A 268235-nucleotide genomic window follows, 5' to 3' on the forward strand; every position below is an offset into this window, starting at 1 on the left:
TCAGATAACATTGATAAATCTGATATTCTGAGTAGGCATGAATATCTAGAAATACAAGACAATATATGGCGAATGGACTTTAGTCAGATTATTGTTAAACCATCAAATAAGATGGTTTATAAATGAAAAGCATATTATTTCAATAAAATATTGTTAATTTCATCTAAATTTTTGTGTAAACATAATCTTTTAAAAAAGTTTTTATATCACAAAGAGGTTATCTACCATTGTTTTATTGTATAAACGAATTATCAAAAAAAAATCTTATCTTCACTGAGCGGATATAACACATCATTGAAAGACCCATGAGGTTTGAAATGTCCGTTACCTGTTGGTAACGGAAATTTTGTCAGATTTAAAAATTGCTGGTTCAAAAACATGTCTACTAAATGATGTTTAAAATAATGCTGTAACCTCTCGATGCTGTCAACCAATATTTGGCAACAAAATTTTACATTCCCCAAAATCATTTCAGATAAAAAGGCAAATGTAAAACGGTACTTACTTTTTCCTCAAAACAGACAAACTGTACTTGTATTTTCGCCATGAACTTCAATTGTTTTATGAAAAACACGTGATAAAGAAATGATCGATGTATTATCAATCATTTATGATTGATTAAATCATAGATTTGAACCATTTATCTACCGCATATTGAAAACAAAGAAAAACGATCACGGAAATTTGGGTATCGGAAATTTTATTATATTGCAAAACGGATAATTAAGAACGCAAAATTCATAGAAAAAAATAAATCATCAATTAAAATCAACACTGTATAATATGTGTGCAGTTATGAGTACCATGATTTAACACTATAAACACTAGTTAATTTTGATATTAGGATAACGGAAATTTTAGTTATTTACTTTTCAGCAACCCGTTTCCTAATTTAATTGTGAAAACTCGGCTGGGTCTTAAAGACAGTTTGATTTTTGCATAGGCAACATAAAAATATATTGTTTCCAATATTGGAGAGGTGTTTATAATCTTAAAAAATGATATTTAATCATTCATACTCTCAATGTTTTTGACATTGTAACGGCAATTTTATTCATAAGCCGAAATGCGGCGACACCTACATATCTGTTAAATAAAAAGTCTTATTTAATAAAGGACATCTTTTAACGATAGTTTGTGTTTCAATGTGCATTGAACCACTTATTGGACATGAACAATTGTTTAGCAATGGTGCATTTTTAAAGTAACAGTGGTTAAAATAGTAGATGATTTTGATGTTGCGAAATTACTACAAGTCGCTTTGGGCTGATATTTGGCACAAACGACGGTGGTATCACGTCACACATTTTGGTTTTCAATAATGAACGTTGTTGGAGAGAAATCATGAATTACACGGGTTGGACCTCCTTATTGAGAAACAGTGTCAAGCCTGTGCTGTCGGCTGTGTGACGTTTTTATGGAGGGCGCCCTAACGAAAAAACGCACCTGAATCAAGACCGCGTATTTTCTTTCTGACCCCTAGTTTTCTCTCCAGAATATACTCAATTTAACCAGAGATTATTCTTACTGACCTCTAGTTCTTCTTGCCTAACTATATCTAATATTACCTGGCGTATTTTTTTCTTTCCGGAGAGTAAAGAAAATCACAACAATACAAGTTGATGTTTATGTTCACACACGATGCAATGTCTCTTACTTTAAATTCATAAATAATTATTGATAGTCATCATGAGTAATGAACGGTGGGGTAGTCAAATGTATTTATATGCCAAAAAGGTTTGTGAATAAAATGTAAGACAATTTTATTCGATCGCTACTCAAAATATGATATACTGTATAGCTCAAGATTTTCATCGAACAGGTTTTACAGTGCTGAATTGGACCTGGGGGTTTTTGGTCGCTTCATGTCATAAAATATAACAATAATAATTTTAAGTTATTTAAGCTAGAACTTGATAAATTATTGATATAAATCAATTTAGTTCCTCTTGACTGTAACCAAATATAGCGGCACTTACACCGGCTCGCTTCAGATCGAGCTATATTTTAAAAATGACGCGGTAATATAGTGTCCGCCTGCATAGCGACAAGTGCACATAGCAAGTTGCAGTCTGTTACATAATTATTTTAAGCAAAACGGGAATATGAACATTTTTCAAGTCAGCACATTCTCAGAAGGACGGCCAACGGATAAGTCTCTGCTACACCGGATGCAGTTTGAAACTGACGCTATACGTCCATGCGAAAGCTGACCTGTTTACGGCAAAGTTATGATGAACCACCCTAGACATATATTGGCAGAAATCACTAAAGGGACTAAACTATTGACTTTTATGAGTTCTTAAGTAGTGATTATGAGTATTAGAGTATTGATGAACTCTTTGGGATGTATCTTCCACATTTTTCTTATTTTGTTTTAAATCTGAGTTTTTGCTCGATTTTTAGCCTTTACTAGTATATTATAAGCTTTTGTGTAATGACTCTCGAGTCCGCTTCCTGGGTCAACCCCACCAGTACGTGTATACAAACCAAATTCAACTGCAAGACGAGATGGATAACCAAGTCGAATACATTTGACAGAAACAACCCACACCATTAAAATGCCTGTTTTATTGTATTTTAAGCGTATACTACTTATGAAAATTAATGAGTGAAGTTTTAATTATACATGACTTTTACTCAACGACCTGCACTTCTTTTTCTGTTAGACACCATGTTAGATGATATTTAATACTTAACTAAAGTTCATTGGTCAATTCACTAACATAGTATATATAGTTTATCCATATATGTTAAAAACTATAACTATATAGACTTGTGCTGCGGTGTAGTTTTCGATCAGTATCATTTTCAGAGGTCAGCAAAACTCTAAACTGCAACAATTTGATAAAATGGCGCGCTTTGAAGCCGTGCACGGCGTCGACGTCATTGAAGTGACGTCCCGTTCATTCGAGAAGTAACTTTCAAACGAATGTGCGCATGATAAGGTAATGAAATGCTGTTTGATAAGTATCGATGAATGATTAAATATCTATAGAAAGGTTAAATGAACAAATGCCTTTTAAACGATGTATTGAGGTTTTTTTTAAAGGTCTACACAGTTTTCTCAAGACTCTGACACGCCGTTTGTAGAGCTCGACCTTAATCATTCATATTTGCGCAAGGAAACAAGTAAACAATATAGCACGTGGTGCAAAAAACGGTCATTTTCTTATTCCTAGTCTTTATGGTGTATAAATTAAGATAAGTTGCCTCTGCCTCCAGTAAGATAGGCGTCAAAGCATGATAACGTCAAGCTTAATTTCAACATCGCCCTATATATACTGTGATATTTTAAAGAAAGTGTTCAGAATCAGAGTTTATCAATATATAGGTGAATCCTTCAGTTTCACAAATTTACATTTGTCATACCTTAGATGTGGTTGATGGCATTTTAAGGAAGTTAATAGATGGCGGTGCGGTGCAAGCGAACAGTGGGGTTGTAATAAAATATTAATTTTTAGTGTATAATGTTACAAGGAAAATGTGTACCCAGTTCATTGTCTTGTATATATTGACCCTTTAAATATAGCCTAATAAAGATTAAATATATTTATCTAGGGTCGGTCGGGTTAGTGTAAACAATCATTTGCATGAGTTACGCCCATTTAGGACATTCTTGGAAGTGGCGATTAGCACACTTGTACGATACCTCTAAAAAGGATGCAAGTGTTCAATGGAAAATCTCTCAAAGAAAAAAATGACTTTTTCTTCCACAAATAAGTGAGAATACTAACTACCAAAACATGAGGAATTCATGCAAGTTTTCACTGATGTGAGAACTAACCCATTTGTGGACTTTGGTCCTATAATGGTAGGTTGTAACCGAAGAATCGATAACGGCGTTTGATTCGACATTTACCAAGCGTTTGTTAATTATGATGTTGACAGTTGGCGGGAAAAAGGAAAATGACAACGGAAGAGGATTTCGAGAAACTGACATACACACAAGTTCGTATATTGTTCATACTTTTATTTACACACACTATTTTGAGTAAAATTTGTCAATAACAAAATATGTGTCCCTAGACACAGGTTAAACTTACTGCATATATAATATAGTTTGTCCACGACCAAACGCACAAGAGGGTCCATGTAGTCAACTTCACGTTGAACACGGATAGTTTTTAACTTTAAAACACCTGTCTCCGCGAATGGGATTTGCAGCCAGATTCTGATTTGATCATTTCGAAAGTTTATACTCAAAACAACCACCATTTTCCCATTGAGTCATTATTATAATTATGCACCAGTCAATTGTAACCACAGTCCCCCCAGGTCCGGGGGGATAGCCGGGGAAATGGGCCGTGTTTTTACCTTTCAGGTGGCCCAGCAGTGCCAGGTGAATGTGGTGGTTTTGTCTTTGCGCCGAAAATGGCTGGGAATGGGCCTTACTAGCTTAGAGTCCATGGAGTGCACAGGGCTCAACATTAACCACTGCCCGATTGCCCGGGGCAAGTAATTTTTGCAGGCGGGCAGTAGTTTTTAGAATCTACCTGCCCGATCGGGCAGTAACAAAAAAAAACTTGTCATAGTGGCGACTTTTCTGGTAAAAAATAGTAGTCCGTAATCTCCTTCTTGGAGAGTATTTATCAAACCAAAACTAATGCACTCATTGGTTGTTGACTCGAAAAATCGGGTCAAATGGAGCTCCTCTGACATTTTCATTCGAAACTACGATGGCGAAGACTGCCGAATATTTTCCGATAGAGCTCAAGTTATTCCGTCTAGATCCGTTGGCCAATCGCGTGAGCTGCACCAAATCCATATAGCTAGCATTCCAGTTAATGCCCTCACAATGTACACAAATCGTCAAATGATGTTTTGACAGTCGACGCTGTCAAGTTTTTTTAATGTTTCAAACGAAAAAAGGCTAAGTCATCCGAGAAAAAGACCAGCTATAAAAAGAAACGAAAACGACGCTGGGTCGAGTCTTGGGGAAACAATTTTCCTGGACTCAGACACAGCGAGAATGGTCATTTTGGCTATTTTTCGGACTGCTCCAATTTTCGGTGCTCGGTTTTTGGAACTTTACGATTTCACTTTACATTGCGATAAATTGTAATTTACTTCAAAATAAATGTAAGATTACAAGGCTAAGATAATAAGAGGTTGACTGTTGGTTCTTATAATTCAATTTTATTTCATCCTTAATAATTTGAATGTATGTGCTATTAGTTACAAATTTCATGACAACTGATTTATTTCAAATACAGCAAGCCCTGATGTGCAGGTTGAATCTGGAAATGGGTTTTGATGTGAAGTATAACAACAAAATGAGCCCCCAAAAATTGGGCAAGTAAAAAATCCATTCGGGCAAGTGAAAATGGCTAGGTGGTTGCCCGAAGGGCAACCAAGTATTAGAATAAGCGTCAAGCCCTGGTGCAGGGGCATTTGGCGGGGATTTTAACAGCAGTTTGTCCCCGCTGGACGGGGATCTTACCCGGGCTTGGCTGTACCAAAAGTCAAAGTCCCCGCTATTCCCCGGACCTGGGGGAGCCGTGGTTACAATTGACTGGTGCATTAAGTTGGTTTTATTAAGTGGGTTATTCAGCAGTTATGCATGAGTCAGTTGTAACCACAGCCTGGGGAATAGTGGGGACATTGACTTTCGGTCCAGCCAAGCCCGGGTAAAATCCCCACCCTGCAGCCATGAACTGCTGGTAAAATCCCCGCCAAAATGGCAAATGCCCCAGGGACCCTAGGTAAGGCTCATTCCTCGCTATATTTGGCGCAAAGACAAAATCACCACATTCACCTGGCACTGCGGGGCCACCTGAAAGGTAAAACACAGCCCATTTCCCCGGCTATCCCCGTTAAACCCCCGGACTTGGGAGGTCCTTGGTTACAATTGACTGGTGCATTAGCGTAGATGTATTGCCAGACTAGCAAGAGACACTCCTGCCAACACTAACATAGTAATTAGTTATTTTTGCTAAACTATAGTCAAAACTATTAAATCTTCAACTAGGCTGTCCCAGACTTCTGCAAATTCAATGGTTTGGAATGGTTTTATTTGACGCGTAACCAAAACTGGAATATTAGGATCTACATCCAAGTTTTCCATCTTCTCTTTATTTTTTAGAGGCTAAAGGCTGCTGTTCACCATACAACTCTACAGATATGTAAAGAACACGCAGATGAGAAAAATGTACAGCTGAACAAGATGGTTGTGGCCGCCATCTCCGAGACGACTTGGAAGAAGTGTGAACAATTTGCTACAGATCTGGAGCTATTTGCAAAGTACTTATTGTTATAAAAAAAAATTAAAGTGTCTCACTTAACTTCAAAAAGATCCATGTATCTACTTAGTTTCCTATTAAAGTAGGAGTTACATTACCAAGGGCATCATAGAAAATGTTAATAATTACTTGTCCAGATGTTTGCAAACACATATGGCAAGCGCGAAGCTGACTGTACGTAAATACACAGTAGCGTAATGAATTTTTGAAAGGTCAAAGTTTTCGTCATACCAAAATTCCATAATTTGAAATAAAAACGGAATGGGGGTAGGGATAAGACATCGTTCTGTCTAATCCCATATTGGCCCTAGCTGTGTGCTTGTATGGTATGATTAAGCTATAGTTTTAGAAAATGTATAATCTATGTTGTATCAATTTCAGGCATGCAAAAAGAAGCACAATAAATGCAGATGATGTGAAAATGTTGATAAGGAAAACACCTAAATTGGTATGACTTCATTTTGGGTTTTGTTGTCATTGACATTTAAGCTTTCATTGAACAAGCCCGAAGACTATTATGTTCATATAATAATATGATTATAACCCACAAGTCTAAATATATACACATATGACATCATCCAGATTTTTTACAAGCCTGCTTTTGGTGTGCCGATATGTGGCTATTTTAATCACTGGTTTCTGTAGCATGTTCACAGGGACTTTACTTTGCAGTCTGTTTAATGCCTGTGCTATTTTGAATGGGAAATTGGAAAACTTGGATCATGTTATAATTTGAAAAATAAAAAAGTTTGAAAAACAACAACAACATTTCGCCCAATATTTTGGATTCATTTCAACCCCAATGCCTTCCAAATTTGGATTTTTTTCTAACTTTAGGAAAATACAAAATCATGCCAAAGTAGCTGATACATTGTATAAATATTATTAATACATGTTTTTACCATTTGTGTACACTATGCTGTTATAACTTTTGTAAAGATTTTGTCTGTTTTTCAAGATATACATTGCTTTTTTATTCATTCATAGAAATTGTGTCAAACAAATTGGGAAAATATTCTGAATGTTGGTGGAGAATCACATTTTTTTAAGTGAGAACAGCCTTTAAAAGTCAGTAAAGTGCACCAAGTAAAAAACCCCATGTCTTTACCATTTAAAGTCTAAACAATATGGATTATAATAAATAAAGTAAGCAGTATTAAGTGTTGGTAAATGGATGCCTTATGCCATGGGAAACATTTATAAGGTGACAACATACATTTGAACATACAAAACAAATTTTACACTCGTCTTCCTTATTGCAGTTTGTCCCTGTTACCAATGCTAAAACATTCTTTTCTCCCCATTTTTTGATACAAATAAGTGAAAAAGGAATTTTAAATATATACACATTTAGTTTGTTTCTTATTTTGAAGGAAAAACACATATTGTTGTTGGCGTCATTTGTGTTAACCTTGGTTATTACTCAATTACAAATCACTTGCAAAAGTAAATACACACTTTTTCAGCAAGGTCTATAACTCCGGCTGTAACATTGTTGAGTTATGGCTTATTCTTTAATTGAAAAAGCACTGAGTGTTGGCATCAGCTCCTCTGCACTCTTGCGTTCTTATTAGCCATGGGCATTTAACTAGTTAGTGAGAATGCATTGCATGGGCTAACAGCTAAGTGCAAAATGGTAATAACTCAATATAGAAATAGAAGGCGATACAACAGTCTTGTATTAAGCTCTCAATATGTACTTCTTTCCTATTTTTAGCTGGACTATATCAATGGAGTTCAAGAAGAACTGAATGCTTCTAAACCAGAGCCTAAAAAGAGAAGCAAGAAAGGTAAAGGGAAGCAGACGTCCGTTGGAGCCTCCACCAGTCCCAGTGATCAGACAGAACCCGTCATTGTAGAGGAGGAGAGCTGATAAATCAACAAATGAAGGAGTAAAAATGTTTAAAATGGATGTAGATTAAGAAGCTGCAAGTACTGTTATGCTTTCGCACCTTAAAATGACTGCATGACTGTGAATGAGTTTAACAGTTAAAGGGGAATTTAGGCATTGGTTGCATCATTTGGTAAATATGTGTCTCAAGTGTTCTGCAGGGATTTCATGACTGATATGGCATTTTGTCAATAACTCAGAGTTCTATAGGTCTAATTAATTCTAAAATAAAGACTGGGAGCTTATGAATTTAGACTTTTCTACAGTGTATTGCTGGTACAGATGCATCAAATTAGAAGGAAGTATATGAACATTGTATGGGTATAAATGACTTTGAAAAGGGGTCTAAGCCCCTTTACCCTGCTTTGAGCATGAATACTCATACCCAAACAGCCCCCAAATATTTTGTACCCTTAATTTAGTTTTCTGACAACTCCATTAACAATGATTTAAATTATTGATGCCTGGTGCCCCCATATAAGTTGGTACTGTTTAAAAGGATATTACTTGGAGATGCTGATTACTTGTATGGAAAATGAATGACCTAAAGTACATTATATTATACATAATCTAATAAATATTACAACTTTTATATATCCGTTCTTCATTCTAACGATAATTTTATATGAAATGACCTATGTTGATTTTTTTTAAGACCCCAAGAGTTATCGCCCTTTAATTATAGAAGTACTCTTAAATCGTTCTTGTCCAATCAACACTTAGAACCCTTTGTCCAATCATTACCAAAGTAGATCTGAATGTGTATGGGCATAATATCTCGGATAAGTTCGATAACCAGTCATTTGCTGTAGTTACTCGAGAGCTGTCGCCCTTCTATTATCGAAATTACCTTAAATCAGTCTTGTCCAATCAATACCTTAAGTCTAATCATTACGATATTTGGTCAGAATGTGTATGGGCATAATTACCTCGAATAAATTCGTTACCAGCCATATCGCTTTTGTCATTCGAGGGTTACCCCCCTTTAGTAGAACCTTAAATCTGTTTTGTCGGATCAATTCCTTTAGAAGCCAATAAACACCTATTGAACTGTTTAAATCTTGACTTTTTTCGTTTTTATGTATCTGTGCTACATGTAGCTATATTAAAGAAAGAATATTTTGTCATCCATATTTGTCCTGAGTACAATGTAACTTACTATCTCTCAAACGGGAAATTCACAATGTGTAAAATGAGCGAAAAATGGTCTAGTTTGTTTACATTTTGAAAAGGGACGATATGCATGGTCAAGTGTAAAGACCCGTCTCCTGCTGTCAGCAAGCCGTGCATCCTTATCAGTATAAGCGAAATAAGTACATTTCAGGGGCGGTTCCAGGATACGATGTTGGATGGGGTGTAAGCTTTTGACTTCCGCCCCTCCCTTAGAACTAAATGGGTTTTTTAAAGTGTCGGGAGAGGGGTTGGAGGGTACTCCCCCAAGAAAATATTAACAACTGCTAGTCCGTATTCAGGAATTTTGGGCGTATTTTATTACCTTTTTCTCTTATATTGAAATAAAAAAAGTACGGTTTAAAGGGGAGGATTCGCGCCGAGTGAACTCCTCCCCCCCTCCCTGGACCCGCTGCTAGTGCATGTAGCCTTTATAATACGTGTCATTCACCGCAAGTCGTTTTGTCACGTAATTAAGAAGTTTAACGTTAGCAGTCTTGATCTTGAACTGTGTTAGTAGTCTCAAAAAGAGCAGCCATTGCCGGGTTCTACCATGTATAATGCTAGAATAATTTAATAGTACGTCTATATGAACACCGGCTGAACCCGGGTAGCTATATAAAAGTATCAAGTTTTAAAAACGATTCTTTTTACTGAATATATGAAAGAAGTAACCCGGACCACGACGAACGAGATTTGATATGCTGATTGTCCTGATGGGACAAATATTTCTTTAATTCATTGTCGCTTGGTCTAATACTTTGAGGTTTTTAATGTTTATGGCTCTACGGTATTGCCATAGTGCTCGGCAATGAGTGCTTTGGCATGCTATACAGAAGGTTTAAATATCAATATATGCATGTCTATCAAACGGCGGTTTAGTTTTTAAGATCGATTTGTTTATGGGTGTATTTGTCTATTAGACTTGTTTTATTGAATAGTTCGCATTGAATGTATGAATACACTAGGTTATCTGAACTGTGGTGAATTTCAACAATTATTTGTTGTAACCTGACCATACCAATAAAATCATGCGGGGTAAACGAAACCCATTTTCGATCAATAGTTCTGACATTGAATTGTCTATACTGAACTATTTGAGATCGTATCAAATACATATTTATTCAGAGATTTTATACACACATGAGAATGTTTGCGTCCCATTGTATCTTATTTTAATACCGCGCAATCTTATCATATACTTGTAATAAATTAAAGATCTTAACTTTAATAAAAACTTCGAAGTGAAAGTTATCTTAGTACAAACTTGAACCGCTTGTAAAAATCGGGATATAAAGTATTATATATGAACATGGATATGGTAAAATGAAGAAAGTAAGTAAACTTTTGTAGGCGGGTTGTTTTTGCAATTATGGGCTCATAGACACACAGTACGGGAAAAAAATATATATACTGCCATTCTTGGATTTTATTCTTCAAATCGTGTGAGGCATGTCCAGGTCTCAACGATACTTAAAATATGGGAACAAGAACTAAAGGACAATCCAAGATCAGTTTTATAACATACATTAGAGTTGGCAAGACTTGTACCAGACGGCAATCATAAAACCGATTTGTAGATATCTGAAAATAGTTATGAATTATAAAGTATATAACCAAAAAGGTGTTGTTATTTTAATATAATCATTTCTTTGACTTAAATGAGTGAATGGCGATCTGGGATCTAAATAATTAGTTAATCAAGGGGAAGCACACTAGATAGAAGTTATTATATCGACATTATACAAACAAGTTTGACGGCCTACAATTCAAATACCTTGATAAAGTACACCGCTCATGAGATCATTAAAGGATATGTCAACTAAGATGAAACTGATAAGCCTTTGGTCACATACTTCTTCTTAGATATTGTTTGGTTTAGCGGATAATTGCTAGACTTTTATATACTGAACAAATGGCAATGTTTAAACAGCGCGGTAAACGGATACTTCTTAAATGTTTAAACTATTTGCATGACCCCAAAATCTAAATTTATGGGCAATGGTAGGCAAAAATGGATATCACAAAATATAAAAATGCATTATATAATTGTTAAACCCGAGTCATTTTCTTCAGGGGTTTTAATTAGATGTAGTTTTGGCATGGATGCTCTAACGTTTTGAAATCACTAGCTAAAAGCAATATCTATACACGGCTAAATTGTTCATTTGTTTTACTGTTGATAAGACAAAAGAGCAGGACAAATACAGAGTGGCTTTGTTTCAGAACAATAGGCATTCGGAGCTCCTCGGCCATTTTTTCAAAAACAACCTCGGATGTATATGGACGGTTTACATACTTAAAAAGTGGTACGTTTAAGTCCGCTGCAAATAGATCGCGTAGTAATCTTATTTAGTAGTTAAAATTTATGACTTAACTCTTGGGAATCGTAATTATGTTTGAAATAATACACTTCACTGGCAATCAATTTAAACTGAGAGCAATGAATACAACTCTTAAACACTACATTTAATTAATGCTTTTATTCAAAAAAAATACGGACTACTTCAACAGATATACCGGCATACATCCGAGGTTGTTTTTGAAAAAATGGCCGAGGAGTTCCGAATGAACAATAGGAAGTCGCGTAATCCCACAATAAACAGGACACCAGAAGGAAACGCTTTCAATTATAGGTCGTACAAACAATAATGCGGTTCCAGTGACTTGACTTTATGGACTGTTTACGCGAGGAATATCTTGATTTGGCACTGGCAGACATTTTGGCAGAGTATTCTGATGTAAATTAATCATTAAGGCATTCTTGTATTACATCGTTTACAATATACACCCCTGAGTTTGATATTAATACATGCTATGCACATTTCATCATAATATGGTCTAGTCCCCCGTTGACAACCACAACATAAACTTGTAAAGACCTAACGAGTGATTAGTTTTGTAATATAAAATCAATGATACTTGGTCGAGATCAGAGAAAAACTGTGTTTAGTCAACACCTTTGTTATGTTCGCAATGACAATATATACATGGGTAACAAAGCATTCATTGATTAAGTCAGTTTTACGTTGAATTTGGTTTGTTTTAATTTTAGTGGAGAAATAACGTGACATGTTTGATTGAAAGTAGATAGCATTAAGTGTATGAGAATTGAAATAACAATGAAGGTAAGCCTTTTCTTGTGAATTCTCACCTATCAGTAAAGTCAACTAAGTAACAAAGTATCAAATGATCCATATAAAGCGATATATGTGTATTATGGTTGTTGTTTTTAATCAATGTATAAATGACGATAATAATATTACAAAAAAGTGTCTGTTTGCCTTTCGTAGTTTACAAGTAATGGTTACTTCATCCTATATCTTGCGATACTGCCCTCGCCCCAAACAAACGTCGTCCTTACACAAATACACACACAAATACACACACAACACACACTGATGGTGTATACTGATATACAACATGTATTATTATAACTCGTTGATATTCAAATTGTGCACAATGTAGACACATGTTATTAAAATGGTCTAAGTTCAATGAAAACTAATATAGAATTAAAAAAAAACATGTTAAGTGTCATTCAACACACAAATGTTATTTTATTAGGCATGTTGTTTTTGTCCATTGTGACTTCTCAGTATAACATAATGCACACACATTGGGCAGTCACTCTTATAGTTTTGAATACAGAGTTAAGGCGCTTCATAGATTTAATGGCATCAACAACTCTTTTTCTTAATTCTATTTAATAAAATTAATTCACTTTTTATAAAGTGTATTTACGAATAGTTTTTGCATATTCGAAATATGATCGTTACATCATTTAAAAATAGGTTTAGGTGAAATTTCAGATATAAATTATGATTCGTATTAATGATGAATTTATTAAATAATATAAAGTTTCTTTTTTCATTGCGCTTGCATGATCAAGGATCGGATAACTTTAGATTGTAGTCCAACTTGATATTGTGTGAACTGAATGGCATCATATTGAAACCCACTTCAAGAGAAACTACTGGTTTTATTTTGATAGCACTCCACATATACTGATGGAGTAACAGTGCATAACCGAGAGAGAATTTGTTCAAAGGGTAACCACTGAATCAATTGCTTTTATTGTTCAGACACAACATGTCGAATTATATTTGTATCGATAGCATCGGATATCATACCAGTATACCGTATGGTGGCTACCCATCGTATCAATTAGCTTCAACGCCAGAATAATTGCTGCTTCGAGTACATGAAAGACAACAAGAATTGCTGTATCAAAGGCTAAAAAGCCAACAAGAATTGCTGCATCAAGGGGATGGAAAACAACATGAATTGCTGTATCAAGGGGATGGAAGACAACATGAATTGTTGCATCAAGGGGATGGAAGACAACAAGAATTGCTGTATCAAGGGGTTGGAATACAATGTGAATCGCTGTATCAGGGGGATGGAGGACAACGTGAATCGCTGTATCAAGGGGATGGAGGACAACGTGAATCGCTGTATCAAAGGGGATGGAGGACAACATGCATTGCTGTATCAAGGGGATGGAATACAACGCGAATCGCTGTATCAAAGGGGTTGGAATACAACGTGAATCGCTGTATCAAAGGGGATGGAGGACAACATGCATTGCTGTATCAAGGGGATGGAATACAACAAGAATTGCTGTATCAAAGGGGATGGAGGACACCATGAATTACTGTATCAAAGGGGATGGAGGACACCATGAATTACTGTATCAAAGGGGATGGAGGACACCATGAATTACTGTATCAAGGGTATGGAAGATAACAAGAATTTCTGTATCAAAGGTGATGGGGGACAACATTAATTACTGTATCAAGGGGTTGGAGGACGACATGAATTACTGTATCAAGGGTATGGAAGATAACAAGAGTTGCTGTATCAAAGGGGATTGAGGACAACACGAATTGCTGTATCAAAAAGGATGGGGGACAACTAGATTTGCTGATAAAAAGGATAAAAGACAACAGCAATTGCTGTATCAAAGGGATGGAAGACAACATGAATTACTGTATCAAGGGGCAGGAGGACAGCATGAATTGCTGTATCAAAGGGGATGGAAAATAACAAGAATTGCTGTATCAAATGCGATGGAAGACAACATGAATTACTGTATCAAGGGGAAGGAGGACAACATGAATTGCTGTATAAAAGCGGATGGAAGATAACAATAATTGCTGTATCAAAGAGGATGGAGGACAGCATGAATTGCTGTATCAAGAGGATGGAAGACAATATAAATTACTGTATCAAGGGGATGTAAGACAATATAAATTGCTGTATCAAATAGTCAAAATACAACATAACTCACTGTAACAAGGGGATGGATGACAACATGAATTGCTGTATGAAGGGGATGGAAGACAGCATGAATTGCTGCATCAAGGGAATGGAGGACAACATGAATTGCTGCATCAGGTGAATGGAGAACAACATGCATTACTGCCACAAGGGGATGGTTGCTGCATCAAGGGGATGGAGGACAACATGCATTACTGCCACAAGGGGATGGTTGCTGCATCAAGGGGATGGTGGACAACATAAATTGAGTTCTGCATCAAGGGTATTGAGGACAACATAAATTGTTGCATCAAGGGGATGGAGGACACCTTTTATAACTGCGTCAAGGGAGTAAAGGAAAACAACAATTGCTGCATCAATGTGATGGAGGACGACAATTATAGCTGCATCAAGGGGATGGAGGACAGCAATAATTGCTGCATCAAGAGGATGGAAGACAACATGCATTACTGCCGCAAGGGATGAATGCTGCATCAAAGGGATTGAGGACAGCATGTCTTGTTGCATTAAGAGGATGGTTGCTGCATCAAGGTTACAAATGACAACAATAATTGCTGTCTCAGGGGGTGGAGGACAACATTAATTGTTGCATCAAGGGGATAGTAGACTTCATGTACAAGAAAAGAATTGCTGCATCAAGGGTAAAAACATCATGAATGGCTGCATCACAGAGATGAGGAACGATATGAAATGCGGCATCGTTGCAAAAGGGTTACAGACAACAGGAAATATTGCACCAAAGGGATAAAGTGCAATATGAATTGATGCATCAACTGGGTTGAAGACAACATCAAGTCACGTTGCATCAAGAGGGTGCATGCCAACATAAATTGCTTCGTCAAGGGAATAAAGGGCAACATAAATTGCTGCGTCAAGTGGTTTGGGACAACATAAATTGTTGCAGCAAGGAAAACAAGCATTGCTGTAACAAGGTGATAAAAACATCACGAATTCTTGCATTTAAGGGGTACCAGGCAACAGGAATTGTTGCATCAAGAGGCTGGTTGCTGCATAAAGGGGGTTCATTACAACATCAGTTGCTGCATCAAGGTAGTGAAGGACGACCGACATAAGTTTCTTTACCAAGGAAATGAATGACCACATAAATTGTTTGAAGGAGGAATCTTACTTCACTTCAATTTTAATCTTCTTCACAGATAACCAACTTGTCAAGTTTACCTCAAAAGTGTTTTTCTGTTACGAATACGATGATTCAAGTAATAAACTTTAAATTAATACAGTTAAGAATAAAAAAATACATTTCTCCTTGCCAATCAATCAATCAATCAATCAATCAATCAATCAATCAATCAATCAATCAATCAATCAATCAATCAATCAATTAATCAAAAAATAAATCTCCCACTCACTCATTTCTTCATTGATTTGTTTGTATATTATTTAATTAATGGAAATTTATTGTATTTTATTTTACTTTTACACTTGTATTTAATAAACACTCCAGAGTTTCGATGTTACCTTATAAATTGTAATTTTATTTGATTAATGCGCAAGATACCTAAAACGTCGATAGATAAGGAGCAAAGTTAACAACACGTCAATAAGTGTCACATATTTTCTTCTTATTGTAATCCAAATCAGAACATTATTCAAATGAGTGTTTTTATAAACGCATAAAACGAGAACTACCCTTTTATCATTTTTCACACGCATGTCAAGCAAACATAAGTACGTCTTGAGAATAAATTACGTGACATGCAAGCTTCAAGTGCATTATAGACAATTAATATTAACAGAAATCGATGGAGAAAAACAGACCGAGGTAATGCCTATTAACTCCTGTGTATTTTAACATACGGGCAACGGGTAATATCAATTGATCCTAATATTTTCAATACTTCTTCAACGGCAATTTCGATCCGGATAAAGGCCATTGTGCGGATCTGTGTGTGTTTAAAGTTATTTGCGCTTAAGAAATACCACCAAACTTGTTTAAGACATAAAGAGGATTTGTTATTTAAAAACGAACTTTGGAAGATTATATTTAAAGAATTTTACGGGAAAATGTATAGTGTTAGCATTTGTGTTATATTTACATTCGCATATTGCACTACGTGGTAAATTACTGAGCAACTCTTAATAGCGATAACGGACATACACAAACGGTTTTTATTACAGTAAGTTCTATTTAATATTTAACACGATTAAGTTTAGTATTAAATAACAAAAGTAAGATGACTTAAGTAAAAACGAAACAAGCCAACGAATTTTATTATAGGTGTTTTAATGTGTATATTTATTGTATTTGGTAATAGTTACCACACCCGCTACCCGAGCTATTGAAACTAAACACGAGCACAAAGCGCGACTTGTATAATATTTATAAATTTAGGCACTACTGACTTTATATTCAGTCAATTTAAGAAATGTAACACTCGCGTGCAAAGAACATGCATACCTTACAAAAAGATGGTACAAAAGGTATATTGATAACGTCGTTTATATTTCAAGAACATTTATCTTTGCAGGAATAAGTCATATTTAATACTAAGTATCATACACGATTATACTTTTGTTGGCCGAACATCTGACTTATTATGTCGATATTGATAAGCCAAATTTGATTTGGAAATAGCATCGTAGCTACGTACATAGTAATTCCGTTAAGTTATTTATACTTGTAATACAAACTATTAAATTACTTTTGTCTATTCAAACACTTCTCTATTATCAATCCTAGATCAATACTAACTTTTGAGACGACGAAGAACGTTTAACGAGGATTATATATTTTAGATAGAATGATAGATATTTATTAACCAATTAATATTTGTATGACCGAGGTTAATCATTTAACAACATGTACTTTTAGAAATTATTTTTAAGTTGTCAAAATATTCTACAATACTTTTCAGTTACATTATAGATTATATACTTGACGTGTTCACTTAATTCATGGCCATTTCTATGCAATTACAACATTTTTATTGTATATTTTCAGACCAAGCTTATTCAGCCTTCTGCGCCAGGATCCTTGTTTCCCCTTGCCCCTGTTCTAATATGGCGGCAAACACATTAACGTTTGTGACTCACGTCACGTCAGCTGGGTACCAGCATGGAGGTTGCCAGGCACAAACCCGTCGATAGACAGGCCACATTCGATACTGAAGCCCAGACAGGCAATCTCCAACTGCCTGTCATCGATACGAATGCCGATATAGTTTTAAAGACTAAAGGCAAAGACAAAGTCGTAAAAGACTACAACGCAAATACACACTACAATAAAAAACAGCCCGTGTCAGTGAAAGACAACGAGAACGTTAAAATTAAACAACACAGCTCTGAAAAACAGAAAGAAAGGAATAAAAAGCCAGTAACTGGAACTCAACTTGCGAATTCTAAACAAGAAAGCAAAGATTCAAAACGTCCAAATGTCTCAAACCCTACTGTTAAAACAGTAGCATCAACTAAAAAGGAAAACGATACAAAGGCGAACACCCGAGACAAAGACAATAAACTTCAGGCACAAAATCACAACAGTGATTCTAAACAAACTCAAGCAATTGCAATTTCAAAATCTTCATCACTCAGCAAAGCTATCGAAGCAAAGCTTGCGGCAAAGGAACAAGAAAAGAAAGGTGCTGAAAACGGGGTCAAATCAAGTACTGCAAATAGTACAACAGCCAAAACAGTTCCAACAAAAAGCAATGTTGCTGTAACGCAAAGAGTAGCGAAGAATGAACCTCTAACGAGCGTGCAAAAAATAGGAAAGGCTGATCAGACTGCTTCACAAAAGCCGATCAAGAGTGAAACTGATTCAAGCAAAGAGAAATACAAGGAAGGAAATTCCAGACCAGCAGAAAATCAGCAAGCTGCAGCAAAAGCTTCAGTCCTAAAAGGCATTAATAGGAAAAGAAGTACAAGCCCTGTCAAAAGGGACCCGATTTCAAAAAAGGAACTGAAAGTTGATAAGGACATTATTGTGAATGCTAACACAAAAGGTAAGGAACTTAAATCCCCCCGTGAAGTAAAAGAAAGGGAAAGTAATAAACATCCATCTGGGAGCAAGAGCCCACCAAAGGTTGAATCATCAGTTAAAAACCAAAACAGCCCGAAGAAAATCGAAAAGCAGGCAGATCAAATAGATATTGAAGATTCTAATAAGCCAACATCATTACCGACTACTTTGAATAGTGATAAAAAGACGGTTGGCAACGCAAAAAAAGAATCTCCAAGGAGATCTTTAGACAACGAAACATTTCATGTAAAAGTTGACGATAGCATAAATGAAAAGAAAAGCGATAATGTAAAGTCAGAGGTTAGATTATCTACTGATAGTGTAGGGTCGCTGAGTGAATCTCAGAAGCAAACGTACGTTTTATCCCCTTCACCAACAAAAGTTGGGTCTCATTACACAAGAACGAATCGTGTGTCCAATCCTGGTAGGCTCAGTCCTTCAAACGAATCAGTCGAACCAATAAAACTCGATATAAAGCCTGAAGCAGACCGCACGAAAATGAACGGCCGAGAAACGTACGAACACGTTTACGCAGAGAGAAACACATTACTTAAAGCTGAATATACGTATAAAAAGCGTATAAAACAGCTAGAAGACGAAGCAAATGGATTTTTAAGAGCCATTGAGGATCTGACGGCGGAGAATCGACAGCTTCGGGATCAACTTGAACAATTAGAAGGTGGTCTACATGTTCAAGGCAAAGGAGAGAATTTGGACAATGAAAAAATAGCTCGACTTGAACAGAAAAACGCAGAATTAGAGTTAAAAGTGACAAGTCTAGAAAATGCAAACAGACAAGACAATTCAGCAGCCGAAATAAGACAATTGAAGGAACAAATTGTTGAACTTCAATCGGATAACCAAAAGTCAAATGATGAAAACAAGCGTCTTAGGAGGGAAAGCGATGAAAATAATAAAATAATTTTAGCACTTGAAGCAGAAAAAACAACACTTACAAAAAATTCGAACGCATCTGTATCCGAAAAGCAAAATAATATGCACGATCTAAATAATGAACAAAAACAGACGAATAAAGCATTAAAGGAATACAAAGCCAAAGCTTTGTCAATGGAAAAGAAAGTTGACGCCCTTGAATATGAAAATAAAACATTGTCGGATTCGCTAGCACAGAAAAAGAACGAACTAGATGAAATGCTTGGGGTAATGAGAGATGAAAACAAATTTGACAATGAAATTAAAGATTTAAAAGCACAAGTTTTGAAACTAAACAAAGAAAAGCGGGAATTAGAAATGGTCAAAAACAAAGAAAACCGATTGCTCAATGAAAAAATACAAGACACCAAAACAGAACTAGATAATAAGACAACTGAATACGATGAAATGAAAATAAAATTTGATCAAATGGAAAAGGAAAATAAAAAGATAAAAAGTGAACTTGGTCCTACAAAGAGGGAAGTGGAAAGACTTCGACAGGAGATCGATAGGTTGAAGGCCGAAAATGAACAATTGAGAAAGGAACTAGATGAAACTAGAGTCAAGCATGGTAATCTTTTAAGCGAGACGAAAAGTGCAAATAAAGATATAATAGAGGCCAAAAACAATTTGGAAACGTTCAACAAAGACCTGCAATCGATTGTTTCTGACAAGGAAAGTCAAATAAGTAAGCTTATCCATCAACTTGACTCAATGAAAGAAGATCGAGATAATGAACGGAAGGCGCTAAAAGTTGAAAAGGAAAAATTAATTTCTGAAAGTCAGAAGGTCGAGCAGTATCAGATTGAAAATAAAAAGTTGGATTCTGATTTAAAACATGTCATGGAAAAGTTAGATGAATCCAAACTTAAAGAAAAACATTTGAATCTACAACTGGAAGACAGAGACTTCAAAGTTTCAAGTGTTGAGCAACAGGTTTTCGAGTTAAATGTTAAACTGGATAATCATTCAAAACGAATGAATGATTTAGACAGAGAAAAGAGGGAAATGGAAAAAGAAAAACGGGAATGGGATGTAAAGAAGGATAAAATCGACGATATTGAAGCAAGTAATAGAAGACTCATTGAGGAAAATAAGCGACTTAGAGGACAGTTAGAAATGTCAAGCTCCTTGACAGCTGACTTGGTGAAGCGTCCGACAGAGCAACCAAAAGATGAAAAGGGCATAGTTGAGGCGTGGGTTAATGAGAAAATACCATCTAACCAGCATGCTTTATATGTGCAAAAAGACAATCACAACAGAAAGCGTGTTCATCTTGTTAATCCGGACTTGCATAAAAAACGTCAGCCCTTCAGTAAGTCGAGTCCTAGTAAACCGTCTAGAAGGGTTGATCAAAGAAAGGTAGAATCTAAGTCGTCAAAATCCCCAAGTCGAAGTCTTGAAGACTTGAGAAAAGCATCTGACACCAGAACACCAGAGTCTGAGCACAGTCTTCCGGAATTGAACAAAGACATGCGTCTCACGGGCGGGTACGGGACTTATTCAGGGTACCGGGAAATACATGCTAATAGAATCAGGGCAGCGCATAAAAATGTGTACTGAATATGTGTAGTTGTGTTCACAAATGTGTTGCAAATGCGGTGCCACTTGTAGTTAAAGTGTTATGTATATGAGAAACAAGACACGGGAGGTCATGTTAGAGATATTTTTAAATATTGCGAAAGTGCTCTGTATATATCATATATGTGATTATTTCGATTAGATTGTCATTTGTTTGTTTCTACTTTATCTATACATTGTAATTATATTTGTATGACTGTTAGATAAACGTTTGAAAAAACACACACATTATTTCACAGTGTTGCTCAATATGTTCGCTATACAATAAAATTATACATAGAACATAGAACATGTTACTATAAACAAGAATTGCAAAATTAATCGTTATCTTAATTGCAATTTCCAGGCAAACTTGCTAAATTGATTGTATATGAAAGTAATCTGATGATGCAATGATATCTTTACTCAGACATGCCACGCCGAGTACGTTTGGCGAGAACCATGCTACAATTATAGTACCCGCCACCAACCATTATAACAATAAATCTCATGTTTGGTTCTTGTAGGTCTTTTATTAAGCCCGCCTTTTTCGACGGCTGCTTGTTGAAAGGAATGAAAGTGTTGTTTCTTCTCAATGTGCGTAATAACGTTCCCGAGGGTGAACCTGCTGTTGTTTTGTCCTTTCACGCTTCATTTGCGGTTATTTCAAGAAAAGGACAACGAGTATTAACCATTTCATGTCGGGTTGATTCTGCCACTTTACATGTATATCCGGGTACTCTGGTAACTGCTGATAAATGTCGATCGGGAATACGTGTCCAAAATATCTGCCCGTCCATGCCCTATGCCATGTTGTGTCTCGCTGCCGAATTATCACTGCCTTAGTGTGTACAGGAGCCATTGCGTCATTGTCTTCAGGCGCCGAATTCTCACTGACAAAATTTGCCGATCAGCCGAATTCTCACTGCCAAATTTTGCCCAGCAGCCGAATAATGACTGACATATTATGTCCAGCAGCGGATTTATCTCTGTCATATTGTATCAATCAACAGAATTTACAATCTTCTGTTAAGCAGTGGAATCCCACTGTCATATTGTGAAAAAGCACAAGGAGCAAAGATCAAAGCAAGCATCATGTCTGTTACGTACATATATACTTGCAGCTTACTATGAAACATAGAGTAAACTACCAAAATAACGCGTTCTGTGGAGAACTCGAGAACTTTGATGTTGACCACATTTATAAACATTTACTCTTTCATAAAGTTTATATTAGCTGTTTCTTTAATTCCTTTTCAAAGGCCAATTATTGCAGGATGTACTTCTATTCGTAAATAAGCAAAGTATGTGCATCGGATCTGATGGACATTAGTTCTTGGGCAATTATTTTGGACAAGGCGAATCATTTCTTAGGTAATACATTGGGACAAGGCAAACATGTTCTCAGGCAATGGTGTGGGACACGGCAACCCTGTTTTTGGACAATGAGGAGGGGGGCGGCAAACCTGTAATATCCTGAGGCAATGCGGTGGGACACGGCAAACCTGTAATATTCTGAGGCAATGCGGTGGGACACGGCAAACCTGTAATATTCTTAGGCAATGAGGTGGGGCACGGCAAACCTGTTCTGGAACAATGAGGTCGGGCACGGCAACCCTGATCTGGGACAATGAGGTGGGGCACGACAAATCTGTTCTGGGGCAATGAGGTGGGACACGGCAACCCTGTTCTTGGGCAATGAGGTAGGACACGACAAACCTGTTAAATCCTGTGGCAATGATGTGGTACAAGGCAAACCTGTATTATCCGGAGGCAATGAGGTGAGACACGGCAAACCTGTAATATACTGAGGCAATGCGGTGGGACAAGGCAACCCTGTTCTGGAACAATGAGGTGGGACACGGCAAACCTGTTCTAAGGCAATGATGTGGGACGCGGCAACCCTGTTCTGGGACAATGAGGTGGGGCGCGGCAAACCTGTTACTAGGCAATGATGTGGGACACGACAACCCTGTTCTGTGACAATGAGGTGGGACGCGGCAAACCTGTTAAATCCTGTGGTAATGATGTGGTACATGGCAAACCTGTACTATCCCGAGGCAATGAGGTGGGACGTGGCAAACCTGTTCTAGGGCAATGAGGTAGGCTGGGCTAACCTGTTCTGTTGCAATGAGGTGGGACAAGGCAAACCTGTATATCCGAGGCAATGAGGTGGGACAAGGCAAACCTGTATATCCGAGGCAATGAGGTGGGACAAGGCAAACCTGTATATCCGAGGCAATGAGGTGGGACAAGGCAAACCTGTATATCCGAGGCAATGAGGTGGGACAAGGCAAACCTGTATATCCGAGGCAATGAGGTGGGACAAGGCAAACCTGTATATCCGAGGCAATGAGGTGGGACAAGGCAAACCTGTATATCCGAGGCAATGAGGTGGGACAAGGCAAACCTGTTCTGAGGTAATAAGGTTGGACAATGCAAAGACGTGAGACAGTGGAAACTAGTTCTAAGGCAATGAGGTGGGATAAGGCAAACCTGTTATATCCTAAGGCAGTGAGGTTAAACAAGACAAAGATGTGAGACAGTGGAAACTAGTTCTAAGGCAATGAGGTGTGACGAGTCAAACCTGTTCTGAGGCAAACATTCTGGACAAGGCATACCTGTTCTAGGACAGTGAGGTGGGAGAAGGCAAACCTGTTCTATAGCATAGAGGTTGGACAATGCAAAGACGTGAGACAGTGGAAACTAGGTGCCACAATGTAAACTAGTTGGCAATGCTATGGGTCAATACGGACAAGTTGATATGCAATAACATAAGCTGTAGGAATGCAAAAAAAATCTGAGATAGAATGAAAGATGTTGGTTTATGAAGTGGCAGGTGTTATAATGCAAATGGGTAAATGAAAAGCAGTTGTGAAGCAATGAGGTAGAACTATGCAAACATAATGCAAAACAATTATTTGGTATTAATGTAGGAAAAGGAAACATTGTAATGGGCAAGTAAAGCCCTGATATACTAGTAGTATGCATTTAATATAATACTGATAAATATGCTTAGATATACAGGCACCAGCGATTCCATGCAGTGGATTATTCAATTTATGATCAAGTCCAGTAATAAAAGACTGTCCCAGTTGTAGACTGAAATTGTTTTCTCAACACTTTAGGGGTAATTATTATGTTACTAAACCGATTTCACATTAATAAAGTATTAGTCATAGAATTAAAAATGTTCCCATGAAACACATGGCAAGGAAAATAACTGAATTATATTCTGTAGCGCTGTTTCTTTTCAAATATCAAGGGGGAAAACTTTGATGACAATTTTATCACAGCAAATCGCTTTATTTCCCTTACGCAAAGGTCATGATATTCTACAATTTTTGGTCCATTTTCAGTGTAACTTATGTATAATACACTTCACCAAACAAAAATAGTGCGTGCGTATTTACAAACGTCAACGTCATGACGCGCATTTATTTGAAGTCAATGTACTACGTCTCTCGAGAAACGCCACTGCATTAAGGTTTTCATATGATAATGTTGTCATATCTTATCTTATTATTTTGTTGTCAACTGTAAAATAAAACAATATTGGTCTTTTACTACAAAAGGTTCATCATAAGTATAAAACTATTGATCCCTTGACGTTCGATTACATCCTCGGCACCCAATCATATTGTTTAAGTTATGAATACGCTGGGTGCCGAGGATGATTCAGCACCACAGACTTTAAGGTTCAATTTCATTCCCGTGACAAGAAGTTTATCAAATGTACCGGCATGTTAACGTTTATCTAACCATATTAATTTTGAGACACTTGTGTTTATATGGTTTTGAAAGATATCTCCATTTTTTTTTCGACAATTAGCTACAAAGTTGCTTTATTTGGGGGTATCGTCTAGACAGCGTCCATACCCAAGAACAGTTTACCTTCTGAATGGGTTTCCTGATGGTACGTGTACATGTACTGTTCCTGTGCTCATGAAATTATCAAAAATGCACTTGTCATTGGTCAACACATTTTGAAGAAAATACACTAGTTTCTACATATATTATGGTATTATTTGAGTCCATATTTTTTAAGGAGACGATACATATCTGTGCATTAAAAGATAGATAATGAATGTGGTGATATATCCTTAGCTATGTTTTGGGTCGGTAAATTAGTCAGCTGTCCGAAAAACAGTGACTTTTGAACATCAATTAATAATGAACTATGTTGGAACCATTTTATGCGATGCCGAAATAGCATTTACTGGTTAAAAACTGATGATATGCATTTTGAGGCAGAATGAATGCGAGATTTTTAGCTTATTTATCATGGCTTGTGAATCGTGAATTCATATTTAACAACCATACAGTGCTTTCGGCTGAACATCGGATCAATAGATAGTCTAAACTGGTTGTCTCAAATGTTGTCAGGAATACTGCGGATCCGATACGCTTATACATGTGAAACGTTCAGAGCAATACAGATTTAACAAAACTACATAATGAACGATGACGATAACAACGTTTTTAACTTTAACAAAGTTCTGAGAAATTGGCCTAATTGTCTTTTGCGATCGGGTTTTCGTCACACATAATTATTGTATTTTCGTAAGTTTCGTGGCAAAGCCTCGTTTGGTTACGGTTCTTTTCTTTGAAGTCGGTAGTGATATCGCCATTTACAGGAGTACCAAAAACAAATAGTCAACATTTTGTCAGTTCCGGCCACAGAAAGTAACGCAAGATTTATATCCTCCGCCGAATTGTGGGCGAACGCCGACTCAGAAGGACAAGAACATTGAAAAAATATAAGTTATTTTAGCATATCCTTATTTAGTTATTAAGAACAAACACCATCAAAGGTAAAATGCAGGTGTAATAGATATCATCGTACTAATTTAATAAGATAAAGACTGGCATTCGAAAAATACATGATCGACTTTACCATGTAAAACTGACTATACTGTAGTAGCCTCAGTCATACACTAGCTGATGATGTAGGTAAAACAACAAATGCATTTATGCAAATCTGGCGAAAATATCAAAACAACAAGCATGGTTTGGAATAAGATTTGTTTTATAAAATACAATTCAATGCTACAAATTAATTAAGCACCGGATACCCATCAATGAATGATATTTCACCTTTCTCTTCTGCTGCTGGAGTTACTTCAATTGCATTTACTGGTTGAAGGGACTTTGCATCCGTAATTCATTAAAATATAATATGTACTCCAATGCCTTATCAATAAGTCATCAAGCATGGCGAAAACAAAGTTTATGCGCACAATAATTACTTCATCAAGCTTTCGTATTTACAACAACGCTGAATCAAGTTATTATTTTGGTATTTTATATAGTGTAGGTTAACCATTTATGCAAATGAAGTGAATCGCTCGTATCATTGTTTTAATTTATAATAAATTATGGTAAAACGAAATAATAGCCAAATAATAGTTCTTAGGGTAGTATATTTGGTTTCCTGTTCGAATTATTTGTTTTTATACCAATAGTTTTCTTTAATAATAGGATTTAGATCATCCGATGCAAGCGTATTTCTCTCTTCTGCGACGATGAATGGATGTAAGCGATAAACGTCATTCATTGGAATCGCAAAGGAAATGTCAACTGCTTAAGTCCCGATCAATTTTAATCGATAGCCAGGTGATATATAAGAGGTCTGAAGCTACATTTCATAACAGACGGCTGCGGGAATTACTTTCAATTTAACTGAAAATTAGATTTGTGAAATCTTGAAGTTACAGGCGACCGAAAAAGTTGCAGAACCTTGGTCCAGTTTGAGTCTTGAGAGATAGTAAACAATGTCAGGCAGTGCGAAGTCGGCACGGCCTTCAAGTGCGTCTTCAAGACACGCTTGGGGTTCAGATTATGGCCATGCAAGGCCAGATAATCAGTTTGATTTTGGTCAGGAAGGTATAAGAGACGACGCTGATCTGAGTCCGACGGCCATGGAAGATGATCACATCTATTCCAACGGTGACAAGGGCAAGTCAGCTGGAAGAAGCTCAGCAGTTGCAAAGAATGGGTCCAAGAAGAAGTCATCCCAGTCTTGTCTTGGAAAGATTGGCAGTGGCATAAGATGTATGTGTTTTTCTAAGTTTTCTTTTTTTCACTTATTTTAAATAGTTTGAATTTTATAACTGGCTATTTTTGGCATCATTTCTATCATTTTTGTTTTGCTAACTTAAATATCAATGGTAACATTTTACATAAGAAGGTCTGTGAGTATGAGGATCAAACCTTGTCAAAGATCTCTTTCTTTTATTAGCATAAAAAACATTTCTACCTGAAATCAATAATTTCAAAGCATAAATCTAACAGAAAATAGTTTTCTGGGATACATAATTTTCAAATTATTTCCATATTTCCCTATGTGGCTTCCTTTTTAAGAAAAAACTTAAAATACTATTGTTTGCTCTTGTTTTTTTTTTTTTTAATGCTGTTGTATGTCAACATGCTTTTTTATGCCTAAGTTTATCAAATTATTGTGCCATTAAATATCAGTTTTGTCTGTTTATTCCAAATAATTGATAAAAAGGGATTTTAGGAATAAATTTTGAATTAAATACACACATATATTGCAGTCTTTACAGTTTACACTATAAATGAATGATGTTAGACAGAGGCAATCTTGTATGGGAACTATTGGCAGTGGCATAAGATGTATGTGTTTTTATAAATTGTCTTCTTTCACTAGTTTGAAAATTTATTGTACTAGGGGTATTTTGAATTTGAATTTTATAACTGCCTCTTTTCGATGTTTTCACTTGGTATTATTTCTTCATTTTGGGTATTATTTCTTCATTTTAGATCTGCCCACATAACTATTAGTTGTAAAATTGTCAAAAAGACTGTCTGGTATTGTGAGGATCAAACCATGTTAAAATATCTTAGCTTAATTGAAAAAAATGTTATCATTACATATTTTATTTATCAGTTTATTCCAAATAATTGATAGAAAATGGGATTTTAGAAATTAACTTTGTAGGAAATATATATTGTTCTTATAGGCTTTTAATGGTATTCGTTTTGGTACTTTTTCTGATCCATTGCGTTCAAAGAGTATATGTAAGTATTAGCCTATAAGGTATTATTACAATACATTGAATACATTAAACAATTATCTGCTTTTTAGATACTATTTCTAGTCTACATGTTTTTATGATTTATATCTAATTGAACAATTAAATTTAATTAAGTCAGTACATGTATCTTCACTTGAACATTGAAGATTAGGCCATCCCTATAGGAGAGAGCAAAGAAAGGCCATAGTGATTGGAGGGAGCAAAGGTTCTAGAAAGAGAGTGAATAAATAATAAATATGTAAAATTATCAAAGGGGCACTTAGTGTTAAAATTCCAGGAAAGAGTGCATAGAAATTGTGATCAGTATTTGCGTCACTAAATTGATCAGCCTCTGAATAAAAACTGTTCATCAATAATGCAGGGAAATATTATGGCTGAGTTCTGTGGTCCTATTTGACTTCCAAGACCTGCCAATGATTCCAGAATGGCTTGATTGTTTATTCAGTCCCATAGGTGGAATTTTAATAAGAAAACTATTGATTTGTCACCAGCTTTCTGGTCTGTGACAAGAGTTCTAACAAAGCCCTGGTTCCAATACATTGATTTATTTCTATTTTTATTAAACCTTTATTGTATTGAAAACAGGCTTTATATCTCTATTGATTGACTGATTCTTGGCAAGAAATTATTAAAACAAAAGAATTAGGTTCCGTAAGCTGGTTAGGTATTTGGCCAAGAAATAAGTTGACAGTCTGAAGAATCTTAAGGCCTATTGAGTGACCGTTATTATCATTATTTCAGATCAATGAACATTCCTGATCTGTTGAACATGTATTTTATCACAATATTACTGGAACTGTGATATGCTGTGTGGATAGCAATTACAGTGAAATAATCTTACAACTTTTATTTATTTGTTTTTTTTGAAAATCTTAAAATATTTGTCCAATGCTTTTTCATTGTCATGATTGAAATGTGAGTTTTATTGTTCAGCTCGATTACCACCAGGCAACTGTGCATGTGGTATTTAATAAAAAAAACAATTTTGGAGGATATGAATATTATGTTATGAAATGTATGTGCAAAGTATGCATTTAAATTCTTTCAGAAATTGTTTCAAAGTTGAAACTTGTGGCCCACTTTAAATGTAAATACTGATTTAGAAATGTATTGTATTGGGTAGTTGGTAATGTGCCATATTGATTTTACCTTGATCAAATAGGGATAAAGAACCAAGCCAAGGTACACTGTCGGTCAGGCTTTGTATAGGACTTATGTTTGGCCTATTATGTCAACAGCTCCTGATAGCACCCTGACAGTCAGGACACTAGACATATCTTGTTAGATCACAAAATTACTGTAATAATTACATCTAATACTTAGTACCAATACTTGAACCACACATTTTTAACATCCTATTATTCTTCATATTCATTGATACAAGACACTTAAATTGACTTCTATTTTTAAACAATAGATAAATGTACATGCATGAATCATTTGGATTCATGATGATTAAGACTGGAAACCAGTGTGAAAAGCTTCCAAGGTGTGAAGTTGTCACAATAAAATTTAATATCTTAACACCAACAAAATGTCTTTTTTAAAAAGTAAGCTTTACACAGTCATGCATTTTATTTAAAATTAAGCTACAGTTTTACATATATATATATATATATATATATACATGCATAGAAGATAAATCCTTCTTTGCACGTTTCACATTCGAATTGTTCAAATCTTTTATTTTCATTTATTATTTAGACTACCAGTATCAGTTATTTATAGATTTTAAATTTGAAGCAGCCCAGTGGAATTATGTTTAATTATTAATGATAGATCTCATTGAGAACAGGGAATGGTACTTTAATGTTATTGTACTATATATTCGGTGTTCATTTAAAACATCTTTGTATATAATGTAATGTGTGCTACATGTTAACAAAGTGTATATACATGTAAACTTGGGCTTCTTTGTTATTTCATCCCTATAATGTGTTACATGTTGACATTGAGTATGCATGTATTCATGGATGTGTTTGTGTTTCAGCGCTATGGGCGACACGGCAGACCGAGGATGTGAAGGGCGACCGAGAGCTGCATGTGAAGACGACACTCCGCGAACTCATCATCTACATCGTGTTCCTCGTCATCCTATGTATTGGTGAGTGAAGTGGCAGAAATTGTGTCACATTGCAAAGGTTTGAAAATAAGGTTTAACTGTTCTTGCTTGCATCTACAAACATAACCTACATTCTTTAGGTTTGGTTCAACAACAACAACAATGATGTTTATTTGGTATAACTGCAAGTTCAACAACAACAACAACAATGATGTTTATTTGGTATAACTGCAATTTTTATATAAAAAAACAACCAAGAAAAAAGTATCAGATTACATTGCAAGGGATCCGTATATAATTTAGATTAACATTATCATTTAAACATTATCAATCTAGTGATTTCGTCTTTTAATCAGCTTGTACATAACTATTTTGTAAATCTGATTAATTGTTCTTGCATCAAACCATATCTGACTAAGACAAATGCATGTCTCCCTTCAGTGACATTCGGTATGACAAGTACAACAATGTACTACTACACTAAGGTGATGAGCGACCTGTTCCTGGAAACGACCCACTCTGGCGGCGGTACCTTCAAAACCATCACTAGCGTGGAGGACTACTGGAAGGTTTACACTATTCTTTTAGCATAGGGAAACTTTATACTATGAGGAAAACTTTGTGAAATGTTTACTTTTCCCTTGAAAGCACTTTCTTGCACAAATGTAAATCAATGACATCTTCTTTCTCGTGATTAGTTATAATATTGCTCAGGGTTAATGCAAGATGGTACAAAACCACTATACATTGTTATGTTCCTTAGTATCTTTGGTATTTTTTTTAAATTATTTTGCTTGTATATCGGAATATTAATAAGAGTTAATGTCATATGTTGATGGCAATGTTCCAGTTTGCAAAGGGACCCCTCATCAAGGGACTGTACTGGGAGACATGGTACAACAACGTAACCGTTCCTGAAGACCAGCTTGGCTACATCTACTACGAGAACAAGCTCCTTGGTGTTCCTCGCCTCCGAACGCTCCAGGTCCACAGCAACTCCTGTGTCGTGCATGATGACTTCAAAGACGTGATCCGAGAGTGCTTTGAGTCTTACTCAGAGAGCCTGGAGAACAAGGACTCCTTTGGAGAAAAGGACAACCACACTGCGTAAATATCACTACTACACATCATGTACTGAACATAAACTAGGACTTTTACATAAATAACTGCGAATGGTACTAAATGTATAATAAAAAATATCCATTGAGCTAATTTTAATAGAAGTGGATATTTGTTTCATTATCATATTTCCATAGATGAGAATGACGTTATCTTAAATGTACATAGAGGATATCATTAAGGAGACTTGTTCCCTTCCAGTTGGCACTACCAGTCACAAGACGAGCTGGATGGGTCAAGCCACTGGGGTCAGATAACGACATACAGTGGTGCAGGGTATGTGCAAGACCTCACCAACAACAAAACTGAGTCGGAGGACATCATCGAGTACTTGTTTGAGAAGCGCTGGATCCGCCGGGGAACTCGTGTTCTCTTTATTGACTTTACCGTGTACAATGCCAACATCAATCTCTTCTGTGTTGTCAGGTATGCTGTGGGTATTCATTATATACAACACAACATATTTAAGTCAGGAATGATATAATAATTTAGATTTTGTACTAGATAATTTTAATTTCAGACTATTTTTTCTTTTATTTTAAAGTTTTCTTATTAATTTGATTTATGAATGATCAGACTTAAAACTAAAAATCTTGACTACAAATAGTATTCTGTCATTGGTATGATTATTCTTCTGTGCAATTCAAGATTTTACAAAAGAATGGTCATTCTTCTTTTCATTAAATGCTTCCACAGAAAATATTTTAGTCTGGTTTAATAGAGTCACAATACAGCCAGTTGGTCAGTTTGTTGAGCTACTACTTCCACAACTTTTAAGATTTTCTTTTCTTGACATGATTTTTATTTCAATAATTGCCAGAGTCAATAACATCCTATGTCAATGGCGGCATGTTAGGGTAGTCATTACTATTTTCAATTTACCCAGACTGACAGTTGAGTTCCCGCCAACTGGAGGAGCGATCCCACATGCGACGATGCGGACAGTGAAGCTGATCCGCTATGTGACAGTGTATGACTACTTCATCATGGCCTGCGAGTTCATCCTCTGTCTTTTCATCTTCTACTACATGGTGGAAGAGGCTATTGAGGTAAAAGGTTTATTTATGTAGTAGAATCATGAAGTTTGCTTGATTGACAAGTTTGATTGTGTTTGTTTTTAAACTAAAAAAAAATGGTAAAAAATACCAATGGAAATAATATGCACCCTGACTTACATAAATGCTTGTTTGATTTGACATGTTCTTCTATATTTCAGATCAAGAAGCACAAGTGTTCGTACTTCAAGAGTGTGTGGAACATCCTTGACATCCTGGTGATCATCATCATGATCATGTGTGTGAGCTTCAACGTCTACCGCACCCTCAAGGTGGATGAGCTACTGCAGGACCTCCTCAACAAGCCAGACCAGTATGCTAACTTTGAATTCCTCAGCTATGGACAGGAACAGTTTGACAATGCCATCGCCATTGCCGTCTTCTTGGCTTGGATCAAGGTATGTATGCCTTCTGTGCCAGTTGTATTTAGGTTATGGGAGAGTATGTGCTGGTGAAAGATGAGATTCAAGAAGAATATAATGCCTTTACATGCCATTGTGTAAAATGGCTTCCCTAAAAATATCGTTCATTGCAGAGCTTGTTTATTCCATTCTTGTTATGAGATTCAAGTACAATAATGTGGTTTCCAGATCTTCAAGTACATCAGCTTCAACAAGACGATGACCCAGCTCTCGTCCACCCTGGGCAAGTGCGCCAAGGACCTGGCAGGGTTTGCTGTGATGTTCTTCATCATCTTCCTGGCCTTCACCCAGCTGGGATACCTGTTGTTCGGGACACAGGTCAAGGACTTCAGCAACTTTCAGAACTCCTTGTAAGTCCATGCCTACAGTTGACATGTCTCTGTGTCGTTAAGTATCTTATTTCATTTAGCTTAGTTTATTACTTTAACTTGATTTGAGGAAATTTTGAGGAGATTTACAACTCTACAAATTTTACCAAAACATCAATGGTCAGCTTAGCCTGGTCCTGTTTTAAAGGACTTAATAACTTTCAAGAAATTAGATCCTGTTTCTCAAATATTAGATACATATCAGTCTTTTCTTTGATTTTTAAGACCAAGATGAGTTAAAATCACTTGAAATGGCATTTTCAGAGAAAAGCCTTAGGTTGACAGGATTAACCACTTCACAAAACCATCTCAAGTCTGTATGATAAATGGAGTTATTGAAATCACACTATTAAATATAAAGAACACCAACCACTATAACATGAATGTACCCTGCGTTTCAGTTTCACACTGTTCCGGATCATCCTTGGAGACTTTGACTTTGACCAGCTGGAGGCCGCCCACAGGATTCTCGGGCCCATCTTCTTCATGCTCTTTGTCTTCTTTGTGTTCTTCGTCCTGATCAACATGTTCCTGGCCATCATCAATGACACCTACTCCGAGGTGAAGGGAGACATGGCCAACCAGAAGAATGAGTTTGAGATGACGGACTACTTTAAGAGAGTAAGTATCCTACTAGTAGTCAGAAATGTATCAGTATAAGCATGAACAGTTATACCCTAGTAACTTATTCTGTCCAAAGAATTTGATATCAATGAAATCATAAATGAAGGGGAAAAATATGATTCACTATTTGAATGAACCCATCATTTCTTCAAACATATAGGTTTTGTCTGTACATTTGAAGCTAAGAAGTGGGAATTTCAAGAATTCTTGCACATGAATTTACATGTGACTGCATCTGATGTTTCTGCTGCAGGGCTATGAGAAGATGCTGACCAAGATGAACTTCAAGCATGACAAGATTGTTGACATCCAGAAGGCTCTTCAGACTGCCGATATCAACAACGACAAGCAGGTTGACTTTGATGAGTGGAGACAGGACCTGAAAACGTTAGTACCATACCTGATATAGCTGGAGAGTGTCATTTGGCAGAAAAATAATGGGATCTAAAAATAGATCAAAATCATGATAAAGATACAATCAAAAATATGATTTTGTTTTTCATAGTGGTAAATATTTCAGCCTCAGGATAATAATTTACTCTATCAAACAGAAAATAAGCTCTGGTTACATTGCAGACGTGGCTACGCTGATGCTGAGATCGAGGCTCTGTTTGCCAGGTATGACATCGATGGGGACCGCATCCTCAGTCAAGATGAACAAAACAGAATGCTTACTGACCTCGATGCCCAAAAGGTAAGATAGACGTGTGCATCAAAACATGACTTAAAACACTAGGTCCATTATCAATTTCTTACGATGTTAACTAACTGTAATTGCAAGGGATTGTATTCTGTGGTGTTTGGCCTGATCTTTATACGAGGTTTTTGTAACATGGCAGGCTGCCCTCAACAAGGAGTATGACGATATGATGCAGCGACCTGAGAGTGCCAACAGACGTTCCACCAGCCGAGTATCCTCCAACGACGACAGTGGCGACGATAGCGATGATGATGAAAGCAGAACCAAATCTTCTAGATCAGGTGAGTGAAGCAAGGAAAGAGCATTTAAACCTTAATTTGAAATAAACAATACATTGGCTTCTTAGTGCTCAATGTCTATTATGACTGATTTTTACATTTTTTGTTCTTGCAAATTTTTTTTTTTTTAAAAACATTGACATTTATTAATCTTTAATGATAATTTCTTATCACCTTTACAATTTATTGCAGGCCCAGCACAAGGAGTACAGTACGAAGAATTCACAGTGCTATCTCGGCGTGTTGACAGAATGGAACACTCTATTGGCAGTATTGTATCAAAGATAGACGCAGTACTTGTAAAATTAGAAGCCATGGAAAAAGCAAAATTAAAACGCAGAGAAACAATGGGCAAAATTTTAGACAGTATAACAGAGGTAATTTATAACTAATTCTTACTTTTATAAGCTTATATAACTCAAAGAAGAGTATTGTACTCAAACTTTGACAAGTAATATAGATATTTGTTTTTCAATTTTAAATTCTTTGAGCGTATTAACTGTCAAACATTTTTACTAATGATATAATATTTTCTGAGTATGTATGTACATGTATGTGGGTATATTGTAGAGTAAGCATCCACATTTTGCGAGGGAGGTAAGGATGGAAAAACCCACTTGACTTCGCCCTAATGTCACTGTGTGATTCCCTTGATTTCTCTTGTGATATTTGAAATAATTTTGTAACTAATTATTAAGCTGTTGGGATAAATTTAGAAGTATTAAGTAGGAAAAATATGAATATTTGAAGGATATGGTTTAGGAAGTTGTGCTAATGAACACTATTGTTTATGATTATTCTTAGAAACCAAGTCCTGCCACAACCAAAAAGAAATGAGTGTAAGTTAGCTAAAGTAGAATAAAGCGATGGTTAAACTATATATAACTATTTGGTTAACAGGCCTAATGCATGGCTAAAGAGGAAACAGGTGTGTGTTTGTCTAACACTCAACATGGTAACATTTCCAGCCTAACATCATTTCACAACGGGAGGGTTGTAACATGTGGGATGGGATGGGGGAGGGTTCAGGGGATTGAAGGGATACTGCTATTGTTTAATCAACCAAGGTATCCTGCAGTTTTACCCAGCCTAATCCCTGTGTGGTTGTCTAACATTAACGTGGCACTTTCAGTCGGATGGGACAAGTGACGAAGTGAAACGAGAACAGATGGAGCGGCTTGTTCGGGAGGAGTTGGAGAGATGGGATAGTGAGTCTTCTATCACACCCCAGCCCAGTGGGCGTGGGGCCTCACCCAGTAGTTCCGGGCGGGGCGGAGCACGCTCCCGCAATGGGGGAAACGCAGTATGTATTGCCAAATATTACACTAACCCACAATAGCTAGTATCTAGTCAGAGTTCAACCATGGCTTTTATACCTGATGATTGTTATTCTGTTAGATGTTACACCATTCATTGTATTCTTTTCACAGTCAATCTTGCATCATGTTATTCAGATTTATACAATTGAAAACACCATTATATATTATCATCACTTACACAAAAGATCGTTTGTGTATTGTTTCTATCACATTTGTGTTGATGATTAACAGCTTCAGAAAAGACAACAGCCCACAGAAAATTTACTAGGAAAGCTGTTTGAAGCTCCAGAGGGGGTGATCATGGTTCAGCAAGACCAAGCCGGGGGTCAGGTTGGCTCTGACTGTCCTGAAGCCCTTCAGAAGGCCAGACCCAAAACTGCCAATAAGCAGGATAGGTTACACAAAAAGCTCTCGGCCAAAGATGTCAAGGTAGAGAGCCATAACACTGACTGTGACACACACTCAGAGGTGGAGTCTGACATGCACTCAGAGGTGGAGTCTGACATGCACTCAGAGGCGGACTCTGACTTACACTCAGAAGCTGAGTCTGACATAGCAAGCACATGTGGCAGTGGTGGATCTGGAACTTCTGTATCTAGCCCCGAAACCTTACTCCTGGCCTCAGACAGCCCAACATCCCCCATTCCTCTTGACATCCTTTCTGCACCCACCAGACCCCCCAGGTCAGGATCCCTCATTGTAGACGCCAGGCGCCAGTGTAACGGTCAACCCCTTTCGAACCTCCCCCCATCCACTAGGCCTAGAACAGCCCCGGCTGGGGATCTTGTGGGCTGTGGAAAACACAAAGATCCAAGACCTATAACCCCCATCTTGCCTGGTATTCCCTCCAATAGCTACTCTCAATGTAAAAGTCCAGTAGGTGGCCTTACATTGACCCTGTCACCCATGGGAGATCACTGTTCCCTTCATGATATTGGTAGGTCTCCATCTCAAAGTGATGAGAAAAGTAAGAAACTTGATATTAGTCAGCAAGATCTCAACACCAGGCCAAATAATGAAGTTAATTTAATCCCTGAAATAAAATCTACTGCTACTGGATCAACAATTGATTTTTCTACTATTCCTATCAGTCTAGAGTCACATACTAACAGTGTGTGTCAAGTTGTTACTTCAACAGTGACAGAAAAACCCATTAGCATGAATGAAGGTAATTTGAAGTCAACTTCACCAAAGGCTGAAGTAAACACCATTTCTGTTACAAAACAAGACTTAAAACTGCAAACAAAGCATAATCAAAAGCTTTTACAGAAGGAGACCTGTGAGTTGTCTGATTCTAATCCTGTTGACACGCTTGCAGTTACTACAGGGCCAATGGTGGCAGGTCTAAGGTCTGGTATTAGGCCAGTTTTCCCATGTAAGGAAGAGATAGAAGCTAAGCCAGTTGGTCTGCTTACTGCCTCTGTGTTGTCTGAAATGCCTGTAATCACAGATACAAAACCTCCCCTTGAGGTAAATCAAACAAAACCTGCTGTCATCTATGGGCAGAACACCCTTTCCTTGGAAGACAACCCGGTCTCATCTCAGTCCACAGAAAGCTTGTCCGCTGGTGATAAAACTCCTGCCCATATAAAAGACAATCAGGGTAAAAGGTCAGTTAAAGGGGTAACAAATGATAATCTTTCATTGTCAACTAACAGAGCAACTGTTTACTCTCCTCAGTCAAAAGAAATGCTTGGCCCCATTAAGTCTTCAACGATAAACAATCCTCTGCGTTCTGCTTCTAAAGATGGGTTACAGACCACTTTGTCTGTCATTAAAGAGACCCCTATGCATTCATCCTCCAGGGAAAGGTCACATCCCTCACAGGTAACAACCACTAAATATGAGGCCATAGACACCAATGATGATAGGAAACCCAGACCCCTGCCAGTGATCACACCAATGGGGCAGAAGATTTCTGTGGGTACACTGAGTAAGCAGGCAAAGGAAGGAAAATTGAAGAAGGCCCCTCCTGAAAATGAAACTTCTATGAGTTTACCAAACATCACAGCCCATCAGGGAGACTCATACAGCATAGCATCTCGTAGGAGACCTATGGTGAAAGGTGAACTCTATACAGACTCAAGCCCTTATTGCATGAACCACTCTGAGGTTACCACTGCCTCGAACATAACAACCCCAAAGCTTATACCGAAAGCTGTGGTAACAAAGAGTGAGGTCAAACGGTTTCAAAAGAGTCAGAGTCACAGAAATCCACCTCCAAGTGTCCTTATATCCCCCAATCACCTTGTTGCTACCCATACTGACAAACTGACCAGTAATGATCACAGTAGCCCTGGATTCATCACTGACCACTCTCTTGGGCTGGGGAGAAAGGCACACGGCAGGCAGGGCTCAACTGATGCTGCACAACTTGAGTGAAGCGTATGCACTGAGCATCTATGGTATTCTATTTGGGCGGTAGAATTTGGTCGGGTTCTTATTTTTAGGTTAGCTGGAGGTGTTTGGCAATTACTGATTGGGTGTCTCTGACTGCAAACTTTCTGACTTGGTCAGTTTCTATGTAGAATGGTACTTGTTTATTTACCATTCAATTTTTTTACTTCAGTTGTAAGTTGGTAGGTTTAGGTGTTAAGATACGAGACATTTATGGGAGCGGGTCTACTTTTCAGGTTCACCCCGGATCTGATGCATGATAACCAGCATCTCCTGGTAATTAACCACTTCATTCTCTCATCATATCACACCATTATGTGTATACACTATGTACTCACTATGTTGTTAAGAGAACATTGTGCTTCCACTTTATACATTATATCTAGAGTTATGTCTAAAAGTCTATTAAGGTTTCTAACAAGTCTAAATGCTACCAACACTTAACTAGCTTATTGCTGTCAGAAGGTTTCAATTGTAAGAGTATAGTGAGACTGGTTAAGTCAATAAGTGGCATCTGTCTCTCACCCAAGTGGTCCAGCAGGGTTGAAGCCGAACCAGGGAAGCATTACCTTGGCCCCTCAAACAGACACCAGTACTGGTTTCTACCAAGGAGACTGAGAGTGATTCATAACAGCTTATGACTTTTTCGAAATTAAGCTAAAATTCATTAGTATTAAATAGCTGGTGAAGAGAATAGTTATAATGTATGAGTTGGATCCACACTTGTTCTTGATGGTTTGATATGAGGCATCCCAGGTAGCCATGTTTCAAACCTCTTTGATTATACGCAGCATGTTATTTTGCAGGCCCCATTTTGTAATACCCTGCAACTACACCAACAATCATTATTTATACTTTTTTTCCCTTCATGGCTTTGCTTATTTTCAGATTATTATTTCTGTACTAACGTTTGCTTTTTATTGATATACAGCATCTATCATTGTAAACTGTAGTAGATGTACATTGTATGTTAGCTGACTGTAAAATTACAGTAGATTTGTTTTCAATGTTATGTACAGCCGAGAGTTGACCTTCAGATGCCGTTTCTTTATGATCACGGTGACCAGAATGTAAGCTGAGCTGTTTGCTGTTGACAATAGACTGGTTCACTAACTGAGGCTCAAGCAGACAAACATTGGCATGTTCTTGTAAAACAAATCTATAAAAACTTTGAGCCTCAGTTTTGAGAACATACATCTACTCAAGTCTTGCTTGAATGTAACATCATAAACCTCCAAGAAACAAGCTGGCTATCAAATATACTGTGTAATACTAAGGCTTTTTTTGTAAATCGAGGTATTAATGCAAGAATGTTCTATGTGAAATTGAATGAAGAAGCAAAATTCTCGCTCTCTCTCGCTCAATGTCCTCCATTCATTAACTAAAAGGGCCTGAAAGCTTATGGAATAAAAATACTGACAACTTAGTGCTACACCTTAGAGGGTCTGAAAGAAGTTTGAGTAACATATTTAGAAAATATACAAGTAAGTTTTGCAAAGGCATTCATCAACAAGACTTTAAGTTTGATATGTCTAATAGGAATATGTTTTGCTAACCACATATATTTTGTTTAAGAGATTATAGAGATTATTTCTAAAGCAAAAGTACTTGAATTGGGTGTTGTATACAAAGCAAACATTTCCATATACCCTGTACTCAGGTAGTGAATAGCATGAGAAAAAAAAAGATTTATGTCACATGACTGTCCTGTTTTTGCGCCATTCTTAGACTTCATGACAACTCCTTAAATATCTTCAACTGTGTTAGTAGTATCTTTTCATATTCCTGACAAATTCCTGACAGTTTTAGAACAATTTAGGAGATGTTTGTGGAGATCTTGTAAGCTCACTGTTATGTATAAATTTGACCTGCAGTTTTCTTATTCATTTGTGCTACTGTCAGCTTATCTAGAATGATGCCCTGACGTGTACCAGTATATGATAGCCACTTGCCTTTTAAGTATTCAAATTTAGTTTAAACTTTTTTTTGTATTGGGAAAATATTTAGCATGATTTGTATTTTCCAGAATATTTATCGTGTAACTAGATTTTAATAGCATTTATTTTGTCTTTTATCAACTAACAAGTTTGTTATTTAGATGGTTATACATTAAAGGATCAAGTGTTAATCAAAATTCACCATCTTTATAGATGTAGAATGTCTAACGAGAATGATTTGTAAATGTTTGAATTTTCATTTGTTGACATGACAAATTGTTTCACTTTAAAGGAGCGAAAGTTTGTTGCCCAAAGACATAAGTAAAGGTAGATCAATGTACAACATACATAACCATAGTAAACACCTGTTACTGCATGTGGGTGAAAGATGGCGCCAATGTGTGTGATTTGTATGTAACATTACTGAAGTTTTACAAGAACTAAACTCACTGTACTAGGTGTAACACTGCTAAGAGCATTTTAACATTGTTATTTGTGAATATTGGCATGTTGTTAAATATGTGACCCTAATATGTATTTCTGTCAGTGAAAATATTAGTACACTTAACTCTGTTTCCCATTTTGCAGCCATATTTTCCAATTCCAATAATGAGGAGAAAAATGTGGAATAGGGTAAACATGGTTTCGCTTTAGTCACCATAGGTTAGGGAATAGGCTACGGAGCAGTAGATGAACAGTTGAAGGTTGATGATGACAGTGTTGTAGCTTGTAACAACTAACTTATATAGGGGGCAGTCTATACCTTGGTAGGGGGAGGGTTATGGGATGTAGATTTGAAGTGGGACTGGACTGGGTGGGTGATGATAGGGAAATATGTCGTTATTCCCATGCACCAGTGGTTTGGATGTGTTGAACACCATACATAGACATTTATCACCCAGCATCTTTTTACATGTACCCCTCTGCACAGTTTTAACTCCTCTACACCTCTCCCAAAGTGGAAGTTTTAAGGTCAGTTGTCGGAAATTATTCCTTCTCAATCCTGGTATACCATAGGTGTTTTACAATAATCGGTTTAATCACTACTGTTCATTTAAGGCTATATCTATAATACATTTTCAGTTCATACACTTCTAGGGTAAGAGGCTGTTTGTGTGTAGATTGTGTGATGAGGTGAGTGGGGTGTTATGGTTCAGCTTAGCGATGAAACTAGATTCATATTCATGCCAGAACCTAGTACACTCGATCAACGCTATAATATTTGTATGCTATAATGTTTGTTACACAACAATATATAAACTTAGTCAATGGACAGGGTTACTGGCAGTGGGGGAGTGATCTTGTGATATCAGTTCCACCTTTCATCAGAGAGCCTCATCCAGAGCATTTTCTCATGTACTTGTATATACCTGAGAGCGATTCCATTAGCTATTAACTTTGTCACTATAAGCCTAAATGAAATAAGAATAAACTAACTAAGTCAATGTTTGTACAGTTTTATGTAAATGAGTTATCTATAGTTAATATTGTGTGTTATTCTCTCCCATACAGACTTCAGACGTGTAACGGTAATCCTCCCTTGTTTGCATGGTTGTTCATTTATCTCCCTTTGTTGTTGTCATTACATAACATTTGCGCACACTGTGAATTCCAGTATTCACCTACTTATGCTTTCGAGATTTTCTTTGAAATATAATTCATGGAGTTTATTATTTTATTCATTTCTGTGACTGTATTTCTCCTGTTGTTCTTGTTATCACAGACTGTTCATATTAAGTTTCTCAGAGAGTTTGTTCCTTGCCCCTTATGTTCGGTTTATTTCTTGCCCAGCTTTGCAGATGAAATAAATACCATTCTCTAGTGAATCCAAGTAAAAAATGTGTGTTTACTGCATGTTTTGAAAAGCATCCAAATTGAGATTCCATATGTTTCATTTATTTACAAGACATATAGGTTTAAATATTTGATACAATTTTGTATCTTAAAATTATTTTTAAATGCAGACATTTATATTTTCAACTACAGTGTTCAAAATAAGCGCAAGCCACAAAGCCCTGCACTGGTAAAATGCTTTACGGGCTTGCTCAAATTCTTTGTTTTTAATAGCGAGGCATGTTGAAAAATGTTGATGCCAACCACTAACATCCAAAAGTCTAAATTTGACGACTGAATAAAGAGTTATTTTGTGATCACAGTATTCAATATGTGAATGGGAATATTATTTTGTATTATTTTTTATTTACTTTATTTTCATTTTTAAATATGTTGTATATTTTGGTTGATACCTACTAATAGAAATAATTTAAAAAACGATAGTTTATATGACAGCTTGGATTTCAACTAAATTTGAAAGAGAAGAATAATATGAATTATTATATGATATTGTTTTTTCTTGAAAAAAAAAGCATCTGTACATGCAGTAACTTGATTTAAACAGTGATTATAATTATGTAGGGTAATTATTAATTGAATATACCATTATTTCAATAAAATGATTCAGAAATGGACGTTGCTAACTGTTGTTCTTGTTTTTTCAGGATATCTTTGACAGCGGAGTTTTCACCAGCCACTGCTAAAAATCGATGTGAACAATGCTCCTTATAAACATAAACTTTTAACAGTATTCAATTATCATACAATCCATCTTCAAACAAATAAACGTTAAACACTGCGATAATACATGTAAATCGTAGAAAAACTTGCAATGAAAAAGAGGTTGTGAAAACTACGACGTCGGAGTGCCAACGACCAAGGGACTTTTGAGATACTGCGATCATTCCTGGTTTTAGATCTATATCTGTTGTTACCTTTCCAGCAGTAATTGCTAACAAGCAATTATGGCAATGATTTGAAAAGAAATGTTTTTAGTAAAATAAAAAATTCTAAGATTCTTATTCATTGAACTTTACGCTTGAAGTAATGTAACATGGAAGTCATCTTATCTGTATGTACGTATCTTATGAATAAAACAGCTTTTTCGATTTCGTAATAATAAGTAGATTTACTATCTTTTTTGCAACTTGAATTTTTGATGGTCAGTTTAGGCAATGCTTATTTGATTTTGGAAGTTATTTGTCACACTCATTTTATGTTTTAATGAAATTCTTAATATTAAGATATTTTGCCATACTCTAACTGATGTGGTGGCCACCAAAACAACTTCCTAAAACTTACGAACTAAGTACTATTTTTTTGTGGAGCAACAAGATCATTCTGCAAGTTACTGCTGAAAAGGTGACATATATGTGTTTTGTGTCTGTATTTGCTAGTCAATAGTGATATGTAACCCTGTCCCCAAAACAAAGTTGGGTGACTACAATAGTGCATCAGGAAATCTAATCCGTCCCAATCTTTTAAACAATAATTTTATTTTTGTGATATTTTGAAATTTTTCTTTTACATGTTTCTGTTTATTTGTTATATTATATTTTTATTTTATGTTAAGATCTGGAATTGTATTTCTTGAAATTTGGTTTACTTTGTTCTTGTATCATTTCAGAAAAATATTAACAGCAGTCTTTTTTACTTGTACTATGGCCATGTGTTGTTTATGTCTCATTTTATGTTTTGTTGTACGGTACTTATATTATTATAGCTTAAGGAACAAAAATCATGTTTAAGATGTTTATTTGGCTTTTATAATGTATATTTTGGTCCTTATTTAATCAAAGTCATGGCATTTATGGACAGGATTACCTATGACCCTCGTAGATTTCCCGGTAGATTTTCCGTTTTCTCTTTATTACTTTATTTATAACAATCCAGCTGTGATTAAATTTAACTAAAACATCTATCCCTGAATGATGTGTGGTTTTCCAGGTACCAACTTTTAACAGTGCCATCTTGCAATGAAAGATATCTGTGATGTGAAATTTCAACTGCTGAAATCAAAACACCGCTATTGTACAATACACTTTTCACAACAGCACAATTTTACAAAGACCAAACTATTGATGTGTTACTGATTGTAAGGAATTGTAAGTATAAGATTTTAAATTATGATGTGAAAAGTAATATGAAATCAAATTGAAATATTTTCATACTCTATTTTCTGAATTTCTCTGTCTTTCTTAGGAAAACTTCAACCTTTGTTGAGCAAAGGTTAGTATCATCTACAAAAGTAAAATCAAGGATGACATCAAACTATAAGATCGCTAGTCCGCAGTTTCTCAAAAATTCACCAGTATTTACTCGACTGGGTACACTATCATAAATCCAGTCTATAAGTCAAAAAGAAAAAACAAATTCTTGGCATTTTATTTGTTTTATTGATTTTTTAACCAAAACGTTTGTAATTATCTCAATAAAGTCATTATATATGCAAAATAATGTTTTATACAAGTGCAAGTTGGTATATAGCTCTAAAACAATTTTTAACAGATCAATTTTCCCAAAAAGTATATATCAACATAAGTATTGAGAAAATGAAATTCCAACAATAAGAATTTATACCATGCTTGTGTGTAATGTTTAGTAAGTATTAGAGTAATATCTTTTTTGTATTTTTGTGAAACTGCCGCCATCTTTTATGAACCAACTTTTACACAATCTAGTGCTAAAGACGTGCCTTTCTTCACCAAACTTTTCACCACCACAATTGCACGTACACCGATTTATATCCGTCCAAGATCCCGTCCACCTTTGAACATTTATAGTAACTGTCCTGCCATTTTATGATAGAAATTGCATGCATTTTGTTACTTAAATAATTTATTATGTATGTTAAAGATGTATATTTTCTTACACAAAAGCTTTGGCAAAGATGTACTCATTTTATCAATTGGATTTTAGAAATACAGTTATTGTTATTTAGATATTATTGTTCAAGTTAAAAACTGTTGAAACGTCTGAAGTTGTAAAAAACAAACAAAAACATGTACAATGTACTGTCCATTTCTGCCTTAAAATGACAGATGGAAGGACTGTAATATTTCTGTGAAATATTGAAGATCAAAAACAATTTTGGGTCATATTTTGCAATATTTTAATTACTACTAAATAATCAAAAACTTATTTTGGAACATAAGTAATTTTAGTAAAATCAAGTAATGTCTAAAACAGAACATTGAAATCATAAAACCATGCTTTATGCTAGTATTTTACTGGTAAATTTCTAGTTACAACATCAGATGTTATTGTTTTAGTTGTTTGGTGGACGTAATACAACTTGATCTAAGTTAATAAATCAGTTTAGAACTCTCAAGATGTGTTTTTTGTTTCTTTTTTAATTTGTTGAATAGTGCCCTCTGCCTTAAGATATCATGCCCATAACATAGAGAATAACTGGTGATTGTCCTAGATAGGAAGTTTATCTGGCAAGTTGTGGGAATTTTGATGATTCAAGGGACATAACTCCAGATTGGTTTGTGTGATCTTGCTGGTATTCAAACTTGGTGAAGATGTTATGCCCATAAACATTGTTAGAAGGTTTGGTATAGAATGGATAAGAAATGCTTAAAAGTTATTGAGTGGACTGCAACATTATTTTGATTATTTTCCAAGTCAAGACCCATCATAACTGCACAGAGATGTGATTCAGCTGGTTATTGATCTTGATAAGATAATCAATCCAGACTAGGCTGGTACACAAGTTAATAGCAACAATATGCTCATGAAGGGTAAGAACTCTAATAGTTGAGTCGTGCCACTTGTTTAACTGTAAACAGACAAGCCTGGGATCCACTATTGGTGGTCTTGTTAACAAGCGTAACAAAGATTGGACAACAAATGCTCCAAAAGCAGAGGCAAAACTAATTGGGTTACATCTTGACGATTCAACAGCTATAACTCCAGTTTCAAGTTTGGACGGCAATCAAGTTTGGTCCAGATATTGTGCCAAATAACATTGTTAAGGATATTTGATAGATTGGATAAAGTAAACTCAAGGCAGTCTGGGTCAAGGCAGTCAAAAGTGTGACGATGATGTTATCACTGGATAACATAAATTATGTAGTCACCTTAGAGGCATTGCAGATAGGGATTATGTTACATACTACATATTCCCCCTCTGACATGCTATTCAGGTGACACAACAACAGATATGGTAGAGAATATCAACAATTATTTTACTTTATTTTTTATTTCTATGTTCAATATCATTGTAACAGCTATTCTGATTTACAGAACTACATGTATAAAAATAAATACTAAAAAAAGGAGTGAAGAATAAATTAAAAGCACAATGTCATAGTATATTCGTATACAGAAGAGATAATATCAAAAGTCAAAACATTTATTTTTTATTTTTTCAATAATGCACATTTGTTTATGCATGATACAAATCATTTATACACCTGCAAAGGCTGATTAAAGTCCATCGAAATCATTTTGTAATTCAACATTGCTGTTTATATTTTGACTTGGCACCAGGGCATATGTAAAGGCATCCAGCAAACCCTGTACAGCCTTTAAAATTAATCATCAACTACAGTCTGGCTGAGAGTCCTCAAACACAGTCTTATTTCTATCAGTCTAACAGAAGTCTGATTAGACAAAGTTATTGTAAAATGATATGTAAATAAAAATAAGAACATTTGTACATCAACAAAAATCCTTGTCAATTTTTTGAAGTTGTATCACATTTTGCTGCAGAAAGACTTCATTGAGGAAAAAGAATGCTCTAAAAACAAGCTAATCTTAAGTACAAGAAGCCACAGAATGTATAAACATGAATTAATACAACACAACATGATCCAGTTTTAGCTGTATGGATTAAAATAAACAAAAGGACATAATGTAAACATACAAGACAGCTGAATCAAGCCACTTTGCCATCACAGTGTGCATGTTACAACACATCTAGACAGATAAAACATTAGGTAGCAGAACCAAACCCAGACTAGAGCTAACACTTCTTCGGGATTGTTGCAACATACAGCATGATCACTTGAAAAAATGTGATCAATCCTTATACTTTAATAATCCACTACACATTTAGATTCGAAAAGAAGTGTTTTTAGTAAAATAAAAAATTCTAAGATTCTTAGTCACCGAACTATACGCTTCAAGTAATATAACATGGAACTCATCTGTATGTATGTATCTTGTGAATAAAACAGCTTTTTCAATTTCATAATAATAAGTAGATTTACTATCTATTTTGAAACTTATTTATCATGGTTAACAATAAGCAATATTTTCTACAGCTGAGTATCTATTTTAAAAGAAGTCGTAAAACCTTTGTTAAATGATGTTGCAGTTATGCAATTTGAGCGCAGTAAATACATAAAGGATGATGTCATAATGTCTTACAGTCTATATGATCTTAACTAGGCAAATGTAGATATATTGAAAGAAGCCCCCACAACACATGTGTATAACATCTATATACCCTTTTAAGTTGATTTCTTGTAAAGAAACAATTATAAAGAGGTAGCTAAATATGGAGGCAATTACATAGGTGAGGGGTAAGATCTAAGACGTGAGGGAAAACTGCTATGTGGCATATCAAGATCAAGCAATTACTTTCAAGGTCTATTTCCCAACCAATATGGAGAAAAACGAAAAGTTGTGATTGAAGTCCGCCTTCATTTAGTTCAGCTCTAAAATCAAAGTACGTGCATCCTGCATGTACCTACTACATGTATCTGAGAAATTATACATATTTAATACTAACTTTAATAACACAACTATTACACTATGTATCTGTTAAAGGGAAACAATTCAAATTTGAAATCAAGAAATTGCTAAAAATGCATGAAATACCCGTGAATATCCTTTTTGCACTGTAATCTGAATAATTAAACACAGCAGAAAAGGACACAAGGGTGAATGTATATCACAGCATACATTTGATATGTAATATGGGAAATGTGTAAAAACATACAAAACTTCATTACAAATGTGACAGCCCAATAGAGCTAGAGTGACTGCAAATAGTTAATATTTACATGTAAACAAGAACAAGATTGCGTAAGAAATAAAAACAAAAACTATGAAGTGAAATGATCACAGGTATGAGAAGTTTACAAATGTACAATCCCTTCCTCACATGATAAAATAAAACTGTATTTCATTGTTTGAAAATATAACGCTGTTATCTTTATCCATAAGTAAAACATAAATGCAAAAAAACAAATTCAGTACACACTAACAACTATCAAAGATTGCTTGAGTTGACCTCGCTGATGTCAAGGTGAGGCGTCTTTTTCTGCTGTTTGATGACCGTCTCCAACATGAGCATAATCTGACTCATCTGGGAGCTTGTTTCACCCATCCGCTGACTCAGATTATCTATTTGACCTTGCAGCTGGCCAACAGAGGAAGATACGGCAATTGACTGGCGTCTGCAAAGAATACAGCAATCACATTCAAAAGCAATTGTAAACACAGTGTATATAACATCCTAGAAGATGTACCAATAGCCCTCAATTGGAAACACTCAATGCATATCTAAGATTAATTTAAGATGGTATTGTTGTATGATCAAGACAATAAATTTCTTTGAGTATTATGTTATAGTGCAAGAGAGATGCGAAGCAAAAGCCAAAGCTACATTTTTGTAGTTTTTTCTTTCAGCCAATTATGGGCATAACTCGACTTTTATTAAAGCGAGGGTTATGGGCCTTGCTGGACATGTGATCATTCTCACTGGTTATATGTATACAAAATTTAATGTGAATATCATGAATTGTTATTGACTTACAGCCAAGTTAAAATTTTGGCATGACTTTTTCAAACTATAGAGGGCATACTTGACAATGATAAGCCAGAATTATTGGGGATGCTACAAATACATGTGCATATTGTGACTAGTTCATGGCTCACAGAGAACTAACCGGGAAAACAAATCAAGGACTTTTTCCCCACTTTCAATGACTTCAGAGAAAGAATGGCTGTTGATTAAAACTTACAAAGATTGTCTCTAAAATCACATTTAATGAATAATTAAACAAAAAATGTCATGTCAAATTGGGTTTTATAAGTAACTGGTTTACAATAAATGTAAAAAAAAAACATATAAGTCTCGACAACTGCCGAGTAAGATGCCCCTCTCTCTCCACATTTCAATTGTTTGCCTATAGCACTGCCTGGAAACATTTTCAGGAGATTTATCAGGTTATTTCAGATGAATTATAAGACTGGTGTGTAGCAATATTCCACAGACTTTCCACTTTTTGTTCTGTCTTTTGTAAAATAATTGTCCACTGCTGGCCACAGTTTGTTATGTTCATCTCTTAACCATTGAGCTGTGAAAACACACTTGTTCTTTTTACTCATATTGATTATTTGTTTCCAGATCTATTTACAATTCATTTATTTCAATATAAATACGCAAACTTCAGACTGGAACAAATGCCATTTCTAGCAGTTCAACTATATGACAAGTTGTCATTGACAACCAGACATTTCCTTAAGATTCAGTTCAAATCCCATTGATTATAGAATAAAAACAGTATGTCATCTTTCTCCTAAGAAATTTCACTTAATTTTACATACTAATGTATAATTCATTTTTATTAGGCCAAACATTATAGCCCAGCTGTAAATGCTTTAATCTCTGGGATATTCATGTATTTTTCATTGAAGGTACAGGACTGAATTCAAAGTTAAACAACTACTTATAATTTGCATTACTCAGACTTGAACAAAATTTTATGTAGCATTTTTAATCATAATATAATAGAGACTAGAGTGCATCATAGACCAAATCCAGGCAATTGGCATTTAGTTAAAACTAAATAAGATGTTCACCATAACACCGATGAAATAACACATTGTGAGAATTTCTTACGCAAAAAAAAACAGGCTAATTAAAGGGCAAAAAAAACACAAAAAATATATATGTTTTTAACAAAATTCAAGTATTTTTTAAGAAGTTTTTGGCCACCATTAATTCAAGTAGTTTTCAATGAGTGGGCATTTAATTCAAGGACATTTCAAGACCTGTGCAAACATGTAGTAAAATGTATATAAAGTTTCATGACAATATCTCAAATTGTTTTTAAGTTATGGACAAGGTTTAAAGTCTTTGCACAAAAAACGCCTATAACAAAGGCTATGAAAATAACTCAACTTTTTAATTAAAAAAACAGATTAACTAAAATTAAGGGATTGAACCTTAAGATGCATGTTGAGCATCAATGTATACCTTGGAGTTGTTGTGATGCTTCTATCCAGGGTGTCACCTGGTGACCGGTTCTCATCCAGGATGGGTGAAGGGCGCAACTTCACTGACTCCTTGATGTTGTCAAGCTCCTCTATGACCTTCTCGAGGCGGTTGGCTGTGTTTGACACCTTGTTTCCTAACTCCTCGCGCTCCGCCTGCATAGTCGTTGTAAGGTAACACTCTGTCGCTGAACGCACAAACAACCTGAGCCGAGTGTTGTCCTTCTCATCCAGCTTCAGCTCTGCAAATGGGTAACCATGGGTGATACAGACAGAGACACAAGTTCTGTAGTGCATAGTTTACAAATGGTAATAAGCAACAGGACAAAACACATCAAGAAAGCCATGAACCAGCATAATATTACTCCCATGATGAGCAAGTCCAACATTATTCTATCAGAAGACTTTGGACTCATTCTTGTATTTCCCATGATGTATCCCTTCCAACAATGCTAACAGACACTTACTTGACTCATTCTTGTATTTCCCCATGATGTATCCCTTCCAACAATGCTAACAGACACTTACTAAACTCATTCTTGTATTTCCCATGATGTATCCCTTCCAACAATGCTAACAGACACTTACTAAACTCATTCTTGTATTTCCCATGATGTATCCCTTTCAACAATGCTAACAGACACTTACTAAACTCATTCTTGTATTTCCCATGATGTATCCCTTCCAACAATGCTAACAGACACTTACTAAACTCATTCTTGTATTTCCCATGATGTATCCCTTTCAACAATGCTAACAGACACTTACTAAACTCATTCTTGTATTTCCCCATGATGTATCCCTTTCAACAATGCTAACAGACACTTACTAAACTCATTCTTGTATTTCCCATGATGTATCCCTTCCAACAATGCTAACAGACACTTACTAAACTCATTCTTGTATTTCCCATGATGTATCCCTTCCAACAATGCTAACAGACACTTACTAAACTCATTCTTGTATTTCCCATGATGTATCCCTTCCAACAATGCTAACAGACACTTACTAAACTCATTCTTGTATTTCCCATGATGTATCCCTTCCAACAATGTTAACAGACACTTACTGAACTCATTCTTATATTTTCCCATTCCACATCCCTTTCTACAGCAGTAAATGATGAGTCTGTAACAGTGTGACAGGATGATGAAGGGGGGACAGAACACGGGTCGATTGTAGAACTCGTGCACAAGGCTGTACCGATAATACCGCCAGACCTGCTCTGACTTGTCCTGAACAACCTGGAATGTATAGCTGAAACAAACCTGGTATGATTAATTGATTTATATTGTTAATAGGTATAGCAGAAAGTGATATGGCTTTTAAACTTTAATATCCATATAAAATCACTATAACCAGAATACATGATGCAGATTTTTATCAAAGTAAATAGAAAAGGTAGCTCAGTCAACTCTCAATGTTTTGCAACAAAGTCTTGCATCGTTATTTTTAACATGATGTCACATTTTGGACAAACTTTACTTTCAAGTTTCTTATACTTAAATATGTATCGATATTTCTCTATGTTACATAAAAATGGCAATGAGGAGGTTGACAAGAAAAAGGATTACATGAAAATGGCAATGAGGATTATGATGAGAAAGAAGAATACCCCAAGATGGCAATCAGGATGATGAGGAGGAAGAGGATACCATGAACATGGTAATTAGGATGATGATGAGGATGAAGATTACCTTAACATGGCAATAAGGATTATGATGAGAAAGAGGATTACATAAAAATGGCAATCAGGATGATGAGGAGGAAGAGGATTACATGAACATAGTAATGAGGATTATGATGTATATGAGGATTACCCGAAAATGTCAATCAGGATGATGATGAGGATGAGGATTACCCAAACATGTCAATCAGGATGATGATGAGGAAGACATTAACATGAACATCGTAATGAGGATGATGATTACCTAAACATGGCAATGAGGAGGTTGACAAGGAGGATGTTTGTGAGGATGAGGTAGACAGCCGCTAGCAGGGGAACCAGGGCAATCTGTTCTGGGCATCGGTTGGCCCCACCTGCTGCACGCCACACATTCTCGTCATTTGTACACTGGGCTGGGGGTTCTCCTGCAGTGAGTAGAGAAATCAAATGCCCTGATAATGATATAGAAGCCACTTAATAAGAGAATTATGAAGAATATAATCTGATCTAAGAAAACAGTAAATAAAAAGTAATATGAAATATTTTATTTAATTCACATGTCACAAAGGATAAAACACTTAGCATCTAGCGTGAGAAAGTTGTTATATGTTAAGCAGGAGAATTTTGTTCCAAATATTCATTTGTCTAGTCACTACATAAAAAGTGTTTCTGACCTTCCATGTCCTCAAGGAAGAGTTCGCCGTACATCTGCCAGTACGGGATGTAGAGCACGTTCTTGAGGAGTCGCCAGTTGGCCGGGGAGTTAGGGAACAGGTTAGCCTGGTACATGATCCCGAAACTGAGCAGGAACACCAGGAATATACCCAGGAAAAACATCAGGTCGATTAGCTGGAATGGGAGAGTAAGAGTGCTAACTGTTGTTGCTTTTTTTCAAACAAGGGGCATAACTAAACAATTATTAAAGGCAGAGTTCTTAGCCTTGCTATACATATGCCTATTTTCGCTTACAACATGTGTGCAAAGTCTCATTTTAATATCTAAAAATAAATGTCTAATAATTATTATCTTTAAATAATGGTCTATGCTAATTTTTTGCATGACTTGGATGACAAAGACAGAGGCTTAAACAGAACAAACTGTTGATCAAAAAGCAGATCAGCTTTATCCACAAAGGTTTTTCCCTATACATAAATAAGCATGCCTAAAGCACACACCCTATAACCTACCATGTTTTTTATCATGATGACTTTTGGTCCAATGTTTTTCTCCACAAAGAACACTTGCATAAACCTCAGGAAATACATGGCCACAGTAATACTGAAACAGAAATATTGAGAACCCCTTGAATAATGAAGAGTTAAGATAATAAATACATACTTATATAAATACAATGTTTAATTTTTTCATATCTTTTCCAATTTCTATTAATTCAAGACCTAGATGTTAAACACAGATGACTTTTGACAAACTGTTTTTAAACTGTAAATTTATTACCAAGTTGCCGTACCTGTAGAAGATGCGAACATAGACGAAATCTTTTCCACTGAGGGTGAAGCGGAGGATGACAGAAAGGATGAAGATGAGATACATGCTCAGGTCAAACCGATTCCACAATGAGCCAGACCAGCTACGCATCTTGTACAACAATGACCGACGGTCACTTGCCACCAACTGCAGGGGGGAATTTCATCGAGTTTATATTCAGTTGGAACAATTCCAAGAAAGTTATAAATGTTAAGTCAAATACTTGCCAACAGCTTATTGTTATTCACTGCAAATAAAGTTGTTGATAGCATGTTTGTTGGCCTTTTTCACATTCTTTTACACTCAATATTTAACTTTTGTACATCAGAAATAGTAAAATGTTTAGAATACAATAAACAGTATGAACAAAGGTGAAAGTATAAATTCCTGAAAAACCATAGAATTAAACTGCGGGTCTAAATTTATCACATTTTTACTCTGAAGTTAATCAAGGCCTATCTCTGTGAACAGTATTCACCTGTCTGATCTCCTCCAGGAACATGGTTACAGTCCACCCCCAGATGATGTACTCGAAGGGTGATGTGAACTCCTGCAGGTCGACCAGCACAAAGTACGAGAACAGTGCCAGAAATACCAGGTATGAGACCTGCAATACATACACACACATCTCCAGGGATAATGTTTTTAATCATTTACACCTACTGGCAAAAATAAGAAAAAATATGAGTTCAATTAATTTATTCCAATAACAAAATGTTCACATCTGATTTCTGATGTACACAATTCAAAAACAAATCACAATGAAATAAAGTAAAATCACAATGAAATAAAGTAGTAAGAAAATAATAAGTCTTGTGAATGTTTAAACTTTACTTTTCAAATAATTGTGGTATAAGTACCTGGCACGCATTCTCAGAATCTTTGGAAACATATAAGGACCTGGCCCCAATTTCTCGAAACTTCTTAAGCTTAACAGGCTTAAGTCGCTTATTTCAATTAGCCAAAATGCATACTAATAATGGATTTTGATAAATGAAAAATGGTTTCTTCTAATTAGCATACAGATTTTTCTTATATAATTTATAAAAACTCTTAAAGAAGTAAATATAACACATATCATAGAACAACAAAAATAGTGAGTTTAGCTTAATCCTGTTATAAGGGACTTAAGAAGTTTCGAGAAATTGGGGCCAGGGTTTCAATTTTTGAAAAAAAAGTTCAACTCGTCAGTAACAATGTCAAACACTGTTGACAACCATGACTACCAATAACATCCACTCACAGTGTTGATAGTGAAGACAGACACAGGGGCAGTGTAGAAGTAGTAGAAGGCATCCAGCATCCCTATGGCCCCCTTGCGCGTTTCACCAAACATCTGAACCTTGTACAGCTTCTTATGGGGCTTGTGTTTGCGCCGGGACTTGGCTCGCACAAATATCTCATCCTCTGTTTGTCCTTTATTGTTAGGCATCACCTTCAGGGAAGACAAACACATGTTACCAATGACTTACAAAACATCAAGGGAAGAAAACCTTACATTAAACTGAATGATATGGATAGATAAACTCCTAAAAATAAGGTTGGTATAACACATTATATAACAGAACAGGAACAAATATAACTACTATTACAATAGGGTTTAAGGGGGTTCAGTGTTTTTACGTATGATGTCATTCACCACCATCTAGTACAACCTACTGGTGAATTTAACTTACTCCTAGGTCCTCGATGTACCGATTCCAACAAAAATACTGGCCATTTTATGATCTTATACAGCCAACAACTATCCCATCATGGTCATAGGTAAAACCGTTCTCAAGTAATTGAGTGGACAAATTCTTCCTTACACTGCTGATCCTTACCTGTGATGTACTGACCCAAAAAACAATACAGGTCATCTAATGGTCAAGTACATCCTACTATGGTCATTTCCTGTTCCTTTTTCAATCAGTTTTAATGTTATTGCACATACAAAGTTTTTTTTATTATTATTACAACAAAAAACGCATTTTCATTGAATAGATTAGAAATAATAACATCTGAAATTGAACAGCAAAGAAGGTGACAAATAGGATATAAACAAACTCAATCATCAGTGACAAATTGTCCACAGTTGGAGAGGGAGGGGCTGGGATGGGGGATCACTCTTTAGAAATGTTTTACCAAACAGTTATCCCTCTTATTTTTTTTTTTATATCATATACATCAATCAAATAATAAGCTGAATCACACATAAGTACTGTGAAATCATTTATATTCGTTGGCATGAAATTTCGTGGTTTGCCTAAAAATTACAATTTCGTGGTACTTGAATTCGTGGTTTTTCATTTTTGAAAAAAAAACAATCGAAACTGCGATCGTACTAGATCGTCTGCATTATTTCCAATGCTGGCCTGTGATTTCCGTCTTCTACGTCACTCGGTTTATGACACTCCCTAAACTGGTACAGCACGCCAATTAGTGCATATACTCATGTCCATTATCGATTTAAATGGAAATTAATGTCATAAAAGAAGATGTACCCTGATCATAAATACAGATAATCGAGGTCATTGAATGCCAATTAAGAATTTTGCAAACTGTGCAAACACCGAGAAGTTCCGTATATTTCAGTAACCAATCCCAAACAATAGCTGATGTATACAAATTCAATCACTTTTGAATATCATCTCATTTCAATATTTATTCACACGTTGTTGTTAAATGAGTATATTGAACGCGTTGTTTTGTACATTGTCACGTTGGGTGCACAGTAACCTCCAATGTAATCGAGAACTGACACTCATCATTCACATCTTGTTAACCTGGAGATTTTCATGAACAGCACACGTTAGTGCTTCTGTCATTTGGTTCATAAAAACACATTTAATTGGTTTACTTTTTTTTAAAGGCAGATTTAATATATTGACAAAACAATGATAGTAAGATATACAATGAGACGGATATTTACGCTGTATACTGCGGCCTCTGTAACAAATAAACTAGAGTATGTACATAATATGGCAATTGAAATAGTGAATAAAGGGTCTATATTTCGTGGGATCTTGAATTCGTGGATTAGCCAACCCACGAAAACAACGAACATTAATGCCCCACGAACATTAATGATTTCACAGTATTATTTTTTTATTTTAATATGTTACGGTAGTGGGATTAGACCTTCCTCCCACATGTTTGCAATTCAAAGTGCACTATTTTACCATTGAACTCGTATCTAGTTAGTGGTCTTCTTCTGCAATAGCATCACTACATACATGTATACATAATCATCTGTTAATGTAATGAGTTTATAATTGTGTTGGTGGAAATGATGACTGTGGTATTATCTAAATCTGTGACAATGAGAATACTTCAGATCAGGGTTTAAAATGGAACAGCAACTCAAGATCACCTTGTTCCAGATCTTAATAAATGCCATCTGTAGAAGCAAAGGTAACAAGTACAATTTATAAATAATGGAAATCTTACTGATATTGCTCGAGTTGCTTTATCTAACCTTTAAAGCAGTCAATCATGTCTTTTTAATGACAATTAAATAAGACCACTTCATTTAATCTTACCAGTTCAGGAAATAAAGAGGCTTTCCACTTTACCTTGTTAGAGATGACGTGTATATCTTCCTTCTTCTGGACTACTTCCTCCTCGCCCTCGTCAATGTCGTCGTAATCCTCCACAGAACCATCCTCTGTGTCAAGCACACTATCACTTGTTGTGAACTTGATTGACGGTACGAAGAACGGGAACAGCAGAGACAGACAGATCTGGGAAAATAAGATCAATCAACATTTGAGAATTTAATTTCTCCAGCAAATACAGAAAAGCAGAAAACTATAAACAGAAAAGCAGAAAACTATAATCTGTTATAATGATAAGACAAACAATTGCAAGGACACTACCAACAGATGACAACACTCGTTTCTCTTTTCTCATTATAATCATGCTGGGGCATAAAGCAACAATCATTAAAGCCAAATGTGGGCCTTGTTACATATATGCATATTGTAACACCTGTATCAATTCTTATATGAATATTTGAACTGTATTTAGATATGGCCATTAGTAATGTTTTAAGTCTTCATCAAGGTAACGACATAAGACCAGAAAAAAAAGATTATAGGAGTATGTCAACCATTTTAACTCAATGCCTTTTGACTTATGGATATGGATCATAATGATGATGCCGAGTCTGTATTTATACCTTCCAGGTCTGCGTGTACAGGGCCATCCTGCCCTTCCAGATCAGGTTCAGTTTTGTCTGGCATGATGTGTGACCCATAAACTTCATGAGTGTGTGGGTGTCAGCCAGGGAGAAGACAGTGGTGGCCCCGTAGTTCTCCAGTCTCCGCACCAGCAACTGGTGGGCCATCAACTTGTCCCTCTTGTAACACTCAGACAATACACCGTATGCCATGTCCTCATACATGCTGTAAATATAGGACATAATCTTCTCAGCATACTGTGAAATCATTAATGTTTGTGGGTTTCGTGGGCTGAGTGATCCACGAATTCAAGATCCCATGAAATGTAGACCCTTTTTTCACTTTATATACATACTCTAGTATATTCTTTACAGAGGTTGCAGTATACAGCGGTATACAGCATAAATACCGAACTCACTGTATATCTTGCTATAATTGTTTTGTTAATATATTATATCTGCCTTTAACAAATAATAAACCAAATCAATTCATTGTGTTTTTTATGAACTAAATGACAGAAACACGTGCTGTTCATGGTATTCTCCAGGTTTACCAGATGTGAGTGTTGAATGTTGGTACTCGATTTTTTTCTTTAATGAAATATTTAATTGATTTCACTGATTGTTTACTCAAATATACGCACCTTCTCGGTGTTTTACAGTTTGCGAAATTCTTAATTGGTATTCAATGTCTTCACCAATCTATACCTTTGATCAGAGTGCTTCTTCTTTTATGACCTTAATTTCCAATTAAATTGATAATTGACATGGTTATATGCACTAATTGGCATGTCCTACCACTAAAGTGAGTGTCTTAAACAGTGTGACGTAAAAGACGGAAATGGTGTGCCCAGCACGTGGGGATTATGTAGACAATTAAGGACGATCGCAGTTTCGGATGATTTTTTTTCAAAATTGAAAACCACAAATTCAGGAACCCACGAAAATGAAAATTTTCAGAAAACCATGAAATTTCATGCCAACGAATATAAACAATTTCACAGTTTGTTAAATTATAACGATAGAATACTAAATTTAACTTACAAAAAGAACACATTTAAGTTAACAATAACATGCCAGAGGAGAACATTCCTGATCATAGTGATGGTACTAAATATAGTGTGTTTCTTAGCTAAGTATCAACAAGATAACAAAAAAGTGGGTTGGATCATTATGGACATTTCCTTAAAAGATTGTTTCTGTACATGTTCATACTTGGCATGGTCCAAGAGGTCAATGCTTAGTTCCAACTCCTCCTCATCATCAGCTACCTTTGACAGCCCCTTCAGTATAGCACATGCCACCAGCGCAGCACCTACAAGAAGCATGAGAGAAAATTGAAGTTTCCTGTTATATGAATACACAGATGTATAGCATAATATGTCTGATTAATCAATCATGAAAATCTATCTGATTGATTGCCCATCACTAGTAATAATTTGTAATGAATAATTTGCCTTTACATTTTACCCCTAACCCCACCCACCAAGCTGATCCTGGCCCACTTTCCACATCATCTTCCCCAGTTCCCGTCTGTTCAGCAGAATCGCAAAAATGAACAGTTCATGGGTACTGTCTGTGAAGTCACACCAGTTGTCGTTACGACGGGGCTTGAAGAACTGCTTCCCGTTCACTGTAGAAAATAACATTGTATAAGCTGAATAACAAATAATTTTTTATTAAAAAATTCAACTGCTAGGTTGCACTCAAACTGTAATATACTTATCTCTTTCCACAGCAGTTTTCAGAAAATGTTTTCAATAAATTACAATTAACTGTCTTATCACCCTTTCACTTTTTCTATTTATTTCTTTATTCTCAATCAGGCAATTAACAATATCAACAATTACTATTTTGGCAAGATGTCCATGACTAGCCTTACATGTGTTGGACCTCCTGGCAGTAAGCGTGCCAGATTTGTTCATCCGGTTCTCGTGATTCCCCGCCAACCACTTCAGCTCAGGCTGGTGTATATTCACAATGAAGCTCTCTCCTGAATCTAATAAAAGTATTCACATTTATATCATTTGTTTGCTGAAACTAATGGGTAATAGCAGTATTCACATTAATATCATCATTCTTAATGACCTTTTCTAGAAATATCTAAGAAAAAAGCACATGATTTATAAGAGATTAGGATCATATTCGAATTGAGAATTTTTATTGAACTTTCAACTGCTGTAAAAGTGACTAAGAATTCACCTGTATGATGGTAGGGGTTGATGTTTTCATCGCCCATGAGATGGACAATTAGACGACCAATGGACGGCAGCAGTTCAGAGTCCACAACGCTTGCTCGTGTGTCTTGACACGCCAGGTATGCTCCCCAGCTTTGCTGAATAAAACAGAGCGTGCATGATGTTCACCATGGTCACTAATAGGATTTACACAGAAAAAGTCCTCTGCACCATGTCCACCAGCAGCTTTGCTTTCCAACACCATTTTCCCTACTGGTAGAGTCTAATTAAATGAGATGTCTACAGACAAACAACACATCCTATCCATTGTAATGTTATCTATACAGTTTAATGATGTGAATGATAAAAAGAATTTACTAATGAAAACTGAAATAATAATATCATAATTATAATGGTAAAATCAACAGAAATAATATATAATAACTATCTATGTTGCATTACAATGTGAATTCTCATCAATATAGAATAAAATAGAAATAAATGAAAAGCAGCATTCACAGAAAAGTAGATGTGTTAGTTAATGTGTACATAGTAAGAACTTGGTTTAATAAACATATGTATTAAAGCTTTATTGACATTTTCTTTTTAAAATGCACACTTTAAATGTATTATAAGCATGTTTTAAAGTAAAAAGATAGAAACACATCTCTATAAGTTGCTGTGTTACATAGTGAATGACAACAGAACATGCTACTGAACTCCCATCAGTGGTTTACCTTGAATTTGCTAGAACCCTACAACATTACAACAATAAATGATGAACACAGATGGCAAACTGACTTGCTACAATGGACCTAAATTTTACAAAGAGATAGAATAACAAGAGCGCTGCAGAACAAATGCCAACACTTTTCTTAGGCCTAAAAAAAAATATGTCTGTTTCGGGTAACCCGACCCTACCTATAAAAATGTGCCGACCCTAACTATTTTTTTCCGTTTCTGAGTAAAAAAAATATTTGTTAGCGAAAAGAGAGTTACGAAGGGCGGATAAATGCAGATTTTAATCAGAATTATTGTTTGTATGAAAAAACAAAGTCAGGCAATGACAGTAATGTAGGAAAGACTGCCATGTGCAAGAAAACACTCTGAACTTACGACAGATTTTGAAAAAAAAAATAAAAAAAAATCCCTACCTACCCTACCTAGAAATTTTGGGAAGGTTACCCTAAACAAACAAATTATTTTTTTTGGCCTTATCTGTCAAACAAGACGCATACCTGGACAATTATAAAGCCCAAGTTATGAGTGTTGCTGTATATATTACCGATGCGAATGAACAGCAAAATTGGTAATCGAATATTCGGTGATTCTTTCAAACAACATTTTTTATATCTTTTAAAAGTTGTAGTAAACTATTATAAGATTCGCTAAAGTAAAAGCCAGGGCATTTTAACGCTTCTTTGTCCTAACCACAACGTGTGGTGGACCCTAAATTTCACCAAATGAGCCTCTGAAATTCCTCATTTTAGAAAGACAAAAATTAAAACATTATATTATATGAACAATTTTTTTTATTTTCATTTATATTTATGTGCCTCCATATTTGTAAACAACATGAACTAAGATGAATTTCTGGTCAAATGGCGTTATATGCAATAATGGAAAAAACAAACCAACTCTGGAACTAGTTTATTCCTTAATTGGCAGAGGCATTTACAAAAAAAGAGATTTTTTTCATTTTTTGTGTCACTTGTCTTACAGCCAGTTATTGTTAAATTATCGGGACTTTATAATCACCTAGGATATGTCCCTAAATGACATGTGACACGTGTTTAGTGTATTGTCATCACCTTCACACCTCTGACAGTATACTAAGGCCAATCATTGTAAAAAAACGACAAACAAACTTTAAACACAACAACCAGTTTGCAGGCAAAGGGTTTATTGTTATATTTATTAAACAACAAAACATCAAATAATCGAATACCGATTATGACATTTGAATACCAAACATTTGATCAAATATTCCAATATTCGTTTGCATCCCTAGTATATATGCATATTGTCTCTGGCAAGACATGTAATTTGGGGATATCCTTAATGTTTTGATGAGTAATGTCGATGGTTTATTAAGTTTTTGCATGACAGTTTTTCACGGATTTGTTTGCCTGTGTCTAATAATCTCTATCGTTCTTATAACCAGTCATTTACGGTATTCACAAACCAATTTGAAATGGGAATAGGTTGAAAGAATGTTGTTCGTGCATGAAGCATGTGTATTAAAGAATGCCCTGTCTTATTTGCACAACTTGGTTCAGCCAGAGAAGTTATTTTTACACTCTCATTCCTATCCTCAACAAAGATAAGCAAACCTCCTCAGGCTCCTGTCTAAAACATACTACAATGCTATATTTTCTTTAGTTCATATTTATTTATTGTAACTCATTTGTGATGAAAGCTGATAGCTTATAGAATTACTCTCTAGTTCCTGGGTAGAAACCAGTACTGATGTCCAATTTGATGGGCTATGATCAAGATAATACCCCTTTTGGGGATTGAACCCACAACCTGTTGGCTGAGAGGGGACACCTTCAACACTACACCACTCTCAACCTTACATTTTGGTTTGATAAACATTTAAACATTTCGCCTCTATGAGAAACAGTACAAAAAATCTATGAAACATCAAAATGGTTAATGCATCCACTAAAAAAATAATATTGATGTGTACCTTGAGATAGACAATGAGGTTGGCAACAAGCTGGGCCATTGTGTCAGACGTGTCCTTCAAGCTCTGAAACAGAACAATGTAGGCGTGTAATTGGAATGCTTGTAGCAAATATAACAGGTGAGGAATCTAATAAATCTTCAAAAGCTTTCTTTAGCAAAAAGATTATTATTCATTGTTGTTATTAGTTCTGGCAGTATTTTTTTCCTTAACTCTTGATTTTTTATTTTGTCAATGGAAATGGACATATCCTTTGGCAATTAATCAAATCAAAAGAACATTATTTAAAACACTAATCTTAAACTTAATGGGAAGATCACATGGGTCAAACATTAACACAGAATATGTGTGTGAATGTGGTACTACAGTACATGCTCTTAAATTTACACATTGCCAGTTCTAACAAGAGAGCATTGTTAATACATAAGATGACATGAATTTTCTGTATGATGCAAACTAGAAAAGCCAGCCTAATGCACTTACATTTCCATAAAGGTTCCAGAGGGTGTCAACACTGAGGAACTTGCGCAGACTGACGCCATTCTCCAGGAACAGCTGTACAAAGTCTGTCCGGTCCTGGACCAGCGCCGTGAACATGGCATCGTACAGTGGAATGTTCTGCAACACAATCAAGTTGTGAATAATTAGATAATCATAGCATTTTCAATAAAATGTGTTATTCAAGCCACAGGTGACAAGAAACTGTTGAGTCAAAAAGATATCTTTTTTAAATTCATACCTCATCTTCTAATGAATTAAAGTTTAATATTTTTCTATTCTTTTTACGTTTTATAATACTACATGTAAACAGTTTCGCATTTTGGCCATAAAGCTGACTAAGACAATTTAATATACAATTACACAGAAACTTTAAAAATATTGTCTCATCAAGAAAATTTATAACACTATATAATTATACTGAACACAACTTAAATGTATCAAACACAACTTAAATGTATCAAATGCACACAAACTAATGTTAGCCATTAATCTCTGTGAAAAATAATGCTAGTGTTGGTGTCTTTTTACAGTGCTCATGATTCTCAATAACATCAAATATGTCTGCTTCCTCTGTATTTGTTCATACTTTCATTGTGCAACTAAGAGCAAAATCAAACAGTATTATAGACACATACTTTATTGATGATTGCATATTAACTGCCGTGGAAAGTGTTTTTTGAGAAACTTAAAGATCATTCAGATCAGGTGTATACAGGTTTGCAGATGTTCTCTCTAGCAATGGCAACAATTATACAGAAAAAGAATGCTAAAGAGCAAACGCCAATTCTAATCTGGCCTTGTTTTTCTGCCAAAAAAGAGGTATGACTCAAAATCAGTTCTGTAATTTACCTTAGTATTGTCTCTGGAATCATGTGTTCTAAGTTTCATTTAAATATCTTGAACATTTGTTTGGCTATGGCCAAGGTTACAGTTTTTGCACTGCAAGGCCAACAACACAGTCAGGCTATCACGATAACCTCACTATTTTCTCTTTAAGAAACAGAAGAGCTAAAAATGATTAAAGAATTAATATAAAAAAATCGAATCTGCAAATTTGATATGTCACCTATCAGTAGTGCCCACATATTCTCTTCTGACCATGACCCATGTGCATATCAAGTTTGAAGACTTTAAACCAAATCATTCAGAAGTTATTTATCAAAAATGTCGAAAAATTTAAAATAGCAGTCATCTACCGTAAACAAATTTCATTATGATACCAAGCTTGTTCGGAAACTCCCCCTGATTTTTCTTGTACACAAACTTGACCTTTGACTCTAAAAATATATGGGTCAGCTACTATGTGCATATCAAGTTTGAAACCTCTTCACAAGTCATTCATAACTTATTGATGGGAAACAAAAGCATGACACCAACAATGGGCAGCCTAACAAAGTTATCCCTATGTGGTAGCCATGCTTTGCAGGCGAGTTCATTCATACACAATAAACTTAGCACAGTAATTTAATTTTCAGTATTATTTTCAACATCAATGTTCTTATAATATATAAGAACTCATGCTTTGCTTATTCATTTAAGTAACTGACACTTCATCTTGCAGACTAGCACTAAAATTATGACCTGCTGTGATACATGAACATGTATATACCAGAGATTTCCCCAAGAATCTGAAGGGACGCTCCATTGCCTAAGATGATGAAAACACTTCAAACAATTACCAAACATGAGATACTAGTAACTATTAGCTTTATAACAAAAAGGTTAGACATGGATAAATGAATAAACATTTTGAAATTCCCTATTCACAATATTTTTGTGAATTAAAAAAATACACATTTATATAAAAACAGTTTGCATAATCTCTATCGAATTAAATATATGTAAAAACATCTAAAGACAACATTGTGTCTCCATCTTGCAACCATTAAGCAGATTCTGAATAAATGCTGAGAGAAAGAATATAGGAAGGATCAGAGAGTGAAAGAATGAAATACCGTTTTTCCAAACCCATGGTAGATCTTATTCATCTTCTACAATACAATTCATCAAGTTTATAAAAGACTTCTCATGGATTTGGAGAATAAATATAACTTTTATTAAATTAAAATGATAACAAAGTTATAATAATAATAAAGTTATTTTCAAGGCAAAAATGTCAAAAAAAGTCAATGCCTAGAATGCGTATCTCAAAATAAAGGTTTTCTGAACCACATTATAACAACAATCAAACTTTTTATCTCCCATCAAGTTCTTTAAAAATTGTGAAAAATGTAATAAAATATTGATATTGAACTATGCAATCCAACTGTGTCAACAAGATGATGGTAAATGTGAACTAAAATGTGCAGCCCATACCTTCCAGTACTGCCTGTTTTCCTGTGTAAAGATCTCGTGCCGTGCGATGTCACACCTGTTCCAGGCCAGGGCCAGTGACAACTGGGCATTGGCATTCGTCTTGTTGGCTGGAAAATACACAGGAACAACTTTCTGGTTTGATGTACGTTCAGAGTTCTTGACCTTGCATCTAATAACATGTACTTCCTGATATCTTTTGTACAACAAAAGTCATATTATGCATGATCTTTACCAAATGAACAAAATGAGAAAATACTTGGCAAATTGTACAAAGATATCTGCCCATACCTTTCAGGAGAGCGTACAGTATGGCACGATCAATGTCCTTGGTATCAGCCTGGTTGATCGAAAATATGTTCACCTGAAAAAATGTAAAAGATACATTTTCAAGTAAAAAAGGCTTAATTGAAATATCTGAATGCAACCATTTAATAACTCTTTGTTGAGCACAGTAAACAGGAAGTCTTTTCTGAACCTTTAATATCATCTACACTGAGAACCATTAGTTGACCGACCAGTTTTCGTTTCTCCAAGGTCCCCTTCAGCTGCCTCATGAGTTCTGCAATCTTTTTCTGCCGATCATCGCTTGGTTTCAAGGCGAAGTTGTCTTCCGCAAATATTTTCATCTCCTCATCAAAATCATTACCAAACCTGGACATCTCATCACTGAAACAGATCAAGTACACATATCAATTACAATGATATGTCAAAAATACATCTAACTTCAACTACAAAATTAGTACTACAAAGGCTTACTCTAAACGGTTGTAATATTTAAGCTATATACCTAACTTGGTAATATCACATGATAACATCGACTAGCCAATCACGCATAACAAATGAATTCTACTAGGTAGACATACCTAGTAATCTTCTTTAATGGGGAAATACGAAAAAACTGTGAAAAAAAATATTTGTAAACTATGTGGTACTTCAGTTAGTAAGTTTCAATGCATTGTATACATCAAAAACCAAGTTTATGTTAGTTTTCAACAATTTTCTTTCTTTTTTTTCGCTATTTCATCATACGGTGTACAGCCCCTTTGATTATAAACAATATAACTAAATATTAATATTCAAGACAGCTTAAAAGTAACAAGTTCCTTTAAACAATTTGTATATCAAACATAATAATAATGTGTCAGAAGTTATTTAGTAAAATATGTTTACAGTTTACAGTTAAGACATAGTCATAACTCATCCAAGTGTTCATACTTCCTGGGATCCTTCGAGAGGTTGTATCCAAAAGAGATGAAGTCTGCAGCACGGCCTGAGCCCTCCAAGATGAGCACAGGGATGTTCTGTTGTACGGCCTGCATCACAGTCTTCATAGTCCCCACCCCACCCTCCAACACCAGCTGGACAACAGGCACATTCACACCTGTGAGATACATGTACAAATATAACAAAACTTTAATCACAACATATTTTTTTAAATATAAGCCAGAAATTCTTAGCTATCTTGAAATATATAGGATGAGTCTCTATGACATGAAATACTTAAATATAAAGATATAAGCCAAATAACGAGAGCTACAACTGAAAGTTGTTCATACCCCCACCACACACACTGTTTGAGATTATGATCTTGTTTGTAGCAAATTGAATCAACACATTTTTATTATGATATTGATGAAGAATAATGATATATTATAAAATTATGATATACAGAATGGTAAGGGGTTACTAATAAGGCTTCATAGGCATCAATGTCACTGTTCCTTACTTTGTGTCTCGGCCACTCCAGTCTCAACCTTCTCGGACACGTATCTCTCAAGCATGGAGCGGAACTCAATCTCCCCGCCAAACTTCCCTTCAGTGCCGTCATCTACAAGGAGGAAGTGTGTGTGGTTGTGGTCAAGGGGCACATCACGACCCTGGATCTCCGACACATCTTCCTCCATGTAGTGAGCAGGAAACAGACGCGGGTTCACTTGACCCTCCTCCAGCTGGAATGAAAAGGTGCATTGTAAAATATTTGAAGTAACATTACCATTTCTTGTTGTTGTCAATTTATATGGAACAACCATTCAGCAAATAACAGTTAATTTTGTTTTATCATCTTTATAATCACAGACAGAAGGCTTAGAACAAGACTTTGCATCAACAACTATGTAAAATTAAAAAGACTTTATATGAATATATTTGTTTCAAGATGGTATCTTAATTCTAAAGCATGCATATTACATCTTCGCCATCGAGTGCCTCCCTGTTTGCGATACAGCCCCAGGTTGCTATGCCGATAGCGACAACATTGTTCTCTCCCTTGATTCCGGAGGATATCTGGTCCTGCACGGCCTCCCCAACAAACTGCATCACCCCTGTCGCTGTGCCTCCAGTAATGATCCATGCTCCTGAACACAGATAAAGTTAGATTCGTTACTATATGGGCAGATTTTTAATTATATAGGTGGTATACAATTGCTTAATCAACTATGTTAGTTGTAATTATAGACAACTATTTTTTTTTAGCTTAAGTGGGAATCATTTTGTGTATAAAAGTAAAACCATCAGTCAAAAATACCCAATTTATTTCTTACAAACAGTAAATACTTATAGTTAAGTAAAAATCTCACAATGTGCACTTGTTAAGTTTGTATGTTACTATGAAGAAAGCTTGTACAACATCAACTTACAAGATACGCTTTAAATATTGTCATATTTACATCTGTAAAGAAAACTGACTTTGATTTAGTTTCAACTGCAAGAATTATGACATCATTTCTGCAATCTGATTGGACAAGCGCGATGTTGTTCACCCATTTGATGACAACATTTCAAATTTCAGCACTTAAAAAATGGTTAACTGACTTCTTGATTACTTCAATTTAAATTAATTTAAAAAAAAAAAAGTACAAGTGCTGTCACAGAATCGTGACAAAGGAGCCTTGTCAGACCGACGGCCTTTGGATTATAACATATACAGTATGCTGAATAAAATGTTTGAACTTTTAGTGAACTTTTTTAGCAAATTATGCAATACTTATTAAATGTAAAACTTTATTAAAACTTCAATTCTTAATTTAGTTAGTATATACCCTATCCCTCTCAGACCAAGACTGACCTGTGGTAGTGGCAGCATTGATGAGCCCCCTCTTGAAAACCTGTTTGAGTCTGTGATTGAGGTCGAATCTCTGTGCCCCACCAGTCACCGAAATGAGTAGTTTAGGGATGGGCAGGTGCCAGTGCTTTGTCATCAGGTCCCAGACCATCTCCAGGTCAGAGTCCGGGCCCAGGCGGACGTACTGTAAGATATGAAGACAAATATGAGGGTAGGATAGATCATTACATGGCCATTATTTCACTAAATTTAATTGATATATATAAAAAGAGATTGAAATAAGAAAATCATGCAAACTCAGCCTATGTACAGTAAGGGCTATTCCATTTAAACATATAACCCCGGGGGAAGGCACTTTCAAGATATACCGCCCCCCTACCGAAGCAAATTTACCCTTTTGAGGTCCATATACTATTTAAATAATTGCCTTCCCTCCCTGGGTTTTATGTTTTATTGGAATAGCCCTAAGTTATTTGCAGTTAAATGACAGCTTAGCTCATTGCACAACTATAACCTCAATGAGTTTTACAATTGAAAATACCAATTAATAATTCAGAATTACTTACTGGGTATTCTGGTGGAATTCAGTTTTTGGGACAAACATAACATACTGGTCAAAGATTACAATAATTTCTTAAGTCTATCTCTTCTTAACAAAAAAATTACTCTTAAAAAAGCATATAAAACAGACACCAAGATCAATAAGAACTATCACAGAGATAGCGTACTTGACTATTCAACAGCTTTTAGTTAAATGATTAGGAGACATCATTTGAATGACATGTTAGATTGGTATCTACCAGTAACTTTATTAGCTAAGTAGGTTTAATTGAATAAAGGTTCAATGCAATACATGAAGTAGTTGCTGAGATATTGACTTAAACACACTTAAATGCAACACCTTAACCAAAAAAGTCAAACAATAAATGGCCATAATTAGAATTAAATGCAAGTTAGAATGATCTTACTTGATTCATTAAGTAGAATTGATAGTTGGAAACACATGCCTAAAGTTTCAATGCAATACATGATGTATTTGCTTACATATTAACTTAAATGTGGTAACATGCAAAACCTTAACCAAAATTTCTAAGAATAATGAAATATAATTTGCATTATATACAAATTAGAGTTATCAAACTCAATTAATGGTTGAGGTTGTATAAAGTCTCAATGCAATACATCACATTGTTACTGAGATATTAACCTATGTGTTCTTACATGCACAACCTAAACCAGCATTTCTAAAACGAATAAAAAAGGGCCTATTTTGCATTAAATACCAAAATAGAGTTATAAACTAACTTCAATATTGAGTAGGAAGGAAAATTGGAAGCACATGTCTGATGTGTTAAAGTAGCTTACATGAAATTTAGACACCTGATGCCAACATTCAGGTGAGTAGAATAGTTCTCAGTATTCTTAAAATAGTCAAGCTAAAAATGCAGCACCTACTGGAGCCCTGAGTGAGTCCCCGCAGAAGCCATCAAACTGTACCACGCCAAACGAGTCTGTGGGCTTGTCCATGGAGTGAGTGTGGTAATGCCAGACGTTATTGTCCTCTGGAAAGCCTCGCTCTTCATGCCATGACTTCTCACGCCCGCAGTAACACACACTGGAGGGGAGAGACAGCACCGCCATGTGATGGGTGGACATTACAGGGGAGCCGATAATATATCACTTATCAAATAATCCCTTAGTTTATCAGTATAATATTAGATTATTGTGCAAACATTTGTTTTTAACTAACTCTACAAATAAAGCCCAGAAATTGAAATTTCCTCTATATTCTATCAACCTGAGCCATCTCATCTGGGATACTTCTATAAAACAACTGCTAGACAATTCCAATAAATGTTGTTCTTATAAAGAGTCTCCTAGCAACCATTTTCCTGAAGAATAAATTCATTTCCACCTGCAAATCAATAACAAGTCCCATATGTGGTCCTATCACGAACAACCATCTTAAGCTTTCAGACATGATACCTTGCTATTTTCTATTCCTATAAAATGTATCAATAAATGCGTTATAATTGAGTTTACCTAAATCAGTAGCCTTACACTGATTGTAGTAGAGCAAGCATAGCTAATGAAATTACACAAGTATATATTTCAAATCAAATACGCAACCCATTTCATAATCAAACACAAAAAAATGTTTGTTGTAAACACATGTTGTCACTCACGGTTTCTTTGCTCGCCGATTGTGCACGTACACTTTACACTGTCTCAGCATCAATCCACTCTTATTCACAAACTCTGTCAACGCTTGCTGCAATAGAGTTTTACACTTTAAATAATGATTGTTACCAATTCTAGTTTGAATGAAGAACAATAAGACTTACAAAAAGATATACCTCATATCACATAAATTAAAACAAATGTAACCAACACAATATATGTAATTTGACTAATCAACACATATGAAATAACCGTTTACATTGATAATTATGAGTGTATGTAATGTTTACCAAAAACTCTTTAGCATCATGTTGATATACATGTTCTTACCTGAATTCATTTAATTTATATGAATAAAGATCAACTCTAAATGCAAGCAAATGAGAAACATTTAAATATCTGGACCGCCATATGCAGACTTGCTAAAACTAGAAGAATTTACTTAAAATAAGTAACCAAAAGTCAGAATAAACTTCTTACATTATCCATCTGTTCTTGTTTGCTGTACATGTTATCTCTGCCCTTGTTGCTTTCCGACACACTCTTGATCTTGGATGGCATCTTTTTCAAGATTGGCCCAGCAAGGTTGGTGACACTGGAGCGAATCTCCTTCGCCCAGGAATCCGCCCGTGACCGCCGCTCACCCTGCACAGTAAATGTGTCATTACTTTTTAACGAATCACCATCCCCGGTGTAAGCCTTGTTGGTCCGGCTTTCATACCCACCATTGACCAGCCTCTCTCCAGAATCATCTTCCTTCTTCCTCCTTCTCTTCTTCCCATTCTTCTTCTTAAACCTGTCTATGTCATCATTCTCTTTGTTTAGGTTTTCCTTCCTACTTACAGTTTCCCGCTGCCTGGGCTGTGGAGCTCTTGATCGCTCCATAACTGGTGACTTGCCAGAGGGCTGATAATTCCCCTTGAATGGATCTTCAGTACTCATTTGCTGCAGTATGTCATCGTAGGTGTTGTGTCGACCTAACTCGTACCTTGGGGTTCGGGAAATGCTTTCAATATAGGCATCTGATAACTCTCGCTCGACTCGTGCAGGTGGGTGCTCTGCATCCTTTCTTTTTAATCTGAAATGTTGGTATTTTCACTCAAATGAAGTGTAAGTACTGTTGTCATTTTGATATGCTTTAAGTTGTTGTTTTTTTACTTGGCAGATTTAAAACAACAATATTTGTGAGTACATATGATTTCCTACTACAGTTTATTTTTAAATAATGCCAATAATACATAAACTACATGTATGCATGTTATATAAGAATTAAGGACACAGCTCTACAAATACAACACAATATATTTAAGCAGAAAAATGCTTACCTCCTGATGGGGCTTGAGTCTGTTCCCATGGCAACAGGTGTTATGTGTCCATGGATACTACGGGAAGGGGACATGCAGGGCTGGGACGGACTTTGAACGTATTCCAGAGCAAACTCACTTGTCTCATGGTCAGTGTTTTCTGGGCTCATGCGGACCTTTAAAAAAAAAAGAAGTTCTTTGTGTATGTATCTAATTATCCATTTTTTGACTTAATCCATATTTCAAAGGTTTAAATACATCAGTATTTTCATTTCATTTCACTTTTTTTCATACAGATTTCTGACATATATCATTGTTGACACCAGCCTACCTCTGTGACCCCTGGAGTGTGCCAAGAGACTCTGTGTTGAACTTGAGTCACTGGGTGTTCCTCTTGTGGGTTAGGGCTGCCTCGCCCATGATGAGGGGGACGGGAGGTCCCAGCATGGTAGTTTGGGCCAACATTACCCTCCATTTTGGCTGTTGTATAAATAGAAAAAGAACACTAATACAGTAAAACTGCTATCGCTGGAGGGCGCCAGGGTCAGAGCAGAAACCTCCGGGGATCCGATGTTTCGAACGCCCTGAGTTTCAATTTTCCAGTCTGTTATGAAATATCTTTCATTGTATTTTAAGTCATCAGACCGACTGTTAACTACTACACCGATTATGTGTTGTGTTGAGGAAATCGCTCATATGTTCAAAGGCTGTTGTATACAAAATGTAAAAGAAAAAAACAATTATAAATGAATGAATAGTAATGTTTATTTTTACAAAAAGCACATTTTCTAAACAAGCAACATTTAAATATGATTTCTGTAGTACATATTATGGCATAAGTCAGATTTAAGTTTCGCAAAATCAAGGATTGATGATTGGTGCATCTTGTCTGTCCCGCGAAACTGTTCGAACTCATAAATGACTTCTCAAATGCCCTTATCAACTATCATCGGTCATGCGTAAACAGTGATTAATGGTTTTTCACACCCTGTTTCCTTTTAACTGTCATTCCAATTTTTTACAACTTGCGAAAACACCTAGCAATTGTTTGTTTATTTTGGAACATGTGATTGAGTTAAAGTGTGAAATTACGACCTCGAGGGAACCATAAGGTTTTGTGCATGATTTGTGATTTTGGGAGTGGCTATAGACCTCGACTCCTCGACTTACTTAGGTTTCGAATGCAGCGTCAGTATATTTTATATGAAAATAGAAGAAAAGTGTTCGGGACCAAGCTCTGACCTCCAGGGACCGCCCATTCTCGAATGACTGCCTGTTCGAATGAACACAGTTTTACTGTAATTCGACATGTTAGCAAAATTTACGAAAGCAAAATAAGTACAGGATACTGTTACCTGAGGTGGGTGGTGAATGTACAGGGGTGTGATCAGTACTGGGGATCACTTCTAGATCGTCCAATGTTCTCTCTGAGGAAACACTTGCTCCACGAGGATACTGTCCATACTTACTCATAGCACATCAACATAGCTGCCTGTAAAAATCAGAATATGACTGTCCATAAAAAAACAATGTAAATTTGTCCATAAAAAAACAATGTAAATTGTTTAGTAAAGATTTTTTATTTTTAATTATAATTTTTGAAAGCTCAGACTTGATTGGTTTGTGAGCTAAATTTGGAGATAAAATACTGCTTGTGTGGAATCAGCCCACAATTGAAGTTGCGTCAGGTATGTTCAGGGTTACATTTTAAAGTAAAAGAATGTGTCAGAAGTTATTCAGTAGCGCCTGAATGTAATTTGGGGATAGTGGGCGGAACAGAACCTGAACTGGTCAGTACATCCAGGTTTCCCCAAGGAGGAATTTCAGTACCACCTCCAGCTTTCTGGGGCCATAGGTGCTGATCTTGGCCATCTCATGAATGGGCTCTCACTCTCTTACACATGAGATGCCATCAGTGATGTCATGTTGTTTGATATAAGCTAGTTCTGTTTGTGTTATCTTATTTGATTTATTTATGCAGTATTTAAATTCTGATATATTGATTGTGTTCATGATAGGTTTGCATGTAATAAAATGTTTGAAACTTGAATTGTTTTAAAAAAAATTAAAGGTAAATATAACAAATTGATACCAACTAAAAACAACCAGTATGACCATTTTAAAACAAGACCAACACCTATTTGATTGCATAGAAAAGTTGTCCAGGACACACTCAAGAACCCACTATTTGACATTTAAAATCTTAAAAATTTCTGCCTTGAAAGAGGGGGAAACCCCCTCCGACACCATCCTCCACTCTAACTTCTCCCTAAAATTTCTGTCTAGGATGGGCCCCATTAAAGGGTTCCAGTCCGGTCCCAAGAAGGTGAAAGAGGGAGGAGTGTAGTTATCTGAAGAAATACAAAAGCAGAGATCCAAAGAAAGTACTGCCTTTAGATATGGTGAGAATAAAATATATAAATAGTTCATATTTCAAGAAGAAATCAAAGATTTATCCCATTGTACACGATCACACTCTAGATTGATAAGTAAAAAACTTAAAAAAGACTCGTTGACGGCCTAGTCCAAATAATTGTACGTTGACGGATATTTTTTAGATTTTTGATACGGCATATCCTTCACGTACAAATTGTTCAGTATCAAAAGTGGGTAGTTGTTCCGATCAGGATACTGGGTTAAAGCATATAGCGTCTATAAAATATCATTAAAACAAGAAATATTACCATATAATGTTATTTTATATGAGTTCCGTATACAAAAAATAAATATCCAACTTATAATTATGAGTTTGATGGTTTTTCTTCATTTCATTCTGTCAAAACATAACGATATATACATGAAGGGCACCTGCAAGGCTTTAGGGCACAGTTTTAAATCGCTCAGAACATTTCGGCCATGGCCGAGTTGTTACGATTGTATAACGAGGTCTATCTCGAAGCTTTGTAGGAGGAGGCCGAGTTATAACGATTGTATCGAGTTGTTCCCATTCTCATAATTGTTGTCTGTGTTAGTCAACTTTTGTTTTATTGGAAAGGTAAACAACTTGTTTTAATGCATTAAATGCTTGTTTAGTGCAAAATAACATTTCACTTACATGGTAAAATATGAACATAACTCTTTATGATCAATTTCAACCATAAAATACTTAAAACAATTTCAATATTTTTTAAACACCCCCGTTTTTTGCACATTCCCGTTTAGACGTTAGGGATTGGAAGAATCCCGTATAACACGTCTATTATTTTAGACTAGTTGACGGCCCTTTCCTCCTCACAAACAACAAGATCAAATAAACTCTGGGAGTTCGTCACTTCTAAAAACTTCTATTTTTTCACTACGAACCAAAATTATGACATTATGCTTATTTAGTGAAAACAAAATCGGAAAATGCTGATTTGTTTACCTGTGTTTCCGTTTCTGCCCGTATCCAATTATGCTTACCGCTTGTGTCATGAAAAATCAAATATTTGTATGTCGCTTATGTTAACTGCCACGCACAATTGCTTCCCTTTTATTAAAGTTTCTCATTAGCAAGCGTGCTAAAATAACAGCCAGAAAAGGACAACCCAGACTGCGATTTTATGGTCTGCGATTAGTCATTCTAAAATGCCGTCCAGGCTTTTTTTTTAATGATGGTTAGCCTGGGTTCAGGCTAACCATCATTAAAAAAAGCCTGGACGGCATTTTAGAATGACTAGGTCTGCGATAACAGGGGCGTAGCTTGACGAAAATATATGTGTAGGCCACGTTTGAGGGGGCCCGGGGACATGCTCCCCACCCCCGAAAATTTTGCTTAGCTAGGTGATTTTAGGTGCGTTTTGGCGTATATTTCGTTGTTGTAAAAACATTAAAGAGAGCAACAAAATCATTATGCTTTACCTTAAATTATTTTTGTACGTATTTTAGCTAAAGAAGACAGGCCATAGAAGTAAAACATTGTACATTTTATTAATTAAATTTCACTCGATATTAATTCATTTTGTTGCCAAAATCAAAGTTAATCATATGTGTATTTGCACAAACAATGCCATACTGTATATATATATATATATTATGTCGCTTTATGTTATTACAGCACAGTTGACTTTTCGGGATCATTAACAAAACTCTAGCTTCCGGCATTTTCGCGATGCAAACACATTGATGACATCTATAATCATGCTCTTGTGGCTGTGGATTAGGGCCAAGGATGACAACCTGTCGCTTTTCATTGTCGTTCGCAGGAAGTTTTTTATTCGTTTCATTCCACTAAACGACCTTTCACAAGAGGCTGATGTAGGTGGCATAGTAAGAAGAACCTGGAGTATTGTAAATATGCTAGGATACAAGTCCTTGTTGGTCTGCTTCGTAGTCTCTTGTAGTCTAGATAAACTTGCGGCTGCGATGCTCCATCTCACATTCCATTCTGTTTTAAATGTGTCAAATGTTTTGTGGCGATCAGGGGCCTTAGCAGCATAAAGTGATGGCAGCTGTCGTCCTGCAGAATTTCCAGTTTTGGAGGCAATAAATGTTGTGCACTGTATCTGTCTTTGAAGACATTGTACAAAGGTTAATCTGAAGTAGTCAGATGGTGTTTGCACCTCAGGATTTGCCCTGTTTTGCTGTCGACCAACTTTTCTTGGCATTGATGGTTGAATGTCGAAGCTTGAGCTTATATCTGTTGCTTTCATGTACAGTCCACTCTACACATCAGGATCAGCCCTCCAGTCATTGCACAATTTGAAAATGACGTTTGTTTCTTCAACAGCGTGTAGTAGATCATTGCCTTCCCTCTGAAGAAGTTTTGTCAGGTTCACGGTAGTAACCAATGTGTTGCGCCACTACAAGTGAGATAATGAATTCAAAGCGCAGTACAGCGGACAAATACTGGCCGGCCTTCTCGTCTCCGTCTTCATTAATAGTTTCAAGTGCGTGGACCACTACGAGGAACGCATTTTGGAACGTTTCGAGTGCGTCCGCACGACTGATTCATCGTGTCTCACATAACGAGCGAAGCTTAGTGCTCCGGTTCATTTCCTCTTTCATTGCGACTTCTCTAGAAAGCTCGTCCTGAAACGCTGCTAGACGATTTGCTGAAAAATTGAACAAGAATCCAATGTCCTGAACTGTGTCCATCATAGTTCCGACACTCGGGTGGAAACTGGTACTGGAGGCATGATTGCCAAGTTCCTTCAAGCAGTTGTTGTTTGGTATCTTTATCTATTGAAGTCAAAAAGAGACTATCGAAATCAGGATACGTAGGACTATGTTCGGCAATATTGGCACCAGACCGTTTACAATTTCAAATAATAAAGCGCCCGCAAACTTATACCAAGCCGATTGGAATTGTTTAATGTAAGGCGTCAACGCGCAGTCTACTGGTATGCAACTTTCGATAAATTATATACGGAACATTAATGTCGTGTGAAAATGTACTTTAGAGCAAAGGAAAACGATATATTTGAAATACCAGGTTTCCGATATATTAAAGCGCATTTGTCGGAATTTCATATTTTAGCCCCTCACCCTCCTATGCCTTCAATTTTTATTGCAGATTTGGCATTTTTATTTTTTCGTTTTTTCTGAAAAATGTGTAGGCCGCGGCCTACACGGCCTATAGGAAGCTACGCCCCTGGATAAGTAGCTACTTGACCCATTTCAATTTCAAGAATAGTAATCAATTAGTTTCAAATACATATAAAAATGAAAATGCACAGACCTAAAAAAAAATTGTTTGGTTAGGGTTACATCCTTTTCTAAAATAGGTAGGGTAGGTAGGCTTTTTTTTATAAGGCTTTATATAAGAATGTCATTTTCATCATTGGAGAATGGTGTTAAAATTATCTCCTGTAAAAGCATTTTTTTTTTAAGTTTTTCATTTTTTTTTTCAAACTGACTATAAAAACAGTAGGGTCGGCGCCTATTCCGTAGGTACATTGTAGGGTCGGGTAACCCGAACCAAATGTATTTTTTTTTTTAAGTTTTTCATTTTTTTTTCAGACTGACTATAAAAACAGTAGGGTCGGCGCCTATTCCGTAGGTACATTGTAGGGTCGGGTAACTGAACCAAATGTATTTTTTTTAGGCCACATATACAGCAAGGACCAAAACTCTGCCTTCAATACTTTAATAAGTTAAGCCCCTTGATTGTTTGAAAATGTACAAAACCTTAACCTGGCCATAACTCCAGAACGAATCAAGATATTCACATGAACCTTTGTACTAACTTAACTAGTAACAAAATGGTCATGTGTAGCAAGGCCCATCACTCTGTGGAGTCAAATCCCCTGATAGTTTAAACAAGTGTTGCAAAATTATTAACTTGACCATGACTTTATAATTGTTCAAGATAACTGCATGGAACTGAAAAAGCTGTGGTAGAGCAAGGCGGCACAACTATGACGTGAAGTGACATTGTTTTCAATAGCCCATGAAGATCATCATTCAGCTTCTTTATTTATATGCATGTATTTTCTTTATTATTAAATAAGATTTTTAATACAAAGTAATAGCCTAATGTCTTAACAAAATAAGTTATCAAAATTACATCCATCATGCAGTTTCTTATTTCAAAAAGTAGTATGTTTGCATTATTACCCACAGCATGCTGAGCTAATGTTGTTATTCATTGTTTTTCATCAACTTATTAACAAAAAACTTGACAGAATGAAGAATTTTACTACATACCAGTAGTAATAATTGTTGCATTGTACACATTTTTACATCATCATTTTTTTTTTATCACTCACTTCTGTAAAAAAGCTTGATTTTCATAAAAATTGGCTCAGAATAGTTTAATATTCTATATAATTATTTAGCTAATAAAACACTATTAGGGCATTCATTTACAAAGTCTGAAAGCATGTGTGTATTTCTTTTAGACCTTTTGGTCAAGGATAACCTGTGAAAATGCAAGTACTTATTTCCAACTGAAGGGACAGCACGCAGAAGAGACAGTGGTGGAATACAAGGAAGTCGGGGTGCGATACCCTAGCTCTTTTTTGAAGAGACCTCTTGGTTCTTTTAGGTGTTAGGTGTAAAGCACCGATACACGGGGTACAACTTTCCTGGGTTAAACCAGTACTGATATGCATGTTTGTATTTTTAATCACTTAATCATAAATATTTATATAATCCAGTTTTTATGCCATGTGCTCCTTGAAGGATCAAAATACCAAAAAGTCCATGCATTTAGTCTATTTTCCTTTAAGAATCAATTGCATTTAGTTTAATATTCTTGAAGAATCTTTTAAATTATATTTTAATTATATAATCGCCAATTATTATGAGACATGTCAAAACTTAATAACTTATGAAGGATGTTAACTTATTATTTGAATGGCCCTCGTATGTTTATGCAATAGGCTTGACACCAACCTGATGCCATCACAACATCAAGTGTTTTCAAATGACATATATGACATGAGATAGAAGTGACTGCATTTCACAGTCACATCTAGATATAATCAGAGTTGGAGAAACAGAGGGAGATACAAGGAGATCTGGGAGTGAAACCCTAGCTGTTTACATTGAAGCCGCTTGCTTTTTTAACCTTCCTCAGGTGTAAACCAACATACAAGATACAACTCTCTAGGTTTTAAAGCAGTATGGTGTACTCCAATTTCCCAGTTCTACCCTTTTAATGCCAAGCGATAGGCAAGGGAGCTACTTGTACCAAATTTTAACATCATTCTGTATAACGCGGCTAGGGATTGAACCTGCAACCTTCTGCACCCAAACCCAAAGCTCAATCACTAAGCAATTTTGACAGTTCTCTAGGAATAAGCCTCATATCATACATATAACTCAAATATATTGATACCAGCACATTAAAGAAAGGTAACTATCCCAGCTATCAGCAGGAAGCCTTTTCTGTTAGAGTTATGTACCTTTTGATCAAGCTGAATGAAGACTCTAAACTATTCAATTCACCTTTTTAACCGGATTTTTCATCGAAAAATTATGGTTAATTAGAATTGCGAAAACCAAGCGGGTGCGTGGGCGGGCGGGCTTTACAATTCTGCGTTAAAGTTTTCATTTTATGTAATAAAATCAAGAGTTTTTATCCAATGGTTATCAAACTTGGTCAGACTATTTGTCGACATGGTATCTTGAATATATATGAATATGGGTAATCTTGGGTCAAAAACTAGGTCACTAGGTGAAATCTTTAGAAGAAATAATTCACAGTAATAAATTCAACAATTTTTATAAAATCTTGACGCTTGTCTGCATTATATCTTGCATATTTTATAATATGGGTCAACCTGGGTCAAAATCTAGGTCACTAGGTCAAATCTTTGAAAAATATTTCCTCGTCATAAATTCAACATATTTTTTCATATTTTGATGAAACTTGGTCAGAAGATTTGTCTGCATAATATCTTTCTCATTTTTTTATATCGGTCATCCCGGGTCAAATTCTAGGTTACCAGGTCAAATCTTAGGAAAATCTTTCCATGTCATAAATTCAACAATTTTTGTCAAATCTTTATGAAACTTGGTCAGAATATTTGTCTGTATAATATCTTGAAAGTTCTTTAATATGGGTCATCCCCGGTCAATATCTAGGTCACAAGGTCATTAAAAAATGAAATCTTAGATGATAAAGTGTGTCATCTAGGGTCAAAAACTATGTCTCTGGGACAGGTTATATGTATGAACGATATCTCCGATAAATATAAATAGGGGTCTTTTTGGTTAAAAATACTAGGTCACTACCTCAAATCCTAGGATTGCAACTATATATACCTATTTTATATCTATATTTTAAATAATGACCATATTATTAATTACCGTTAATTAATATCGTTTTATGATCGTGTAAAAAAAAAATCAAAATCAAGGATCTTCACATGAAAAATGTATGCGACGAGCAGAAACTGTGTTTTTGTTTCTATTTTTGAATTATCACTTATTTTGAATTATCACTATATAAATGCATAGCATTCGGTATTTATCCTAAGAACCATGCTTCAAGTAAATCTAAATTCATTGTTTTGGGGGTTTTAAGGACTTTCGTTTTAACAGGGTAACATAATCTAGCCATTGTGGTCACCGGATTCTTCTGGTATTGACAAGCTACATGTTATTGTTTTGGAGTCAATAACTAAATTAATGTTAGAGGATTTTGTGTGTATTTAGTCACTACAGGGTAATTACTCTGTTAGGCTCGACTGTATAAAGGGTTGAGCCTAAAGTAGGCCAAAAAAAGAAAAAAACTGTGTTTATGGCTACGGTCTCAAAAATAAAAATAAAGGGTCATGACAGATTTTGTCTTTATTAATTTTTCCCACAGAAATTCTCTAACAAATATAAAGTTTGGAAAACATTTATTTTTCATAACTTTAAAGACACTCCTTGTTCTGGGCTGGGGATGCTAGGTATATTGGGTTGCCTTAATCACAATAAAATTCTTTGGTCTTAGTCTGTAACTTGGTAGTGTATTTCGGTTATTAGTTCGACCCTCTGCTCAATTTGTCACAAATATGGTATGATTTCTATATTTATAAACATGGTAGTTGTATTTATATAATTATATACCAGTAAATCTGCTTTTTCCAGTTGTAGGAAACAGTCATAAAAAGGAAAGATGAATTAAATTTATGCAAAATGAAAGTAATCAGTAAAAGTGCTTAATTGTCTAAGGGATGAAATATTTTCGATTACAGCCCAGGGAGCATTGCAATATAGAAATTGCCATGCCTCATAAATGCCTTCATATTTGCCAGTGCAGTTGCCCATGTCTGAGCTTCTAAATAATTTAAATAAAAAAAACAATTCATAACTAAATGGAAAGTAATCAAAACTAATCAACAATTTGTTACTTTTCAGGACTTCAAACTGTCTGTGCTGTTTTAAAGAAGTCTTCAGGTCATAAAATGGTAGGAAATGTTATTTTACATTTTATTTCTCATATTGAAATAGACATGAAAAAATAAATTGAAGTATGTGGAAGTTATTTAGCTTGTATGCTCCAAAAACTAATGGCCTTGATGCAACAATCCACTGTCAAAGTCAAACAAAAAATATTCATTTGTTTAGGAAGTAATTAATAGTCATGGAATATATTGCAACAGCAAAAAACATTAGGTTATTATAGTTCACTTGAAATTGTATATTCAAATAATTTACATGACTTTATAACTTTAATATGTGAATTAGGGAATTAGGTTTTTGCTTCATATATATTCATACAAGACAATCTTATCCCTCATCTCGAGAGTAACAAGTAAAAAGTATATTTTGTTGTTCATGTAATTAAAAATTCTGGGAGTGCTTAAGCCATTATGATTCCTGCGTTTGCTTGTACCATGGGTCATGATTTCCACCAGTGTATTAACATATAAGAAATTATTTTCTCCCACCTCACATAAGTAGATCCAGTAATTTAACCATTCTAGAAATTCTTAACTTGCCCACAGGTGAAGATAAAATGCCTGTATGTAACTCCTTTTTAATGGTCACCACATTGTTATTACCTCCCTTGTTGAATACTGTCTGTAGCATCATGGAAACCTTGTCTTGTGGCAATATTTAGAAAGCTAATTAATTATTCCTGGCCTCAAATGTCACCATAAAAAAGTTTTTTTTATCATAATCTGAATCACTGCGCGAATATCCATGACAACCACGAATTATCGCATATCCATACGCAATTATTTCCACTCAGCACAAAAGAGTTCCAGCAAAAAATACATTTTTACTTAGTTTCACTGAGGTGGGAGAAAAAGCATCTACCTAGCCGCTGGTGTAAGATAGGTTCATCCCGACACGCGCACAGGGTGTTTTGCGGAAATTCAGTAAACCTCATTTCCACAAAACACCCTATGGGTCGGATCTTACACCCTTGGCCATGGAAGATACTTATAATTTTGCACAAGGCATGATAAAAAAATGTTGGTTTTTGGTTTGCAGACCTTCCCTCAAAAAATTTCCCCGTACCTTAAATAGTTACACCATCACACATTTGGTCAGTTTAGCAGGTAAAAGGAATTATAAAATTCATATTAAGAAACATAGTATTACAATAATTTATTTCATGATGTTAATGTTTTTGTTCTTCTGTTTGGAATAAATTAATTTGAATTTGAATCTTGAAATAGTTGATACATCATCTCCCAGAATTTTACACATTCTTCTGCGTTTCATCTGCGAAGTGTTATATAAAGAAAAAAAACATCTAGAAACAGCAAAAGGAAAAAAATTTCAGTGGAAACCGAGACACATATAAATTTGTACGATTTTCAGCATTTTTTTTTCTATTTTTTTCAAAAACATTGCTTTGGAAAATTGCCCTCTGTGATTTTCTCAACCATTGTTTCACTTTTTGGGGGTTAGTGAATTTTTTATCTCGGTGATTTGCGTCATTAAAAATGCAAGTAGGTGCTGTAGGTATGTGTTGATTGAATATTCCTGTTTTAAATTCTTCATTCTATTAAAAAAAAAAATATTTTCTTTTCCGACGGAAAACAGACAAACAAAAAACAGCAAATCAAATCTTAGATAGAATCTGGTGCCAGTGACAAAATATATTCAGTGCCCAATCTTTTATACAACTGCTCATAAAAGATAGAATCCGAGGCTTCGATGAACCAACAAGGGAGGACTTTATTTCCATTCTTTATCACATAGATTATATACAAAAGCAGGAAATTAAATGATACCTACTTTGATACCTTCTTTGAAAAGATGAATGTAATTATCAGGATGTAAATAGCTGATAGTATATAAATATTAAGGTTTCTTTTGTATGGTTTTATTTGTCAGAATCATGATCGCTGTTTTATTTCCATTTGAATAAAAAGATATGGGGCTTTCATTTGTGTGACTTTTTTTGTCAAAAGTTAATGATTATTCTTTAGGTATCAAAACACAAACATACTTACAGCACTTGCTGTTTGTTTAAGCAATTTATACTTGGGCATATTCCATTTTTAAATGTGACCACGATAAAAAGGCTCTGTATCGGTGCCAGATAGAACCTTCTAATGAAGAATGTGGACGGAAGGAATTCGCAATGCATCATCACCGCATTTTTGTTAATCATACAGGAGATACATCAGCTAAGATCAAAGTTGTTTTGAGGTGAACTCTATCATAAGGGACTTCTATTGTGTGCTAACTTTCTAAAATGTGCTAGTCAATTTAATCATCACCAATATTATTGAGTTTATGAAAACCCTCAACCATTATTGAATAATTAATGTTAATATCTTTTGTCTTACTCTATAATATTAAAAGTGACAGTAAATAGAATATTGGTCAAAGTCAATTTCCCTTTTAGTATTGCAATGAAAATGATATGATGAATATTTAATAAATTCAACCTAAATTTGGCAAGCTGAAAGACTGAACTGAATAATAGCAAATATGCCGTTATAACAAACCTTATGGACATGATGGCATTTATGCAGTCATCGAAAGTAAATTTTTCGGTCATTCGCCCTGTATTTATTTGCTACTGATTGGTTTAAGAAACACTGCTTTATGAAATATAGATTTTGGGCCAGCTTTGCAAGCCCAACTTGCCCCTTATTTTTAAAACTGGTGATACGTTGAAATGATTGTATTTCTTACTTTACTTCACATTCTTATGTTATTCAGGCATACATTTATTGCTAATTGAACAAAAATTGATATTATTTTTGTTCATTTTAAGTGGATAATATTTTACATTAACACATTATACTGCTATGTAAGTGTTTTGACTGCTTTTCAAACTGATCATTCTTGCTTTAAAATTATTAATGAAAATACAAATAAGCCCCTGTTGAAATACTGCTTTCTGATAATAATACTGCAGCTTTTAAAATGCTTATACCATATATAAACATTAGAATCACTGTTTAGAAAGTGAATTAATGTAACTTCATTATTAACTTGATTATACACAAACACATGCAGTTTTCTGTGGTGTCAACTGGTTTGTTGTGCTCGGAAAATAAAATAAAATCAGGTCAATTGTTACATTTTGTAGACAACATATTTATTCATTTTCGACAGCAAATTATCAGGAAAATGGATAGAATTTAAATTATTTTGATTTAGCTTATTGATTTCAATGTCTGATTCTCACAATATTATACAATATAATTTTCTTTTCTATAATGGTTGAAATTATTTTGGGATCAATCAGATCACAGTATTTTTTTAACGTTTAATTTTCATATTCATCTACATTTCATCGTCAAACTTAATGTGCTGAAACAATTTATTTTCATTAACACCTCCAAATAAACAATTACGTACACAAAAAAGGTAGATCAGCTCTGTCATATTAATTTTTATTAAGATTATCTTACTACAAGAACATGTTTCAGAAAAGTATGTTGACGCCTTACAGTGTCATTTTCATAAATTTACCAGCAATAATTAATGACAGGTACCATTAGTATACAGGCCTGCAGGAGAGTTTGCAGACATGTCCAAGGCTGTCCATATGTAGAGATATTCGTCTACAAAAAGGTAGATGAAATTCAAAGAAATATGGAATATTTCTTGACTGTTTTTTTTGTATTAAGTTTGTGATATTATTCAATGCCATCCATGTAAATGTTTTATAGCAAAAGTTCATAATCTGAGTTGTCCATGAGGACACTTGAAATGGATTTGCATTTACGTAAGTTGGAAACATTGGTTTGACTTTTATGTGTATATTTTATGTCAGAGTAAACAAAATAACTAGTGTTGTAAAAGGCAGTCACAATCTATAAATTTTATTCAAGTGCTGAGAGTTATTCGGTCCGTTTAGTTCTCTTTTGGTAATTTTATTGCACTAGTGAATCTGCACTTTAATTGAAACAGAAAAACAAGAATACCGGTAGCTATAATAAGGTTTTTCTTGTTCAGCATAATAATTATGTGCACATTTAGAACTTAATTCTTCGTTAACAATACGCTTATACTAGTGCACCTTTTAGATTGAAAGATTATTTCTTACCGGGTATATGGGGTGGATGGGAGTCATGAGGATTAAGCAATGGCTGTTTGTCCTTAGAAGGCTTCGACCCCCTCACATCTCACAAAGAGGTCGAATCACAGGGGCGGTCCAGGCTTTGATGTTAGTGGGGGCATAGCTTGGGGCATTACCTTCTGATTTGCGCCCCTTCCAGAGAACCTGAATTTATTTGATTTAAAGTATTAGGAGGGGGGTTTAGGGGTTCTGAGGTACGGATAATATCCCCCCCCCCGGATGATTGCCCCCCCAGACATTAGCCCCTAGGACCATAGCCCTCCCGGAAGATAGTATTATGATTATAACCAGTTTATTTAAGCAAATGTGCAAAACAATGATTTTTATTATAAAATGAAACAACCCAAAGGCATAAATCAATGAAAAAAAATCATGAATAGTGAAAAATAAACGGAAAAAGCATGTGATTTTACAATGAAACATTTATTATTTTAAAAGTTAATTGTTTTCTCTGTTATTTGTTGACTAAGCACTTATTTAAAAATCTTTGATCAGTAAGTTCTCACCTTTAATTATCATTTGCATTGACCTTTAATTATTTAATAGGGTGGTAATCCTTAATGCGATAATGACATTATATGTTTTATTTCTTTTGAAGATGTTTTAGTGCAATCCATTTGATAATTACTGATTGACCTAACACATTAATTGCATAATAGTATACTATTCACATGGTGGAAACATCAAAGTTGTTTGCCTAATTGAACGTCAAATAATACTTAAATAAATCATTTATGAATATGCAAATTTAAAAGAGTGTATATATGTAAAATCATTTATATATATGCAGAGGGGCTATTGTCTGCGGGGGGGGGGGGGGGGGGGCTATTGTCTGGGAGGGCTATCTTCCGGGGGGGATATAGTCCTAGGGGCTAATGTCTGGGGGGGCAATCATCCGGGGGGGATATCATCCTACACTCAGGGGTTCTCACCCTAGAAAATGTTATCAATTTCTGATCTGAAATGGTGCATTTTGGGCGTATTTAATTACTTTTTTTCTACTCTATATTAAAAACCCAAGTGGTATTCCTAGCTACAGGGATTTCGTCGTCTGTAATAACCCAAGTGGTATTTCTGGCTTATTACAGGGATTTCACGACAGGGATTTTGTTGTCTCACAGTAATAACCCAAGTGATATTCCTGGCTTCTCTACAGGGATTTTTTTATACAGATTTTGTCATCTGTAATAACCCAAGTGGTATTTCTGGCTTATTACAGGGATTTCATGACAGGGATTTTGTTGTCTCACAGTAATAACCCAAGTGGTATTCCTGGCTTCAGTACAGGGATTTCACTACACGGATTTTGTCATCTGTAATAACCCAAGTGGTATTCGTGGCTTCACTACAGGGATTTTTATGCCCCCCTTCGAAGAAGAGGGGTATATTGCTTTGCATAGGCATGTCGGTATGTCAGTCGGTCGGTCGGTCCGTCCTTCGGTAAACCAAAGCTTGTCCGAGTGATAACTCAACAATTCCTGGACGTATGGTCATCAAACTTCACATGAAGGTTGGGCCTGACCAGTAGATGACCCCTATTGATTTTGGGGGTCATCCGGTCAAAGGTCAAGGTCACAGTGACCTTTAATGGTAAAATAATTTTAAAGCTTGTCTGAGTGAGAACTCAACAATGCCTGCAACCATGGCCCTCAAACTTGACATGGAGGTTGGGCCTGACCAGTAGATGACCTCTATTGTTTTTGGGGGTCATCAGGTTGAAGGTCAAGGTCACAGTGACCTTGAATGGTAAAAGGTTGTCCGAGTGATAACGCGACAATGCCTGCACCCATGGCCCTCAAACTTGACTTGGAGGTTGGGCCTGACCAGTAGCTGACCCCTATTGTTTTTTGGGCTCAATGGGTCAAAAGTCAAGGTCACAGTGACCTTGAATGGTAAAAGGTTGTTCGAGTGATAACTCAACAATGCCTGCACCCATGGCCCTCAAACTTGACTTGGAGGTTGGGCCTGACCAGTATATGACCCCTTTTGTTTTTGGGGGTCATTGGGCCAAAGGTCAAGGTCACAGTGACCTTGAATGGTAAAAGGTTGTCCGATTGATAACTCAACAATGCCTGAACCCATGGCCTTCAAACTTGACTTGGAGTTGCATCTGACTTGTAGATGACCCCTTATGATTTAAGGGGTCATCGGGTCAAAGGTCAAGGTCACAGTGACTTTAAATGAAAAAAACTTGTCTTTTGATAACTTGACAATGCCTGCACCCATGGCCCTCAAACTTGACTTTAGGTTTCTGGTGACCAGCTAATGACTCTGGATTTTGAGTTCATAGAGTCAAAGGTCATGACGGTCATAACACACTTTATCCTCACACTTTAATGGTCATAATCTTAAAACAGCAACAAATCGGCTGTCATTTCGGTCCATGCATATTTCATTCAATTGTCCATATAATCTGACAACATGGCACTCAGGGGGGCATAATGTTTGACAAACATCTCTTGTTTTACACGGATTTTGTCATCTGTAATAACCCAAGTGGTATTCGTGGCTTTACTACAGGGATTTTTTTACACGGATTTTGTCATCTGTAATAACCCAAGTGGTATTCGTGGCTTCACTACAGGGATTTCACTACACGGATTTTGTCATCTGTAATAACCCAAGTGGTATTCGTGGCTTCACTACAGGGATTTTGTCATCTGTTATAACCCAAGTGGTATTCCTGGCTTCAGTACAGGGATTTCACTACAGGGATTTTGTCATCTGTAATAACCCAAGTGGTATTCCTGGCTTCAGTACAGGGATTTCACTACAGGGATTTTGTCATCTGTAATAACCCAAGTGGTATTCCTGGCTTCAGTACAGGGATTTCACTACAGGGATTTTGTCATCTGTAATAACCCAAGTGGTATTCGTGGCTTCTCTACAGGGATTTCACTACAGGGATTTTGTCATCTGTAATAACCCAAGTGGTATTCGTGGCTTCAGTACAGGGATTACATTACAGGGATTTTGCCATCCTTATAACCTATGTGGTATTTTTGGCATCACTTCAGGGATTTCACTATAGGGATTTTGTCATTTGTGATAACCCAAGTGGTAGTCCTGACTTCAGTACAGGTGTTCTGTTTTGTTTTATAGTCATCATGATGGTTTATTTTCAATTTCAAAAGCAGTTGAAAAATGTTGATATTAAAAAAAAAACAGTTGCATGTCTACAGTGTTTTGTAGAGAAATGGTGCTGGGTTCTATGGTATAACATTACAGATGTTTGTTAGTCATAAATTAATCTGGTATTATGCAGAGGTAAAATGTTGGCAATGCAGGAGAATTTATTGTCATTCTTCAAATTTATCACCTTTATCACCTGTAAATTAAAATGCATTGATTTATTTAGCTTTCATCCTTATAGCCTGGGGTATGTCAGCTGCCTGATTCTTATTTTCACTCAAAATGGACATATTGAACATCACTTATAGCAGATATAGGACTTCAAATCTTTTGATTGTTTGTACAGCTACAGATTGCTCATGTTTCATGCATTTTCTATTATTGGGCATTGGGTGTATGGAATCAATATGGTTATAATAAGATGGGAAGTGGACATTATGGCCTGGGTAATAAATTATGCTTTATGGACTCCTGATCTTATAACTTACCTGTCATTTTATTGGCAGAATAAGCTCTTAGCAAGGTCTGAACACTTAATTTAGAAAAAAAACTTTTTGCTGGTGTATTGATGATCTATTAGGTTTTTGAATAACTCTTCTTCTTACTTTATTCTCTACAAATGACATTACTGCATGATCCCCAGTTTGTGAGTAAGGTACTCTGCCAGTTACATTACTGCAGAACCCACAGCTTGCAAGTAAGGTACTCTTCGAATAACATAAAACCTGCTGCAGAACCCCCAGTTTGACAATAAGGTACTCTACCAAATATTACTGCAGGACCCCCAGCTTGCAAGAAAGGTACTCTACCAATAACAAAAATACTACAGAACCCCCAGTTTGTGTTTAAAGAACTCTACCGATAGCATTACTGCGAGACCCCCAGATTGTGATTAAGGTACACTACTAATAACATTACTGTAGGAACCCCCAGTTTGTGATTAAGGTACTCTGCCAATAACATTACTGCAAGACCCCCAGATTGTGATTAAGGTACACTACTAATAACATTACTGCAGGAACCCCCAGTTTGTGATTAAGGTACATTACTAATAACATTACTGTAATAACCCCCAGTTTGTGATTAAGGTACACTACTAATAACATTACTGTAGGAACCCCCAGTTTGTGATTAAGGTACACTACTAATAACATTACTGCAGGAACCCCCAATTTGTGATTAAGGTACACTACTAATAACATTACTGTAGGAACCCCCAGTTTGTGATTAAGGTACACTACTAATAACATTACTGTAGGAACCCCCAATTTGTGATTAAGGTACACTACTAATAACATTACTGTAGGAACTCCCAGATTGTGATTAAGGTACATTACTAATAACATTACTGTAGGAACCCCCAGTTTGTGATTAAGGTACTCTGCCAATAACATTACTGTAGGAACCCCCAGTTTGTGATTAAGGTACACTACTAATAACATTACTGTAGGAACTCCCAGATTGTGATTTAGGTACACTACTAATAACATTACTGTAGGAACCCCCAGTTTGTGATTAAGGTACTCTGCCAATAACATTACTGTAGGAACCCCCAGTTTGTGATAAAGGTACACTACTAATAACATTACTGTAGGAACTCCCAGATTGTGATTAAGGTACATTACTAATAACATTACTGTAGGAACTCCCAGATTGTGATTAAGGTACTCTGCCAATAACATTACTGTAGGAACCCCCAGTTTGTGATTAAGGTACACTACTAATAACATTACTGTAGGAACCCCCAGTTTGTGATTAAGGTACACTACTAATAACATTACTGTAGGAACCCCCAGTTTGTGATTAAGGTACACTACTAATAACATTACTGTAGGAACCCCCAGTTTGTGATTAAGGTACACTACTAATAACATTACTGTAGGAACTCCCAGATTGTGATTAAGGTACACTACTAATAACATTACTGCAGGAACCCCCAGTTTGTGATTAAGGTACACTACTAATAACATTACTGCAGGAACCCCCAGTTTGTGATTAAGGTACACTACTAATAACATTACTGTAGGAACCCCCAATTTGTGATTAAGGTACACTACTAATAACATTACTGTAATAACCCCCAGTTTGTGATTAAGGTACACTACTAATAACATTACTGTAGGAACCCCCAGTTTGTGATTAAGGTACACTACTAATAACATTACTGTAGGAACCCCCAGTTTGTGATTAAGGTACACTACTAATAACATTACTGCAGGAACCCCCAGTTTGTGATTAAGGTACACTACTAATAACATTACTGTAGGAACCCCCAGTTTGTGATTAAGGTACACTACTAATAACATTACTGCAGGAACCCCCAGTTTGTGATTAAGGTACACTACTAATAACATTACTGTAGGAACCCCCAGTTTGTGATTAAGGTACACTACTAATAACATTACTGTAGGTACCCCCAGTTTGTGATTAAGGTACATTACTAATAACATTACTGTAATAGCCCCCAGTTTGTGATTAAGGTACACTACTAATAACATTACTGTAGGAACTCCCAGATTGTGATTAAGGTACACTACTAATAACATTACTGTAGGAACCCCCAGTTTGTGATTAAGGTACACTACTAATAACATTACTGCAGGAACCCCCAGTTTGTGATTAAGGTACTCTGCCAATAACATTACTGCAGGAACCCCCAATTTGTGATTAAGGTACACTACTAATAACATTACTGTAATAACCCCCAGTTTATGATTAAGGTACACTACTAATAACATTACTGTAGGAACTCCCAGTTTGTGATTAAGGTACACTACTAATAACATTACTGCAGGAACCCCCAGTTTGTGATTAAGGTACTCTGCCAATAACATTACTGCAGGAACCCCCAATTTGTGATTAAGGTACACTACTAATAACATTACTGTAATAACCCCCAGTTTGTGATTAAGGTACACTACTAATAACATTACTGTAATAACCCCCAGTTTGTGATTAAGGTACACTACTAATAACATTACTACAAGACCCCCAGATTGTGATTAAGGTACACTACTAATAACACTACTGCAGGAACCCCCAGTTTATGATTAAGGTACACTACTAATAACATTACTGCAGGAACCCCCAGTTTGTGATTAAGGTACACTACTAATAACATTACTGTAATAACCCCCAGTTTGTGATTAAGGTACACTACTAATAACATTACTGTAGGAACTCCCAGTTTGTGATTAAGGTACACTACTAATAACATTACTGCAGGAACCCCCAATTTGTGATTAAGGTACATTACTAATAACATTACTGTAATAACCCCCAGTTTGTGATTAAGGTACACTACTAATAACATTACTGCAGGAACCCCCAGTTTGTGATTAAGGTACACTACGAATAACATTACTGTAGGAACCCCCAGATTGTGATTAAGGTACACTACTAATAACACTACTGTAGGAACCCCCAGTTTGTGATTAAGGTACACTACTAATAACATTACTACAAGACCCCCAGATTGTGATTAAGGTACACTACTAATAACACTACTGCAGGAACCCCCAGTTTGTGATTAAGGTACACTACTAATAACATTACTGCAGGAACCCCCAGTTTGTGATTAAGGTACACTACTAATAACATTACTACAAGACCCCCAGATTGTGATTAAGGTACACTACTAATAACACTACTGCAGGAACCCCCAGTTTATGATTAAGGTACACTACTAATAACATTACTGCAGGAACCCCCAGTTTGTGATTAAGGTACACTACTAATAACATTACTGTAATAACCCCCAGTTTGTGATTAAGGTACACTACTAATAACACTACTGTAGGAACCCCCAGTTTGTGAATAAGGTACACTACTAATAACATTACTACAAGACCCCCAGATTGTGATTAAGGTACACTACTAATAACACTACTGCAGGAACCCCCAGTTTATGATTAAGGTACACTACTAATAACATTACTGCAGGAACCCCCAGTTTGTGATTAAGGTACACTACTAATAACATTACTGTAGGAACCCCCAGTTTGTGATTAAGGTACACTACTAATAACATTACTGTAGGAACCCCCAGTTTGTGATTAAGGTACACTACTAATAACATTACTGCAGGAACTCCCAGTTTGTGATTAAGGTACTGCAGGGCCCCCAGCTTGTTGGTGCGGTAATCTGACAATAACATTACTGCAGGATCCCCAGTTTGTGAGTGCTATAATCTGACAATAACCCTTCTGCAGGACCCCCAGTTTGTGAGGTACTCTACCAATAACATTACTGCAGGACCTCCAGGTTAAGGTACTCTGATGTAATAGCATTACTGCAAACCCCCAGCTTGTGGATAAGGAACTCTACCAATAACATTACTGCAGGATCCCCAGTTTGTGAGTGCTATAATCTGACAATAACCCTTCTGCAGGACCCCCAGTTTGTGAGGTACTCTACCAATAACATTACTGCAGGACCTCCAGGTTAAGGTACTCTGATGTAATAGCATTACTGCAAACCCCCAGCTTGTGGATAAGGTACTCTGCCAATAACATTACTGCAGGGCCCCCAGTTTGTTGGTGCGGTAATCTGACAATATCATTACTGCAGGACCCGCCAGTTTGTAAGGTAATCTGCCAATAATGTTAATTACTGCAGGACCCCAGCTTGTGGATAAGGTACTCTACCAATAACATTACTGCAGCCCCCCCCCCCCCCCACCCCACCCACCCAGTTTGTGAGTAAGGTAATCTACGAAAAACCTTACTGCAAAACCCCCAGCTTGTGGGAGAGGTAATATTACAATAACATTAGTGCAGGACCCTCAGTTTGAGAGTAAGGTACTGTACCAATTACATTGCTGCAGGACCCCTTCTTGCTATTAGGTACTCTTCTTAAGGAACACGTACTACTGTCATGATCATTTTGTTTTCTTTTACAAATCGTTTTGAAGATTTAATCAGCAATAGACACCCTATTTCTAGATGAAAAAGTTACATTTAATCCCATAAAAATATTCTGTTGAATTTGCATAATAATCTTGATAATGGACTTGTAATCGAATCATCATGGGAATTAAGAGAGTTTTTTTTTCCAGAAACCATTATAAATAATGATGGGTTGTGTTTCTATATTGCTAGGTCTGAGGGCATTCAATATAGGGATAAAATACTTTATGGAGGGCGTGATCATCTGCTAATGCCCACAAAATGTGGTTATGCCCGAGTGTGTCTAAGAAAAGGTTTATTTTTGTATTATTGCATAAAATAAAGACTGAAACATTTTCTTGTTACATACGCTGTAACAATTAATATGCATATTGTGAAACACCTAACCTGTCTTAAACTACATGAGGGTTTCCTTATTTATTTCTCGCTGTTTCAGACCTGTTTTTGCAATATTTTTGCACTGCTTTTTAATAGGTGTCAAATAGATTTCTGTATTAATCTTTGTCAGGATATATGAATAAGGTATTGATGAATGGGAAGATTTTAAAACTAACATCATAACAGTGCCAGATTAAAAAAAAAAATTGTTTAAGACATTTTTAAAATAATTTCTGAAACTTTGTCTTGTTTTCAGGTAAACCAACTGCTTAACAAAGGCTGATGCTGTGGACCTTCAATCTGGGCAATCAAGATGCAGACTGTAGTGATTGTAGGTAAGAACCAGCCACCTGGTTAGCTCGGTTGGTTAGTGATAGTGTTCAAGGTGGTCGTGGGTTGGAACCCCACAACGGGCACACTTTTCCTCCCAAGTTTACTTGAATGTCGGTCTTAAAAGGTTCATTGGGGGAGTGTAGTGTGTGTGTAAGAACCAGCTGCTGGGTTAGCTCAGTTGGTTGGAGCCCTATGCTAGTGTTTGGGCAGTCAGGGGTTTGAGCCCCACAACGGGCACACTTTTCTTCCCAGGTTTACTTCACAGTTCTACGAACTGTTCCAACAAGCCTTCGTAGAAACTGTCCAAGTTTGAAGAGATCATACTTGCGGAGATGGAGAGCAATTCATTGCCATGGATATAAATAAATTATAATGAATATTATAGTTATTGGTTTGAACAATTCAGCTTTCACATTTTAATTTATTAGTAACAAACCTTGATGCTGACAGTATACATACTATTTTGCTTTGAAAAAATCAAAGATTCCATTTTGGGCTTAGGCTTATAACATGTTCTATCCTTGTCTGCTGATACTAATTTCAGCTCATAACAATTATCTAATTTTTAATGAATTTCGACTTTCATCAAGAAATTAAGTGCATATAAATTACCTCATGTATACATGTAAGGTTGCTGGAAATCAATAGGGAGTGTGGATTTACTTCAGTGAAAACTATCCTTTTACAAAGTAAACAGTAACAATTTAATATAAATGGTATAACTATTTCTGTTTTAAGGGTTTTATGACAGTATTGATTAGGCATTGTAGGAATTTCATAGCTAATCAATGACCTTATCAAAATTGAAGAAAAGTAAATATAGTTCTGCTATCAAATTGTTAATGAGACGGCTCCAACAAAAATCATTTTTGTAAACAAAAAAGAATTCACAATATCTCTCCTGATTATAACTTAAGTGTAAATATTTGTCCATTGGTAGATTTTTTATTAATCCTGTTATAACCTCTGGCATTTATGAAGCTTCTAATTAAGACATTAATTTCTGAGAAAGTAATTATTTTCTCTTTTTTTCATATCTTATATTCTGCACTTTGCATCAGATATGTGATCAGATAAAAGCAGATCTGAAAGTTATCTATCTTTTTAATTGTAGAAATTTAATTTTTGTATGTTGCTTTTGTTCCTTTAGAGAAATCTTACTGATATTTTTTAGATGTCCTTTTAAAATGAAATCAGAAACAAACATTCACAGATCTTTATCGTCATTTATTACCTCTGACAGCGGCAGTACTTTCACCCGTGTGAGCTCTGTACAAAACTAGACCTACAAGCATGGTGTAGCCTTTCCCCAGAGATTAAACAGACAAGCGCTCAAGTGGACAAAAAAATCACAACTTGTCAATAAAACATACATTTCAAGGTCTATAAATCTGCCATTTATTGATTCTTATCTATGACCTATTGATCAGCAAGGATTGAAATTTTATATCATTATTTTTTCATTATGTAAAAAATAATGTACTGAAAAAGAACATATCCCACCTGTACTTCATATGCAAAACTGATGTACAAATACATTATTTTAAAAAGCACATAATTCTTCACATGTATCCACACTTACATGCGATATGTGATGTATTAGAATTACCTTGTAATTGGAATATCTTATTTCAATTTCTGCTGTGTAAGGGTCTGTTTTTTTCTTTTCCAGTTCTATCCAATTAACACCTAATTGACTCGGAGAAACAGTCAGTTATTAAAGCTGTCGGGTAATGACTTCATATCTAGTGAATTGGAAGGAAGGATTTATGTGTAAAACATGATATTGCAAGGAACTGTATGATTTCTTTCCTAATTAGAAAATCTTAGGCGAGACCAGACATCCTTCTTTCATGCAGCAGTTTGTAGAGGGTGCACTTAAAAGGTTTGCTGTTGAATATCCTGAAAGAGAAGAACTTCATTTTTTTAATACAGTCCTCTTGAAATATGTTTCATAATTATTTAACATGAACATACTATACTTTATAATGATATTAGAAATCTTATTTTTGGAAATCTCAGTTGTTGTGATCCTGTTTCTCTCTTGTTATATCTCTACAGGTTGAGATGGATGATTGGCAGGAGATGCTGGATCATGTGACAGGAGAACTTTAGTAACATGAGATAACAGGAATATAGAGAGAAAGCTAGCTCTGGTGTAAGGAAAAAAAACATCAAAATCCGGTTTTCCTTACATGGTAATTACAGAGGTACCTAACAGCCTTGTATCATAGAAATTGAAATGCTTTGAAGTTTTGCTGTTAACAACTAAATCAATAGAAATTACTCTCTACACAAGGAATAATTATTTAATTGAGTTATAATTGTCTTCGTGTAAAATGTTTTTTGTTCTTCAGGTGAATATTTGAGGGACATGTGTTCTCTGAAGCTGTCAATTTAAGTAAACAGGAGCCCATACTTGCTGTAATTGTTGGCGTTGGAATTGGCCGGGTCTTTGTATTTGAAACACTCTCCATTATATTCCAATAATTGACTCAAGCGCTTACCTTTATGGCTGAATACCTCTCATTGTAGGTGGATTGTCTAAACATGAAAGAGAGAGAAAAAACAAAAACAACAGACATGAAGGACCTTTTGGGTGTTTCAAACATTTGCTTTTTATGCATCAAAAAATAAGTCAATAAGTTTTGATAGATTTGAATTTGAACAATTCTAACGGAAAGATTGTTTATTGGTTTTAAGTGTTTTTTAAAGGCTTAATGGAGTCATCATAGACTTTATTGAAAATATTTTAAACAGTTTATGTGTGAAAAAACTACAAATTGGACATAATTATCAGCTATAAACCTACAGTTTGTGGAGAGTTAAAAGTTTAATTTTAATTTTACTGCTAGAGTTTATCTTTATTGCCTGCGTTGTTGGAATAATGATATTTTCAACAAAAGTTGGGTGTGCGAGTGTATCCATTTGAATTGCGATTATCAGTGGCTGATACCAGTCTGTGGACTAATACTGCTGTGTGAAATAATTCATCCTTAGTCAGGATTGGAGGGAAATGAAAGTTATTGAAAGTCCTCAAGGAATCCCTGGATTGCATGAAAATGGAATGTTAAGTATTGTGTTTGTGTTATTGCTTCAGTTGATTCAGAAATGATTGAATGAGCGATTTATGTTAATGATTGATTGAATATTACTAATTCCACAACAAACAATTGGCAGAACCAGCATTGTGTTCATGGTTTGCCAGTGGTTCAGGTCATCTATTGATTCTGTTTGGATTTTGGATATAATCTTGTAATCTCAAAGCTAATATTGTTCTAGCACAGATGAAAGAATGAATACATTTATGAGCTTAAGTGACAGCTAAGTATGGATTGTCTTATAACATTTGAAAGTGTTATACAGTAGCCACAAAATTGTTATAACACTTGAGCTTGGATTTACATCATTTGTTACCTACAACGAAAAGGAGTAATCATTATAAGAACTTTGTGATAAAAGCAACACGGATAAAATATAACTATTTCTCAGGTAAATGTTTAATATAATTATTTGTTCTAATGCCTTTACAAGTTCTTGTTATATGCCTTAATGCCTCTGTTTCACAACAATTACATCTATTCTCATATATATCACCCTTGACTTTTATGCAACAGCTGGTTTCAGGTTAAGAACAGCGGTTGGAAAGGGAAAGGGGTTCCATGTAAGTCTTTGGCTTTCTGTGGAGTCCTTTACTTGTATAATTATGTTCTGTCGTATAAATAAATATATATATATATCACAAAATAAATACTGTTTAAACCAACAGGGGTTGGCTGGCAGGAGTTAAATGTAAAGGTTGAACCTGAAGTCAATTAGGATTTTGACAATCTAATATTATACTTCATGGTCATTGCTGACCTTCATGTTTCTCCCATGGCAGTAGCTCTTAGTGTGTTGTGGAATCTGTTCTTCACATACCCTGTCGCTCTGCCAGGGTCAGTTTACTTGTTTATATATCTGTCCAATCTACTTTCAATTATTTTGTATATAATTTCTTCAAACTAAGCAGCTTGCAAAATGGGTCTTAAACACACACACATGGGTGAAAGTTAAAACCCATCCCTCACCTTTTGATAACCTAGACTGGCGATGCAAACTGTGATTTTTATTTAACTTTGATTTTACAGTGTTTTTATGGTGTGAATTATTATTTCCATGAAGATACAGCATTCATTTCTGGAAACTCAATTCTATTGAGGCAGGTTTCAACAACTGTGCTTCTATTCTCCCATTCAAATTACGATATGGAACTGCACCTGAAAGATATTTATTATTGTCTGCATTTAGCAATCTGCACTTTACTTGGCAATTAATTAAAGTTTACATTATCAATATTACCATAAAGAATTAAATTTCACTCCAGGTTAAAAATGGAAGAATGATCTTTTTTATAATGTCAATAAGATCATCTTAATGAAACAGTATTTTATAAATGATATAACTTGTTCTTAAAGTCGCTTGTTCTCACCAGAACAACATATATATAAATATAAATTACAAATAGCTTTTGATCTAAACCACATAAAACAGGAGGTTTAAAATGGTTGTAAGAAACATCTGTTATTTGTAATATTAATGTGTTTACTGAAAATATAAGAATATTTTTTTGAACGCAACAAGATTAATTGTTATATTATGGTAAATATAGAAAATGTCTGTTTGTACTAGTTTTATATTCATAATATCAAATTTCATAAGAATTAATAATAAGGCGAACATATTGCTGAATGAAAGACCTGTGGCTGAACAAAAACTGCAACATTCATATTATAATTTATCGTATTATAAACATAATAAACTTTAATCATCTTAAATACCAAATATTGTGTAAAAATAATTAATATGAACTTTGTTGATGCTGTATCTGGATTCATTTCAATTACAAATAAAAACAACATCAAGAAACTAATGAAACTAAACTAATAAGGAATAGCTCAAAATGTTTATCAGGAGCATCTGATGAATTTTCAATGATTCATTTTTTGGAATGGTTGCTATTTAGAATGAAAGATCAGGGTATATAAAATTATTTAAGTGTCATATGTTTATCAAAGGCTGTATGGATGTAAACATGTTGGTCTTAAGATTGTTTTCAAGTCCTTCAAATTGATTGAGGTTTGTCCTGTCAGCGATCATTAGCAGTTGAATCATTACTTTATGTCCTCATAAAACTTATACAAACTGATATGTATCTATAGTACAGTCATTATCATTACAATTAACCGTTTTATTGTACAGTCATTATCATAAAAATTAATCGTTTTCACAGAATCTGTTGATTGCTTTTATCTTCAAAGAAAATTGTCCCATTCATGGTGGAATGCTGTCCCATCCATAGTGGCATGCAGTCCCAGCCATGGTGGCATGTAGTCCCGTCTATGGTGGCATGCAGTCCAGTCCATGGTTACATGCAGTCAGCTCCATGGTGACATGCAGTCCCATACATGGTGGCATGCAGTCCCGTCTATGGTGACATACAGTCCCATCCATTGTGGCATGCAGTCCCCTCCATGGTGGCATGCAGTCCCATCAATGGTGGCATGCAGTCCCTTCCATGGTGGCATGCAGTCCCGTCTATGGTGGCATGCAGTCCCCTCCATAGTGCCATGCAGTCCCCTCCATGGTGGCATGCAGTCCCGTCTATGGTAGCATGCAGTCCAGTCCATGGTTACATGCAGTCCCATCCATGGTGACATGCAGTCCCCTCCATGGTGGCATGCAGTCCCGTCTATGGTGACATGCAGTCCAGTCCATTGTGACATGCAGTCCTGTCTATTGTGGCATGCAGTTCCATCCATAGTGGCATGCAGTCCCATCTATGGTGGCATGCAGTCCTGTTCATGGTGACATGCAGTCCAGTCTATGGTGGTATGCAGTCCCAATCATGGTGGAATGCTGTCCCATCCATAGTGGCATGCAGTCCCGTCCATTGTGACATGCAGTCCCGTCTATGGTGGCATGCAGTCCCATTCATGGTGAAATGCAGTCCCATCCATAGTGGCATGCAGTTCCATCCATAGTGGCATGCAGTTCCATCCATGGTGGCATGCAGTCCCGTCCATGGTGGCATGCAGTCCCCTCGATGGTGGCATGCAGTCCCCTCGATGGTGGCATGCAGTCCCGTCCATGGTGGCATGCAGTCTCATTCATGGTTGAATGCAGTCCCATCCATAGTGGCATGCAGTCCCTTCCATGGTGACATGCAGTCCCGTCTATGGTGGCATGCAGTCCCATTCATGGTGGAATGCAGTCCCATCCATAGTGGCATGCAGTCCCATCCATATCGGCATGCAGTCCCATACATGGTGGCATGCAGTCCCGTCTATGGTGACATGCAGTCCCATCCATAGTGGCATGCAGTCCCATCCATGGTGGCATGCAGTCCCGACCATGGTGGCATGCAGTCCTGTCCAGGGTGGCATGCAGTCCCTTCCATGGTGGCATGCAGTCCCGTCCATGGTGACATGCAGTCCCGTCCATGATGACATGCAGTCCCCTCCATGGTGGCATGCAGTCCTGTCCATGGTGGCATGCAATCACGTTCATTGTGGCATGCAGTCCCGTCCATGGTGGCATGCAGTCCTTTCCATAAGGGCATGCAAAAGATCATTGGAATCTTTCTGATGTTTTTATTTGTTTTATTAGTGTTTCTGAAAGACTTATATGTATACAAGTAGCAGACTGCTTAATGTCTGTGTATAGTTTGTGTATATTTTGTGTTGGCTTTCTTCTCCCTCTTATTGCTTTGTTAGCTTTGTCAAACCCATGATGTGCATGAGATTGAATTAATATTCTTTGTGTGTTAAGGTTATCATTTTCTGATGGAAAGGTTATATGAAAGACCAGGTCAAACCATGTATTGAGAATGTACACAGTCCTTGAAAGTTGATTAATTGTCAGATTTGGTCAACACATGAGTTGACTGACTTATTAATGCTTTGTTAAAACAGCAAGGTGCTACAAATCATTGTTTAGATAAGAGCTCTTCCATGTTCAACTTGTGAATCAATGGGCTGCCAGGCGAATAAGTCCTCTGCTCCAGTGTTTGGGCTGACCACTTCATTCTCATTCAAACACGGACATTTTCAACACTGTTTTTATTAAATCTAGCACTTTGTAAGAAAGTAAATACATTCTTTTAGCGTGAAGTGCTAATTTTAAACTTATTTCTATTTTGGAGAATGTAGCCAAATTGTTTCTTAAATTGAAATAGTTGATCTCAATTTCTGCCAAGATTTTTCCTTAATGTATACAGAAAATAACATTTATATTCTGCAAATTATTCCAATATTCAAGACAAGGCCATGTATCAAAAAAAATTAAATACATATAAATGAAAGAACACTGGTATTTCAGATCACATTAGTGATTTTTAGTTTCATTTAGTAATTGCCCTTATTACTGGAACAGGAAATCTTCTGTTGCTCAGTTAGCTTTTTAAGGGGTCAACTATATAGAGGACATTGTTTAGACATAAAATTAGCTAAATACACCTTTTATTATTAATATTCTGTTTATTATTACTGATAATTGATCAAACTATTTCAGACGGAATTGAATTGTATGTGGCACTGTTTTAATTTTCATTGCAACACTACTTAAGAACTTAATTGTCCCTATTTACTATGATAAAATCAAATAATTCATTTAATGCAGTTCTGAATTAGACATTAATAATTATAAAAAAAAATTGAATTTTGCAGAATCACATAACTTTCAAGCCTATTTGCTTGAATTCCTGTGTCCAGTTTATGTCTGGGGACTTGATCAGATATGTGCTAGCTCTTGTAATCATTGGTAGATAAACATTTTATATGCTTTTTAAAACCATCATATATCAAGTGATCAGTATGTCATTGAATTTAGCATCTATTGTTTATTTCTATAAAAGTTGACATTTTTTATAAAAAAATAGCCATAGTACAGTAAACACTCAGATCTTCGATTTTATAACTAATGTTGTCTGATAAATCTGGTTTATAGCACCATTGAGAAACATTGAGGGCCTGTTGACACACCCATTACAATGATAAATTGTACATTAATCTGCTAGTAAAGAATGGAGTTATGTCCCGATAAGTATATTAAAGAGTTTGTTTAAGATAACATGCTCTTTATGTGTTTTTATGGATGATTTTGTTAGAAATTGTTTGAATAGTGAGCATTGATACCACTGCTATTGAATAATAAAACAGAATGGCTGCATAGAGATCTGCAATGGTAAAGGTTCATCACCAACACCACCTGAAAGTGCATGGCCAAAACCAACTTAGCATGCTCCAACATTACCAACATCAACATTGGAGGCACAAACATCCACATGGCAAACATCAACATGGTCAAAGCCAGCATGCAAAACATCAACATGGTCAAAGCCACCATGGAAAATATCACTATGGTCAAAGCCAGCCTGGCATACAACAACATGGTCAAAGCCAGCATGGAAAACATTTTCATGGTCAATGCCAACTTGGCCTACATCAACATGGTCAAAGCCACCATGGAAAATATCACTATGGTCAAAGCCAGCCTGGCATACAACAACATGGTCAAAGCCAGCATGGAAAACATCTTCATGGTCAATGCCAACTTGGCCTACATCAACATGGTCAAAGCCACCATGGAAAATATCACCATGGTCAAAGTCAGCATGGCCTACATCAACAAGGTCAAAGCCACCATGCAAAACATCAGCGTGGTCAAAGCCAGTATGCAAAACTTCAACATGGTCAAAGCAACCACGGAAAATATCACTATGGTCAAAGCCAGCATGGCCTACGCTAATGTGGTCAAAGCAACCATGGAAAATCTCACCATGGTCAAAGCTAGTATGGAAAACATCAGCATGGTCAAAGCCAGTATTGAAAATGTCAACATGTTCAAAGCCAGCATGGAAAACCTCAACATGGTCAAAGCCAGTATGGAAAACATCAACATGGTCAAAGCCAGTATGGAAAACATCAACATGGTCAAAGCCAGTATGGAAAATATAAACATTGTCAGAGCAAGCATGGAAAACATCAATTTGGTCAAAGACAGCATGGCCTACATCGCTATGGTCATAGCAAGCATGGCCTACACCAACATGGTCAAAGCCAGCATAGGAAAGAACATGATGGTCAAAGCTAGTGTGGCAAACATCAACATGGTCAAAGCAAGCATGGAAAACATTAACATGGTCAAAGCAAGCATGGAAAACATTAACATGGTCAAAGCCAGTATGGCAAACATCAACATGGTCAAAGCCAACATGGCAAACATCAACATGGTCAAAGCAAGCATGGAAAACATCAACATGGTCAAAGCCAGTGTGGCAAACATCAGCATGGTCAAAGTTGGCATGGCAAACATCAACATGGTCAAAATCAGCATGGCAAACATCAACATGGTCAAAGTCAGTATTTCAAACATCAACATGGTCAAAGCCAGTATGGCAAACACCAACATCAATGTTGCCAGCATCAACATATTCAACACCAATGTTTCCAACATCAATATGGGCAGTATCAACATTGGTAACATCAACTAAACTGACATCAAAGTTGAAAACATCAACATGGTCAATATCAACTTTGCCAAGATCATAATGATCAACACCAACACTGCCAACACCAACATAATTAAATCTGACATAATTTTTGCCAACTTCATTAAGGTCAACACCAACAGCAATATGATTGACATTGATAGGGTAAATATCATTATTGCCAATATGAGTGTGGTCAACACCAATATTGCCAACATCAACAACACTGATATCAATGTTGCCAAATTAACATCAATATATATGGTCAACTTCAACTTTGCAAACATCAGTATTTTCAATAGTGACGTCTATGTTATCAACATTGTCAATACCAACATTCCCATTGCCAAAAAGGTTCAACAATGAGTTATATTGCTAAGTTTAAAACAACGAAAATAAACTTAACCGTTTTCAAAACCACATAGCCAACAACATCATGATATACATGAAAATGGATGATATCAATGTGCCCAACATCAATTATATGTGAACCAAAATCAATGTTGCCAACATCAACATGGTGTTCAACAATCCAAAAACAATTTGGTCAAAATCAACATTGCCAATATCATAATATCAAATACCATCATTGCCAACATCAGTATGGACAATATCATAATTGCCAAAGCCTACATGGTTACCACTGACATCAATATTGCCAACATAAACATTTAACATTCCAACATCAGTATGGTCAACAGAAACAATGCCAACAATATAATGGTCAACAATGACATCAATGTTGTCAACCTAAATGTTGCCAACATCAATATGGTCAGCAATGACTTGAATGTTGTCAAAACCAACATTTTCAACAATGACATTAACGTTGCCAACATCAATATGGTCAACAGTGACATTGGTGTTGCCAACATCAATGTGGTTAACAATTTCATCAATGTTGCCAACATCAATATGGTCAACAATGACATCAATCTTGCCTGCATCAATATGGTTAACACCAGCATTGCCATTATCAACAATGACATCAATTTGCTAACATCAATGTGGTTAACACCAGCATTGCCAACATCAGGAATGACATCATTGTTGCCAACATCAATATGGTCAACACCACCATTGCCAACATCAGTATGGTCAGCACTACTGACATCAACAATGTCGAGACCAACACTTCCAACATAAATGTGACTAAATATTCAAGACTAAAATTGCCTGTATCAATAGCATCATTACCAGCAGCAAATTAGATCTTATTAATGTAATGTCCGGCATTAAGTAAATATGCATGTAATACCAATAGCCAAGATTAAAAAAAAAACATGTACTTTTTTCTTTGTAGCTTTATGCTACACAAAATGGTGTATAATACATACTGGTTATAGTTTTGCATCCTGGTTCAGAGCATGTCTTCTGTCTTTGGTTTGCGTCACATAACTTACAATTCATTTATGATCATAGCGGAAAAACCTTTTCAGTATAAGAAAGCCACTGTGCACATTGGTAATAAAAGTCTGTAGATTTCATTTTACATAATTGACATAAACTTTTTTGTTTCCTGAAAAAAAAGGGTAGTGTCAGTTACAAAGTAAGCTGCAGGCTGTAAGCTTGATAGGTGCTAAAATGTTGTTTTCAGTACAATTAGTGTATATAAATATTTGTTTAGGGTTACATACAACCACTTAATGCTGCACAGATCATACAATCAATTTGATGATGTCAATAAAGAGGAACAATTATGTGTTTGATTTATGGCTATCCGTGCATTCAGAATCGGTTATTTATTTTATCACTTATGTTGCGTTTATATGCCAAACTTTAAATACCCCTATGGGAAAATTTACCTGTGGGTTTTTTTTTACGCGTTTATATCGCAATTGAATATTTTAAATAAAAAAAAAAATTGTTTGGTTTGAAGTATGTTAGACATAATGATGAAGCTTATATAACTTACATGATATCAAGATCTATATTTATTACCACTCTTATTCACTTAGAGATATTATGTTGTAGTAAATTGAAGAAAATAATAAAGAAATATGTCTCTAAATATTTTTATTTAAATTGTCATACTCTCAGAAAACATTTGAACTGTACATATTCACATTTTTTTAGTTCTAAAAAAACTTTTGTTTAGAGTTGATCACTCTCAAATTAATAGTTGAAATAGAAGTGTGGTAACTTTAAATTGAATATACTCCAAAATTTGGCACTCCCTTCTAATAGCATTGAGTCCCAAAGAAAGACCAAATGGTCAAAAACATTTGACAGAATAAACAAAGTTGTAATTATAATAATGTTCTTCCTTTATTGAGAGTTTTCCTGGTTATAAGAATGATGTACGTTGTTGTTTGGGTGAGAGTGTGCAGGCAGGTGGATTCGTGAAACTGAGCATCTTTAGTTTAGGGCTGACTTAATTATGGTTAACAAACTTGGTATGTAGAAGGAGTTTATGGAGATCTTTCTTGGGATTGCATTTAGGGCCCTTAGGATCAAGGCCACTGTTACTCAAATTAGACAAATGTTACGGTTGAAAATGAAAATCGTAACTTAGGTTTGACATACTGTGCCAATAATTGGTTTTTAGAAAGAGTTTATGGAGATCCTTAATGGGACTGTGTTTGGGGGCCCTTGGGTCAATGTCACTATTTACTAAAAACAGAAAATCTGTTGAAGTTGAATATAATTAGTTTGGGTTGATATGTCATGACCAAATTTGGTATAAAGGAAGAGATAATGTAAACCTTTCATTGGATTACGTATGGGGGCCCCTCGGATCAAGGTCAAGGTCACTGTCATTAAAAATAGAAAAAACCCAGATGAAACTGAATATCTTTAGTATGGGTTGACATCTTGTAAATTTGGTATATATAGGAAGAGTTCATGTAGACCTTTCATGTGATTGCGTTTGGGGCTCCTAGGGTCAAAATCAATGTCTTTGTAACTAAAAAGAGAAAAATGGTTGGAACCGAAAATCTATTGTTTCAGTTCATTTATTATTGTTAAACCTTTTTCTTTTACTTACAAACCAGCTTAGTTGTAATTCTCACAACACAGACTGAAAGTCTTCTGTCAATCTTTGAAAAATCTGGTTTTGGCGCATTGCAGCGTTTTTTGTACTTTTTTGTCAGCTGTTTGCAGTAAAACTCTTCTGAAATCAAAATACATCAGAGATAAATCAATTGTTGTGTTTACCACATAAATCACAGGCGTAAATCTACCCCATCTCCAGACTTCGGCAAAATTGCCTTAGAGACTAAATTAACTCCAGTGGGTATATGCATTTATATGCCAAAGTTCCCCTGGGGTAAATTTGCCCACAAGAGTACATCTCACCATATTAATGCAATGTTTATATTTTTTGATCATCAAATTCAGAGATAATTTAAAAAATGTTCTAAAGAATGGAAGCAATAATAACAATATTGTCACTGATGAACCCAGGCCTTAATTGACAGAAATGTTCAATCAATGCATATTGAATGTCAGGATTATCTCCTCTACTTGCTATTCAAGCTTTATAAGGTCCTGCCTAATGATATTGTAATCATCTGTTATATGAAAAGTATTGCTCAAAACATATTTCAATGATTTGACACTTTTCAATAAGAATTATTGATAGAAAAATGTGATTATTCTTTTTATGTCTCTTGCCATTTTTGGTTGTCATAAACGACTTAAAATCATTTGAATAAAGATGCTTCTTCAAAATGACATTAAGAAATGCATTATCTGCTTAAAAGTGAACCACTTCAATGCTTTATTATGTTGAATGTTCTGTCTCTTGAAAACTTCATAAAGCGTTAATGCAGTTTTTGAAAACAACCATGGATAATTTGCTATTAATTTCAAACCACAGTGAATGATGTGTCACAATTCACATTCATCAAGTTGTTTTAGGATAGCCACCATTATAGGGCATCTTATAATACATTGATCAATGTCTGCTATTCCCGATTAATCTGATGTGCAAAAAGAACAAACTCAGTTGCATTTTGAACCTTTCCAGATCCCTGATGTTGCTGTACGTGCAGAATGAGCATGCGTCCTGGTTGTCATGGTAACGAGATGACGTTGAAAGAGCACCTGCCCTCCCAGGAACAGATCAACCAATCTCTGCTACAAGTGTTTGAAATCAACATTGATGACTTCCCTATCACTGATAACAAGTATGCATAATAATAAATTATATATTGCTAGGTCATATGTGTAAAAGATGTGAGCATTGTCATAGCCAGGGACCTCTTATACTTTTGGATGGGATGCTATTACTAAATATTGGTGATTACTCATGGATTTACATGTTATTAGTTGGCGCCCAATGAGGGCGCTGACTTTATTTGATTTTGTCAAAGATATAGCTTAACTTAGTGACCAGTTCATAAATTGAAGAATATTATAAATTATCTTGCTGTTGATATTTTCCATGTTGTGTGATAAAATGGGATGGATGTTTTAAAATATTTATAATTTAATTAATAACGAAATCTATAATAATTACTGCCCTGTATATTGTTTTTTATGCCCTTAGGGTGGGCATATTAAAATCTCACCATCCGTCTGTCCATGCATTCAGCTCAATTTCTTGTGTTGGGATGTAGCTTTCTCTTGTCTGGACAGATTTGAAAATAACTTGCCACATGTGTTTGACATACCAAGACAACATGTTGCGTGCAAGATCTGTGTCCCCACCTCTAAGGTCAAGGTCACACTTTGCGTTTGTTTACCATGGAATTCTGCATATTAGGACATAAAATATAGGTCATTGTGCATGGGCTGTAACTTTCTCTTGTATGGACAGATTTGAAAATAAATTGCCAGATGTGTTTGACATATGAAGATGATTTGTCGCATACATGACCTGTGTCCCTACCTGGATGGTCAAGGTCACACTTAGTGTTTGTTTACTATGGAATGCTGCATATAGGACATAGAGTATAGGTGGTCATGTCCGGGCTGTAACTAAATTCTCTTGCTAAATGTTGATTTTATATACCAACTTTTCCCAGAAAGCTGAAGGTTTCAAGTCCTAAATGTTAATCAATCTCCTTTGCAGTAATCTCTCTTTGAGAGCAGTGTCAAAGGAAATATTTGAAAAATGAAAATTATGCAGAAGTATTTATTGTGCTTGCTTATTTGTTCCCTTTGGCAATGTCCTTCAAAAGTAATAATTCCACGTTGTTTCCTCACAATGTATAATCATTTTTTCCAAGTCATTTACTCATTACAGTAAAGTGTGTTCACAAAAGCATATAAAATTGTAACAAATAGTGTATTATCAGAAACAAAGTCATTTGAATACAATGTATACTTAATATTTTATCATCGTAGTACACAAAAGCTTTTCATTATTGATCTCGATACATATTTTTTTCTGTTTTTATTACACCAACTTAAAGCTATATATCAATATGCCATACCTATTTAAATATACCTGCAGTTTTGCCCCTTGATAAGCCAAGAAGAATGCATCCTTCAGTCAGTTTAATAAAGAGAAGTAACAAGTAAGGATACTAAGATGAATAGTATTTGAGTTTGTTCCCTTGCCTGGTTCAGTTGTATGTAATTCATATTAGCAGTGTGGACTGCCCAGAGCCGGAGCTTGTACAGTTTTGAAGACTTTGTTTCCACTGGTCAGCCCCGCTGCCCGGTCGAGTCAAGGTCATCCTTCATGAGCCCTGCCAGGCCCCTCACAGGCCATGCTGCATACAGTAACCAAGGCAATGAGAGTGGAAACATCATGTATCTCCTTGATGATGACAAGTAAGTACAGTGACACTGACAGAATGTGAACCGGTAAAAGTGCACTAAAATATTTCCTTGTAAGTTGAGACAGGCTATTTCTAGGCTGGGAAAATTAGAGTGTAAATTAATTCAGCCTATTCTAATCACATTTTGGCCATTAAAAGTATATTACCAGGACAGTCCCTTGTTGGTAATTCTGTTTGTACTCCGCTATATTTGGAAAAGGAATTCACTTTTTCTCAGAGAAATAATAGTGCTTGTATGTTAAATTTGGATTTTGAAACCCATATTGTTGAACATTCATAAATGTTACCAAAATATCTACCAAATGCTTGCGAAATTATTATTAAGTTATTCATCTCATATAACATCACAATGATCAACTTTATAATGATGTGAAAAAATAATCATAACCAAAACTATTTGCAAAAAAGTATTGATTTTATTTAAAACTAATTTGGACATGATTCTTTGTTGTTGTGCTATTTGATTCACACATATTAATTGATTGTCTGTATTATTCTTAATGCTCTTAATTTCTCCATTGTCAGATACCCCTGAAGCACACTACGCTTTGCTTTGTTGTGTACCGTGGGCAATTTGGCTAGGAAAATCTCGTAATCATGAATAATTACTGAGGCAGTTTCATTGGTTCCGCAAAGTACCAGATGCTTTATGGTTGAAAAATATTCTGGCCGATTGCAAGAGTTGAATGAGGTCTGCCTTTTCAGTACAATACTATTTGGCAGCAGTCAAGACCACACGGCCACCCAGGCTACTGACACCGTAAAGTAATTGAACAATATTTGAGTGTAATATTCATATTTGTTGGAAGAAGAGTTGTCTCTCCTACCACATGCATATTCATTAAAACGAGATTTTGTCAGTCAATTGTCCCACAGTATGTATGAAGTGTAACGGAAGAAAGTACCCTGGTTGCCAATGATGAATTTGTCAAGTCTGTGACATTTGTATACACAATTCTGACTCAAATACATGTAAACATGCTATTCCATTATCAGGCAAATAGGATTCCTATATAATTATCAAAAGTTATTACCATACATCGTTGTGTAAAATATTTTGCCCCTTGCTCTGCCAGCCTTGTACCATAATATTGACTAGACATGTTTTGACTTCTATTTTTGGCCTTTCAGAAAATCCCATTTGTTTTATCTTATTGCTATTGACATTTATAATGTATCCCTGCATCCAGCGGAAAATGATAAATGAGTTGTTCTTCTTTTGCTGATATCAGATATATGTCTTAAGGTTATCTGTCTGGTCAGGGAGGTAGCATTCTGTTGCAAATCAGATTCCACAAGTTGATTAACAGACAAATGACATCAACAACTGCTGGCATTCAGCAGTGAAAGAAAATGTACTGGTTGTGGTAATGTAATGACTTGGTGTATAGTGGTAAAGATATGTCTCTCACCCAAGTGGTTGTGGGTTTGATCCCACCTAGGGGTAACAACTTGGTGTACAGGGGTAAAGGTGTCTGCTTCTCACCCAAGTGGTTGTGGGTTCGGTTTCACCCAGGGGTAACAACTTTTTGTATTGGGATAAAGGTGTCTGCCTCTCACCCAAGAGGTTGTGGGTTTGATCCCATCCATGGTTAACGACTTTTTGTATTAAGGTAAAGGTGTTTGCCTCTCACCCAAGAGGTTGTGGGTTTGATCCCATCCATGGTTAACAACTTTTTGTATTAAGGTAAAGGTGTTTGCCTCTTACCCAAGAGGTTGTGGGTTTGGTTCCACCCATGATTAACAACTTTTTGTATTAAGGTAAAGGTGTTTGCCTCTTACCCAAGAGGTTGTGGGTTTGGTTCCACCCAGGGGTAGCCACTTGTTGTATTGGGGTAAAGGTGTTTGCTTCTCATCCATTACCCACATCCTTATGGAAGAGGTTGAGGGTTTGTTGTGGAACTATTAAACTACTGGAGAGGAGCATACCTTGCAAAGCAGCCATACACAATTATACAGTTTCCATTGGTTTCACTTAGACCCTAGAGAACTGACCAATTTAATCATTGCTTCAAATTACTTTTTGCAAGAACAGGGCTGTTACAAATGAAAAACTTTGAAGAGTTAAAATTGACTGTTTGAAGTCACAATTGAGCCAGTGCATATTGTCTGTCCCTTCAATGAAAGAAAAATTTTAATGCTTTATTCCAACTGATGGCTGAGCACTTTTAGCTAATTTTGCAAACAGTAGTATTGGCTACCACCCACATACCGATAATAAAAACTTACCATAATTATTTGATGGTTTAGCAAATTATTTCTGAAAATGGCAATTCATATTGCATATAATTACATGAAAGGTACAAAAAAGTACAGAAATAACCCAAGGCCTCTGAGCGCGATAATGGAGTCACAACCAGACTTTCTTTGACCATTAAGAAAACCTTCAAGATAACGTCCATCACTTCTCCACAGTGCAATTTGCATTCACAAAGCTGGGAAGACCTTCCTTCAGATTCCATTATGAGGCTGCAAAGTCTCCCTCAGGACGAGATAAGTGTGCACAGAATATAAAGGTGGTCTGAAGAGCCAGATATAGGTAGAATTATTGTCACTTTTCTTGCTAAGAATCTGATTGCCGGAAAACCATTACACACAACTGCTGTTTTTCTCCCCTTCCATGGTTCCCTTAGCACGAGAGGAAAGGAAGCTTGCAATTGTGAATGGAGCGCAGATGTATTTGTTGAAATTAATCAAGCCTCTCACGCTGTCTGACAGATTACTGCACCGCTGCATTGACACTGATTGCATCTTGATTGCCCTTGCTATCCAAAAAGGGAAAACTTATTCCGCTGTAAAGTTCCTTGAATACCAAGAACCTATATCACTTTACATGTACTTTTCTTTTGTGTCCTTGAAATATTTTGTCTCTGAATTTGATTTGTAAATTTGTATATTTTAATGAGAGAGCTTTGGCCATTTTTTCCTGAAACATATCTTAAATAATGTTATATAAGTATCTTACAAGAACTTGTACTGCAAAAACCAGTAATGAGGCTTGTTTGATTTCTATCTGCCGGAAACACATGTTTGATACTTTTCCTTTCATGCTTCTAACTTTCACAAACTTTATTAAATTTGAAGTTTAAAACAAATATTTTGTTCTTTTTACCAAATTGTGCAATTTTGTTTACTGACAGCATGACACATAAGATTGGAAATCAATGTGAAAGAGTTCTGAAGGTCATCACACTTTTACAGTTTAAATAATCTGGGTATTTTTTTTTATTTTTACAACATTATTTGTTTTGTTTAGCCCTTTTGAATTGTGAAGCTAAATTGCATGAATTTATACATGATGATATTTTAAATTGGTGTGTTGTTGCTAGAGACTTGTCCTCCATGAGGGATTGAAGATCAAATTTTTTGAGCACTAGTCACATGATAGGAAATGTCCATGTTAACATCAATAATGCTCATTATTAACAAGGGTCAGCTGGTCAGAGCTCGGGGGGGGGGGGGGGGGGGGGGGGGGGGTTCTGCCAATGTCCATGTAAATTTATATGACAAGCTAATGTTCTGCAGAAACCACCGCTCCTTGGATCACTTCTAGATATCCTGTTGTAGGTGGAAGAGAAGAAAAAACAAGAACATTCATTTATTTCTATTAGCATACATTGTGTTAAGATTGATAGTTTCATTAAGGCAACTCTGTGTAAATTTAACGTTAATAAATGGTAACTGAGAATAAGGGATGTCACGGATAACTTCTGGATAAAGTTGCATCCCTGAACATATATAGTATTGAAGGATTGATTCATATTTTTCGTGCGCTCAAAGACTACTAACAGTTTAGTCCATTAAGCAAATTAGCACTTCTTGGGAAATGGCACCTAAATGTTCATACTACATGAACACACGAAAGATACCAATTAATCCTTCTATTATCATTTTTTAGCTATTTGTTTAGTTGTTTTGAATTAAGAATAAAAGGTATTTCTGGTATAATTAAGTAGAGAAATCTGTTATTGACATATAACATCTGTGAAAATGACTGGCGATATCAAACATTGTTTACCAATGGTCAAATGAAAAGGTGCTTGTCCAATCAGAGTGCAGCAATAAACAATGACCTCATCATTCCAAGCCTACATTTTGGTAGACTATTATTAGTTCACCTGAGCATTAAGGGCTCAAGAGTGATGGGTCACTCTATGTCAACATGTTTCTTTAAACGACATCTCCTCCTGAACAACTGTGCTAATTGCAACCAAACTTCACAGGAATGTTAAATGTTTGGTCCACTTTTAGATTCCTTTAAAATTATTCCCCTGTACGTTTAGGTCCTACAGCACCAGATATAGACATGTACATTCAGGTCCTTAGGCACCAGATATGAACATGTACATTCAGTTCCTACAGCACCAGATAAAGACATGTCCATTCAGGTCCTCAGGCACCAGAAATGGACATGTACGTTCTGGTCCTTAAGTCACCAGATATGGATATATATATTGAGATCTTAGAGCACCAGTCATGGACAAGTACCAACTGGTCCTACAGCACCAGTTATGGACATGTACATTTAGGTCCTACTTTACCAGATAAGGACATGTACATTCAGGTCCTACAGAACCAGATAAGGACATGTACATTCAGGTCCTACAGCACAAGATAAGGACATGTACATTCAGGTCCTACAGCACCAGATAAGGACATGTACATTCAGGTCCTACAGCACAAGATAAGGAGATGTACATTCAGGTCTTACAGCACAAGATAAGGACATGTGCATTCAGGTCCTACAGTACAAGATAAGGTAATGTACATTCAGGTCCTACAGCACCAGATAAGGACATGTACATTCAGGTCCTACAGAACCAGATAAGGACATGTACATTTAGAACCAGATAAGACATGTACATTTAGGTCCTACTTTACCAGATATGGACATATATATTCAGATTTTACAGAACCAGATAAGGACATGTACATTCAGGTCCTACAGCACCAGATAAGGACATGTACATTCAGGTCCTACAGCACAAGATAAGGAGATGTACATTCAGGTCTTGCAGCACAAGATAGAGACATGTACATTCAGGTCCTACAGCACAAGATAAGGACATGTACATTCAGGTCCTACAGCACCAGATAAGGACATGTACATTCAGGTCCTACAGAACCAGATAAGGACATGTACATTCAGGTCCTACAGAACCAGATATGGGCATGTACATTCAGGGCCTACATTACCGGATATGAGCATGTTCTTTCGGGGCCTACAGCACCATATTTGGACATGTACATTTTAGTCCTACTCACTAGATATGGACATGTACATTCAGTTCCTACTGCACCAGATATGGGCATGTACATTCAGGGCCTACAGCACCAGATATGGGCATGTACATTCAGGACCTATGGCACAAGATATGGGCATGTACATTCAGGTCCTACAGCACCAGATATGGGCATGTACATTCAGGGCCTATGGCACCAGATATGGGCATGTACATTCAGGGCCTATGGCACCAGATAAGGACATGTACATTCAGGTCCTTTAGAACCAGATAAGGACATGTACATTCAGGTCCTACAGAACCAAATATGGGCATGTACATTCAGGGCATACGACACAAGATATGGGCATGTACATTCCGGTCCTACAGCACCAGATATGGACATATACATTCAGTTCCTACATTACCAGATAAGGACATGTACATTCAGGTCCTACAGAACCAGATATGGGCATGTACATTCAGGGCCTACATTACCGGATATGAGCATGTTCTTTCAGGGCCTACAGCACCATATTTGGACATGTACATTTTAGTCCTACTCACTAGATATAGACATGTACATTCAGTTCCTACAGCACCATATATGGGCATGTACATTCAGGGCCTACAGCACCAGATATGAGCATGTACATTCAGGGCCTACGGCACAAGATATGGACATGCACATTCAGTTTCTACAGCACCAGATATAAACATGTACATTCAGGTCCTATGTTACCAGATACTATGTTTTCGCCAATCAGCTATAGAATGCTTGGAACCAGGAACTTTATACTTGGTATTCAGGTTGGTAATGACTTGTAGATGACCCCTATAGATTTTAAATCAGTAGGTCCTAGGTCAAGGTCGTGGTTACCTTGAGGTGAGAAAATGGTTTCCCCCAATAACTTAAGAATTCTTGTACCCAGGAACTTCATACTTGGCTTGTGAGTTGGTCATGCCTAAATGATGACCCTGAGATTGGTAGGTCAAAGGTCAAGATTTTGAAGACCTTCAGGTGAAAAATAATATGTTGGCAGTGACCTTAAGCTGAAAATGGCTTCTGTTCTATTTCTTAAGAACGCTTGCATCCAGGAACTTCATACTTCGTATGCAAGTTGGTCATAACTAGAAGATAAACCGTATAGACTTTGAGAGCAGTAGGTCAACGGTAAATGACAAGGTGACATTGAGGTCAAAAAAAAGTTTCGTCAATAACGGAAGGCTTAAGCCCAGGAACTATTTTTTAAATAAAATTTTGACTAAATAGAAGAAGATGTCTTAAGGATATTACAATCGCAAAGTTAAATCCATTATGCAGTGACTTTTTCAAAAAGTAGCATGTTTGCATCCACAGCATTCTGAGAAATTACACTTGGGGGTTATCATATGGTTAATGTCAAACTAAAAGGACAATTCTAAGATAACTTTGAACTGTTACAATTAAACAAATATTAAGTTGATATCACTGCACATTTTTGTAATTTTAGAGCATTTTAAACAAAAAATGTTAGCGTAACAAAAAATTCATGAAATGTTGTAAAAAACTGTTGGGCCATACACATTTCGAGGTGATCAGTAACTACTTGATGTATTGCATTGAGACTTAATACAACAATGCTCAACCATCCAACCTACTTGAATATCAAGTTAGATAACTGTATTTTATCATAAATGCAAATTATGGCCCTTTATTATTCGACTTAGAAATTCTGGGTAAGGTTTTGCATGTAACCACATTTAAGTCAATATCATGGCAAATACATTATGTATTGAATTGAAACTTAGACATGTGTCCCCAACCATCCAACATACTTAATGAGGTAAGATAATTCCACCTTGTATATACAATGTAGTGCAAAGTGTTGCCCTTTATTATTTGACCTAGAAATTCTGGTAAAGTTTTGCAGTTGTAAGCACACATAGTTAATATTTCAGAAACTACTTGATGTATTGCATTGAGACTTTATACAATGGTACTGACACAATCAAAGGTACTTAAAGAAGCAAGTTGGATAACTTTTTTGCATATAGTGCAAATAATGACCCTTTATTATTCAACTTAGAAATGCTGGTTAAGGTTTTGCATGTAACCACATCAAAGTCAAAATCTCAGCAAAAACAGCATGTACTGCATTGAACCCTCATACTTGTGACTTTACCTCTGACATTGGCAGACAACTGAAATTAATAGAAAACAGAAGTCATTTTTCTTTGATAATTTAAAAAGAATATTGTTGACCTTGAACTCTCTGCCTTTTATAATTTACCTTTTTAGTTCAAAACATGGCAAACATTTATTCAAGAGAAAGTTTCGTCATCATTATGCATTATGAATAAGTACAAAGAGTGAAAAAGCTGTTGAATGAGAAAATGTTCAAGAAATACTAAAGCCTGGAAGGAAAGCCAATAGGGTTATAGATATAAATGATTATTTTGTATTTTATTCCCTGGGAAACCCTGGCTGTAAATAGCTCTGTCAGATTCATTCATGGTGTATTGATACTTATTGACATCCATGTGACCTCAGTCTGAACTCCAGTGCAGGGAAAAAATAGTTCCAATTAAAAAAAACTCTAACACCAATTTCTCAGATCTCACCTTCAGTTGAACCGTTCTGACAAGAATTATTCTTTGATGTAAATTTAATATTCTTACACTGCCTTATAATGATGAAGAAATCTAAAATGATTGCATTTTGGTTATCAGATGAGGATGGAGGTATAATGTCAATTGTTTCTTTTTATGGGAGACCTACAAAGTAAGATACAGTGTTTGTTCAGATTTATGAAACAGTTTCAATTAAGCTCCTTTGATTTATATGCAGATTGAGTTAATGGAATAAAACAGCTTGCTAAAGGAGACTTCTGCTTGGCCACATTTGTACAGAATGGTGCTGTGCCATACCAGTTAGGATTCACCCTGCAGCCTCCGTTTGTTTGGATCATCTTGGTTTCCATCATATGTTCTCGCTTACTAATTGGAAATATTTCTATGAAGGAAACTCTTGATTTGATGATATGAAGTAAAAAAGCTTTGTGAATTACTCAAATATGTTACGAGCTTCCATCCAGGATGTGCACTGTTAGAGCTAATTATAAACCTCCATTCACGAATTTCCTTTCTAAGGTTGACCATTCATAACCATTGAACAAATTCCAAGCAGTTGATTGGTAAGGCTGGGTCTGGCCCTGGCAGCGCAGCCAGCGAGATGATCAGCTGCTGAATTGGAAGATTCACATGTATTGATTTGTTTTATACAGTCAAAATCATTTGACTGCTTGTCAATCAGGTTGTAGATTTATTAATGGGCTTACTAAAATAAGACCTACAGAGCTATTTTGGGTGCTTAATGTAAAATCCTATGACGTATTTTCTGTGTTATTTGGCTCTATTTTATCTCTGATATATGATTAAGACTCAGAGAAATCAGTTCATGTGTTAAGATTACAAATTAGGAATCAAATAAACCAAGATTACATAGTATGCAAGAATTGCATGTGTGGCAGTCATGGCTAATGAGATCAGTGGTGTTTTGTTCACAAACTTGCACAGAATCTTTCTCATAACTGACAACATCTTTGAATAACGCCTTCAATGCTCACCCTGTCCTGTACGTACATGGTAGCAACAAATGTACAGCATCAGGAAATTTATAGAAATATTCAAAAAAAAAATCATACAAACGTTAATGAAGTTAAACTTCAATATAATATGGAAATTATAGTAATAATAGGTAACTCCGTCAAGCAGATACATTTGATACATAAATTATTTGCTATTAACTTTAGTGAAGCCAAGTTTGTGTCTTAGAATGTCACTTAAATTTTAAATTACAGTGTATTAAAAGTGCATAGTTTGTTAAAGTATTAGTAAACTGCCTTTAGACAATTAGATTGAGCACCTGTGGTACACAGAGCATAATGCAATTTGCCAGATATGGTGTTCTGGGGAGGGTTACTAGGTTTCTGGGTTATTCTTTTATTGTACTCTGAATAATACATGCCATTATTTCCCTGATCAGAAATGAAAAAGAAAAAGGCAGAAAATGATAATGACATTTAAGGATAGCTGACTGTAATGTCTTACCCGTGGTGTTATTTAACAAGCATTTTTAGCTCAGCTCTCGAACATATTTGTACTCAATGAACATTTCATAAGGTCAATCCAAAGTGATGTTTCGTTCCTTCAATTTTTCACATTTTTTATTTTTTTCAACTGCTTCTATTACTTAGAGGATAATACACGGCGTAGCCAGGCCATAGAGTGATAACTGGCCCAAGTGACTAAAAATGGCCCGAGACACAGTCAAGGGACATTATGAGTCACTCGGGCTAATTATCACACATTTTACGGCCCGCCTACACCCTGTATTGGTGCATTCTTATTTCCTTCTGGCTTGACTAAGATGAGTAAACTCGCTCCCAAATTAAATTCAGTTTTTGAGAGTATAAAGCCAAAAAGGCAAACAACATTGTGTTGTCACTTCATGTTCCCATCAATTTCAATTGATCACCTTGAAAATTCCACAACAGGTCTCTTGTACAAATCATTGACATCTATCTTGAATGTCACAATTCAATTTAATAAACATGAACACGTTATTGATGTCAACATGTATGTACAATTGTTGTTATTCAAGTAAATTAAATTTGCTGTTTCCTTTGTTTTGTTTTTAGAATGTCAAAGCTGAATAAAAATCGCCACCCTTATAGTCCACTTTGGTTATTAATCACTAACATAGTTTCCTAAACCGCGTTCGCGTTTGCCACCCTTTAGGACTTTAATAATTAATCTGTTCAAGCAGATCAATAAATTGTGATTATTATTTAGTTAAGACACTATTTTTTCAGTCATAAAATTTGATTTCTAGACAAAAAATTTAATTCATGTGCAATTGATAACCTGCCTGGGCCACAAAACTGATAATAGCTGAGTCATGCAAAAAATTGCGGTATCCCTTTACAAATGTGTTAATATGTGTAATAACATATGTATTAATTACAAAAAGTCTTCTATAAAAATGGTCTGACAGGGCAAAATAAACATATAAATTAAAATCTCCATATTGAGAAGTGTCTCAACCAAAAAAATAAAATAATAAAATGTCATTTTATATTTCATGTTTTTAACATTGAAATGTCATTTTATATTTCATGTTTTTAACATTGAAATGTCATTTTATATTTCATGTTTTTAACATTGAAATGTCATTTTATATTTCATGTTTTTAACATTGAAATGTCATTTTATATTTTTTTGTTTTAAACTCATCTTATAGGTACATGTTATTTATGGAGACTAGGTATGTGTGTACTGTATATGAGAAAAATTTCTATGTAAAAATGTCAGTTTGTAATTGAGAGAAGTCTTAAATGTTGACATGAACTTTCAAAATATGAGTACTGTAAATTGAATAAATAATGATTTCAGAGCTGTGCAAGTTAGGTAAAATATTGAGATCATTCGTTGGAACTTGATAAATGAGTTTATAAAGATTTTTTGGTCAGTCAGTCTGTGGTAAGACTAGTTATATATAAAATGCCATTAATGTTTCCTGTCTTATTTTAAAATATTGAAACAATAATGCTTTCTATTTAAAGAAAAGCATATTTTATGTGTTGTTTGTTTTAGTGGAATTTTTCTTATTGAAAGAAAAAACACAAGTTTTAGCAATTTCTCCCTTTAATTTTGTGCCTACTCATGGTGGAAATTCAATCTGAAAACCAGTCAATAGTTCCATGAATTGACTTCAGATAGTACTGAAACCTGCGCCTTACGGTATACCCATTAGGTTATTTTTAGCTCACTAGAGCACGAAGTGCTCAAGGTGAGCTATTGTGATCGGTCTTTGTCCGTCATCCGTCCGTCAGTCAGTCCGTCCGTCCGTCCTTCAACAATTGCTTAAAAAACATCTCCTCTGAACCTACTTGGCTAAATTCAATGAAACTTTACAGGAAGCTTCCTTGGGCGACCCTCTACAAAAATACAACAAGGGGTCACGATTGATAAACAACAATAAAATGGCCGACTTCCTGTTTTGCTGTAATAAAACATCTCCTCTGAAACTACCTCTCCAAATTCAATGAAACTTTACAGGAAGCTTCCTTGGGTAACCTTCTACAAAAATACAACAAGGGGTCACGATTGATCAACAACAACAACAGTCTGGCCAACTTCTTGTTTTGCTTTAAAAATCACAAGGCCAAATTCATTGAAACTTTACAGGAAGCTTCATTACATGACCCTCTACAAAAATACAACAAGGCAATGAGATCAACAACAACTAAATGGCTGACTTACTGTTTTGCTTTAAAAAAAATCTCTGAAACTACCAGGCCAAAGTCAATGAAACTTTACAGGTAGCTTCATTGCATGACCCTTTAAAAATATAAAACAAGGCATCATCATCAGTAAAGCTATGTTTAAATTGCAACATTTTTATTAATGCTTTATCACAAAGTTGTGGCCTTCTGCTTAGGTGAGCGTGAGGTTGCTGACATTTCATATTATCCCTGGCCTTCTTTCTGGTCAACTAAAGGATATATTTGGTGGATATATGAACATTGGCTTAGAATGTGGACAGGAAGTATTTGGGATATGCATCAGACGGATTTACGTCATAGAGATTAATCTCAGCCCCATCTGGAAGTTACATATTTGGCACCTCTAGCTACCTTCTACCATGTATACGTCTGTAAAGACAGTGTGATTATAATCAGACCATAATATAATATGTTGTAATGCCAAAAGTCTAGTCTAATCTGGTCTCCAATTTCCAATTCTTGCGGTATTGAAACAGACAACATATGAACAATTATTATAAGACAGAAGTAACAATAAAGGTAACTAAGAGATTGAATAAGTTATAGGTTGTAATCACTTAGCACAAAGATGTGCCTTTTGTGACATCTGTCATTGACAGATTTTGCTTGTCTAACACCACTACGTCGTGCATGGCAACTATGAGGAACGCAGCCAGGACGTGGTCAAATTCTTAAAAAAAATGCTTAACTCAAGTTCAATTTACCTCCTTACAGCATCCCTGCCAGGCATTCACTGTGTCTCACACGTTCCAAATATGTTCTTACTGCGTGCATTTTCAGGCGCGCACCACGTCCAATACGTTCTTAATATGCCTGCACCACTCCAATGTGTTCTTTGTACGTTCTTACTACAACCAGGAAGTTGCACCACACACAATTACCAAGTGCTAAGAAACTGGTAAGAACCTGATACAAACATGACTAAGAATTTTTTAGCACTTAAAGAACATATTAACAACTGAACAAGGTCTTCTACAACGTGGCACGAACATACCATAGTCGTAGTAAAAGCTCGGAGAGGTTGGGGTGAAAACTCCATTGACATGGCAATAACGCATGAGAATGCCATTCAATATACCCCATCCAGTACCACGCTTACACTATGTCAATAAAGTTCTTACTAGGTTTTAGTTACGCTGTCACTACATCGATGCTGTCATAAATATGTTCTTTTATTAAGTTCTTACTACGTCCTGATTCGACCACGTCCTCACTATGTTTTTTTTTAACATGTTCAAAGTAAACTCACATCCTTCATGTCAATAAGGATCATACCACATTATGGTGTCTACTGCATTCCATCTAAGTTGAAGAAGTTCTGACTGTGTTCTGCCAGATTTTTGAGGACATAGTGGGATATTTGCCTAGTGTGATGAGGGCATAATGAAATAGAATGACAAGAACAGCCAGTACTAGTGTAGCTCTTAATGCTTCATTTCTTATGTTGGCTTTTTTATCAGATAAATATTAAGTCCAATTACCTTACGAATGAAAGACTGTCAATTACATAAATATACACTCAACAATCAAAGAATTAATACCTAATCTGATTTGTAAGAAACAAGTCTGATCTACTTTCTTTGATACTTATTGTTAATTTGAGTTCAAGAAAGTAGTTCACTGGGACATCAGGACATCAATTATTAATTACAAAATACACCAAAGTGCATGGCAGTCTTTTAATTAACAAACATGATGTTCGTTCTGATAATTGAAACTATGAAAATACTAATTTTATGTCACCCTATGGCAATAACTAACTAGAGCTATCACTGGATGTGATAAATACCCCCACCAGACCACCTTCTCGTAATAAGAAATATCACTTGGAGTGAAGTTTACTTCTTGACTGTTCTATGTCTGTGAGTAAGCACAAAATATTGTTTCTTGTGTAAAGCTGAAGTCAAGACCTGAAAAACGTATAAAGTTATGGAGGGAAGTAAAAAAGTAAAATAATAATAATAAAATTATCAAAGGGAAGATAACTTACAAAAATACCATACATAAAATAATAGTTCTTTTGCACAGCACTAACAACACAGTCAATATGTGTATGAAGTTTAAACCAATACCTCAAAAACATATGGAGTTATGGAGAAAGGAAGACTTGTTACCAGAAAAAAGAAGTATAAAATAATGAAAGCGCAATCACTCTAAAAATAACACACACAAAATAATGTTCTTTTGCACAGGACTTTTCAACACCACAGTCAATTTGTCATCATAGGCTAAAATTTAGCTCTGTTTGTAAATATCAAATATCTATCTATATATTTTTATTTTTTTTATTTATTTTTTTATATTTGTACCCCCCCCCCCCCTCCCTGCAATGATATGGCATTTAACAAATTATTTTTATAATTAATTAAATATTTTTATAAAAAAAACACATGTGGTTAATAATTAGCAATTTTTACAGTGCTGCACAGGAGGTTGATAATTAGCTTGTTTCAATGTTCCGGCAAAAAAACTGGATGCAAGTACTAATAATTGACTTTTATTTATTATCATTGAGGTAAAAGAATATATAAATTAAAACATATAAATAGTATTTAGGTACTTACAAATTGTATACCACAACCATGTATATTAATTCATGTATACACTTTTACTTAAGACAGTATGATTTCAGGATTTAAGGTCAAGAATTTGTTTGGATCTGGAATTCGTGGATAAGCCAACCCACAAAATCCACAAAAATTAATGTCCCACGATTATTTATGTTTTGGCCATGATACAAAATAATCCACTGAGAATGTACAATTTATCATACTAACAACATTTTGGCAAACATCAATGCATCTATACTTACTAGAAGAGGGTCAACAACCTATGACTGATTGTTCATTCTGTCCTGCATTATAAAGACCTGCTCACAATACTTGTGCACCAGGGCTGTGACAATGACAGGAACTGGCATTGTGTTCACTAGAGCGCCACAGCCATTTAATGAACTCTTCAGCACTTTCAATAGTCATTCCCTAAAACACTGGCACTAACACTAATGGGCACTTAGCCCACACAGATTATACTCAGTTTTTTTTCCTGTCCTTCCAACTTTTTCCTCTAATTTCATGACATATTTTCTTGTTTTATGGTACATCATGTCAACTTCATTTTAATTAAAGTTTCCTTTCTAAGCATATATCTTGACACACGATTGTGGTCTTAGAGTCTGGTAAAGGTTGCACACACACAAGAAAAACCCACATCTTAAATGGAAAATCAGACTAAAGTAGCTTACTGGCAAAGAATACTTTTTCTTTCCTTGATAAACTGACATTTGGGTCAAAATGTCTTCACTAGCATTGCTGTCAATCTGTCTTCACCGCCATTGCTGTCAACCTGTCTTCACTGGCATTGCTGTCAACCTGTGTTCACTGGCATTGCTGTCAGCCTGTCTTCACCGCCATTGCTGTCAACCTGTCTTCACTGGCATTTCTGTCAACCTGTCTTCACTGGCATTGCTGTCAGCCTGCCTTCACCAGGATTGCTGTAAACCTGTCTTCACTGGCATTGGTGTCAGCCTGTCTTTGCTGGCTTTGGTGCCAGCCTGTCTTTGCCAGCATTGCTGTAAACCTGTCTTAACTGGCAATGGTGTCAACCTGTCTTCACTGGCATTTCTGTCAACCTGTCTTCGCTGGCTTTGGTGCCAGCCTGTCTTTGCTAGCATTGCTGTAAACCTGTCTTCATTGGCATTGGTGTCAACCTGTCTTCATTGGCATTGGTGTCAACCTGTCTTCATTGGCATTGCTGTTAACCTGTCTTCATTGGCATTGGTGTCAACTTGTCTTCACATGCATTGTTGTGAACATGTCTTCATTGGCATTGGTGTCAACCTGTCTTCATTGGCATTGGTGCCAGCCTGTCTTCACTGGCATTGGTGTCAACCTGTCTTCATTGGCATTGGTGTCAACCTGTCTTCACTGGCATTGGTGTCAACCTGTCTTCACTGGCATTGGTGTCAACCTGTCTTCATTGGCATTGTTGTGAACATGTCTTCATTGGCATTGGTGTCAACCTGTCTTCACTGGCATAAGTGTCAACCTGTCTTCACTGGCATTGGTGTCAACCTGTCTTCACAGGCATTGTTGTGGACCTGTCTTCACTGGCATTGGTGTCAACCTGTCTTCACTGCTATTGTTGTGAACATGTCTTCACTGCTATTGTTGTGGACATGTCTTCACTGGCATTGGTGCCAGCCTGTCTTCACGGGCATTGTTGTGAACCTGACTTCACTGGCATTGGTGTCAACATGTCTTCACTGGCATTGTTGTCAACCTGTCTTCACGGGCATTGTTGTGAACCTGACTTCACTGGCATTGGTGTCAACCTGTCTTCACTGGCATTGTTGTCAACCTGTCTTCACTGGCATTGTTGTCAACCTGTCTTCACGGGCATTGTTGTGAACCTGACTTCACTGGCATTGGTGTCAACCTGTCTTCACTGGCATTGGTGTCAACCTGTCTTCACTGGCATTGTTGTGAACATGTCTTCACTGGCATTGTTGTGAACCTGTCTTCACTGGCATTGGTGTCAACCTGTCTTCACTGGCATTGGTGTCAACATGTCTTCACTGGCATTGGTGTCAACCTGTCTTCACTGGCATTGTTGTGAACCTGTCTTCACTGGCATTGTTGTGAACCTGACTTCACTGGCATTGTTGTGAACCTGTCTTCACTGGCATTGGTGTCAACCTGTCTTCACTGGCATTGGTGTCAACCTGTCTTCACTGGCATTGGTGTCAACCTGTCTTCACTGGCATTGGTGTCAACCTGTCTTCACTGGCATTGGTGTCAACCTATCTTCATTGGCATTGGTGCAACCTGTCTTCACTGGCATTTCTGTTAACCTGTCTTCACTGGCATTGCTGTCAACCTGTCTTCACTGGCATTTCTGTCAACCTGTCTTCACTGGCATTGTTGTGAACATGTCTTCACTGGCATTGGTGTCAACCTGTCTTCACTGGCATTGGTGTCAACCTGTCTTCACTGGCATTGGTGTCAACCTGTCTTCACTGGCATTGGTGTCAACCTATCTTCATTGGCATTGGTGCAACCTGTCTTCACTGGCATTTCTGTTAACCTGTCTTCACTGGCATTGCTGTCAACCTGTCTTCACTGGCATTTCTGTCAACTTGTTTTCACTGGCATTGCTGTCAGGCTGGTATTGAAATCAACCTGTTTCCATGGCATCATGTCTTCAATGTGATTGCCATCAACCTGTCCTCACTGGCATCATAGCTTCGCTGCAACTCCCATTAACCTGTCTTTACTGGCACCATGGATTCACTGCAACTGCCATCAACCTATCTTCACTGGCATCATGTCTTCACTGCAATTTCCATCAACCTCACAGTCTTCACTGGTATCATGGCTTGACTGCAGTTGCCATCAACCTGTCTTCACTGGCAACATGTCTTCATTGGCATTTCATTATTTGAATGACACTTTTTTGAGTATTATATTTAAGAGATTTTTTTGTGATATTGGATAAAATAATATTAAAAAATGGATTGTTAACACTATATATTTCCAATTATTTGTTGACGTGAAATAGGTATAGACAATTGAATTAAATGGAATTGATATAATAGGTTTGCAAACTGCAAATCTTTCAGTTTTGACAGAAATGATTACTGAGCAATGCTAAAAGATCATAAACCAATACCCCAAATGATTCCTGAAATTATAGATTTCCTGTCAATTTCAATGAATAAATGAATAAATACATACCAGTCAATTAAACCTGAGATAATCTTTGTCCCTAAATGGGCAGAAGTTGTTTGGCAAGATAGATTGCAATGTCCTTGTAAATATGTTATTATTTTCTGGCATTGGTAATTGAATTGGGGATTTGTTGTATTATATGAGAAGTATTGCCATCTACTAGGGCTACCTAGCAATGTATAATCTGCTTCCATTCTAGTGCTTTTTCAGGAGATGGGACCAGAGACCGTACATTAGATTTAAACTCAGCATGTCAAATGGTTCTACTTCTCACATTCATGTTGTTGTAGTCAAAAAACAATTTTTGTAATCCCAATGAAACAATTCATGATGAAAGTCATTTTTCCCTGAAGTGACTAAAAGAGGGAAGAAATCGTTTTGTCACATGTGTGTTTAATTTCCCCATTGGGCCACATTTATCATTTTTATGCATTGTTTAAAGGTTATTGTGATGGATGCATTTCAATATGTTGTGTTCAACATTTACTTATCTTGCCCACACAATTGTATATATAGTCGTTATTACTGCCCTGCAGGGTGTATGTCTATGTCATTCAACATAAAAAAGTCTTTAATGGCACTTTGTCACAGTTTAACAACATCACTTCCAATATTCAGAACAAACTGAACTATTCTTATGTTGTTTTATATCATAGAAAAAATTGCCTTATTTCCTAAGGTAAAGTTTTTAGCGACATTTTCTTTGAATTGTCATTTTGTCTATGGCTTTTTTACACTGAAGATGAAGACCCTTTACCAATCTGCCCTGAATGATTATAATTGTGCCTCTGTGGGCAAAAAAGGAGGTCTACAGGGAAATTATGCCCTTTTCCAATTGGTCCTGAAGGATTATCATTGTGCCCCTGTGTGCAGATCCAATAAAGGACTGGTCTAATTAGAAATAATGCCCTTTTCCAATTGGTCCTGAAGGATTATCATTGTGCCCCTGTGTGCAGATCTAATAAAGGACTGGTCTAATTAGAAATTATGCCCTTTTCCAATTGGTCCTGAAGGATTATCATTTTGCCCCTGTGTGCAGATCTAATAAAGGACTGGTCTAATTAGAAATAATGCCCTCTTCCAATTGGTCCTGAAGGATTATCATTGTGCCCCTGTGTGCAGATCCAATAAAGGACTGGTCTAATTAGAAATAATGCCCTCTTCCAATTGGTCCTGAAGGAATATCATTGTGCCCCTGTGTGCAGATCCAATAAAGGACTGGTCTAATTAGAAATAATGCCCTCTTCCAATTGGTCCTGAAGGATTATCATTGTGCCCCTGTGTGCAGATCCAATAAAGGACTGGTCTAATTAGAAATAATGCCCTCTTCCAATTGGTCCTGAAGGATTATCATTGTGCCCCTGTGTGCAGATCCAATAAAGGACTGGTCTAATTAGAAATAATGCCCTCTTCCAATTGGTCCTGAAGGATTATCATTGTGCCCCTGTGTGCAGATCCAATAAAGGACTGGTCTAATTAGAAATAATGCCCTCTTCCAATTGGTCCTGAAGGATGATCATTGTGCCCCTGTGTTCAGATCCAATAAAGGACTGGTCTAATTAGAAATAATGCCCTCTTCCAATTGGTCCTGAAGGGTTATCATTGTGCCCCTGTGTGCAGATCGTGCCCCTGTGTGCAGATCCAATAAAGGACTGGTCTAATTAGAAATAATGCCCTCTTCCAATTGGTCCTGAAGGATTACCATTGTGCCCCTGTGTGTAGATCCAATAAAGGACTGGTCTAAAGGTAAATAATGCCCTCTTCCAATTGGTCCTGAAGGATTATCATTGTGCCCCTGTGTGTAGATCCAATAAAGGACTGGTCTAAAGGTAAATAATGCCCTCTTCCAATTGGTCCTGAAGGATAATCATTGTGCCCCTGTGTGCAGATCCAATAAAGGACTGGTCTAAAGGGAAATAATGCCCTCTTCCAATTGGTCCTGAAGGATTATCATTGTGCCCCTGTGTGCAGATCCAATAAAGGACTGGTCTAAAGGGAAATAATGCCCTCTTCCAATTGGTCCTGAAGGATTATCATTGTGCCCCTGTGTGTAGATCCAATAAAGGACTGGTCTAAAGGTAAATAATGCCCTCTTCCAATTGGTCCTGAAGGATTACCATTGTGCCCTTGCGTGCAGATCCAATAAAGGACTGGTTTAAAGGGAAATAATGCCCTCTTCCAATTGGTCCTGAAGGATTATCATTGTGCCCCTGTTTGCAGATCCAATAAAGGACTGGTCTAATTAGAAATAATGCCCTCTTCCAATTGGTCCTGAAGGATTATCATTGTGCCCCTGTGTGCAGATCCAATAAAGGACTGAACTAAAGGGAAATAATGCCCTCTTCCAATTGGTCCTGAAGGAATATCATTGTGCCCCTGTGTGCAGATCCAATAAAGGACTGGTCTAATTAGAAATAATGCCCTTTTCCAATTGGTCCTGAAGGATTATCATTGTGCCCCGGCCTGTGTGCAGATCCAATAAAGGACTGAACTATAGGGAAATAATGCCCTCTTCCAATTGGTCCTGAAGGATTATCATTTTGCCCCTGTGTGCAGATCTAATAAAGGACTGGTCTAATTAGAAATAATGCCCTCTTCCAATTGGTCCTGAAGGATTATCATTGTGCCCCTGTGTGCAGATCCAATGAAGGACTGGTCTTAAGGGAAATAATGCCCTCTTCCTATTGGTCCTGAAGGATTATCATTGTGCCCCTGTGTGCAGATCCAATGAAGGACTGGTCTAAAGGGAAATAATGCCCTCTTCCTATTGGTCCTGAAGGATTATCATTGAGCCAGAATGAAGGAAGGCTACAAGGGGCCGACAAGCCTCCCTGGCCTTGAAACTCTCTTAATATGTCTGATGGGATTTGCCTTTTGGTATCCAAGCACTTTTTCAATATCGTTGACCAGTATAACAAGTAGATGTCATATTTATGATGAAGGCTCAGTAATTTGGTTGTTTTATCGGAACAAATGATGTAATTTGAGGAAAGTAATCAAAGCAGTTTATTTCCATAACCTATATCCGAGTAGCTAGCCGATGATTCTATTGTATCAGGCTTTTAATTTTGTATGGATTTGTCTTGTTTCACTGGACTTGCATACTTGTCCAGATTGTAATCAGGTCTATTGTATAAAGATAATGATGTTCAAAATATTGGTTTGACCTGTTATCTACTTGTTACCAATGATGCTCACTAGTTTAACTGGTGTACTTAATGGTACATTCCAGGAAAGAAGAAAGCTTCCAATATTTGTTCAAGCAAATCTTGGATAGTTGAGATCTATTTTTCTGTGGTTATATTCTGATAGACAGTTTTGACAAGATAATTTGATGGGCTGCTAAACGAGAGGATGATCAGTCTTAATTTTATTGAATTGAAGTAGCTTTGATAAAAAATAGTCTGATCACTTCCAACTTCAGATTAATTTCAGTAGCAACTGCATTTGGAAACATTTTATTTCATTAAGCTCTTAAAGGAAAAAACAGTGATTAAGTTGATGCAATTACTTGACTAAAATATAGTAAAAAAACTAGTTGATTACACCTTTATTCATGGTGAAATAATTGTAATGTGTCGCTGAGCAAATATTGGTGTTCTTGGAATTAAAAGATGGTGGAAATTTGAGGGGAAAAACACAACATTTTCATGAAAAAACAATTTAAAAGCGCTTGTGTTAACAAATCGGGTACAATGAGTTTAGTATGGCAACGTATGTGTGCAAAAATCAAGGATATGCCAAAGCAGCAGGAGTCGAAAAAGAGAATGGACTTTGCAGCAGCGGCCATGATTCTGGTTCAGACACGGAAAAAAACACAAAATCAAACAAGGTAGGAGCAATATCAAGACTAATAGCGCTCAGAACAATCAAATATGTAGGTCAATAAAAAAGAGTATGTGATGTATTGTTTGCATTATATATGCTCTTAGAGTTGCTGATCTTTTTTTTATATACACTATATGTACTTTTGTTTTTACCAAGGTGAATATTATACTTCCAGCATTCAGACATTGGTGATTTTTCAATGCAAATATGTTGTAGATATAGTTTATTTTTACTTAACTATTAAATATCCACCAGTTTTTGGACAAAATGTACTGATACTAGCCAGCCTGCATGATCGGTTGAATGTTACCCACTAAATGCAACAAATAACTTACTAAATGGAACTTTGGCTATTGTTCTTTGAAACTTTCTAAATGATTCATTGGAATCTGACCGTGATCCCTGTGTACAAACATGAGAGTAAACACTAATATAAAGAGGTCACTGTTGCCATGGATGACAGATCTAAATAACAGATCATTTCTATAAAATAACACTAAAAACATTAATATCATAAATTGTAATATTTATGACTTGTGTTGATGACTTATTCACATGGATACCATAGATTTGCTGAGAAAGACAATAACAATAATAACCACACACAAAATAGCATCTATTGCAACAACTTATCATTCCAGTCTTTGTTTTATCCTGCCCATGTTATAATTGTTCCCGGTTTTAAAGCTCGCGTTTTAATTATTTATACATTTTCTCCCAAAAGGGTTCCTTTTAATTTTCTTCTTTGAAATAAACCAAGACAGTTTCTTTTAATTTTCTTCTTTGAAACAAAACACTTTCAAAAAGAAATCAAAATAAATTACTTGTTTTCAGAGAAGGTCTTATGTTCTTGTGTCTTTTATTAATAATGTGTAGTGCAAAACATTAAAAATGATATTCCTGGATGTTGTATTCCTGCATTGAAACTATTGTAATTGATTTTAATAGGAATTTATGAGATTTAGGATCAAGTTTTTGTCCAGATTATCCATCCCAATGGAAATTTTCTTTTGAAAAACAGGGGCATATTTTGCACTCTGTCAGTGAGAGCTATTCAAGATACCCTCTAACCTAAGCACAACAACCAGATTTTCAAAGACATCTGGGTTAAAAAATAAAATCAATTGACAAATTGAAAAAGATTTGGAAAAGTTTAGCCCTGCTTCCTGAAATTTCGTGTTCTTTTGTACATTTAAATTTAGATGCAGATTTTAGCTGCAAAAACCTGAACAAAAAGACATCAAAATTCTAGCTTTAGGAGAGTATGAAGGGCTCACTTCAACATACCATTGCAGTTTTTGCTACTTTCTCATAAGTTTAAATTTCTTTTTCAAAATATTTTGTTTTGTGCATAAGATTTGTTCTTAGAGCGCTCGAGAGCTAACAGCTGAAGCATTGCAACCCAGGTTTGCACGAAAGATGAATCCATCTCCTTTCAGAAAATAAGCAACATGCTGCCAGAGCTGTTGTCTGCGTTGCAATATAAGCATAAAAGTCTACAGTTGTACTGTTATGTCCCCAAAATGTTTGGATATATATATGTTTTCAATGAGCTATCTGCCTGTCTGAATCTGATAAGAAGTATGTCTTTCTCGTTAAGTTACAACAAATTGATATTTTGTTTGCCAGATATACCGAAACCCGAAAATATAAAGAACTTATATGTATAAAGCTTCTGCTCCTATTGCAGTAACAATTCACACACAAAAAAACATTTTTAAATGGCAATCCCAAGGGTAGTCATGTTTTGACACACTTTAACTGCTGCTTTGATTACTGCCACTTCAAATGCAATCAGATCCTTATAACAAAATATCAGACTCCAAAATTATATTCAATGTTGGTTGGAGTACATCATGCGTGTATTTCCTTAAACATTATTATATACATTAAAAAAGAGTATATTTACATTCGTACTTGATTTTCTAAATGATAAAACTAATGTGTTCATTTTGCATGAACCGGTCGACCTTTGTAGTTGGAGTTGAGCAAGAAATGCTCTGATTGGGCGCTGGTGAATCACCGTGCGAAGAGATCTTATTACGATCTACGTTTTGCTAAATATAGCACGGCACATGTACACAAACAACTGATAAAATGACACTTTAAATGTGTCAAGTTTTAAAAAAATTGACCTGTAAAATGGCATCCCTCATATTAAAGAAGAGTATTTTAAAATATCATAACTTATTATAAAACAACATTTAGATACATGTCAAATTGTCATGTATTTTTCGAGTAAAACAATCGTCTTAAAGTGTCATTTCCAGAAGACTTGCACATCATTAAACTACAATTTGATGGAAAACATTAAAAGACAACAAACGAATAGTATTTTGACGCTATTTTTACCTGTCAAACTGAACGTAATCCATAAAATCATTGTGACAACATTTATTATGCCCACTCACATTGGTCATGCATATGTAAAACAGGAGTTACATGTAAATATATATTGATATTTTTGTGATAAAAACAAGAATATTACAAAGGAAATCATTATTACCACCATATGTATTACAGTAACTACCAAATGCTTAAAAAGAATCTTGGATTATTTATTTTCTTCTGCAAATTAATTTTGGACTATTTATTATGCAGATGATAAAAAGAACACCAAGCTTTAAAACTAAAGGCAACAAGTGCTCTGTAACCATTTAAATTTGCTCTTGCGTTTTGTTCTCTTTGTTGGAATTAAAGACTTGTTCTCTAGGTCGAAAAAAAAATCAAATAAAAAAGGAAACTGTAATTATACTAGTATTGATTCTTATTTTTTGTGTGTTCATGTAGTATGAACACTCAGCCGTGATTGTGCATATTTTCTAAGAACTGCTACAGCGTTCATTCTGCATGAACCAACAAAAAATAAGAATCAATCCTTAAATAAAATTGCTCTACTTCTATATAATCACCCACTTTTAAAAAAAAAAAAAATAGAAAAATTGAATTTGGCTTTTTATTTTGCTCGCTTTTGATAAATAAATCAAATTACAATTAAAGAAAAGTTCCTAGATTTGTTTTATATATTCTTATACTAGTATAGTATTGTATTATTTAGATAAATCAGATCTTTTCACCTCTTTCCATCTATTTTCCCCTACACTGAAGTAAAAGAAATGATTAAAAAACATTTTAACAAAATGTACATTACAAAAGAGTTCATGACACAAATATTTGTATAGCTCAATTAAAATATTCTTTTAAGACAATGAAACATTACAAAATTTATATGAAAAACTACAGAAACAAGCACCTAGTAGTCGAAATTTTAAACATATAAACCCTGTTTAATGGCACTGTTCAAAATGGTAAAAAAAAGCTTGCCTTTTATTTATAAAGTTATGAAAAATATATATTTAAACATATGTGACAAGAATATATATTTTATCACATGCTATACTTTGTTTACTTATAATAGCAATCACATATCTTTTCTGTTTTACACATGGGTAAGATAACATTGCTGAATTTGTATTGGTCAGAAAATATATCATGTCACATGTTTGTTAACAAAATAGTAGGCAAAATTAATTGTTTAATTGACAATATTCTAGCAAATCCTATGTTTTCTCAGGAAATTGTGACTTGTAGGACATATATGACTTGAAGGTATCACTTTCTTTGCTGCTTTCATAAAAAGTGAATTCCCATTTACGCAATTTGCATGTTACACCAAAACAACAAGTGTTTCTAGACATATTACTTCCTTTAATGCTTTTGATCTGTGATGAGTTCTGATTGGAGACTTACTTTAAATGTTGGGAGAGGCCCTCTACATAATTGCATATTCTGCATTCAATGTCAGAGCCCCATTTATCACAATTGCTGACAACCTGTTGTCAGCACTAAGTTGTTTTCTTCAGAATTCTTTCCCTGGTTTTATTAGTTTCCTGATTGACAATTTTCCTCAATGAATCCCAGAGATTTTCCCTACATAACTCATTCAGAAAAAAATCAGCGGATGAATGACATCCCTCAGCCAATCAGCCGCCCTAAATGCCCCTTATTTGCCACAAAAACCTGTCCCTTTCCAACAATTGCTACCAGCAGTTGCTTCCAATTCCAACAAACAAATACATCTAAATGAGTTTTTCTTTCCACTGATGGAGCAAATATCGTCACTTCGTGTTGACATTTACAGCAGCGTTAACTAATGAAAGTGGGTTCTGCAGTAAAACACAAATAGGCCTGTTGGATTTCAATGTTTTCTGATAGCGGCAATGTGGAAGTAAATGGTTTGAAAAGAATCCTCGAGAGCATTGCAAATAGTTCCAAGCTTTGATTACTGCTGGAATTGCAGGTGTCTCTGATGACGACAATTACAGATATTTTGTTTGTTTCTGAACTGTTAAACATTACGTCATATAGGTGGAAATCAACATCATTTTTAATTTGGAACAGAGGCGAAAAACATTTTGTTTACAAGAAATTATTGTAAAATGTCAAATATTTTCAACATGTATGAAATATTACAATACAGGTTACAAATCTATTGCACTGTTGCCACCATGCAATATACTTTCATCTTTTATTGATAACATATTACTGTTTCAAATCTGGATGATTATATAGACAGACTATTGTGTTTTATTGTTTTATAATGGCAATTGTAAGAAGTAAATTTCTCACAAAATCCACAAGATTTCCATAGAGACACATTGGTGTATAAATACAATCTGGTTATGGAAGAATTTTCTATTTTCGGCCAAACCTTAAGATATATTTGGAAAGATCATAATTTGTCTATCCGTTGAGGGTGTTAAACTGTTATAAAGTCTAAAAACGAATACAGAAGCAACATTTAATCCCAACATCATAAGACACGAGCCAAATAATACTAGTCAGAAACAGTCGACTCCCTGAATCCTGTTATAAAGTTACTTGTCAGGATTTTCTGAACTCCTGGATGACATCCAAATGTCTGACACTGGGAAATGAAAGCAGATTTGTGTTCCGCTGACTTGTTTGATTAAGTGCGACAGATACTCAAAAAGGTCTGAAACCTATCGTTATAAGTGGCCTAGCAATCAAACTTTGTCAATACAGAAATCACATTAGAATTCATGGAGTAATATGGCAAACCCACCCAGGATGTGACACAAGAACTGCTTGATCACACGTAATCTCAGTTTGTTTGCTTATGTCCAGAAACAGTTGAAATTCCAGCAATAATTAATGCTATTAGAGGATTGGTTTGGGTCTTTACCGTCATCAGTGTGATTTGGTAATTTGTCTCTTGTCTGCTCTGGAGACATAATTTTGTTGCTGAAAGCATTTTCATCAAATGCATTATTGTCATAGTTGGAAGACACATGCATTAACGGCGCTGTATCCCTCGGGGAACTGTATCATTGGCTATTGCCATACTTCCAGTGCACAGGATGTTATTTATTTACTCACAAGAAGAGCGTTCGCATTGTTCAATAATAATTTCACAACTGACGTGGATGATTACTGATTCTTGTGACGTTTCAGCTAGTTATTTTTGATTGATACTCGATGACTGTCACATACGTGAAGAAAGTTCACTCAGTTGGTTTCATAGAGACTTCATTTGTAGGCAACATTCAACGATTATTTTACTTTCTCCTGGAGCCAAATGGATTGTTTTTAGAGGGTTTCCCATATTGGTTATTTACAGGCGGCAAATATCGCACCATGTCTGATGGAAGATGGAAATCAGTGTCCATTCGAATATAACTATTGGTTTAAGTTTACTTTGAAGCATTGTTATTCAGCAATTGAATAAGTGCTGTCAATTATATTGGCAAGTAATTCATTTTGGAAATAGAAAACAAAGTTTGACAAAGTGAAATAAATTTTCTTATACTGCTAGAAAGAGTACATTTCCTGCCAGTTTCTTGGACTTGATAAAGTTGTTGTGCGTGTTTGCCGATGGTCGCTGAGATGCGTTTCCGAACTGCTTGCCGTGTTGTCAGCCTCTTTCTGGGGCTGTTCAAAAGAAACCGTGGCCATGCTCTCTTCTCCCGTTTTTCAAAACAGTAAGTTAAAATATTGTGAAATTATCTTGAAACAATAAGTATTTAAACAAATATGTTTATAAAAAAGTCATGACTTATTATATATAAATGATGATTTTAAAACAAAAATGATATGTATGGATATGTAAATGAAATAAGCTTACTTTAGTTTTAGTGAGATTTTATTTTATTTTTTTATATATATTAAAATGAATAATGTTTTTGATAAAATTCTTACTATACAGCAAAAATACTATGTGTATTTTATTAAAGTTTGATAACAAAATCGTACTTCTGAAACAATGATGATATAAGTCTTTATTTCTGTAAATAGGTAATCGCATTGTTGTACAGGATGCTGCAAGTTTTGCCGTAGTCCGCGCGGATGGCTTAGCTTCTGGCCACTCAAAACAATAAAATTATGATTCTAACTATCCAAAAATGGAGTTTTTTTAGTGATTTTGGTGCAAAATCACAATCAAGCTAAAGACTGCAATGATGAAAAGGTCATTTACTGCATTTAAAGTATTTATGATGATAAGCAGTTTTCAACACATTCTCAAGAAGGGGTTTTGAGCCATCCTTGGAAAGACTTGTTACAATATACATGCTAAATCAAAGTTATGTGCATACCCACATCTTTGTGGCAATTATACATTGTCATTGCATTACAACTTCAGCTTTATAATGCACCGCATGGTCTTTCAATTCTCTTTAAAAGGATTGGTTGTGGCTTGATCAAGGTGGCCGGCACATACAACATCTAAGACAAGTGCTGGCCACCTTGTGGTTAGACAGTGATCCAACAAATGAGTGCTGGAAGCCCTAAAAAACTCTTTAAAAAAGCATATTCATTTATTGGACATGCTAAAAATTAAAAATGCTAAAACTATGTCCCATGAATAATTCTCGTGTTTAATTCAAAAGTTTTTGTGATCATCAATTCAACCTTCAACTTCTTTAGACTTATAGATAAACAAGGGAGACAACTCTACTATAGCAGAATGTCTGGTTTAAGAAGTTATCTGTCACTGCATTTAATTAAGTAAGTTTTGCAAAAAGATAACAACAAAATCACTGAAACTTTCATGATTTTAGGTAGAAATTCCTGTATTTCTTGTGATCCTGATTGGCAGGTGGAGGGTTGTTTCAGATGTTTCAATTATATTGATTGTGCTATTCTTGTTCTTGCACTGGTCAACCCTTATAGAGATGTACCAAATAGCCAGTACTTCTCCATCGACCATTTCATTATCAAGATACCCTGGTAGTCCTTCAACATAAATCCTGCAGGGAATGTCATTTAGTATGAAATATGTATTCACTTGTGCCAGGGCTTTTTGTGTAGATAACAATCCCTTTGGGACACTGTTCTAGACATTTGACGTCATTCGTTATGAGAAAATTGGGTGCATATACAATCATATTAGGAATTATTTAAATATTGACTCCAATAGAACTCTGCTAAACTTTCTTGTATTCTGTTTAATACTAGATGCAATCTCTGTAAAGCTTCCAGCACGTATCACTTATGTTTAAGGAAATGGTAAAGTAATAGACACATCACTGCGTCGATTATATATTTTTACTATTTTTAGAAATATTTTGAAATTGGTTTGAAACAGTTTTGCTGATTTGAGGGTCTTATACTATAAATATTATACATTAATTGTTTATCTTATAATGTAAGTATAGAAGAGTCTGACATACTCTAGGTTATGTTTTCTTTACTAAGTTGTCAGCCAGACTCCGTCCTAAGACTATGAGTTAGTGTTTTTCAGGCTCCAAGGGGATCGCTGACGAGATTCTCATTTAATCATCAGAGCTTTGACAACCAAAAATCAATTAAGAAGATTACTGCCAAATTCTCATTTAGTTATAATGAAAACAAATGCCCAATTCCCATTTAGTTATATACTTTTTGATTAAGCGAGGTGTTTTTGTTTTTTATTATTATTAAATATTCCACATTACACAATACAATTGATCATATACATACGTAATGTATAACATATGGTGTTTATTATGTAATGCTTATTTAAGAAGTGGGGGTGGTGTCGATACAGAAAAGAATAGACATTTTTATATTGTTAAACAAACTGATAAAAAAAGAAAATAGAAGACAAAAAAGCAGAGATCAATTTTAAACTAGAAAAAAAAATATTAAAAAGTAATAAAAAGTTTATAAACTACGAAAAGGTAGAAAAAAAGACTGTACTAGAGGGTGTTGCTTAAATGTAATTTTTCTTTTAATACATGCCATTTTTGCTCGTGGACTGTTAGTTTGTCATTCATGAATGCAATTTCATGTTCGATTTTGTATCGCAAACCTATGTAGTAATAATAAAATTTTTGAAAGCTGTAAAAGTTGGAGTTATATCTCTAAGCTTTATAAAGTATATAAAATATTTCAACAACACAATCAAGAAATTAATGAGACAACTAAAATTTGATTTTTGAAAAAATCCAAGACTTGATATAGGTATCTGTTTGTTGGTATAAGCCTATAAATGTATTTGTACTGGAAGGTTCTTATTGTTGTATCAATGGTGCATGTTAAAGGCAATGTAAATATTTTATTCCACATAATTGTCTCGAAATCTGTTCCTAGAATTTGATTCCATTTATCTTCTTTACCATGGTTTGCATTAAGGGTTTTTATTTGTAATGTATACAGAATTTTAAGCGAGGTGTTATTGAAGCATGCGCATGCGTACTGGCTAGTAGGTAGAGAGGCATTCGCAAATCATTTCTTGCTGAACACTGAGAAAGTGAGCATTAATCTTTGGTCCTCTAAACAATTCGTGCTGAAGCGCCCAGCCTAAGAATTAAACAAAATAAACACTTCCTATAAACTTATATCTCTTGTAAAGCAAAATATAACACAAACTATTACTTCGTAGTAGTGAACTTAACATTAATTAAATCCGAACCAGCAACTTATTTAGATATTGAGAGGATTCACCGATGATCTTGACATCACTGATGAATGTAAATTCAGTATTTTATAGTTTTAGTGTCAAATTTTGTGGAAGAAAATAAGTTGCCGATGTGCCATTGTAACCAGTAGACAATGATAAACTATATAACTATATATATTACAGTCACAGAGATTCAATGTATTGTTTGTACATATTGTAAATTACCTGTTGTATTTGTCCATATAATTAACTGTTTGTTTTTCTATACTTTGTATTGTACATATTTGAAAAGCAATACTTTTTTTCAGCTATGGAGGATAAACAGAATAAACAAAACTGTATATAATCTGTGTTATTAAAAGATATAAATATACCTTTGATATATATATATATATATATATATATATATATATGTTAGTTTCAACGGCTTTGTTAAGAGAGCCTTTAAGACTACCGGGTATTGTCAGCCCTCTTGAATGGAGCTAGGAAGAACAATGAGGAGAGGGCAGTAGCACAGTCCATACAACACAAATGTTAATTATTATACAATGGCAGTGATCAGGTCTCTGAGATTTATTTGATGATGGATGGATAAAGCCTATTCATTCTGAATTTATTTGGAATGTTTGGCATGCAATTAAAAGAGTTAGTGCTGTAAAGATTGAAACTATTTTAATTTTACTGAAATTCAATACAGCAACTGATTTAATTTAAATCCTGTAAAAGAAAATTAAAACCAGAGTGACAAATGATTAAATGCTCAACAAGGGTTTGGAAACATTCAGATGGAATTATAAATTGTCACAGCAATGTTCAAGTTGAAACTAGGACTGTTCACAAACGTTTTACCATCTAAATATGCACCAATAAAATGCAGGTACCTTTGCTCTTTATATTATTAAATACTTGAACAATTTTATGTCATTAAAAATTAGCATTCCAGCAGTTTTTGTTGTTTTTTTAAGTTGAACCATATTTGGTTGCAGAAAACAGCATGTTGACATTTTGATCAAACTCTGTATGTCAATGACATTAAATATTACTCAGTGTAAAAAGTAAAATAATTGCACATGTTTGCACAAAATAGTTCCGCAGTAAAACTAGCCAGAGCCTTAAGCAATTGTTTCCATTCTCCGTGATTTGTTTCGGACTTAAATCTTGAGCGCAACTCGGTCATATTGCTGACTCGGGAATCGTGGGAGGATTAGGCTGGTTTGGATGATTGGTTTCATTTGTTTACAGAAGAGGGAAGAGGAGCCATATTTCACTGGGTGCTGGAGGCAGTTTCAATTACTCTATAAAAGTCTTGTCTTTATTTGATTCCTCAAATCGTGCTTTAAATGTGGATTTTAAGTGTTATTAAACAAGTTTTATGCCTTTACAAAGAATTTCCAATAGCACTCATATTGACTCAAGAATGGTTACAGAATCAGGGATCTCTAATTTGACCACCATTAACTTTGGTTTCATTCTTACCTGTTTATTATCAAGATCATGTAACCAGTGTAGTTGTTGGAACAAGAGGTGCCTCTGATTTAGCGGACCCTTTTTGGTTGAACTTGAGTGACCAATTCTGTGTATTTACTGCTGTCAACGACAAGTTTTGATTACCCATCTTGAATCAATTGAAGTATTCAACGATCTACTGAAATGGGTAGTTTTGCATCAGATATGGCTTGAACAGTTTGATGACATCTGTGTCGTGGATATAACAATCAAGGTGCCTTTATGACCAGGCAATATAGCCCGTAAAGCCAACCACAGAGGACAAATGCCACTAATATATTGCCGTTGGACTGCTTCAATGCCTGCTGTGCTTGGTTTATGAAGGATGTAATTCTTGAACACTGTTAATTGTTTAATTGCTCTAAGTGCTTATTGAAAATCTTCTCAAAATGTTCCTTTAACACTAATACTTTAACAAGTTGACAGACAATATCTGATATATGAAAGGAGAACATCTTGTGATGTTGAAGTAAGAATGTGACATTTGGCATTCAATTCTACTGACATTATGTTATTAGCAAATCATTTCAGCACTTAAGGTGTTATTTAGGGCTCAGTTTGGTGTGTCTGGTATCATGTGTAGGATTTATGACAAGTTTAAAAATGTCATGGATGATAGGTCTTAAGAATTCTGGGAAATATGAAATAAACAGGTAATAATTATTCTGGAAAAATTGCTCAAATCATGTTTCTCATACAATTATTTTTTATGATTTTGGTGAAATTCCATGTTACTTTGCTGTTGTTATTTTTGTTTTTAGTTAATGCTAATGACATTTTATTTTTTGCTTAAATGTCATCACAAAGCAAAATGTAAAATTTAACAAATATCATCTATATAGTACTTAAAGTATAACTTTATTATTATGTTGTGTATTCATTTCGAAAAAAAACCCTGCATGCTATAAAAAAACAAGTGAACTATTCATGCTCAGCCTAGTTTTGCAGTTTTCTCTGCTGGTTTGCAGATGGTTAATTAGGTTCACTTGAATTTAATTTTCAAACCTTGCAACTACTTACAGTATTATACTATTACAAAAAAGCTTGAAAATCAATTTTTATTTTTTTTTGATAATTCATAGATGATATAAGTTTGTGTTATGTATTCTATATTATAGTATGGAGCATTGTTAGAAGGTCTATAAGGTCCAGTGTGGAAATATTTATTTTTAAATTCTGCTATTCCTGCAGCTGGGACCTCAGAGCTGGTCATGTTTTAGCCCTCATGTATGTCAATACATACGGCTGTGTGAAGTACCATGACAGAACATAAGTGGATAATAAATGTGACAGAATAAATATGAACAATGATAACTGCCTCTCACAAGTGCTTATATCAGAGGCTACAGATTTTGGAAATGTTTTAAATTCCTATTTACATAGTTTTATTGATATATTTTACTTACATACATACATGTATATATATATATATATATATAACTTATGATAGTTTTGTTTCAGCTTTGTCCAGTTGGTTGATTTCTGAAGCATCAAGGGGAAACCCCAGTTAAATAGATTTTATGCCATTTTTAATTGTCCAATATAAACAACCTATAGCTTGCATTTATATTTCAGTGGCAAAAAGGAACTACATCGATCAAAGACCCTACCAATCATCCGCACTCCTAAGGTATCGATCAGCGAAACGTCCCCGCCAGGGAAGGAAAAACAGCTGTCGAGAAAACAGTCGGTTCCCGTCCTGAGCTTTCTTAAGAGGGGGAAAACCAGTCAAGGTATGTGTTTGGGTCAAGGTGTGGTTGTACTGTAGTACAATACAGTGATGGGTAATATTTAGGGTAAGAGTTGATGGTATGCTGGAATCAAAATAATGGATTTTTTCCAGAAGCTTCATTTTTGCAAGTTTGCAGTTGTCTTGAAAACTGGGAAATACATTGGGAATTGGCATAAAACTGATCTACTTTTGCTATTTGGAATAAAGTTTGTCTGCACCAGTATTTGAGCTTTTTTGAATGAAGTTTGTCTGCGCCAGTATTTCAGCTTCATGGACTGTATGTTGACATTGTATAAAGTGATCACATTCTATTAAGTACAAAACTGTTGTTTAATGTCTGCTAACCTAGCATTAACACTTAACTTGTAAAACATCACATTTTTGTGCTTGCCAAATATAAAAAGCAATACCCATTAACCCATAAAACGACTATGACATTCAGCATCAAGATAAATATCAGGCGGACATTGATTTGCAGCTATAGCCAGCCTTCGGCCTTGACAAAATGAAAGAAGAAATAATACCAAGTAATTTATAATGCCACAAAATAATATTGTGTTTAAGCTTTATGATGTATTTGATTTTGTAATGGTCTACAGCATGTTTATTTGATAATGGCACAGGGAAATTCATCCATCTGCATTGGTGACAGAATTAGTCTAAGTCTTGTTGGGTTGGGTTTAATAGAGACAGGATGTTACCCTGATTAGAGCTCCTCCAGTTCTTTGAAATGCATCAGCATAATATCACATGTCACCTCTAGCCTGGTCAGTAGCTGATGCCTTAAAATTAGATGTTAAGATATTAAACATAAATATTTACATGCCAACACCATCAAGTTTGACTGGAATATCAAAGTAGCCTTACATGTAGTTGTACAGTTGTCTTTTGGTTTGTAACATGATTTTTAAGGTTATGTATGATCATGGTGACCAGTACAACTCGTGTAAGAGCCTTGCTGGGTCAAGGCCAATATAACATGCAAGTGCGATGTCATATCTGCTCCCTATAACCCTATACCTACTGAAGACTTCTCTTTGTCGTCTGCAATGACATTTTATTTGGAATTGATAGCAGGCTGAAATTTCAAAACAGTGATAAATATCAAAATGTTATTTCACTGTTTGCAACAATGAAATATAATTTTTATTACACTGATAAGTCTCTATAAACTACTGAAAAGAATGTAAGAAAACATTATTTTAATCACTCTTATTGGCACAATGTTACACAAGGGTTTGGTTTTGTGTTGTTGGGGAAACCAGAGTACCCGGGGGGGAAACCGGAGTACCCGGGGGGAAACCCACTCGCTGGGCTTGGTGACCACAAATCTAATTTTGTCATGATGTGATATCTCACAGGAGTTTACAAGGCCATTATGTAGTTGCGGAATTACCTGTGAGAATTTTAATAACAACAAACTCCACAGGGATGTATAATGCACACCTTCGAGAATCAGACCTAGCCTTATTTAAGAATAAATTATTATATTTGTTATTGTAATATTTGTTTTTGTAAGGTGTGGCCTTGGATTTGGCTATTTAACCAAATGATGCACAGCGGGTCACTAAGGTTTTAATTGCTGTCTCAGCAGTTGTGAATACTAATCAAATGGGGATGGTTATAATGTATATATAAAGAAAATAATAGTTGCTAGAAATAGACAAACGGATTGATAGCTATGGTATGTTTATGACCAATATATGGTAATTGATAGGCATATACTTCATGTACGGTATTAATGTATATTAATATCAGTGGACTTTATAACTATTTAATACATAAACAAGCTATTGCAGTGAAAATCAATGAAATAATGCTGAAATTAGCATGAATGAAAAAGCATATTAAACTAGTTGTTAATAAAATGGTGTATGAGATATAGTTCTGCGAAACAAACTGTTTCTTACAGTTTTAGGCATTATATCAAATTGTGACTTGCTGATTTGATGAACAATTTTAGCCATCTGGTAACGGAAAATAAATACCTAAAATTATTCAATGCTATGATTGGATTATTTGTGAAACAATATTTAAGTGATTGATGCTCAGTTTGATCTTTTACTATTAAGATATATAACTCTTCATATGATTAATAATCACTGTGTGCTCTAAATTCAAAGTGACAATGTCAACAATGTACAGTTTAGATCATCTGCCATATCTCCTGAGTTACACGCTCCTCAATTCAGATGTCACGAACAACGCAAGGCACTTCCTGCGCAGTAAGAGCTGTGAGCGACGGAAGAGCACGGGTGTCATACAGAAACTGTCACCTTCTAACATGCGAGGTGAGTGTATTACACATAGCGGTTATCACAGAATTGCAAAAAAAGGAATTGTTCTTGAACAAACAGCACAGACAACTTATGGAAAAGAGAACATCTTAATAATAAAACATCTAACTTTGAGGTGCAAACTAGTCTAAATCTTGCTAAAATAAATCCGGTATAAGCCTATTTGGAAAAGATATTGGTGGAAAGTTCAAACAAAATTTATGTATAATATTTTATTTAATTGATTGGAGTCATAATTTTATTTGTGATATATACTCTACAACTTGTCATGTGGCATGCTAGTATTAGGGTTGGCTTTCTGCCATCACCTCTATTTATGATACATTATCTGTACTGCCTCTAGAGGAGATCAGTGATGGACCTTCTACCAGCGGTGTCATCCTTGTCTGCTTCATCAGGCTTGGTTGATAGAGGTCAGTTGTCCAATGCAGAGGTGAACTTTTTAAGATCTGGGGCAAACAATTGCGCTAGGACTTGGATGCAATGTACTATTTTGTTAAAAAGAGTAATTATGGATGGCAGTCCTAATCCAATTTAGTGTAATGTCAAATATCCCTAAAGACAGTATAATTTGGTAGATAATTTCACCTTGTTTTGTTGTTTAAAAATTCTTTAACCCACACTTCCAGTCTCAAGTTTGAAGATATTAATTTTCCTACAACAAATCTAAAAGTGCAAGATTAAATGAGTTCGAAAGCCATGTTGAAATCAAAAAGGCTTCCTTCATCATGGACAGTTGACCTAGTGACTGATTTTGATATTCCTGTTCATTGTTTTTAAGGGAAACAACTATATCATTTCAATTGAATATGAGGGCTGAATTCCTTCCCCTTTAAGGATCAGTCAAAAATATTAGAAAGTAAATAGGTTAAAAAAAGAATTGGATAAATAAAGGATATTAATATAAGTTTCAAAAATGTACTTTTACTTATTTTGTTTAGCTGTATATTGAATAACCCCGTTTCCTGATAAGGAAAAGTGGAGAAATTGTCTGAGCATTACTGTAAATTGGTTTCTGGTTATATAGATAATGGATATGTTTTCAAGCTCTGTGCTATATCTTTCCTGGAGCCTAGGGCCATAGGATGATCAATGTGTCATCTGAAATTGAATGAAACCTAGTTCTTAGCAAATTAGGAACATAAATATGAATGTGATCGCATAATAGAGCCTATATAATGGAAGAAAATTATCTTGGACTATATGTTTCATAAATAGGATGGTGGTCAGCAAAAAGAACATTACTTTTCCTGGCTGTAATAAAATGAAATTATTTTCTCTTTTTTTATCAAAAATATGCAATAAATGCTAAAAAAGGGACTCTGTTGGCGGTAAATTAAAGTTTGCTGAAAGGAGTGGTAATACTTCTATAGAAATAAAAGAACATGATTTTCCTGCTTTTGAAAAGCGAAAAGGCAAGTCCAATATTTAATATCATGAACTGGGATTTTCTGTAATCCCTTTTTCTTCTGTTCATTTCAGTATTCATTATTCCGGTAAGTGTGGTTAACTAATTTACAAATAATGTGGAGTTTATTTCAGCCCATACTAAATCATCTTCCACAACAAAAAGGCTGACTCCATTTGGATTGAGTTATTTCTGTTTTCTGCTGGATTATTGCTCAATCCCTTTACTATAGAGACCTTTGAGGGTAGAGTATGTGCACGCCTACTAATCTATACCATTTCTTAATTGATTTTCAAAGAAATTATCATTAAATTCAGAAATGAAAACTTATTATACCCCCGACAAATGAAGTTTGAAGGGGGTATATTGGAGTCACCCTGTGGTCGGTCGGTCGGTCGGTTTGTCGGTCGGTCCGTTGCAATTTACCTTGTCCGGAGCATAACTTAAAAACCACTGGATGGAATTGGATTAAACTTCATACAATGATAGAGCATAATGAGAGGGAGTGCAGTGTACAATAACCATAACTCTATTCTTGCTTATTACTGAATTATTGCCCTTTGTTACTTTTTTTTTTCCGGAGTATAACTTGAAAAGTACTGGATGGTATTCATTGGAACTTCATACAATGGTAAAGCACAATGAGAGGAAGTGCAGTGTTCAAGAACCATAACTCTGCTTTAGCTAATTACTGAGTAATTGCCCTTTGTTTTTGTTTTTTGCTGTCAAACTTTTTTCCAGACATTAACTTGCAAACTACTTGATGGAATTCATTAAAACTTCATACAATGGTAAAGCACAATGAGAGGAAGTGCAGTGCACAAGAACCATAACTCTATTTCAGCTAATTACAAAGTTACTACCTCTGTCCTGGAATAACAAGGCCTTCTCCTTTATGTACCAATGTTGAAGTGTGGGGGCATTTTGTAAATTGGATGGCAATGAAACAGTCTTTCAGCCCTACAAAAATGCCACCTAAATCATTAAAATGCCCTGCTGTGAGCTGACTTACAGACATGCCATATAAATCATTAAAATGCTGACTGTGACCTGACATGTCTGTAAATGCCAGGAGTTTATAATAAAAATGTTTGTAACAGTCTTGGAGAACATCACTGACCTAAATTCGGTAAGTAGTTTTGGCCATTGCTCCAGAAAACGGAATAATACTCTTTGAAAGAGGCACAATTTATCTTTTATTTGGCTATTTGGACATTTGAGGAAAATTGTTCCCTGAAAGCCTATGTTCTGACATAAATAATCGGACATATTGGCATGTTTGTTATGTGGATGTCAATAGATGGAAATTGCTTTTTGTAACAAAGGGAAGCTTATGGGTTTTTTATGCTTACAAACTCTTTCAAAAAAATAATGTGAGTACAATATTGACTTCTTTGAGCCCTTGTTTCTTCCGGTTAGTCTACCAGCATATTCAACTGAAACAAGTATTTCTATGTCAGAAAAATATGATGTGAAATGAGTCTTGCAAATCAAGGACCAAAAGACGTTTTTTATTGCCCACATATGTCCACCTACAGTCCTGGGAAGTACAGCCTAAAATCATACAAACCAAAAGAGGGGATGTTGGGAAGCAAATTGTGTAAGAAAATTGGGAAGCGGTGTTATATTCTCCTATAATGTATAAACATATTTTGCAGTCAAACATTTAAGTTGAAATAATTCTGGCAGTGTTAATGATCAGAATTATTGATAATCATTAGTTTGTTTAAATGAAATACATTGTTTTGCTTTAAATCTGAGGCGAACATTTCAATCATTATTTTCCATTAAATGTGAAGTTTGTCGTCTTCCAAGTTTGTATACACTTAAATTAGCAGTTTACGATATCAATATGTATAAAATGGCTTTGCTCTTCAATATGTCAGGTTGATTGCCATTAAAGAGATATACCAAACTCGTGCTGCAATCCTGGGGTCTCCCGATTGTCAATAACACACTAATTGATTGCTTCTTTCCCGTTTAATGTCTGAGTTTTGTAAATCAATGTATGTTCCTACCATCCTTGTTAATCATGTGCTCAGTGCACTAATGATTTTATTATGTTTGTTAAAGTTAAACCCTCTGTCATGTTTCTGTAAAATAAACATGGGTTAGAACATTTGAATTGTCTTTTGCAAGGTGAGGCCCCCAGCATGGCATTCCTTTCGTGTACTGGTGCTCAGGACTAGAAAAACAGCATTTCTTACTGAGCTCAGTTATAAAAAAGGTGTAAAAGATTATACATTATATATAAGTATAGTACTGTATTTAAAGGCTTCAAGATACAATGTTGACAATTGGAGATGGAAATATAGTTATCACATGAACAGACCTCTCACAGATTAAGGTTTTTGTAAAATTTGAGGCTTGACCAGACTAATACTTGCATATGTGTTTGCAGAGATGTATGGGATATACTAGTAGAAGGTCTAGCCTTTCCATCCTTTCATACCCAAGTTCAATGTCTGCAACCTCTCATGCCTGGGGCCAGTGTCTGCGACCTCTTATGTCTGTGTCAATGTCTGCAACCTCTAATGTCTGTGTCAATGTCTGCTACTTCTCATGTCTGTGTCAATGTCTGCATCCTCTCATGCCTGGGGCCAGTGTCTGCATCCTCTCATGCCTGGGGCCAGTGTCTGCGACCTCTTATGTCTGTGTCAATGTCTGCAACCTCTAATGTCTGTGTCAATGTCTGCTACTTCTCATGTCTGTGTCAATGTCTGCATCCTCTCATGCCTGGGGCCAGTGTCTGCATCCTCTCATGCCTGGGGCCAGTGTCTGCGACCTCTTATGTCTGTGTCAATGTCTGCAACCTCTAATGTCTGTGTCAATGTCTGCAACTTCTCATGTCTGTGTCAATGTCTGCATCCTCTCATGCCTGGGGCCAGTGTCTGCATCCTCTCATGCCTGGGACCAGTGTCTGCATCCTCTCATGCCTGGGGCCAGTGTCTGCATCCTCTCATGCCTGGGGCCAGTGTCTGCATCCTCTCATGCCTGGGGCCAGTGTCTGCATCCTCTCATGCCTGGGGCCAGTGTCTGCGACCTCTTATGTCTGTGTCAATGTCTGCAACCTCTAATGTCTGTGTCAATGTCTGCAACTTCTCATGTCTGTGTCAATGTCTGCATCCTCTCATGCCTGGGGCCAGTGTCTGCATCCTCTCATGCCTGGGGCCAGTGTCTGCGACCTCTTATGTCTGTGTCAATGTCTGCAACCTCTAATGTCTGTGTCAATGTCTGCAACCTCTCATGCCTGGGACCAGTGTCTGCATCCTCTCATGCCTGGGGCCAGTGTCTGCATCCTCTCATGCCTGGGGCGAGTGTGTGCATCCTCTCATGCCTGGGGCCAGTGTCTGCATCCTCTCATGCCTGGGGCCAGTGTCTGCATCCTCTCATGCCTGGGGCCAGTGTCTGCATCCTCTCATACCTGGGGCCCAGTGTCTGCATCCTCTCATGCCTGGGTTCGAGTGTCTGCATCCTCTCATGCCTGGGGCCAGTGTCTGCATCCTCTCATGCCTGGGGCCAGTGTCTGCATCCTCTCATGCCTGGGCCCAGTGTCTGCATCCTCTCATGCCTGGGGCCAGTGTCTGCATCCTCTCATGCCTGGGGCCAGTGTCTGCATCCTCTAATGCCTGGGGCAGAGTGTCTGCATCCTCTCATACATGGGGCCAGTGTCTGCATCCTCTCATGCCTGGGGCCAGTGCTTGCATCCTCTCATGCCTGGGGCCAGTGTCTGCATCCTCTCATGCCTGGGGCCAGTGCTTGCATCCTCTCATGCCTGGGGCCAGTGTCTGCATCCTCTCATGCCTGGGGCCAGTGTCTGCATCCTCTCATACCTGGGGCCAGTGTCTGCATCCTGTCATGCCTGGGACCGAGTGTCTGCATCCTCTCATGCCTGGGGCCAATGTCTGCATCCTCTCATGCCTGGGGCCAGTGTCTGCATCCTCTCATGCCTGGGGCCAATCTCTGCATCCTCTCATGCCTGGGGCCAGTGTCTGCATCCTCTCATGCCTGGGGCCAGTGTCTGCATCCTCTCATACCTGGGGCCAGTGTCTGCATCCTCTCATACCTGGGGCCAGTGTCTGCATCCTCTCATGCCTGGGGCCAATGTCTGCATCCTCTTATGCCTGGGGCCAATGTCTGCATCCTGTCATGCCTGGGACCGAGTGTCTGCAACCTCTTATGCCTGGGACCGAGTGTCTGCAACCTCTGATGCCTGGGGCCAGTACTTGCATCCTCTCATGCCTGGGGCCAGTGTCTGCATCCTCTCATGCCTGGGGCCAGTGCTTGCATCCTCTCATGCCTGGGGCCAGTGTCTGCATCCTCTCATGCCTGGGGCCAGTGTCTGCATCCTCTCATGCCTGGGGCCAGTGCTTGCATCTTCTCATGCCTTGGGCCAGTGCTAAATGCATCCACTCATGCCTGGGTTTAGTGTATGCATCTGAAATTGCCAAATCAGCTTCACTGATTTATGAATCACTGTGTCTATTAAGACCATTAAGTAAATTATTCCTCACAGTATGTGAAAGAACCAGGTATCATTTTTATTGCAAGGAAAGTTTTGTGAAGTAATTTTTAAAGACCTTAATTGCAACATTAAATTATCATAATTGTGAACCTATTATTTAGGTGCATTGATATCTGTAATGGTATTGAAAATAGACATTCACTGCCTGAAAAACCACATAAATACTTTTAAATGGGTAGACAAATCATAGTTCAAGACTTAAGTGTATTTATGCTCATTTTCACCTAGATATCCAAGTTGAATATTCTGCTGTTAGCTGTATTTAAGGTATCAGAGGTACTATTACGTGATTTTTGGATGCCTGGTGACCACAATATTGTGTCATTTCAAAATATTTTGTTTGAGTAGGTAAAGAATATGTTATAATTAAACGTGATTAATATAGTACAATCTAGCGTTGTTTTTTTAACTTGAAATTTGCAAAAAAGGTAATTATATGTCTGATTTCAGTTGAAATAAAGAACAAGATTACAAACGGCAATAAGTCCATCTACAAACAGATTCCGGTCTTTTTTTTTACATATTAATAATGAGCGAGCAATACCCTTTCTCATGATACCAACATTATGTGGGGTTACCAGGCAACTAAGTTTAACATTGCAGCCAATGGTATATCATAAACTGAAAAGCTTACTTGAACATAAGATACCTATAGAGACTGAGTTATTGTTCATTATTTACTAAGTCCTTTTTAATTGTTTCCAATTAAAATAACATCAAATTGCAACGTCCATTACATCAATAAATGTTTTTTTATATAAATATATAATCAAATTTCTAAATGTAAGAGAAACATTTGGTTCTTAAAAATAGAACAGAACAGGTATAAACCAACTCAGAAATGTCAGAAATTATCTTTCATGCAGTTTGTTTCTGACATTAAATGAGTTTATAATTGTTAAACATTGTAGGCGAGTTTTACTATTATTGCTCTTTTTATAAAAGATTGTACAATAAAATGAAAATGTGCAGTCTTGAGGGCTGCATTTCAAACTCACTCTGAAGACGTGCGTGAATATAGACCAAGGATTATTTGAACAAACTGCTTGAAGGAAGGTTGAAGGTAATCTTCATTGTTCTTTGCATATGGAAAAACTTTCATTAATGTACATTCACTATGGAATGACTATAAAAATATAAAAAATGAGCATTTTCCATTATATGTTGGTTAATTACTGGAACCATCTGAGTCAGCATCGACATCATCGCTACTATTATACAGTTTGTCTTAGCCGCTCAAGTTAGCTAAGTAACAAATTTTATTTCATTTTATAGGTTATAATGGTTTAAATCATTTTGTTTATTGACAAGGCTCAACCCATTTCCACTGAACATGTTATCGTCCCTACCACAAATATGAATGCGTAAGAAACTTAAGCAAGATGAACATGCAAGATCTATGTTTTGTTTATTTCAGCATGACTATAGTTATTGATGTATTGTTTTCTTCTTTGTTTTTAAGCTGAAATAATTGTTGTCATTGAATGAAGTTTTGGACTTTTGCTTTACTGTTGTTTTTTGATACGTGAGGAAATCTGCCAAAGGCTCGTCTTTCACTCATGTGGACAGCCATGGAGTTGGCGTTTAAAAGTGTGTTCATGAAAAAATGTTAATCTCTGATTAAAACTGTCAAAGACTACTCCCATAACTGAATACAAACCTTAAAGCTGTGCACCAGATGATCAATTTGCAAGAAAAAAAGAAATTGTCGAAAACTGTCATAAACTTGGTATTAATGTGTACAATGCATTGAAACTTACTAACTGAAGTACCACATAGTTTACAATTTATTTAAGTTAAGCAGTTATTCCGTATTTTTCCATTTAAAAAGATTACTGGGTATATCTACGTAGTAGAATTCATTCCTAAAATATGCGTTATTGGCTAGTCAGTGTTATCAGGTGATATTACCAAGTTAGGTGTATAGCTTAATTATGTCACCCAACTAGAGTAAGACGTCGTAGCTCAGTGGATACGACGCTGGATTGCAATTTTGGCATCACAGGTTCGAACCCGGTCTCCAACACAATTATTTTTTTGTACTTTTTTTTTACAATTATGATATCAAAGCTTAACACATTCTATTAAATAATTGTCCTGAGATTCGTTACAGAAAAACACTTTTTTTGGTTCCAATCTGGTGTACAGTCCCTTTAAAGATTAACAATACCATCCTCATTGATCAATGATAAGAATATCTTGCAAAAATAGATGTTGATTTGTACTCCTTGACTAATAAACAAGCGCGTTGTCATCTGCAAGCAAAATTCTTAGGGGGTTTTGGTGAATCATGCATAGTTTTGAAACTCAATTTGACAACAAAATAAATTTTGCATTTTTTAATTTTTCGTAATCTAAGTAGAGCAGCAAATCCCCGCGTAATTCTTTCAGCACTGTTACAGAAGTACAACGCTTACATCGCAGAATAATCAGACAAACTAATTTGTTTCAACTTAAGTGTGATTGGCCAATATATATTGGCGTTTCAACCGATAAGAATGGCACATAAAATTATTGATATATTTGAAAATCAATTAGAATCATGTCTTTTTTTTTACATTTGAGCTTAGGCACATGGATTCTGATATTTGGATTAAAGTGATATCTTTAAAAGGCAGGCCCCAATATCACAAAAAAACTTCAGTCAAATCTCAACCTTAATCTCAACTCCTTTACCGCATAACATCAAAAGTAATTTAAGATTGTATAAGTTGTTACACTTTTTAAAAGCGTATTTTGCCAGTGAATATGTGGATTAAAATCTTTTGTCAAGATTTCAAAGAAAACAAATATTCTAAAGCAAAGATGTAATGGAGTTCATCTCAATGTTTTTTTAACAATTACTCAAGTACATTTTTTGTAGAATTAGTTTCCTCCGAAATATGGATGAAAGATTTTGATAAACATTTTCTATTAGATTTTTTTTTTGTAAAAACAAACAATTTTTATGACTTTCGATGTTTTGTGGTAAATTTTTATGACTTTCGATGTTTTGTGGTAAAATAGTTGAGATTGAGAGTTTAGTTAAGTTTTTTTGTGATATTGGGGCCTGTTTGCTTATTTCAAGTTTTTGCCTTAAATTTTTGTAAATTAGAATTTTAAAGAAAGGTTACCTTGGGAATGGTTCCAGAGAATGGATCTCTAATAATGTTTAAAATAAGGTATACATACTTGAGTGACAATTTATTCCCTATCCTCTTGTCACTTGGTGTGTAGAAATGAGATGTTTATTCTGCAAATATCACCCAATAATTACGCCTCGAAAAAGGTTGGTATTATAAATGGTTCACCAGCCTAAAAAGAAATTGACATTTGCCGGAATTACTATGAAAGCACTCCAGGAAATATGAGCAATGGAAACTGACAAAACCTAAAACTTAAGCTTTTTTTACTGAAGTGCTTTATCAATAATGTATCTCCTAATAACAATGTATTAGTTGAAGGGATGGTAATGTTGCCAGGGAAAATATTGCCTCGCTGACTGTGGGCTTGATGAGCATTCTCAATGATTACCCACTGGGTCTAACCACAGTTGGACGCATTTTAACAGTCGCAATTTCATTCATTTAAATTGTGAACAATATGAGGAGATGCAGAATTAATGTGCATCTGTCTTGCATCTATCTTTTGGAATGTAGCAGAAGAGTTTTGAACTTTCAGTACTATGGTCATGTTGAGCTAAACGAATAATTGGATTAGGCTACTTAAAAATAACTTGTGAAAAAACATTGCTGTAAAAAATAACTGGCAATATTATGAAGGATTAATGGCTATAATTATTTCTGAAGTGTTAGTGAATGGAATTGATCTCTCTCTGGTTGGTTTTCTCTGTGGAACGGATTAGTGCTGAATTATATATGGACATACTTGAGGGACTGTTAGGAACTTGTGTTTACTTACGTACGGTCCTGAAATTGTGCCATAGGATTTCATTGAACTATGATAAGAGTCTGATATAGGAGTTTTTTGCTTTCAAGTGGATTTTAATTTAAATATTGGTTTATTAAAACAGACCTGGATCAGATGTGTTTCTCTGATGGTGTGCTTGATTGTATGTTTGTGGTTTTAATAAGAGTTATTATGAACCGTAACAGATTATTAGAACCAGAAGAATTCTATGTCACCAAAAACATTTAATTTGAGCACTGTGTATGCTTTAATGACTCTTGGTATTTTCATTTATAAAAACGGTACTTATTTCAAAATTGGATTTTTTTCTGTGTTTATTCAAGTCCTTGGCCTAAACTGATTGGCATTCATTCGATGGCATATCTCGCTCAGGGTTAGGGTAAACATGAACACTTTTCTAAAACCGTTCAATATCAGATATGAAATGTAGTTTATTGAAGTTATCTATTATATGATGGATTGTTAAAGAGTAGCTATGAAGGATTTATCTTGAACATTTTATGATCACTTGTGAAATTAAAGACATAAAGTACACCATTATACCCTGAATATGTTTGTTCGGACATTGAGCATAAATGGACTTTGGCCTCACATGGTGGAAGGTGGCGGAAAATACTCTGGCCCTGATGGTCCCCACCACGGGAAATAATGGTAGGCCAAACGTGCAGAAAAAAACACAAAGCTGTCATTTTCTGTGTTTTACTTTTAATCTCTTCTGAATAAAATCAAAATCGTACAAGAAATATCACCAGGAAAAAATCACAAATGATTGGTGGAATATTGTCGAGAAAGTCTCAAACAAAGATGCAGGATTTGCGACGTGTATCGTCGTGGAAACCAAAGAAGGAGAAGAAGTCTATTCTAGCTCGCAGTAAAAGTGAAGGGACAAGCGATGGGAGTCTGCCGCCCGAACTCCGCCTGCCCGGGCCTCCAATGATTCCCAGTAAGTGGCGGGGCTTATCATACAGTATGGTTATAGATTCGCTAGAATTGCATAAAAAATAGTTACATTTAAATCACATAATTGCTTGTCATATCAAGTTAGCTGCATAAGATATTTGATATTTCCTTTCCATTTAATCATATAAAATCATAATTAAAAGTTCTACTCCCAAGATTAAAATAGTTTTTTTTATATCACAATCTTTCTAAACAGGGTGTCTAACAGAAATTAGGATCTATTAATGTCATTTTGTTTGACACAGAATTTACTGTTTTTGATCTGTTTTCAATTGAAAATTTTAGGCTAGGCACTTTTGTTATTTTAATACATTACAGATTTCTTTGGTAAAGATTAGATTATGCAAATATTGAAATTACACTTTGGTTGCCAAAATTGAAGTCACTATATTGATCAAAATGTTGGAAAGGAAATAGTTTTTGATATCTTCAACATTTTCAAGGATTAAATATGAAACATCTACAGTGTAAATATAGTGATACTCGGCCAATCAGTCATTCTCAGTTTCTAGTTTTATTATTTAATCCAATAGTGTTACATAACTGAATGAGAATACTCTTATGTTGCATACAAAATTTAATCTAGGTCTTTCTTTTGTGTCAGTCATTCAATAATCTCCTTGAAGTGTTTTTGTTTGTTTTACAGTTATTTCATTGTTTTGGAGATTTATAGGTAAAACTGACTTAAATGATTTGACTGACTTATAATTACATGGTTATGAAAGGAATTAAATTGTTTTCATGAAAAAATCCAAATTAAAAGGGAATTTAAGCTAAAACTACTTGATTGATCAAAATACAACACAAAGAGTCCCTTTTAACCTTAAATTGATTGTATTTCAATAAACCTAAATCTCTTCACCTTTGAGATAATTTCTACTATATTTATTATATTATATATAGTCAATTTAATTGCATTCCAACAGTAAATTATACAACAATTTATGACAATTAGATCAATAAAAGTCTCATATTCCTCAATAGGATGATAAATAGCACTAGTAACTTGATACAACAACGCCTTTCATTGCTGCTTCTCAATTTCAGGCACTTATTAAAGAGTTTTTATCTGTGTATGATATTTCACCAGCATTGATATGCTCAAATGTATCTTTTAAGTGAAGTATTGCCGTTTGATAGGAGACTTTCTGTCTTTGCTGTATGACTGAATGCAGGTTTAAAACATTTGATTTCGTTATCCTACCTTGTACTCTGAAAAACATCTGGATTCTGACTTACAATAGGAAAGGAGTTAGTCCTTAATTGAACCTTTTACCCACATTTATAAAGCTTAATGGGCTGTGTTGTTTGAACAACAAAGTAGATGTCTACAGAGGCAGAGTTCCACCTTCTGATCAATGTCTGTCAGTCGGGAGTGGAAGTGGAGACCTGTAACACCGGTAACATATGACAGTGGGAATTAGTACCTAATGTAACAAGCAATACCCGGGCGTCCATAACAATTGAAATAATGGCATATGTCACCAGACTGCCAGTCCCTTTGTCAAACTTTAATTATGTTGCCATGTTCTGGCATCCATACAGAGCCTGGGGAGTGGACGTGTTGCCATGTTCTGGTGCCATGTTGTGGCAACTTTCAGAGCATGGGGAATGGACGTGTTGCCATGTTCTGGCAACTTTCAGGGCATGGGGAGTGGACATGTTGCCATGTTCTGGCAACTTTCTGTGCATGGGGAGTGGACGTGTTGCCATATGTTTTGGCATTGTTGCAGAGCCTGGGGAGTGGATGTGTTGCCATATGTTCTGGTGTCCATGCAGAGCCCGGGGAGTGGGTATGTTGCTGATTTCTGGGCTCCATTAGAGTGTTCAGAGTGGACACAACGAATGCATTCATCTTGCCAAATAAATGTCATGAAAAAAAAGTTTTCTTAGCAAGTCTTTGGAAGACATGAGAAGAATGGTGACAAGGCCTGGTGGAAACATCTGGTCTCTGAGTGTTTTTTGACCCCATTCTGTCAGAATAATATATGGCCTCTGCAACCCTGGGAAGTCCCAGGGTAGTTCCATAATCATTCAGCTTTATAGTATGCATGAGGACATTAGTATTCACTGATCTCATTAAGCTATAAATGGTACTTTCTGAATAATGCAATCAGAGGGAGAACTGGAGACTAAGTCTGTACATTAGCATCATCTTCTTGTATGGGCTTTAGAGGAATTTTGTGATATCTAATGGCTTCACTCTGCTCTCGTGGAACTGCAGAAAACCCGCACATAGTTTTCACCTAATAATTATGTATATTTCTTTCATATCACCACTTGATTCTCACCTTTTTCAGGCAAATACGCTATGCATAATTATTATAAGAACAATTGTGTCATAAAAAAAAAATAGCTAGTACATTTTTCTAAACACCTTGTGCCAATTAAAATTGATATAAAGTGCTATAATTGCAGTTGGATTTGCTGAAGGCAAAATAATTATGAACAATTATCGCAATAATAGTAATAGTTCTTTATGAAGCAATTTTCACAGTTATTGACTAATTTGAATTCATATATATATATATACCTTGTAGGCATTCCTTGTTTTTGAGAATCATTTTTTGATGGATTAGTAGATACATGTTGATAAGGACATGCACACAAAAGGTTGGTTTAATAAATTTGACTTTGTTATTATGATTATAGTTTAGATGTTATTTTTATAAGGTAATGGGTTTTCCCTATGAAATATTGAGGTTTCTTTAGGCTATTTATATTTGAATTTTAATGATTCTGATTGAAGTTAATAGGTAACAATTGACATCATTCATACCCAGGATGAGCCTTGATGATGTTCCTGTAAAACTGCAGCTCCATCTGGCTGCTGCTTCAGGCTCCTAATGAGAGCACTTTATTGTTGAAACCAAAAGTAAATGTTTGTGTGGGGTTTAATCAACATCTTTCAACAGCCTGCCTTTTGCTCTATCTGAAGTTTTCAGGAGGGCTAAAAGTGCCTTAATGATCTTAGAGTACCTGCAGGTGATGCCATCTGGTACAAAGATCTGTTGGAGAGACAGCTCAAACTGCATAGTTACTGTGGTGTACTGGAGAAAGAACCAGCCGGGTTAGCTCAGTTGTTACAGCAGCTTGCTAGCGTTTCAGCGGTTATGGGTTCTGTGCCCACCTGGAACACACTCTATGGACATTTTGTTTGTTTTTGTCTGACAATCTTGTTAAAATCAATTTCATAAAATATTCATTCATGTTTAAACAAGGAAGAATATGACTTAAAAAGTATATGACATTGCAAGACTTGCTATGTTTAATGTATCTGTTTTTCTTCTAAAAGTGATAAGCGGAGTGCTTTTATGACTGCTTGTATTTATGTATTAGATAATGAGATTGTAGACAGTTTCATATTTCCAACAAAGGGGGGGGGGGAATTTCCCTGTATGTGTTTGTGCTTGGTTTGCCTATGCCCAAACTATGGCCAATGGGAACAGTGGATTTAACTAAGTGTATTTCCTTACATAATTGATGTTGTAAAAGGGGGGCCTCATCAGGGCACCTTCTATATTCCTCTGAGGTTGGTACATTCTGCTGGTGAATTACCAATAGATGCTTTTGACACCATTTTCTGGAGCAGTTTGAAAGTGAAGGTGTTAAGCTCGGTGTTATAGAAGAAGCTTACATTGTAGAAGTAATAATATATATATTTCTCATTTCCAGGGTCTGCATGGAACTTTGATGATGACACAGATTCTACTGCCTCATCAGAAAACATGACCACCGGCTCCGATGATGTGTCTGTGCACAAAAGCCCCACCCCTCTCTACTACACAACGCCGCCTAAAGCTGTAAGTACCAATATCAATAGTGCTGCGTGTCAATGTTTTATGAAAATGTGTGTGTCATATTTCCTGGTGTATTATATGAAAATTATTTACTTGAGGACCTTCATTTATATATCAGCTCTGGCCTTTACGCAATCTTTGTCACTGTTATGTGTTTAGTTTTCTGCCAACTTTGTTTTACTCTTGTATAGAAATTCTTACAGAATTCAAAACCCTACAGTGAATATTTGGGGTGGATATAAGTAATGTTCTATTGCAAGTGTAGATCAGTTAGCACTGGCAGACAACTGGCTGTTAAATTGAACTGAGACATAACAAATCTTTCTTTTCCAATGCTTTAGACACATTATTCAATTCTAGAAGTGATTCTTTGGCAGATCAAAGTAAAACAAAAATGCCAAAACTTCTCTAGTATTCCCTGTTAAAAAGTGAAACATGTTATAATAGGCCCTCGGTGCTTGTCTGGGGAAATGTCACAGTCACTGGAAATGTCACTTCGGTAAAGAGCAGTCATACATTAGTATTAAATGGTCGTGGTAGGTAATCACTGTTTAAGGGATAATTATTAGGGCTTTCTTGAAACCTTGTCAGTTGTAGGTAGTTGGTATTTACAACTAACTGGTTAACTGTGAGTAAACAAGAATCTTCAGGAAGAAAGCAGTCATCCATCAGAAGCCATACAGGCATCAATTGTTTGCCATCTTGTATTCTTGCTGTCCATGGAATACAGTAATTCCTTTCAATTTTGTGAGTTTTCCAGTGTAGTCACAACTTGAAGACCGAGTTTTGGCTGGAATTAGAGATTTAAAAAAAAAAAAAATTGCCATCAGAAGTATTGCATGTTTGATGCACAATGGTAAAATCTGTGACTTAAATGTACCCACCTGGATGTGCCCTACTCCCCTGTCCATGTTGCTCGTTCCAGTTAGCAGAGTATTGTTGCACTACAGTAACTTATCAATTTATTTGCAAATTACAGACATTTCAAGTGAGGAATTTAAGATAATGTTGAGCACCAGAGCTTTTACAATGTTAAGATGCTTGCAATCTCAGAAGCAATCATTAGTTGTCTTGTGTTTTGATTATATAGTGTGCTTTTCTCTCAGGTCTTTTTTTACAATATTTGTCATAATTATACGGACATTTATTTTGCATGACTTTGCGAATTCATTTTTCAAATAGGTATTGTTTGTCCAAAAGATACATTAGGTTTCTAAACGTCAAGCAAATACTCTTGAAAGCTATGTGCTAATATTAAGAAAGGTTAGAGTTATAGGGACTCGCTCATATTTTGGCACAAAAAATAATTTACATGGTAATGCATCTTCAAAAACTTGTATTATAATTATTTTTCTTTTTGATACAGAAATTGCAGAAAAAAAATATGATTTAAGAATGGCTGTTGTGGGGAACAAACCAGGCATGCCGGTACAGTCAATATAGAATTATAAAACTGATACTTAATCCACTTGCCAAGCGGCACTCATACTTAACTGATGGATATTTAAACCTTTATTAAAATCATTGGTAGCACCATGTGATACATTTGGAACTCCTCTGCTATTTTTCATTAAAAACAACCTTGGATGTATATGGACAGTTTACAACTGCAAAATCTTTACATTTAACTATGCTACAAGTACCGTAGATTGCGTAGTTATTTCAATTTAGCAGTTAAACTTAATTACTTTACTCTTTGGAATCTTAATGATTTATGCAATAAAATACTTCACTGGCAATCAATTTAAACTTAGATATACAAAATACATGTTAAAACACTACAATTCATTTATACCATTATTTAAAATTTTACAAACTACTTCAACTTATATACTGGCCTACATCCAAGGATGTTTTCGATGGAAAATAGCAGAGGTGTTCATAATACACAAGATTATGTCAATCAACCAATCACAATATAGACTTTTGTTGAATGTATCTTAGTTTTAACACTGCTTTTGATTTGCCACACTTTATTTTGTAATAAAAAGGGTGCATTTTACACACCATACATGAACGAGTCCCTTTAAAAGTAAAAACATTTAAGTAGATACTTACAACGTATATTAAAAAGTGATTTCTTGAAGTAACAGAGAGACAATGTCACTGGTAATATTTCCAGGACAAAAATGTAGGGCAAATTTCTCATATGCAATAACTTATAAAGTTTAACCCTGGGAATTTAATGGATGGCGTGTCATCTGCCATTAACATCAGGAAATCAGAGACTCTGGCCACCTGAGGCCCACAGCGGGACACAGATATGACATAATTTCCAAGAATTAATTGTACTTTCAAGAAAGGCTAGATAGGAGCACTGCGTGCAAATCACAAAATCACACGACTGCTGCTCTCCATGTATTGTGGATGGTCGCTTCCCTTTGTATTGTGGATAATCCCTTCTCTGTGTATTGTGGATGGTCTCTTCACCAAGTATTATGGATGCTCGCTTCTCTGTGTAATGTGGATGGTTGCTTCACTATGTATTGTGGATGGTCTCCTCTCTATGTATTGTGGATGGTCGTTTCTCTGTGTATTGTGTATGGTTGCTTCTCTATGTATTGTGGATGGTTGCTTCTCTTTGTATTGTGGATGATGGCTTCTCCGTGTATTGTGGATGGTCGCTTCTCTAGGTATTGCAGATGGTCCCTTCTCTGTGTATTGTGAATGGTTGCTTCTCTATGTATTGTGGATTGTTGCTTCTCTATGTATTAAGGATAGTCGCTTCACTATGTATTGTGGATGGTTGCTTCACTATGTATTGTGGATGGTCGTTTCTCTGTGTATTGTGGATGGTCGCTTCTCTGTGTATTGTGGATGGTTGCTTCTCTGTGTATTGTGGATGGTCTCTTCTCTGTGTATTGTGGATGGTTGCTTTACGATGGTTGCTTGTCTATGTATTGTGGATGGTCGCTTCTCTGTGTATTGCTGATGGGTGCTTCTCCGTGTATTGTGGATGGTCGCTTCTCCGTGTATTGTGGATGGTAGCTTCTCCGTGTATTGTGGATGGTCGCTTCTCCATGTATTGTGGATGGTCGCTTCTCTGTGTAATGTGGATGGTCGCTTCTCTGTGTATTGTGGATGGTTGCTTCACAATGTATTGTGGATGGTCGCTTCTCGATGTATCATGGATGCTCGCTTCTCTGTGTAATGTGGATGGTAGCTTCTCTGTGTATTGTAGATGGGTGCTTCTCTATGTATTGTGGATGATGGCTTCTCTGGTCGCTTCTCTATGCATTATGGATGGTCGCTTCTCTGTGTATTGTGGATGGGTGCTTCTCTGTGTATTGTGGATGGTCACTTCTCTATGTATTGTGGATGGGTGCTTCTCTATGTATTGTGGATGGTCGCTTCTCTGTGTATTGTGGATGGGTGCTTCTCTATGTATTGTGGATGATGGCTTCCCCATGTATTGTGGATGGTCGATTCTCTGTGTATTGTGGATGGGTGCTTCTCTGTGTATTGTGGATGGTTGCTTATCTGTGTATTGTGGATGGTTGCATCTCTGTGTATTGTGGATGGTTGCTTCACTATGTATTGTGGATGGTTGCTTCTCTATGTATTGTGGATGGTTGCTTCTCTATGTATTGTGGATGGTCGCTTCTCTGTGTATTGTGGATGGGTGCTTCTCTATGTAATGTGGATGATGGCTTCTCCATGTATTGTGGATGGTTGCTTCTCTGTGTGTTGTGGATGGTCGCTTCTCTATGTAATGTGGATGATGGCTTCTCCATGTATTGTGGATGGTCGCTTCTCTGTGTATTGTGGATGGTCGCTTCTCTGTGTTTTGTAGATGGTTGCTTCTCTATGGATTGTTGATGGTTGTTTATACAATCTTCTGCTGTCAAGCTAAATCACATCTATAGGCTTTCTAGATTACCTGTTCTTCTCTTGAAATAGCTAACTTTTTCTGTCATTCATTTCTCCCAGAGATCAAAGAAATATTAGTTTTTGCTGTAGATTCATTTCAGTAGAAAATTGAATGCAGAATGCTTTACTTGACAGCATTTATATTGTTTCTTTTGTTACAAGCAATAACACAAAGTCCTCAATTTTCATCGCTGTTTTCATCTATATATTTTCTATTTTTATTTCACATTAAATCTATCTCTTTCAGTGCTACTTGAGATGAAATGTTTCTCTACAAAAGCTATAATTGAATGCCAAGTGCCCCAATACTCTCCCATTGACTTTTTACTTCTCAATGTATTGAATTTGATATTAGACTGTTTAAGAAAGAGCAGATTTATTTATTTTTTATAGAGTTTGTTATTGCATTTGGTTATTGGGGCAAATTAATGCTAGCAATTTACTTAAATACCATGTTAAGGTAACTGTGTTGGACAGAGATAAGACTGCAGTAATAGTCTCCCTTGATTGGTGACAAATGGCACTTAACTGTGACTGTTTTTTGTGATATTTCAATGAATGTTAATGGTATGGTAAATGTCAGTGTAAACTGTGAGCAGTGTTTGTCATGAATAGTTTTACCGTGATATCGTGAGCACTATTAAGGCTGCAATAAAACAATCAAGCGAACATCTCCCATAATAATAGTAGGTTGACAATAATCATCTGCTCTGCTAGCTCTTGTGACTGTGTTGACTGGACCTTATTTGAAATTCAGTAGTTATTACTTTACCCTTACTCCTCATTATGAGCGTTGTAAATCATGCCGTAACAAAGGAATGTTCAACTACAATGATGCACTTGCATAGGTTTTGGGCGTTACGGTCCGTAAAATGATACAGATGAAGTATTCGGTATGTAAATTTGTGTAGTTTAGGTTATTATTGTTAATCCATTTTCTTAGTTTTATAAGTATAGCAATGTTGGACATAAAATAACAATGGTGTTTGTTTTATTTCAGAACATCACAAGGAGTTCAGAGGAGAGGAAGTAAGTGATAGCCCTTTATTTATTTCGCATTAAATGTTTATCAGATCACCCTACTCTCTTACATATTACCATTTTCAATCATGAAAAACTGTCATCTTCTTTTCATCTTTGAATGTGAAGGACTCGGCTGAAGTGTTCACATGGAAACCTATGCTTAAAACATAAACAGTTATCTTCCTAGCAATATTCCTGATCAATTTTTAAGAATATTGCATTATCTGAGAGATAATTTGTATTTCATGAAATGTTTTTGGTATTATTTCCATTATCCTTCCTTTATTTTTGACTCCTGAGACATAACAGACAAGGCGGACATTAAGTAATGTAGTAACCAGACATTTTATTTGTATAACACAGTGCAAGTCCAATGGGAAATTATCTGTAAATATTATTGATGTGACCTGTACAAGTGCTGGTGCTCCTATATGGAGTGATATGTCCATGATTGTCATCTCTGATAAACGGGCAGTTCCATGATGACTGGCAGAACTAGAACACAAGAATGCTGGAACACTAGAACATAGTACCTAGATGACCATATTACAGGCTCTCTTATAAACAAGAAGATATGTCATTGATTATCAAGAAAATGTTACAATTCAACATTTAATGCCACAATCAAATGAACTTTTTTCTAAATTGACCACTCAAACTATTTTTTTCAAGATAGTTATTATCAATAACTTGAGAAATTGATCTAGGATAAAAAATGTTCATCGATGGAATGGTGCCACCATAATTTTAAATTTGTGTACATTAAATAATTGAACCTCACACTAAATGCCACTGAAGATTACCGTATGACAAATTAGTATGAGAAAATGTTATAAAATTATTTGACTTTTAACGCTTTGCCAGTTTAGAGGATAATTGAATCTAAGTGTCCACATTGTTCGTTGAGTGCTGTACAAATGGCGCTTTGATTCATCTTTAAGATTTTAATTGATCTTACAGGTATTAAACCCCGATAAATTGATACTGCATACAGATCAATTTGTTAACCCATTGAATATTTTTAAAAAAATGCCAAGCCCTGTCGCAAAACGTTGTCATCAAATAATGGACAATAGTTGAGTCGTATATCTGCTTAAATAAATCAGAACGTTGCTGTGATGATATTATTGCCACAAATGTGTATGAAAGATAGTTATGATTTCTAATCAGTTTATTGAGAATGTAAATTATAAGATTTGAGATTTAAGACATGTTTTCACGCAGATCACGGTACGTACAAGATGTAAATCACCATTAATGGCAAATAGTTTGTAAGAGTGCTTGATAAACATGAATTTGTTATATTGATTCATTCAATAGTTCATAGAAAAAAATCACTGACACTTTACTTTCTTCCCTTTGAACATTTATTACTGTGAGCTGAAAATATTTAATATAATCTAATGGTATTTTGACTAGTGCCTATAGTTTATGTGTTTGTTGATTTTCACCTGAACTTGAAACCGACAAAAGATAAGTAAGGGAGATCCACCATTCTTTATCCCATCTCTCAGATATCTTTTGAGTCAATACACAAAAGGATTTTGATTTCAATTAAATTCCAAACCATTCTTTCATGTGAAAGCGTAGTGAGTTGAAAACTGGACTTGGTGTCGAAAAGGGCATAGATTTTTGCGATACATTCGGTTGATTAAATCTTTGTTACGCCGTTTTGGTGTATGTTTACATTTAATTATTTTCCCATAGGCTTGAACATAATAGTATTACATGCATAGATTAACATATTGAACATTGCCATCTTACTTATTAATTGGATTAAAATATTCGTCAGATTACAAAGACATATTTCTATGGCTCGGGCAAGTTAACCGTCTTAACATTCCCCGTTGGACAATTTAGCTTGAACAATTTTGTTCTGAATATTGAGAATAACGGATTAAAAAACGACCACTGGTAAATTATTTTCTTATTATTTTGTTTTCATTTAGTTCTTTTATGAATTTGATATTTATTTGACTATGTACTTACATTTTGAGAGGAGGGAGCAATTTTGTCAGTTTGTGCATTTATTTATCTTAATAACTCCTACCAAGTGTATGGTGGGCATGATTTAGAAGAATAGACTTGGCTGGTTTATCTCAAGAACATTTCAGTGGCTTTCAGGCAATGTTTGCTGATAGGCCGAGTCTCCTGGGTGCGCATGCAAAAAAAAAATTGTCAAGTCTAATGGTTCCCCATTTTGACAAAATATGTACATTTTTATGTTTTCTTTAGTTTGTCGCTTATAAAAATAGACTTGGCTTGATTATGTCAAGAACTCGCAGAACTTTCAGACATTGTTTGCTGATGGTCCAAGTCCCTTGGGTGCATGCATATCACGTCTAATTGTTCCCCATTTGGACAAAATATGTACATTATTTATGTTTTCTTTTAAGTTTGTTGCTAACAAAAATAGACTTGGCTGGATTATGTCAAGAAATCTCAGTGGCTTTCAGACAATGTTTGCTGATAGGCAGAGTCTCCTGGGTGCATGCATGTCACGTCTAATTGTTCCCCATTTGGACAAAATATGTACATTTTTTATGTTTTCTTTTGTTTGTTGCTTATAAAAATAGACTTGGCTGGATTATCTCATAAACTCTCAGTGGCTTTAAGATAATGTTAGCTGATGGTCCAAGTTCCTTGGGTGCATGGGTGTTCCCTCTAATGTTTCCCCATTTGGACAAAATACGTACATTTCTAATGTTTTCCTTTAGTTCATTGCTTATATTATGTTTATGTCTGTTTTGTTTTTTTGTAAGGTATTCCGCTTGCATTGAATTAGATCATTATAGTTTATCAGTTCAGGCTTTGTCGAACCATCTGATGAATAAAGAAGTCTCAATCACCTAATCAACATGCCTGATCATGTTGAATGTGTCTTTGTGGAGGCTTTAACATTAATTTTGACAGACACCTGAGATGGATTCCATTCCAGTATACCTGATATATTCACAGCCTGATAAAGGTGATCAGGGCTTGATTCATAGTTGTGTCCTCCTTTATCTTGTTAGGCTGTAAAATTGGGATTTCCACTTTGAACTAGAATAAATTATCAAGTTAAAAGCCCTGAGAAAGGACAATGTTTTGGCCGTTCTAATGGAGTTTTCTAGGCCTGGTACACTCTAAACATGGATGGTTTTGAAAGGAACTTGTGATACATTCAGGAATTTTATAATCATAATATAATCAAGTTGTGAATTTTGGATTCGCCTGTGATAAATATAGCAATATAAATGAATGAAAGCTTCATGTAAGAGTACATAACCATCAATTAAAGACTATTATACTGTAATACATCAAGAAGTGTTTGACTTAGTTTCATTAATAATTAAAATATTTCTGATGTAGAAATTTCGTTTAATAACTGACTCAATGGATGTAATCAGAGTTTTGAATAATTAATGTCCCAGAAACATTCAGGGAATTCTATTTTCATTGATAAAGTTTTAATTAATTATTCTAAAGAATTAATCAACAGTTAATTGGTGCATTTTAATTAAGTGTTAAAATCCTTCGGAAATTGAAAATGAACAAGCATGTACAAATTCTTTTAAAAGTGAACAGAAAACCCTTTTTAACAGGAAATACATGTGTGATGAAGGCACCTTTGCAAATAAAATACTTAAAAATGAGTGGGATGAAATACTGAATTGTAGTAAGGCAGACTGCAAGTGGTAAAACTAGTGTGTTCAGAGCACCTATTTCTCTAATTGGAACTACTTTAAAAACGAAAAGACCTTCTCATGTGAAATACTATATATAATACAAGGAATGCTTACAATGGGAGTTCTTGAATATAAAGCATTTGGGCACCTTTGCAAGTAAACTAATACTTGAACAAGCTGGCAGTCCTGCGAGTAACCAAGGCACTTTTGACTGTGACCATACCTTATTGAGCAGGGCCTTGCATTTCAAAGTGGTGAAATGAGCCAGACGCAATAACTTGCACGCAGTAATTGTTAAACGAGCACGACACTTGTGTCAGTGAAAATACCTAAATGAACAGGAAACATTTCCCTTAAATGAGCAGGCGTGGTAAGCTCTGGTTCTCCAGCCTTCCGAGGATGGGATCGGCTGGTAGTGTTGGGCTGGCTTTGCCCTCTTCTGCTACACTTGATAGGTACTTCTGCCCTCGATCATTATTTCTGCATATCAATATGTAGAAAAGCTTTCTCGTATAATTGTTTCTGTACTTTTCTAGTAACATGAAACACCAATGGCAGTCTAGGTGCGGCAATCATTCTATGTGAAACCTCAATTGCTTTTAAATAAATGCATAACTTTTTTCATACAATGATATTGTGTGAAGATGGGAAAAGGTCATTTTTATTTAATATTGGACTTCTACTGCACCCTATCTGCACTCTGAACATGGTGACCTGACTGTTCACTGCTTGAGTGCAACTAGAGATTTTCCATTTAGAAGTTTTTTATACTCCCATACCATTTGAAATAGATATCTAAAAAATACCACTAAATTACCAGAGACAAAATGGGTTTTCACATTAAAGGGTATTTTAGTGCTTTATACATTTGCCATGCTCAGAAATGATGCCACAAAAACAGGAGCAATGTACTTTAAGGTGGGTGTACTGTTAAGTTTGTCAAAAAAAATTAAATCTTAATTTCATACTCAAACTGTAACAACTTCAATCAGACTCGTTTTTGATAAATCTCCTTTTGAGGTCTAAAGTTTGGATAGCATCGTCTTGTGATGACAGTGCAATCTTTGATGATTTAATTGTTTTTGAGAAAATAATTGTATTTGCAGCCTTCCTCTTCTTCTGTGTAGGTGTTCCACCAGACACAATGTTACTGTGAGGCAAGTGTCACGGAAAAAATCACAGTTTGCTCCAACTCTGTATACCAGTTGGTAGTTTCCACTGTCTTAAATAGGATTTCATCAAATTTAGTATTAAAAAAAGTATTCATTTACCATACAGCTTTTATGAAATTTGACGTATTCATAAGAAGAGATTGTTTGTTTTCAGGAGTTCCAAGCGGCCTAGCAGTCACCACTCGGACCCTTCGAATCTCAATCTCCGGGGACGCTCTGTTAGTCTTGATTGGTATGACACCTTTTTGGTTACATTATACTATTAAAATATCATTGTAGGAATACTATTTAAAATCATTATGTGAAACTTTCCCTCATTTGTTTAAATAGTAATGAAATTTAAAATAGAAAGCTTAGTTATATAACATGTTTGTTTTTAATTACTTTTTATGAAAATAAGAGGAAATTGTCAAGCTGAAAGGAAATGAGCTCTTAAATTGATAAGTATTTGACCATATGAGAAAATGCCTAGGTGGTAATTGCAATCTGCCAGAATCTGATTAAAGTAATGAATTTTCTAATGTTGGTCTAAATGTTGGCTATACTAGGCATGTTGGCACATGGAAACTCTGTGTCTTAGATTGAGTTATTGTCATCTATCAGCCTTTGTGATCAGAAATTGACAAAACTTGACAAATATTTGATTTGTTTGAAAATGAAGTTTTTCTTCAAATACAAACAAATTTCGAAAGGCACTCATCTACGTTTGTATATCTACTTCATACCCTGTCGCCATTCCTCGTGTTAAAAGAGTTTGTTTGAAAATGTCTAAAAGATTTTTTCCTTTCCAACAAAGAAAGTTTTATAGGTAATTTAAGCTAATTTGCACTTTCTTTAATTCATGATTTACATATATTTTATGGAAGCTTTTGAAAGTTTTATTGCTATTTTGTGTGAACGTCAACCCGGATTTGAATGTCTAAATACTGGTAAGCTAATTTACAAGTTCTTGTGGATCAGTTTATAGTATCTGGTCATTGGTGTTTCAAAAAGAAATCCAGTTTATTTTGATGTTTTTGGGCAGTCTTACTTGAATTAATTTGAGTTGGTAATAAATTTCAGCAATAAACTAAATTGAAAATGTCTATAACCTTAGCCATGTTCATTTTGTTGATAGCTGTGGCTTAATTATTCCAAGTGGTTTTTGGTGTAATTGGAACTTTGAAACACTTACTAATTCAGAATTACTTGGAATAATGTATCTCTCATGCAGTGATTACAGTTGAAGTGAAAGGCTTACTATATGTTTGCATTCAGTATAATCATGACTGGTCAAATAAGACTGGTGTATGTTCCAATGTTTGACTGGTGTATATTCTGTTCCTCTGCAGTGGTGATGGGAGGATGATGAAGCTGTATGGGTCGGACACTGAAAGCCAGCAGGGGAGCCCGAGAGCCCAACAGACCCTCCGGGCGTCGCCCAGCGACCCGGGGTTCCTCCTCCGCAATGGCTATCCCTCTCTCGCCAGGCCACCCAGAACACCGTTGTGTAAGTCAACAGAGTTTATTTCCTGATTGGACTTGCTGATAATCTGTTATGGGATTATTTCTGTTTTGAAGATTTAAGTCTTAACCGCATTCAGGTCAGTGTGGTCACTTGTTAATTCTTCAGCCTGAAAACTTTTAAAATTCACATATTATCTAGTACCAATGTTTTTTATATTCATAGATTTTACAATTTTTCTGCAACTAAGTACACTTTAAGTAATAAAAACTTCTAAATTTAACAGTTCACTTAGCACAGGTTATGTGTAGGTGCATGTCGATTTTAAAAATGTAATCTACTTACAAATATTGAAAACTTCAAAAACAAAGAGCCATTTGTTGTCAACCACAGTGGTTTGTGTATTGGTCTTCACTAAACTGTTCAATGTCTGCAGGGCAAAACTTTAACTAAGGTGTGTTGATTGATAATAGTGTCAAATCTGTCAAATTAATTGACTAGAAACTTAGAGCTGTTTGAGGAAATTATAGTTACTCATTCCATATTTAGCAAAATAAGCATTATTCAGCTGGAGGTAGTCTGTTATAATATCTTTGATCAAAGATTATTGATTAAAATTTTTGACATTTTTTCTCATAAAAAAATGGGTAATTATTACAAAAATGTTTGCTAATTTCAGCAACCCCGAAGAAGCGTTCCTCTCTTGTGAGCACAGACACGGGAAGTTCTTCCCCAGGCAAGCAGGAACGGAAACGTTTAAGCAAGGAATGCAGAACATACGACATTATAGGTATGATTGTATTATTAATGTATTTTGCTTCAACTAGGGCCTCAGATAGCGGTTAAGTCATTTTTTATAATTATCATGTACCTGGTACATAAAATGTTAAAAGATCCTTCATTGATGTTTTTTGTTTCATTTTTAGATGAAGTAATTTTAATATAAACGCTAAACAAAAACACTAAACAACAAATATCCTGACAGATGATTTCCTTGAACTCAAATTTCAATCTAAAACAGAATGCAAATAAAACTAGAATTTAGTTATTCGTACACTCTTGAACCCCCTAAGCAATAAGCGTAGAAAAATATGGATGAAGATCAAAAACTTTAATGAAATATTAAGTTAGAGTGACGAACTGAAGGCTTTAATTTGCAATTCAAATAAGCTTTTGTCTTGCTTGTCTAGACAATTTTTTTGTTTAAAATGAATATTAAAATTTCACTGGATTATTGATTTCAGAAAAAGGCATCAAAGATTAATTCCTTGAACAGATGTCAAAACCCTTCTAATTTAAGTTCATGACTCAAAACAAACTCAGAGGCCCATGTATCTGTTAAAAGGTCTGGGTTTATGTTCTTATAAGGTTATCTGGTGTATCTTGATTAGTGCTTGATGCACAACTTTTACATTACTATTCTCTCTGGAGGCTTGTACAAATGTTTTTTATCATAATCTTATCCTGTAAATGTTTTAAAATGCTAAAAAACTTGTTAAACAACCATTCGGGATTGATATGGACGTTTGATGATCTAGATTAATTGTTTTATTCACTGACAGACGTATTTAATCATCATGACAAAGTGAAAAGAAAATGATAAGATCTTACAAAAATTTGTATGGTTTTGTCTAGATTTTGAAAATGCAGAAATGGCCCCTGGCTGTTATGTTTTACTTTGTTGATTTTGTGACAGTTGTCGGTTATAGATATGTTATTTAACCTAACAATTTCAACCTTGAGTCTGTGTTTTATTGACAACCAATAAGATTTAAGCGAGGCATATTTGAAAGCCTTTGTTTGCTGTGAAGGTGTGCGAGTCCCCTATTATTTCGCGTTGTTAAGACTTCCCTTATCAGATTTTGCGTTAAATTGAGTACAATTTGTCAAAGCTTTGAAAAGATATTTTGGCTGTAGTATAATGCAGTGGTTGTGCTGGACTGTCGTTATTTTAAGATTAATTTATATTCTTAAATGATAAGAGACAAAGATAAGTTCATGCTTTAATCTGGATAAACAATTATGCAGTTGCTGATTATTCGAGATAGGATTGTGGGGTTTTCTTTGGATAGAGTGATGGTTTGCATGTAAGCATGGCTGCATAGATCATGGATTTCTTTAACTGAACTGATAAGGATGTAAAGGACAAGTGTGTCTGATACACAATAGGAAACATATGCTATGAGTGACCTTGACCAGCTTGGACGATGTTTCTGCTTCGACACTGGAGATGTTCATGTTAGTTATTTTTTTAACACAATATAGGCCTTAATATACAAATAATGGAGCCAAAGTTTATCAAATTTAAGAATATCAGCAGCAGTTATACTTCCTGTCAAGGGCTTGATCCATTTTATTGTTATGTTTTCCCACAGTTAAGAACTCAAGTAAATCTTTTAGCTGATGTAGTATAAAAGTGTTGTCTGTCACTTCAGCGCTGTTTGATGCAGTCGAGAATCAGGACCTCGACGCCGTGAAGGACATTCTGGAAACCAACGGCATCGATATCAACAGGTATGCTACTGTTAACACACCTTTACGCCTATAGAGATGCAAATCAGTCTGTTCTTTCATTACAATGATTTTACTTATTTGCATGTGTTCATTGATGGAGAGCTGGAGAGCCCTCATTGCAGAGACTAGATATTATCTTATAACTGAAGCTAAACAATGATTGTTTTTTTTACATTGAAAAGAATTTGAAAGAATATCTAGCTCAGAACAAATTCTTAAATTATTGTTGTTTTACATTGGAAAGAATTTGAAAGAATATCTAGCTCAGAACAAATTCTTAAATTTGGAAAGTATGTTTTTTTAGTAGTCAATGAAATGTTAACAGGACGTTACCCTTTCATTATAAGCCCATATATTAGATGTTCTTGTGTTGTGTATTTTAGTGTGAACAGTGAATTTCTGACGCCCCTTGATGTTGCTGTGATGACCAACAACATTCCGATGGCCAAGATGCTGCTGTCCCATGGAGCGCGCGAGTCCCCCATGTGTAAGTCTACCCTGGGAAACATTTGTTAAAAAATGGCAGAACTCTTGTTAATAGCTTTGCATCAAAATGCGACTAGCTGAGAAATTTATGTAGAAAGAATTTCCAATTTTACTAAATTATCAAAATGACAGAAAAAAAAAATCAAAAAAATAAATTATTCCAAAGCAAGAAATTTGCTCCTGATATTGTTTTCCAATTGGTTTTGTATATGTACTTGCTTCAGGTAGAAATATTTGTCTTGTTTCAGTTCAAAAGGGTGAGGGTCGGTCACAAAGACTGGACACACTTGTGTCAGAAGCTGAAAAGAGGGTCGTTGATTTGACACAGGCAGTGATCAATGGAGCGTCTGGAAATAGTGCAATATCATCCAACACACATAGAGTGAGTGCAGTTATGGGATTGTATATGACAAAATGTGCTCAACAAAATTATCTTCAAACTATGTGTTCAAAACTGCTTGCTTTGTCTTCAAAAATGAAATGGCTTTACATTGGATTGGAAACTCCTTAATATCTAATTGTATTTGTAGTCTTTTCTGAAAACTGGAGAATTTACTACTGTGAAAGTGTATCTTACTATTTTCCTGATAAAATGCACCATCATATCTATGATTGGCAGATCAATTTGTCACTCTCTTTTTTGGTCTGGCTTCTATCAGCCAGAATGTAGCCTGTTTTTGCCTCCTGCAAGATATTTTGTTGCACTTTTCTGAAGTTGACTACAAATATAAATCTGCTCATTAATCATGGTGTTTTTGTATGAAAGTGTGAACATTTATCAGACTTTGTAATGTAGCAGTATCTTCACCATGTTATAACCTTGCAGTATCTTCATCAGATTATAACAGTATCTTAACCTTGTTTAAACCTAGTGGTATCTTCACCATGTTGTAACTTAGAAGTATCTTCATCAGTTATTAAATTAGTGCTATCTGCACCGTGTTATAATGTAGCATTATCTGCATCAGGTTATAAATTAGTTATATTTTCATATATCTTGTGGTATCTTACCATGTTATAATGTAACAGAATCTTCATTTTATTATCTAGTGATATTTTCATTTTATAATATAGGAGTAGGTAGCTGTATCTTCCCCATGTAATAAGGTAGCCAGGTTTTCAACATGTTATAAAGTATCTGTATCTTTAACATGTTGGTGGTATCTTCACAATATTATAATCTAGTGGTGTCTTCATTTTATAAAGTATGTAATAACATAGCCGTGTCTTTACCATGTAATAACGTAGCCATATCTTCACCATGTCATAATATAGTCGTATCTTCACCGTGTTATAGTGTAGGAGCATTGTTTCAGGAGTATGAGAAACAGTTGAACCATTGGGAGTTTCGCCATCGACTCCTCAAGCGCATGAAAGCAGGCTATGACCATGCACGTGAGCACACATTTTTTTTCAGCTCATCTTATTTTTTTAACTTTTGTTATCTTATGAATAAGATAATGTAGAATTGTTAATTTCGTATTCTTAAAAAGTTTTAAAATTCTTACAACTTAAAAAATCTAAGAATATACAAACCTGTATCGTACTGTTGTTAGCTCTTGTTAATGAAGGCACCTTCAATGTTTCATTGCCAAGAGGAATATGCTAGTTATAACAAGGGATGTAATCCCCTAACCTGTAAACTATGTTTATCCCCACTTAACATTGTACAGGTTGCCCAGACCCACCCACTAACGTGTCTCTGAGCATCTCGGGCAGTACCTCCCTCGCCATCAAGTTTAGTGAACCACTCAACAGGAATGGCGCTGTTGTCACCAAATACAAAGGTAGGGATCAGAGTTATACAAGATTTACCAGATGGTGATGTTAAAAAGTTGTTTATTACCTCCATTTCCTAACTGGATAGATGAAATCAAACAAGACTGTTTCTCTCATTTTTTCTTGAGTAATAAAACCATGTCTCTTTTAAAGACATTTCTTGTGATAAGATTTATGCTCCCAAGCTAAGTATAGTTATTTTTAGTTTATTGCAAAAACTTTCAATCAAATGAAAGCGAAAAAATGGAAAGGGGAAGGCTCTATTCATAGTTTCCTGAACTTTTTGCCAATTATCCCTAATGGATTTTGAAACAGATTTAAGACAGTAAAATCTGATAATTGAATTTAATTCATATTTTTCTATTAAGTTGTCCGTATTGATTGGTGCAAATTGAATTTAATTCATATTTTTCTGTTAAGTTGTCCGTATTTATTGGTGCAAATTGAATTTAATTCATATTTTTCTGTAAGTTGTCCGTATTTATTGGTGCAAATTGAATTTAATTCATATTTTTATGTTAAGTTGTCCGTTTTTATTGGTGCAGTTTAGTATTTTATCATTTTATTTTTCTTCAATTTTAAAGTATTTCAGAGAATAGTTAAGGGGGATTTCGTTTAGAAAAATGATAATAATTTTCACTGAGCATAAAAAGTTGAACTGTATAAAACCTATAAATGCACATTTATAAATTTTGAACTTCTGTTTTTCAAGTATTAAAGTATAGGCAAAGTCTTAGTGTTGTTGTCAGGGACAGAGTTGTAGGCATGCTAATATCTTAACCTTTAATACTTGGTCATAACTCCAAAACCGTTCAATATTTTCAAATGAAACTTGGTACACATGTTCCCTGAGACAATATTTAAATGGGAAAGGACTTTTATAAGTTGTTTACCGTCTTGCAGCCCTATCAAATATTTTGTTATTGTAAAGTCAACCTTGCATACTTTGTTTCTTAAAATTATTAAATATGAATAAACCAAGAACAAAAGGGACCTTGAAATGAACATGTATGTATACAATAAGACAGGTAGGGATTTCCAATTTAATATTTACATTATTGAAATGGTATTAACAGAAATTGTATTCATAAATTGCCTTTGACGAGATATCCCACTTTACTTACCTATACTATTTTGTATACTGTTTTGTATATTACAGTTGAGTGGAGTTTGGTCGACAGTTTCACACCTGTGGAAGGGGAGATAATGCTGGATGATGTACGAAACCTGGAGGTCGAGATCAAGCATTTAAAGAAGGGCACACCATACTACGTCCGTGTGTATGCCATGAACATGAAGGGATTCAGTGCCCCGGCCACATCAAACCCCCTGTATGGAATACCTTCAAGTAAGTCTTCAGGATGGGTTATTTTGAAATTCTACTCATATCTCACAGTTTGCCTGTTTTGAGATTCTGTTGAATTTGCTAAATTTTCAGCTTGTTTTGGCTGATATTGCATACCTGGTATCTCTATGTATACATATACATTTGCTCACTACTTTATTACTGGTAGTTTGATATATGATACACTCTTTGACTCCATCATTATAACAATTTCACTGTGTCTCAGGTTGGCGTGATGTGGACAACACACCGCCACGCTCGTACGGAAAACTGAAGATTCTGGAAGAGCTATTTACGCAGGTGAAAAGCTTGCGCCCTGCAGACGCCCCCTTGATCAAGGACACTCCGGGATCATCATCACCAGTACGCAAGAAGAAGGGATTCAAGAACCTCTTCTCATCAGCACCAAAGTTCCAAAAATCTGTTAAAAGGTTTGGTTTGTTGAAAAACTTTTGCATAACAACATTGTTTATGATATCGCTTAATTTATTAAGTAGAAGGCAATTGTATTTGGTGGTGTTAGATGGAAATTATGGAACTCTCTATTATCCATTGTATTAAGTCTTGTTTCAGAAATTAAATCTGAAACATGTTTTTTTCAGCAATGAAGCAACAGCTAATTGTATAGCTGTTGTTTTCTTGGTATTAATTCATATCATATAAATGACCAAATTTAACCAAAGATAACAATTTATAATACTTATCTTGATGCAAGAAGATTTTGAAAAGTATTTCACATGCTTACTTTTTATATTTTTAGGGGCGTGTACCTGGCGTGTTATTTTTGTTATGATGACAAAGTGTTGGTGACGTCAGAGGAGCAGGTGCCCATCATAGAGGTGGACGAGACCTACCCTGGACCCACCATACACCTGGACCTATACTGGCTAATGAAGGTACACCTACATTGTTCATACAGACAAGACAGGTGGTGTGTTTTTATATCAATGGCCAGTAGTAGAAGTAGTGGTAGTAATAAAGAAACATCTGTCTCAAATATAGCCTTCTAAGTAAGGATTTAGAGATGAGTACAGGTGTATGATTAAAGAAAATGTTAAAAGCTACAATTCTTTTTAAAAATCACCTTTTTTGTTGTATTTTTATTATTGTGTATCAATTTACACATTGTTAAGGAATGCTACAATGATTCAAGTGTCAGTCATAAAGATGATAATATTATATAAATAAAAATGATGCTATTATTATGCAAGAGTTTCTTATCTCCACATCAGGTTGCATGTACATGGGAGGATGTGAAGTCACTGCGTGCTGACATGGAGCGGAGTACAGCCGAGGGCAAGGTCCATTTCCGCGGCAAGCTCCTCCAGGCTGTTGCTACACTACAGGTATTACATGGTAGATTTTTGTTCAAAAATGATCACAGTTTTTTTATTATGTCTCCCCCTCTCTGGGGGAGACATATTGTTTTTGCCCTGTCCGTCAGTCCGGTAGTCCGTCAGTCCGTCCGTACGTCACACTTCGTTTCCGATCGATAACTGGAAAACCGCATGACCTAGGATCACCAAACTTGGTAGGGAGGTTGGTCGTGAGGTGTAGAGGATCCCTATTGTTTTTGGGGTCACTAGGTCAAAGGTCAAGGTCGCGGCGACCCCCAATATAAAAAACATTTCTGCTCAAAATCTTGAGAACGGTTTGACCTAGGTTCACCAAACTTGGTAGGGAGGTTGGTCATGAGGTGTAGAAGATCCCTATTGTTTTTGGGGTCACTAGGTCAAAGGTCAAGGTCGCGGCGACCCCCAATGTAAAAAACATTTCCGCTCAATATCTTGAGAATGGTTTGACCTAGGTTCACCAAACTTGGTAGGGAGGTTGATCATGAGGTTTAGAAAACTCCTATATTTTGAGGGGTCACAAGGTCAAAGGTCAACGTCGCTGTGACCTCTAATGTAAAAAAATATTTCCGTGCAATATCAGGAGAATGCTTTGATCTAGGTTCACCAAACTTTGAAGTGAGGTTGGTCATGATGTCTAGATGATCCCAATTGTTTTGGGGGTAACAAGGTCAATAGTCAAGGTCGTGGTGACCTTCCATGTAAAAATCATTTGCGTGTAATATCTTTATGTCTCCCCCATTCATGGGGAGACATATTGTTTTTGCCCTGTCCGTCAGTCAGTCCATCAGTCTGTCAGTCAGTCAGTCAGTACGTCACACTTCGTTTCCGCCCAATAACTATAGAACTCTTAGACCCAGGAACTTCATACTTGGTATGCTAGTTGGTCATGTGAAAAATGGTTTCCGATCAATAATTGAATAACGCTTGCGCCCAGGAACTTCATACAATGCAAACTTCGTTTACATTTTCCATGATTAATCAACAACACTTTCTTCTCTTCACTATTTAATATAATCGAATAAACCAAACTTCACTGTTGGTTTGTCTCCAGTCCAAAGTTACAAATTTCATGTCCATCATTTATTTTTCCTCAGCTACGACCACACAATAGGGGAGACAAGCGCTTTTTCAAAAAAGCAATCTCTAGTTATCCTGTAATTTTTAAATGTTTGAAAACATGAGTAATGTAATCGTTTCCCCCTTCTCTTGGGAAGTTAAGACATATTTCATTATGTACATTCATTTTCTTTCAGAATGCACTAGGCACACACGATCTAGGCCAATTCTACTTCAAGCCTTTACGGGATTCCAGTGGAAGTATTGTGCTGGCCACTGTCAATTTTATTAATGACCCAAAATTGGTGTCGCTAACATCGAGCAAGTGGATCCCGTTGTCACGGCTACAGCGACGTCAGAGTCAGTCCATGGGTGAACTCATGGAGGAGCAGGACACAGTTACATCTTCCATAAATGTAAGCACCCCCTGTACAACTTGTACTATTAGCTTGATCTAATTATCTTTCTCTCCCTTGTAAGAGGCAAAGTGCAAAAATCAAAAATCTGTGGAGTAGCATACTGTAACATGGAACCCCCAAAAGTTAAAAGATTTTTTTCTTAATTTGAGCTAGCTAATTGAAGCAATGATCAGGCTTTGTCTGATGTTGCAAGAAAGAATCAGCTAATGGTTTCACCTCATTCCATTCCCTTCCAGTTTTGGGGAAGAATCAGTCTCTTTATACACAACAGTTCATGAGATCTTGTGGGTCCTCCTTGTCCTATTTCTTTTTCTATAAAAAAAAATTAAACAATAAAATGTTAGCATCATTATTGAAATGATTCTCTCAATATTCAATGAACATTAATCTATACATTTAGACTGTCTGAAAAACTGACTTTCAGTATTAAAATGAAAAAAACATTCACATAATTATAATATTCTCTGTGTTATACAGGACATGCGTGTGTACCACCGCACCAGTTCTATGCCACTGCGACCTGGTCTGTATCTTGGTTACCTGAAACTTCACGTTGCTGTTGACGTGATACGAGTGATGGTCTGTCAGGCTGCTCCAAATGTTCTTCCCAACATTAAAGTGCGAGACTGTGCAAACATCTCTGTGTAAGTAGTTTACATCAATACAAAATTAATGTGTTCTCCTTTTAAAACCAAAATGAGTTTTGGTATAAATCACAACTGTCTTCAACAGCAGATATAAATCATTATTTCATCAATATAAAAACAAGACGTTAAATTTTCTGTTTTTATATCGGTTATGTTCACTGTTCCCACAGCGATGAATGGCACTGGTTGAAGACCCTCCACAAGGACAAACAGCGGGGCTCATCCCTGCACCCTAGTCAACAAACATTCTATGACGCCCTTGCTAAGGCTTCAGACAAACTCTTCAAAATGCTAGGTAAGATAATTATAATATAACATTTATGAATTGTTATATATTTGAAATATTTCATTTTGAATTTCACACTGAAAATATAGTCTTTTCTATTTTTAGGCATTATAGTAGCTTTGGTGTTGTTGCCATGTTGGTGTTGGTGTTACTGTCATGCAAAATTATATAAGCCTCAGCTTGAATGAAAAAAATGTTTAAGGTATAAGCATAATGGTACACATTTTAACTATGACAATATGCACATGTGTTAAAAGTCCCATAAATCATGTTTTGTTGCAACTGTAACCATTTAACCCAATCTCTCTGTATAACTCCCTCCATAACTCTGAATCTGTTATGGCAGGTATTGAAGAGAGTCAGTCGCTAGCCCATCGTCTGTACAACTACGAGGTGATCGAGCTGAACCAGCACGTGTCCTTCTTACTGATGTTGCCACCCGCAGAGGACTTGTGTATCGTGGCAGGACAGCCGGACGAGATCATGGAGCGGGACGACTTTACTCTCCTCCCCGTTCAAGTGTTCGAAATGAGTATGTTTTAATTATGAACTGTGAACATGTTTTTACTTTAGTAACTTTTTTCATCCCTTTGATCTGTTCCACTGTGTAGTTTTTGAAGAAAAAAGTAGAGATATTGTGAAAGCCTTCGTTTTGTCTGCTGCAGCGGCATGCAACATTCTTGATCATATCTTATAAACATGTAAGGTCTTTAAATGAAACATGATGCACATGTTGCCAAAGAAGATGCCCAGAAAACGTGGCCATAAAACAGATAAACGTGAGCATTCACCCTTCAGCACTTTTGTTTAGATTAAACATGATCAATACTTGGACCAAATTTAATAAGAAAAAGATGGCAATGAATTATTAATTTTCTGTTGTTAATTTCAGTTGTAAATTCACAAAATTATGTTTGTGGTGTGTTTTTAATTCTATTATCAAAAATGAATGTGATCATATTTAAAAAGTTAGATTTAGTAAATGGCTCTCTGGAAAGATGATTTCCCTCAGGCATTGTGGTAGTTTCTGCTTAACTAATGGTAATCATATACAACAGGCTGAATAAACAAACCTCTCACTATGTTGTTTATAAATGAAATCTGTATGTATTAATAAGATTTTGTAAGCATTTGTTGTAAAAAATATTTTTATATGTTTTTCAGTCAACATGTGTACATATCGGCCATCGTTCATCAGTCGCTACTGTCGGCTCTCTTCCATCCTAGAGTTGGACGCAATACTCGCACAGCAAGTGCAAAGAGAGGTAACTATTCAGTTACTCAATCTTATGTGATTATTCCAGTTATGTTTCTTAGTGCAACTTGACAAACATTCTGTAAAAGATTTTGATTATTGTTTGATTTTGCTAGAAGTGTGATCACTTAATATAGTATTTTTGTTTTCTTTTAATTCATTTTAAGTCTCATTTGCATATACATTTAAATCCTCAGGCATTTTCGAAAGAAGAGCTTCATTCCGCGAAGGAACGTGTTCACGAGCTATTAAAGCTGCAGAGCGACCTAGACAAGACGTGGAAAGGCATGCGCTGGACCATGGACATCATCACCCATGCGCGGTCACGTTCATTTTTGGGTGGCATCACCGTCAAATCCCTTCTCTCACCAGGAACAGAGCGCGATCTGTCTTTCGACATGGAGCATAAAGGAAGAATACTCGACAACAACAATCACCAACAGTGTAACTCCAATGCATGTGACTCAAATGAGATAAGTGTTGGTAAAGACAATAGAAAGATTGCAAAGTTTTATGATCCCAATGATGATGTTTCAAATGACAATGGGCATCTAGAAACACATTCAGAAATCTCTAGTCACTCGGAACATTCTGGGATTTTACGGGTGTATGCAGCTTATGATACCGGTCTTGCAAAAGGAACGAGTGTAAAATTGCATGTGACTCCAAAAACTAGTGCACGAGAAGTGATTAACTTAGTTGTGCTGAATTTGAATCAAGCTGTGATAAATAAAGGCAAACCGTGCCCTATATATAGTGAGGACCAGTTTAATGATTTCTGCCTTGTGGCAGTGATTGGGGCGCGAGAGAGGATATTACGTGACGACTATCAACCACTACAGCTTCAGAACCCGTGGACAAGGGGCAAGCTGTATGTGCGGATGAGGAATAATCTGTTGGCTGCAATACAGCATGGGCAGGCTACAACCGTGTAACACATTGCGACTGACGCAAGTAGTGAAGGCCAAAATCTGACATTTGCCACACAGATATTGAATGGAAGAGAGCATTTTAAGACATGTGAAAGTTCTATAACAGTTGGATTAAAAAGTGTATATGAAGTAACTGAAAACTTTTCCAGTAGAAGCATTACTGTAATCTGTCTCAAACTTGCCAGTCATATAATTCCAGGTTTTATTTTACGCAAATTGCTGTCATTCATTAAGTAGTCATCTGTCATAAAATACTAATTTCCAATAACATGCTCATTATGACATTATATTACTTGAAATATTTATAATTGTAGAAGGCTAGACTCTTCCATTAAAAGTCATAGTGATTTACATTAACCAATTATTATCATTCTATTAACACTGAAGCAAGGAGTGTTCTATAACCAGGGTTACTTTCTTGATTATGGCCTCTCAGAATGGACACCAGCAGGCCCCAATTTCTCAAACTTCTTAAGCTAAACAGGCTTAAGAAGTTTATTTCAATTAGCCAAAATACATACTTAAATTGAATTTTGATAATTGAAAAATGGTTTATTGTGATTATTGTAAAGATAATTCCTATCTTAAGTATAAAAACTCTTAAAGAAGTAAACATTACGCAAATTATTGAAAAACAAAAATAGTGATTAAGCTTAATCCTGTTATGAGGGACTTAAGAAGTTTCGAGAAATTGGGGCCAGTACTGGTTTCTACCCAGGAAACGGATTCAAGCATGATCTATAAGCTATCAGCTTTCATCACAGGCAACCAAAGGAAGTAAATATAAACTTCACTCTTAGCGATATTGCAAAACTGTACTTTCTTTTCATACTTAAAACATCCATATAAATAGTTTTGTACATAACCATTTGACTAATTTATTATTGTGTTCAGTAAACCCCAGTGCAATTTCTTCTATGTAAATCACAAACATCACCCCATTCTCACTAGTGTTTGTTCTGTGAATGCATTTACTAGCAACGACTTATCAACACATTAAATCAAATTTTATCCATCAAATATCATTAGTGATCGTATTCACTAGTTCTGCTGCCAGTGTAATTGATGAAGTGGTTTTGCATTTTCATAAATTGAATGGTAATTGACCAAAGTTATTGAAAAATCAATGTTTGCCTTCAACGGAATAGTTGGATAATTACCAATCAAAACATTCAAAACATTGATCATTTGATAAGAATATTTTAAATGTTTTGTCAAAGCGGGCAGTTTTTGGCAGAGATTCACCATTTGTTTTCTTGATCTCTAACGCATGTGTAACAATGAGACATTCCTTCCCCAGCTTGTTTTGTATATTTGTTATTTGTTATACATGATCCATGTGATATTGTTATTGCGCAGCATTGTAGTTAGTGATTTTCATTCCCAGTTTGGAAGATTTTAATTATGATTTGAACATCACAATTTGTTTACTATAATAGAGACATTATTTATAAGACAAAATTAGTAAACAACTTAATTTATAGCTTGTCCGTTTTTTTATAGAAGATATTCCGATAGCTTTGGTGTTATTGTCGACGGCAGCACGTAAACTTTGCCATAACTCAAAATTGTTCACGAAATTCAAATGAAATTTGGTATAATATTAAAAAAAAGACAATATAAATTATAAAATGGTATAATTTTGAGGAAGACAATATGCACATGTTAAACAAGGCCCATAACTCTGGCTTAAAGAATTGTTGAAATATACCCATTGTTTGACTGGAATGAAATAGATGAGCTTTTGTGTTGGCTCTACAGCACTCTTTTTGGTTTATGGGTATTTGAAATATTTTCTATACTTAAATAATACAACAAGAACTCGGACATTGTTTAGTATGAATAATTGTTTTAACAGATAAACAGAATTCGACTTTTTATCTTTATTTTAATGAATTAGCAACATATTATATGAAAACCAAATCACAAAAAAGAAATTGGCTTCATTTATGTATTTATTTCTGTATTTGTTAGTTTCCTGCATTGGAATCATTCTGTAAGTAGATGGAATATTTTTTGAGATTTGTCAAATTGTTATCTGATGTTAAATAGTAGCTAGATTTTACTATGTTTTTTATTTCTGAGAGCTGATATTTTAACAACAATACCATGGCTTATAAGGTGTAGAATTACTGTGAGTTAGATTTAAGTATATTTTTTGTTTGTATCCAGAATAATTGATAACATTCTTACATGAGGACTAGATCATTTACATCCTAGTTTTAATGTCTAAATATCTCACTAGTATGAACATCATGTAGTTAAGGCTGGCCTAGTATGGTAGTTTTACATCATGAAATAAAAGAATGAAATATTATATGTTGTTGCGTTCACTAATAAAGTTGGTCACAGAACCTTGCTCTCATCTCTGTTCAGTAAATGGAAGAAAGCTTGCATGATGTTGTCGGATGATGGCATCTATTTTTTCATGCAAAAACTTTATTCTATGTATGGCTACAAATTGGTGATCAATAGTGCACATGTTTACAAGGGCACTCAAACATAACCATAGAAAGTCTTCTTGCTCTAGTTAAAACATTTCGTAAACTTCGACATCTGTTTTACCTCGGACAAATTCACTCCATATACTTGTCCCAGGTTTTCCACAGTTGATGAAGGGTACCAGCATGTCTGGGGAAAAACAGAGGTCGCAGAATGCAGCTAGAAGCCAGGTTACTTATACATTGAGAACATTGGAACAGGGATACTATATACGCTAGTAATATCTAAGATCCCTGACAGTAAGTTAGGGCATGGACAAGAAACTGGGTGCCCACGGGCTGGTTACATTTTGGCGGGTACCTGGGTACAATTTTAGAAATATATTTCGTTTGGTGATTTTTGGGTGTTTAACATCAGCCTTTTCGCTTGCTGCTTGTTAAGTGACTGTATAATGTGTTTTTTTATCCGCCGCATTGAAAAGGCGAGGGGATATAGTAATGGTAGGCGCAATGATATGCGTGCGTGCGTCCGTCCCACATTCATTTCTTTGCATGTCCTCTTACATTTCTCATGCGATTTCTACCAAACTTTCACAGATTGATGATCATAAAGTGAAGCAACACATATTGTCGGGCTTTCCCGATGCGACCATTTTTGAAAGAGTTATTGCCCTTTGCTTATTTTACATTTAAAATTGGTTTCTTCGCAACTCCTCTTACTATTCATACGATTTCTACCAAACTTTCACAGACTGATGATCATAAAGTGAAGCAGCGCATATTGTCGGGCTTCCTGATTTGACCATTTTTGAAAGAGTTATTGCCCTTTGCTTATTTTACATTTAAAATTGGTTTCTTTACCACTCCTCTTACGTCTTTCATGCGTTTTCTACCAAATTTTTACAGATTGATGATCATAAAGTGAAGCAGCGCATATAATCGGGCTTTCCTGATTTGACAATTTTTGAAAGAGTTACTGCCCTTTGCTTATTTTACATTTAAAATTGGTTTCTTCACAACTCCTCTTACGTTTTTAATGTGATTTCTACCAAACTTTCACAGATTGATGATCATAAAGTGAAGCAGGGCATATTGTCGGGCTTTCCCGATGCGACTATTTTTGAAAGAGTAATTGCCCTTTGCTCATTTTACATTTAAAATTGGTTTCTTCACAACTCCTCTTACGTTTTCATACGATTTCTACCAAACTTTCACAGATTGATGATCATAAAGTGAAGCAGCGCATATTGTCGGGCTTCCCTGATCTGACCATTTTTGAAAGAGTTATTGCCCTTTGCATATTTTACATTTAAAATTGGTTTCTTCACAACTCCTCTTACGTTTTCATACGATTTCTACCAAACTTTCACAGATTGATGATCATAAAGTGAAGCAGCGCATATTGTCGGGCTTCCCTGATCTGACCATTTTTGAAAGAGTTATTGCCCTTTGCTTATTTTACATTTAAAATTGGTTTCTTCGCATCTACTCTTACGTCTTTCATGTATTTTCTACCAAACTTTACAGATTGATGATCATAAAGCGAAGCAGCGCATATTGTCGGGCTTTTGCAATTTGACCATTTTTGAAAGAGTTATTGCCCTTTGCTTATTTTACATTTAAAATTGGTTTCTTCGCAAATCCTCTTACGTTTTTCATGCGATTTCTTGCGCACATTGTCGGGCTTTTGTGATTCGGCCATTTTTGAAAGAGTTATTGGCCTTTTTTTTACTTTTAAAATTGGTTTCTTCCCAACTCCCCTTACGTTTTTCATGCGATTTCTACCAAACTTTTACAGATTGATGACTATATAGTGACGCAGCGCTTATTGTCGGGCTTTCGCCATTCGGCCATTTTTGAAAGAGAAATTGCCCTTTTTTGACATTTAAAATTGGTTTCTTCGCAACTCCTCTAATACATTTATGACTATATAGTGACACAGTGCATATTGTCAGGCTTTTGCAATTTGACCTTTTTTGAAAGAGTTATTGCCCTTTCCTAATTTTAAGCATTTCTTATGTTCCTGAGAAACTACCCTTACCATTGATTGGCTTTCGTTACAAAAAATGTCCCCATGAGGCTGTGGATAATAATAGCTGTCTGTGACTGCTCTTGTTCTGTGTGTTTTTTCAATGATGACACCCCCCCCCCCGCCTTTGTGATGAACACACATGTAGGGAGAGTCTTTTTATATGACAACCAATAAGAATTATTTCCAAACTGTGCTTATTTTTAGCTCACCTGAGCACGAAGTGAGCTATTGTGATCGCCCTGTGTCTGTCGTCCGTCGTCACATTAATGACTGTATCTTCAGGAAACTTGGTCAGAATGTATATATTGATAAACTCTAGGCCAAGTTCGAAACTGGGTCATGTGCGCTCAAAAACTAGGTCACCAGGTCAAATTGAAGGAAAAGCTTGTAAACACTCTAGAGGTCTTATTTATGACTGTATCCTCATGAAAGTTGGTCAGGATGTTTATATTAATAATCTTTAAGTCAAGTTTAAATCTGGGTCATGTGCGGTCTAAAACTAGTTCACCAGGTCAAATCATAGGAAAAGCATGTTAGCACTCTAGAGGTCACATTTATGACTGTATCTTCAGGAAACTTAGTCAGAATGTATATATTGATTAGCTCTAGACCAAGTTCGAATCTTGGTCATGTGCGGTCAAAAACTAGGTCACTAGGTCAAATTTAAGGAAAAGCTTGTTAACACTCTAGAGGTCACATTTATAACTGTATCTTCATGAAAGTTGGTCTGAATGTTAATATTAATAATCTCTAAGTTAAGTTTGAATCCGGGTCATGTGTGGTCAAAAACTAGGTCATTAGGTCAAATCATAGGAAAAGCTTGTTAGCACTCTAGAGGTCACATTTATGAATGTATGTTCATTAAACTTAGTCAGAACGTTTATATTGATTAGCTCTAGGCCAAGTTCGAATCTGGGTCATGTGTGGTCAAAAATTAGGTCACCAGGTCAAATAATTGGAAAAGCATGTTAACACTCTAGAGGCCACAATTATGACCATATGTTCATGGAACTTGATCAGAATGTTGTTCTTGATGATCTTTATTGGATCAGGTGAGCGATACAGGGCCTTCAGGACCCTCTTGTTGTTTCAAATGAGCAGGTTGCTTTTGTATGTTGTGTTTATTCAGTTGTGTGATCTTTAAGGTTAATACATTGTAACTGTAAGAAGACATAAAGTTACAGGTAGCCATAACTCTTAGAATATGCATCACCATATTGTGAAACTGTCTGACATGAAAGTAGCATTTCATAATGGGATTATAAAACCATCTTATGGGGGTAGGAGAGCAAGTTGGATCTGCCAATGTGTGTCCACCTTCTAAAATCACAAGAGCTGCCTTACAAATGAATGTAATAACGATGTAATAAGTCCCAGTCAACAGCAATAAAAAGACAATTAAAAAGTAAACAAGAAACACTTGATATTGGTGTGTAGTCTCATGAACTGATCAAATAACATCCCTGTGGTTGAAGCTGACCTTGCATTGGGGTTGAAGATGGCCTTGCCTGGGGGTCCCAGGTTTTATGTAAACTTATATAGTCAAAACTTTGTAAATCTTCTTCAATGAAACCAAAAGGCCAATACTTTTGATAATTGTATGTAGCATTCATGGAGTGGCTATAAAACAATATTGTTATGTGTCTGAGGTCAAAGCTGGCCATGCCCCAATGATATTAGGATAATAGCCTTATGTAGTGGTTCTTCACAAAGATAATTCCCCTGGGGTCAAAGCTGGCCCCACCCCTTGTGTCTCAGGTTCTCTATATTCTTACATAGTTAAATCTTTGACAATATTCTTCTCTTAAACAGCAATGCGCAAATAGTTGGTATGCAGCCTCATGTAATGCTTAGTAACTACCTTGATACATAGCCACAAATTACTTTTTCGCAACCAATGACTTCCTTAGTAAACACTAACATCCAAAGCAACGAACGATAATCTTTGCAACCAATAACCTTCATAATAACCACTAACTTCCATAGTGACGACTCACTACCTCAGAAACGAATGACTTCCTTTGGAACTCATGACTTCCTTAACTACGACCTACATACATGGCAACCAACATTTTTTTTAGCAACCAATGACTTCTTTTAGTAACAACTTACTTCCTTAAGAACAAATTGCCTTCTTAGCAACTTGTGATTTTCTGAGCAAACACATTCTTCCTTAGCAACTACATTCACCCATAACAACCATTTCCCTTAGCAACCAATTACTACCTTAGAAAATGACTTCCTTAGCAATCGACCACTTCCTCAGCAACCATTTACTTCCTTAGCAACCAATGATCATTTTAGCCACCAATTACTTCCTGAGCAGCCAATGACCACTTGACCAATGACTTCCAGTTCCTTCGAAACTACTTATACCCCCTTCCAACAAATGACATCCTTAGCAACCAATACATTCCTTAGCAACCAATGATTCAATCTGTTCCTTAGAAACATATGACTTCCTAAGCAAACAATAACAATCTTAGCAATCAAATAATTCTTATTTACTATTTACTTTCTTGAAACCAAGCTCTTTAAGCGGCAAAGACTGCCCCTTGTTTCATTTAAAATGGTAAAGAAATAGTAAAGTTATCTTTGTTTAAAGAATTCATTTATAAATGCAAAATATTGCCTTCCGACGTTTTATTTATGACGCAATTTATCACGAGGTATACACACCCTGAATATGGTTTCTCGGTTCAGACTTAGCAAAACAGGATCCAATAACGTAATGCTCTACCAATAGATTGCATTTAACCAGATCAAGTCAAAGTCAACTGCAGGCAGTACAAGTTTATTTAACAAAATAGTAGTCATACGACATTAATTATCGATTTTTGAATCCCCTCCATAATTTAAATAATGCAAAAACATTACCCATTTAACCACTAATGATAATACCTTTTAGTGTTGTATCTTTATATGTACAATTATTTTTCAAATTAGTATATTTATGGCTTTATCTGATTTTGAATCCCCTCAATACTCAAAATCATTTTTCATATAGCATCCACATAATGCACCAGTCAATTGTAACCAAGGTCCCCCCCCCCCCCCCCCCCCCCCCAGGTCTGGGGAATATCGGGGACTTTGACTTTCGGTCCAGCCAAACCCGGGTAAAAACTCCGCCCTGCGAGGACGAACTGCTGGTAAAATCCCCGCCAAAGGCCCCGCGCCGCAGGGGCCCTAGGTAAGGCCAATTCACCGGTATTTTTGACGCGAAGACAAAGCCACCGCATTCACCCGGCACTGCGGCCATCTGATAGGTAAAAACACGGCCCGTTTACCCGGCTTCCCCCAGTATACCCCGAACCTGGGGGCCGTGGTAACAATTGAATGGTACATAAAGTAACCCTGGGATGACAAACTTAAACAAGATCTTGTCCTTATTTTTTGCCAAGTGACCTATTTTTTACCAGGTGTGACCCATATTTATACTGGTCTTCAATATCATGCTGACAAATAGTCTGACCTCTATATCGGATAAAAGTTAAAACCCTTATGACTACAATACGAAAATAGGTTGGCGGTTTTGATATTTAAAATCCTGCTCATACTCATAATTAGCATAATTTTCTTAATTGTTGCATACTGCTCGTAATTATAAACATGTATTGGTGACTGTCAAGTGATATAGTCAAGTGCTATTAAAGGCAGACAATACATGTTGAATATTTATATTGGCAATACTTTAAAGAGTACTTGTCTTCTGGTTTTTGAGGATGAATTCCTTACAAAAAAAGTTTAATCTAGCGTCTCAGTTACAGATGTTAGCGTTCAGTCCTTTGATTGTATAGACATTTGCAGAATTGAGTTTTAATTAAAACCGTTATACTCAGCAGTTTGGTTCAATCGAAATGTTTCAGTGTATCATGTCAAATTATTCCAATATTTTACTTAGGTTCGTCATTTGGGAGAAATTGGTTTTTTTTTCTTGCTTATTCCCCATGTAAGCAATGAAGCATGCACACTCAAGTTTTAAACATTTGGTTTACTAACGCAAACTGTGTGGGATCTTTTAATATCGTGTCAAACAATAACTTTATCATATCTATGAAAGAATTTATGATTAAAACGATCTAAAAAAATGCATTTTGGTGTAGTTCATTAATGTCAGCAGAGATAAACCGCACGCGGCAGTTGTGTTGACGCATGACCCACCGGGCTAAAGCTTCACGCCTTTTAAAAAGAAATCAGTCAAACATTATTTAAAGACCAAAACTATTTTGAACATTTATCACAAACCCCTAAATATCAACCAAAAGTGCCATGAAAAAATCCCCCAAAATACTTATGTTCTGATTAAGGGTTGGCATGATAAGACCTTCGTGCATACGGTGGTGTTTTCGTAAAGCTCGTAACTAACTTATTTTTAACCAACTGTCTCTAAACAACTTGCATTCTTCTCAGAATATAATAAAGTTTCGGAAAATGAACAAATTCAACACAACTCCATCAATAAAATGGATATTTTAAGAACCAAACTCCCAATCGTAACAACTCGGTCATCTCCGACAAGCTTCGAGAGTCAATTCCTGAAGGATATTGGGCGAGGTGTTCCGATTGCCAAACACCGAAAACCCCTACGTAGCCAATTCCTAATCACCATCGGAATCTATGGTTTCAACAAAACTTGGCTAGTAGATTATTGTGGACATTGATGGCCTGTCGAAGGTGATCATTATATAACCCGGTACCGACTGTGACTAAAACCCCGGTATCAACATAATCCGGTTTCAGAGACAGTGATACCGGCTTTTACCAATATCGATAACGGCTACCGGGTTTTAGCACCACCCCAAAATAACATTATTTTCGTATTTTAGTCATACCCTGATCATACTAATATAATATCTACTCGGAGTAGGATTTGGTCCCAGATTTATGACACGGAAAAGAAACATTTACGCAAAATTGTCAACGACATCAATTTTCGCCAGACTTTAACCCTAAAAATTTCTATGAAATATCCGACTTAAACTTTTCTTAAAGGTCATGCTCTCGGTATTTGACATGAAATCTGGCCTAATAACACTCAGATGACCTGAAAATGGTGTCGGCCCAGAACCAAATAGGCCTGATCGAAAAAGGCCCAGTTTGAAATAAAATGAACGAATGGTTATTTTTATACTTGCGTCCCTCGGAACCGATTTTTTTTTCAGTTTAAAGGGTTGGCGGGGGGAGGGGGTCTCGACCCGGGGTAAATCCTGAAGTAAATTAATTTCTAGTCCGAATTGATGCATTTTGGAAATATTTCATTACCCTTTTCTCCTATATTGAAATGAAAAGTAAACTCGGACGAATTGAGGGGAGGGGGGTGGGGGACCCGGAGCGGATTTGCTAGTGATACAATGTATACAAGTATTACTATTATGGAATGGACCGTGGTTTTACCTCCAAGGTGGCCCCGCCTTGCCGGGTGAATGCGGTGGTTTTGTCTTCGCGCAAAATATAGAGGGGAATGGGCCTTACCTAGGGTAAAAATGAGTTCTTTGGTTCAACAAAGACTTAAAGAGATTCTCAAAGGAAAAACTAGAACACTCGAATAAAAGATAGAAGACAATGTTGTTACAACATCCATGAAAACTGAACAACATGGACACGCAGCTAGTGGAAGTAAAGAATAAGCTGAAATTGTGGTTGAACATTTTTCTCAGTGTTCACGCCAATTCAAGACTCTTTATACAAGTACACTACCAAATGAAGATATCAATCAAAGACTTCAAACACAATTTTTAACACCACAAATTAGTAAGAAATGATGTAACATTATCAAAACTTACGGAATTAGATAACATCTCAAACATAATACTAAATAATTGTTCTATACAACTATCATGAGACATTTTTTCCTGACTTCAAGAGATATTGGCAACTATCCGAGTCGGAGGAGAATGCAACGCTTGTAGTGCGCTTATCTACAAGCAAGGTGGCAGAAATCTCCTAAACCACTTGTAGAAAATTGCATTTTAATGAACCTAGCTAATCAATAACATAATTATAACGCTAGAAGACAAATACATCGGGAAATAAACGGACACTATTATACATTGCGTAAGATTTCGATAAAGTGCCGCACGACCAACCCTATATGTCCCTATATACAAGCCGGAAGATTCATAACTAGCGACTTAAAAAACAGGGACCCGGATTGTGTCACACGGGAACTATCTCTACTTCAAGAATGCCTTGGAGAGAACAGACTGATCTTCCTTTTCAATGTGGTCAAGGGGCTGGTGTCGGCTATAATATACATAGCGACTACAGAAACACCGTTGATAATGATAGACCCTTCCTGCAAAATTTATCAATATTCAAACTGTTTTAGAACCATCGAGAAAATAGTGGGGTCCGCGCCAAGAAGCTTGAACACTTCAAGATCGCTCTACAAAAGAGAGGCTAGCCAATCCCGAACCACACCAATGAGGGTTCATGTACATGTATACCTTTTAATCATCTTGACATCTGTTCTGTATCCCCGTCTCGAGTCGGCCAAGTATAAAACCCATACACTGTCATGTTTTATGTATATATGCACTGCACTGTACCATGGGATGTCTGTTATATAATATACAGTATAGTAATATTTAAAGTACTAATAATAATTTATCACATACTATACAGTACACCTTGTTTCCGGTTTAACATAACCATCACGTATCTGTCTTTATCATACATGTGAAATATGAAATTGCTCTACTTAATATGGGTGAACAAACGGGCCTTTTTGGATCGGGCCTTTAGGTTATGGGCCTTTTTGGAAGTTGGCCTTTTGACTCGCTCCACTCCAATTTTCCAAAGCGCTAAATCCGCACCGGCTTTTTCTGGATTAAACCGACTCGGACCAATCGGATTGGTTCATAAACGCAAACTAACTAACTACGTCATTGTGAAGGCAAGTGCAAACAGAGAAGCATATCAAGAGAAGAGGCGTTTATTTATATTTACGGCCAGCTTCTGCTGTGCCCGTTTTTCTGCAATTTAATTATTTTATCAACAGTCAAGAAGGATAGGAAGCACGCGGCAGACGCCTGTTGTGTTTTCCTTTTTAACTTTGAGCCATGTGTGTCTAATAGCGTCTCAGGGGTATGAGCCCCTGTCCGTTTCGGACGGAAGAGTGACCATCTTGAAGTGAATAATTTTGTGTAATCAAGTGAATTTGAACATTTTAAGTAAACCTTTTATCAAATAAATATTCAAAATGGAATCAACTTTAACTGTAAGTTGACATTTTTGTCTCGTTTTCCGTAGTATATTGGTTCTATCTGTCACAACCGATGTAAACAAAGTAGTTGCCTCCCTTGGCTTATGTTTCGCATCAATTCGTGGGATGATATATGATCATGCGCAGTTCATGCTGGATATGTCAAGGTGATGTTTTGTGAATGTGTAAACATGCGCCGCGGTAATGCAATTATTAGTGCACTGCATCATTTCTATAAGATTTTCTTAAATGGATAGCAAAGACATTTTGTTGGAATTTAATCATACATTGTTGAGGAACGGGAAAGAGGAAATATCTGTAAGTAATTAATAATATCATGGTCTCAATATTAGCGCTGTTTCAATTGAGTCATTTTTCAATTTATTATGCATACATTTGGCTATCTGCCAATGCTTACAGTACTTTAGTATGTATTTTGTCTTCTTCAGTCGCCAGTTGTAAAATCATTTCTGGCCGGATCGCTCAGCGGAACATGTTCAACACTTCTGTTTCAACCACTCGACCTTGTGAAAACTAGAGTACAATCAGCAGTATGTATAAATGGGTAGGTGTATTGACATTACATGCATCAAATTCATTCGTTATTCATGCCAAAAATAGGTATATTAACTAAAAATATAATATATTTATAAAATGGAGGACCCTTTAAGCAGTTGCTCGACTTCCTTACCTGTCAGCAGTCGACATTGACTTATATTGCCCAGGGATCCTGGACACCAACGGTTGAAATCAATTGTCCTTTAAGGTTCTTGCTTAAGTCAGGTTGTTGTTTTTTCAAAAAATTGTCAACTTACCTTTGTTTCTTCTTTATTTATGTGCGAGTATGAGCATTTACAGCAACCTTTGCCTGTTTTATGAAGAATGTTGAAAAGGCTTCTGCAAATTTTCACATTTATATTAAAGTGTAAGATAGTTATGCATCAGTCATTTGTAATCACGGCCCCCTTAGGTCCAGGGAATAGTGGGGACTTTGACTTTCGGTCCAGCCAAGCCCGGGCAAAGTCTCCGCCCTGCGGGGACAATCTGCTGGTAAAACCCCCGCCAAATGCCCCCGCACCCAAGGGACCCTAGATAAGGCCAATTTCCTGCTAAATTTGGCGTGAAGACAAAACCACCGCAGTCACCCACGGGGCCACCTGGCAAGTAAAATCACGGCCCATTTCCCCGGCTATCCCCGGACCTGGGGGGGGGGGCGTGGTTACAATTGACTGGTGCATTAAAAAATCTCAAAACGCTTGGAAGTCCTCATCATATGGATGCAATGCTGAGTATGAATTATGTGTAGATAATGCAACAGGGTTACATTGTTTGCAAGTTTTGCCAAGTGATCATTATTTTAAAGGCTTGAGAGGTTAAAAAATTGTAAATGCATATCTGCTTTCATCCAAAATATCAGAATTAATTACAAATGAATAAATGGCAAATCAATTTCAACTATGAAAAATTGAGACTGAAAGCTGACAAGCAAAACCCAACAGTATGCACTACATAACCTACTGTTCTAAATAAGCTGCAAGTAAAATCATTTTTTCGAATATAAATTAATTTCTGCGTGAATTTAATGTCTTTAGGGCTCCTATTTAATTTTCTGCCCAGATATCCAACTTGGAGGTTCTGGTGTTCCTCCATGAAATTTGGTGTTCTCAGGATCCACTGTTCGCAGAGCTATGTATAGATTAAACAAAAATGAAAAACTAGATTTAACATGTAAATACTTATATTGCAACTAAAAGGTTAAACAAAATCTGTTGAACTATGTGACAAAGGTATTAACTTGTGCCTGTGTTGGATACTTCATTTATATATATATACCGTATACCGTTTTTACCGTAGATCTCTTTTTCATTAAAGGGCCCGGCCAGCTGGTATGATGTCCATTGTGGCAACTGTGATACAGCAAGATCGTATCGTCGGGTTGTGGAGGGGTATTGTTCCCGTAAGTATACCCTTGCATGCTCAAAGCTTTAGAGCTAGAATCTTTATTAAAAGTGTGATGTAACAATCACTTAAACTTTGTGCAGGAAAGTGTTCTCAAGTGCTCACTTACAAGATGAGCAGTTTTGCTACTGGCACATCCCATGAAAATATTTGAGCAACAATTAATACAAAATACTCTGCAATATGCTGAAGAGAAGGGCATTTCCACAGCCTTAATTTTCCAAATCAGTTATATATCAAAATGTGACCCATAATATCATGCATTTCAGTCCATTTCCCGCTGTGTGCCAGGTATTGGCATTTATTTCTCGACAATCCACTACCTCAAGGGGAGGTTTGAGCATACTAAGAGCCCTCTAGAGTCAATGGTCATTGGTGGATCAGCTAGGTCTGTCGCTGTGGTCACCATGCTGCCATTCACCGTCCTGAAGACCAGATATGAGGTAAAAACCCTAAAATGGTGTTAATACATGAATAAATGGAATTTGTAAATGCTCTTGTAAGGTTGTAAGGAATCATTATAAATATAATCAGGTTTTATAATTATGCTTACTGTGTACTTTGCTATGGCATTGACATACAACAACATGACAATCATTATATAGGATGTTGGAGACCAGGAGTAATACTACAACTGTAACCAGTAATCTAGAATCTATTTACAATATATTTGCTTCTTCCATGATGGTTCTCATATCCTCGTCTTTATTTGGAAGCTTGTTTTAAGATGATCTTTTGTTATGCAGGGCGGAGAATTCAGATGCAACAATATGCTGCGTGGTTTGACTTCAATTTACCATCTTGAAGGCATGAAAGGTGAGAGACAAGCTAATATTATGATCACCCATAAATTCTAGCAATACCAAAATAGTTCTGGAAGGTTTCCTTTAAAATTTGCTAGTATAAAAACATTCAGGACTGCTTACATGCAAGCAACATTATATACACATATCAACAGCTAAATGTGTCATTATTGTGTGAAGAGTTGATTTTACATTTCTGGCAGCTGCTCGTACAATTTTGCTTGCATTTGTTTGAGGATCATATGCCATGCTTGAAATGGTTATGACTTTTGGTTGATGGTCAGGATATGGTTTGTAGAAATTCATAGATGTGTGGATATGGACAGGCTTTGCATCAGGCTTATATCCTAAAATATCCTTTGCTCATGTTCCTGACAAGTGTAAAAAGTCCTAGAAATACCCTACTTGTTATTGAAATACCTAATATTTGCATTTTTGTTTAGGCACCTGCTTAAGTTAGAAGTCCTTTCCTTGTTTATATATATCTAAACTGTATTTTACAAAATACATTTCTAGTTGTTTCAAAACTGGATGGCTGTTAATACAGTCGAACAGGGCATTCAATTAGGCCAAGGTAGCCTGCTCTAGACTATATTATCTTGATTGCAAAATTGGACAGTCAACTTATTTGGTGTTTGCTAGTGCATTTATCAGAATTCAAGTCAATTTTGTCTCAATGTCAATATAGGTATAACTTAACTTCGGTGTCTGTTGCGACAGGGGTGTAGAAGGCAGAACATGTGTAGACAATTAATATCCAATCATGATGAGTGTGTATGTGTGCATAATGTTTTGTCATGTTCAATGGTAGGATAAATCACATCAGCTACATAGAAGTCTGAGTTATGCCCTTTCTACATGTATGTTATGTCATGTTCAGACTGTAACTGAAATATTTGTTGTCAATCAAAGATATGTATTTAAATTGGTTTAACAATAATTAGGCGCTATTAACAGTCATTACATCTAATTTCACTGAATTCAAGTATGGAGTCCTGAAAATCCTGATTATAGCCCTCAATTATTTCGTAATAGCCCTAAAAAAGTCTAATCATTATCAAACATGGAGTCACCATCAGACATTGACCCCATGTTTTATAAGAACATAAGCATGAAGTTAAGCCATCTCTGCAGTTCAAGGTTATTGGCCAATTCTGCAGTTCAAGGTTGTGTCATAACCTCAGTTTACTGAACTCATTACCTGTGAGTGTCACAAGGTTATCAGAATGAGCTAGATATTATTAGTCATTTAGGTTTTATAATTGGTTAAACTCCTGAAACCCACATTTATTGAAGTAAGGTGAAGATTACTGTTTTAAATCCAGGAATAGAAATCTTTTATTTTTGTTTATCTTGAATCTGTTACACAAAAATCTTATAAATCCTTTTCAATATTTAAAAATACCATAGAATAAGGTCCTTGTTGGCTTAATAGGCTATTTCAAGTTTTGAGGCACAATGCGAAGGGCATTGTAAGTGGAAAAGTTAAGTGTGGATTGTTGTGTTTCAGGTTTGTTCAGTGGTTTCTCGGCCACCCTGCTGCGGGATGTGCCCTTTTCGGGCCTCTACTTCATGTTCTACACCCAGCTGAAGCAGTTGTCTGAAACTGGTAGGTACTGTCTATACACATCATGTTGTACCATTATCCACACTTGTATATATACTTACCTGGCAGATTGTACCTGTAGTGCAGTTACAATTTGGGGAACGGATTGGGTCAACTTATGCTCACACACGCACATTATGATACTATTTCACCATTATATTTAGCCTTTGTATTTTGAAGACCAATTTTAAATTGCAATAATTAATGCCTCATCATGGACATAAAACAGAATATAGGACTTGCATTTCACTTTATCTAAAACTAGTTTGTGACTAGGCTTAGTGGGCTGAAAGCAGATCAGGGTCAGGGGGTAAAATTAAGTTCAAGGTAGTTCAGCATTATAATAACAAGAAAGGTCAAAGGGAGTTTTTTAATTTAGCATAGGGGCTTCAAATGGCTTTCTATAACCTATTTCAATATGTGTGATTTAATGATAAACTGAAAAGGAAACATAAAACACTAATTGATCGATATTGATTTCAAACATTCAAGACTAAAATTACACTTACAGGTGCAAATCTGTACTAACAATTTAAAATTTATTTCTACATATTAAAAGGTAATTAACTTTTTAAATATCAATGATTAACTTTGCATATAATTAAAATATTTTAGTAGAAATTTCAAGTAATGAGATATGTTACATAAATACTTTTAAGTAACAGACTATACATCTTTATAAAAAAATGCAGACAAGCATTATTGTTATTAGTATTTTAACTATTTTCCATCTTGACAGTGAATGCTTTTCTGCCTTTTTGTACACAGATTCTGTTTATACATGTATTATGATCCATATGTCGATTTAATCAATAGTGATAAATTAAATGAGCTGTTACATTTTCCGAGATGGTTTTGTAGATGCTCCAATTTGCTAAATAGAGATGGGCGATTATCGATCAAAATGCATGTATACTGTATACAGTGTAATTTAACATGAGAACTTGTTGTAGATTTCATTGACCCCCCCATATAGTTAACGCCACATGTTAACGCCACTTGATATTGGTGAGGGGTCACTAACGTACTCTTCTCTTTTTGTGTTAACGTTATAGAGACCACACCTGCCTTGCAGGGACACAACCATAGATGTGGAAGTTTTATACCCTGGTCTGTGAGTGAACAAAGTGCCCTGACCTGTTTGTATGAAATGTGAACTTCCCACGTTCTATTCTGCAAAGGTAGAATCTGGGAAGTGAGTGTATAACTCGTGCTTTCTTTCAGTAAAACACAGCATGCTGATAAACAAGTGTGTGCACTTGAAAAGAAAATACTTCAGCTTTCAACTTGAATATTAGTATTACTAGTTAATGCAATTGTAAATGCAGTTAAGTAATAAATTATTCCATTATCAAATAAGAAATTATATAATAAGCACTAATCATTAAAAAATATTTAATTAATTCACCTAATGGAAATAGAAGTAACATCTTGAGACGGTTAGGAACAGTTAATAACATATGTGTAGGTTAACTAGGAAAGTCTTGTTAAGTTAACAAAGGGAACATGATGTGGTTTCTGTGTGCTTATTGAATGTATCTCTTACAGCGAATGTACCGGACTCACGGCTGCCCATGTTCCATTTCTCCTGCGGGATGAGCGCGGGAATGATGGCTTCGATGATAACTCAGCCGGCAGATGTACTCAAAACTCACATGCAGCTTTACCCAAAAAAGCATGGGGGGCTTTTGAATGTTGCCAGATTTGTGTACGAGGTAGGTAGGGATTTCAAGTGTTATTTCTGAAATCATTTTAGAACTTAAAGCGAATTATCATCTAAGCATCCTAATGAATTAAATCATTTAGGGTGTCCTTTTGATAAATGGCTAAGAGTTAATAATAAATAACCAGTGGACATTGTATTTGTTTTGATACTCTGTAATTTGTCCATTGGGACATAACTGAAAATCGTTTCGCAATTGAATGAAAGACTCTTTTATCAAAGCGTCATACATGACTTGATACTGTCAAATATTAATGCATTCTATTTTTGCGTTTGCAGCGTGATGGGATGCCTGGTTTCTGGAGGGGTATCATTCCGCGGACCATCAGACGAACTCTGATGGCTGCCATGGCATGGACGGTGTATGAAGAGGTAAGATTAAGTTGATAATATTATTAAATTATGTAGTTTGATTTAACATGTGATACTTTTCACACTGACAGTGCCGCAAAGTGTTAACACACAAATGGCAGCTCTATCCTTTGTACCGGTAATAATAAAGTATATAGTTTGGTTTATGCTAATGAAGTAAAAGTCTTAAACTTTCATCCATCTCTTTGCATAAATATTTTGTATTTATTTCAGGTTGCAAAATCTATGGGATTGAAGTAACAAACATTGTAACAAACACAAGACCAACTGCTGCATTCGACTTCTAGTCAGCCAAAACCATATTTTGACAATCTGTAAACAGCAGACATTGCAATCAAAATAAACTGTTTCGATTTGTAAACATCCAGTACAAATCTCGGATCAGCGATGAATCACCAGGTAGATGCACTTAAACCTGCATGATACACATTTCTTCACCATGTGAAAAATAAATAAAACATACTGAAGTCTTCCTGAGCTTCTGCTATGAATTGCTTTAAAATGAATGTTGTGATGTCATGAACATCTTAATGGTCTGTGGGGCATGTTCTACAGCATGCCGATGAAGGTGATGTTTGTGCCTGTACATTTGACGTTCAAGATCAGGAGTGGTGTTTTGAAGCCCCAGTGGCTGAAGCCGACCTTGGCATGTGTACATGAGGTCAGGGACTTGAAACATCACAAGAAGTACACGAGCAGTGAAATTGTTTTAAAATGTACTTGAATGAAAATGTTTAAAATCTCAGTTCCCATGTTAAAACAGGGGGAAACAAATGAAGAAAACTTTTAAACGGCCATTTAAATTAAGAATTTCTTGAACACACCTGAATACTATTTATGAAACAAGTTTAATTGACCAAGAAATTAATCTATATTTATATTGTAAATTTATCGACTTATATCAATGATAAGCAGCGCTCTACAAATACAACATCGCTTAATATCACACACACTTTCAATGCCCTTAATTTATTTTTTTTGGCAAATGTTGTACAGCCACTCATAAATATATAAGATATATTATGACGTTATTTCATGATGGCGACGTCATTTATGATATAAAATACAGGCCTGGAGAGTTCATTCAGGCAAGCCGGCTTTTGCTATCTTTGATTTCTGTTTTAATGAAAGATGTGTGGTTAGGGCTTCTATAATTTAGGGATTATTTTTATTTTTAAACATGGAACTTTGATTTTAATTTTGTAAATTTACAAGTACAAACATGTTTTATGTACTTGTTTCACTTTTAATACTAACACCTTAATTGTCTTACACCTTAAATGTTTGATGGTTTTCTTCAGAATTGTCTTACTTTTTAAATGTTAGATGGTTTTGTTCATAAATCTTTTAACTAAATGTAAAGAGTTTTGAGTGATTATCTAACTATATAACATTGTATGTCTTGTAGTAAATTTGTGTTTAATTACTTGATATCATTTATTTGGATTTGGGAACATGTAATGTAATACAGAATGATCAAGTAAATGTGTCTATAAATCATGGGATTTCATTTTGGATCTAGGAGAGATTTCTGTGACCCAAATAAAGGCCAACTTGTACAACTAGTGTCATTGTTTACTACTGGTTGCTATGCCCAGAGCAGGAATGTATAGAGCTTTTATAATTCTGTTCATTTTGGTTTATCAGTTGAGTAGTGAACTTGTTGGTCATCTTCAACTAGTGACATTGTCCAAGGCCAGTTTAAGTCGAGGTCGCAAGAGAATGAAATGGGCACATTTGCTTGATATTCTATCAAACAGATTTTCTGTAAATTAATCATCGGAACATGTCTGCATAACAGTCTAAGAATAAAATGGTTGCATATTATAAAAAATACAATATTCATAAACAACAGTAAGCTATTTTAGCTTGTAGAATTTACACACAATCATACAAGAACTCGTGATTTTATGAGCTAACCCCCGTTGGTCCTTAAAATATCGTTTCATGCTGAAATATTCCTTGTATGAGCTTTGGGAACTGGAAACTTCATGATTGTAAAGATACGCAAGATAATAAACAGAACTCGAAATAAATGTGTTATTGACTTTTTGACTTCACATGGTATGCTCCGTGCTTAACCAGTGTATGAGCACATGGTGGACTGGTAGATACAAATAAAAAATAAGTGTATGCTCCGTGGTAGTCCAAATAAAAAGTCGGTTAAAACATAATAGTTAGATAATATGTTATTGTTAACATTTTTGATATGGCAAATATCTCGGCTATTCAATGAAAAGAAGTAGACCGAAAATAATATTTATTAAGACAAGCTCCGAAGAAGAGTGATCATTGCATGATCCGAAACCTGTAATGAACTCCAATTACCGTAATCTTTGGTTGATCAGCTCAATTACGTTTCAAATAATTGAGTTTCCGCTCTGAATTGAAAGCTGTGTTGCCAAGATATTTTCTAATACCAATAGTAACATGATAGTACGTATGCTTTTATTTCAACGTTTGAAAGTGGGTTATTACGAAACTCGATCGTACCACATTGTACTTTACATCACCAAGCATATAGGTTAATAGGCCTCATGGGCCTATGTATATACTGTTAAGTTTTCGTTTTGAGATTGAGATACAAAAAACGAACTACGGACCATGGACATTACGGACCAGATTTAGGGACACTACGGACCAGATTTAGGGACATTACGGACCATCTTCGGAATCTTACGGACCATGATTTAAACCTTTTTTTTTAAATTAATCACTCATTAGTTTATAATTTGTTAATAAATACTTGAATATGAGTGCTCAGTATGACGTTATATCTTCCATAAACATAACGAAATTTGAAAGATCGGCAGTTAAAAGCAACAGAAGAAATATTTTCCAAAACAGTTTATTTCCCAAAATAAATCGAGCATATATAAAATAAACGATGTGTGTTTGTTGCAATTCTTGCAAACTGATGTTTAAAACTGACAATTTCTGTTGCCTTAATTAGTGTTTATTAGTTATAATTGTACCCGCAATTATCGGCGGTATATAACAAAAGAAACAAACATTATACTGCCAACCTTTAATTGGCAATCAAAAGTGTGAAAACCCATTGTAACGGCGCACTTTCACTGAACCCACGGCTCAATACACAATCCGACTGGTAGGACATTGCCATTTATCATTTTGGCTCAGATTTAGCGGAAAATGAGGTTATGGCATGTTGACATTACAATTAAACCAGTCGAGTGTAATTCGTTGATCTTGTTCAAACGTAAGTTAAAAAGTTAAAGGTTATACTTTTGGTTTGGACACTAAAAAATAAGTCAAATAATTCGCAGTCAAGACGGAAGCCTATATATGCAACTGCAACCTATCTTTGTAAAAATATACTCGCTACAGGCAAATGCAATTAATAGACCACGAAAACAATTATCTTATTTAAAAGAATATTTATTTTGACCCGGGCATTGTACGAATGAACATGTATGTATAATCCGTGCAACTTAAACATAAACTAGTTGGCCAGGAAAAACGTGCAAACCTAGTACAAGTCGTAAAATGTATTCGCATACAGAATAATAGTATATATATACATGATTTTTTTTTGAAAATGACGAGCGAAAGAAGAGTATAGCTCTTGCTATGCAATGCATCGCTTGTGTGACATTAAACGCATTTTATCTAAATCATATAGATCATGTTACAGGATCGTTCTGATGGTTCTGTACCATAATAGAAATGTGACCTTGATTATTTTATTCGGTCAGAAGTGCATATTCTAGATAAGAAACTGACATGTTTTGGGGTGTCGAATTTACAGTGGAAAAACACGAATCATATATGCGGTGCTCTTGCTGCACAATGCATTGACTTCTGAAGAAAATTGATGTTGTGTATAAAATCCAAATGTTCATTCTACAACATCTGAAAATGTTAAGTAAGTGAAAGTGCATATTCTAAAGTTAGGACTGACACAATATCCGAACGATTACCTTTCGTTCACAAAACGTAAACCAGAGCAATGACCTTCCGTTCACAATTCGTAAACAAATATCATCCAGTGGCGGTCATGTAATATGATCTATATTTAAATAAATAATACGAACTGTAAATAAATACCTATTTCATGTACTATGTACAACTGCAATCATATTTGAACAATTCGCATAGTATACGGTAGACTATAACTTTTATTGTGAAAAGATGTAGATCTATTTACAAGAAAATTGAGATAAAAAAAAAACATTTAAAAAATATACTCGCTACAGGCAAATGCAATTAATAGACCACGAAAACAATTATCTTATTTAAAAGAATATTTATTTTGACCCGGGCATTGTACGAATGAACATGTATGTATAATCCGTGCAACTTAAACATAAACTAGTTGGCCAGGAAAAACGTGCAAACCTAGTACAAGTCGTCAAATGTATTCGCATACAGAATAATAGTATATATACATGATTTTTTTTCTTAAAAATGACGAGCGAAAGAAGAGTATAGCTCTTGCTATGCAATGCATCGCTTGTGCGACATTAAACGCATTTTATCTAAATCATATAGATCATGTTACAGGATCGTCCTGATGGTTCTGTCCCATAAATAGAAATGTGACCTTGATTATTTTATTCGGTCAGAAGTGCATATTCTAAATATGAAACTGACATGTTTTTGGATGTCGAATTTACAGTGGAAAAACACGAATCATATATGCGGTGCTCTTGCTGCACAATGCATTGACTTCCGAAGAAAATTGATGTTGTGTATAAAATCCAAATGTTTATTCTACAACATCTGAAAATGTTAAGTAGGTCAAAGTGCATGTTCTAAAGTTAGGACTGACACAATATCCGAAACGATTATCTTTCGTTCACAAAACGTAAACCCGAGCAATGACCTTTTGTTCACAATTAGTAAACAAATATCATCCAGTGGCGGTCAAATCCATGGTATATATATTCCCAAAGAAGTTGGCGATATGTGGTTATTTTTGTGAAAATAAATTAAATGATAACTCTGAAAAATATTCAGCAGTATCAATAATGTACAATATGGTTGCTTTCCCAAACTACGGGATTAATAAAAGGTTTTACAACTTTTAACAGTTTTAATTACCTTAACCCAGATACGTCTCGTTCATAAATGGCAATGACTTAATATTGATGTCAACCTTTTGGAAAATAAAAAATACGATATTCAACGCTTCAAATTCAAATTCAATTTAAAAAAAAAAAACAATAAAAAAAAACACACCAAAAAAAAAACCCGTCAGCAGGCAAGAGCTAGCACAGTAGGCTAAATAGGTTTTACAATATTTCCATCAACTGATGATGTCGACCACCAAACTCACAGAGACGACTGTTTTAACATTTTTTTTCATGGAAACACATGTTTTTATATTTTCGTAAACTTTGGTGTACAATAAGATAATATTTCCTTTTACTTATTTGGTATGGTATTAATTTATGACAGAGCCCTTCGCACCAAACGGAATCAAATTAGGAAGGGACATCTTTAATGGATATGATACTTTATCGTTTCGTGTAAAAGAATAATTTAAACGAACATAATCATGATAATGAACACATTTTAGAGGAGCGTTAAATTAAATGGTCCTTTAAGCATGGCACCGGCACCATTAAATGACATTACGCGAGAATATACAGTGGTGGCCTCTTATAAACACAGTAGCCAACTGCAGACAGCGTCGGCATTCTCCAGTGATAATAAATACTTATCTATTCTTAGATAAACTGGTTATTTCGTTAGTATTTAACCTTTTCACTAAATTTGGAACACATGAAACGTACATTCGTATACTTTATAATATTCTGCAGAAAAATAGAAACATAAGTTAAAGCAGTCTTATTTTCTTGATAATCATTATCAAATTAAATATATAGTCAGTGTCATTCCGTATTATATACATATCATATATACAACAATGAAGTTACTTCTCGTATTACTTGAATAAAATGGTACTTCGTTGTTGCTTTTGAGATCATTTGTATTGAATTGTCATATTTTCATAAACAACACCTTCAGTCTGTTAATACTTCCTTCGCCTTCGACACCATGCCCAATCGCCGACTATACTAGTATACAAGTTACCGCACTGCGGGATCTCTAGAACAACAAATAGATGGATCGAGCCCTGGCTATGCAAAACAGCGCCAACAGAAAGTGGTCCTTGGTGACTCAACCTCTACAGAATCTCCAGTCCCCTCTGAAGTGCCTCAAGGAACGGTGCTAGGTCCATTGATGTTTTGCTATGCATCGACTACATCGCCGACAAGATCTCACCAACAACCAGGATCAAGCTTTTATATGAGGACTGTCTTTTGTATAGAGCCATCAACAACGTAAAATACTAGTAATAGCTTCAACAAGATCTAGTTTCACTTGTAAAGTGTTCAAATAAATGGTTAATGAAATTCAACGCATGGAAGTGTCACCTCTTCAAAATTACAAGTAAAAGAAACTACATTGATACGCAGTACTCCATCCGTAACACACCACTCCAGCGAGTTCAAAAGCTAAAAAATACTCAACCTGCTGAGGAGACATATTTATAACTGCAACCAATGAGTAAAAGAAAAAGCGTTTAACTCTCTTGTACCGTACCACATCTTGAGTACTCCTCATCAGTCCGGGACCATTCTTCAAACAGGATATTTAATCCCTTGACCGGCGTGAAAGTCCAACGAAAGGAAGACCGATTTGTCACCGGGAACTACTCGTACCGAGACAGCGTAACATCTATGTTCAACGACTTGAACTGGCAACCACTTCAGCACAGATGCAATATTAGTACACTTTAACTATTTCCATAAAGCAGTTACCACCCTTTCCCCAGTTGAAATTACCGGACTATGCTACTCGTGCGTTTTACCACGGTACGTACTAGCAGACAACAATTAAGGCCTACATTGAGTTCATGGAGGGTCAACTACGAACAGTACAAGAACAGCTTCCTGTCTCGGACCATAAGAGACTGGAACTAACTTCATACAGACCTAGTGCAAATGACCTGTTGACGGCTTCAGCATCGATCGGCAGTCGTTCATGTACACAGCCTAAGCAACACAGATGTTTTAAAAAAAATAATTGTAAATATGCCCTATACGATAAGAGGCTTTGACCGCTTTGATGGCGTCACTTACCTGCGATGCTCTTATGTCCTAGGCAGTATCGAAGTAGAAGTAGAAGTTAATTTATAATCCAAGTGATATAATAACATAAGCTGTCACACTACCATAGAAAAATGGCTATTTCAATGGACGTTTCATTTTTTTTTATCTTATTTTCGCCAAAAAATATACTTTCTCGAAAGTAACCTTATTTGCGTAGTTTGGTAATTAATTTTGTTTATTGGCCAAAACAACCTTACAGGGGCTGTACTCCGTATGATAAAATAGCGAAAATAAAAGAATATTGTCGTAAACTGACAAACTTAGCATCGATGTGTACAATGCATTGAAAATTACTAACTACCACATAGTTTACACTTTATTCAAGTTTAGCAGTTATTTCGTATTTTTCCATTAAAAAAGATTACTGGGTATGTCTACCAGGTAGAATTCATTCCTTATGCGTGATTGGCTAGTCGGTGTTATCACGTGATATTACCGAGGTAGGTGTATAGTAATTATGTCACTTTTTAGAGTAAGCCGTCATAGCTTAGTGGATACGACGCTGGACTGCAATTTTGGCGACCCATTTTTAATTACGGACACTACGGACCATGGACATTACGGACCAGACATTACGGACCAGATTTAGGGACACTACGGACCAGATTTAGGGACATTACGGACCATCTTCGGAATCTTACGGACCATGATTTAAACATTTTTTTTTTAAATTAATCACTCATTAGTTTATATCTGGTCCGTAATGTCTGGTCCGTAATGTCCATGGTCCGTAGTGTCCGTGACCCATTTTGGCGACACGGGTTCGTACCCGGTCTCCGGCACAATTTGTTTTTTACATTTTGATACTTTTTTTTACAATTATGATATCAAAGCGTAACACCTTCTATTAGATAATTGTCCTGAGATTCGTTACAGAAAAAACATTTTTTTGGTACCAATCTGGGGTACAGTCTCTTTAAATTTAATATTCTCACCAAAAATAAAATTATTTTCGCATGTTAGTAAAAATATTATTTTCGTGTTTGAGTCATACCGTTTATAGGGTATGCATCTATTGAGAACTAGCTCTACCAAATAAGAGGGCGCTGCAAGTAGGAAGTGAGCGATCGAAGAAACATAAATTTATTTTGTATTTAGAAATATATATTATTGTGGAATCCTTTACATCTTTATGCAGGTAAGGTACATGCTGTTAAAGATTTGTATTTGCTGTTATCTAGTATCAGACTGTACATACGTCACTCCGAGACAGATGGTAACGGTGCTATGTGGTTACAAATTAAATGCTTTCACTCATTCATGCTTGTCAAACGGTTGTCAAACTCCACTGCTTTCATTTTGCGTCTTTCAATATTTTGCTTGGAATGTAACAATTTTCAAGGTCTGTTTCTTCATTTGCATTTCATATCGCCAAGACTTTTGGAACTGTTGGCCACAGCCTAATGTAGTCTAAAGTTATAGATGTTCCTTAAATGTTCGTAAACATCTAAACGGGTTTGTCAAAAAACAAAAAGGTTTTTGGATTAGATAGAGGGAAGCACATATTACATATGTAAAACTGTTGTCTGAACCGTAATGCTTTGACAGTAAGCAATGAAGAATATTTTAACTCATATTTGTGAATTTGATATTTACTTTTTATGCAAGAAACTGATATAAAAATAGCCCTGAAGCAGTGGTCCAAATTAACACAAGCCTGCAGGCCCTGCACTGGTAAATTGACTTTTAGGCTTGCTCAAATTCCGAATATGGTATAGCAGGGCTTGTTAAAAAATTTGATGCCAAGCAATAGTGTAAGAATTCGGGCTTGTCAATTCAAAAACTTATTTCAATGATTGCTTTAGGTTAATTAAGCTCATTATTAAGCTCTTTTATAGACATAATATGCTATTACCCAATGTTTGGCCGAAATAAGCATCAAAACAAACTGAACGTGAAGTATTTGCCATACCATAGTATACTATGTATAGGACGCTAGCATAGATAGGACGCAGACAAAAAAAATGGTGAGAAAACGCGTAAAAACACAAAAGATAGGATGTAGCGGAAAATTTAGGTTGGTGAGGCATTTACAACATACTGGTTGAGAAGCAGTTTCCGACAGTTTTTAAACTTTTTTATTGAATTATTTATACGTGTTTAAATATCTACTAAAAGTGTTCACATTTTATATAACTACAGCTCAAGCTGCTATTGTCGATATATTTTTAACATGTGTGACGTCACATACAGTGTATCTAATAGGGGCGCAAAGAGGGTACTTACATTGTTTTGATTAGCTTGTGATGAGAAGCAGTTTCCGACAATTTGAATGCGGGGCATATTTGAAGTGCCTGTTGTGTCTTTTTATTATCCGTTTATTTAATAAACTAAATATAAGACTGTAATAAGAGAAATGATATTTAATTTTTTAGCATTTACGAAAAATTTAAACCTTAAAATTTACGACATTCAATTCATACTCGAAATCAGGCAGAGACTGTATATCAATGATTTTTTTTATTTCTGATGGAAACTTGTGTTTGTATACATTTAAGTGAATGTGGATGCGAAACAAACATGACACCGGTGTTCACAAATATGTACACAATGATCATCGTTTGTATAAGTCAATTAAGGAAAACCTTGTAGCTATTCAAAGATATGCAAATTAGGTTCACACGCATGCGCAATACGCTGCGCGTGCAGATCCCCCACGTGCAAGTTTGTGTACAAAATGAAAAATAAACATTAAACATTAAATAATAATAAAAGTTTCTTACGTGTCTCGGTAAGAATTTCAACTTTTGATTGCCTAGTTACCATATAGCTGAATTGTAGTACCTTCTTTATGAAGATCTAAGGAAGGTACGCGAAAAAGCGATTTGTCGGAAACTGCTTTCCGTCGGAAACTGCTTCTCAACCAGTATATGAAATCAAAAACAATAAATGTGTTTGAATATTGGGCGTATTTTGATATCTTTCTTTTTTTGGGATCGTATTGAATGTTTAATTTAAAATGATTCATTGAGAAATAAACTGAAAACAAACAAGAGTGCTTGCTTTTTTATAAAAAGGGACGCTACTCACAGAAACTCGAAGTGAGTCAAGCGCTTTAACTGGATTGAGTTATAACGGCAACGGAAATTGGAATATTAGGTAAACATCAATTAAACGTTGTTCACAATTTTCACGTTTCGATATTTTTCAAAATATTTTGTTGTAAATTACTGTTTTAAGATAATAATAAAGGAATGTGCATACCGCAACGAAGCATTATTGTCACTTTTTAACCTTTTCATAGTGCGAAGGTGTGTAAAACACCTGCTGTCTTTCATTAGAAAAACATCAATAGAACAAACTATTGCGATGTTATGGTTGTTTGTTCACACTTTACCATGTGTTTTAAATACTTAGCTGAGGGTTTTGACATTTTAAGAACATACATGCCCACTATATGATTTATATCATTGTTTTTTATGATACACCATCAGATGACGACGAATTTGAATTTGAGGGATAAATTTACATGAATTAAACAACGAAACACAAATGAGTTCGCTATTTCATAAGATATAAAATATACTGACGCTGCATCGAAACCTAAATAAGTCGAGTAGTCCAGCAATTTAGCCGGTCCCAAATACACAAATCATGCACAAACCTATATGGCTCCCTCGAGGTCATAATTTCACACTTGATCCCAAATGCGTGTTCCAAAATTAACAAACAATTGCTAGTTGTAAATGACAGTTTAAAGGAAATTTGATAAGGTGTGAAAAACCATTTATAAGTGTTTATGCATGACCGATGATAGTTGATAAGGATATTTGAAAAGATAATTATGAGTTTGAACAGTTTTGCGAGACAGACAGTATGCGCCAATCATTTATCCTTGATTTTGAGAAAACTTAAGTCTGACTAAGGCCATAATATTTACTGTCATATTTAAATGTTGCTTGTTTAGAAAATGTGCTTTTTGTAAAAATAAACATAACTATTTATTCATTTATAATTTTTTATTTTTTTTTACATTTCGTAACCTTTGAACATATGAGATTTCAACAACGCAACACATAATCGGTATCATAGTAAACAGTCGGTTTGACAATTTTAAACTTAAAAGACACTGAAAGATATTTCATAACAGACAGTCTGGCTGGAAAAATGAAACTCAGGTTGTTCGAAACATCGGTTCCCTCCAGGTTTCAGCTCGGACCCCAGCGTCCTCAAGCGATCGCAGTTTTACTGTATTAAGGGTTTTTACACATTTTCTCACCATTTTCTTGTCTGTGTCCTATCAATGCTAGCGTCCTATTCATAGTATAATACGGTATATCTAATATAAACTACAGCTGCTTAGTTTTCACTGGTAGATTCACGAGTTCCATGGTCATTTCTGCAGCACACCTCATGACAATCTGATCTATTTGTAGATTAATTTGTTAAAAAGTTATGGGCAATAAGCTTTAACTATTTAATTTAATTTATGAAGAAAAAGGTATCTGGATAAATCATATTAGAGCTTCAAAAACTTGTTTCTGTGAATTATGTTTTTTGTGAACACCTTGAAAATTTAGCATCCAGTCATAATGAAATTTGGTGATAGTGTTTATATTAAGTAGCACCAGCGATATGCCCATTTATATTGAAATATAATTGGCTTTTTTCTAGTTTTGGTATAATAATCGGACAAAGTTTTAATTATAACATGGTTTTGCTCCTTTTTTATCACAATAAGTATTATATTATTTTCTAGATGATGCATGCTTCCAGCAGGTGAACCATCCACTTTTGCAGAATTGTAGTAAAACAGAATCATTAAATTTACCAATGTGACTGCCAGCAACTTATGTTGATATCAATTTTTGATGCAAAAGCTTTATAATTACCATTTAAACATGAAACATTCCAGTAGTAGGGCTTTAGCAAGGATTTAAAAAGAGATGATGCTGAAAAATACCGCAGTGGGATAAGGACACATTATTTCAGGATATGAATAACTTAAACATTATGAATTTGACAAAAAATGCTAGGAATTGTGTTTAATTGAAGTAATATCATGTTTCAACTGCAAATATTTGAAGTTTGTATGTTTTTAATCATATCATGAGTTTTAATCAAAACCAAAGAAATATTTGACAGTCTTGGAACATTTCATTCTATGAGGGCAGAAAGGTGCATACACATGGTGGTCTCTATGGGGGCAGAATGGTGCATACACATATTGGTCTCTATGGGGGCAGAAAGGCGCATACACATGCTGGTCTATATGAGGGCAGAAAGGTGCAATGCTGGTCTCTATGGGGGTAGAAAAGTGCATACACATGCTGGTCTCTATGGGGGCAGAAAGGTGCATGTACACATGCTGGGCTCTATTGGGGCAGAAAAGTGCATACACATGCTGGTCTGTATGTGGGCAGAATGGTGCATACACATCCTGGTCTCTATGTGGGCAGAATGGTGCATATACATGCTGGTCTCTATGGGGGCAGAATGGTGTATGCACACACTGGTCTCTATGGGGGCAGAATGGTGCATACACAAGCTGGTCTCTATGGGGGCAGAAAGGTGCATACACACGATGGTCTCTATGGGGGCAGAATGGTGCATACACATGCTGGTCTCTATTGGGGCAGAATGGTGCATACACACGCTGGTCTCTATGGGGGCAGAATGGTGCATACGCATTCTTATCTCTATGGGGGCAGAATGGTGCATACACATTCTTATCTCTATGGGGGCAGAATGGTGCATACACATTCTTATCTCTATGGGGGCAGAATGGTGCATACACATTCTTATCTCTATGGGGGCAGAATGGTGCATATGCATTCTTATCTCTATGGGGGCAGAATGGTGCATACACATTCTTATCTCTATGGGGGCAGAATGGTGCATACACATTCTTATCTCTATGGGGGCAGAATGGTGCATACGCATTCTTATCTCTATGGGGGCAGAATGGTGCATACGCATTCTTATCTCTATGGGGGCAGAATGGTGCATACACATTCTTATCTCTATGGGGGCAGAAGTGTGCCACCAAATAGTACAGGGTGCAGTTCTCTTCCATAACTATTGAATTTACACAGTCCCTCTACAGTTATGGCTTTTGAACCTAATTCAATGCATGTGTCTGTTCCTGGGGATGAAAGTTAGCAATCATATATTTTAGATTCAGCTGATAAATTCATTAATTGTCACTTGATAATACACCAACTAGTGCAATCTCGTTCTGGGAAATTTGTTTGCTATGTACAAATCTCTTGGCTTTAGGTGAGAACTTGATACAAAGAGACAGAACATGTTTTAAACCAGTTTAAAGTCTGATATAAAACATCATTGCTTTGATAGCTTGTTTTTCTGTTCTATAAGATGGCTTTGCTGTATTGATTTTGTATATTTCCTTTCGGAGTCTTATAGTATTTCCTATATTGGAAAATAGATGGAAGTTATGTCACTTACGGAGATCTTGGTTAAATCTTTAGAGTTTGAGAGTGGAAAATTATCCGAAGTGTATTATCTGAAGTGTTTTAATCACAATTGTTTTAAGCTTAACTTGTTTTATTACATTCTTTTCGGTAACTTTATAAATCTCATATATACATGGTGTTTGTGATTGTTCTTGTTTTAGAATATAAATAATTTTTATTTGATTGTACACGGACAACATAAATATTGTCGTTGGAATAGAGATACTGTGTTCCTTTGAGATAGATGATAGTGCGTAATATTTTGACAGGTTTGTTTTCTCCCTCCTGATAGTATAGATTAGGTGTTGTAAGTCCATCTTTCCTTCTGACTGTCCATTCAGCCAACAACTAGGGTTAGGTGCTTTTTTGTATTGTTTCTTATAAAGCTCACAGAAACACCAGCTTAGGAGTTATTTTTACAGACAGAAAAACCTCATAAACCATTATATTAAATGTTTGTTCATCTGTCATTCTCTCCATCCAGAGCCATTACTATGTAAGTTCTTGACAGAAATGGATGCAAATTTAGTGGGAATAACCATAGTGTGTTGGTGAATGCCTAAGATTCATCGGGATCAGGTCAGTAACACAAGAGTTATTGCCCTTAAATGAATGAAAAAAGCTAAAATTTTCTGCCCAGAGCCATGTGTATTGTATGTACCAAATTGGCTAAAATGAATGAAACTTATTTGATGAGCATGTAACTACAGGCAGTGGTGCACATTCAAGATTTGTCTTGATTAGGACAGTAGTAATAGAGTTATTGGCCTTTAACTAATAACAAACATAAGTAACATTTACATGACAGTCAGTATTCTTTGTAAAATAGAAAACAACGTAAGATCCATGAATTATCACCTTTGTTCTTGTCTTGGATGGTCATTAATCACCATTACCCTAATACAAATTTTCATGTACTGTTCATTTCTGCATTATTCCATCAATTGGAAGTTGAATTATGATATTCACATTTAGTTTCTGCTATATTTAATGTTCTCCTATTGAATTGCAACTTTGAAATATTTGGTTCTTCGACAATGCATTATCTAGTGGGGGATATCAATTGTCAAATTTGCCTTTTCAATCAACCTTTATGGTAGTTTTAGTGTGAAATATTTTGTTTTCCGTAATGTTTTGTGAAATTTGCTTAAGGCTAGCTTCAAATTTTATAGTGAAAACTTAAACTTGCTTCTGAATTATAATCTATTCATGATTTTTACTCTAAAGCACATTATGATAGTAGAGAAGAATGTTGCGCAAAACTCATTATCTGAAGTATTGATTGATAAAATGCTGCATTTAATAGGTTCATTAACATTGTATTGATCATGATTCGCAAGCCAGCTTTTGATTGCCAGCTATATGTATGTAGATCACTTCCTTTATTCTCTGGATAATTCAGCAGAAATAATTCTCGTGTAAGTAACACTGATAGGCATAGATGGTGAATTGACTTTGGGTGTAAACTTTTTCCGTAATAGTGAAATGTAGGGGCATTAGTTATTACTAACTTATAACTATTGGTAAGGTTTGATGAACCAGTGATGTAACATTTTTCCATTTGTTGTCTTGAGATTCACACTTGTTAAGATCAATGAATTAGTTGCATTTTAGTTTTGTATGGTTAAGCATTTGTTTGAAGAAGTCCAGCCATCATGTCCTTATGGTCTTATCATTTGTAAAACTTACTTGTGACATCTGTTTTTTTCTGACAGTTGCTTGAATGACTAACATGGGTAAATGTATTTACTTTCAGCATGATGTAGCTGCTAGTCTGCTTTTTCCTCCTCACTGATAGAGAGAGAGAGATATGAGTTTTATGCAGCGGTTGATAGGAAGTCGGGGCGGAGGTGCAGCCCAGACTGACCCCAACTCCCGGCCCCAGGACACCAGCCTCGGTCTGATGCACCTACGCAAACTGTTCACAGAGTTCAAGCATCCAGCCACAGAATACACTCAGAAAGACCAAGAGGAGAAGCTGTACAAGATGCTGCCCATCTTCTGCAAGGTCAGGGACAAACTGATCTTAAAGCCCATTTCATAATTGTAACAAAAATATGTTTTCAATACAGTGTGCTCATGGTCTTTTCAATAGCAGTTCAAGTGACATGATGATATTACACTGATAACTGAGAGATGTTTTTCATTAATTGAGAGATGTTTTTCATTAATTGTCGCGACTATTTTTAAATAAAACTCTCTCCTGAAAGACGAGTAGTCTATGCATTGAATAGCTAAGTGAAAAGAACTCATAGTACTGTATCCTGCAGGGATAACAGCTGTACTTGTGTGATGACAGAAATGGGTTGAAGAACAGCTGCTGCTTGGTGACAAGAATTTGAATGTTCATATGTTACATCATATTGTACGCATGTCATAACTGTCCTGAATCAGTCCAGGACTCCTGATTATATGGTATATCATACTACCGGTTATATTTATATACTGATAAATAGTGTTTTATGTTTGGCATATATTTAGCTGTATTTTTTTCATGGAGGAATTTATTGTTAAAAATGGAAATGAAGGTTGCTTGTGCCAACTTTCCGAAGACCGATGATAATAAAAGCTGTAATTTTATCCTTGCTGTATACCATTAACGTCATTTGGGCTTATTTTTGCAGATATTTGGTAATGTGCCAGCAAACTCAATGCAGGAGAAGTTTAGTGACATTCTGCAGTTCTGTTCTCATGTGTCCAAGCTGATGGTGACTGAAGTCAGGAGACGGGCCTCTAACCAGTCCACAGGTAAAGCAAATTCTGTAAGATAAAAAATTTATGAATCTATTTGCATGTCATAGTCCAACCTAGTGCTCTTTTATGAAAGAAGTTAAAAACAAAGAAAAAAAGGGAAAATATATTAGAGGTATCAGAACAATCCATACTCCGATTTTATATACTTACAACAGTGTTCTGCCAAGAATTGAAAAGGTGGGGCCGAATGGCCCAGCAGTCATGAAAATAAGGGGCCATTTTCAAAAGTGAAGGGCCATGACCTTTGCCAGGGGAAAAATGAAAACTTGTAAATGAAAGTGTTTTATTTACCCATTATATACATGGTGTAACATCCACATGCATGTCTTGTTAATGTACTGGTTTTAAAGTTTTTACATTCAAAAGTAGTGAGTGCATTACTTTTCTTATGTTTTAAACAATTAATGCATTTCATAGATTGAGTTTGTTCATCAAACAACAACCAGGAAAAGTCGGAGAGCCATCTTTTCTGGAATGACCTTGTTTCACTTTTTTTTGTCAGATGGATTTGCAGACGTTTTAGCATCGCAGTTATCTACCGGCAATGTATTAGAATTTTCTGCTAATATGCAGTCACTTTCGTTAATTGAACTGTTTGGGGGATTAATGTCTTTCGCGGTATTATTATTGCCGTCCAATATATTTGCTTTGTGTTTCTTATTGCCCAAATGGAGAAACAGAGTCTTCAGGAACCGTGAAGAAATCAAACATAGTTCGAGTTGTTTTCTTTTTCTCAGCCATGATGATGACATTGAATTTAGTAAAAAAAACATACTACCCCTCGCGATTGGATAGTTACACGTATACGGACCAATGAAAATCGTTGTTTTATAGAATGAACGCTGTGCTGTAAAACTTCTGAAAAAGAAATCGATTAAGTCAAAACGGCTTTTCGATGAGTCATCACGATTTTTTCTGTGCCAATGGCGCAAGGGCGCGTCCTTGGCAGAACACTGCTTACAATGATATGTTGGTTTGTCAGAAAGACTTACTGAATTATCCATAAAAATTGACTTGCTAGACTGAGAAACCTGTGAAGATGTGAGCTCATCTTTCCACTGCCATTTATCCTGACATAAACCTTCAATTAAGTCATTCTATGACATTTGGTTCTTTAATGTTGTACTCTCTATTGTAGAGGAGGCGAGCTGTGCCATTGTGAAGTTCCTGGAGATAGAGTCTACGGAGGAGTCGAGTGCGGGCTGGATGCTGCTCACCTCCATCAACCTACTGTCTGTTGGTACCCAGGCCCTCATTGACTGTATGACGGCGGCCTCCCTCCCATCCACACTGGTCAAGTGTCTCTACCTGTTTTTTGACCTTCCTGAACTCGTTAACGCTGAAGCCCTGGAGGAAGGGTGTGAGTTTACACCTCAGGAGAGAAGGGTTCTGCTACAGAAAGTCTTTGTACAGGTGAGAACTGTAAAACATAGATGGAGATTGTTCTATGGATAATTCAAGAATCTGGATTTCGATAATAATGTGTTATTCGATAAAATATTCTAAAAATCACTTACAGGTTATGGCTGTGTTATGATTAAGTTTTGTAAGCACAGATGTTGCATTATATAGAATGAATAAAATAATATCCCACTTCCTACATAAATGATTTCATCCAATTGGTTTAGAGCTGTGACATGATCATGGTGTTTATTCCATACACTCCAAATAAATTTCAAAACCCCAACATGGCAGACATTCCAGATTTCATGGGTAAAAATGTTTCATACCATCAAATGGATACTGGTATGTGTCTATTTCTCCTTAACAAGTGTAAAAGCCTTGAAAACAACAACATGAAGTATGGATATGTTCAAAAAATCCGGAGAGGGAAATCAAAATTCCATGCATAATTAAGACCGCATGAGCTTTGTAACAAAATTCTGGATTTATCTTACTTAAAGAAAGATGGTATTGCCAAAACATTCCTGAACCAAAGCTCATTAGTTTTTATCATTTTACATAGCAAACATGCTATTGTAAAACAAATATTCATAAAAAATTCATCCACGGTTCATCTGAAAAATCTAGCATTTATGAATTGGATGGTGAAAACTCGGCCAAGTGTGAGACATATTTCTTGCACAGTAACTGAAAATGTATGAGATATACACGCCAAGTGGCTTTACACCACACTCAGGCTTCAAGCTTCTAACATTGTAACTAATAGTAGTCATGCACATGGACTGTCACTGTTAACATGCAAGTATATGACAATGCCAATGTGTTGTCAGGTGCTTGTTCGACTGTGCAACCAGCCATCCCCAGCGGAAGAGCTAGCGAGGAAGGATGACCTGAGCCTACTTTTTAGTGCTATCACAAGCTGGTGCCCTACCCACAATGTTGTGTGGAGGACTAGTGCAGGGGAGGTCCTTGTCACCCTCTCGAGACACGGCCTAACTAACAGTGTTACCAAGTACATACATGGTAGGTGATAATATGTTCATGTGTTATTAGTAGGTCTACGTCAAAAACTTGGCTATAAGAATGAACAAGTCATTTGGCTGGTGGACCTCTTGGTTGACTGGTGGGTGCCAAACTGGCGTTTTCCATCCAAGAACTTCAGCTAGGATTAACATAAAGGGATGATACTTTGTGTATTGAAAGCTCACGTGGAAATGTACCTAGGGATTGCATTTGTGGGGTCAAGGTCAAGGTTGCTGTAACAAAAAAACATGTTCTGCTTATTATTGAGTTAAGATGACGTATAGTGGGAATTTAGTTTATTGCAATTTTATGGGTAGATATACCTTTGGGATGCATTTTTAGTCGATAGGGTCATAAGTCACTGCTACTAGAGTAGAAAAAAGGTCCTGCTCAATAACTTGATTTAGTAATGATGTATAGAAATAAAACTTTGTGTATAGCAAGCTCATGTGATTGCATTTTCGATTGGTGGGGTCAGGGTCAAAGTCACTGTTGCTTCAAATAAGTAGACATATCTTTATAGTTTTAATTAGGTATGGTGTTCAGTTATGAAACTTATAGTATAGGAACCTCATGAGATGAACCATTTGATGACTATGTGGTTGGTTAAGTTTAGGTCAAGGTCTCTTAAATAGGAAAATAGTGTTCAATCAATATGAAACCTGGTTTGTGAAAACTTACCTTGGGTAAGTTAGGGTCAAGGTCATTGTTCCAAACTTCAGTTCAATAACTTCAGTTAAAAAGACGTATAAAGATGGAATAAACTGAAGTTACAATCTAATGCAGATAATTTATGTTTGGTTTGCATTTTGGGTTGGTAGAAACAAATTAACAGTCAAAGCTACTGCTTGTGTTTCAAGCACCCAAAACTTAAATTTGCCAAATTTATCTTATTGCCCAAATGGAGAAAAAGAGTCTTCTTAATGCATTGTTATGTTGTTACACCAGTTGATTTGTTTGCAGACTTTTAAGTTGCTTTGAAGGCATGCATTCAAATATGTAAGAAAAAGTCATTTTAATCAGCATTACTTTTGTTGTGTGTAATTTGTACGTCTTGAACACAGGCACTTTAACATTGTAAGATATCTATAGTCAAATGTCTACAATTCAGCAGTGCTAGACATGAGAAATGCCAGTTTCCATTAACCTAAAATGTGTTAAAGTAGATGGGTCGCCTGTAATCTTGGTAGTTTATGGGAGTCTTCAAGCCAATTGGACAATAAATCCCTGGATTTGATGAGCAGTTCTTGTAGTTCACTGATTTGGTACCTTTTTGAACATTGTTTTATTGATATTGACTCCAGTCAAGAATTCTTTTGTCTTTGGGATGTCTTGCCAGGAGAATGTTTCAGAAAGAATGGTGTTAGTTTCAGGGAAATCATGTTGTTTTTGGCATTTTAGTTTTAAAAATGAAGATTTGATATTGGGTTTAATTTCTCTTGCTGTATTAAAGTTAATGAGTTTTCTGATGTTATATCTCCCCCCCATGACATGTGTACACATAAAAAGGAAACTAAACAGAATTTTTACCGGGATTTTTGAGCAAAGAGTGTCTATTGTTAATTTTCATTTATAATAATTGGACTTATTAAGTTCTATAAACCAAAGAAACATTGTATTCTAAACATGTCTCAAGCCGACACAGTTTTAAAATAAGTTGAATATTAAAGCAGTTTTCAAGATCATTTGTTGAAAAAGAATGTATACAAGCGCTTACAAATAATTTGTGCTCGTATATTGTTATTCATCTTAAAGTAATCTGTTATTTTATCTCCTTGACCGTTTTCCCCGTTCAATCTCTGCAGACAAGGGTTGTGTGCGTCACTGTGTGGAGAACATGCAGCGAGCGCAGGATTTATCTCCCCTGGACCTGGTGGAAATGTTTGTGACTGTGTTCTGCTTCCTGAAGGATTCCAGCGAGGTGTCACATGTTCTCCTTGACGACTTCAAGTCCTGCCAGGGATACACTTACCTGTCAGAGTTTATACTCAGGTATGGAATCCCATAAACATCATGAACAAGAAAGCATATTGATTAATTCTGTTAGGTAGTGAAGGTCTGACAACATGACTTTTCTTGCAAAGTTTTGCATTTAATTGTAAACATCTGCATTCAGTATGTACATACATGTACATGTAGACTCAAAGTGTGTATCTACATCATAGTTTAAATATAAATGTAATGGATCCCAAACTCCTGACCAAGCAGGCACGATCTTGATAAATCTTGTGTTGCATGTTCCTTCAAAAGGATTGTACCGTCACGCATGAAACTTCGTAAGGTAAGATGGTGAGCTTGGGCTGTTACGTAGAAAAGTAGTTGGTATTGAATAAATTAAGGTAGGGTTGACATATTGTAACCAAACTTGGTATATAAGAAGAGTTTATGGTCAAGGTCAAGGTTACTGTTAAATATTTAAATATAGAAAAATGGTTAGTACTGAATAACTTTAGTTAGGGTTGGCATATTGTAACCAAACTTGGTTTATAGGAAGAGTTTATAGAGACCTTTTATGGGATTGTGTTTTGGGCTCCGCAGTCATGGTCAAGGTAACTGTTAAATATGTCAATATAGAAAAATGGGTAGTACTGTTAATAAAAATAGAAACAAAACAACAAAACTGAATCACACAACAAAGGCTGAAGTTCTACTGTCAATTATTGAAAACTTGGTTTTGTTGCATTGCGACGACTTGTGTTTACATTTTAATTTGTAGTTTTTATTGCTTTTGACAGGCACATATTACATCATAATTGTATTCATTTCTATGACAACTCTTGAATAACATTGACATACATGTACATGGATTTGTATGTTCTGGGTCCCAGATTGGAGTTAGATGTGAGTGAGGAGTCTGTGCAGGCACTACGGAACCTTGTGCTGCTGGTGGGCTCCCTCACAACCTGCGGATACGCTGAAATCAAACCATCCACCGCTGCCACTGGCTCCATCTACCAGATACCTGGCTTCACTCTCCCACAGCCTGCTGGTAAAGGTGAGCACAATTGGTGTACATTATCTGTTTTGAGAGACCATGTGTTTATAGTGTGCAAGCACCCTTGTAATGTGTGATTGAAAGTTTGGTTTACATGTTCAAAGAAATAATATGCTTGTTTTAGAGTTTGTTTTGGCTGTAATCATTTGAATTTTATTTCATTAGGAAATAGAACTTAGATGACATGCAGTAACATTTTAATGATAAAAATGGGTGGAGTGGGCACAGCAAATGAGCCCTTCTTAATCATTAAAATATCACTTTAGGTCATCTAAATGTTTAAGAATACAACCACATTGTTAATGCAAATTCTGACGGAGGGATTGTGTATTAATTGAGTGGCAGAAGGCAGACCTATAAATACCTGTGAAAGTTGAAAATTTTAATGATTAAGCCTAGTACTTGATTAATGATTTCCTTTCTGCAATTTCATTGGCTGAAATTGTAGGTTGTGTTCTCATTGCAATTTATTGAATTGTGTAAATGATTGTGAAAAGGGCAGTCCTGTACTAAAGAAGAAAGGATAATTTTGATTAAAAATGCATCATGATTTTATCGTTTTAATAATTGTCTGCATGTTGTAAATAATCAGTAGTCTCCCATTTTCTATTACAGTTGTGAGAATGTTTTGTAAGCAACAGTGGAAGCCCAGGTTAACTTATGGCTCCAAAAATCACTCCAGACAGTCTTATATTTCAAATAGTTCATATCCAACTTGTTTTAAAACCGTGTCATTTCCAAATATGGTGTATACTTACAGAATGCATCTTAAATCTGGGCTTACACTACTTTTTTATATAAATGTTCTGTGTATTAATTCTCTTTCTCCATGTTCAGCTGTTCATTGATATATTTCACAGAAGTGTTCATGTGAATTCTAGCCCAAGTTCCAGTTGAGTGAACGTACTTTTCCTTTATTCTAGTTTTCGCAGGTGAAGGTTTGCTTTCTTTCTGAGAAGGTTTTTGTGTGAAATGTAGGCCTTGTGCACATATCAATATCCCCCCCCCCCCCATGGAATGGAGTGGGATGGTGTGGGGGTTGAGGGCAGGGATGATTTTCCAACTGTTTTGATTTTGACAGACCCAGATGGACTGCCTATCAGGGGATGGATTTACAATTTAAGTTTTTTAATGGCTGGAACTTTGTCAATTGGAAGCATTTTGACAAAGCCACTGCCCCGGGGGTTATATTGAGACAGCAACTTTGGCTTTTTGTCTAAGTCTCATGTGTGTGCCTGATGGGGGGAAACATTGATGTGTGCAGTAGGGTTATGTAGTACTAGTTATTACATGGCTCTATCAGCCTCCCATCACTAGATTGTCTCATGCAGTGTCCAGGGGTGGTTGCTCTAACTGGTTGCCTCATACAAGGTCTGAGGGTGTTTGTTTTAACTTTACCTATTAACTTTACCTAACTTTTCCTGATGATTTTGTATCTAATCTGATCTTATTGAAATTGTCAAATTAGGGCTAGAACGTTTCATGTCTCATTTCAAATCAACAAGTATAGCATGAATACACTATTAATAATAATCTTGAATACTGTTTTTTGTGTAAACAAATACATATAGCTCATACTTAATTTAATATCTGCTAGTATTTAGTCAACATTTGTGCATAAACTATATTTCTGTAGAATTTATAACTGGGTGTTTGTAAATATCCGTAGAAGTAGGATTGGTAGCTTGGGTTATACTTCTGTATATTCATTTACATTTGAAAACTTAAAACAAGTTTTGTTTGTTTGAAGACTCTGCTTAATCTTAACTCTGCTAAATCTTAAAGTGGTATTTTCTTCGATATCTAAAACAACTTCAATTATAAATTTCAAAATGTAACACAAATAATTTAACTTGACATTTGTCATTTGATAATTTCATTTTCTTTGTAAAACTGGTAGTTTAGTTATTTGGTGTTTGTGCAGAGATGAAATCATCTGAGTGCTGTTATGAAGCCTAACTTTTACAGTTGATACCTCAATATCATTGTGGTAGGTGTATTGACATTACATTCATCAAATTCTTCGTTATTCATGCCAAAAATATGTATATTAACTAAAAATAAATATATTTATAAAATGGAGGACCCTTTAAGCAGTTGCTCCGACGCCTCCTGTCAGCAGTCGACATTGACTTATATTGCCCAGGATCCTGGACACCAACGGTTGAAATCAATTAGGTCCTTTAAGTTCTTTGCTTAAGTCAGGTTGTGTTTTTTCAAAAATTGTCCACTTACACCTTTGTTTATTCTTTATTATTTGCAGTAATGAGATTTACAGCAACCTTTGCCTGTTTTTTATGAAGAATGTTGAAAAGGCTTCTGCAATTTTCACATTTATATTAAAGTGTAAGATAGTTATTCATCAGTCATTTGTAATCACAGGCCCCCTTAGGTCCAGGATAGTGGGGGACTTTGACTTTCGGTCCAGCCAGCCCGTGCAAAGTCTCCGTCCCTGCGGGGACCACTCTGCTGTAAAACCCCCGCCAAATGCCCCCTCACCCAAGGGACCCTAGATAAGGCCAATTCCTTCTAACTTTGGCGTGAAGACAAAACCACCAACCGCAGTCACCCACGGGGCCACCTGGCAAGTAAAATCACGCCCATTTCCGGCTACCCCGACCTGGGGGGGGCGTGTGTGACAATTGACTGGTAGCATAAAAAAATCTCAAAACGCTTGAAGTCCTCATCATATGGTGCAATGCTGAGTATGAATTATGTGTAGATAATGCACAGGGTTACATTGTTTGCAAGTTTGCCCAGTTATCATTATTTTAAAGTGCTTGAGAGGTTAAAAATTGTAAATGCATATCTGCTTTCATCCAAAATATCAGAATTAATTACCAAATGAATAAATGGCAAATTCATTTCACCTAGGAAAAAATTGGAGACTGAAAGGCTGACAAGCAAAACCCAACAGTATGCACTACATAACCTACTGTTCTAAATAGCTGCAGTAAATCATTTTTCGAATATAGATAATTTCTGCGTGAATTTAATGTCCTTAGGGCTCCTATTTTAATTTTCTGCCCATATATCCAACTTGTAGTTCTGTGTTCCTCCATTAAATTTGGTGTTCTCAGGATCCACTGTTCGCAGAGCTATGTATAGATTAAGCAAAAATTGAAAAACTAGATTTACATGTAAATACTTATATTGCAACTAAAAGGTTAAACAAAGCTCTGTTGAACTTATGTGACAAAGGTATTAACTTGTGCCTGTGTTGGATACTTCCATTTATACATATACTACCGTATACCGTTTTTACGTAATCTCTTTTCATTAAAGGGCACGGCCATCTGGGTATGAGTCCATTGTTGTCAACTGTGCTACAGCAAGATCGTATCGTCGGGTTGTGGAGGGGTATTGTTCCCGTAATATAACCCTTGCATTCTGCTCAAAGCTTAGATCTAGAATCCTTTATTTAAAAGTGTGATGTACAATCCTTAAAAATTTGTGGTCAGGAAAGGTGTTCTCAATGCTCACTTACAAGATGAGGGCAGATTTTGCTACTGCACAGCCCATGAAAATATTTGAGCAAACAATTATACAAAATACTCTGCAATATGCTGAAGAAGGGGGGCATTTCCACAGCTTTAATTTTCCAAATCAGTTTTATACAAATTGACCCCTAATATCATGCATTTCAGTCCATTTCCCGCCTTGTGTTGCCAGGTATTGGCATTTATTTCTCGGACAATCCCTACCTCAATGGGAGGTTTGAGCAACTAAGAGCCCTCTAGAGTCATGGTCTTGGTGGATCACTAGTTCTGTGCGCTGTGGTCTACCATGCTGCCATTCACCTCCTAAGACCAGATATAAGGTAAAAACCCTAAATGGTGTTAATCATTGAATAAATGGAATTTGTAATGCTCTTGTAAGGTTGTAAGGAATCATTATAAATATAATCAGGTTTTTATAATTATGCTTACTGTGTACTTTGCTAAGCATTGACCTACAGACAACATGACATCATTATTAGGATGTTGGATACCAGGAGTAATACACAACGGTAACACAGTAATCTAGAATTCGATTTACAATATATTTGCTTCTTCCATGTGGTTCTCATATCCTCGTCTTTATTTTTGGAAGCTTGTTTTTAAAGATGAGCGTTTTGTTAATGCCAGGGCGGAGAATTCAGAGCAACAATATGCTGCGTGGTTTGACTTCAATTTACCATCATGAATGCATGAAATGTGAGAGACCGCTAATATTATGATCACCCATAAAATTCTAGCATCCAAAATGTTCAGGAGGTTTCCTTTAAAATTTGCTATGTAGAAAAACATTCAGGACTGCTTACATGCAGCAACATAGATACACATCAACAGCTAAATGTTCATTATTGTGTGAAGAGTTGATTTTACATTTCTGGCAGCTGCTCGTGGACCATTTTGCTTGCATTTTGTTTGAGTCAGATGCCATGCTTTAAATGGTTTATGACTTTTGGTTGATGGTCAGGAGTATGTTTTGTAGAAATTCATAGATGTGTGGATATGGACCGGCATGCATCAGCTTATATCTAAAATTATCCTTTTGCTCATGTTTCCTGACAAGTGTAAAAGTCCTAGAAAGTAACCTACTTGTTATTGAAATACTAATATTTGCATTTTTTTTAGGCACCTGATTAAGTTAGAAGTCTTTCCCCTTGTTTAATATATCTAAACTGTATTTTTACAAAATCCATTTCTCGTTGTTTCAAAACTGATGGCTGTTATACAGTCGAAGCAGGGCATTCAATTAGGCCAAGGTACCTGCTCTAGACTATATTATCTGATTGCAAAATTGACAGTCAACTTATTTGGTGTTTTGCTAGTGCATTTATCAAGAATTCCCAAGGCAATTTTGTCTCAATGTCAATATAGGTATAACTTAACTTCGGTGTCTGTTGCGACAGGGGTGTAGAAGGCAGAACATGTGTATACAATTGAATATCCAATCTGATGAGTGTGTATGTGTGCATACTGTTTTGTCATTTCAATGGTAGGATAAATCACATCATCTGACATAGAAGTCCGAGTTATTGCCCTTCCTACATGTAATGTTATGTCTGTTCAGACTAGTAACTGAAATATTTGTTTGCAATCAAAGATATGTTTTAAATTGGTTTAACATAATTAGGGCGCTATTAACAGTCATTACATCTATTTCACTGAATTCAAGTAATGGAGTCCTGAAATCCTGATTATAGCCCTCAATTATTTCGTAATGCCCTAAAAAAGTCTAATCATTATCAACATGGAGTCACCATCAGACATTGACCCATGTTTTTAATAAGAACATAAGCCATGAGTTAAGCCATCTCTGCAGTTCAAGGTTATTGGCCATTTCTGCAGTCAAGGTTGTGTCATAACCTCAGTTTACTGAACCATTACCTGTGAGTGTCAAAAGGTTATCAGCAATGAGCTAGATATTATTAGTCATTTAGTTTTATAATGGGTTAAACTCCTGAACCCACATTTATTGAATAATGTGAAGATTACTGTTTTTAAATCCAGTGAATAAAAATCTTTATTTTTGTTATCTTGAATCTGTTCACAAAAATCTTATAAATCCTTTTCATATTTAAAATACCATAGAATAGGTCCTGTGTTGGCTTAATAGCTATTCAAGTTTTGAGCACATTCGAAGGGCATTGTAAGTGGAAAGTTTAAGTGTGATTGTTGTGTGTCAGGTTTGTTCAGTTGTTTCTCGGCCACTCCTGCTGCGGGATGTGCCCTTTTCGGGCCGCTACTTCATTTTCTACACCCAGCTGAAGCGAGTTGTCCTGAACTGGTAGGTACTGTCTATACCATCATGTTGTACCATTATCCACACTTTGTAATATATAACTTTACCTGGCAGATGGTACCTGTATGCAGTTACATTGGTCGAACGACGATTGGGTCAACTTTATGCTCACTACACGCACATTATGATACTTTTCACCATTATTTGTAGCCCTTTGTATTTTGAAGACCAATTTTAATATTGCAATAATTAATGTCCTCATCATGGAACATAAAACAGAATATAGGACTTTGCATTTCACTTTATCTAAACTTATTTTTGTGACTAGGCTTAGTGGGCTAAAGCAGATCAGGGTCAGGGGTAAAATTAAGTTCAAGGTAGTTCAGCATTATAATAACAAGAGGTCAAAGGGAGTTTTTTATTTAGCATAGGGGCCTTCAAATGGCTTTCTATAACCTATTTCAATATGTGTGATTTAATGATAAACTGAAAAGGAAACGTAAAACACTAATTGATCGATATTGATTTTCAACATTCAAGACTAAAATTACACTTACGTTGCAAATCTGTACTACTAAACTAAAATAAAAAAGACTACTAAAATAAAAAAAGAAAAAAAATTATAGAAAACAATTTAAATTTATTTCTAACATATTAAAAGGTAATTAACTTTTTGTTTAACATATCCATGAGATTAACTTTGGGGGGGCATATAATTAAAATATTTAGTAGAAATTTCCAAGTAATAATATGTTTTACATAAATTACTTTTAAAGTAACAGGACTATACAATCGGTTTTATTATAAAAAAAAAGCGACAAGCATTATTGTTATTAGTGATTTTAACTATTTTCATCTTGACAGTGAATCTTTTTCTGGCCTTTTTTGTACATACAGATTCCTGTTTATACATTATTATAGATCCATTGTCGCTTTAATCAATAGTGATAATTTAAATGAGCTGTTAATTTTCCGAGATGGTTGTGTAGATGCTCCAATTTGCTAAATAGAGAATGGGCGATTATCGATCAAATGCTTGTATACTGTAATACAGTGTAATTTAACATGAGAACTTGTTGTAGATTTTCATTGACCCCCCCATATAGTTTACGCCACATGTTAACGCGCACTTCTTGATATTGGTAGGTTCACTACGTGACTCTTCTCTTTTGTGTAACGTTATCGAGACAACACTCTGCCTTGCAGGACACAACCATAGATGTTGAAGTTTTATACCCTGGTCTGTGAGTGAACAAGTGCCCTGACCGGTTTTGGTATGAATGTGAACTTCCCACGTTCTACTCTGCAAAGGTAGAATCTGAGTGAGTGTCTAACTCGTGCTTCTTTCAGTAAACACAGCATGCTGATAAACAAGTGTGTTGCACTTTGAAAAGAACATACTTCAGCTTTCAACTTGAATATTAGTATTACTATTTAATGAATTGGTAAATGCAGTTAAGTAATAAATTATTCCATTATCAAATAAGAAATTATATTAATAGCAATATCATTAAAAAATATTTAATTAATTCAACCTAATGGAACTAGAAGTAACATCCTTGAGACGGTTAGGAACAGTTTTAATAACAATATGTGTAGGTTGTTAACTATGAAAGTCTTGTTAGTTAAGCAAAGGGACATGATGTGGTTTCTGGGTTGCTTATTGAATGTATCTCTTATCCGCGAATGTACCGACTCACAGGCTTGCCCATGTTCCATTTCCTCCTGCCGGATGGCGCGGGAATGATGCTTCGATGATAACTCAGCCGGCAGATGTACTCAAAACCACATGCAGCTTTACCCAAAAAAGCATGGGGCTTTTGAATGTTGCCAGATTTTTGTACGAGGTAGGTAGGGATTTCAGTGGTATTTCTAAATCATTTGAACTTAAAGGCGAAATTATCTCTAAGCATCCTAATGAATTAGATCATTTTAGGGGTTTCCTTTGATAAATGCTAAGATTTAATAATAAATAACTGCAGTGGACATGTATTTGTTTGGGGAGAATACTCTGGGTGATTTGTCCATTGGGACATAACTGAAAATCGTTTTCGCAATTGAATGAAAGACTCTTTTTATCTAAGCGTCATACATGACGATACGTCAATATATGCTTCTATTTTGCGTTTGCAGCGTGATTGGATGCACTGGTTTCTGGAGGGGTATCATTCCGCGACCATCATAATACCGAACTCTGATGGCTGCATGGCATGGCCGGTGTATGAAAGGTAAGATTAAGTTGATAATATTAATTAAATTATGTAGTTTATTTAACATGTGCTACTTTTCCCACTGACAGTGCCGCAAAGTGTTAACACACAAAATGGCAGCTCATAATCCTTTGTACGGTAATATAAAGTATATAGTTTGTTTTATGCTAATGAATAAAAGTCTAACTTTCATCATCTCTTTGCATAAATATTTTGTATTTATTTCAGGTTGCAAAATCTATGGGATGGAGTAACAACATTGTAATCAAACACAAGACCAACTGCTGCATTCGACTTCTAGTCATCCAAAACCATATTTTTTGACAATCTTTAAACATCAGAGCATTGCAATCAAAATAAACTGTTTCGATTTGTAACAGTCCAGTACAAATCTCGGATCAGTCGATGAATCACCAGGTAGCTGTGCACTTAAACCTGCATGATCACATTTCTCACATGTGAAAAAATTAAATAAAACATACTGAAGTCTGTTCCTGAGCTACTGCTATTGAATTGCTTTAAAATGAATTGTGTGATTGTTCATGAACATTCTTATGGGTCTGTGGGGGCATGTTCTACAGCATGCCGATGAATGTGATTGCTGTGTTGGCCTGTACATTTGACGTTCAAGATCAGGAGTGGTGTTTTTGAAGCCCCAGTGGTGAAGCCGACCTTGAGGCATGTGTACATGAGGTCAGGGACTTGAAACATCACAAGCAGACAGAGCAGTGAAATTGGTTTAAAAGTACTTGAATGAAATGTTTAAATCTCAGTTCCCATGGTGAAAAACAGGGGAAAAATGACGAAAAACTTTTTAACAGCCATTTAATTAAGAATTTCCTGAACAAACACCTGAAACTATTTATGAAACAAAGTTTAATTGACCAAAAATTAATCTATATTTATATTGTACATTTTAAATCGAACCTTTTTTTTATATCAATGAGAGAGCAGCGCTTCGACAAATCAACATCGCTAATCACACAACACTTTCCAATGGCCCTTAATGTTTAAATTTTTTTTGGCAAATGTTGTTGAAGCCACTCTAAATATATACAAGAATATTATGAGCGTTTTTCATGATGGGACGTCATTTCATTGATATAACATACTAGCATGGAGAGTTCATCTTCAGGTCAAGCCGGCTCTTGCTATCTTGATTTCTGTTTTAATGAAAGATGTGTGGTTAGGGCTTCTATAATTTAGGGTTTATTTTATTTTTAAACTGGAAACTTTGATTTTAATTTTGTAAATTTACAAGTGCCCAAACATGTTTTATGCTACTTGTTTTACTTTTATTACTAACACCGCTAATTGTCTTATCACCTTAAATGTTGATGGGTTAAAAGAAATTGTCTTACTTTTTAAATGTTAGATGGTTTTTGTTCATAACATCTTTTAACTAAATGTAAAGAGTTGTGAGTGATTATTCTAACTATATAACATTGTATGTATCTGTAGAAATTTGTGTTTTAATTACTTGCTATTCATGTTATTTGGATTTGGGGAACATGGTAATGTATACAGAATGCTATCAAGTAAATGTTGTCTATAAATCATGGGATTTCATTGGATCTAGGAGAGATTTCTGTGACCCAAAATAAAGGCCAACTTGTACAACTAGTGTCATTGTTTTACTACTGGTTTCTTGCTTGCCCAGAAGCAGGAATGTGCATAGCAGACTTTATAATTCTGTTCATTTTGTTATCAGTTGAGTTAGTTGAGACTTGTTGGTCATCTTCAACAGGGACATTGTCCAAGCCAGTTTAAGTCGAGGTCGCAAGAGAATGAAATGGGCACATTTGCTTGATATTCCTATCAAAACAGATTTTCTGTAAATTAATACATCGCGAACATGTCTGCATAACAGTTCTAAGATATAAATGGTGATTATTATAAAATACATATATTCATAAACAACAGTAAGCTATTTTTTAGCTTGTAGAATTTACCACACAATCATACAAGAACTACGTGATTTTATGAAGCTAACCCCCGTTGGTCCTTAAAATCGTTTTCATGCTGAAATATTCCTTGTATGAGCTTTGGGAAATGGGAACTTCATGATTGTAAAGATACGCAAGGATAATAAACAGAACTCGAAATAATGTGTTTTGACTTTTTGACTTCACTGGTATACTCCGTGCTTAACCAGGTATGAGCACCATGGTGGACTGGTAGATACAAATTATAAAAAAATAAGTGTTGCTCCGTGTTAGTCCAAATAAAAGTCGGTTTAAAAACCTTAGGTTAGATAATATGTATTGTTTAACATTTTTTGAATCGGCAAGATATCTCGGCTATTTCAATGAAAAGAAGTGAACCGAAAAATATTTTTAAGACAAAGCTCGAAGAAGAGATCATTGCATGATCCGAAACCTGTATAACTTCCAATTACGTAATCTTTGGTTGATCAGCCATACGTTTCAAATAATGAAGTTTCCGCTCTGAAATTGAAAGCTTGTGTTGCTCCAAGATATTTTATAAATACAATAGTAACATGATAGTCCGTATGCTTTTATTTCAACGTTTGAAAGGGGTGTGGTTTTACCGAAACTCGAAGTACCACATTGTACTTTACATCACCAGCAATAGTTAATAGGCCTCAGGGGGGCCTTAGTATATACATGTTTAAGTTTTCGTTTTGAGATGAGATACAAAAAACGAACTACGGACCATGGACATTACGGACCAGATTTAGGGACACTACGGGACCAATTAGGGACCATTACGGACCATCTTCGGATCTTCCGGACCAGGATTTTAAACCTTTTTTTTTAAATTAATCACTCATTATTTATAATTTGTTATTAATACTTGAATATTGAGTGCTCAGTATGACGTTATATCTTCCCATAACATAACGAAATTTGAAAGATCGGCAGTTAAAAGCAACAAGAAATATTTTTCCAAACAAGTTTATTTCCAACATATAATCGAGCATTATATAAAATAAACGATGTGTGTTTTGTTGCAATTCTGCAAACTGATGTTAAAAACTGACAAATTTCGGTTGGCTTAATTAGTGTTTATTAGTTATAATTTGTACCCGCACATTATCGGCGGTTATATAATCAAAAGAACAAACATTTTACTGCCAAACCTTTAATTGGCAATCAAAGGTGAAAACCATGGTAACGGGCACTTTCACTTGAACCCACGGCTCAAACCACAATCCGACTGGTTAGGGACATTTTGCCATTTATCATTTTGGCTCATGATTTAGCGGAAAATGAAGGTTTGGCATGTTGGACATTACAATAAACCAGTCGAGTGTTAATCGATTGATCCTTGGTTCAAACGTAAGTTAAAAAAGTTTAAAGGTTTACTTTGGTTTGGGACACTTAAAAATAAGTCAAATAATTCTCGCAGTCGAAGACGGAAGCCTATATATGCAACTGGGCCACCTATCTTTGTAAAAATATACTCGCTACAGGCAAAATGCAATAATAGACACCGAAAACAATTATCCTTATTTAAAAGAATATTTATTTTGACCCGGGCATTGTACGAATGAACATGTATGGTATAATCCGTGCACTTAAACATAAACAGTTGGCCAGGAAAACGTGCAAACCTATACACAGTCGCTAAAAAATGTATTTAGCATACAGAATAATAGATATATTATACATGAGTTTTTTTTGAAAATGACGAGCGAAAGAAGAGTATAAGCTCTGCTATGGCAATTGCATCGCTTGTTGTATACATTAAACGCATTTTTATCTATCAATCATATAGATCATGTTACAAGCGATCGTTTCTGTGTTCTGTACATAATAGAAATGTGACCCTTGATTATTTATCGTCCAGAAGGGCATATTTTAGATAAGAAACTGACATGTTTTGGGGTGTCGCAATTACAGTGATAAAAACCGAATCATATATGCGTGTGCTCTTGCTGCACCAATGCATCTGACTTCTGAAGAAAATTGATGTTGTGTATAAATTCGCAAAATGTTCATTCTACAAACATCTGAAAATGTTAAGTAAGGTGAAAGGGCAATATCTATAAGGACTGACACAAATCCGAACGATTACCTTTCCGTCACCCAAAAACGTAAACCAGAGCCAATTGACCTCGTCCGACGATTCGTAAAAAACAAATACATCCAGGGGCGGTCATGTAATATGATCTATAATTTAAATAATAATCAACTGAAACTGTAAATAAATACCTATTCATGTACCTATGTTACAACTGACAATTCATATTTGAACATTTGCAGTATAACGGTTAGACTATAACTTTTTATTGTGAAAGATGTAGATCATTTACAAGAAATTGAGATAAAAAAAAACATTTAAATAAATATACTCGCTACAGGCAAAAATTGTAATTAATTAAGCCACGAAAACAATCCCTTATTTAAAGAATTTTATTTTGACCCGGCATTGTACGAATGACATGTATTGTTATCAACCCGTGACAACCTAAACAATAAACTAGTTGGCCAGGAAAGAAAACGTGCAAACTAGTTACAATTCGTCAAAATGTTTCGCATACAGAATAATAGTATATATACATGATTTTTTGTTCTTAAAAATGACGAGCGAAAGAAGAGTATAGCTATTGCTATTGCAATTGCACTCGCTTGTGCGACATTAAACGCATTTTACTCTAAATCATATAGATCATGTTACAGAATCGTCCTGATGGTTCTGTACCCATAAATAGTAATTGACCTGATTTTTATGTCGGATCAGATAAGTGGCATATTCTAATATGAAACTGACATGTTTTTGGATGTCGAATTTTTACAGTGGAAAACACGAATCTATTATGCGGTGCTCTTTGCTGCACAATGCATTGATTCCGAAGAAAATTGATTGTTGTGTATAAAAATCCAATGTTTATTCACAACATCTGAGAAAAATGTTGCAGTAGGGTACAAGTGCATGTTCTAAAGTTAGGTTGACACAATATCCGAAACGATTTCTTCCGTTCACCAAAACGTAAACCCCGAGCAATGACCCTGTGTCACATTAGTAAACAAATATCATCCAGTGGCGGTCTTTCAAATCCATGTATATATATTCCCAAAGAAGTGTTGCGATATGTGGTTATTTTTGTAAAACTAAATTAAAGTGAATACTCTGAAAAATCATTCGCAGTATCAATAATGTTTACCAATAGGTTGCTTTCCCAAACTACTGATTAATAAAAAGGTTTTTTACAACTTTTAACAGTTTTAATTACCTTAACCCAGATACGTCTCGTTCATAATGGCATTGACCTAATATGATGTAACACTTTTGGAAAATAAAAATAACGAATCAACGCTCAATCAAATTCAATTTATAAAAAAAACAAAAACAATAAAAAAAACACACCAAAAAAAACAAAAAACCGCTCAGCAGGCAAGAGCCTAGCACAGTAGGGAAAATAGGTTTACAATATTGCCATCAACTGATGATGTCCGACCCCACCAAACTCACAGAGCGACTGTTTTAACATTTTTTTCATGAAACACATGTTTTTATATTTTCGTAACTTGGTTGTACAATCAAGATAATATTTCCTTTTACTTATTTGGTTATGGTATTATTTATGACAGAGCCCTTCGCACCAAACGGAATAAAATTAGGAAGGGGACACTTTTTAATGGATTGATACTTTATCGTTTCGGTTAAAAGAATAATTTAAACGAACATAATCCTGATAGATACACGTTTAGAGAGCTAAAATTAAATGGCCTCTTTAAGCATGGCACGCGTCACCATTAAATGACATTCAACTACGCGAAATATAACAGTGGTGGCCTCTTATAGAACACAGTAAGCCAACGCAACAGGCGTCGGCATTCTCCAGTGATAAGAATACTTATCTATTCTTAATATAAACTGGTTATTTCGTTTAGTATTGAACCTTTTCACTTAAATTTGGAACACTGAAAGTACATTCGTATACTTTTATATAGTCTGCAAAGAAAAATGAGAACATAAGTTAAAGCAGTCTTATTTTCTTGATATCATTATCAAATTAAAATTATAGTCAGTTCATTCCGTTATTATATACATTATCATATTAAAAATACAAATGAAGTTACTTCTGTATTACTCTGAATAAAATGGTAGCTTCGTTTGCTTTTGAGATCATTGGTTATTGAATTGTCATATTTTCATAAAACAACACCTTCATCTGTTAATACATTCCTTCGCCTTCGACACCAGCCCAATAGCCGACTATTACTGTATACAAGTTAACGCATGCGTAGGGATCCTTAGAACAACAAATAGATGGATCGAACCCTTGTGCTATGCAAAACAGCTGCCAACAGAAAGTGGTCTGGTGACTTTCAACCTCTACAGATCTCCAGTCCCTCTGAATGCACTCAATGAACGGTGCTAGGTCCATTGATTTTTGCTATGCATACGACTACATCGCCGACAAGATCTCACCAAACAACCAGATCAAGCTTTTATATTGAGCTGTCACTGTCTTTTGTATAGAGCCATCAACAACGTAAAATACTAGTAAAGCTTCAACAAGTCTAGTTTCACTTGTAAAGTGTTCAAATAATGGTTTAAGAATTCAACGCCATGAAGTGTTCACCTCTTCAAAATTACAGTAAAAGAAACTACATGATACGCATTACTCCATCATAACACACCCACTCAGCGAGTCCCAAAAGCTAAAAAATTACTCAACCTGCTGAGGAGACATTATTTATATATCTGCAACCAATGAGTAAAGAGAAAAGCGTTTTTTAATTAACTCTCGTGTACCGTACCACATCTTGAGTTACTCCAAGTCCCGGGACTCATTTCTTCAACAGGATATTAATCCTTGCCGGCTGATAAGTCCAACGAAAGGAAAGACCCGATAGTCTGATCAGGGATGGAACTACTCGTACCGAGAACAGCGTAACTCTATGTTCAACGAACTTGAACTGGAAACCACTCAGACACAGATGCAATATTCAGTACACTTTAACTATTTCCATAAAGCAGTTACCACCCTTTCCCCCAGTTGAAACTTACCGGACTATGCACTCGTGCGTTTTTTACACGGTACGTTACTAGCAGACAACAATTAAGCTACATTGGCTTCAGGGATGTGTCAACTAACGAACAGTTACAAGAAACAGCTTCCTGTTCTCGACATAAGAGACTGAACTACTTCATACAGACCTAGTGCAAATGACTGTTGACGGCTTCAGCATCGATCGGCCATCGTTCATGTTACACAGCCTAAGAAACACAGATGTTTAAAAAAATAAGTTGTAAATATGCCCTATTACGATAAGAGGCTTTGACGCTTTGATGCGTCCCCTACTTCGATGCTCTTATGTCCTAGGCCCAGTATCGAATTAAAGTAGAAAGTTAATTTATCATCAAGTAGTATAATAATACATAAGCTGTACACACTACCATAGGAAAAGATGGCTATTTCAATGGACGTTTCATTTTTTTTTTATCTTATTTTCGCCAAAAAAATTACTTTCTCTAAAGTAACCTTATTTGCGTAGTTTGGTAATAATTTTTGTTTATTGGCCCAACAATCAACCTTACAGGGTGTACACCCCTCCCGTATGATAAAAATAGCGAAACATAAAGAAATATTGTCGTAAACTTGACAACCTTAGTCATCGTGTGTCAATGCATTGAAAAACTAACTACCAATTAGTTTACACTTTATTCACGTTTTAGCAGTTTATGTCGTTTTTTCCATTAAAAAAGATTACTGGGTATGTCTACCAGGTAGAATATCTTCCTTATGCGTGGTTGGCTAGTCGGTGTTATCACGTGATATTATTAGCAGGTAGGTGTATAGTATTATGTCACTTTTTAGAGTTAAGCCGTCATAGCTTAGTGGATTACGCGCTGTTACTGCCAATTTTGCGACCCATTTTAATTTCCGGGACACACGCCATGCGACATTACGGACCAGACATTACGGACCATATTTAGGGGCACTACGGACCAGAATTTAGGGGACATTACGGACCATCTTCGAATCTTAACGGACCATGATTTAAAACATTTTTTTTTATAAATTAATCACTAATTAGTTTATATCTGGTCGTAATGTATGGTCGTAATGTCCATGGTCCGTAGGTCCGTGAACCCATGTGTTGCGACACGGGTTCGTTACCCGGTTCTCCGCACAATTTGTTTTTTACATTTTGATACTTTTTTTTCCAATTATTATTTATTCAAAGCGTAACACCTTCTATTAGATTATGTTCCTGAGATGTCGTTACGAAAAAACATTTTTTTTGGTTCCAATCTTGGGGTACAGTCTCTTTAATTTATATGCTCACCAAAATTAAAATTATTTTCGCATGTTAGTTAAAAATATTATTTTGTGTTTGAGTCATCCGTTTATAAGGGTATTGCATCTATTGAGAACTAGCTACACCAAATAGAGGGCGCTGGCAAGTAGTGAAGTGAGCGATCGAGAAAAAGAAACATAAATTTATTTTGTATTTAGGAATATATTATTATTGTGGAATCCTTTACATCTTTAGCAGGTAAGGTACATGTGTTAAAGATGTATTTTGCTGTTATCTGTATACAGACTGTACATACGTCCTCCGAGACAGATGGTAACGAGTGCTATGTGTTACAACATTAAAATGCTTTCACTCATTCATGCTTGTCAAAACGGTTTCAAACTCCACTGCTTTCATTTGCTTCTTTCAATATTTTGCTTGGAATGTACAACAATTTCAAAGGTCTGTTTCTTCATTTTGCATCTCATAGTCGCCCAAGACTTTTGGAACTGTTTTGGCCACAGCCTAATGTAGTCTAAATTATAGAGTTCCTTAAATGTTCGTAAACATACTAAACGGGTTGTCAAAACAAAAAGGTTTTGGATTAGATAGAGGGAGCACATATTCATATGTAAACGTTGTCTGACGTAATGCTTTGACAGTAAGTCAATTGAAGAATTTTAACTCATATTTGTAAATTTGATATTTACTTTTTAGGCAAGAAAATGATATAAAAATAGCCGTGAAGCAGGCGTCAAAATATCACAACAAGCCTGCAGGCCCTGCCACTGGGTAATGACTTTTTCGCTTTGCTCACATTCCGAATATGGTATAGGCAGGGCTTGTAAAAAAATTTTGATGCAAGCAATAGTGTAAGAATTCGGGCTGTCAATTCAAAAACTTATGTCTGATTGGCTTTAGGAATTAGCTCATTACTTAACGCTCTTTTAAGACAAATATGCTAATTTCCCAATGTTGGCCGAATAAGCTTCAAGAAACAACGAACGTGAGTATTTGCCATACCATAGTATAAGTCGTATAGGACGCTAGCTAGCATAGATTAGGACGCAGAAAAAAAAAATGGTGAGAAAACCGTAAAACACAACAAAAGATAGGATTTGTAGCGGAAATTTTGAGGTTGGTGAGGCATTTACAACCATACTGGTTGATAAAGCAGTTTCCGAAGTTTTTAAACTTTTTTTATGTGAATATTATACGTTGTTTAAAATCTACTAAATATGTTACACATTTTATATAACTACAGCTCAAGCTGCATTGTCCGATATATTTTTAACATGTGTGACGTCACATACAGTTTAATCTAATAGGGGCGCAAAGAGGGTACTTACAATTGTTTGATTAGCTTGTGAGGAGAAGCAGTTCCGACCAATTTGAAGATGCGGGTCATTTGAGTGCCTGTTGTGTCTTTATTATCCGTTTATTTATAAACACTAAATATAAGACTGTAATAAGAGAAATGATATTTAATTTTTTAGCAATTTACCGAAAAAATTTAAACCTTAAATTTTACGACATTCAAGTCATATCGAAATTCGGCAGAGACTGTATAATCAATGATAATTTTTTTATTTCTGATGGAACTTGTGTTTGTATACATTTAAGTGAATTGGATGCGAAACAGAACGACAACCGTGTTCACAAAGATATGTACACATGATCATCGTTTGGATAACGTCAATTAAGGAAACCTTGTATGCTATTTCAAAAAATATGCAATGAGGTTACACGCATGCGCATACGATGCGCGGCAGATCCCCAACGTGCCAAGTTGTGTACAAAATGAAAAATAACATGTAAACATTAAATAATAATAACGAGTTTCTTCGTGTCTCGTAAGACATTCAACTTTTGATTGGCCATCCTAGTACCATATGACTGATTGTAGCTCCTTCTTTATGAAGTCTAGGACGGTCGCGAAAAAGCGTTTGTCGGAACTGCTTTCCGTCGGAAACTGCTTCTCAACCAGTATGAAATTCAAAAAAACAATAAATGTGTTTGATATTGGGTATTTTGGATATCTTTCTTTTTTTGGGATCGTATTGAATGTTCTAATTTATAAATGATCATTGAGAAATAAACTGAGAAACAAACAAGAGTGCTTGCTTTTTTTTAAAAAGGGACGCTCACCCTCACAGGAAACTCGAAGGTGAGTCACGCTTTAAACAACGATTGCGTTATAAACGCACACGGAAATTGGAATATAGGTAACATCAATTAAAACGTTGTTTCACATTTTCACGTTTGATATTTTTTCAAATATTTTGTTGTTAAATTCTGTTTTAAGATAATAATAAAGGAATGTGCATACCGTCAACGAGCATTATTGTCACTTTTTAAACCGTTCAATAGTGCGAAGGTGTGTAAAAAACACCTGCTGTCTTCATTAGAAAAACCATCAATTAGAGACAAACTATGCGATGTTATGGTTGTTTGTTCACACTTTACCATTGTTTTAAAAACTGCTGAGGGTTTTTTTGACATTTTTTAAGAACATACATGCCACACTATATGAATTTATATCATTGTTTTTTGATGGACTATCACCATCAGATTTTGACGACGAACGATTTGAATTTGAGGGATAATTTACATGAATTTAAACAACGAACACAATGAGTTCGCTATTTCATAAGATTATTAAATATACTGACGCTGCATCGAAAGCCTAAATAAGTCGAGTTAGTCCAGCAATTGAGACCGGTCCCCAAATCACCAATCATGCACAAACCTATAGGCCTCCGTCGAGGTCAGTAATTTCACACCTTGATTCCCAAATGCGTGTTTCCAATTTTAATTAACAAACAGTTGCTAGTTGTAAATGAACGTTTAAAGGAAATTTGATAGGTGGGAAAAAACTTATAAGTGTTTATGCATGACTGATGATAGTTGATTGATAAGGATATTTGGAAAGCATATTATGAGTTTGCAACAGTTTTGCGAGAGACAGGCAGTATGCGCCAATCATTTATCCTTGATTTTTGAGAAACTTAACGTCCTCTGATAAGGCCCTAATATGTTCTGCAATTTAAATTTTGCTTGTTTAGAAAACTGTGCTTTTGTAAAAAATAAACATAACTATTTATTCATTTATTAATTTTTTATATTTTTTTTACATTTCGTAACCTTTGAACATATGAGATTTCCAACAACGACAACACAAATCGGTAATCATAGTAAACGTCGGTTTTGACAATTTAAACATTAAAGACCCTGAAAGATATTTCATAACAGACGTCTGGCTGGAAAAATTGAAAACTTACAGGTTGTCGAAACATTCGGTTCCCTCCAGGTTTTCAGCGCGGACTTCCCAGCGTCCTCAACGGAATCGCCGTTTTTACTGTATTAAGGGTTTTTACACATTTTCTCACCATTTTCTTGTCTCGGTGTCATCTTCCAATGCTTAGCGTTCTATTCATGAGTATAATACCGTATAGTCTAATATAAACTACAGCTGCTTAGGTTCACTGGCAGGATTCACGATTCCATGGTCATTTCTGCAGACACCTCATGACATCTGATCTATTATTTTGTAGATTAATTTGTTAAAAAGTTATGGGCAATAAAGCTTTACTATTTAATTTAATTTATGAAGCAAAAAGGTATCTGGATAAATCATAGTTAGAGCTTCAAAAATTGTTTTCTTTGTGAATATGTTTTTGTGACCACCTTGAAATTAGCATCCAGTCATAATGAAATTTGTGTGATAGTGGTATATATTAAGTAGAACCAGCGATATGCCCCATTTATATGACATAATTGGCTTTTTTCTAGTTTTTGGCTATAATAATGGACAAGTTTTAATTATAACATGGTTTTGCCTCTCTTTTTTCACAATACAGTTTATATTATTTTTCTAGATGATGCATGCTTCCCAGCAGGTGAACCATCCACTTTTGCAGAATTGTAGTTAAAACAGATCATTAAATTTACCATGTGACTGCCAGCAACTTATGTTGATATTCAATTTTTGATGCAAAGCTTTATAATTTACCATTTAAACATATAAACATTTTTTTTTCCAGTAGTTAGGGACTTTTAGCAAGGATTTACAAAGAGATGAGCTGAAAACATTCACCGCAGTGGGATAAGGGCCGACAAATTATTTCAGATATTGAATAACTTAAACATTATAATGTGACAAAAAATGCTAGGGAATTGTGTTTTAATTGAAGTATTATCCATGTTCAACTGCAAATTTGAGTTTGTATGTTTTTAATCATAATCATGAGTTTTTAATCAAACCAAAGAAATATTTTGACAGTCTGGGAACATTCATTCTAAATGGAAGGCGAAGGTCATTACAACATTGGTGGTCTCTTGGGGGCATAGAATGGTTCAACACATATGGTTCTCTAGGGGGGGCAGAAGAAAGGCGCATACAATGCTGGTACTATTATGAGGCAGAAAGGTGCAATGATGGTCTCTATGGGGGTTAGAAAATGCATTACACATGCTGGTCTCTATGGGGGGCAGAAAGGTGGCATGACGACATGCTGGGCTCTATGGGTGCAGTAAAAGTGCATACACATGCTTGGTCTGTATGTGGGGCAAAGGTGCATACACATCCTGGTCTCTATGTTGGGCAGAATGGGTGCATATACATGCGGTCTCTATAGGGGCAGAATGTGTATTTGCACACACTGGTCTCTATGGGGGCAGAATGGTGCATACACAAGCTGGTCTTCAGGGGCAGGAAAGGTGCAGTACACACGATGTCTCTATGGGGGCAGAATGGTGCATACACATGCTGGTCTCTAGTGGGCAAGAATGGTGCATACACCAGTGGTTCTTATGGGGCAGAATGGGCATAGCATTCTTAATCTCTGCATTTAAAGGGGGCAGAATGGGTGCATACACATCTTATCGTATGGGGCGCAGAATGGTGCATTACACATTATTCTTATCTCTATGGGGGCAGAATGGTGCATGACACATTCTTAGTCTCTATGGGGCAGAATGGTGATATTTGCATTTTATCTCTATGGGGGCAGAATAGGTGGCATACACATTCTTACTCTATGGGGGCAGAATGGTGCTACACATTCTTTATCTCTATTGGGGGAGAATGGTGCATACGCATATCTATCTCTATGGTGGGTCAGAATGGTGCATACCCATAGCTTATCTCTATGGGGCGAATGTGCATACACATTCTTATCTCTATGGGGCGAGAGTGGTGCCACAAATATACAGGTTGCAGTTTTCTTCCATAACTATTGAATTTACACAGTCCCTCTATACAGTTATGGCTTTTAACCTAATTCATGGCATGTGTGTCCTGTTTTGGGATGAAAAGTTAGCAATATATATTTTAGAGTTCAGCTGATATTCATTAATTGTCACTTGTAATTACACCAACTAGTGCAATTCTCGTTCTGGGAATTTGTTTGCTATGTACAAATCTCTTGGCTTTAGGTGAGAACTTGATACAAAGAGACAAGAACAGTTTAACAGTTTAAAGTCTGATAATAAAACATCATTGCTGTTGATGAGCTTGTTTTTTTGTTCTATAAGATGGCTGTGCTGTTTGATTTTGTATATTCCTTTCGAGTCTTATAGTATTTCCCTATATTGGTAAAATAGATGGAAGTTATGTCACTTACGGAGATTTTGGTTAAATCTTTAGAGTTGAGATGGAAAATTATCGAAGTGTATTATCTGAAGGTTTTAAATCACAAATTGTTTAGCTTTACTTGTTTTATTACATTCTTTTCGGTATAACTTTATAATATCATATTATACATGGGTGTTGTGATTGTTCTTGTTTAGAAGATAAATAATTTTTATGTTGATTTACACGGGACAAATAAATATTGTCGGGAATAGAGATTACTGTGTTCCTTTGAGGATAGATGATAGTGGTCGTATATTTTGACAGTTTGTTTTCTCTCGTCCTTGATAGTATAGTTAGGTGTTGTAAGTCTCCTCTTTCCTTCTGACTGTCAATTCGCCAACAACTAGGTTAGGTGCTTTTTGTATTGTTTCTTATAAAGCTCACTAGAAACAACACAGCTATGAGTTATTTTTAGCAGACAGAAAAACCTCATAAACCATTATTATAAATTTTGTTCATCCGTCCATTCTCTCCATCCAGAGCCATTACTATGTAAGTTCTTGACAGAAATGGATCAAATTTAGTGGGAATAACCCATAGTGTGTGTTGAATGAATGCTCTAAGATCATCGGGCATCAGGTCAGTAACACTAAGATTATTGCCCTTAATAAAGTGAGAAAAAGCGTAAAATTTTCTGCCAGAGCCATGTGTATTTGTTATGTACCAAATTGGGGCTAAAATGAATGAACTTATTCTGATGAGCAGTAACTACAGGCAGTGGTGCACATTCAAGATTTGTCTTGATTAGGAAGTATAAATAGAATTATGGCCTTTAAACTAATAAAACAAACATAAGTACACATTTACATGACAGTCAGTATTCTTGTTAAAAATAGAAAACAACGTAAGATCCATGAATTATCACTTTGTTCTTGATCTTGATGGTCATTAATCACCATTACCTATACAAATTTTCATGTACTGTTCATTCTACCTATTCCATCAATTGGAATTGATTATGATATTCACATTAGTTGTATCGGCTATATTTAATGTTCTTCTATTGAATTGCAACTTTGAAATATTTGGGTTCTTCGACCATGCATTCTCTAGTTGGGGATAATCAATGTCCCAATTTGCCTTTTTCAATCAACGCTTTTATGGTAGTTTTAGTGTGAAAATATTTTGTTTTCCGTAATGTTTTGAATTTTGCTTAAGGCTAGCTTCAAATTTTTAAGTGAAAAACTTAAATTTGCTTCATGCAATTATAATCTATTCATGATTTTTCACTCTAAAGCACATTATTGTATAGTGAGAAGAATGTGTGGCGCAAAAACTCATTATGTGAAGTATGATTGATAAAAATGCTGCATTTAATTAGGTTCATTAACATTGTATTGATCATGATTCGCGCAAGCCAGCTTTTGATTGCCAGCTATATATATTTAGATCACTTCCTTTATTTCTCTGAAATCAGCCAGAAATAATTCTTCGTTACAAGACACTGAAGGCATAATGGTCGAATTGAACTGTGTTTTGTGTAAACACTTTTCGTAATAGTGAAAATGTAAGGGGCAGTTAGTTATTACTAACTTATAACTATTGGTAAGTTGATGAACCGTGATGGTAAATTTTTCCATTTGTTGTCTGAGATTCACACTTGTTAAGATCAAGAAGATAAGTTGCATTTTTAGTTTTGATGGTAAGCTTTGTTTTGAAATAGTCCACCATTCATGTCACTTATGGCGTATTATCATTTGTAAAATTACTTGTGACATCTGGTTTTTCTGACAGTTGCTTGAATGACTAAATGTGTAAATTATTTTTCTTTCAGCATGTGTTAGCTGCTAGTCTGCTTTTTCCTCCTCACTGATTAGAGAGGAGCAGAGAGATATGAGTTTTATGCAGCGTTGTAGGAAGTCGGTGGCGGAGGTCTGCAGCCCAGACTGGACCCCAACTCCCGCCCAGGACACCAGCCTCGGCGATGCAACTACGCAAACTGTTCACGAGAGTGTTCAGCATCAAGCCACAGTAATACCATCAGAAAGACCAAGAGAGAAGCTGTTAACAAGATGCTGCCCCATCTCTGCAAGAGTTCAGGGACAAAAACTGAGCTTAAAGCCTCATTTCATTAATTGTAAAACAAAAAACCATTAAAAAAATTTTGTTTTTTTTTTTTCAATACGTTGTGCTCATGGTCTTTTCAATAGCAGTTTCAAGTGACATGATGATTATTACCACTGATAACTGAAGATGTTTATTAATTGAGAGATGTTTTTCATTAATTGTCGCGACTAATTTTTTAAATAAAACTTCTCTCCTGAAAGACGAGTAGTCTATCATGAATAGCTAGTGAAAAAGAAACTAATATGACTGTATCCTGCAGGGATAACAGCTGTACTTGTGTGTGATACCGAAATGGGTTGAAGAACAGCTGATGCCTTGGTGACAAGAATTGAATGTTCATATTTACATCATATTGTACGCGATGTCACTAACTGTCCTGAATCAGTCCAGGACTCCTGATTTAGAGGTATGATCAATACTACCGGTTTTATAGCTATTATATATGATAAATAGTGTTTTATGTTGGCATATATTGCTGTATTTTTTATCATGGGGGAAATTTATTGTTAAACACAATGGAAATGAAGTTGCGTTGTGCCCAACTTTCCGAAGACCGATTAATAAAACAAGCTGTTAATTTTATCCTGCTGTATTACCATTAACGTCATTTGGCCTATTTTTGCAGATATTTGGTAAGTGCAGCAACCTCACTGCAGGAAGCAAGTTTAGGTTGACATCTGCAGTTCTGTTATCAGTGGTCAAGCTGATGGTGGACTTGAAGTCAGGAGGAACGGGCTCAACCAGTCCACAGATAAGCGCAAATTCTGTAATATAAAAATTATTGAAATTATTTGCATTTCATAGTCCTAACCTAGTGCTCTTTTTATGAAAGAAGTAAAACCAAGAAAAAAAGGGGAAAATATATTAGAGGTATTCAGAACAATCCATACTCGATTTATATACTTACCAAACAGTGTCTGCCAAGAATTGAAAAGGTGGGGCGATGGCCCAGCAGTCATGAGAAATAAGGGGCCATTTTCAAAAGTGAAGGGCCATGACCTTATGCCAGGGGAAAAATGAAAAAAACTTATAAATGAAGTGTTTATTTTACCCATTAATATACATGTGAAACATCCACATGCATGTACTTGTTAATGTAACTGGGTTTGTAAAGTTTTTACATTCAAAGTAGTTGAGTGCATTATTTTCTATGTTTTTAAACAATTAGTGCATTTCATAGATTGAGTTGGTTCATCAAACAACACCAGGAAAGCGGAGCCAGCCATCTTTTCTGGAAGGATGACTTGTTTCACTTTTTTTGTCAGTGGATTTGCAGACGTTTTAGCAGCGCAGTTTCTACCGGCAAATGTATTAGAATTTCTGCTAATAATGCAGTCACTTTCGTTAATTGAACTGTTTGGGTGGATTAATCTTCTTTCGCGTATTATTGATTGCTCGTTCCACTATATTTGCTTTGTGTTCTCTATTGCCCAAATTGAGAGAAACCAAGTCTTCAGGAACAGTGAAGAAATCAAACATAGTTCGAGTTGTTTTCTTTTTCTCAGTCTGATGAAGAATGAATTTAGTAAAAAAAACATACTACCCTCGCGAGTTGGATATTTACCGTATACGGCGACCAATGAAAATAATCGTTGTTTTATCGAATGAACGTGTGCTGTAAAACTTCGAAAAAGAAATCCATTAAGTCAAAACGGCCTCTTTTCGATGAGTCATTCAGATTTTTTTCGCGCCAATGGCGCACAGGGCGCGTCCTTGGGCAGAACAAACTTTGCTTACATTGATATGTTGGTTTGCTCAGAAAGACTACTGAATTATTCCATAAAAAATTGACTTGCCTAGGACTGAGAAAACCTGTGAAGATGTGAGCTCATCTTTCCACTGCCATTTTATCCTGACATAAACCTTCAATTAAGTCATTCTAGTGACATTTGGTTTTAATGTTGCTACTCTCTATTGTAGAGGAGGCGAGATTGTGCCATGTGAAGTTCCTGAGATAGAGTCTACGGAGGAGGTCGTAGTTCGGGCTGAGTGCTGCTCACTCCCTTAACCTACTGTCTGTTTACCCAGGCCCTCATTGACTTGTATGCGGCGGCCCTCCCTCCCATCCCACAATGGTCCAAGTGCTCTACCTGTTTTTTTGAACCTTCCTGACTCGTTAAACGCCGAAGCCCTGGAGGGAAGGGTGTGAGTTTACACCTCAGGAGAGAAGGGTGTTCTGCTACAGAAAGTCTTTGTACAGGTGAGACGTAAAACATGATGGAGATTGTTCTATGATAATTCAAGAAATCGTGGATTTCGCTAATAATGTGTTATTTGATAAAATATTCTAAAATCCATCTACAGGTTTATGCTGTGTTAGATTAGTTTGGTAACACAGAATGTTGCATTTATATAGAATGAATAAAATTAAATATTCCACTTCCTAACATAAATGATTTCATCAATTGGTTTGAGAGTGTGACATGATCATGTGTGTTTATTCCATACACTCCAAGAAATTTCAAAACCCCACATGGCAGACATTTCCAGATTTCATTGGTTAAAAAATGTTTCATCACCATCAAATGGATACTGGTATGATGTGTTCCTATTTCTCCTTACAAGTGTAACAAGCCTTGAAAAACAACAACATAATATGGATATATGTTCAAAAATCCGGAGAGGGAAACAAAATTTCAATGCATAAATTAAGACACGCATGAGCCTTTTGTGGAACAAAATCTGGAATTTATCTACTTAAAGAAAGATGGTAATTGTCATCAAAAACATTAACTGAAACCAAAGCTCTGTTTTTATCATTTTAACATAGCAAACTATGCTATTTGTAAAACAAATACTTCATAAAAAATTATCCACGGTTCATCGAAAATCTAGCATTTTATGAATGGATGGCTGATGAAACTCGGCCAAGTGTATGTGACATTATTTCTTGCAGCAGTAACTGAAAATGTATGAGATATTCACGCCAAGTGGCTTTACACCACACTCAAGCTTCAAGCTTCTAACATTGTGAATAATAGTAGGTCATGCACATTGGACTTGTCACTGTTAACATGCAAAGTATATGGACAATTGCCAAATGGTGTTGTCAGGTGCTTGTTCGGAACTGTGAACCAGCCATCCCCAGCTGGAACGAGAGAGACTAGCGAGGGAAGGATGACCGAGGCTCTACTTTTTAGTCTATCACAACTGGTGCCCTACCCACAATGTTTGTGTGGAGGATAGTGCAGGGGAGTCCTTGTCACCCTCTCGAGACACGCCTAACTAACATGTTACCCAGTACATACATGGTAGGTGATAATATGTTATGTTTATTAGTGGGTCTCCGTCAAAAACTTGGGCATAAGAATTGAACAAGTCTTTGGCTGGTGGGAACCCTTGGTTGAGCTGGTGGGTTGCCCAAACTAGGCGTTTTTCCATCCAAGAACTTCAGCTTAGGATTAATATCATACAAGGCCGATGATACTTTGTGTATTGGAAAGCTCACGTGGAAATGTACCTAGGGATTTGGGGGGGACATTAGTTGGGGTCAAGGTCAAGGTTGCTGTAACATAAAAAACTGTTACTGTTATTTGAGTTAAGATGACGTTATAGTGGGGAATTTGTTAGTTGCATTTTATGGGTAGATATACCTTTGGGGATGCATTTTTAGTCGATGTATACTAGGGTCATAGGTCACTGCTACTATTAGAGTAGAAAAAAAGGTCCTGCTCAATAACTTGATTTAGTAATGATGTATAGAATATAAAACTTTGTTACTAGCAAACTCATGTGATTGCTTTTCGATTCGATTGTGGGGTCGGGTCAAGTTCACGTTGCTTCAAATAATAGCACATATCTTTATAGTTTTAATAGGTATGGTGTTTCGTTATGAAACTTATAGTAATAGGAAACCTCATTAACTGAACCATTTGATGACTATGGTGGTTGGTTAAGTTTAGGTTCAAGGTACTTCTCTTAAATAGGAAATAGTGTTTCAATCAATATGAAACTGGTTGTGAAAATTTACCTTGGGTAAAGTTAGGGTCAAGGTTCATTGTTTCCAAAACTTCAGTTTCAATAACGTCAGTTAAAAGACGTATAAAGATGGAATTAACTGAAGTACAATCTAATGCAGATAATTATGTATGTTTTGGTTGCATTTTGGGTGGTAGAAACAAATTAAACAGTCAAAGCTACTGTTTGTGTTTTCAAGCACCCAAAAAACTTAAAATTTGCACAATTATTAATCTTATTGCCAAATGGAAAACAGGGTACTCTTAATGCATTGTTTATGTTTGTTACCCAGGTTGATTTGTTGCAGCTTTTAAGTTGCTTTGAAGGATGACTTCAAATATGAAGAAAAAGTCATTTTATTCAGATTACTTTTGTTGTGTGTTTAATTTGTAGCTTGCTTGAACACAGGCAAGTGACATTGTAAGGATATTCTATAGTCAAATGTTCCTACAATTTCAGCAGTGGTAGACATGAAAATGCCAGTTTCATTAACCTAAAATGTTTTAAAAGTAATGGGTCGCCTGTAATCTGGTAGTTATGGGAGTACCTCAAGCCAATTGGACAAAAATCCCTGGATTTGATGAGCAGTTCTTGTAGGTTCACTGAATTTGTACCTTTTTGAACATTGTTTTATTGAGATATTGACTCCAGTCAAGAGAATTCTTTTGTTCTTTGGGAGTCTTGCCAGAGAATGTTTCAGAAGGAATGGTGTTAGTTTCAGGGAAATCTTGTTGTTTTGCTCATTTTGTCTTTTAAAAATGAAGATTTGATATTGGGTTTAATTTCCTTGCTGTTTAAAGTTAATGAGTTTTCTGATGTTATATACTCCCCCCCATGACATGTGTACACATGAAAAAAGGGAAACTAACAGAATTTTTACGGGATTTTTGAGGCAAGAGGGTCTATGTTAATTTTCATTTATAATAATGGACTTTTAAGTTCTATTAAACCAAAGAAACATTGTATTTCTAAACATGTATCTCAAGCCAACACAGTTTTTAAAATACAGTTGAATAATTAAACGCAGTTTTCAAGATCATTGTTGAAAAAGAATGTATACAAGCGCATTACAGATAATTTGGTGATCGTATATTGTTTATTCATCTTAAGTAATCTGTTATTTTAATCTTCCTGACCGTTTTTCCTCCGTCAATTCTCTTGCAGACAAGGTTGGGCGTCACTGTGTGGAGAACATGCAGCGAGCGCAGATTTATACATCCCCCTGGACCTGTGGAAAATGTTTGTGACTGTGTTCTGCTTCCTGAAAGGATTTCCAGCGAGGTTGTCACATTGTTCTCCTTGACGACTTCAAGTCCCTGCCAGGATTACCATTACCTGTCAAAGTTATTCATACTCAGGTATGGAATCCCATAAAACATCATGAAACAAGAAAGGCATATTGTTAATTCTGTTAGGTTATGAAGGTCTGACAACATGACTTTCTTGCAAAGTTTTGACTTAATTTAAACATCTGCAGTTCATATGTTACATACATGTACATGTAGACCTCAAAGTGTGTATATCTTACATCCATAGTTTAAATATAAATGTAATGATCCCAACTCACTGGACCAAGCAGGCACGATTCTTGATAATCTTGTTGTTGCATGTTCCTCAAAAGGAATTTGACTGTCACGCTACTAGACAACTCGTCTAAGTAGTGGTTGACTTGGTCTGTTACTAGAAAAGTAGTTGTTATTGAATAAATATAGGTAGGTTAGCTATTGTAACCAAACTGTGGTATAATAGAAAAAAGCGATTTGATGGGTCAGGTCAAGGTTTAACTGTTTTAAATTTTAAATATAGAAAAAATGGTTAGTACGGGGAATAACTTTAGTTAGGGTTGGCATATGTAACCAACTTGGTTTATTCCTATATTGAAATGAAAAGTAAACTCGGACGAATTGAGGGGAGGGGGGTGGGGGACCCGGAGCGGATTTGCTAGTGATACAATGTATACAAGTATTACTATTATGGAATGGACCGTGGTTTTACCTCCAAGGTGGCCCCGCCTTGCCGGGTGAATGCGGTGGTTTTGTCTTCGCGCAAAATATAGAGGGGAATGGGCCTTACCTAGGGTAAAAATGAGTTCTTTGGTTCAACAAAGACTTAAAGAGATTCTCAAAGGAAAAACTAGAACACTCGAATAAAAGATAGAAGACAATGTTGTTACAACATCCATGAAAACTGAACAACATGGACACGCAGCTAGTGGAAGTAAAGAATAAGCTGAAATTGTGGTTGAACATTTTTCTCAGTGTTCACGCCAATTCAAGACTCTTTATACAAGTACACTACCAAATGAAGATATCAATCAAAGACTTCAAACACAATTTTTAACACCACAAATTAGTAAGAAATGATGTAACATTATCAAAACTTACGGAATTAGATAACATCTCAAACATAATACTAAATAATTGTTCTATACAACTATCATGAGACATTTTTTCCTGACTTCAAGAGATAATTGGCAACTATCCGAGTCGGAGGAGAATGCAACGCTTGTAGTGCGCTTATCTACAAGCAAGGTGGCAGAAATCTCCTAAACCACTTGTAGAAAATTGCATTTTAATGAACCTAGCTAATCAATAACATAATTATAACGCTAGAAGACAAATACATCGGGAAATAAACGGACACTATTATACATTGCGTAAGATTTCGATAAAGTGCCGCACGACCAACCCTATATGTCCCTATATACAAGCCGGAAGATTCATAACTAGCGACTTAAAAAACAGGGACCCGGATTGTGTCACACGGGAACTATCTCTACTTCAAGAATGCCTTGGAGAGAACAGACTGATCTTCCTTTTCAATGTGGTCAAGGGGCTGGTGTCGGCTATAATATACATAGCGACTACAGAAACACCGTTGATAATGATAGACCCTTCCTGCAAAATTTATCAATATTCAAACTGTTTTAGAACCATCGAGAAAATAGTGGGGTCCGCGCCAAGAAGCTTGAACACTTCAAGATCGCTCTAAAAGAGGCTAGCCAATCCCGAACCACACCAATGAGGGTTCATGTACATGTATACCTTTTAATCATCTTGACATCTGTTCTGTATCCCCGTCTCGAGTCGGCCAAGTATAAAACCCATACACTGTCATGTTTTATGTATATATGCACTGCACTGTACCATGGGATGTCTGTTATATAATATACAGTATAGTAATATTTAAAGTACTAATAATAATTTATCACATACTATACAGTACACCTTGTTTCCGGTTTAACATAACCATCACGTATCTGTCTTTATCATACATGTGAAATATGAAATTGCTCTACTTAATATGGGTGAACAAACGGGCCTTTTTGGATCGGGCCTTTAGGTTATGGGCCTTTTTGGAAGTTGGCCTTTTGACTCGCTCCACTCCAATTTTCCAAAGCGCTAAATCCGCACCGGCTTTTTCTGGATTAAACCGACTCGGACCAATCGGATTGGTTCATAAACGCAAACTAACTAACTACGTCATTGTGAAGGCAAGTGCAAACAGAGAAGCATATCAAGAGAAGAGGCGTTTATTTATATTTACGGCCAGCTTCTGCTGTGCCCGTTTTTCTGCAATTTAATTATTTTATCAACAGTCAAGAAGGATAGGAAGCACGCGGCAGACGCCTGTTGTGTTTTCCTTTTTAACTTTGAGCCATGTGTGTCTAATAGCGTCTCAGGGGTATGAGCCCCTGTCCGTTTCGGACGGAAGAGTGACCATCTTGAAGTGAATAATTTTGTGTAATCAAGTGAATTTGAACATTTTAAGTAAACCTTTTATCAAATAAATATTCAAAATGGAATCAACTTTAACTGTAAGTTGACATTTTTGTCTCGTTTTCCGTAGTATATTGGTTCTATCTGTCACAACCGATGTAAACAAAGTAGTTGCCTCCCTTGGCTTATGTTTCGCATCAATTCGTGGGATGATATATGATCATGCGCAGTTCATGCTGGATATGTCAAGGTGATGTTTTGTGAATGTGTAAACATGCGCCGCGGTAATGCAATTATTAGTGCACTGCATCATTTCTATAAGATTTTCTTAAATGGATAGCAAAGACATTTTGTTGGAATTTAATCATACATTGTTGAGGAACGGGAAAGAGGAAATATCTGTAAGTAATTAATAATATCATGGTCTCAATATTAGCGCTGTTTCAATTGAGTCATTTTTCAATTTATTATGCATACATTTGGCTATCTGCCAATGCTTACAGTACTTTAGTATGTATTTTGTCTTCTTCAGTCGCCAGTTGTAAAATCATTTCTGGCCGGATCGCTCAGCGGAACATGTTCAACACTTCTGTTTCAACCACTCGACCTTGTGAAAACTAGAGTACAATCAGCAGTATGTATAAATGGGTAGGTGTATTGACATTACATGCATCAAATTCATTCGTTATTCATGCCAAAAATAGGTATATTAACTAAAAATATAATATATTTATAAAATGGAGGACCCTTTAAGCAGTTGCTCGACTTCCTTACCTGTCAGCAGTCGACATTGACTTATATTGCCCAGGGATCCTGGACACCAACGGTTGAAATCAATTGTCCTTTAAGGTTCTTGCTTAAGTCAGGTTGTTGTTTTTTCAAAAAATTGTCAACTTACCTTTGTTTCTTCTTTATTTATGTGCGAGTATGAGCATTTACAGCAACCTTTGCCTGTTTTATGAAGAATGTTGAAAAGGCTTCTGCAAATTTTCACATTTATATTAAAGTGTAAGATAGTTATGCATCAGTCATTTGTAATCACGGCCCCCTTAGGTCCAGGGAATAGTGGGGACTTTGACTTTCGGTCCAGCCAAGCCCGGGCAAAGTCTCCGCCCTGCGGGGACAATCTGCTGGTAAAACCCCCGCCAAATGCCCCCGCACCCAAGGGACCCTAGATAAGGCCAATTTCCTGCTAAATTTGGCGTGAAGACAAAACCACCGCAGTCACCCACGGGGCCACCTGGCAAGTAAAATCACGGCCCATTTCCCCGGCTATCCCCGGACCTGGGGGGGGGGCGTGGTTACAATTGACTGGTGCATTAAAAAATCTCAAAACGCTTGGAAGTCCTCATCATATGGATGCAATGCTGAGTATGAATTATGTGTAGATAATGCAACAGGGTTACATTGTTTGCAAGTTTTGCCAAGTGATCATTATTTTAAAGGCTTGAGAGGTTAAAAAATTGTAAATGCATATCTGCTTTCATCCAAAATATCAGAATTAATTACAAATGAATAAATGGCAAATCAATTTCAACTATGAAAAATTGAGACTGAAAGCTGACAAGCAAAACCCAACAGTATGCACTACATAACCTACTGTTCTAAATAAGCTGCAAGTAAAATCATTTTTTCGAATATAAATTAATTTCTGCGTGAATTTAATGTCTTTAGGGCTCCTATTTAATTTTCTGCCCAGATATCCAACTTGGAGGTTCTGGTGTTCCTCCATGAAATTTGGTGTTCTCAGGATCCACTGTTAGAGCTATGTATAGATTAAACAAAAATGAAAAACTAGATTTAACATGTAAATACTTATATTGCAACTAAAAGGTTAAACAAAATCTGTTGAACTATGTGACAAAGGTATTAACTTGTGCCTGTGTTGGATACTTCATTTATATATATATACCGTATACCGTTTTTACCGTAGATCTCTTTTTCATTAAAGGGCCCGGCCAGCTGGTATGATGTCCATTGTGGCAACTGTGATACAGCAAGATCGTATCGTCGGGTTGTGGAGGGGTATTGTTCCCGTAAGTATACCCTTGCATGCTCAAAGCTTTAGAGCTAGAATCTTTATTAAAAGTGTGATGTAACAATCACTTAAACTTTGTGCAGGAAAGTGTTCTCAAGTGCTCACTTACAAGATGAGCAGTTTTGCTACTGGCACATCCCATGAAAATATTTGAGCAACAATTAATACAAAATACTCTGCAATATGCTGAAGAGAAGGGCATTTCCACAGCCTTAATTTTCCAAATCAGTTATATATCAAAATGTGACCCATAATATCATGCATTTCAGTCCATTTCCCGCTGTGTGCCAGGTATTGGCATTTATTTCTCGACAATCCACTACCTCAAGGGGAGGTTTGAGCATACTAAGAGCCCTCTAGAGTCAATGGTCATTGGTGGATCAGCTAGGTCTGTCGCTGTGGTCACCATGCTGCCATTCACCGTCCTGAAGACCAGATATGAGGTAAAAACCCTAAAATGGTGTTAATACATGAATAAATGGAATTTGTAAATGCTCTTGTAAGGTTGTAAGGAATCATTATAAATATAATCAGGTTTTATAATTATGCTTACTGTGTACTTTGCTATGGCATTGACATACAACAACATGACAATCATTATATAGGATGTTGGAGACCAGGAGTAATACTACAACTGTAACCAGTAATCTAGAATCTATTTACAATATATTTGCTTCTTCCATGATGGTTCTCATATCCTCGTCTTTATTTGGAAGCTTGTTTTAAGATGATCTTTTGTTATGCAGGGCGGAGAATTCAGATGCAACAATATGCTGCGTGGTTTGACTTCAATTTACCATCTTGAAGGCATGAAAGGTGAGAGACAAGCTAATATTATGATCACCCATAAATTCTAGCAATACCAAAATAGTTCAGGAAGGTTTCCTTTAAAATTTGCTAGTATAAAAACATTCAGGACTGCTTACATGCAAGCAACATTATATACACATATCAACAGCTAAATGTGTCATTATTGTGTGAAGAGTTGATTTTACATTTCTGGCAGCTGCTCGTACAATTTTGCTTGCATTTGTTTGAGGATCATATGCCATGCTTGAAATGGTTATGACTTTTGGTTGATGGTCAGGATATGGTTTGTAGAAATTCATAGATGTGTGGATATGGACAGGCTTTGCATCAGGCTTATATCCTAAAATATCCTTTGCTCATGTTCCTGACAAGTGTAAAAAGTCCTAGAAATACCCTACTTGTTATTGAAATACCTAATATTTGCATTTTTTTTAGGCACCTGCTTAAGTTAGAAGTCCTTTCCTTGTTTATATATATCTAAACTGTATTTTACAAAATACATTTCTAGTTGTTTCAAAACTGGATGGCTGTTAATACAGTCGAACAGGGCATTCAATTAGGCCAAGGTAGCCTGCTCTAGACTATATTATCTTGATTGCAAAATTGGACAGTCAACTTATTTGGTGTTTGCTAGTGCATTTATCAGAATTCAAGTCAATTTTGTCTCAATGTCAATATAGGTATAACTTAACTTCGGTGTCTGTTGCGACAGGGGTGTAGAAGGCAGAACATGTGTAGACAATTAATATCCAATCATGATGAGTGTGTATGTGTGCATAATGTTTTGTCATGTTCAATGGTAGGATAAATCACATCAGCTACATAGAAGTCTGAGTTATGCCCTTTCTACATGTATGTTATGTCATGTTCAGACTGTAACTGAAATATTTGTTGTCAATCAAAGATATGTATTTAAATTGGTTTAACAATAATTAGGCGCTATTAACAGTCATTACATCTAATTTCACTGAATTCAAGTATGGAGTCCTGAAAATCCTGATTATAGCCCTCAATTATTTCGTAATAGCCCTAAAAAAGTCTAATCATTATCAAACATGGAGTCACCATCAGACATTGACCCCATGTTTTATAAGAACATAAGCATGAAGTTAAGCCATCTCTGCAGTTCAAGGTTATTGGCCAATTCTGCAGTTCAAGGTTGTGTCATAACCTCAGTTTACTGAACTCATTACCTGTGAGTGTCACAAGGTTATCAGAATGAGCTAGATATTATTAGTCATTTAGGTTTTATAATTGGTTAAACTCCTGAAACCCACATTTATTGAAGTAAGGTGAAGATTACTGTTTTAAATCCAGGAATAGAAATCTTTTATTTTTGTTTATCTTGAATCTGTTACACAAAAATCTTATAAATCCTTTTCAATATTTAAAAATACCATAGAATAAGGTCCTTGTTGGCTTAATAGGCTATTTCAAGTTTTGAGGCACAATGCGAAGGGCATTGTAAGTGGAAAAGTTAAGTGTGGATTGTTGTGTTTCAGGTTTGTTCAGTGGTTTCTCGGCCACCCTGCTGCGGGATGTGCCCTTTTCGGGCCTCTACTTCATGTTCTACACCCAGCTGAAGCAGTTGTCTGAAACTGGTAGGTACTGTCTATACACATCATGTTGTACCATTATCCACACTTGTATATATACTTACCTGGCAGATTGTACCTGTAGTGCAGTTACAATTTGGGGAACGGATTGGGTCAACTTATGCTCACACACGCACATTATGATACTATTTCACCATTATATTTAGCCTTTGTATTTTGAAGACCAATTTTAAATTGCAATAATTAATGCCTCATCATGGACATAAAACAGAATATAGGACTTGCATTTCACTTTATCTAAAACTAGTTTGTGACTAGGCTTAGTGGGCTGAAAGCAGATCAGGGTCAGGGGGTAAAATTAAGTTCAAGGTAGTTCAGCATTATAATAACAAGAAAGGTCAAAGGGAGTTTTTTAATTTAGCATAGGGGCTCAAATGGCTTTCTATAACCTATTTCAATATGTGTGATTTAATGATAAACTGAAAAGGAAACATAAAACACTAATTGATCGATATTGATTTCAAACATTCAAGACTAAAATTACACTTACAGGTGCAAATCTGTACTAACAATTTAAAATTTATTTCTACATATTAAAAGGTAATTAACTTTTTAAATATCAATGATTAACTTTGCATATAATTAAAATATTTTAGTAGAAATTTCAAGTAATGAGATATGTTACATAAATACTTTTAAGTAACAGACTATACATCTTTATAAAAAAATGCAGACAAGCATTATTGTTATTAGTATTTTAACTATTTTCCATCTTGACAGTGAATGCTTTTCTGCCTTTTTGTACACAGATTCTGTTTATACATGTATTATGATCCATATGTCGATTTAATCAATAGTGATAAATTAAATGAGCTGTTACATTTTCCGAGATGGTTTTGTAGATGCTCCAATTTGCTAAATAGAGATGGGCGATTATCGATCAAAATGCATGTATACTGTATACAGTGTAATTTAACATGAGAACTTGTTGTAGATTTCATTGACCCCCCCATATAGTTAACGCCACATGTTAACGCCACTTGATATTGGTGAGGGGTCACTAACGTACTCTTCTCTTTTTGTGTTAACGTTATAGAGACCACACCTGCCTTGCAGGGACACAACCATAGATGTGGAAGTTTTATACCCTGGTCTGTGAGTGAACAAAGTGCCCTGACCTGTTTGTATGAAATGTGAACTTCCCACGTTCTATTCTGCAAAGGTAGAATCTGGGAAGTGAGTGTATAACTCGTGCTTTCTTTCAGTAAAACACAGCATGCTGATAAACAAGTGTGTGCACTTGAAAAGAAAATACTTCAGCTTTCAACTTGAATATTAGTATTACTAGTTAATGCAATTGTAAATGCAGTTAAGTAATAAATTATTCCATTATCAAATAAGAAATTATATAATAAGCACTAATCATTAAAAAATATTTAATTAATTCACCTAATGGAAATAGAAGTAACATCTTGAGACGGTTAGGAACAGTTAATAACATATGTGTAGGTTAACTAGGAAAGTCTTGTTAAGTTAACAAAGGGAACATGATGTGGTTTCTGTGTGCTTATTGAATGTATCTCTTACAGCGAATGTACCGGACTCACGGCTGCCCATGTTCCATTTCTCCTGCGGGATGAGCGCGGGAATGATGGCTTCGATGATAACTCAGCCGGCAGATGTACTCAAAACTCACATGCAGCTTTACCCAAAAAAGCATGGGGGGCTTTTGAATGTTGCCAGATTTGTGTACGAGGTAGGTAGGGATTTCAAGTGTTATTTCTGAAATCATTTTAGAACTTAAAGCGAATTATCATCTAAGCATCCTAATGAATTAAATCATTTAGGGTGTCCTTTTGATAAATGGCTAAGAGTTAATAATAAATAACCAGTGGACATTGTATTTGTTTTGATACTCTGTAATTTGTCCATTGGGACATAACTGAAAATCGTTTCGCAATTGAATGAAAGACTCTTTTATCAAAGCGTCATACATGACTTGATACTGTCAAATATTAATGCATTCTATTTTTGCGTTTGCAGCGTGATGGGATGCCTGGTTTCTGGAGGGGTATCATTCCGCGGACCATCAGACGAACTCTGATGGCTGCCATGGCATGGACGGTGTATGAAGAGGTAAGATTAAGTTGATAATATTATTAAATTATGTAGTTTGATTTAACATGTGATACTTTTCACACTGACAGTGCCGCAAAGTGTTAACACACAAATGGCAGCTCTATCCTTTGTACCGGTAATAATAAAGTATATAGTTTGGTTTATGCTAATGAAGTAAAAGTCTTAAACTTTCATCCATCTCTTTGCATAAATATTTTGTATTTATTTCAGGTTGCAAAATCTATGGGATTGAAGTAACAAACATTGTAACAAACACAAGACCAACTGCTGCATTCGACTTCTAGTCAGCCAAAACCATATTTTGACAATCTGTAAACAGCAGACATTGCAATCAAAATAAACTGTTTCGATTTGTAAACATCCAGTACAAATCTCGGATCAGCGATGAATCACCAGGTAGATGCACTTAAACCTGCATGATACACATTTCTTCACCATGTGAAAAATAAATAAAACATACTGAAGTCTTCCTGAGCTTCTGCTATGAATTGCTTTAAAATGAATGTTGTGATGTCATGAACATCTTAATGGTCTGTGGGGCATGTTCTACAGCATGCCGATGAAGGTGATGTTTGTGCCTGTACATTTGACGTTCAAGATCAGGAGTGGTGTTTTGAAGCCCCAGTGGCTGAAGCCGACCTTGGCATGTGTACATGAGGTCAGGGACTTGAAACATCACAAGAAGTACACGAGCAGTGAAATTGTTTTAAAATGTACTTGAATGAAATGTTTAAAATCTCAGTTCCCATGTTAAAACAGGGGGAAACAAATGAAGAAAACTTTTAAACAGCCATTTAAATTAAGAATTTCTTGAACACACCTGAATACTATTTATGAAACAAGTTTAATTGACCAAGAAATTAATCTATATTTATATTGTAAATTTATCGACTTATATCAATGATAAGCAGCGCTCTACAAATACAACATCGCTTAATATCACACACACTTTCAATGCCCTTAATTTATTTTTTTTGGCAAATGTTGTACAGCCACTCATAAATATATAAGATATATTATGACGTTATTTCATGATGGCGACGTCATTTATGATATAAAATACAGGCCTGGAGAGTTCATTCAGGCAAGCCGGCTTTTGCTATCTTTGATTTCTGTTTTAATGAAAGATGTGTGGTTAGGGCTTCTATAATTTAGGGATTATTTTTATTTTTAAACATGGAACTTTGATTTTAATTTTGTAAATTTACAAGTACAAACATGTTTTATGTACTTGTTTTACTTTTAATACTAACACCTTAATTGTCTTACACCTTAAATGTTTGATGGTTTTCTTCAGAATTGTCTTACTTTTTAAATGTTAGATGGTTTTGTTCATAAATCTTTTAACTAAATGTAAAGAGTTTTGAGTGATTATCTAACTATATAACATTGTATGTCTTGTAGTAAATTTGTGTTTAATTACTTGATATCATTTATTTGGATTTGGGAACATGTAATGTAATACAGAATGATCAAGTAAATGTGTCTATAAATCATGGGATTTCATTTTGGATCTAGGAGAGATTTCTGTGACCCAAATAAAGGCCAACTTGTACAACTAGTGTCATTGTTTACTACTGGTTGCTATGCCCAGAGCAGGAATGTATAGAGCTTTTATAATTCTGTTCATTTTGGTTTATCAGTTGAGTAGTGAACTTGTTGGTCATCTTCAACTAGTGACATTGTCCAAGGCCAGTTTAAGTCGAGGTCGCAAGAGAATGAAATGGGCACATTTGCTTGATATTCTATCAAACAGATTTTCTGTAAATTAATCATCGGAACATGTCTGCATAACAGTCTAAGAATAAAATGGTTGCATATTATAAAAAATACAATATTCATAAACAACAGTAAGCTATTTTAGCTTGTAGAATTTACACACAATCATACAAGAACTCGTGATTTTATGAGCTAACCCCCGTTGGTCCTTAAAATATCGTTTCATGCTGAAATATTCCTTGTATGAGCTTTGGGAACTGGAAACTTCATGATTGTAAAGATACGCAAGATAATAAACAGAACTCGAAATAAATGTGTTATTGACTTTTTGACTTCACATGGTATGCTCCGTGCTTAACCAGTGTATGAGCACATGGTGGACTGGTAGATACAAATAAAAAATAAGTGTATGCTCCGTGGTAGTCCAAATAAAAAGTCGGTTAAAACATAATAGTTAGATAATATGTTATTGTTAACATTTTTGATATGGCAAATATCTCGGCTATTCAATGAAAAGAAGTAGACCGAAAATAATATTTATTAAGACAAGCTCCGAAGAAGAGTGATCATTGCATGATCCGAAACCTGTAATGAACTCCAATTACCGTAATCTTTGGTTGATCAGCTCAATTACGTTTCAAATAATTGAGTTTCCGCTCTGAATTGAAAGCTGTGTTGCCAAGATATTTTCTAATACCAATAGTAACATGATAGTACGTATGCTTTTATTTCAACGTTTGAAAGTGGGTTATTACGAAACTCGATCGTACCACATTGTACTTTACATCACCAAGCATATAGGTTAATAGGCCTCATGGGCCTATGTATATACTGTTAAGTTTTCGTTTTGAGATTGAGATACAAAAAACGAACTACGGACCATGGACATTACGGACCAGATTTAGGGACACTACGGACCAGATTTAGGGACATTACGGACCATCTTCGGAATCTTACGGACCATGATTTAAACCTTTTTTTTTTAAATTAATCACTCATTAGTTTATAATTTGTTAATAAATACTTGAATATGAGTGCTCAGTATGACGTTATATCTTCCATAAACATAACGAAATTTGAAAGATCGGCAGTTAAAAGCAACAGAAGAAATATTTTCCAAAACAGTTTATTTCCCAAAATAAATCGAGCATATATAAAATAAACGATGTGTGTTTGTTGCAATTCTTGCAAACTGATGTTTAAAACTGACAATTTCTGTTGCCTTAATTAGTGTTTATTAGTTATAATTGTACCCGCAATTATCGGCGGTATATAACAAAAGAAACAAACATTATACTGCCAACCTTTAATTGGCAATCAAAAGTGTGAAAACCCATTGTAACGGCGCACTTTCACTGAACCCACGGCTCAATACACAATCCGACTGGTAGGACATTGCCATTTATCATTTTGGCTCAGATTTAGCGGAAAATGAGGTTATGGCATGTTGACATTACAATTAAACCAGTCGAGTGTAATTCGTTGATCTTGTTCAAACGTAAGTTAAAAAGTTAAAGGTTATACTTTTGGTTTGGACACTAAAAAATAAGTCAAATAATTCGCAGTCAAGACGGAAGCCTATATATGCAACTGCAACCTATCTTTGTAAAAATATACTCGCTACAGGCAAATGCAATTAATAGACCACGAAAACAATTATCTTATTTAAAAGAATATTTATTTTGACCCGGGCATTGTACGAATGAACATGTATGTATAATCCGTGCAACTTAAACATAAACTAGTTGGCCAGGAAAAACGTGCAAACCTAGTACAAGTCGTAAAATGTATTCGCATACAGAATAATAGTATATATATACATGATTTTTTTTTGAAAATGACGAGCGAAAGAAGAGTATAGCTCTTGCTATGCAATGCATCGCTTGTGTGACATTAAACGCATTTTATCTAAATCATATAGATCATGTTACAGGATCGTTCTGATGGTTCTGTACCATAATAGAAATGTGACCTTGATTATTTTATTCGGTCAGAAGTGCATATTCTAGATAAGAAACTGACATGTTTTGGGGTGTCGAATTTACAGTGGAAAAACACGAATCATATATGCGGTGCTCTTGCTGCACAATGCATTGACTTCTGAAGAAAATTGATGTTGTGTATAAAATCCAAATGTTCATTCTACAACATCTGAAAATGTTAAGTAAGTGAAAGTGCATATTCTAAAGCTAGGACTGACACAATATCCGAACGATTACCTTTCGTTCACAAAACGTAAACCAGAGCAATGACCTTCCGTTCACAATTCGTAAACAAATATCATCCAGTGGCGGTCATGTAATATGATCTATATTTAAATAAATAATACGAACTGTAAATAAATACCTATTTCATGTACTATGTACAACTGCAATCATATTTGAACAATTCGCATAGTATACGGTAGACTATAACTTTTATTGTGAAAAGATGTAGATCTATTTACAAGAAAATTGAGATAAAAAAAAAACATTTAAAAAATATACTCGCTACAGGCAAATGCAATTAATAGACCACGAAAACAATTATCTTATTTAAAAGAATATTTATTTTGACCCGGGCATTGTACGAATGAACATGTATGTATAAACCGTGCAACTTAAACATAAACTAGTTGGCCAGGAAAAACGTGCAAACCTAGTACAAGTCGTCAAATGTATTCGCATACAGAATAATAGTATATATACATGATTTTTTTTTCTTAAAAATGACGAGCGAAAGAAGAGTATAGCTCTTGCTATGCAATGCATCGCTTGTGCGACATTAAACGCATTTTATCTAAATCATATAGATCATGTTACAGGATCGTCCTGATGGTTCTGTCCCATAAATAGAAATGTGACCTTGATTATTTTATTCGGTCAGAAGTGCATATTCTAAATATGAAACTGACATGTTTTTGGATGTCGAATTTACAGTGGAAAAACACGAATCATATATGCGGTGCTCTTGCTGCACAATGCATTGACTTCCGAAGAAAATTGATGTTGTGTATAAAATCCAAATGTTTATTCTACAACATCTGAAAATGTTAAGTAGGTCAAAGTGCATGTTCTAAAGTTAGGACTGACACAATATCCGAAACGATTATCTTTCGTTCACAAAACGTAAACCCGAGCAATGACCTTTTGTTCACAATTAGTAAACAAATATCATCCAGTGGCGGTCAAATCCATGGTATATATATTCCCAAAGAAGTTGGCGATATGTGGTTATTTTTGTGAAAATAAATTAAATGATAACTCTGAAAAATATTCAGCAGTATCAATAATGTACAATATGGTTGCTTTCCCAAACTACGGGATTAATAAAAGGTTTTACAACTTTTAACAGTTTTAATTACCTTAACCCAGATACGTCTCGTTCATAAATGGCAATGACTTAATATTGATGTCAACCTTTTGGAAAATAAAAAATACGATATTCAACGCTTCAAATTCAAATTCAATTTAAAAAAAAAAAACAATAAAAAAAAACACACCAAAAAAAAAACCCGTCAGCAGGCAAGAGCTAGCACAGTAGGCTAAATAGGTTTTACAATATTTCCATCAACTGATGATGTCGACCACCAAACTCACAGAGACGACTGTTTTAACATTTTTTTCATGGAAACACATGTTTTTATATTTTCGTAAACTTTGGTGTACAATAAGATAATATTTCCTTTTACTTATTTGGTATGGTATTAATTTATGACAGAGCCCTTCGCACCAAACGGAATCAAATTAGGAAGGGACATCTTTAATGGATATGATACTTTATCGTTTCGTGTAAAAGAATAATTTAAACGAACATAATCATGATAATGAACACATTTTAGAGGAGCGTTAAATTAAATGGTCCTTTAAGCATGGCACCGGCACCATTAAATGACATTACGCGAGAATATACAGTGGTGGCCTCTTATAAACACAGTAGCCAACTGCAGACAGCGTCGGCATTCTCCAGTGATAATAAATACTTATCTATTCTTAGATAAACTGGTTATTTCGTTAGTATTTAACCTTTTCACTAAATTTGGAACACATGAAACGTACATTCGTATACTTTATAATATTCTGCAGAAAAATAGAAACATAAGTTAAAGCAGTCTTATTTTCTTGATAATCATTATCAAATTAAATATATAGTCAGTGTCATTCCGTATTATATACATATCATATATACAACAATGAAGTTACTTCTCGTATTACTTGAATAAAATGGTACTTCGTTGTTGCTTTTGAGATCATTTGTATTGAATTGTCATATTTTCATAAACAACACCTTCAGTCTGTTAATACTTCCTTCGCCTTCGACACCATGCCCAATCGCCGACTATACTAGTATACAAGTTACCGCACTGCGGGATCTCTAGAACAACAAATAGATGGATCGAGCCCTGGCTATGCAAAACAGCGCCAACAGAAAGTGGTCCTTGGTGACTCAACCTCTACAGAATCTCCAGTCCCCTCTGAAGTGCCTCAAGGAACGGTGCTAGGTCCATTGATGTTTTGCTATGCATCGACTACATCGCCGACAAGATCTCACCAACAACCAGGATCAAGCTTTTATATGAGGACTGTCTTTTGTATAGAGCCATCAACAACGTAAAATACTAGTAATAGCTTCAACAAGATCTAGTTTCACTTGTAAAGTGTTCAAATAAATGGTTAATGAAATTCAACGCATGGAAGTGTCACCTCTTCAAAATTACAAGTAAAAGAAACTACATTGATACGCAGTACTCCATCCGTAACACACCACTCCAGCGAGTTCAAAAGCTAAAAAATACTCAACCTGCTGAGGAGACATATTTATAACTGCAACCAATGAGTAAAAGAAAAAGCGTTTAACTCTCTTGTACCGTACCACATCTTGAGTACTCCTCATCAGTCCGGGACCATTCTTCAAACAGGATATTTAATCCCTTGACCGGCGTGAAAGTCCAACGAAAGGAAGACCGATTTGTCACCGGGAACTACTCGTACCGAGACAGCGTAACATCTATGTTCAACGACTTGAACTGGCAACCACTTCAGCACAGATGCAATATTAGTACACTTTAACTATTTCCATAAAGCAGTTACCACCCTTTCCCCAGTTGAAATTACCGGACTATGCTACTCGTGCGTTTTACCACGGTACGTACTAGCAGACAACAATTAAGGCCTACATTGAGTTCATGGAGGGTCAACTACGAACAGTACAAGAACAGCTTCCTGTCTCGGACCATAAGAGACTGGAACTAACTT

General features: G+C 35.7%; 8 protein-coding genes across 43 annotated transcripts; 7 read left to right on the forward strand and 1 right to left on the reverse strand.

Moving 5' to 3' along the window:
• The first annotated feature begins 3877 nt into the window (after positions 1–3877).
• LOC128219887 (centromere protein S-like) lies at positions 3878–9206 on the forward strand. The gene is made up of 4 exons (XM_052928034.1): positions 3878–3951; positions 6086–6243; positions 6624–6690; positions 7960–9206. The coding sequence occupies exons 1-4, from the start codon at positions 3910–3912 to the stop codon at positions 8113–8115; spliced, it is 423 nt and encodes a 140-aa protein (XP_052783994.1). The 5' UTR covers positions 3878–3909; the 3' UTR covers positions 8116–9206.
• Positions 9207–10414: 1208 nt separating this feature from the next.
• Positions 10415–21654, forward strand: LOC128225257 (myosin-9-like). Of its 3 annotated transcripts, none has more exons than XM_052935361.1 (2): positions 10415–10638; positions 17549–21654. In XM_052935361.1, the coding sequence occupies exon 2, from the start codon at positions 17663–17665 to the stop codon at positions 21059–21061; it is 3399 nt and encodes a 1132-aa protein (XP_052791321.1). In that variant the 5' UTR covers positions 10415–10638; positions 17549–17662; the 3' UTR covers positions 21062–21654. The 3 variants fall into 3 exon arrangements, with proteins under 3 accessions (XP_052791321.1, XP_052791324.1, XP_052791322.1); XM_052935364.1 differs by lacking the exon at positions 10415–10638 and adding an exon at positions 12226–12431; XM_052935362.1 differs by lacking the exon at positions 10415–10638 and adding an exon at positions 16474–16724.
• Positions 21655–26595: 4941 nt separating this feature from the next.
• Positions 26596–45561, forward strand: LOC128204697 (polycystin-2-like). 19 transcript variants are annotated; one of them, XM_052906136.1, is made up of 18 exons: positions 26596–27112; positions 30107–30220; positions 30620–30747; positions 31029–31285; positions 31499–31723; positions 32184–32346; positions 32514–32750; positions 32943–33124; positions 33544–33763; positions 34020–34153; positions 34343–34460; positions 34606–34747; positions 34937–35121; positions 35877–36047; positions 39480–39530; positions 41481–41496; positions 41910–41926; positions 42896–45561. In XM_052906136.1, exons 1-16 carry the CDS (start codon positions 26833–26835, stop codon positions 41493–41495), a joined length of 2622 nt encoding a protein of 873 aa, XP_052762096.1. In that variant the 5' UTR covers positions 26596–26832; the 3' UTR covers position 41496; positions 41910–41926; positions 42896–45561. The 19 variants fall into 19 exon arrangements, with proteins under 19 accessions (XP_052762096.1, XP_052762135.1, XP_052762076.1 ...); XM_052906175.1 differs by lacking the exons at positions 39480–39530; positions 41481–41496 and adding an exon at positions 38697–38736; XM_052906116.1 differs by lacking the exons at positions 41481–41496; positions 41910–41926 and adding an exon at positions 40690–40724.
• A 936-nt stretch (positions 45562–46497) lies between these two features.
• On the reverse strand, positions 46498–75408 carry LOC128215788 (transient receptor potential cation channel subfamily M member 2-like). Of its 4 annotated transcripts, none has more exons than XM_052922367.1 (33): positions 75369–75408; positions 73360–73496; positions 72336–72484; positions 72026–72180; positions 71181–71778; positions 70706–70791; positions 69975–70134; positions 68523–68703; positions 67646–67812; positions 67185–67407; positions 66674–66839; positions 65974–66124; positions 65747–65819; positions 65459–65565; positions 64752–64790; positions 63125–63259; positions 62645–62707; positions 60690–60707; positions 59978–60110; positions 59658–59774; positions 59262–59408; positions 58991–59090; positions 57776–58001; positions 57171–57338; positions 54860–55051; positions 54095–54223; positions 53600–53763; positions 53319–53409; positions 52806–52980; positions 52397–52556; positions 51535–51722; positions 50449–50707; positions 46498–48643 (listed from the first exon to the last, which is right to left on the reverse strand). In XM_052922367.1, the coding sequence occupies exons 2-33, from the start codon at positions 73475–73477 to the stop codon at positions 48457–48459; spliced, it is 5025 nt and encodes a 1674-aa protein (XP_052778327.1). In that variant the 5' UTR covers positions 73478–73496; positions 75369–75408; the 3' UTR covers positions 46498–48456. The 4 variants fall into 4 exon arrangements, with proteins under 4 accessions (XP_052778327.1, XP_052778337.1, XP_052778356.1 ...); XM_052922377.1 differs by lacking the exon at positions 64752–64790 and adding an exon at positions 65098–65133; XM_052922396.1 differs by lacking the exon at positions 64752–64790.
• Positions 75409–97248: 21840 nt separating this feature from the next.
• On the forward strand, positions 97249–185645 carry LOC128217584 (ankyrin repeat and fibronectin type-III domain-containing protein 1-like). 9 transcript variants are annotated; one of them, XM_052924816.1, is made up of 25 exons: positions 97249–98161; positions 108169–108328; positions 109736–109922; positions 143022–143179; positions 145371–145469; positions 159953–160080; positions 164948–164976; positions 169965–170042; positions 171142–171299; positions 171934–172044; positions 173690–173768; positions 174152–174255; positions 174503–174636; positions 175571–175649; positions 175928–176041; positions 177193–177381; positions 177605–177809; positions 178139–178274; positions 178611–178724; positions 179987–180205; positions 180686–180852; positions 181026–181150; positions 181488–181673; positions 182306–182406; positions 182594–185645. In XM_052924816.1, exons 2-25 carry the CDS (start codon positions 108304–108306, stop codon positions 183329–183331), a joined length of 3663 nt encoding a protein of 1220 aa, XP_052780776.1. In that variant the 5' UTR covers positions 97249–98161; positions 108169–108303; the 3' UTR covers positions 183332–185645. The 9 variants fall into 9 exon arrangements, with proteins under 9 accessions (XP_052780776.1, XP_052780783.1, XP_052780793.1 ...); XM_052924823.1 differs by having other exon boundaries at positions 109739–109922; XM_052924833.1 differs by lacking the exons at positions 97249–98161; positions 108169–108328; positions 109736–109922 and adding an exon at positions 141998–142099.
• Positions 185646–194676: 9031 nt separating this feature from the next.
• LOC128211389 (mitochondrial glycine transporter-like) lies at positions 194677–203504 on the forward strand. Of its 3 annotated transcripts, none has more exons than XM_052916138.1 (9): positions 194677–195020; positions 195455–195570; positions 196878–196962; positions 197234–197407; positions 197711–197780; positions 199278–199376; positions 200922–201088; positions 201376–201468; positions 201682–203504. In XM_052916138.1, exons 1-9 carry the CDS (start codon positions 195003–195005, stop codon positions 201706–201708), a joined length of 849 nt encoding a protein of 282 aa, XP_052772098.1. In that variant the 5' UTR covers positions 194677–195002; the 3' UTR covers positions 201709–203504. The 3 variants fall into 3 exon arrangements, 2 of the variants coding, with proteins under 2 accessions (XP_052772098.1, XP_052772089.1); XR_008257278.1 differs by lacking the exons at positions 194677–195020; positions 201682–203504 and adding exons at positions 195085–195323; positions 200429–200487; XM_052916129.1 differs by lacking the exon at positions 194677–195020 and adding an exon at positions 195117–195323.
• Positions 203505–209626: 6122 nt separating this feature from the next.
• LOC128223787 (WD repeat and FYVE domain-containing protein 3-like) lies at positions 209627–223940 on the forward strand. Its single transcript, XM_052933172.1, has 7 exons — positions 209627–209748; positions 216783–217034; positions 217651–217774; positions 218919–219193; positions 220015–220207; positions 222013–222199; positions 223036–223940. Exons 2-7 carry the CDS (start codon positions 216837–216839, stop codon positions 223277–223279), a joined length of 1221 nt encoding a protein of 406 aa, XP_052789132.1. The 5' UTR covers positions 209627–209748; positions 216783–216836; the 3' UTR covers positions 223280–223940.
• A 30555-nt stretch (positions 223941–254495) lies between these two features.
• Positions 254496–263314, forward strand: LOC128213015 (mitochondrial glycine transporter-like). Of its 3 annotated transcripts, none has more exons than XM_052918485.1 (9): positions 254496–254837; positions 255272–255387; positions 256691–256775; positions 257047–257220; positions 257524–257593; positions 259090–259188; positions 260733–260899; positions 261187–261279; positions 261493–263314. In XM_052918485.1, the coding sequence occupies exons 1-9, from the start codon at positions 254820–254822 to the stop codon at positions 261517–261519; spliced, it is 849 nt and encodes a 282-aa protein (XP_052774445.1). In that variant the 5' UTR covers positions 254496–254819; the 3' UTR covers positions 261520–263314. The 3 variants fall into 3 exon arrangements, 2 of the variants coding, with proteins under 2 accessions (XP_052774445.1, XP_052774435.1); XR_008257667.1 differs by lacking the exons at positions 254496–254837; positions 261493–263314 and adding exons at positions 254902–255140; positions 260240–260298; XM_052918475.1 differs by lacking the exon at positions 254496–254837 and adding an exon at positions 254932–255140.
• Positions 263315–268235: the final 4921 nt, after the last annotated feature.

The sequence above is a fragment of the Mya arenaria genome, chromosome 2, assembly GCF_026914265.1.
Source record: "Mya arenaria isolate MELC-2E11 chromosome 2, ASM2691426v1".
In the NCBI taxonomy this organism is placed as follows: domain Eukaryota; kingdom Metazoa; phylum Mollusca; class Bivalvia; order Myida; family Myidae; genus Mya; species Mya arenaria.

What these genes read in the sequence shown, in the direction of transcription:
- LOC128219887 (XM_052928034.1), top strand. Translation starts at nt 3,910, where the DNA reads ATGACAACGGAAGAGGATTTCGAGAAACTGACATACACACAA. An exon ending in GATCTGGAGCTATTTGCAAA is followed by an intron (nt 6,244 to 6,623) that starts GTACTTATTGTT and finishes TATCAATTTCAG; the next exon opens with GCATGCAAAAAGAAGCACAA. An exon ending in TAAGGAAAACACCTAAATTG is followed by an intron (nt 6,691 to 7,959) that starts GTATGACTTCAT and finishes TCCTATTTTTAG; the next exon opens with CTGGACTATATCAATGGAGT.
- LOC128225257 (XM_052935361.1), top strand. Translation starts at nt 17,663, where the DNA reads ATGGAGGTTGCCAGGCACAAACCCGTCGATAGACAGGCCACATTCGAT.
- LOC128204697 (XM_052906100.1), top strand. Translation starts at nt 26,833, where the DNA reads ATGTCAGGCAGTGCGAAGTCGGCACGGCCTTCAAGTGCGTCTTCAAGA. An exon ending in CCCGCAATGGGGGAAACGCA is followed by an intron (nt 36,048 to 36,294) that starts GTATGTATTGCC and finishes GATGATTAACAG; the next exon opens with CTTCAGAAAAGACAACAGCC. An exon ending in TCTCGGCCAAAGATGTCAAG is followed by an intron (nt 36,493 to 42,895) that starts GTAGAGAGCCAT and finishes TTGTTTTTTCAG; the next exon opens with GATATCTTTGACAGCGGAGT.
- LOC128215788 (XM_052922367.1), bottom strand. Translation starts at nt 73,477, where the DNA reads ATGAGTAAGTATGGACAGTATCCTCGTGGAGCAAGTGTTTCCTCAGAG. An exon ending in ACACTCCAGGGGTCACAGAG is followed by an intron (nt 72,181 to 72,335) that starts GTAGGCTGGTGT and finishes TTTTTTTTAAAG; the next exon opens with GTCCGCATGAGCCCAGAAAA. An exon ending in ACTGTACGCTCTCCTGAAAG is followed by an intron (nt 65,566 to 65,746) that starts GTATGGGCAGAT and finishes TGTATTTTCCAG; the next exon opens with CCAACAAGACGAATGCCAAT.
- LOC128217584 (XM_052924816.1), top strand. Translation starts at nt 108,304, where the DNA reads ATGACTTCCCTATCACTGATAACAA. An exon ending in CAGTTACATCTTCCATAAAT is followed by an intron (nt 180,206 to 180,685) that starts GTAAGCACCCCC and finishes TGTGTTATACAG; the next exon opens with GACATGCGTGTGTACCACCG. An exon ending in CGTTCAAGTGTTCGAAATGA is followed by an intron (nt 181,674 to 182,305) that starts GTATGTTTTAAT and finishes TATGTTTTTCAG; the next exon opens with TCAACATGTGTACATATCGG.
- LOC128211389 (XM_052916129.1), top strand. Translation starts at nt 195,255, where the DNA reads ATGGATAGCAAAGACATTTTGTTGGAATTTAATCATACATTGTTGAGG. An exon ending in TGTGGAGGGGTATTGTTCCC is followed by an intron (nt 196,963 to 197,233) that starts GTAAGTATACCC and finishes CATGCATTTCAG; the next exon opens with TCCATTTCCCGCTGTGTGCC. An exon ending in CATGGACGGTGTATGAAGAG is followed by an intron (nt 201,469 to 201,681) that starts GTAAGATTAAGT and finishes TATTTATTTCAG; the next exon opens with GTTGCAAAATCTATGGGATT.
- LOC128223787 (XM_052933172.1), top strand. Translation starts at nt 216,837, where the DNA reads ATGAGTTTTATGCAGCGGTTGATAGGAAGTCGGGGCGGAGGTGCAGCC. An exon ending in TGCTGCCCATCTTCTGCAAG is followed by an intron (nt 217,035 to 217,650) that starts GTCAGGGACAAA and finishes TTATTTTTGCAG; the next exon opens with ATATTTGGTAATGTGCCAGC. An exon ending in CTGTCAGAGTTTATACTCAG is followed by an intron (nt 222,200 to 223,035) that starts GTATGGAATCCC and finishes TCTGGGTCCCAG; the next exon opens with ATTGGAGTTAGATGTGAGTG.
- LOC128213015 (XM_052918475.1), top strand. Translation starts at nt 255,072, where the DNA reads ATGGATAGCAAAGACATTTTGTTGGAATTTAATCATACATTGTTGAGG. An exon ending in ACGGGAAAGAGGAAATATCT is followed by an intron (nt 255,141 to 255,271) that starts GTAAGTAATTAA and finishes TGTCTTCTTCAG; the next exon opens with TCGCCAGTTGTAAAATCATT. An exon ending in CCATCTTGAAGGCATGAAAG is followed by an intron (nt 257,594 to 259,089) that starts GTGAGAGACAAG and finishes GTTGTGTTTCAG; the next exon opens with GTTTGTTCAGTGGTTTCTCG.